The sequence below is a fragment of the Paramormyrops kingsleyae genome, chromosome 12 (genome assembly GCF_048594095.1).
Source record: "Paramormyrops kingsleyae isolate MSU_618 chromosome 12, PKINGS_0.4, whole genome shotgun sequence".
Classification (NCBI taxonomy): domain Eukaryota; kingdom Metazoa; phylum Chordata; class Actinopteri; order Osteoglossiformes; family Mormyridae; genus Paramormyrops; species Paramormyrops kingsleyae.
In genome coordinates this window covers 6,653,449-6,937,446 of record NC_132808.1, presented here as the reverse complement: position 1 = coordinate 6,937,446, position 283,998 = coordinate 6,653,449, and the positions used below count along the sequence as shown (strand labels likewise).

General features: G+C 43.9%; 4 protein-coding genes across 11 annotated transcripts; 3 read left to right on the top strand and 1 right to left on the bottom strand.

Moving 5' to 3' along the window:
- Positions 1 to 10,925: 10,925 nt before the first annotated feature.
- Positions 10,926 to 20,209, bottom strand: atoh8 (atonal bHLH transcription factor 8). Its single transcript, XM_023800057.2, has 3 exons — positions 19,085 to 20,209; positions 17,842 to 18,033; positions 10,926 to 11,061 (listed from the first exon to the last, which is right to left on the bottom strand). Exons 1-3 carry the CDS (start codon positions 19,736 to 19,738, stop codon positions 11,056 to 11,058), a joined length of 852 nt encoding a protein of 283 aa, XP_023655825.2. The 5' UTR covers positions 19,739 to 20,209; the 3' UTR covers positions 10,926 to 11,055.
- A 40,921-nt stretch (positions 20,210 to 61,130) lies between these two features.
- On the top strand, positions 61,131 to 97,914 carry LOC111837739 (sorbin and SH3 domain-containing protein 1-like). Of its 8 annotated transcripts, XM_023800055.2 has the most exons (24): positions 61,131 to 61,335; positions 65,349 to 65,472; positions 70,101 to 70,225; positions 71,891 to 72,035; positions 74,570 to 74,706; positions 75,722 to 75,788; positions 76,198 to 76,360; positions 77,157 to 77,271; positions 77,958 to 78,041; positions 79,783 to 79,839; positions 80,571 to 80,620; positions 81,441 to 81,631; positions 81,968 to 82,029; positions 82,261 to 82,310; positions 82,437 to 82,551; positions 82,651 to 82,779; positions 84,271 to 84,474; positions 84,650 to 84,723; positions 84,907 to 85,405; positions 85,545 to 85,721; positions 89,838 to 89,942; positions 92,098 to 92,147; positions 93,583 to 93,689; positions 96,093 to 97,914. In XM_023800055.2, exons 1-24 carry the CDS (start codon positions 61,288 to 61,290, stop codon positions 96,152 to 96,154), a joined length of 2,940 nt encoding a protein of 979 aa, XP_023655823.2. In that variant the 5' UTR covers positions 61,131 to 61,287; the 3' UTR covers positions 96,155 to 97,914. The 8 variants fall into 8 exon arrangements, with proteins under 8 accessions (XP_023655823.2, XP_023655820.2, XP_023655819.2 ...); XM_023800052.2 differs by having other exon boundaries at positions 84,650 to 85,405; positions 85,548 to 85,721; XM_023800051.2 differs by having other exon boundaries at positions 84,650 to 85,405.
- Positions 97,915 to 103,372: 5,458 nt separating this feature from the next.
- LOC140593493 (uncharacterized) lies at positions 103,373 to 110,724 on the top strand. The gene is made up of 9 exons (XM_072718430.1): positions 103,373 to 103,686; positions 105,918 to 106,130; positions 106,295 to 106,430; positions 106,796 to 107,331; positions 107,648 to 107,964; positions 108,111 to 108,292; positions 109,417 to 109,589; positions 109,922 to 110,136; positions 110,330 to 110,724. The coding sequence occupies exons 1-9, from the start codon at positions 103,373 to 103,375 to the stop codon at positions 110,584 to 110,586; spliced, it is 2,343 nt and encodes a 780-aa protein (XP_072574531.1). The 3' UTR covers positions 110,587 to 110,724.
- Positions 110,725 to 153,966: 43,242 nt separating this feature from the next.
- Positions 153,967 to 278,016, top strand: atrn (attractin). The gene is made up of 29 exons (XM_023799986.2): positions 153,967 to 154,553; positions 175,875 to 175,958; positions 176,589 to 176,702; positions 188,170 to 188,298; positions 190,527 to 190,732; positions 191,409 to 191,577; positions 191,976 to 192,066; positions 193,222 to 193,465; positions 197,893 to 198,076; positions 200,824 to 200,978; positions 204,484 to 204,568; positions 205,460 to 205,680; positions 206,354 to 206,475; positions 212,128 to 212,266; positions 212,538 to 212,719; positions 217,515 to 217,734; positions 217,932 to 218,117; positions 218,370 to 218,591; positions 219,313 to 219,450; positions 220,459 to 220,552; positions 221,128 to 221,180; positions 221,758 to 221,852; positions 223,623 to 223,701; positions 223,972 to 224,129; positions 240,197 to 240,258; positions 249,768 to 249,846; positions 262,861 to 262,968; positions 271,763 to 271,877; positions 275,241 to 278,016. The coding sequence occupies exons 1-29, from the start codon at positions 154,288 to 154,290 to the stop codon at positions 275,363 to 275,365; spliced, it is 4,125 nt and encodes a 1,374-aa protein (XP_023655754.1). The 5' UTR covers positions 153,967 to 154,287; the 3' UTR covers positions 275,366 to 278,016.
- Positions 278,017 to 283,998: the final 5,982 nt, after the last annotated feature.

Here is a 283,998-nt window from a genome sequence, read left to right as displayed (position 1 = left end):
ACACTGTGATGGACTCACAGGGAGAAATTTCAGATGCAGCAGTAAAGTTCTGGGAGTCATGAGTAAAACATTATTTTAAAAAATCCATTGTGGCAAGAAGCTGCAATGGGATGGGTGAAGCATGCTGCCTTGAGGTCACTCTTTCCAAAGCCTGTCCCAGGAGCCTGAATGCATGCTCCTTCCCAAATCTCTCATTTATGATGCTGTCCTATTGGGCAGAGTAGTGGCTCTGAGACTAGGGATCTGTTCCACTAACTGGACGGTTGCTGATTCAAATCCTGTGAATGGCCTGAGTGATTCTACTCCATTGGGCCCTTGAGCAAGGCCCTTAACCTGCAATTGCTTCATCCTGGGTATGATGTTAATCTACATCCAGCCCTATAAGGAGGTCCTCCAACTTACAGGGAATAACTTGGGGGTTGGTGGCAGGATTGGCACTACAGCCACTGGAAATAAAACTCACACTGGTCCATTTGGACTAATGTGGTGCTGAGGTATCACCTGCCACACAGCTGCACTCAGGTTCTCATCCCTGAGGTGGTTTGTCATGTGGTGGGTGTGGCAACACACTGTAATCAGTGCATGCTCCTTACCTCCTTCTATAGGGCCAAAACAGACATCATTTACCTCATTGTTTAGATGTCCTTTTAATAACTAAAGCTGACTTGTTCAATTAAAATAAACAATGAAGTTTGATATGATTTGATTTGAAATGATTTTGCCAATTCAGGCATTAGATTTCCCATAAACTGCTTCATTGTTACTTTTCCATTTCTGTTTGGTCTGGCTCTGGATTATGGCCTCCTGAAGTCCTGTACTCATCAAGAATGAGGAACAGGGCTAAGAAAATAACTTCCTCTTTAGGATTCTCTATTCTCGCCAAAAGCTCAGTAAGATCCCTAAGTACAAGGAACAGCTTCTTCCCTCAGGCTATTGTGCTCCAAAACGAGGTCAAATGAGATGGGACCTTTCCTCACTTAGTCACCCACTCTACTGTACGGGCATAGTCCCATTCGGCACCCTCACACAGCCAACTCTGTGTGGAAGCAAGTATGGAAACGTGACTTAAACATATTTGCACATCCCCCAAACTGTCTGTATCCCACATCTTGTCACTCCCTTTTATTTATATGCTTACTTGTTTAATTATTAATTGCCCATCTGTTCATTCTCTATCTCCCACTGTATTTTTGTTCTATTTTTTGTTTTATTTGTGTATATGTGTATTACTTTGTCTTGATAGTATGTCCACATTGTATAGTCTTACGTTCCACCACCAAAACTAATTACCTTTTATTTTTTGTACATAGCGAATAAAAGAATTCTGATTCTGATTCAGGTAAGTGTGCGAAGTGAGAACATCACATAAGCATCATGTAAGTTTCACTGCTTTGTCGCCAGTTGACAGAATCCTAAAAATGAGGATACGCATAGCTTAAAGTCTGCGAGTCGCTACGCAACTATAGCAGTAAAACACTGAATTGTTTAATTAAATAATTAAAAAGTATTTTTGCAATGTTATATAACTTGGTCATAATATAGTGTCATCCGGGGTTAATGTGCTTTATATTTGTATATATTTATGTCCTTATATTTGATATTTAATCGTTTCAAATATGAAGATTGTTCATTTTTCTGTTTTTCTATTTGTTTGTATGTTTGTCTTTTGCGCTGCTTAACTCTTAGTTGCCTCATTCCCAGGAGGGGAATGGCATGGCTTTTTGGCATGTCTGGCCGAATGGCAGAGCGTGGACGGACTTTGGGTGTCATGACCTGCTTGTCCGATCCTCTCGTGTGCCATGCCACCCTTGCTATCTCATGTGGAATCCCCGTGTTACCAGCTGTTTCTCATTGTGAATTATTCTGATGTATTTAAGTCTGCATTTCAGTATGTTTCCCCAGTCCGGGGACGTATCGGGAGGAACCCCTCCCGATTCTCGACCCAGAGGTGTTCGCCCCCGAAGCCCATATTGCTGCCACCTTGCCCAGATCGGCATCCGAAGCTTATGACTTCCTGGGCACATGACTTGCCTCAAAAGGTGCCAGGAAGTTAGAGGACACCATCCCGCGGATCCCCAAGTTCTGCATAAGAAAGGGATCTGTATCAACCCCCATGGTCCCTGCCCCGGAGGCTCCTGCTCCACCTTCCGAGGTTCCTGTCCCAGTGGCTCCTGCACCGCCCTCTGTGGTTCCTGTCTCGGCGGTTGCCCACGGGTCCCCCTGCAGTGCCTCACCTGTACCTGGTCCCTTCTGGTCCTTGTCCTCCATTAATTGGTGTACACCCTGATGTTGTCCCTTCGTTGTCCCCCTACTTGGGCTCTGTTTTTCCGTCGCTGGTGCCCCTGTGTCTGTCTACGTTCCCTGTAATGTGTCAGTTGTTGTCCTTGTGCCTGTTCTGTGTGTTGGTCCTGTTCCCTGTGCCTCGTTAATGTTTTTGCTTTTATTTCCCTAGGTTCCGTCGTGTCCCTGGTTTTGTCTCTTCACTTCCCTTAGTCACGCCCGTAGTGCGCGCCTTTGAGGGGGGGGGACTTGTCATGCCGCGCTCGTCCGATCCTCCTGTGTGCCACACCCCCTCGCTACCTCGTGTGGAATCCCCATGTTTACCAGCTGTTTCTCATTGTTGTTTGATTAGTCCTGTGTATTTTAGTCCACGTTAAAGTATGTTTCCCCAGTCCGGTCATTGACGTCCGTCTTTTGCTTTGCCTTGTGTTTTGTGTTGTTTGCTTAATAAATCCCTAGTCTACCCAATTCTTCGGCTCTGGCTTCTGCTTCCCCACTCTGAAGTCAGGACATTGGGGGGGGGGGGACATGGGGGGGGCACTGCCCCCTAGTTACCTGAGATGAAATTGCAATTACCTGGAAAGACCAGTGTTGTGCATGTTCTGTGCTGGCACTTTGCACCTTTGCGTAACCAATATGTAGACAAAATAATACGTTGTTACGTACAACCACACAAGGTAAGCAGGATGTAGTTTTTTTTTGGCCCACCCAACCGCAAATATCAAACTCCGCTTATGTAGCAGAGGAAGTGAATGATACCTGGTCAGGCTGTATTTCACAATAACCATTAATGTTTTATATCATACTTTTCTGTTATTTATTATTGCCCAATGTGAACTTTCAGGGAGTTGTGAGATGTTTCCTGTAGCAGCACGATGCTGCCTTTATCTGTACTCAATGGCAGTATTAGCCACCGCTCAAAGCATGCATGTGCGTGTGGTGAAACACGATGATCATGCTCACAGTGTACGGCTCAGGAAGGGTGCAGCCCCGTTCAGCACCCCTACTGTCATGCCCCGCTTGTCCACTCCTTCCGTGTGCCACGCCCCCTCATTTACCCCGTGTGGATTCCCCGTGTTTACCAGCTGTTTCTTGTTGCTGTCATTAGTCCAATGTATTTAAGTCTGCGTTAGGTATGTTTTCTCGAGTCATTGACATCTAACGTCCGTCTTATGATGATCCTTGGTGTTTTCCTAATAAATCCTTCGTTCCCTGCTTTCTCGTCTCCCTGCTCCTGCTTCCCCGGTTTGCTGTGACACCCACACAGCTGGCTCTGTGTGGAACCAAGGATGGAAACAAGAGTTGAAGGTGGCCACGGCACGTATTACATCCTTCCCAGTTTTATGTGTTAAAATTCCTGGGTTCAAAGCACCAACAGAGATGATTCACGTGGGGGGGTTCGAGTTGTGACAGGAAACTGTACTGCAAAGACTGTTATCTGACGTTCTCCCATCAGAAACCACGTCAGGACTGAGCCACAACTGCAGGAAATTCCAGGGTGCCAGTGATAATGCAGCCACAACCTTGGTGGTCACAACGACAGTCTTACATCCTGAGCGTGGCACAGCATCCTAACCCATTCAGCCACACTGCCCCCCACAGAGCAGAGGGTTCATCCTTAAATGCCCATCCATCCATTTTCCATACCCGCTTGTCCTATGCAGGGTCACAGAAATCCAGAGCCTAATCCGGGACCCTCTGGCACAAGGCAGGGAATAACCCAGGATGGGGCACCAGGGCGGCATGTCAGAGGGCAGAGATTCACTCAGAAACGTACTATCACTGAATTAACAGATTAAGGTGCATGACGTACCATGGGAGGAGAGAAGAGATAAAGCTTTGAGTAAGTATGAGCTGTTCTCTCACAATTCCTATCCCTAAAACATGCAAACTCCACGGAAAGTGAGCAGGGGTGGAAATCCAAGCCATGGTCCCAAAGATGAAAATCACTGTACCACCACACCATCCCATCCCTAAATGAATCTATGAATCTGCAATTACAATTACAAATTTTAAATTACTGTTTTTAATTTCAACTTATTTTTCCCAGTATAGCTGTGAAAAATCTTTTTATTTAAAGTCTATAATTTTGTAATAATAATAAAATAATAGTAAAGGAGCAAGTCTATATTGTGGTAGCATTTACATAACAAGTTTGAAATTTCTATTTCTTGTCAGCTTTTTAGTAATACATTTAAGATGCTTATATATTAATTTTGATAATTTATTTAACACAACTCAGTTTATTGCTCTTTTATTTAGGCTTATAATCCAAAAGTATAGTGGTAATTTATTCTGAGTTACACACTTTGCATAAATAGTCTGGTTGTGAAATGGACACATATCTGTAGTTAGAGGTCCAGATGAAATTTGATGAAATTGCATTAGTTTTGTTGTCGAATTATTGGTGTAATAAACATGCTAACATGCCGTTTTAGCCACCAAATCCTTGTTGATATCGCCACACTGTCTGTGGCTCACTAGCTCCCCCTTGTGGATGTCCAGAACAGCTCCCGTTTGCTTGGCTGCTCTTTTCTATTCTGATGTAGGCTTTGCCTGGGTGGTACTCAACCGTATGCACTTCTTCATGGTTGAGTGGGCTGCTCTCACAGGCCTATTCAGTGTCTGTTTTGTGTCCATTCTTTTTGAAGTGCTCACCCAATCTGTATTTTTTAATGACTTAATCCCTGACTGTCAGACCCCATTTGTCTTTGCGTTTGGGATTTTGCCTGAGACTCACTCTCCCTACCAAGGAGATGCGGAGGCAGGTACTTTTATTCTGAAATACTGAGCAGTGTTTGTTTGGGCACAAAGGATACTCAAAGCCACTGTGAAGCTCAAGATAACGTTTTGCATATACGTCTATTTACATATTCCAAAAAATGACAAATATACTAAACTATCTGGGTGTCATGTCATAAAGCAGACATTCACAGAGAAACTTCCAATCACCGAGTTATGGGAACAAGGTGGAGGAGTTGTCACAAACCCACGTGAGAGATCAGATAAAGCTTTAGAAAAGCATGAGCCGTTCTTTGTAACACAGGAGTGCTGCCCCTCTCGCAATTGCAGCCTTTATTTTAATTCTCTGTTTTCCTTGGATCTATTAAGCTTTTGCAATTTCTCACCAGCCTGTAATGGTGCCGTCCGGCCAGCAGATGGCTACATTTGAACGCGCCTGAAAACGTCTTTTCTGAATCTGAAACAGCCCAAGAGGCTGAAAAATGCAGCTGGACAGTACCTGAATTTCACTTCTATGTACTTTAATGTAATGCGATTGTATATGAATGGTTTAACAGTTTTAAAAGTATCATGAATAATACTTATTGCTAGTTGTTATTATGAAAATCGCTCCAATCACCGATTCCATCTTTGCAGTAATGATGAAGAACGGCTTTTCTTACAGATATTTGAACGCCTGTATTTTTGAAGGGCAGTTAAGTACTGTTTTTAATTGTAAAGCAGATCTTCTGGCTGTTTGCTAGTTTTTTAATCTATTAGTATCTCATTTTATTTTCACATTCAGAATATTTTTATTATTCCGAGGGAAATATTATTATAATTATAAATTACAAAGCTAAACTTTAATTTGAATTACAGGAAACAAAGTTGAAAATGTGTAACTGAAAGTGTAATCAGTGTAAGTAATACTTGTGGTTAACAATGCACAGCCGGTCTACCAATCAAGATCTGAAAGTCTGATTGTGCACAAGACCCCGAAAGGGGAAATGTTTTCCCTGCATACAGATCACTGGCATAATAGATACCTTCCTGAAAGATAAAAGCGGAGGACTGAAAACCATTCAGCAAATTCTGAGCAGTGAGCCTGCACAGATTAAATGGCTCTGGGAGTCTGAGAAGACTTTGGGTAGTTTATACCAATGTTGCTCTTTATTGGCGCCGCCGTGCAGATCCCCATTTGCCGTCTTTTAACTCAACCATGAACCTCGACTGGCTCTTAGTGAGAACCAGATCCCCGGCGGTGCTGCACGCTTTCCATTTTGCTGCATTTTTTTCTGACAGACAGAAGTTGTGTATACAGGATACTAGTATTTCCTCTCAGGCTCCAGCCTCAATTTGAAGGACTGTAAAAGACTGAACTGCTTCCAGCTCTGTGGGCTCAGAGCTGGCAGATGCAAACAGCCCACACTCACAGACAGCTTTTAGTCAGACTTCATGCTACACGGCCTCTCTCTCGCTCTCTCTCTCTCACTCTCTCTCTCTCGCTCTCTCTCTCTCACTCTCTCTCTCGCTCGCTCTCTGTCTCTCTCGCTCTCTCTCTTTCTCTCTCTCTCTCGCTCTCTCTCTTTCTCTCTCTCTCTCGCTCTCTCTCTCTCTTGCTCTCTCCTTTCTTTTTACTTTCCAGGAGGACTTATCCAGATGCAACTTGCATGTAAGCCTATGTTATATTCAAAGGGGTCTTAAAGAACAAGGCAGTTTTCATCCATCTGTACATCTTCTAATTGCTTATTCCGGTCATATATATATATATGTGTGTGTGTGTGTGTGTTTGCAGTTTAATGTGAGATGGCTTGTTCAGTGCCAAATTAACACTATTAAACAAATACATTTAATGAATAATGCGCAAGTTAAAGTTGTTGGCTATTACTGCTTTTACGGAGTGGTTGGTGCTGAGATACAACGTGTGTGAGATACAATTGCTTTAGCTTTAGTAAAAATGGAGGCCCAGTACTATAGTACTGGGTAGTCAAAATTAAAAACTACACAGCATATTCAAAACACAGGCTGCATGCTTTTAGCCTATGGAGTAAAGTTGTCAGAAATGCATTAGTGTAAATGTTAGAATGTACAATTGTACCTGAGGGTAAGACCCATTTTCAGTTTGTGTCCATTTTGGTTTTACAATTCCTATTATTTTCTGCATACATATACATTAAACATTCACATGTACTGTAATACCATTTGTGCCTCTGGCCCATGCTGTAAAGTTTGTGGTAGCTTGAGTTGATTTTGTTTTGAAGAGCTTAAACACATAAAATATTGCAGCACATTGAATTAATTAATTTTTAGTGCTTATTTTATGTTTTAAATGATATATTTCCTATAGCGTTCAAGATGGTAACCCCCTTCTGGGTAGGATGACCCAACAGCATTGGCGCATGTAGAATGATTGGAAAAGGGCAGGAAATCCAAGGACCAAGGGGTATTAAAGAAATGTATGCTGTTTACAGGGGCAAAAAACACAGCAACAACACTGTAGTCTAACCCAACCCACTCTGCCCTATGTTGCCTTCCAACATCACTTGAGGTGTGGAACCCTGTGGAGGCTTTTGGGCCAGAGCAGGAAGTGACCTGATGAACTATTTCCAGCCAGACCGGTAGAGCAAAGTGTTTTCTGTAGGGTCCGGATCAACATCACCTGTCATCCAGAAACTGCAGGTGTTAGCATACTGCTTGCAGGACAAACTGTCAATCAAGGCTCCCAAGCAGCCATGCCAACAGTCCCAATTCCCAGGGTAGCAGAAGAAACAAAGCCATCCAACGTCCACCAGATGTCGTTATCGCCGACCCCAGCTGCCGTGTCAGTCATTCTGCTACCATTCTGTCCCAGAAGTCTCCAGCCAGGGACTGTCATGAGGGCATGATAGGCCTGCATATTGGTAGTTCAGAGCTGTGCAAGAGATGGCCAAATATCTAAAGCCAAACCTTCCAGAAAGATCTGGCTCTGGATCTAAGCCCTGCAGGGCAGCACCAAAGGGGGTTCTGTCAGCCTCAGTCCACCTGGGTTTATTTGACCTGGTTGCGCTGGTGGCTCTCTTTGTTGCAGCTTGTGGCCTGCAGGTGGGCCCGTATTTGGGTCATGTGAGTATGAGCTGGTAGGACGTCCTCCTCCACCTATGGGGCTGGAATGAGTCTTCAGTAAAATAACTGAACAGCCCTGGGCAAACTCTAACTATGTCCAGCTGAGTTTAACTTTATATTATAAGGACTTTGTATGATCAGCTCAGCTAATGGACAAAGCCTTCCCAAGATCTGTAGCTATATGAATGCATTCGATTGTAGGTCATCCCCAAACTTCCTTCTAAATACCAGTATGCTTACATTTGTACAGTATATTCCTCTGTTAGGGGGGTTACTCCTTACAACCTTAAAGGGAAATTCCAGTGCAATTTAATGATCTCATGTTGTTTGCAAAGTAATAGAACAAGCATTCTCGTGTTTCTTGGCGTGTGGATCACGGCCAGTACTTGGCAGTTTCATACAGTTCTCAAAGAGAATTTTTTTACCATTATCTAGGCTACTGTTTACCTTTTATAGGTTTAGAATCCAAAGGGATAAGACCACATTCTCTTTTAATGCATTCAGCGTTTACAGCACTCATATTCCACAGGCTGAGTGCCCGGATTTGCCAAACACGTATTAAGTTGCAGTCAAATTGATAAGTTGAGGTTGTGTTTATTTACATAATCATACTAATACTCAAAAAATTAAAAACAGTGCCTACAAATTACTGTCAGAGTCATGTTGGTTTGCACTGTTGAGTTGTTTCTGACGCTTGATAGATTTCCTTGACAGGATTTGTTCCAAGGCGATGACAAGCTTCGAGTTCAGTTGTTTTGAGGAGAAAAGGCTAATATTACAATATCCCTTTGAACAATACTTACTCACCACACCACTGATATTCCACCTTTCGATACCCCCAGACAATAATGCAGGCATGTGGGGGGGGGGGGGGGGAGTGTTGAGCTTGCATGTTCCCTCCATACTTGTTCCTCTGTGTACATGCAGATAGGTGCTCTGATGTTTCTAACTTGCCATAAAGTATGATGGCACATGCCACTGTATGTGTTCTGTGACATGCTGGTGTCCTGTCCAGGGTGTTCCCTGCCTTATGCCTCATCTAATTTATTAAAATATCTTTATAACATCGTATGTCTATCAGAATACTTATAATATTGACGCCTGATGCCAGTCATGACCTCTAGAAGGAAGCAGTATGTCCCAGTGTAGATGCTGTTGCGTTTTTTAACCTTGCAGATGTAAATGTATTTTACAGTGTATCTCCAAGGACAACCAGCAAATCATACCTTCACTGTAAAGCATCAGCTGCAAAGAATGTTCTAGGTAAATCTTGCACACTGGGCTGGACAGCAGAACTTCACTGGTTCTCAGTTGTTTATTAGGATGTTTAAAACAGAACTCGCGCCAAGCATTATAATTTTAAATTTAGCAATCTCACATAGTAAGTATACAGTCATACATAAATTTGTTTTGCAAGAGGATTAAAGGACACTGCAGTTTAGGTTGTCCAAACAAACCTCCTATAAGCTAGATCAATGGTTAATGACTAGAGCAGACACTGAGTAGTATTGTGAGAAGAGTATCTTAGATCTTACAGGTTAGAAATCAGCAAGATTCATATATAGGTGATCAGCCGATATTCAGTCAGGATAAGAGCACATCTAGAAACAGGTGAAGTCTGTCTTGCACTGTGATTATTGAACAGAATACCCAAAATAATGTCATTTTTAATGAAAATTAGCAACAAGTTATTTATTGAAATTGCACATTTGATGCATGGCTGTCTTTCTCCAGAAAAAGTCAAGCCTCAGAAACAGAAAGTCTTCAGTCTCTGGGTATGCTGTCAGTCGGCCGCTGAGGATGGTGTAGACTCGGGTTCTGGTTGAAATTCACTGGCAACATGGCATTTCTTCCTCAGTCATACATCATTAACCTCTAACATCAGCAGCGATTACCCCACGTTTTCAATGTTAGCCCATACGTCTAAAAACTTCCTTCATATAACCTTCAGATTACCCTTTAAATCACCTCCGAATTCTTAGAACAAAGTCACCACTTCTTTAATCATGGTATTCTTGTATATTTGATGAAATATAAAACACATTTATATATGTCAATCTGTATAAATCTCTTAAGAAATGACAACAGTGGTGCATTTTAATTTGACAAAATACAGCCTTCAATGGTATTTTGAAACGATGTCTTGTGATTGTAACCTGGTGCATAATCAGAAATGCCTACTTCCAAACTTATATTCAAGCATGCTGAAAAATCTGTTGAGTAAACAATTCATATATAGCAAAGAAAAGTTGTGTTGAGAGCTAGATTACTTGGGGGAAATGAAGGACGATAGTGAAATAGTTCACTGCTGAAATATTTCAGAGTGCCCTGTTTCTTAGACTACAATAATGCTGTATTCTTAACTGGGTGTTGATGTTTTTACCTTAATGCTTCATATTTGGCATTAAATGATCTAATATTTAAAAATAAAAGCTGAACATTTTACAAAAATGGTAAGAGGACATTCACATATGTGAAGGAAACATCATTATGTTTACAAAATTAATCTTAGGAGGAAAAAAAGCATTCAGCATTACTACTCAAGATATCTGTGGGTTAAAAAACAAGCAAGTTCAGAAGCATTTGGTTTAGATTGTTAGCTTCCATAATTCATCCTGTGGTTACAGTCTCTGACTAGTCTGAGAAACCTCTGGCTGTTTCAGTAATGCCTTTTAGATGGCTGTTCAGCCTCAGGTCAAATGCAGCTCTAGGAAAAGCTAAGGCTACAGAATGAGGGGCTTGGTGCAGAGCCAGGGTTGGGTAACGGGGATGCCATTGTGCGTCTTGTGGGCAGGACGCAGAGCTGTGCACAGAGGGAAGCTGGCAGGAGATGGGTGACTGAGGACCTTCTGGACAGGAGGTCTACACAGGCCGTGTAGAAACAAACAGAAAAGCCTTGTCTTCTCAACATGTCCCAGCATGTTTCGAAGGATCTGTGGGCCTTAATCCAACTTACTCCTGCGGAGGGACAAAACAAAGATAGTTGCCGAAATGTCAAATTACAATGGTATAGCCATCTTGGTAAAGTTACACAGGTCGGCATGGTAGCTCCAGAAATACTCAAGGTCTGTAACATTACCGTCTGCCTCGATTACCGAACACACTCTGCTTTGCCAGTCTGAGAATGTACAGACCATTGGAATGCTGATTCATTTTACTGCAAGGAAATCATACTCCTTAACTTTGAGTACCTTTCACACGTATGGGCAGCAGAGGACAGTACGCTGAGCATCTTGTCATTAGCATTTGATGTCATCCCCACTACAGTTAAAGGTTTATGGAAGATTCAGTCTAGAAACTGAGCATTTTGTGCATTAACGATAAGCTCTGGAAGTATCCTAAACAGTGCAAGCTAGGAATGGGGAGCAGTAGAGGTCTGCTGAAGTCTATTTATATGTATATATAGAAATTACTTCCTGTCCTTCATCTGAGAGAGCAGACAGACCCCAGTCTCCACAGAAAATAAATTGGTGTGATTTGAAGGGAACCATTTCAGGAGGTCGAGCTGTGATTCCAGAAATCCGAAGGGAAAAGGACTATCCTGTCTCATTCCTCAGGAAGTGGAAAAATCACAAAGCTGACGGAGCCAACAGCCACCGTAGAGACGGGCTCTGAATAGGGCAGCTCAACCAGCAAATACTTCCCATAGAATCAAACATATAGAAGAAATATTCCTACTCTCCACTCATTTCACATGGAAACTTAGGTTTCAGGGATGAGAAGAATCATAGGAGTGGTAGATGACCTTAATAACAAGTCCCAACAGAAGACCTGTTCTTTCCAAATCAAGCCATTATCCGTCAAGAAGAAGAGTTTCCAAAAATTTGGTGAAAACTTTGGCAATGATGTTAAGCAATTACACAGTGTGAGGAATGATTCATACTGAAGATATTAAACCATTGAAACTAAGGCTGTAAGCCAGTAATAATGCTGATAAATCTTTTTAATTTTTTTGTCACAAATCTGTAATATATTTATTATATTATGTGAGTAACTTAAAACAACAGCATGAAATATTGTAATATAAATGAAAAGCTCTGATCAGCTGCATTCAAACTGAGTATATCAGTCAGTTTTACAGGTAGTCCTTTGGAAACATCTACAGAAGCATTAATCACAGCTTCAGAGTTTGTGATATGAAGCTAATCAACTGGAGAAAAAGAACAATCTGGGTCTGTTGCCGCTCTTTTAATGATAGAATTGTTACAGGTCAGCTCTGGCAGGTAAATCGCTGCCTGACAGAAAAGTCATTCAGCATGAAGAACGGAATTGAAGACGCAATCTAAGCAAAGAAGTTGAAAGTAACCATGTTTCACAGCTTAATGCAGATCTGCTTTTCTTTCATACAAAGCAAAGCTCCCTTAGTTGAAATTGGAGGTTCCCTATTTTTATATATATATATATATATATATATATATTTTTTTTTTTTTTTTCCCCCTATTTCGGTGTCCTGTGCATGTTAAGTTCTGCTTACATCAAATGTCAGCCATTACCTTTGGTGCCATTCAAACTGGAACGATAAGAAGCTACTTGAGGTCACTGACTGCCCGACTAACAGGCCTTCGGAAGTGCACAGTGTTTAAGGAGCAGTGAGGACGTGCAGTTTTCATCACTCTTCTATGACCTTCGAAGGTACTTCGAGGGTTTTAATTGACCACGGGAATCCTGGAGCAGCAGTCACTTTTTATAGAGTGACAATTCATCAGGTGACCCTTCTAGAAGGCTTAACGGGAATGTGTGTTTAAAAATAGCACCACCTATCACCATCGAAATGTGAGCGATTGATCCTGTTTTTTGGTCTCAGCGACAGTCTGTTGAATGACAGCAACTCCAGATCATTATAAATGATCCGACTAAACTTATGCAAAGAAACTTATAATACAGCCATACAACTGTTTTATAATGCAATTCAGGTAAGTTGCTTGGGGCTGAAATTTCCTTAGTCATGCCTATAAAGTGTGAGAGTTTCAGTGAAGCTGTGCAGTCACGGTGTGCTGACACTCCTTATAACAGTTAAGCCTTTGATTGCTAACAACATTGAATGCTAACAACATTGACAGATAATACAAGTAAGATGTTTGAAAATACATGTAATAAGTGTAATATATTTTTTTGACTATATACTATATAATACTGCAGTATATACTACTAGTATGTACAACTAGTATGTACTACAGTATATAAAATATTTTGGTAATATTTTTATTTTTCATGCCTACTGGGGACATAACTTTACATATTGATTATGAGTATCGATCTGCTACAGCAAAACTAAACTAAATCAGGCACACACAATGACTTGAGTAACCAACACAACTTCCTGTGTGATTTGAGAATAAATGCACAGCAGTTTCTAAGGTCCCTTAGTCAATGAAAGCAAAGATCCAACCTTAGCAACCAAAGAGTCGCCGATAGACCTTGAAGATAAAGGCACAGATCAGGAGGCAGCCATAAAAACTTTGAAAAGACACTCAATATCCTTTTCAGCAGTCAGTCAGCAGTAAGTAGTGGGAATGGTCTATCCAGGGATCTGGTCTACATCAGAGTGTCCCTCCAAAAGTAGCTAACAAGGAAGCAGCCAGTCAATTTAAAAAATGGATAAATAAAATCACTGACAATGGATACACAGATTGGCAAGGAATAATAAACATACACATTTTATCGAATTAGAATCTAATTCCAGACTTACTGCCATGGCAAAACATTCTAATCATGCTTCTTCTGCTGCAGTTGTATCAACAATCATGGAAACTTCCCTAATAGAATTACATGTATCGTATGCAGACCACAGTAAATCAAGGAAACCTTCTAGACTGATTCCACCAAGAAAAGGGGTGTCCACCCTACATTGAAACATATGCTGAACCTCTAAAAACCTCTGTTTCAATTACTATATATATATTATATATATTATATAATATACATATATATATATTATTATATATTATATATATTATATACGATAGATAGATAGATAGATAGATAGATAGATAGATAGATAGATAGATAGATAGATGATAGTCAAGAAATATCTGGATTATATTCACCAATAACAACAACTGACTTTTGCAGTGATAATGATTCTTATTACTTCTCACCCATATCAGTACTATTTCTCAAAGTTCCTCTGCAAATGTGGTACCACCAGTTCTCAAAAGGAATTTAATCTTCTATCATTCTGACATATTCATCCAAATATTTTATAATTCAACACCCAATCAATAAATAATCAACTATGTACACACTGTATATACAAGGCACTTCTTAATTCTCTTAAAGTAATAACTGTCTGAAACAGGGTAACACTGTAACTAGTGTTCTTCATCCATCTTCTGTTTGAACACAATCCTACAATATATAGTATGCAGAAATACAAGCCCATAATGTGTATGCAACAGAACATGCATTTCGACCCCAAGCAGAACCTGGAGACTCATCTGACAATAACATCGCATTCCAGGGGCTGTAAAACTGCAGTAGAACTTTTATTACCCTAATTACTATACTCAGTACTACAGTTACTGTAATTACACAAACATATTCATACAGGGACACTAACATATATGAAATACTATGCCTGTGGGGGAAGATATTTTTTTTGGAATACAATAAACGGCTTGCTACAGCTTACGAACTAAGAGCCTGCAGTTTCTAAACATCATCAATTCAAACATCAACAATTTAAAGATTATACTGCTGGAATTCCTTGGCGTTGGACAACTTTAAGGAAATTTACTCAGCAACAGAAATATTATGGGACTTATCTGTATGTCAATACAGAAGTTAATATCACTTTTAAATGTTAGCTACGAAAATACATTTTCGTTATTAAAAATGAGGCTAATTTGCAGGCTTAAATAACAAGGCTGCAGAAGCTCTAATGCACTTAATCACCATGCTCTGCTGCCTGCTTCTCCTTTTTTTTCCTTCCCCAGCAAGTATTTTTCCTAGCAGACTTGCTGGCTCTCTCTCTAACAAAGGGATTTCTTCTAGAAGCCCCCCTTCCCCCGCCTCTGTAACAGCTGCTCTCAGTGTTGTATCCCGAGTGACGACGAGTGTTTTTTATTTCAAAGTGTTTTTTTGGAACAGATGGCTGGGGGAGAGATTGGGGAATGTGCCAACACTGGGCCGGGGATCGCGCCAATTCCTGCAGCGTGTGAGCTATCTGGGCCCCAGCTCGCGTGCCTTCACCCTGCCCTCTGCCCTGAGTGGCGCCAGCAGGACTTCCCTGCTAGCGCTACGAACATCTGGTGTCTGGGACTGCCAAAAAAAGAAGCTCAGCGAGGTCCCTACTGAATGAGCGTACGCTGGGTTAGCACATTAACTCAGAGACGGCAGTGTGTGTGGGGGTGGGGTTAAGCTCACGCAGTTATGCTGGAACTAGTCATGTAATACACAAACAACCATTTTTCTGCTGCTAAGCTAATTTCACAACAAATACTCTCTAGAAAAAACGCAGCATGCTTACGGGATAATTCAACACCAAGCAAGATTAACAGCATATCAGGAATAAAACTGAAATGGGAGTTTTGTCAGGAATACAGTTGAGAGCTGTCAGTTTGTGGCTGATAAGGGTGTAAATGACCGGTCTGACTTTCAGCTTCAGTTTGTCATTTGCCAGAAAGGGCACAAACGGAAGGTCAAAGTGCTGAAGAGGACTGGACAGGATGACGTGGGAAAACAACAAGTGTGCAGTGGTTTTGAACGACAGTGTCAGGCCAGTGCTTCACCAGGAAACCCTCTGCAGCTCGCACTGCCCACATTAATTCCAACACACTGATTTCCAGCACTAGTCTTTCAAGCCCTTTTATAGCCGGCATTGTCCTTATTCCCTGAGGTACCATCTGCTGTCAGATCTCTTTAATGAAGTACTTTCATAACACATTCAGCTGTGGAACAAATTAAAATGAAACATTCCAGAATAAAGTCACTTCTATATACATAATACATAACGCTGTATTTTTTATAAAGCTCATTGTGGCTGATTGTTATTTATTATTAACAGCTCTCCCGAAAATCAAATCTCTTTGAACTTCACTCCACGACTTTGATGTTGTTACTGTCATTAGCATTCGAAGGTATGGCTATTCTCTAAAAGTCTGAGGCTTTACAAAAGCTGATATGGCCACAAGCTTCGGCAGAGGAGATTCAGACGAGGAGCTGAACTGAAAAGCCCAGATGAAGTGAGGGAATAGCAGTTGATAGTGGTTAAACTGTTAGTGTGGAAATGAAAGGCCTCCCAGCCGGAGCCTTATTCAGGCATTAAAAATCATGCTGATTTATAGCGCGTCCTGACATCTGGCTCCAGGAGAGAGCTGAAGGAAGTTCAGCTCAAGTTGACATGACTTCTATTGTCATAAAACTTCACACAAACGCGCCAATCTGCTTCTTTATTCAGTTGGGCCCCTTTTTCCTCCCTCATTGAAGGGAAAAAATTGGCTGAACATCCAGTTTCCTTTCAAACACCACTTGATGATGATTTCACTTAATGGGGTCCCTGTTAGGGGTCGTAAAGGAATGTCTTCCCTAATTAGGACGAGTGCATTCCAGCCCTTGTTACCTTTACAAGTGAGAATACCAGATCTTTGTCAAACCCGGAATGAAACCCATTTTGGCCTTCCAAGCCACACACAGCAGGGATATCGCACTCGGGACGGTTGGATCACAGTGCCAGATTAAAGCTGGTTAAGTCATTTGGAGAGATCCCCAGACACCAGGACTTTGGTGGAGAACAGTTTTTCTGTCTTTTTAATGATTATGGAATAATTTCTTTTTGTAGCTAAGCTGAAAGGCAAAGCCTTCGATTTACCAGTCGATCTACGTTCCTGCCCTCACCTATGGTCATGAGCTATGGGCAGTGACAAAAAGGAATGAGATTGTGAATACAAGTGTCTGAAATGAGTTTCCTGCACAGGGTGGCTGGGCTCAGCCTTAGAGATACTGTAGGATGAGGAGCTCAGACATTCAGGAGGGGCTCAAAGTAGAGCCGCTGCTCCTCCACTTCGAAAGGAGTCAGTTTAGGTGGTTTGGGCATCTATCCAGGATACCTCCTGGAGGGCTCCCTGGGGAGGTGTTCTGGGCATGTCCAACCAGGAGGAGATCCGGGGTAAACCCAGGACACACTGGAGAGATTATATCTCTCGGCTGACCTGGGAACACCTTGGTATCCCCTGGAGGAGGGGGCTGGGGAGAGGGAGGTCTGGGCATCCCCGCTTAGACTGCTGCCCCCATGATCTGACCCCGGAAAAGTGGCAGAAAATGGCAGGATAGGTGGATAGATGGATGGATGGAATAGTTTTACAATGGTTATTTTTGTTCACAATATGATCCATAATATATCTATGTAACACGTTTGGTCCTTTCAAGCCTCTTAAATTACACTGAAGAGCAAAACATACTGCAGGAATGAGAACCTGGATGACATATAACTATACTTCATATGGCCCATGAAAGCAGCGACACAGCGAAAGTGGTTTACTTGCCCTTTAAGCTCTAGTCTTGCTAAATCTGTTAATCCACCAATCGGCGATGATGAGGCGACACATGCGTATGCTTCCGGAGTCACATGGGGAGGTGACTAAAGTTTGATTCAGAAAGTTGGGTTACAGCTGGACATAACCCAAAGATTTTACATGCCAAATGGCCATAGTAAGCGGTGAGCTACGGGCTGACTATCGCCCTAACGTGACTAACGTGCCACATTCCTTCGAAGGCTCCATGCTCAAGATGACGGCCTACCTTCCTCTTCTTGGAGCGGCCCTCGGCCTGCAGCGTGCGAGTGCACTGTTCCACGCACTCTGTGAAGCTCCTGTTGCTGTGTTCTGGAGTGTAGTCCATATCGGCCAGCTGGGCCAAGGACAGGATGTAGTTGCAAGCGATTCTCAGTATAGCCAACTTGGACAGCTTCTGGCCATAGGAGTAGCATGGTACCTGTGGAAACACCAAACAGCACACGTGATGTCCTCTGGGGGGCGGAGCCTGTCGGACCGTGTCTGTGCACTCAGGTATACAGGCCTCCTTATTCACAATAAGTGATTTATCTCTGATGTTTCAAAATCCAGCCTTTTTTAAACTTAATAACATGTAAATTTAAGTTCAACAGTAACACAAGCATATGACATACATTAACTAAATAAAACTATATTATAAAAACATGACGCATTTGAATTTTGGAACAATGGACAGACTAACTATATGCAGCTCTTTAGAATAATTATGTATATGATCTGTTTTTCCTCCTTTAACCTTAAGATGATTTTCTCCATCATGTGTGAAGAAACTTTTTTCTCAGACACTGGCTTGGAAACCAGCAGTAAGACATCATAAAATCCACATTCACCATTTACTAAATATATAAACATACATGTTGAGGAAAATTATGTTTTTAAGGTTGTATATGTACATTGGCTAAAGCATGAATTTGACATATGACCAATATCTAAGAACATGTTTTTAAGAATTTATATGTGAGCCCCTACATATTATACATATTAATGTTTTAGATTTTACATGTTTTTCAAGTTCATGAAGTGTGGCACAGAATAGATGAGTAATTTGGCACATGGTCAGCAAATGTCCATTAACGAGTTAGAGGTAGGAAACATTTTCATTACTTGTTTTTGTTATCCTAGCTTTCAGAGTACCATAAATTTCTGTGACGTATGTTTAGTGCAGTTAAAAACTTTGCACGGCACAAGTAGGCCTAGATAATTTTTACATAATCTTACATTTTTGCATCATATTCAAAAGTCACATTACAAAGAGGGGGATTTTTTTTCCATTACTAGTCTTTCAATTAACACATTTTCTTTAAATTTAATTTCATAGCAAGGGATTTGTTAACGAAATCGTGTTAAAATGCATAGATTTTTTGACCTTTCACTGTTTTGTGGCTGATTTCTATGATCCATGCATTATGTTTTTTGTAGCTGAAATTCACTAAGCAGCAGCATCACGCATCAGCACCATGCAGAGCCCGAACCTGCTTGCGCAGCGCCTCGAAGGCGGCGCTGATGGTATGCACCCGGGTCCTCTCCCTGGCGTTCGCCAGCAGCCTCCGAGTCTGCTGGATGGCTTTGATCTCGGTGACGACGCCAGACGTCTCGGCCGGCCGCTTCCGAGGCGATGCTGTCGCCCGATCGCCGGTGTTGATGTAAGACGCCCTGGGGAGCGAAGAGAATGGTCCTTCAGAAGACCGCTGACACAATACAATCCGTGACTGGAAACGCTGGTCTTGCGCAAACGGTTGCCGATAGTCAAAGCTTTTGACCTGCGGCGACGCATTACTTAAGGAGTCTTCTGCGTTGGGATCAGAGTGCAGCGATTGCAAGGAAAGACGCTCCGCTGTCATGGGGAAAGCACCGATTCTCATGTCGATGGCTGAGTTTAAGTGATCGGCGTTACATGCAGCCCCGTTAGGCTCCTGCAGCCTTTCCTCGCTTTGCCTTCTCGTTTCCTCAGTCCGCTTTACTCCTAACTCTTCCTCATCCATTTCAGGTTCGCGTTTGTAACTTTTCATTTTCTTAACGTGTTTCACCGGCTCTCTGCTTTTTCGTTTGAACTTTCTGATCCCGTTTACGTCTTTGGCATACAGGGTCTTCAATTTCTCTTCAGTATCAGCCTGCGGATTCTTCATTCTGAGAAAAATGAGTCAGTCACCAGATCAAAATAATTGGTAATGACTAAAAACGCCTCGACAAATCTAAATAAAGACGAGAAAAAAATAAAACGATATATCTAGATATCAAGAATCAGATACTTTATTGCAACATATGCCTAGTGAGTAAACAGGCTTACTGATCTACGCGGCACCATTATCACCCCTTATATTAAATAATACATAACGCATACATTAAAAAACGCCTAAAGTGCAGCGTGTTGCTCCTGTGGGCTCTGAATGTCATCTGAAGCCCTTGTAGCATTGCCTGCATTTTTGTGAATGTGCTCGAAGATTCATCTGTATTTGTTTAGCTTCAGTTTACATAGAAGCCCCTGTTGGTGAGATCAGTCAGCACGCCGCCTGCAGCAAGAAAGAGCGCTTGACAGCCAGTGAGTTTCAGTGCGCCTCGCAGACCGAGGCTACCGCGCTGCAGCACGCGCCTCTCTTCACTGGCTGTGTACAGCCTTGAATTCAAATAAGATTGAATACAAAAATCGACTTTGTAACATTTTATTTTCTTACTAAAGGAAGTACTTAGTCACAAAAATAAACTTATAAAAAATGTTTTCAGTAGAAAGTCCTATTAAAAGCACGGGCATGAGATTGGAGTGCATACTTGTAGGCAGAAAGGGATTCAGTGAGTAGGACGTCAGTCCATGACGGGGCACAAACACAAAATAAAGGCAGTTTAGAGACACCAATATGCACAGACCACATATCTCTGAACTGGGAGGAACCACAGCCACCACACTCGCAGAGCTAGGGAAGCATTCAAACCCACAACCTCCTCTGTGGAAAAGCCACAGTGTCACCCGCCGAGCAACTGAATCAGCATAACCAGCTTTCATGTTATTATTGGTTCGATTCCTCAGCCATTAACAGATTAACTTTGTGATCTTTAAAAGAAGGCAAATGTAATACAGTTCTTCTGTATGAGATTTTACCCTGCTGATTTAATATGTTCAAATAATTTGATATTCATACATTACATTTGGCAGATGCCTTTATCCAAAGTAACTTGTTTTTTTGAGAAGGCAGTGTCTCTGAAACCATTGGGGGCTGAGGTTATCGCTCATGAGCATAGTGATGAAATAGGGGATTTGAACCAGCAACCTTACAATCATATGCACCGCATCCTCCCCCACTGAGCCATTAATCCAACACTCCTCCACAACTTTAGTTAATTAATACAAAGGAGAATTTTGTCATTAACCCTAAAGTATAAAAAATAACATTTCAAATGTTCAGTCAGATAAGCACTGTTGATTTTCCAGGGAATGTTCACAAAAATAAAGATGACTCCTTGATTCTTTGCAGGGAAACTGGTCAGAGTGAAACTTCTGAGAAATTTCACGATGATGCAGTCTTACACAATAAGTGATCCAGGGTTGTGTTTAAGTAGGAACAGTTGCACAGCTGGGAAGGCATTCTTTGTTCTTATGCTGGTCAGGGTGCCATCTCCCACAGCGCCAAGAGGAGTTACTGAGGACGACGGGGGGGGGGGGCAGTTAGACTGAACTCACTAAGCGAGAGTTACTGGCCAGAGTCAGGACCTATAAGCTGCCGTTAGCTATCCTGAAAGCCAACTTGATTATTCTGAATCTGACTAACTGTGAATAGGAGATAATGAAATAATACAGATACGGCTGTGGTTACGCAGGTTCCATGCTGACAGACAGCTGCTTAGTGGATCAGGACTGAGTATTATAATAGGTCACTGACTGATGTGCATCGTTTTATCTTGTTGACAGTATGATATTAGCTGCAGTAGCTAAAGTAGCTAAATAATAATTGTAATGTTATTTACCGAAACAGAGTGCTGCTTGAGGGCGGCATGATGGTGCAGTGGTTAGCACTGTTGCCTTACACCGCTGGGACCTGGGTTCGAGTCTCTGCCAGGTTTCCATGTGTGAGGAGTTTGCACATTCTCCCCATTTCAGTGTGGGGATTCTTCTGGGCACTCCAGCCCCCCCCAGTCCAAAAACATGCTGAAGCTGATGGGAGTTACCAGTTTGCCCATAGGTGTGACTGTGCCCTGTGATGGGTTGGCACCCCATCCTCAGTTGTTTTCATCCTTGTGCCAATAGGCTCCAGAGCCCTTGTGACCCTGAAAAGGACAAGAAGTTTTAGAAAATGGACAGATGGATGGAGTGCTGCTTGATCATCAATCAGTCATTTAATGACAGTTGACCATTTGTGGTATATGAGACCTGTTAGGAAGGCAAAAGGCAACTTTTAAAGTTGCTGGATCTATGCCTGACTTAAATACTTCGACATACAAGTTCAGTGTTTTTATGGATTACAACTTCACTGCTTTTTTAAATCTACATCATAGGTTGTAATTCCTAGAATGGCAGCACGATGGTGCCAAAATCACTATAGTGGTAGCATGCATGGCTAAGGAACAAAGAGAATCAGCCCGATTTTCATCTTTTAGTTGTAATTTGGCATAATTGATTAATTTTTTTCAATTAAATTTCTCCAAAACACTTAAAGATATTGAATTTAAAAACTGAATGGAACTTATGCACTGCATAACAGACACAATAGTGGTGAATGTTATGTAATCTTAAAAGTTAATGTTCAGTGAAAACCAGGGGAAATGGAGGAGATGAGACTCGAGTCACTTGGTTAGTTTTAAATGTTTGTTTGGAGTTTGGCTGTGTCGCTCTGTGTTTCCGTGGGTTTCCTCTGGCTATTTGGGTTTTTGTGCAGAATTGTAGAGACATCTTTTTGTGTGCCCTGCAATTGGAATCGGACACTCTGTGGCTAAGGGGGCCGTGTGCATGTGACTCATCCCAAATTGCTCCAGGGACTGGTGACTGTGCCTCTCAACCGTGTGTCACTCTGAATAAAAGAGTCTCCTAAATAAATGTAAATGGACCAGCATCTTGTCCCGGATGAACCCTGCTTGCAGAACCGTGCCTTAGATAACTGGTTATAAATTATGGATGAAATGAAAAACTCACTATAGGCAAAAGTGGCAACAATGTATTAGGGATCAAGGCCCCTTGTATTTTGCAGTGTGTTACCTGAGCAATAAGCAATGGTGATGCTGGGGGCTACCTGTCAGCCCTCTGGTCAGCCAGCTGCTCAGAGTGTAGTGGTGCTCAATCTGTTCTATGGGTCAGCATCTGCTATGGGACTTGCACATCTGCCTCGAGCACAAGTGGTGTCCTGGTGCTGGGTGAAAAAAAGAAGCAGATCCTTAAGAATAGTGGAATTTGACAAACCTTTTTCAAGAAATACAGTATGCACAACTGCACCAACAATGATAGCCAGGGTAAGCTAAATAGGGTTAGGCTGGCTAAACCAAAATAGTAAGGCTTTAGTCTATGCTTAAGTACTGAGATCAAAGCAGTGTCTATTGCACTGATTAGCAGACAATCCCAGAAACTTGGAGTCGAAGAGCTGAAAGCTACACCACCAAGATTTTTTTTATAAATGACAAGAAGACCTGCATCCTGCAATCAGACAGTGTTTACACACTGTTCATGTCAATAGGCTTGGCTAGATTAGGGATGTGACCTTTCAGTGCCTTTGCAGAAGAAGTTCACTGAGAAATCTTTGAAGAAACTTGCGCACATGTGATTATATTTGTAGTTCTGAATGGAACTCCTGTAGCATTTTGGGCCTCCTGTTAGCTTCCCTGGTGCTTTTATTGTGTCGTCCTGGTTGATTGTTAAGGGTAGCAGCAGAGGAGGCCCAGGGCAGGGGACACTCCAGATGGGATGCCAGTCTATCACAGGGTGGGTGACACCAGTTGGCTGCATATTTTGGGATTTCAGGGTGGAGGAAGTATATACAAGCATGGGCATGGCATGCGGGGGCAAGGAAGTGGACCCCCCCAGCCCTGGGGGTGCTAACCAATACGCCTCTCTCAGACCCATCACAACATCAGTGCAGATTACAATCATTTCATTTAAGATCATTTTCAAAACAAATTGCTTAGTCAGAGAAGTCTAAACATTTAACAAAGACTATGGAACGGACTATGGATGGTCGGCCATCCAAAGATTATTACATTCATGCTTCAGATAAAAAATCCATACAGGTTTTTGGCTCCAGCTGCTAACTCACTTGCACACCATAGAATAGAGGTTTATGCCATTTTATATTTATTTGGGTCATTCTCACGAACCAGAGAATTTTTTCAGGAAAAAAATTACAACAAAATACAGTGTTTTTTCTTGTGGAGCAATTGACATCACCTTATTTTTTTTATATTAAAACTTATTAAAGTTTTAAAAGTTATTTGTTGGTCTGATTTAATCACTTTTAACCATTTTCCCCAAACAGGCGGCCAAAAATCTCATTACTATAAAGTTTTTAAAATGAAATGCTTATAAATCTTTCAACTTTATTGCATGTAAAGCACAATAAACAATCAATTTGTAGGGTAATATGTTTTTTTTTTGTTCAGTATTTTGTTAGTTTTGTCATTTTCTTTTCACCACTGTAGCTTTTGCCCTGGATTTGGTGAAATACTTTACTGTTTATTACTGAAACAAATGGTAATATAGTAAAACCAATTAACTACAGCAAAGAAGCAAAACTGACATTTCAGCCCACAAAGTTGTATAATTTCCGTCTGTCTTCAAACTACTTTTAAAAATGAGAGAAAATGTATATGTTTTAGTAATGGCAGTCTTTTACAAAACGTGCCTGTTATTCCAAAACTAGGGTTCAATGAGTAGGCAGTGGTTACATTTGGTGAGTAACGTCTGTCATTTAGAAAGTAAAATAGTTCCGGTCAGTGACATTGGGTTAAATAAAAAGCCTTTCACTGTAAAACCATGAGGATGTTTTGAATTTACTGTCTGTGGGATCATAGAAGGCAGTGCCCAGGTGGTGCAGTGGGATCATAGAAGGCGGCAGCCTGCTGGTGCAGTGGGATCATAGAAGGCGGCGCCCTGGTGGTGCAGTGGGATCATGGAAGGCAGCGCCCAGGTGGTGCAGTGGGATCATAGAAGGCGGCAGCCTGCTGGTGCAGTGGGATCATAGAAGGCGGCGCCCTGGTGGTGCAGTGGGATCATAGAAGGCGGCAGCCTGGTGGTGCAGTGGGATCATAGAAGGCGGCGCCCTGGTGGTGCAGTGGGATCATAGAAGGCGGCAGCCTGGTGGTGCAGTGGGATCATAGAAGGCGGCGCCCTGGTGGTGCAGTGGGATCATAGAAGGCGGCAGCCTGGTGGTGCAGTGGGATCATAGAAGGCGGCAGCCTGCTGGTGCAGTGGGATCATAGAAGGCGGCGCCCTGGTGGTGCAGTGGGATCATAGAAGGCGGCGGCCTGGTGGTGCAGTGGGATCATAGAAGGCGGCGGCCTGGTGGTGCAGTGGGATCATAGAAGGTGGCGGCCTGCTGGTGCAGTGGGATCATAGAAGGCGGCCTGGTGGTGCAGTGGGACCATAGAAGGCGGCGGCCTGGTGGTGCAGTGGGATCATAGAAGGCGGCCTGGTGGTGCAGTGGGATCATAGAAGGTGGCGGCCTGATGGTGCAGTGGGATCGTAGAAGGCGGCAACCTGGTGCTGCAGTGGGATCGTAGAAGGCGGCGCTCTGGTGGTGCAGTGGGATCGTAGAAGGCGGCGGCCTGGTGCTGCAGTGGGATCGTAGAAGGCGGCAACCTGGTGCTGCAGTGGGATTGTAGAAGGCGGCGCTCTGGTGGTGCAGTGGGATCGTAGAAGGCGGCGGCCAGTGGGCGCATTGCGAGCTCACAGCCCCAGGGGCTCCAATTCTGCCTTGGCACTTGTGCATGAAATTTGCATTGTTCTCCCACTAGCTATGTGGGTTTCCTCATGGTACTCCAGCTTCCTCCCACAGTGCAAAGGCATGCAGCTAGATTAGCTGGCATCTCTAAATTGCCCATAATGTATGAGTGTGTGTGGCTGTGATGCACTGGAATTTCATACATTGTATTCCTTGCCTTATGGCCTATGATTCCTGGGATAGGCTCCAGGCTTATTGCTGCTGTGTGGATGCACAGTTATGGGAAATTTGTTAGGTCAAATAAGATCATTATCATAATGCCCCCTAGTGGAATGTTTCAACTTCTGTCTGTGTGTAACTGTGTATTTTGCTTATAACTGAATCTGGAGAAGATGGATGCTATGCCAACTGCTTGGTCGATCTGGCTGGTGAGATCAGTGTGAGACCAAAGGACAGGAGGCTGGTTCATGTTTCCTGAATTGTGATATAAAACTCACAACACATTCAAATAGGATGGAGACCTTATAAAACCTTGAATCTTCCTAAAATTCAACCTGGAAAACATTTAAATTTGGAAAAATGCTAAGTCTCTAACCTTTAATTTAGCAATTGTCCGTAATTCAAGGTTATGTCTAGTTTATCCGTTACATAATGTTTATATAGCAGATAAATTTATCCAAAGTGATACATGTATTGAGAAATCTGGGTCAGACTGTCTTTGGACCAATCAGGAGCTAATGAGCCAAACAGCGATATCTCTCTGCCGATTATGGGTTTTGAACCAATGACCATCCGATTACAGGCACATAGCCCTAACCCACTGGACCATGCACTATCCCCTCAGCACTGAAACAGGAATAGACAAACTTACAACATCATTTTTTAAGGGATTCATACTGACACATAGATCCTCAAGGATTGTTGGGCTCTAATATTGTTAAACCCAGTGTGGACAACCAAGGTGGAGATTTCATTGCTGGTCGAAAGGGAAGCTAAATACAATGTTGAATGTCAGGGTTAGCAACTCACTGTGTTAACATTTAACGCTGTGTAAATATTTAGGGGACTCATGCGGCCCGTGTATGAGAAAAAGGGTCGTCGAGCGCTCGTCTGTCAGGACACATAGGCAAGCATCTAGCCAGCAGTGAACATTACAGTACTAACTCCTTCATTTAGGAAGCACCTCGATCTGAAACTCAAACCGTACAACTCACATATAATGTGTGCATGTGTGAAGTGACAGGAGTAGCTGTACACATAGACAGTCACTCAAAGATGCACAACCTGCATTTCTCATTTAAGCTGACTGTAAATGTCAGGTAATGTTAGATATGAGTGGTGTTAATAATTAAAATACCATTTCTTTTGAATTAGCAGACTTTTGTCTGACGTTAATAACAAACAGGAACATGTATTAGAATAGAGTAACAATACTAAAAATAGTGCAAAGGACTAAAACATGGCCTTGTTTTGCTTTGAGAGGGAAAGCATATCTTCCTGGTAACTGCTAAGTCTTCTCTTATCCAATCAGACCTTGGATACAGGCAGGGCTGGCTCTGTCTATAGGCTGCCTAGGGCCCCCCAATGACCTGCATTGTTGGGGAAGTGAAATGATCATCAGTTTTCTTGGTAGGGGGGCCTCTCAATTAAAGCCCCTGAAAAGGTAGAGCTGGCCCCGGATAAAGGAATGACAGGAATTGATCGTACCCTGAAACACGGCAACTGGGCTTGAGTTACAGAAATGTGGGGAACAAGAAATACAGCTGATGAAACTTTTTTCAAAAGAATAGATCTTCATGAAGAAAGGGTGAGAAAATAGGAATTCAAGGGCAGAATAAATGTAAATGATCTGGAAGAAGACTCATTACAGGCCATACAGATTGACCTACTCAAATCCTCAGTTTCCAAACCAGTCCTGTGGAAGGCCGAGGCAGCTGAAAGAAAACGAGAATGTGGACCGTCTGAGGGTCCCAGACAACTAGTTTGAGAAACACTGCTCTACATCCCATACTGGTAGTAACACATTACTGTAATCCTACTACTTTTGGCAGTAACAAGTAATATAACTAATTACCTATTCAAACTAAAAACTGCAATTGAAGATACTGAAATTGAAATGCTCTCACTACTCATCACTTTTGTTTTGCGTGAAAATATTAATAGATCAGTGGAGCCTTTCCCCCTAACATCATTCGACCTTACGAGGGTGCAGTGAATGGGTGATATTAGGTACAGTGATAAAATTTGACAGTTGATTCTCTCGCAGTTTCACGTTTCTTATTTTAAATACTGATAACATGACTAAAGCAGTAATGATAGGCCTAATTATGTTGAACAAATTAAAGAAAAATTATTGAAAAAAAATATATCTTAGCTTATGTGATAACACATGACAACAAAAAACATTTTTTAAAATCAGAGACCAAAACACATTTTTCCAAATCAGTTTTTCACTCTGATTCCAGATCTGTTTTTAGTCTTTTTCTGTCACGTCAACTTTTTGATTTATGATTAATGCTAGTTAATACCGTAATTGGAAGTATTTTGTACTAAAACAAAAGCATCACTGTAGTATAGGGTAAAATATCTTTAGAGCAAAATCAAATAAACAGACAGTGGGCATAAAGAAATTCAAAAGTGTTTGTTAACTACCATTGTTCCTTCAAAAACGCTTTGAGTTTGGTATTCTTGTGTACACCATGTCTGGATTGTCGCGGTACAGCATTCAGCAATAGTCGGCCATCATGCTTTCATTCCAGAAACCTTGATATCAATGCTCCATTGACTGAATGTCTTGATGAAAACATTCTCCTTGCTCATCACTCACCATACCAAGATTCTCTGGAAAGAACTCTAAATGGGAATGCAAGAAGTGTATTTTGACATTCGACAGCCCAGTTTCTGGTATGAATCAAGCAGATTCTGAACTCCTTCCTTGTATGCTGGATACCTGTGGTTTCCCAGAAAGTTTTCGCATAGCCACTTGTATCCCAAGCTTCTAGCTCAGATGCTGAGAGTGATTTCCTAAAACCTTCATCCTGCAAAACAGACTTGATCTGTGGACCTATAAATATCCCTTCCTTAAGTTTTGCAGCGTTTATGTTTGGGAACTTCTCAGCCAGGTATTCCGGTGTTCTGTCGAGTTGAGCTACTTTGTCGAGTTAGGCTACCGTAGTGCTAATCGATAGCCATAACCCTAACTCTTATCCCAACCCTAACCACCCAAAAACCCCTAAAACCCTTACCTTAACCCTAACCCTAACCCCTAAAACCTAACCCTAATTCCAAGACGGTGGAACTGCACATGCGCTGAAAGGCTCGATAGCACGTTTCCATAGGTAGCTCAACTTGTCAGAACACCGGTGTTTCCCGATCGCTTGAGTCCTGTCCCTGCTTCCCCAGTCCCAGCTCGGGAGATCGTGACAACCCCAAGCCATGCCCCAACACTGCACCAACGCTAGACTACTACTTGTTTATTTTTATTATTACTCTGTATTCGTTAATTTGTTCGTGAATAGCAAACTTTTAGGTTGTAACCTTTGTACAACTATTACGTAACTTTTTGGTGAGCAATGGCTAACAAAATGATATAAAGTACAATGTATTACCTGATACAGTATTTTCAATAAAATAGCATTATCACCAACAAGCGCTGCTACTACAGCAAATGCGAGGCTGACACTGAAGGGTTACCTTTTGTTTCCGCTCAGAGACAATGCCGTGTGACTCATTTCCTGGCGCGTACAATTTATATTAGGTCAGCGTTCACGGTTCGACTTCTGATATTCAGATCGAGGTCTAGGTCAAACCGGTTTGTTCGACTTTCAAGAAATTCGAGTTCTATTGAGTTTGAGAACCGAGGTACCACTGTATTTGGGCTTCTTAAATTTTGCGGGTGTGCTATGTGAGACTATGCAAGTCTGTCTTGAATGAACCTTGATTAATTAAGACTGAACTGTGTTCGTGGAATGACCTGAGGCTAAGTTTAGAGATGGAGGTAGGTTGAGTCTGACTTTTTCAGGAAAGTCTGCCTTTTTTTTAGCTACTGTACTTTCATGGAATACCCCCTAGGTAAAAATTCTTTACCTGGATCAACCAGAGGCAGAAACTGAACACAGTTGATGCTGTCTGTCACCGCTACCTTCGATTTCCAGGACGAGGACCCAAAATTCAAACTCGAGAGTTAGATTTAGTATTTCTTTTGCAACAATTCAAGAAATAATAAAAAAAATTGTCGAGAAGCTTACGTCAGCAAAACGAAACCTGAGGCACAACTACTGGTGTTTCCCGCCAAACTAAGTTGTATACACAAGACATGCGCATGCGCTAGGTCAAATTAATGATACAGTGGTACCTTAGAATTCGAATTTAATCCATTCAGAACTAATAAAGTTCGAGTTGTGATCGAATTTTCCCCATAAGAAATAATGGAAAACCAATTATTTGGTTCCCGGCCCCAAAAAATTACACCTAAATATGTTTTTTTTAGCATTTAAATACAAAATGAACCAGATAAAACAAGAAGAGCATATACTGTACTAAACACATCTAAGCACATTTATAAAAACAGTAATTTGTAAAGTAAAAAAAAAAATGTATCCAAACAATGTGTCCTGCCCCAATCTTCCACTCCTTCCGTGTGCAACGCCCCCTCGTTAACCCCGTGTGGAATCCCCGTGTGATCAGCTGTTTCTGGTTGTTTTCATTAGCCCTCTGTATTTCGTCCGCACAATATTATTATAATTAAACGTATTAATGGTTTATTATTAATATTAAAATAATTAATAAGAAATCTTTATTTTTAAATGTATTTTATTATATAATGATAATTACTGTCTATCATTGTCTAAATGTATTTTTACTGTCTAAATATATGTATTCAGCTAGTGTAATCATGCACAATGCTAGCGAATGCGAGGCTGAGACTGAAGCATTACCCTTTCCGCTGAGAGACGTGCCACGTGACTCGTTTCCCCGCGCGTACAAGTTATCTTAGGTCGGCGTTCACGGTTTGACTTCTGAGATTCAGATCGAGTGTCACGATTGGGATCAGGCGAGCCGGAAAGCAGGCGAATGGAGCCGTATGTATACATTAATAAGAGAATTGAAGTAATGAAAAAGTTACTTTCCCTGGTAACTAATTACTTTTATGTGCAGTAATTGGTAAACTAATTTAATTATTTTTTAAATAACTAGTAATTGTAGCTAATTACTAATTTTCAGTAACATGCACAACACTGTCTACATGATAGTAGGTCTGATTTGCCCCTTGCATTTTGAGAAAAAAAGCCCCATCAAAATAAAAGCTGTTTGATCATCTAAACCTTTTAGTCATACTGATGTACATATATATTGTAAATTAACACACTGCCAGAAGGCTATTCAATCCTTAACCTTGTGATAATAAGTATGGGTTACTGTTTTTTTATTACTGAAAAATTAGTCCCAGAAGGTGGCATTTCCCACCAAAAGTGGCATTTACTGGTCAAAGAAAGGGTCTGTGTGAGTATTCAGGGGTCATAGTGACCCCACCACTAAGGAGACGCAGAGACTTTCTGTGCTGGCCGACTCATCCAGTGTCTAATGTGCTTTCAACACCACTATATTAAGATGCAAAATGGTCATTAGACAGCAAAAATAGTCGTTGTATGGTTTTTATTTAATTGTAACATATAATAAGAATGAGTCCTGGCTTACAGTAATAGCAGTGCTATAACTGGCTGGAATGATTTGTTATTCTGTTGATAATGTGTTGAGTTATATTGAGTTTTTGACTAGTGATCAGAATGACTAGACTCATTTTTCTTACTTTCCTACTTTCACCTTAATGAATCTGAGAAAATGGACAATTTAGAGACACTCATCAGTTTAACTGTGTGTCTTTGGACTGTGGCATGGGGAGCACACGCAGGCTGTGCACACACACAGGGTGGCGATGCGACCTGACGCTGCAGCAGTCCTCCCCACGCAGCCCCACGCTTCCCGTTAATTTGCTCATATTCCATCAAAGGCTGCTTGAAATACCAAATACATACAGTACCATGTCTGAAAATAACTGGCGCTTGTAATTTGTAAAAGGCTTCTGTTAAATTACAACTTGAGTTTTTTCCCTAGCTGATAATGGATTGCACAGACACATTGTTTGATAATATTTCTTTGCATAATAGAGAACTGCAGTGTAATTTCCTGAATCACCCAGCTTCTCTCAGCTGGAATTTGCTGATAAAACAGGAACAATAACAATTTTCGAAATTACTGATTTCGACAACAACATGAACATAGGCCTTATGTCCCAATTATTCAAATAAACATCCATCCATTTTCTATAACCACTTGTCCTATTCAGGGTCACAGAGGTCTGGAGTCTATCCAAAAGGCTATGAGCACAAGGCAGGGAACAACCCAGGATGGGGCACCAAGCCAGCACACTCACATCCATAAGCCATTTGGTATTTCTAAGTCACCTTAGCATGTTTTTGCACTGTGGGGGGAAATCCTATGACAACAGTTCCCAACAGTCCCTGAGTTGGGAGGCAACAATGCTAACCACTGTGCCCCATTGAAATACATGGCAAAAAATACTGAACAAAAACAATAGTGTCCCTCCATTACTCCATTACTAGGGGTGTAATACTCTTCATAACCAGCAAAAGACTGATAAAGTTCAGCTGCAATTGCACTGCTGTTTCTTCTGAGCCATGCATCATCATTTAGTTCACTCCCATTTCCCAAAAATTCTTCAGTTCTCTGGAAAAGCAGCCTTCCGGTCACCAAGTACAAGCTGTGAATATCTGCACTTTCTGAGTTACACTCGCCTTCCCTCCTCTGTTTCAATCAGTTTATCACTTAGGCGATTCAATAGCTTCAGCACAGAGACATGGCTGTTCCTCTGCTGGCTGTCCTGTAGAATACGATTAAAAAACGTAACCGTCAAGCAGTAATGAAATGGGTGTGGACGAGGCGAGGCGGCGTGGTGGACGGGACCTTCTCATGTGGATGTCAGTAGAGAGGACCCACAGCTCACACTGCTGCTTTTTTTAAACACAAAGGGCTCCAGTTGCTCCTGGGCGAGATGCCAAGCCCACAGCGACCTGCTGTTTCCCCCTGATATTACATTCCTCTGGAATGTCCTTTGCCCTAACTGACGCCAGCCCTCCACAAGACCCCACAGAGCAGCCATGTCCAGCTGGCACCAAGGCCGGGTCGCTCTGAAGGGACAATTCATAACTCCCTTAAAAGGTCTCACTATTTAAATTCAGCAGGCTGTGCACAGTCCCTCCACTATCTAATGCCGTCCTGCAGTAGTTCTTACTCATGTGCTTGAGGGCTTTGAGTTGGTCAGGGATGATATAATGCATGCATGAAATACAACCTTTCCTCATTTTTTATTTTGCACATCTAAATATATATCCTAGGAGTCTGACGAGATGAAAGGTCAGTGTCATCACGCATTCCAGTCCATCTGAGGAATCGTCTGTTCCTCTCCGGCCGATTCCACCGGCAGCCGAGTCACCAGCCTAGACTCCCCATCTGCCACACCTATCTCATCTCTGAGGCTCACAGCTTGCTTTGCATAGCTGCTGATGTAGCTCGCTACAAATGAGACCCATGTATCTCTGCTGTGGGTGGCCTCCTCGCTGGTGAACTTACAGGACTCTCCACCGCCAGCCCAACACCTCCCCCTGCCAGGAAAAGCAGATTATCTGCTGCTGATTCACACTTGGGTCTAGCCCAAGGTGTAGGCAGTGCAGAACAGCTTTTACAGATGATGCTCTTGAATTTTAAATTGTATTTTTCTTTACATTTCCAACTTCCAAAACTGAGATCTAACCAATAACAAGTCAGGTAAATACTGTAACCACTACATAATGAATACAGTTAACCTATAATGTGTCCCTTGATGGAAGAATAACTGTCCCACAATAAAAATCCTTTATAGAATAGAATAGAATGCCTTTATAAGCACAAGGTACACAAGGTACCTCAAAATGCAATACCACTCCTCGAGAAGTCAGAAATAGGTTACACACACACACACACACACACACACACAAGAACATGAATAAATATGAAAATACTAAGTATGATATTAATTATGACCATGGCATAATAGTATGTCTAATATAAAATTAAATCCAATGAAATGTTTGGGTTTCAATGAAATTATATGGTTTTAAAGTATACTACTAAAAACATCTGGTTCGATGTGCATGACAAAAGTGAGCTAAAATACTAGCAATCTGATGGCAGAGCAGCATGGTGTGTCGTTGATTTGCATTGTGGCTCGATTCCAGCTCTTTCCAGCGTGCATGTTCTCCCCATGTTTGTATGGGATTTCGCTGTGCACTTCAGTTCCTTCCTACAGTCCGAAGACATGGATTTGGGTAATGTGGTGCCCAAACTGAGTGATTGTGCACCCTGTAATGGACTAACACGCCTTTCAAAATGTCCTCTGCCTTATGCCTTTTGATTCTTGAAATAGACTTCAGGCTCAGAGTGACCGTGCACTGAAGACAGGGCTGTGGAAGGTGTACAGTATGGGTGATGCTGCTAGTGTCACTGCACATTCCACCATAACGCACATGGAGCAATCAGACTCTTAACCTCTGTTAAAGTCTTCAGAGTTAAAGCCTTCAGACCTTTACAGTTTGCTGTAAATGCCAGTGATTCATAGTCATGTAGATTATCAATGTTTTCAAAGCGATGATGTCTGCTTACTGAGGAGGTCATGCAAGTTCTTCACTTCCAGCCCTCCCCGAAAACCATGCTAATGGCCAATAGCAACATGAAAAAAAAAACCCAGCAGACTGAGCGATGTCAGCATAATAAAAGATGTGGGGTAGATGATACACCAAACTGCGTCGAAGCCCAAGGGACTGTCAATAGCAAGTGATGGCTTGGCACAGCTAACAAGGCTGGTGCAGTGCACTGTTATGGTGCTTAGTGGCTTGGTTTTCACGACGGCTTCGGTATGTGAACAGTCTGTGCTTAAAGATAACATGCTGTTTTAATGCTGAATATGATCTGGTAGATCGTCCCATGAAACTCAGTATTCCCATTACACTGATATTTGCCAGTTTTTGCAACATTTTTATGACAATGAGATTCCATGCTTGATGTAAACATGGAGGCAGATATGTGAGCTAGCTGTGATATGTCGGTGCACAGTACAGTGTTACGATGATCTAGTCTTGATGTTATGAATGTGTGAACCAGCATTTCCATGTCATATGGAGACGGCTTATTCCCCCTGATAATGGCGGCCTTGTTAACAAATCCGGAAGATATAAACTTTCAAATTTCAAGTAGAAGCTTGCTCAATAACCCTGTTGGTGCAGAATCAAGTAAGCAAAATACATGCTCGTAAATAATAATGAAAAATGTCACTAAATTATGAAAAAAAAGTCACTAAATAATAATTAGATGTAGAAAGAATATGATATAGTTCTTGGAAATATGTGCACAGTAGATAACAGATAAGCTTTAAGAGATAAAACATATTTGGTTATTCTCTTGGATCTGAGAAGGAAAATAAAATTTCGGTAATAAATTAACGGGGCACAAATACTTAGTAATAACTCAGTTACTACTCAAGTACAAATCATGAACAAATCATGAACAAATATAGTTGCTACTCAAGATAAGATGCGCATGAGATGTTTTTCTTGTTCCCTCAGGAGTTCCTTAGAAGTTCCTTCAGTAGTTCACAAAGGTTTACAGAATTAACAGATATAGTAAGAAATATCGTAAAGTGCTTGAGATAAAAGGTATAATACATGAGATATACATGAGATTACTTATGTTATTCATGACTTGTTCCATCAGTAGGTCCTTCAGTAGTTCACAAATATTTACAGAGTGAACAGATATAATAAATATCGTAACTACTCGATAAAACATGCGTCATGATTCATTAATGATGAATTGCTCAGTTGACTATAACTTAGTTTGTGGTTAATTAATACATAACTAATAGTATAATACTATTTTATTTGTGCCCCGTCAGGTAAAGTGTTACCAAAATGGCTTTCAGAAAGTCACTGTCTTCTGAATATTCTGAATTCCATATCGTTTACCAAAAACAACCTTTTGAATTATTTGTATTATATTAATTCTTCGCAAAGAGATGCATTTTGAGCCACTTGGAGGGACTGATGTACTTCCTCTTGCCTCTCCTCAGATAAATGAAAGCACCACTTTAGTGTTTTAATATCATTCGGCTGCCAATACATTGTTTAACCAACAAACTGATTTGTTATTTCATTCACAGCTTTCCTAACAGTAATTTGCTGAGCTTTAATCTGAAGGGAGATACAGTATATGATGATAGAAGATATACACAACAATACGCATTGTTCAAATACTTTTAATATTCAAGAGAAATCACACAGAAATTCCTGATAATACTGTTTCAAATGACACATCTAAATACTAATCTAGAGTATGAGTCAGCAGACTGCTCCTACTCTGCCACTGGCTGGATAATGCACAAGTTCCCAGGCTAATACTGTACCTTTCCAGGCTCTATATTCCATAAATAAAACGGTCAGAAATCACGTACATTTTTCCAAATGTAAACTGTGAAAATATTTTTTCTTTCAAAAAGCACTTAAAAAATAATAATAAAAAAGCACAAAACAAATATTACTGTATAATAATGATAATGAAGAAGAAGAAGAAGGAGAAGAAACAACAACTGCGAATAAGTGAGGTCTGTAGATGCCCATATGAACATGTAACTAATTAAGTGATAATCATCAGATGGGCTCCTTCCAGTAAGAGACCTATTCCTGATCTGCCCTCTATTAATTCCAGGTGAATGTAGAGGAAGGAAAGCAGAGAAAAAAAAACGAGTGGAGAGAAGGAGAAATACAGCGAGAACAATAACATACTTTGCACTGTTTTGAGATCCACCCTGTACCGTAATATGCTTGGGAACTTTAGATTTTACCCCCAGCCTCAGGAATTCAATGTGTTTGAAGTAAATATTTGGGTAAGAAGTGAAAATTTGTCCAATTCATAAACCCAATTTACCTAATTCCATCTCTTCCCGCTACAGGAGGAAGCTCACATAACTCAAGAAGAACTTGCAAGCTCTTCACACCCAGAGGGTATGAAAATACCCAAGGTGGAGGTGACAGGTCTAGCCAGGGAGCCACCCTGCCGGCGACCGGCCTTCCTGTGACACCAGGACGCCTCAGCGGGGTAAAGCTGACACCAATGTTCCAGCCAATGTTCCAGCGCGGACATTAAGGCATGACTGTTTTACAAGAGTGGTTTCTTAGATCAATGGGAACATTTAAATGTTGAAAATATTTTAATAAGAAGGGCAAGCATTGACTCCCCCTGCCTCTAAGGAATCCGGATACAAAACAGCTTCTGAGCTGATGGGTCTGTAGGGATGTGCGAGCTGGTAGAGGAGGTAGAGGTTGTAGGTTATTAGCATTATCAGGGTAACTGTTAGCTTCTACATTCATATTTTATGGCTGTGGGGTTTGTTGGTTGACTTCATTACAACTAAAATATACGTGTTGCTGATAGCAGTAAAATAATGTTGTTTTAGTGACTGATAATATTTTTTTCTAAGTATTCTGGGATTTCCTTGTCAAAACTGTGTAAACAGTCGGTTTTTAATCAACCTATACATGTCAAAATGGCTGATGTATATTGTGAGAGTAAAGCCATCAGGAACTTCTTTACTGATATTATTGAAATTATAATAATGGTTTTGGGAAAACCATTATTGCAAGTGTGAAGGAAAGTTTACTGTTGGACTGTCATTAATGTTTCTGTTCATGTTTACTTTGCAATTTCTTCAGCTGGTTGGCAAGTTAAACAAGCCGCTACAAGATGGCGCTGTTACGCAAGTAAGGTATTGCAATAAGTGCTAAATAGTGTAAATAAAATCTAAACAAAATAATAAAATGAAAAATACTATTTAATATACTGCAGTAAATAAATGGCAAAACTGAAAGGCTATTGCTTTCATTTGATGTTTTTTCCTTAATGCTTTAATAGCGTCTTGAAAAAGTAAGCTTTGATCTTATTCGAGAAAGCCTTCTTATAGGAAAAAAATGAAAAACATGGGGTTTGTTATGGGTAATTATACCTACATCCACCTGTCTGTTAGCAGACATTGGACAATGCTACCTGAATTGCACAATGTGCAGAGAACCTATACTGAGACACTGGATTTCATTTTCCTGTCAGAAATATGCAAAGTGACCTCAAATAGGTCTTATTTGGAAATGGTAATGATCTCTGTGCAGTCAGATGCAATTCTTTACCACCACAGACGTCTCTAAAATGTCCTGATTTGACAGTTTGGCAGATGACTAAGTCAAAATATCTAATTGAAATGTTTTATAATGTTTATAGAATAATGAAAAAGCAAGGCTTACATGTTGAAGAAATTGATTAATTGAATTGAATTTCAAAGACTCAACACGTGACTATGTAGAGAACATTTCGTTCTTGTCTCTAATTTGATTTTAAGGTTTGCTGATCGGCGAGGAATGAGGGAGCTCCGTTTGTGCGTGGCTTTACAGCAATCTGGCAGGGTGTTGGTGCTGTGGCGTAGTTAACAGGGGCAGCCTTATTTATGAAAGGCAAGTATAAATAGCGTAAGAAGATAGCGCCTGGGGTCATGTGGTTGGCGCCACAGAGCCACATGGGTAGAGAGACGAGATTGCTGGTGTCGCCACGGGCTGGCCTGCACTGAGACACTCCGAAAGGTCATATTTCTGAAAGCAATATGACCATAATTCATCAGCTAGAGACCTGCCTCGGCCGCTGGTCTATCCTATAAATTGTTATACAGCTAACAATAAGCAGCTTCCCTTTACTGGCCTTTACTCAACCAACTGCATCTTATCATTACGTACACATGGTTCTGTGAGCAATGTGAGCAAAGCCCTAATGTTAATTCCTATTGTTTTGCGGAAATGGTCAAGTAAAATCGAGGATAATCTGAAATTCAAGATTCTTTATTTGCCTTTTGTACATTTGTATACATAAGAAATATTACGTAGCAGAATTAGACAACAAAGCAAAGGCACTTACAAAACATAGTATACATATAATAATTGTAGAAGTATGAACATATGAAACAAATATAACATAAATAGAAGATGGCTGAAATAAAAAAGTAGCTGAAAAAAGTGCCATGAGCCGTATCGCACTATTCAGTAAAGTGTGCTGTGCATTTATGAAGGATACTAATGTACTGTATTATTGATCTTTACTAAGCTGATGAGTTTCAGAGGAAAAACTGTTCTTAAACTGACTGGTGACAGTCATGGTGCTCCTATGCCTTCAGCCAGACCTCAGTTTAGATAACAGTCTGTCACCAGGGTCGTGCAGGATTGCATGAGTGTGATTCCTGCAGCAGTTGCTGTATATGGAACCTATCAAAGAAAGAAGAGAGCCTTTGATGGACTGTGCATGTTTCACTATTCTCGGTCGTGATCTCCTCTCCTGTACTGTCGCCATTCCAGACTGTGATTCATCCCATTAAGACGCTCTCAACAGTGCTGTGGTAAAAATTCCGGGACCCCACTCTTCCCAAAGCGCTTTGGGAAGTGAAGGCGTCGTTGTGCCTTTTTGATGATGGCAGTTGTGTGACCAGTTCAATCTGAAATTTGAAACTATCCACTCTCTCCACTGCCACCCCATCAGTGCAGACCAGTGAGAGGTTTGCCTGTCCTCCTGAAGTCCAGATCATTTCTTTAATCTTGTTCAGGTTCATTGTTAAGTTGTTGGTGTGACACCAGCTGAGTGAACTTGGCAAGCTTAGCTTAGAAGTTTAGAAGCCAACTTAGAAAGGAGGATGGTTTTAAAGGCTGATTCGTAACCAATAAGCAGCATCCGACCGCATGTGTATGGTCTGTCCGGGTGATGGAGAGAGCTGTGAAGGGCCAGGAAGGCATCGTCCACGGATCTATTTGGTCAGTGAGCAAACTGCAGAGAGTCTAGGGAGTCAGGAGTTATGCTGCTGATACATGACAATACAGGTTTATCCAGGCATTTCATTGCCACTGAGGTGGTAGTCATCCAGCCACGTGACTCTTTTTGGGCACAATGGTGGTCACTTTGAAAACCATTGGGATGGTTGCCTCTGTGAATGAGGAGGTGAAGATTGACATGAATACCTCAGATAGCTCAGAGGAGCAGATTTTCAGCAGCCTGTGGGACCATCCAGTCCCACAACTTTATGAAGATCCTACACACATCCTGCTCAGTTACCTGAAGTGGGATCTCCTGGTTGACCTGGGATCTTAGCAGCCATTTCCATGGTTTGAAAAGGAGTGTAGAATGTCATCGGAGAGTGAGGCATTAGTTGTCACAATGTTTGTTTTGGGGCCTTTATGATTAGTTATAGCCTGTGAGCCTTGCCACACGTGCCTCATATCATTGCTGGTGTACTGTTGCTCCAGTTTGGCTCCGCAGGCTTTTTAAGCTTGCTTAATAGCCTTCTCCAGTGCGTATCATGATATTTTTTGCCACATCTTGTCACCCAAGAAGGCCAATCTCAATTCCCTGAGTCTGACACAGATCACTTTATTAAACAGGGCTTTTGGTTGGGAAAATCCAGATATGTCTAGCTGTCTCACAGTTATCTGTACAGTATTCTCAGTATACTCAATAATATGAATGGCTGCCTCTTTAGGTAAATCTCAAGTTTGTGTGTGTGTGTATTATGTTTATATTACATTATGGGGACTAAATGTCCCCATAATGTTTCACTAAGCCATTTAATTGTCGCTCTGTCTCTGCTGGCCATAACTGTATTCTTTTCACAGTAAACTGACCACAGCAAAATGGATATATGGTCAGACTTGCCAGAGTAGAATTTAGGATTTGCCATGTATGCATTTCAAATAGCAATGTGTTGGTGGCATATTGGGAGACATTTCTCGAGTTTGCAATGATTAAAATCTCTTACAATAATCAAGGTCACGTTCCGGTATTTGTTTTCATATTTAGTTATAGCGTTGTGAATTCTGATTGTTTTTATGTTTATATAGAAGGAAGCCAATTTTAATGATCACACCCAAATGTTATTTTAGCACCCTCTTGTTTCAGTTGTTGTATTAAGTCAGGTTTCTACAGAAAGAAGCCAATTACATGAGCACAGGAATCAAAAACATCACTCCCGGAAATATCGGAAAAATCTCAATAGTTTTCCATTGTAAGGAATACTTTGACTTGTCTAAGTAAAATTTTCCACAAATGGTTAAAGATAAAAAATTAAAGCTACTGAGTTCAGCTTAATATACCATCATTAAATAATGATTGCAGTGTTGACAGTATATTTAATTTTATTACCAATCCACTGTCCAAAAGCACGATAAGAAGTGATAAGTGCTTCCCAGCTAATGGTCCCACCCAAATGATATTTTTGCACCATGCTGATACTCTCGCCCTTTTTTCAGTTGTTGTAATAGATCATGCTTTACAGTGTAGCAGGAGTGTCAAGTGTATCTTTAAATTGGCCAAAAAGATTTGGCCTGAATACCATTAGAGGACTGAGAGGCCTGGGGATGCATAAGCTGCAAATGGACCCTGGTCTGCAGACGTGTGCAGCACTGCCGGCTTCAGGATGCTTGACGCAGGACTAATGAAGCAGCTGGTACCATAATGAGAAGTGGCAGCAGAATGGCCTTCAGCACCCTGATGGTGCTCAGCTCCAGATTCCCTTTGTCATTGGCCCTGCGCTGTCACCGAGGTGGTGTCACCACGCAGGGCCTGCGCGTCATGGAACGGGTGCCACTTCATATCGGGTCACTGTCATGACTGACGGGGCTTTCAAGGGGCATTTTTAACAGTCCTGAAACCAACACTCAGTACAGCTTGTTTTGATTTTCTGGTGTGTGGATCATGGCCAGTAGTTTATAGTCTTGTACAGGTTTTAGTATAATTTGAATTGTTCCTCACTTTTCATGGCAAAAGAATCATGAGAATTTGAGTTACCCTGTATGCATCTGTCCATCCATTCATCCATCCATCCATCTTCCAGCTGCTTATCCAGTACTAGGTCCTGGGATGTAAATATACAGTATATAAGAATGTTGTTTTGTTGAATGGGAGACAATACAGTCATGGCGGAAAATATTGGCACCCCTGCATTTATGTCCGAAAACGCACCACTTCACCCAGAAAATTGTTGTAATTACAAATGCTTTGGTATTGTCATATTTATTTCTCTTGTTGGCACCGGAAGAACACAAAAAAGCAGAGGAAAAAAACAAATCTGAGATATTCCACACAAAATGTCAAAAATGACCTGGACAAAATTATCAGAACCTTATCAGAATTGTAAGACATAATTGTATTTCAAGCATGTGGAGCTCCTTTCTACATACCTGTAGCAATTAACAGGTTCTAGCAATATGGAAATTTCCACTCTCAACCAGCTAAAATGGAGAAATGTTGACTCAATGTTGTTTTTGAGTGTCTGTGTACCACACTGAGTATGGAGAAAAGAAAGAAGAGCAAAGAATTGTTGTATTATGTTACATGTTAAATTATAGAAAAGCACGGACAATCCCACGGCTACAAGTCCATCTCCAGAGAGCTTAATGTTCCTGTGTCCAATGTCCGCAACATTGTAAAGAAGTTTACAGCCCTTGTCACTGTAGCCAATCTCTCTGGACATGGACGAAAGTCCTGCGGGCTGCCTCTTCATCATCAATCTCTTCCCTGTCATTCAAACCGCACTTGGCTCATCAGTGTGATCATTACAGCTTGTGTAAGTATGACTTTCAGAGAGTGGTTGCATATTGTAAAATGTTAAATTTGTTTCTTACACTTTCTAATTTGCTGGCAAATTTACTATCTAAATCCTTCAGTCTACCATTGAAATTCAGCTTTGTCTTTGTAAATGTATGTACTTTTGCCAGTGAGAGTGTAATCACGGCTCTGTGGATTGCCTTTCATTTTACTGTTGGTGTTTTCCCTAACGTAAGAGGCTTTTCACCCTGTTTTACAGGTGAGAAATGTATGAAAAGTACATTAATGTTGTTTACATTTTTACACTCATAACAGAAAGGTATATTCTTGCAGCTGTGTTCAATTTTAGTTGGTGAAAATGGATGAATATGGTCGGTGTGACAATAAAGCCAAACTTGACTTGGTAACTATTTTCAACCTAATATTTGGTGAGTTTGCAAGCGAGTTACTTCCCTGGTATACACCTGTATGTCCTTATGATAGTTTCACATTGTAAGAATGTGTCCAGTATTTAACTGAATATGTGAAATATGAACTTCAGAACATCCTTGTATGTTACTTTCAAAAAATACTTTTTTAAACAATTTGCATTACACTTGTTACATTACACTTTGATTGTAAATAATCAATCAAATGATATAGTGCACAAAAAGTAGACTTAGTTAGCTTTTTGATGTTCCACAATGAAAAAATAATAAAGACTACTGAGGCATTTGTGAAGTAAGCGAACGTTTCTTCACTTCATCATTTCACCCTGTTTTACAGAATATAATCTTGTTGCATTGATCCCATCCAGGGAATGCAACTTAAGTATCGTTTGATGTACTAGTACCTTACATCTGGAAGTTTCTTTCCAGTAGATTACAAAAAATACTACCTGCCTTTAATTGTTCTGAACTGCTATGGGTTTATTGGCTAGATATACAGTTAGGTCCATATATATTTGGACACTGGCACAAGTTTTACTATTTTTCCTATTTACTGAAATATATTCCAATTGAAAGTATGGGCATGGACATAAAGTGCAGACTGTCAGATTTCATTTCAGGGTATCTACATTCAAATTGGATGAAGGGTTTAGGAGTTTCAGCTGGTTAACATGTGCCACCCTCTTTTTAAAGGGGCCAAAAGTAATTGGACAATTCACTTAAAAGCTGTTTCATGGACAGGTGTGGGCAGTTCCTTCGTCCTTTCATTATCAATTAGGCAGATAAATGGCCTCAGCTGATTTGAGGTGTTTTGCTTGCATTTGGGAGACTGATGTGTGAACATACAGCATGCGGTCAAAGGAACTCAGTATGCAGGTGAAACAGGCCATCCGTAGGCTGCGGAAACAGAACAAAACAATTCGAGAAATTGCCACAACATTAGGAGTGGCAAAATCCACAGTTTGGTACATCCTGAGAAAGGAAGAGAAAGAAAGAAAGAAAGAAAGAAAGAAAGAGAAAGAGAAAGAAAGAAAGAAAGAAAGAAAGCATTGGTGAACTCAGCAACGCAAAAAGGCCTGGACGTCCACGGACGACAACAGTGATGGATAAACGCAGAATCATTTCCATGGTGAGGAACAACCACTTCGTAACAGCCAACCAAGTGAATAACACTATCCATGGGGAAAGATGTATCAATATCCAAGTCTACCATAAAGAGAAGACTGCATGAAAGCAAATACAGAGGGTTCAATGCAAGATGCAAGCTACTCATAAGCCTTAAGAATAGAAAGGCTAGATTGGACTTTGCAAAAAAAACATCTAAAAAGCCAGCACAGTTCTGGAACAGCATTCTTTGGACAGATGAAACCAAGATCAACCTGTATCAGAATGATGGAAAGAAAAAAGTATGGAGAAGGGCTGGAACAGCTTATGATCCAAAGAACACTGCATCATCTGTAAAACATGGTAGATGCAGTGTGATGGCTTGGGCGTGCATGGCTGCCAGTGGCACTGGGTCTTTCGTGTTTCTTGATGATGTGACGCAGGATGGAGGCAGCCGAATGAATGCTGAGGTGTTTAGAGACATCATGTCTGCTCAAATCCAGCCAAGTGTAGACACTAAATATATTTTTAGAGCTTTGTAAGGAGAATAGAGAACAAGAGTGACTGAGTTGAGTATCTGAGTCATGAGTCAATGCTGATTACCCACAAATTTGCGAAGAGCACTATCCATAGGATGATGATATGATAATCAAACAGTCATTATTAGGTCAAGAAAACAAGTGAAAACACCCATTCTGAATGACATGAACAAGAGCTTATCTGGGTTCTGTTTACACTGATTGAGGAGCTTCAACCATTTATTTTGTGATGTGAGAGAGTTTTCACTGAGGAAATATGATAAAAATACATTTCTTCAATTCATGTATAATGGTGATTTTGGATAAGCAGTAACTTTATAAATTACAAGATGTCAGCATTATTATTGTAAAAACTTGTCTTTAAACAGGAAAAATATATGTACAATCTGTTGGTGACTAGGTTGTTCTTTTAGCATTTTTCAATTCTTTGCAAGTATTAGACTACAAAGCAATCATTGTATTTAACTTATTATGTTTCTCAAAATACATGTAAAATAGCTGAAAATAGTATGGATTGTATTTACTGAAATTTAGATTTTATGTAAAATATTAACATTTGCACTAAAAACATTTGTATAATTCACATAACAAATTATGTGTTCTCTGCTCAACATGGAAGGAGCGAAGCAAAATTAAAAAATAAACGCAAAGCAGGGGTACATTTCCCAAATGCATAGTTGCTAATTACGCTAGCAGCTTAACATTTGGAACCAGGTAACGGAATGGTTTCGACTATCAAAGTCAAGATGTTATGTAAACAAAACTGTGTGATTCCTTTTATCAGTTTGTCATGCATTTTTTGTTCCAAGACCACACATGTATTGGTTTCAATTTCCAAAGACTACAAGCAAATACTACCATTTAAAACTTGTGATTAATCAGCCTATTTTTGTGATTAACTGGATTATTTTTTTCAATCAACTGACACCACTAGTTTATTTGTTTACCGTACTGTGCTTTTCGTAGCTAGTTAGGCTACACCATATAGCCTAGGTGTGTAGTAGGCTACACCATATAGCCTAGGTGTGTAGTAGGCTACACCATATAGCCTAGGTGTGTAATAGGCTACACCATATAGCCTAGGTGTGTAGTAGGCTATACCATATAGCCTAGGTGTGTAGTAGGCTACTAGCTGTGTAGTAGGCTATACCATATAGCCTAGGTGTGTAGTAGGCTACACCATATAGCCTAGGTGTGTAGTAGGCTATACCATATAGCCTAGGTGTGTAGTAGGCTACACCATATAGCCTAGGTGTGTAGTAGGCTATACCATATAGCCTAGGTGTGTAGTAGGCTACTAGCTGTGTAGTAGGCTATACCATATAGCTTAGGTGTGTAGTAGGCTATACCATATAGCCTAGGTGTGTAGTAGGCTACACCATATAGCCTAGGTGTGTAATAGGCAATACCATATAGCCTAGGTGTGTAGTAGGCCACACCATATAGCCTAGCTGTGTAGTAGGCTACACCATATAGCCTAGCTGTGTAGTAGGCTACACCATATAGCCTAGGTGTGTAGTAGGCTATACCATATAGCCTAGCTGTGTAGTAGGCTACACCATATAGCCTAGGTGTGTAGTAGGCTATACCATATAGCCTAGGTGTGTAGTAGGCTACACCATATAGCCTAGGTGTGTAGTAGGCTATACCATATAGCCTAGCTGTGTAGTAGGCTATACCATATAGCCTAGGTGTGTAGTAGGCTACACCATATAGCCTAGGTGTGTAGTAGGCTACACCATATAGCCTAGGTGTGTAGTAGGCTATACCATATAGCCTAGGTGTGTAGTAGGCTACACCATATAGCCTAGGTGTGTAGTAGGCTATACCATATAGCCTAGGTGTGTAGTAGGCTATACCATATAGCCTAGGTGTGTAGTAGGCTACACCATATAACCTAGGTGTGTAGTAGGCTACACCATATAGCCTAGGTGTGTAGTAGGCTACACCATATAGCCTAGGTGTGTAGTAGGCTATACCATATAGGTTTGTGTAAATACACTTTATGATATTCTCACAATGGCAAAGTTATTTTTCAGATGGTATTCCTGTCAGTAAGCGACGCATGACTGTATTGATGCTGGCAAGTGAAATTACACTGGATATATCATTTCTACTTATATCGGCTGTGTATTTATTATTTTTTTCCTGCTTTATTATATGTTAGTATTATTTTTGGTTTCACGTGTCATTTGATATGATTTAATAGGTAATTTTTATGGTATAGTAATGCTCAAAAATTTTCCCCATAAAAGTTAGTGGTATTTGCTCCTGCACTTTATGATATTACAGCTTACAAAAGGTTTCATAGAAATGCTCAACTTTCAGATACTGGAGCAAACCTGTATATGTACAGTATTTATTTGGTTATCAGACAGCACCAGTATAAAACAGGTTGACAATGTCCAAGGGTCAACGTGATACGCAAGAGTTGAGCATTAAAGTCTCAAATACCACAGGTAAGGCTGGGCAATATAAACAATATGTCAACTGATTCTCATATAAAATTTTAAAAAGAAAATGAGAAACTCTGATAAACTGTCGATAAGGAACATTGATCGCACATGCTTGATCGCACACATTAACCTTTCATGTCCCAGAAACAAATGCAATTTCAACCAACTATAGGGATGTCATGTCAGAACAGACAACCTACTGTATATTTAACAAAGCCTCCCTCAGTGGAAACTTTGAGGTAGATGTCGGTGAAGATAGTGACAGTTCAGCATCCATATTTAAAGTCCAACATGCAATAGACTGATGCTATATACTGGAAACTCTGTCAAGTAAATTTGGAAATACTTTGAACTTTTTTCACCCATCAAAGCATTGCAATCCAGTAGAACATATAGAATGCAAATACAGTCATGGTCACCAGCAATTAGCTTTTCCACTCTCAGTCTGATGAAATATAGGACAAATCATACCCCATATTGGTTCAAAACGGGACAGGTGGTAACCAGAGGCATCAGAATGATTAAAATGAAATTTAATTTTTTTTTCCAAGATGGCAGCCATGGCCGCCTTATATCTTTGATTTTGTTTGATAACTTGTTGGAGTTCTTTGATAGACAGCAATGCATAGTTTTAAAATACATATTTATAATATATAAATATAAGACATCCTCATACTTTACCGCAAGTATAGACCCCACGGAGATTCAGCCACTCCAAGACCAGGTCAGTCAGCTAACTACACTGGTCTCTCAGCTGCTGCCGGGCCAAGCTTCACAGAGTGCTCTCCCTGACTTTCCACCTTGTACGGCTGCTCTGGTTTCGGTCACACTGCTGGACAAGTATGACGGCAACTCGGAGCATTGTCGGTCATTCCTCCTGCAGTGTGGGCTCTGCATGGACTAACATCCTGTCAACCTCCGTGAGGTTACTAACAGGGTTCGCTTCCTTGTCTCGGTTAACCAGTAGAGCCCGTGAATGTGCCACCACACTCTGGACTGAGGACATCCAATTGCTTGACTCGGCAGCAGATTTATAGCATGCTTTCCAGGAGGTATTCGATCACCCCGCCGTGGAACGTAGCCTCAGACATTGCCTCTGCAAACCCCGGCAGGGCATGAGAAACACCGCTGACTTCTCACTTGTGTTCTGGATGATCGAAGTGGTTCTCTGATGGCCAGATGACTGCCTCAAGGTCCTGTACTGCTACGCCCTGCACATGGAACTAAATGATGAGCTCATGTCCTGAAGGGAGACGCTCCCTTTTGAATATATGCAGCTATCAGTCACCCTGGATGTGAAGATGCATGATCACTGCCACCACTGTTCCAGGGTGGAAACCCAGGCCTCGGTTGCCACCTCGCAATCCAAAAAATTGGGGCCTATGCAGCTTGGTGGCGCCCCTCTCTCCTTGTCAGAGAAACAGAGGCGATATCAACATCATCGCTGCCTCTATTGCGGCAAACCCCAGCACCTTCTCTGCTCCGGCTCTCCTTCAACCCAATCCTGAGCTCCCGTTTGAGGCTGAAGTGGATGCCTCAGAAGTAGGAGTTGGCATAGTTCTGTTTCAGCGACACCCAACCACCGGGTGACAACATACCTGTGCCTATTATTCAAAAAAATTAACTCCTGCTGTGAGTAACTATGATGTGGGTAATCACCAGATATTGGCCAAGAAGCTCACCCTCGAGGAATGGTGGCACTGGTTGGAGGGAGCCAAACACCCATAATTTATACCTATCATTGTAGTCTTGAGTATTTACAAAATGTGAAATGACTAAATGCCTTTTTTGGTCCCTTTTTTCACACGTTTTGATTTCAGGGTGTCTTACCTGCCTGGTGCAAAGAACCAGAGGGCTGATGCCCGCTGTTGTCAATATGACCCCTTGGAAACCGATGTCCAACCAGGAGCAGTTCTCCCACTTTTGTGCTTCGTGGAACCAGTGGTGTGGGTCCTGGACAAGACAATGTGATTGGCTAACCAACAACAATGACCACTACCTTCTTGCCTGGTTGGCAAGAGCTTTGTGCCTGCTAGATACCGCACGGCCACCTTACAATGGATTCATACATCTCACATTACAGGACACCCATGAGTGGCTGCTATTTCCAGACTCCCGACGGTATTGGTAGCTGGGATGGAGGAGGGATGCAGAAGAATATGTCTCATCTTGCCCCGAATGTGCCAGTTCAAGTCCTCCAACACATCTCCGGCAGGTCTACTTCAACCACCTCTGGTACCATCACGTCCATGGTCCCATGTCGTGTTGGATTTTATAACCAATTTCCCAGCTTCCCTAGGGAAAACTGTGATCTTAACTGTCGTGGACTGGTTCTCCAAAATGTGCCGCCTTGTCCCCCTTTCCAAGCTCCCACTGGCAAACAAGGTGGCCAAACTCCTAATTACTTGAGTGTTCTGATTTTATGATGTCTCGATCTAATGTTTAGTTATCATCCCCAATCGAATGGCATGGCAGAGTGCACCAACTAAGAGGTCTCAAAGATGCTGCAAATTGTTTGTAATGACCGGCCCACCAACTGGGCCCGAAATTGACAAAAGGCATTTGCCGATCGCCAATGACGCCCAGCCCCTACCTACTAACCTGGCTAATAGGTGTAGCTGTTTACCAGAAACCTTAAGTTGCCCACCTGAACAAAGCTGGCTCCATGCGTTTTTGGCCCCTTTAAGGTGGTGCGCTGTGACAGCCCGAACTCTAATCGCCTCCTGCTGCCTGATACATATCATCTCTCCCCTACATTTCATGCCTCGCTACTAAAACTCATGAAAATTCAGATGCTCCAGGAAGTGGATAAAGTATTCACAGTCCATGTGAGCTGCTGTACCTAGTAGATTGGGAGTGTTACAGCCTGGAGGAGCAATCCTGGGTGTCCATGAGTGAGCTAGTTAATTATGGGGCCAGCTCAGTGTTGTGTTTGCAAGATGTTTGCCCTTCTGGATGTTTGCGTCCAAACGGACTTCGTCTGCAAGCGATGTAGGTTAGTGGACTCACTCATGGTCAAGGTTCGTGACCTTGAGGAGCAACTGACTCTCATCCGACACAACAATGAGTTAGAGGAGAGAGTTAGTATGCCTTCTAGGGAGACGGTGTGTATGTCACACGCTGAAGAGCAAAGTCCAAAACAAAAATATACAATGTGAGGAACGCTAGCTTTAATGGAATGAGACTGAAACTAGAAACTGTAAACTGGATGGAGTTAAACAGCAAAACCGTTGAAGAGGCATGGGAATTTTTTAAAAGCAAGTTGTTGCAAGTGCAATCCAACAAAACTAAATCTAGGAACCTGCAGCCAAGGTGGTTTACTACGGAAATTAACAATAAAGTCAGGAGGAAAAGGGCTCTCTTCCACAAATGGAAATTAACTAAGGATTTCAAAATAAAGCAGGAGTATCTAAGTCTACAGGTTGCGTTAAAAAAATAACGTTAGACTTGCTAAGAGAAATGTAGAAAGGAAGATTGCATTGGAGGCTAAGGATGACATTAATACAGTAGTTTCTTCCAATATTTTAACTCCAAAAGAACTCTAAAAGCTGAAATCACTAATCTGCTAATTGAATCACTAATCTTATAATTGAAAATGAAATTGATATAGTAAATGAGTTTAATGATTATTTTACACGGGTGTTCACAGTAGAGAACACAAGTAACCTGCCACCATTTAGTACGAATACAGCATCGTCTATGACCAATATATGTATAACTGAGGTTGATGTGGTACAAAGGCTAGCTAAGGTCAAAATGAATAAATCGCAGGGGCCTGATGGCATCTTACCTATAGTTTTGAAAGAGATATTATTAGCCAACCTTTAACATTACTATTTCAGAAATCCTTATCTACTGGTGTGGTACCTTTTGATTGGAAGCATGCTAATATAACACCCATATTCAAAAAAGGGGATAGAAATAATCCAGCAAACTATAGGCCAATCAGTTTAACTTGCATAACTGGAAAGGTAATGTAAGATATAATCCAAGTGAAAATGGCAGATTACCTGGATTCAAATAACATTCTGAGGGATAGCCAACATGGATTTAGGAGAGGTAGGTCCTGTTTAACGAATCTACTTGAGTTCTTTGAGGAAGCTACAAGAGAAATTGATCACAAAAAGGCCTACGATGTGATCTACTTAGATTTCCAGAAGGCCTTTGATGTTGTCCCCCACAAACGGCTCTTGCTTAAGCTTAAAGCTGCAGGGATTTTAGGAACTGTGGCAGCTTGGATAGAAAACTGGTTAACAGACATGAGGCAGCGGGTAGTTATTAGATGCACAATGTCGGAATGGACCTGTGTTCATAGTGGGATACCGCAGGGTTTAATTTTAGGACCATTATTGTTTCTAATTTACATTAATGATATCGACACCAATACATACAGTAAACTGGTTAAATTTGCAGATGACACCAAGGTGGGGTGGTGTAGCAGATACTGATCTAGCAGCAGAGAGGCTACAACGGGATCTGGATTTAATTAGTGACTGGGCTGATACCTGGCAGATGAAATTTAACGTAGATAAATGTAAGGTAATCCATGCAGGGAGCAGAAATATAAAGTACAGGTATTTTATGGGTTCCACTGAAATAAAGGTAGCTGATTATGAGAAAGACCTCGTGTGTATGTTGATGCTTCCATGTCTCACTCTCGCCAGTGTGGGGAAGCAATAAAAAAGGCCAATAGGATGTTGTGTGGAGTATAAGTCAAGGGAGGTGATGCTACGATTATATAATTCCTTGGTAAGACCCCACCTAGAATATTGTGTGAAGGTTTGGTCACCAAACCTTAAAAAGGACATTGCTGCCTTGGAAAAAGTTCAACATAGGGCTACAGGAATGATTCCTGGTCTTAGAGGAATGTCTTATGACAGCCTCACGCAAAGGAGATTAAGGGGAAACATGATCCAGGTATATAAGATTCTAAGAGGTCTCGATGCTGTTCGGCCAAATGACTACTTTAATATTAGTTTACATACTAGAACTCGTGGCCATAGGTGGAAATTAGCGAGAGAACATTTTAAACTGAATTTAAGAAAACACTTCTTTACACAGCGTGTAGTTAGAGTATGGAATAGTCTTCCTGCTAGTGTAGCGGAAACTAAAACCCTGGGTTCCTTTAAATCAGAGCTAGATAAGGTTTTAACAACTCTGAGCTATTAGCTAAGTTCTCCCCAATCGAGCTTGATGGGCCGAATGGCCTCCTCTCCTTTGTAAATTTCTTATGTTCTTATGTAATCTGTGCCGGCTAGCTTGGCAAGTTTCACCATTACTCTCAAAATGACAGGAAAGCCAGAGCACAAAAGAAAAGAACACTTTTACATTGAATTATGGAGAGTGAATTTTCTGACGCAGAAATATGGAAATGCAAGCAAAATAAGGAATTCATTAATCTATCTGAACCCCCTGTGACCCAGAATAGGATAAGCGGTTGCAGACAATGGATTGATGGATGGTACACATCTGCTCCATTTTTCTTCTACTAGTTTTATCGCTTGTCCCCACACTTTTGCTGTAACTTAGACGTTGGTGTCAGTGCATGTGGGCAACAATGTGGGGGTGTAGCTAAGTAGAATTAGCAACACTACTAACTTAACTGCTCTTTTCAGTACCTCATTAGTAGCACAGCTACTCTTAAAATGCTGTAGCCTTTCAAGTAACTATTCGCTTTTTACGAATAGCGATATACTGTAGTGTGACAAAAAGCTACATTGTTAAAAAATACTACAGGTCATCATCAACTTACTACTGGTCAATATTACAACCAGTCAGAGACCATAAATATGTGGCCACAACTGCACTGTAGATGGCAACTGCTGGCAGTTAAAGCATCCCTGTGAGATGCTCATTCATTCATCTCATGCTCAGGTTACTGTTCGCTGAGCTCACAGTATAGTATACTGTAATTCCGGGCAGACCAAGGCATCATGGCCGTGATGGTAAATGATGACATGCTTATTTTGGGGAGAACAACACCCATTTATGAAGTCCTGAAAAGGACTAACACCAGCACCCAATGAGCCCCAAACTGAACACACTAGGGAAACACAGGGAGGCCAGAAGCTGGACTGTCAGGTACACACACAGTAGGCAATTTACATGATGCTAAAGACATATGAGGATCGGACAGGGTTCACATAATGCACAAGCAAACATACAAGCTACAATCAGGAAATATTAGTATTAACTATAACAATACAACAAGGGGTTATTTACAATTGCCTGTGAGCATTTCGGGATATGCTAATTCCTACAATAACTGCTGGACAAGCAACGCGATGTCAGTTTGCTACGGCCACCAGGCCCTCAGACCGTGGTGGCTCCTGATGCTGCTGGCCGGAAGAGGGGACATCGCAAACAGTGAGCGAGGAAGCGGAAGAATGTAAAGTGGGCCGGGGTCCATGCTAGGCTAAAAGCCAATGCTACCTAGCCAGCTATCCTGCTCATCCTAAACGCCAATGTTTGCTCTCTGGATAATAAGCTGGACTATATCTGACTCCAGCTGACTAACCAGTGTGTGTTCAGAGACTGCTGTTTGTTTATATGGAGACATGGCTCAGCAATGGCGTCCTGGACAACAGAATACAGCTATCTGGCTTGCTAGCGTTCCATTCAGTTGGAATCGAAGCTCTGTCTAAGACATAATGGGGGGGCTTATGTGTCTACATCAACACAGAATGGTGTAGGAATGCTGTCCTGGTCTCTAGTTACTGCAATGCACTGCAGGAGTTTATGACTGTTAGATGCAGACCATTTTATTCACCACACCAATTCACTACCATGCTCATTGTCGCGGTATACATCCCAGCCAGTGGTAATGCCGACAATGTGCTGGCTGAACTTTATGGAGCCATCAGCGTGCTCCAAAACACAAACCCAGATGGACTGTTTATTGTAGCCGGTGATTTCAAGCACAGAAATCTCAAGTCAGTTCTCCCTAAATTTCATCAGTATGTGGACTTAGCAACCAGAGGACAAACCAGACAACATTCCTGGTCTTGTGGTCAGTGAATGTGCAGACCAGCTGGCAGATGTCCTCACAGACATCTTCAATATCTCTCTGAGCACCACTGTCGTTCCAATATGCTTCAAAGCCTCCACCATCATCCCCATGCCAAAGAAGTCTCCATTGTCCTGCCTCAATGATTATGGTGCATTCGTTTTTCTCTTGGAAGTTGAGTGATGTGGTACATCACTGTATGATTGTATGTATCATCATGTCCGACAATCTCCCGTTCGAGCTACCACATCTCGGAACAAACATGGCTGCCTCTATGAACACGCAGCTGTGTGTTGTTGCTTTATATTTTAGCAACTATAACTATAGTAACTATAACTTTTCTTCTGTAAATAAGTGTTTCCAGGGGCGCCGTAAGGGGGAGGAAAGCTAGGACGATTCCAAGGGCCCCTGAGTGAAAGGGGCCCTAAAAAATTGGGAAAATAACTGGATTGGTTTGGACTGGGGGGCCTAATATGATATGCTTTCATGGGGCCCAAAATCTCTAGCAACGCCCCTGAGTGTTTCTACTAACTTGACTGAGAGAGCTCTGCACAAGAATTCCAAAATGCCTGGAATGTTGGTTTTATGCACAAATGACACTGTTGACTGTATATGCCACCATGCTGAAATTATGTCACAGTGGAAACTCGGACAAGAAAATTCTGCCCGACATCAACGTCATAAAAGAGGTGTGTTTCCGTCGGGAAGTGACGTTTTTCGTGACGTTTCGTGATGTTTTCATCCGAGTTCCGACTAAGAGAGAAATAATCGAACGCAGGATTACTGTCCCGTCACACTCACAGCCTTCATCATCAAGTGCTTCGAGAGGCTCATCATGAAGTACATAAAATCACAGCTGCCTCCTTCACTAGGGGCAGGAGGTGCAACGGGCTCCTGCAGTTTGTGTATCATCCCAACCGCTCAACAGAAGATGGCCATCACTGCCATCCTTCATCTGGCCCTCACTCACCTGGACAAAAAAGACACTTATGTGAGAATTCTGTTCATAGATTTCAGTTCAGCATTCAACACAATCATTCCTCAACATCTGATAGGAAAGCTGAGACTACTGTACTTGAACACCTCCCTCTGCAACTGGATCCTGGACTTTTTGACTGGGAGACCACAGTCAGTCAGGATGAGCAGAAACATCTCCGGTACCACCAGGCTGAGCATAGGAGCCCCTAGGACTGTGTGCTCAGCCCTCTGGTGTTCACGATGATGACCCACGACTGTGCAGTAATGCACAGCTCAAACCACACCATGAAGTTCACTGATGATACAACTGTGGTGGGTCTGATCAGTGGGAATAATGAGGTGGCGAAAGAGGAGATGCAACGGCTAATGGACTGGTGTGGAACCAGCAACCTGTCTCTGGATGTGAACAAGACAATGGAGATGGTTGTTGACTTCAGTAGGGCATGCTGTGACCACTCTCCACTGAACATCAACGGATTGCCAGTGGAGGTTGTCTAGAGCACCATGTTTCTTGGTGTTCAAATCATGGAGAACCTCATGTGGACCCTCAACAGCAGCTCCAGCGCTTGCTTGAGCTTGCGTTGAAAGATTTCAGGAGCCGGACTGATTCCCATAGGCATTCGAAGCCAATTATAATGACTAAACGGAGTGGCGAATGTTGTCACATAACTGGACTTCTCTTCCAGCTTGACATGCCAAAATCTACTTTTAACATCACACACTGTAAACACTTTGGGTTTGGACAGGTCTGGTAGTATGTCTTCAATGGTCGGTAATGGGAAATGGTTACGCTTTAATGCCTTGTTTAAAGGCCTTGGATCAATGCATACTCTTAACTTCCCATTTGCTTTTTGTACAACGGCCATTCCGTTGATCCACTCTGAGCTGCAGTCTACTGTTGTGATGATTTCTCTGCATTGTAGGTCCTGCAACTCATCCTTCAGTGATTTCATCAGAGCGACTGGCACCTATCTCTTTGGCAGTTGCACTGGTTTAACTGAGCTGTCAATTTCAATCGTGTATTCTCCCTCTAGGCAACCATCACCTCTGAAAACATCAGCATACTCTGGCTGTAGCTGTCCGATTGTCCACTGGCCCCTCCTTGGGTTCTCTGTAGTCACTATAGTGTCTATTGTCAAAATGTCTTCAATGTGTATTTTTTATCAATTTCATCTCTTTTTCCAAGCAGAGGCACTGCACAGTCCTTGTCCACCACCTGGAACTCTAATATGTATAGTTTCTGATTTCTTGGGTTTCTTAATTTTATTTAACATTTTCCCAATGGCTTTAGTTTGCTTTTGCAGTACCAGTACGCTATTTGTGTTTTCTAGAATTGTGTTTGGATCCAGCAGATTGATAGGGATAATATTGCAAGAAGCCCCACAATCAATTTGGAAGTTCACAATATCTTTTCCTAGGAGCACGCCTCCAAAAAGCTGAGTGTAATTCATTTTGTCAGTCACTGCACTCACAATTCTCAGTGATACAGAGAATTTCTTCATACTGCTCACTCTCACATTGAAGCACATTGTGTACATGTTTCTTTTCCCTTTGTTTCCGGCTTGCATTACACTTTACTGGGAAATGGTTCTCTTTGCCGCACTTTTTGCACTTCATACCATATGCCGGGCATTTCTGTTTATTTTTTGCATGCCATTTCCTGCAAAACGTGCAGTTCACTGTATTGCTAGATTGTTCCTGGCACACTGTGCCTTTAACTGCATGCACCTCCTCCATCATCGGTCTGGATATGGCTTTAATGTTTTCCCGCAACACCTCAGCCGCTCTGCACAGATGTACGCATGTGTCCAGCGTTATATTCTTCTTGCAGAGCAATGTCTCTCTCATGGCTGTATTGTTGCTCCCACACACAATCCGTCCTCGGATGAGCGAGTCCCTTAATGTACCGAAGTTGCATCTTTTGGTTAACGATTTTAGTTCTGTAACGTTGTGGAAAGGAAATTGGACATTGGTAGGCCCAGGAGGGGAGGCATAGTGGGTCTGTTATGTCTTAGGCCTTAGGCAAGAAGAGATTGTTCTGAATTCTGTGTGTACTCGCTTCATGATAGTTGCCTGCGGTTGGTTCCACAGACCCTGAAGAGAGATCTGACCTTGGTTGCTCAAATGAGGTAATCAATTTTAATTAAACGCTGGCACATACACGCACACTACTAACATACAGCCGATCTCTCTCCCTCTAAATGGAATAACAACAGATATCAAACAAAAGTTCCTATTGTTACACCTACAGCGCAAATATTAAGTATTACTGGAGGAAATAGCTCCGATGTCATTAGCTACTTTTTCCTCTGTAGATTATAGTGTAACTAACTACTATATTAAAACAGTGGCTTGACTGTAGCTTAGCTACTTTTAATCATAAGTAGTTGTAGCTTGAAAAGCTACCCTTTAAAAGTAACTTCATCAACACCAATCACCAAAGTTTATTGCTAAAAGCCCCACTGCAATAGCCCAAAGATATATTGCCTTACACCGAAGAGAGTCATATTTTGAACACCGCTGCATCAGTAAAATTTGTGTAAATTTCTTTTTTGATGTCTTCTAAATAAAGCTTAAAACTTCGTATTCTGGCTCTGCTGGAGAGTGGTTGAGTTCAGAAGATCCTACACAAGCAACTTTCAGAGCTGTATCCAAACCTGTTTCTTTCACAGGGTCTTTAAAATACTTGATTGAATTAGATTTTTTTGTTAAAAGTATTATTTAAAACCCTTTAAAAAAATCATACAATGAAATTCTAAATACAAAAAGGGATTTCTGAATCTCTGAATCTAAACAGGTACGATACCCTTTTGATCTCCATGGAAGTCGCTCTGCTGCAGCCGCCCACAGGAAGGCTGCACCCATCATGAAGGGGATGGGGGAAAGGCTTCAGGAGCCTCCTTCCTGGAAGAGTCAAAACCGTCGGAGAGATAATAGGGTCAAGCCTGTTGGGGATCGGGGCTGGTCTGGTGCTGAGGCGTCGCCTGTTGCATGGTGGCACTTGGGTCCCAGTTTGAGGTGGCCAATACAGATAGGGGCATGGAACGTCTTATCTCTCTGGCAAGATGACCATCTTCCTCTGCTGTAAGGGGAGCCTCATAAACTCCACATTTCGGTGGTGGCACTCTCTGAGGTACGCAGACTGGGGAGTGGCCAGTTCTCTGTAGGTGAGTATATCGACTTTTGGTTTGGTCACTCTGATGGCTGCCATACTCAGCGAGTAGCTGTTGCTGTGGTGAATCGGCTCCACCCAATGGTGTCTGATGTCACTCCTTTCAACAAGCGTATTATGAGACTCAGGCTAAGACACTCCTTCAGTGTCTCTCTTGTCTCAGTGTATGCTCCAATCACAGTGAATGATGTCTTGTTGAGGGAGACACCATGTCCCTGTGAGCTTTGAGGGCTCTGAGGGTAGATAAGGAGGCGTTTGTTAGACGAATGTGTGAGCAGGTGACACACCATCTGTGGTCTAGTGACCCACGTCCTGCTTACAGAAGAATCACAGCATTATGCATGTCTGAATCTGTTCCTCAGAGACTTGCAGTCAGGGTGGGTGATGGAACGGTCCTTAAGGATGAGCTGCTTTGAGCAGTTGTTTAAACCTGACCCTCTAGCTAGGACGTTGGACATCTTTGGGTCCATGGATCTCGAGGCTGATCCTCCAATCACTTGTGAGCTGCCCATTCTGACTGAGATTGCACGGGTGTTGAATCAGCTGGGGGTGGGGAAGGTTGCAGGGATCTGTCGTATCCGGGCTGAACTTCTTCAGGTGGGTGGTAAGGCTGTTCTCCTGGTATTACAGGAAAACTTTCTTCCATTTGGGAGTCATGCGTCATCCCAACTGATTGGAAAACAGGACTTGTAGTCCCTATCTGGAAAGGGAAGGGTGATTGCCTGGATTGTGGCATCTATAGGGGGATAACACTGCTCTCAGTCCCGGGTTAGGTCCTTGCTAGGGTCATCCTTAATAGGATCCGTGATCACTTGCTCGCTTGTCAGCGACCGGAGTAGTCTGGTTTTATGCCTAAGAAGTCTACCATCGACCGCATCCTGGCACTGAGGGTTCTCATTGATTTTCATAAAGTGTTTAACTCAGTTGATCGAGTTGCCCTGTGGAACATCCTGAGACTTTGCTGGATCCCCCCGAAGTTGCTGGATGTCATGGCCGGCCTACACACTGGTACTGTGACTGCTGTGCAGAGTGGAGGGAGAACCTCCGCGTTCTTCCCAGTTGGTTATGGGGTTCGCCAGGGGTGAATTTTTGGTCCTACTCTGTTCAATGCTTGTATGGACCGGGTGTTGGGCAGGGTTGTGGGGTCCAGCAGTTGTGGGGCATCCGTTGGTGAAAAAAGATTTACTGATCTTGACTTTGCAGACGATGCTGTGATCTTGGTGGAGTCAATGGAGGCTTTGATCAGGGCTCTCGAGAGACTGAGAGAGGTGTCTGGGATTGTGGGTGTCCTAGATAAAGACCAAGATCCAGGTTCTTAATAACTTCTTAGGCACGGCCATCAGTAGTGTGTCTGTCTGCCGGGACAATGTTGACTTTGTCAAGAGATTTACTTACCTTGGGCATTCATGTCTTTGGTGACTCTTCCTTATGAAGTCTGCAGATGGATTGGGAGAGCATGGGGGGTCATGAGGTCACTGGAAAGGGGTGTGTGGCATTCCTGATATCTTTGCAAGAGGATGAAGGTCCAAGTCTTTAGAGTCCTGGTGCTCTCCAGTGAGCTGAGATGAAGACTGGACTCCTTCAGTACTGTGTCTCTTTGGAGAATTCTTGGATACCACTGGTTTGACTTTGTGTTGAATGAGTGGTTGCCAGTGGAGTCCCGAATGAGGAAAATGATCTGCATTGTGAGGGAGTGTCAGTTACGGCACTACGGCCATGTGGCCCTGAGGGCGATCCGGCTTGCAGGATCCTCATTGCTGGGGACCTGAGCAGCTGGACCAGGCCAAGGGGACACCCCCATAACACCTGGCTGCAGCAAATGGATGTCCATTTCTGGAGTTTGGGACTGGAGCATGTGTCTGCCTGGGGGGTTGCCAGCCGGGATCCCGAGGAGTTTCGCCATGTGGTGGGTGCGGCAACGCGCTGGATCAGCACATGCTCCCCAACCTGACCTGACCTGACCTGAGTTGACGATATTGACAGTGTCACCCAAATTATTTTGCAGAATTTTCTGCTTTCTTTTCAAATCACCTATAATTCTGTGAAGGAATCCATAATCAGAAAGACACAGTAACCTAATTATACTGATCTGTTTGCTGCTTTTGGTCTTTTGAAATATGGCAGGTTCAATAACTACTTCAGTTTTAAAAACATACCAAAGCCCGGCCACCATTTATTACTGAAAAAAATACATTTAGTATAAAAAAATATGCAATAGGCTTTCATCTACCCTTTTCCATGTTTCTCTTATATGCTAATTATTTGCCTAAGGAATGCTGAATGTCTTTCTAATAATCATATTTCAGATGATCATAATTCAGCTGCATCATCAGATGACGTACTTGCCAGGGAGGTGCGCTCTGCGGTCACTCGTAAGGACAGTATGCCCTTTTTAAAATAGCACCTTGTCCTTCCAAATGTGTCATCTCATACCCCTTTATTGATTTGTGGTTTCTTCTGCTTCTCTGGAAGCCTGATCTGGGTGCCTTTTTCTTATAATCACTTACATTTACGTTGCAGTTTTTTTTTACGTTTTTAATGTTTTTTAAAAAGCAGGGTCTGTCAGTCCCGGGTGAAACTGGAAACTGGGGGTTAATGAATCAAGGGCGGCAGGGCCCAACACTGAAATCGCTCTGGACTTGAACTGATGTGCAAACCAGCAGAGCTACACTCCCACATATATAATGTGTGTGTATATATATATATATATATATTATATTATATATATATAATATAATTTTATAACTACATTTTATATGTAAGATAAAACACATATTATCCTCTGAAGATATATTTGTTGCTTGAGTTCAATGTGACATCATTTTTATCAGGGCTAAAGTATTTTATTATATATATATATTTGTATATTTTTGGTACAATATCTGGATGCTATACAAAGACAGTAATTGACTAAATCCAGTGAACAAAGGTGGTTCCTTAACTGCCCTGTGAGAGTTCTTGGTGTACAGCCTCACCAAAAATAAACACTGTGTAAGGCTTCCCTGTCTCTCTCATGTGTAGGAATTTAGGTTTTGCGCTGTATGAATTGAAAGCTCAGGCCCCCTTTTTTAGCCAGGGACAGAGATCAAGTGTATTATCTTTCATGAAAATTCCTTTTCTGCCTTTAATGGTTTCCTGAGGTGTTAATGTAGCAGGGATGTTTGGATAGTTCATGCAAAGTCAGAATGTGATGTCACTTTTCGCCTGACCCCCGGAATGCCTTTCAGTTCCGTAGATGTGCATGTCTGCATCTGAAAATAGCTCAAACCACACTAATACTCCAGCAAGAGCCCTACTTTCCATCTTGCCTTTTGCCTCCTGAAAGTGGAATCAGACTTGGATTAAACCTCGAGAGGAACCCCAAAGCATGTAAAGGAAAAAGGGGGAATGTTCGGGTTTTAGGAACAAATGCTGCTTTCTTCAAATACGTGGGGCTTGAGAGACACTTCATGGCTGGTAAGACTGTTTTCTTCTGCCGCCTCAGTATGGTACTGCGTGACTGTCTGGCATGTACTTTGATCCAGCACTGAAAGTCAGCATTCCAAGAGGCGAATTTGAGGCTTGTGGCTAAAAACTGAAAAACAAGAAATCAGTTGAACCTGAGATAGTAATAGTGATATACTGCATCCCTCATCTAATCATTTACTGAACTTGATTATATCTGTTCATATAATTTTAGTAGTTTGCTGAAAGCTTTTTATATCACATAGATTCAGCTATGTGAGATTCATTTATTTATTTTTGGTGTTACCTAAAATATTTCATGTGCTGTGATTTCTGTAATCTGAGTAAGACATCCATCAAGACTGTTCTTTTAATGAAAAACAACCTTTAAAAAAACCTTTCACTTTTCATGAGTGTCTTGAAGGTTGACCTTCGAATCAGAATACAAGCATCACACAATCTCAAAATGTCAACAAAGCAAAGACACACACACACACACACAGAAGTTTGTAATTATATCTTTGTGGGGACTCTCCATTCATTTATATGGGGAAAACTCCCAACATGACAACCTTAACCCCTACCCAGCCTTAACCTTACCCGTAAGTAACCAGACAAAATACAAGAATTTTGGCATTATTAGTTTTTTGATAGCATTCACAGATCTTTGTGGGGACCTGAAAAAATGGTCCCCACAACGTCAAAATAAGTTTTTATTACATTGTGGGGGACATTTGGTCCCCATAATGTGATATAAACATAATCCACACACGCACACACACACGCACACACACACACACACACACACACACACAATCTTATGCATATATTTAGTTGGTGTATAAATGGCACTTATATTTACACTGGTATTTAATATTGGCAAGCAGTCATTACCACTATGCCCAAAGACTGCGAAAACATGTTGACAGGTAATTAATTTTTTCGCCCATATTTTCTAAGATGTGACAATAAGTCTATTTCCCCCCCAGTCAAAGGGAGATACCTGAGGTAACGTGTCCAGCTATTTCTTGGTTTCTATAATTTGGGGGAGGGAGCTTCTTACAGTTATATTAAAGTGCGTAAATACTTCTTCACTGACAAAGCTGCTATGTGTAAAGCATGTGTTGAAGTGGAAAACTTGTCAGGGGCTATGCAGATGGTGACAGGGCTTACAGCGGTCCATAAAGAACCACAGCACTAACCGTCTGTCACTTCGGAGCTGCTACACAGGTTACCGTGAGCGATCGCACCATGAGAGTCCTTCTGAGGGCACATCAGGCTAAAGCATGCCTTGTGAAAGCATCACTATGGTGCAGTCACTTTGAAAATATTTATTGTATGTCATAACGGTTGTAATTTTACACATGGATGTTATGCCTGTTACATCAAATATATCCACAACCCTAACTAATTACTGAAGGTTCCATTCGACAGTGTGTTTGGTGGAGTGTCAGAAGATTTCAAGTTCACCCAGAAACTGATTTTTATTTTTACAGTTCTGTTCCTCACCGATTGGCACTGGAAAAATTAAGCAAATCAATATAATTTGGCCAAAACTGGCACCTTCTCTATGTGGATTTCTACTGTACACAGCTATTGGATTTGTGGTAAAAGTTTGAAGACTGGCACTGTTTCTGATCAACCAGTCACAGAATAAGAATGAACAAATCAATCAATTAGAAAGTGAGAAATAAATCGATTAATCACATGGATACAAAGCAATGTTACCAATTTAATACAAAGAAGCAGCTCATTAATACCCTGAGCATTTTACATCTATGACCCACCCTTGCAGTCATGCAGGCTTGGTGCTAAAATCAAAGAGCTTGAGAAGGCGCTTATCCCATTCATGTGGGGGTGTAGCAAAAGTGTTCATGGGACCTGAAAAAGGTGGCCTTTGTAAGACCTGCACTACCTCACTGTTTCAGTACCCTAACCCAACTGTGACGCAGAATAATAAAATAACCACTGTGGTGCTTTCATTCTGCCATATCTGAAACAAGCTGTGACTCCTTCTTTTCTTGCTGTAACCTAAACAGTTACTTGAGTCATTTTGCTTTAAAAAAAACTGTGACGCACATCACTCTGCTGCATCTTAAATAAATGGTGGCTCAGTTCAGTGTGCTCTCTCCTAAACCACGGCTGCTCTTCCTTTCTGCAACCAAGTCACTGCATTGTTTGTTGTGCTGGAACCCACTGCAACACCATATTTTACACACTGCACTTGTTTGTCAGTAAAGCAGAGCAGTAAATCATGACGGCTGATGTAGACAAGCTCAGCTGTCTAGAAATGCACTGGACTGCAGCTGAAATTTCTGCTGGAATTTTACTAATAAATTCCTCTGGGGTTTCTCTTCTAGGGTTTCTGAGCACACTAAGCATTTCCACAAGCTCAGCAATAAAGATGGACGAGAGAAGAACCACTAATACCAATAATAATAATCCCACATCAAACAGCACCCTTCTGTCTCAGCAGTGCATGATGGGGAGGGGAGGGGGGGGGCTGGCCAAATGACTAATGAAACTCATAACAACAGGTGTAATTATTCTGACAAGATAGACAGGAAATCGACTTATCAATTAATTTTGAGAGTCACTGAGCTTTGTGGGCATTGACGTGGCAAGCCAGCGGCATCCTGTGTTTTATTAGAAGTTGGCAGCTAAATTTTTGAAAACATAACATTCGAAAATCATCTAGGATCTTATAAATAATCAGCTTATCTGTCACCAACCATTAGTGTCAACGAAGAGTTAAATAACTAAATAAATGCCCCCTTATGCCTTTTTAGCCATTCAGTCTACTTTCCATGGAGAGACTGGGGGCTTTGATAGGAAAGTACAGGACCCAGGTCTCAGACTCCCTTGATGGAATGTCAGGCCATCGAAAGGCATTTACTCACACACACAATCAGCTACAATACTCTACCAGTCCATTACAGGATATTCACTCACGCACACAATCAGGTACAATACTCTACGAGTCCATCGTAGGATATTCACTCACACACCACAATCAAGCAATATGGAGTGTTTTGAAACACCTGAATGTGTTTGGATTGAGCCAGGATACCCATGCGAATGTGGAGATATTGTCACAAGTACCCTGACATGCAGGGCCGTGGGGGGAATTTAGACCCCAAAAATGTAAGGCTTCAGTGAGTCAAATGACAGATTTTAAAAGGCCAAGGTTCCTGTGTCTACAGGGCCTTGATTACACTCCTCATCTGCCCTACTGTCCTGTCACCACAGCTCAGCTGCCGTGAAACACGATAGCATAATTTCACCCACATTTATTGTTGACAGCTTATTATGACTTGTGATGTACTGGCATGTGAATGTAACCAAGAATGAGAGGATTATGTGTTTTGTACATTTATAAGGAGTGATGCCTGAAGATTTATTAGTCTGAGTTATATTAACTCTGTACTGTGCTAGTGGTTTGGCATAAAGAAAAGGAATAAATCACATTTCTTATATACATTGCTGGCATTGTCAAGAAATATACTAGTTCGAACAAAGCTTGTTTGGATTTAAATGCCATTCATATTTTTTCCCCATTTTCTGCATTAACCTGTAATATACTGCCCCTTGTAACAATACAAGGTTTTAAAGGAGGATTACTGCTTATATTTCAGAAACTGGTTGATGATTTGCATGTAGCTGGCAATGCTGACTTACCTGCCAAATGCAGTAATGAACTGTGTTATTTTGATAATTAACAACAGTAAACAGATAGTGTAAAGAGTAACTAATAATGGAACAGTTATATTACAACAAATGAGTTAATTAGGAATTAATGTTTCCCAGCCAAAATGGAAATTAAATTACTATATGTTCTATATAGAAATACAAAAATTAACATCAGTTTCTCAGTGTTTGTATATTTTCATATTTTATATAAGAACTGTGTAAGACATTGTATCTCTTCACTAACTGCCTAGCTATCCTCAATTGGATTAGACCAGTGGTACTCAACCCGGTCCTTTGGGATCCCCCAGACTGTCCATGTTTTTGCTCTCTCCCAGCTCACTGCAAGACAAACCACATTTTTGCTTCCAGCTGGGAGGGAGCAAAAACTTGGACCGTCCTTGGGGTCCCAAAGGACCAGGTTGACCAAACACTGGATTGGACCCTCTTCACCTTGCCAAGGTATGGCTTCAGGCATAGCTAGATTCACTGTATTATAGAAAATCAGCAAATAACTCTTAGGTACAAGGTTGGAGAATCACCATCCACACTCACACAATCTCACACCACGGGCAACTTAGAGAAACCAGTTCACCTAAATGTACAATATTGTGCAAAAGTTTTAGATAGTCAATGAAAATTGTGTTTAAATTATGTTAATATTGGTGTAAAACATACATTATGTCTGTCAAACTGTATCAGCTTAGCAATTTCAAAACCACTCCTAATGTCACCCCAGTATTGCAGTAATCATCCAATGTTTTTTTTGGATGGACCACTTACCCCTCCTTGTTTGGCTAATCAATATCTCAGCGAGTTATTTAACTAATTGAGTTAATTAATTATTTGAACTGGTTGTGTAATTTAATAAATACATGTAATGTCTGAGGTGCCCCTGGGGAGAGGTTTGGGAACTGAAGCCGCGTTCATCTAGCCATCCAGAATATCAGTCACTTTTTGGAGAACAGAAGAAATTATTGTTAATTTTTATTATTGTTATGGTTAACTTGCCTATCTTCAAATATTAAATTATCTTTTTTCTGAGCAAATATACACATACAACCCAGATAAATAGCCTTCAACATTTTCTTTGGCTGCCTAAGACTTTTGCACAGTGCTGTATGTTTTCGGACTGTGGGGGGTGGAGTCCTGCACAAGATGGGGAGTACGTGCAATGTCCAGACACCCAGACGCTCATCAATCATCTTTGCATCCACCTTCTGTCCGCTTATCCTAGTCAGGGTTGTAGGGGGGGCCTGGAGAATGACTTATAAACAATGTAATGTAATTAAATATCAGTAAATAATTCTACACATACTATTGTTTAAAAAAGCTTAATGACTATGCTGAAATCCTGTAGTTAAAAGTATGTGGACACCCATATTAATTAGCGGAATTGGTATCTGCATACCTTTGGCCATACAGTGCACATGTATAAACTGTACTTGCTTGAAACTGCAGAGTGCAGGCAACGTGTCAGCTGTTTGCACATTAACATTGTTATCATTCTCTGCCCAGTCATTATGAACACTGATGAAAGATGCTCACCCACTCCAGAATACATGTCCTTGGGTTTGCCCACCCACCAGAATTAATTTTGCAGTAACAGACAGTATTTCTTTGTTTTGAGTTGTGAGTTCTTGGTGGGCCAACATCATATGTTACATGTCAGTTGGGCTCCTAATTTCCAGTCCACAAATTTAATGCAAGACCTGAGTCATTCCATTATACTGTAAAAGCACTATGATCGCTGCATGTTCAACACCTTGGTTGTTTGTGTGGAGTTTGATTGTTCTCTCCATGTGTATGTGAGCTTCAGATTCCTTCAGCAGATTAATGAGATTATGTGAACTGATATCCGTAAATTGCCCATTGTGTCTGTGTGCATTGTAACAGCTAAGCCGCTGCATCATGTCTTATTACGCATCCTTAAAAGAGCTATTCTTCACATTAAGATATATTACTGCGGTGAGAGATGTGGCAGGGCCTTGATGTTTCAAGGGAAGGCCGAGGTCTTGCTGTGTGAGTGTGTAAGGGAGACTGGAAGCATGGTTAAGTGAGCAAATTTGTATCTTGTTGACCCACCATTTCATAAGACACCTTCCTTCCTCCAAAATTCCATTTATCTGTCTGCTGTTAAGAAGAACCAAGTTTTTCCAAAGACTGCTAAACACAACCAGTCAATGAAAGGGTTGAAGCTGCTACAAATATTGTATCAAATCACTTCTCCCATACTAATGAATGTCCTTAAAACTGCTTAATGCTGTCACTCAATAATTACAACAGGGATGGGAGAAGTTGTACACAGCAGGTAGTGTTTGAATTACTTTCCTGATTAAAAAATGTTTACAAGGCTAGCAGATATTTTTTTCTTTCATAAATTTAACAATGTGTACATATTGATTTACCCCCCATTCAGGATGCATCAGGGTATGTGTTAGGATCCGTGTCGGGCGAGCAAGCAGGAAGCGGGGAATCGAGCCGACTGAGATCCAGAATACGGGTTTTTTAATAGGAAAAGAATGAAATACACAGACCACACGGTACAAACGTCAATGACGGACCTGGGGAAACAGACTTGAACGCGGACTAATATACACAGGACAAACCGAAGATAACAGGCAACAGGTGATTACAATCTCCTTGGCTGTGGCTCAGCGGCACGCCTGTGATCGTATGGTCATAGCCTCAGATTGCGTTTTCCTTGGCTGTGGCTCAGCGGCACGCCTGTGATCGGATGGTCATAGCCTCAGATTGCGTTCTCCTTGGCTGTGGCTCAGCGGCACGCCTGTGATCGGATGGACATAGGCTCAGTTTGCGTTCTCCTTGGCTGTGGCTCAGCGGCACGCCTGTGATCGGATGGACATAGCCTCAGATTGCGTTCTCCTTGGCTGTGGCTCAGCGGCACGCCTGTGATCGGATGGACATAGCCTCAGATTGCGTTCTCCTTGGCTGTGGCTCAGCGGCACGCCTGTGATCGGATGGACATAGGCTCAGTTTGCGTTCTCCTTGACTGTGGCTCAGCGGCACGCCTGTGATCGGATGGACATAGGCTCAGTTTGCGTTCTCCTTGGCTGTGGCTGGTTACCGGACTCACTGCCAGTCGCAGCACCTTTCACACCTACAGGATTTGGAGTCGCTGGCAGGTCCAGATATTTAGCTTGCTAGATATCTGACGGGCATCTGTGACACATCGGTGACTCCGTCGGGTCACGTTGTGAACATGTTGTCACCCCCCATGATCCTGGACAGGGTGAACATTTTCAGAAAATGAATATATATATATGATGAAATATATGTATATATATATATATATATATATATATATATATATACACATGCACACACATATACTGTATGTGTGTGTGTATTTTTTCATTATTTGAGCCTGAGGAACAATTCAAAGGGTTTAAATCAGTGTTTCTCAACCCAGTCCTCAGCGAACCCCAGCCAGTCCACGCACCTGTACCAGCTATTCGGTGTTCCTGATTGGCTGGGAGCTGGGAGGGAGCAAAAACGTGGACTGGCTGGGGTTCGCTGAGGACTGGGTTGAGAAACACTGGTTTAAATGCAGATGGTGTGCTCATTGACAGAGACACACACAGAAGGTAGGCAGAGAACACAGGGTGCTGCCCTTTGATTTACCTGGCTTAGCAGTGCAATGCATCATATGTTGTGCTTCTCTGTTTTAACTTTTAAAGCACGCTGTCTGTTTTCAGGTGTTCCAGTAAATCATCATTACTTGATTATTTCATTGTAGTGTTTGTTCATTAATGTGCATTGTCTCAAATAAAAAAATAAAAAAATAAAAAATAAATCTACTGTGACTGAGAAGCACTTTGCAAGTTATGGGAAATGCTAAAGTGCTAAAGACATTGAATGTTTTTTAAATAATAATAATTATTAGGGGCTGTCAAAATTTACGGGTTAACGCGGATTAATCCATCATCATGATTAATCTGATATTTTTTTTTTAACACAATTAACCCATCTGCAGCGCAGAATGACTCAAAATCCCTGAAATGTCTCTGGCAACCCATTTCGGGCAGTTTTGGTGCGTTCCATTTGCCCTGGGAAGTGGGAACTCGTATTCCGAGTCGGATTCCGGAGTTTTGAAGCCGGAAGTGACGATACGCGCGCTCCCGTTTCTCGGACATCCGAGAAATATCTCGGAGCAGCACAGGGGATCCCCAGTTTAGAATCCAAGGTGGCTGCGTCTTTTATCAATAGAAGGGAAAGTTGTAGTTTTATACTGTTTAAGCACTACTTCTCATTTGTGGCTCATTAAATCGGTCGCACACACTGTACCATCCAGCTTATTTGTGGACGTGTTGCTACGGAGTTTTATACGTAAAGCACCGCACGTAATGTGTTATCAACTGATATTGATAACAATGGCAATTAACCGGGCTAGAATTGGATTTCATGCTTAGTCGGATTATTTGTCAATTTTACGGTAGTTCGGGCTAATTGTAAGTGAACGAAGATAAACACCATGGGTGAGTTTCCCGAAGCGTTCTTAACGCTACGTCGTTCTTAAGTTGTGTGTTAAAAGATAGAACTAACGAACGACGTACTGTAGCGTTAAGAAGGCTTTGGGAAACTCACCCCATTTAAACTGAGGTACCTTAAATACGATAAGTTGTCCGGCTAAACAAAAAATCTTGCTTTTTGATATGGGTCCATGGTATTGCACTTCTGTGGCAGATGGAATGCATCTGACTCGTGTTCAAGATGTTCAATAAACATGTTGAGTGCATATATATTCCCTTTTTTCTTGAGTCTGTTTGCTCATGCAAAATGAAATGCGATTAATATGGATTAAAAATGAATGATATTTAATCGTGATTAATCGAAATTAGTCCACAGTAACCATGTGATTAATCTGATAAAAAAATTCATAGTTTGGCAGCACTAATTATTATTATTATTATTATTATTATTATTATTGTTGTTGTTGTTGTTGTATAGGTACTGGATCTTACTCATCAGACATAGATGTGCTTTATGGGCATTTCCTAAATTGGAATCCAGCCCAGATGGTAAAATGACTCCAATTCCGATTTTCATTTCTGCGAAATTCTGTGCAGATGTGTGGAAGCCCCACAGCTTTAGTGACGGGCGACCGAACGGGGAGAGAAACAGCTGCTCACTTCCTGTTGGAGGCCCCCAAAGCGTCAGTCCCCGCCTTCCAGACCGGAGGTCTCCAGCCCTGGTTGGTCCATGCATTCTGAATTTATTTGGTAGCTATCGTAAATTACACTAAATAGTGTCTAAAGAATAATATTTAAGTTACCCACTGATTAGCTTGGATTTTTATGATTTTGCAGTTGAATGAAATCAAAATCCACAACTGATTTTTATCAATATAGGATGCTTTCATTTTGACTGTCGTTTCACCAAAAGTCACTTATACCATATGTTTGTGCTGTTTTATCTGTTGTTTGTTTGGATTCTGTGGCTTAATTTTTGGGTCTCTAAGGCCAAAAGTTCGCCGCCTTCTCAGCAGCAAACTTCAAAGCTTAAATTAGAGAACATGTAGTACAGGTTGCCTATTTGTAGACGTTATGATGAGTGCAGTCCCTTATACTGGGACCAAACGGCAAGCCCAGAAAGGCAGGGCAGTGCCCCTCCCAGCCCCTGCTCCTGCCCCACTCAGCATCCTTGCTCTAATTCACCCTTCACTTCCTGTTTTCGCTTGCAGCTTCAGGTCTTGCTGATGTACAGACAGCCATCCTGCAGGTGAACTGTGCTCAGTTACAGGTCCCCAGTTACTATCCCCTGATTTGTGTGCCCTTTCCCCCACACCTTACTCTACTTTACTAAACCTAAATACATCAAGACTTTACAAATATTTAAAATCTGGGAAATGTACAGAAGATGGAATTAGAAAAGAGAACTCATTACCCTGAGCTAAGGAAACACTGTGTTAAGCTACCTCATTACTTTGCATTACATTTTCTGAAGGTATGTCTAATTAATGCTTTTGTTATTGGTTGGATTATTTTTTAATAACGCTCAAGGGAATTTTTCCCAGACCACACTGTATTCCTCTGGGGGCTGTGCTGAGTCCAGCCATAGAACAATTAAGGATGTTAAGAGGCTTGGAATTCTTATTGAACAGTGATTGAAAGAATTGAAAGAGTTTTTGTCCAAAACATCTACCTAGTTTTTAACACAAGGAGTAGTTATACCACAATAAAAAATACACATCATCAAAGAAATGACAAAAATACTTAAAAGTTATTCAAAACAATCCTTTTGCTATCTAATATTCTTTAGCTTTAGTGAATGGTTTCAGGAATGTTGTATAGTAAATGACAAATATGCTTGTTTGTCTGTATTGCACCCTCATTAGTCAAAAAGGATGTATTAGTCATACGCTGTTGTCTTTCCTGAATTATTTAGGCTACAGGTGATTACATTTAATTGAAGGTAAATTACCCCTTTTTAAAGCATAGCTGTAAAAATCGCTTTTAGTATCTTTATTTTATTGAATCCTTTATATTTAATGAAGCACCGTGGGACTCAAGAGCAGAAAGATTTGCTAAATCTATTATGTAATTCTGTTTAATCATTTACCAAGCAGTGAAGTACACTTTATTCATTCATTTTCTAACCTAAATAATGACACTGTTTATTAATCCCATTGTGTCCTTTGTGTTTTTGTAAAGAACATCTTAACAGAATATACTTGTTTGTAGTTTCCCCCGTTTTATAAAACTCTTAAACTAGTTATGTCCCTGTTATCTCAGACCATCAATACCACATTATTTTAGTATATTAATGATGTTAACAGTGTCTCCCAACACTTTGTGTCTTGGGTGGCGATTGTGCATCTAATAAATGGAGGTCTGACGGTTATAATTCATTCTTCCAGGGCCAAATGACTGTGAATGGAACCAAAGGTGATGCTAACACACGACCAGATCATTTGCAGAGGTCCTTCTCCCCTGTTGGTCGCATCCCCTCTCCACCTGTTTTCAGCCAGCAGATGACTGCCCTTCAGAAAACCAGACCAACAGGTGAGTCAGAATATTGCTGGAGAACCATCACGAACTGGTTTGCTTAACCATCAATGGGATTTTTTTTCTGCCAAAGGTTATACTAACATAAATAAACAGTGTGTCTAAACAGTGTGTGTGATTTAACAATATTAGATTGTGAACGATTAAAACACCTCTACGATTTGCCTTTACGGAGAGATTGTTGAGGTCATGCTACGGTGCACATTCAGTCAGTTGCAGTTCTATGGCTCAGACACGCATCTGAAGCTGTTTTGTTAGCCAAATCCATTTCGACACACCAATAAACCCGTAATACATAGCAAACAGTAAGTAGTGCCTTGGATTTCTTCTTCTCTCCTTGTCATGCCCTTGTCCCATCATGTCAATGTGCAATATGCAACACATTTCCTATTTGGTGAAGCAGTGGCATGGTCCGTAAAAAGAATTAGACATCAGTAATACGGAACAAATGCGCAAATAGTTATCTGCAAAATTTGCAAGGATAAGGTTCTCATGCTCGATGGCAACAAAACAAACCTTTTTAACCACCAAAACACCCAAAAGAGTATTCTGAGTATGTCTTCTTGGATTTGTTACCTTATGGCTACATTTTTTAAACAGAGGAATTAGTTTGGCTGTGCTGTTCAGTAACTTGAAACATGAAACCAACATGAAAAAGAATTGTGATAAGATCGTGGATCACGATCCTGCCTGTAAAAAAATCATTCCATATGTACGTACATCTGTACAATTGTGTCCTATTGTTATTTTCTGACATTAATATATATTTAATTATGATTCTGTGAAAGAATTTTGTTTTAAAAATATTAAAAATTGCTTTTACCTGATGTTCTTTTAAATAACCTCACCTTCGTGCACTTCTTTGATTTCTAGAAATTATTAAATGTTTTGCCTCATCTAAATTTGATGTGGCGTGATTAGGTAAATTCCACTGTATACTTAAGCCCTAGATTTTTACAGTCTAAAACTTTAAGAATGGTATATGTCAGCATAGTTCAGGGGATTGATGAGTATTAATGGGTTAAAAACGGCAACCCTGTCACTGCACTTATGTGTGGAAGTGCTGAGGTCCAAGAAATGTTCTGCTTTCTAAAACAGGTCTGCATCTCTAATTCCACTCCATACCCGAATAAGAGTAACTGTAAATCTCCCTGACAGAGGGCTTTAGCTGAAAAACAGTATGAGTGTGTAAGCTTTCCTTCAGTCTCAGGATGACCACCACAGTCGTTTCTGGGAGACCATGGATTACCCAGATCAACTGAAGAGCTTCTAGGGCCAAGGGGGGGTATTTGTTTGTCTAACAGGGCTAGAGGCCTAGTCTTAATCTGGCCTGATTGAAGAAGCTGGCAGTCACATGACTAAACCTGGACAATGTCTATAACATATACAATATTCTAATTGTTAAAAATCAGGATATCAAAAATATCAAATCATCCAACACCCCTCCACCTTTAAAACACACACACAAACACCTGGTACCTACATCATCAACTGTTTATGTAGTCAGTTTAGGTCAATAGTCATAGTTCTACATTCAGTGTATATTAGGGCTGTCAATTTATAAAAAAAAAAAAAAAACTAATTCATCTCACATTTTGCAGTGAATTAATTGTGATTAATCGTGGTTAATAATTTGGTTTTCTTCTTTAGACTAAAGCTTGTTATAATGCATATTTACCAAATTAATCAGTTGTAATTGTTGTAATTCATATAATTTACCAATTAATCACCAAATTAATGTAGAATAATCACAAAGAACATATGATTCAGATAGAACAATGGAGTGGGTCATAAATGACAACAAAAAAGTGTCTCTTGTAATCACTTTTATGGTTTATATGGTTGCCCCATAATGCACTGTGTGACGATGTTGTTAGTTGCATTGAGTTAATTAATTTTGTTAAATATTTTGATCGAAACAGTTAATACGTTAATTTTGATAGCCCTAATTTATACATAAGTAAATAAATACATTTAGCACAAAGATTCTGCTAGAAGTCTACAAGGAATTTTACGTAAAACTGGCATAACAGATGTTGCACCAATTGTCATAGCCAGCTACTTGTGGTAGAATTTGTAGCTAGGCTATCAAAGCTGTTGGCAATTTCCTTATTTTTAAATGGAATTAACAGTGGTAAACACTTGTCTTATTTGACCATCCATATACAGTAAGTTGACAAGCTCATAATTCCTACAAGAAGTTGCACTTGAATGGCTGATATTCAAGTGCAAGTAGAAGTTGGTGATGATGAACACACTATTACTGCAATGTGCGATGTTTGTGAAATGCTGCACTATGGCAAACATGTTCTTTTGCATTGGAAATGTAGGCTGAACTGAAAGCCACATCATCAATCCTTTTTTAATTTTGCTTTGTACAGTATGTAGTCTACACCTACTTCCCCAACAAAGGCGATGATTGCCGATCAGTCACTGGCCCCTGGTTACTTGTCTGTTATTGCTGATTACAGATAATAGTTAAACCACACAAGCCTACATGACACTCTCCTTACACTCCATTTCCATCAAAGCTGTAGAAACCCAGAAGTCCAACTCTCCAGACAATGGAAAAGGGAGAGCCACCAGTACGGGTACCATGGATGAAGATGAAGTTCCCACCACGGCCAGAATGGAGAGACCATCGCAACCACCTCCATTAACTGCTACTGTATGCTTTCTATGTCCATTTCTGGCACCTTTCAATTACAGTGCTTGCTATCTAGATTTTTCATCATGTATGATAGTCATAAAAAATTGAACATGACAGATGTGCCTAGAGGCTTGTTTTCTCACATCCGTCAGCACAGATTTAGTTGGTCCTTCTGGTGAGATGTTAGATGTTCATCCAGTTGCAGGATGAATATGGTTTCACATTGTATGGCTACACAAGTGAAATCTAAAGGGCAAAGTATGACTATACAGAAAAGTAAGCCTGAATATTGTGACCAGTACAGTTTACTAGTACAATATAACCTATGATTCAATTTTTGTCAGATTATATTCTACACAAAATGAATCAATATTTTATTTTTTACATTTAAATAGCATTTTCCAAATGTAATATCTGATGAACAACTAATAAGTTTTTCATTGCATATTGTTTAAAACATCTGACATCAAACCCATGCTTATGGAATATTCAAAACAAAACTAACCAGGCAACATGGACAGAGAATGGTTTGCTCTTTTAACTTTTGTGTGTCTTTTATGCAGTCAGACTGCATGATAATAAGTGTGAAGGGGCAAATAATACCCTATGATGACAAAAAAACGTTTGACCTGTACCATAGTTGTAATGTGAATGGTGAGTGTTCCATGAGTAACTATGTAAATAGTCACAGATTAGTCCGAGGTCAAAACTACTGTGGATTCATCTGAGCAATGAACTTCTTATTCATATAGTGAGCTTTTATTTACATTACAAGTAAGCTGCTGAGATCTCTTATTGACCTGCCAACACTCCTCCTCAATTCTCATTCTTCTTAATTTTTGTCAAGCCTAACCAAGGCCAACATCTCAGAAAGTAAAAAAAAAAACAGTTATTTTAGGACGAGATGTTTATGGTCTTTAGGTGGCTGTATGTAAAGGTCCTGGTTGGCGTTTTGCTGCAGTGTTAATCTGACATGGCCATGCTGTTCTGTATGTATGAATGAAAGTTCTGTGCATGTTTGTTCAAATTTAAGACTGCAGACAAACCGAAGCACTGGTATAAAACCATGTTCCAGGACAGTCACAAGCCTGAAAGTCAAGGTGAGTCAGGCGCAGTCCACACAAGTACCTATGACAGACGTACCACACATACTGTATTTAGCAATTTACATACTTAACGTTTCATATGGATATTCATATTCTGGTGTATGTATGTGTTTATATATTTCAGTCCTTTTTGAAAGTATCACGTAGGGGGTTGCATTCTGCCTGTTGTGTACAATCATAATAAAGGTATTAAATTCTGTTCTGTAGGAGAGAAAATTAGAAGGATGAATAAGGATAAGTGGTGACAAGAAGGTTCTTTATTTGTTTTGTATATCATAATTCTGGCAAATTGCTAAATGATATATTCTTATAAAAACTGCCGTTTTGTCAGGGAATTGGTCCTGAGACTGGACTCTTCACAAGATGGGAATGTGACACACACATTGGTTTTGCTTCATTCCAGATGTCCCACCCAGCCTGGCTGAGTCCCGTCTCACACCTGAAAGCAAAGCTTGCTGGTCACAGTCTAAAAACAAGTCAGACACCACGGCTGCCTCGGGCGTGCGTTCGCCATCTGTGACACCTCAGAAGAAGGAAGGGGGCGGCGCTCGAGCCACATCTGAACCGTAAGGCATGGCGGGCATTAGCCAGGTCCTAACTGGATACTGGACGGGCATTATCCAGGCACTGGCCGGGTAATGGACGGGCATTGGCTAGGCACCGGCTGGGTATTGGACGGGCATTGACTAGGCACAGGCCAGGTATTGGACGGGCATTGGCTAGGCACAGGCCGGGTATTGGACGGGCATTGGCTAGGCACAGGCCGGGTATTGGACGGGCATTGGCTAGGCACAGGCCAGGTATTGGACGGGCATTGGCTAGGCACAGGCCAGGTATTGGACGGGCATTGGCTAGGCACAGGCCAGGTATTGGACAGGCATTGGCTAGGCACAGGCCAGGTATTGGACGGGCATTGGCTAGGCACAGGCCAGGTATTCGACGGGCATTGGCTAGGCACAGGACAGGTATTGGACGGGCATTGGCTAGGCACAGGCCAGGTATTGGACGGGCATTGGCTAGGCACAGGCCAGGTATTGGATGGGCATTGGCTAGGCACAGGCCAGGTATTGGAAGGGCATTGGCTAGGCACAGACCAGGTATTGGACGGGCATTGGCTAGGCACAGGCCAGGTACTAGCTGGATATTGGGCAAGGATTGACCTTTTTTACAGCACATCATTCTACAAAAAAGCTCTTTTGATGTTTGTTATATGCATTTTCTGGGTATCTGGGCAACGACATCTAGTTAATACTTTTTAATTCTGTATACTTTTGGGATAATCAGAATATGGCAGAATATTAATGGACTTACTTTTGACTTTGAACTTAATCTTATTTTTCTATGTCCTTCTTTTGAAATTAGTAAGAAATGGAGACCTCCGGACAAGAAGGTGGACACTTGGAAATATACTGCTGAACCTAGTAGTGTGAACCAGAGAGAACCAGAGAAGTCCTCACCTTTAGAGCAGGAGGAACCTGTGAGTGTGCTTCTCAGAGACTGACATTCTGCAATTAAAACTCGTCAGTCAGTTCTCTAGCCAGATCCTTTACAAAAGATATTAAAATCAATATCCTTAATTGCATTTCCTGAAACGAACTTCAGAGCTTCTGGCTCGGTGGACGGCACTGTTAGTTCACACCCCCAGGGTTGGGAGGGGGGGAGAATCTGAACTGCACTGCATGTTTGCAGGAGTTTGCATGGGTTTCCAGTGACTGCTCTTTTCTCCCCTGATTTAAAAGACAGCCAGTGTCCAACACCAAAAAACTTTGATTTTACATTTTACATTTTACAAGCATCTCACACTCCTGTCAAACCACCCTGATACACAGATCTCCGCTCTGCATCTTCTGACGTCCATTCTGAAGTCCAAAAAGTTTGACTGCCTTCTGCATGGTCTTTTGGTAAAACTTTACTTGAAGGAGCACATGTAACTAAGTACCTCAGTTACTACTCAAGTACAAATCATGATTAGATATAGGAACTGCATGAAATACATGAACCATTATGATTAATGATGAATGAACATGGGATCAGTATGTAACTAACATGTATACTTACGTGTTAGTTACATTAAGTAAGAATGTACTACTACATAATTTGTGCCCCTTAAGTAAAGTGGTACCCATCTTTCTCCCCCTCTGCTCCCCCATTTCACCTCTCTAGGCACACGACACACGTACAGATGACACAGATCTGGAAGACGAACCCTGGGTTAAATTCTTTTCAGAACTGGAATTTGGACGCCCGGTAAGTAAAGCAAGTGCACCCAGCTGCAGCCTGGAGAATGTGGTGAGGTATACATGGGGCAGGACTATGTAGCCCCGCCCACAAGCGTATTCATTGGCTCAGCTAACTTTCAGTGCTAATAATCTGCTAATAATCTTGGCTCAGTTTGCCAGAGAACATGAACAACCAGAGAGAGAAAGAAAGCCCTGAGCTCCAATGCATGCTGTTGTTTTGAGTGGTATTATGATGGACCGTTTGGTTTGTTCATTCTTTTTAAGTTCGGGGTTCTGCTCTAAAGAGGAAAAGCCTGCTTGGCAGATGCATTAAACAAAAAAATGAATAAAATTATGTATCCAACAGTATATATAATTAGAACTTGAATTTCTTAAAAGTCGAACCAACCAGATTCAGAAAAATTTACCTAGAGCTCGATCTGAATCTCAGAAGTCAAACCGTAAACGCCAACCTAAGATAACTTGTAAGCGCGGGGAAACTCGGCACGTCTCTCAGCAGAAACATAGGGTAACACTTCAGTCTTTCGCATTCGCTGTGATAGCATCGTGCATGTTTACACTAACTGAATACATATATTTAGACAGTAAAATACATTTAGACAATGATAGACAGTAACAGTAATTATTATTATATAATAAAATACATTTAAAAATAAAGATTTGTTATTAATTATTTTAATATTTATAATAAACCATTAATACATTTAATTATAATAATATTGTTGTGCCGAGCGGGAACGGAACGGAGACAAAGGCGCAGACGTCAGGGTATCGGGGAATACGGGGTTTAATTACAGGTAAGGCAGGCAAAACGCAGACGGACAATACATTGACCGGACTGGGGAAACAAACTGAAACGCGGATGAAATACAGAGGGCTAATGACAACAACCAGAAACAGCTGATCACACGGGGATTCCACATGGGGTTAACGAGGGGGCGTGGCACACGGAAGAACCGGACGATCGGGGCAGGACACATTGGTTTTTTTTTTTTTTTACTTTACACATTGTTTGGATACATTTATTTTCTTACTTTACTTTTGACTGTTTTGATAAATGTGCTTAGATGTGTTTAGTACAGTATATGCTCTTCTTGTTTTATCCAGTTCATTTTGTGTTTTAATGCTAAAAAAAAAACATATTTAGGTGTAATTTTTTGGGGACGGGAACCAATTAATTGATTTTCCATTATTCCTTATGGGGAAAATTCGATCAGAACTCGAACTTTTTAGGATTCAATCCGGAGTTTTGAATGGATTAAATTCGAGTTCTGAGGTACCACTGTATCCGTGCGCGCCGCCATCTTGAGGTCAATGATGTTGAAATGTTAAAATTATGTTAAATAAGGACTTACAAACAATTCAAATCACGAACGGCCGTTTTGAACGTATCTCGTTCGTAAGTAGAGGAGCGTCTGTACTGAGATCTTATAAACATAATTCACATTAATAATACATTAGTGGGACATTAACATTTTGAAAAGGGCATAATTTTCCGCAATGAAAAATGCTGTATTACTGGATATTTACATAAACTAAGTTTAAGGAAGTTCCATTCATAATCTAACCACTAATTTCTTTTTCAGCATTTTGGTGCTTTGTTTCCGGGTGAGCATGTGCCTGTGTTTGGGTCTGCCCTCCATATCGCTAACCATTTAACTCTCTCCACATGTCCCTACCCATGATGCCACTGACTTTCCCCTCCACTGCAACAACGTCTCCTTTTGTTTTGCTGTGTCTGAACAAAGCCTCCTAAAAAACATTTGGATTACAGCTCAGAAAATCCTCCCCAGGGCCTCTCAGAGGTAACTGACGGCACCCCAGGCCCCCACAACTGTCAGTCATTGCCTTTGCAGGTACCACAGTAAAGCCAGAAGAAATCAGAGAATTCTGCAGAATTCTGGATTTCCAGGAGGCCAATGAATTATCAGTAATAAAACTCTCAAGTTTACCAGTAGTAGGTTACTATTTATGATGTGAGTGATGAGTTTTAAAAGAATTAAATGTATTTTCTGGAGAGTATAACCCAAAGGCCTTGAAAAACAAAACATCACGTTCTTTTTTTACTAGAAAAAAATGCTTTGATTTGGGGAGGGAAGACTCACTCAGATTTTCATTTGCCGTATTCTAAGTCAGATTGAGAATGCCAGGATGATCTTGACTAAGTGATATAAGATTGGATAAACATTTCTGATAATAACATTTTATGTCATCATGGCAGTAGAGTAGCCAGTTTAGCGAAACTAAAAGGAACAGGCAACAAATATGTTGCAAGAAATGCTGATTGACCACATTTAACAGGCCATTTACACACTTTCTGATTAGCCTGCTTTGAAACATACCGTTAGCCACTCTTCCCAGGATAATGCCAGAAATGGTTATTTTTTAAGGACAATGCCAAGGTTCTGCCTGTAATTGTTGGCCATGTGCATAGTGGAAGAATTTGGTGCTTGTAGAATGTCAGAAAAAAACTGTGAGTTACAAATTTTTCCTCATAGACAGCCCTGAGTATTTTCACATTTCCTGTTTCCTTCAGAATTCCCGCTATCAATCCCCAGTAAACAGGATTCCAGACAGGCCATCCAGGTAAACCCACCAACCACACATCCATACCGAGTCACAGAAAGCAGAATAATCTGTATAATTCTGACTTTTGTTCTTAGATATGCGTCAGTACTTCAGAACATTTTTTATATCCATCATCACACAAACAACTAAAAGCTCTAAACTGTGATGGTTTTTCTTGACTGCTGGATTCTTGCTGAAGATGTAGCTGCCCAGGCTGGGGTCATTCGTTTTCTTCACATTTAGTCAGAGATCCATCTTTTCATTAGCATCTTCAGATCTTCATTCTCCACTTGCCATTATGTTGAAGGTTGTTGATGTTCTTCCAGCAGTCTTGATTCCAAATTGTCCACACTGTCAGAAGACTTATTGTAATTATAAAAGCACGTGTTGGTACTCGATTTTTGATTTCCCGTCACGCTTCAGCAATGCTGTGCCTTGTTCCTCAGCCTTTCCTGTATCCAGCTTGTGAATCAGGCAATTATCTGTTATGTTAGGCCTCAAATCTATATAATCTGTCTGGAATGTGATATGAGAAACATTGTGTGATAGTTTATATGCTCCGTCAATTTACTGTGATATTCTTATAAAAATGTATCTCTTCCACATTGTTAGCCATTTAAAATTTGTTGGTTTTACTGGTCAACACATTTTTCTTTTGTGATACCATATATCACCATGGTCCTCCGTTTTGGCAGTGATCCCGGACCTAATCTAACATCTTCCATTGCTGAAAAGTTGTTCTATAGATGTAACCATATTAACTATATCTTGATTGCTGATGTCTTTGATGTAAAGGTCTTTCCACTTCTGTTAATGACATCTCCATTTCATCATGAAGTTCTCTCCAAGCCTACACTGCAAGCTCAGCTGGTCACTTCTGGCAACGGCGAAATTCAGAGCCTATCATCGGTCCGCAGCGGTTGCTGGATGAGCAGAGTTCTTGGAGGCCCACGGATCCTCTTGAAAACGGCAGCGTGCTGAGGAAGCCATCAGCTGAGCCCTTGACCCCCTCGCTGTCCAGAATGAAGGGTAGGAAACTCCTAGATATCTCATTTACTATAGAGAAGAAAGACATTCAAATGTGCAGCGTATAACAAACAAAATAAATATATATAAATATAAACAAAAAACACTATAACCAGAGACATTATTTCATATATTAAGTTTTTTTAATTCCCTTTCATGTTCCAAAGTACATCATATTGTCACTTAGTAAAGCTTCCATGCATTTGGGTACATAATAACGAACATGGCTCATGACAAAAAGCCAATGTACCATACCAATGTACTGCTCACTGAACAGCATGTGGATGGACTCTTCTTATGAGAACTCAAACTCACTGTGGACTTTTCTGTTCCTTATAGAGAAGGACACCTTCAGGACACCTACAGTGGGACAGAGCAGGGGGCGAACGGCTGAAAAAGATGTAAACATTTATAATAATAATATCCATCCATCCATCCATCCATCTTCCAATCACTTATTCAGTACGGAATTGTGGAGTAATAATAATAATAATAATCAATAATACATTTACAGGCTCATCTTATGGCGAGTTTTCCTGGGTTACATTAGCAGTTAATAGCTAGTTTTTTTTTATCACTTAATGTCATTGAGATAGGTGTTAAATTTCTTAATGCTCCTTCTTCTTCTTCAGCAGAGAAAGCCTGCCAGAGCACTGTATGACTTCAAAGCACAAACAGCTAAGTGAGTGAAGTGCAATATCATTAACTGGATGTCTCAGAATAAATACACCAGAATATTAGGTGTGCTTGTTGCTCTGCCATTTTGTTTCACCGGACTTAGCTAACCATAACCTTGCTTGTTTTCCAGGGAGCTGGCGTTTAAGAAGGGGGACGTTCTGTACATCAGCAGAAAAATTGACAGCAACTGGTACGAGGGAGAGCACCATGGACAGCTGGGAATCTTCCCTGTATCCTATGTGGAGGTACATGCTGTGTGTGGCTGTCACTCCAGACGAGTCTCTCTTCCTTTGCCCCCCCCCCCCGTCCTCCCCCCACAAGCCATTCTCTTTTTTCCCCCCCAGATAGTCCTGGTGAGAGAGAAAAATCAGTCTGCTAGGGCCCCCAGTCTAGCTGAAGTACCAGACCTGGGGGAGGCGGTGGCTCGCTATAACTTCACTGCTGAGACCAATGTGGAGCTGCCATTGAGAAAGGCAAGATGTCTTCAAGAGTTACACACCGGAAAGGCCACTGACTGAAGATCACAGAGCCATTAGACCCCGACTGAGCAAACACATGGCCCCTGTGCATTTTACGCTACACATTTTTACACACCAACGGGCGAAAAAGGCAGACACCTTAGGGACAGATCAAGAAGCTCCAATCCATGTAAAAGTTGGTATGATGGTTTGTGGTTAATGCTATGACCTGCCACTATCAGGGTTGTGAGTTACATTTCCACTCCAAAAAGCTGCAATTAGACTGGTGTCTCTGAATCGTCCAGGGTGTATGATCACGTGCTCTGTGATGGACTGGTGTCTCTGAATCGTCCAGGGTGTATGATGACGTGCTCTGTGATGGACTGGTGTCTCTGAATCGTCCAGGGTGTATGATCACGTGCTCTGTGATGGACTGGTATCTCTGAATCGTCCAGGGTGTATGATCACGTGCTCTGTGATGGACTGGTGTCTCTGAATCGTCCAGGGTGTATGATCACGTGCTCTGTGATGGACTGGTGTCTCTGAATCGTCCAGGGTGTATGATGACGTGCTCTGTGATGGACTGGTGTCTCTGAATCGTCCAGGGTGTATGATCACGTGCTCTGTGATGGACTGGTGTCTCTGAATCGTCCAGGGTGTATGATCACGTGCTCTGTGATGGACTGGTGTCTCTGAATCGTCCAGGGTGTATGATCACGTGCTCTGTGATGGACTGGTGTCTCTGAATCATCCAAGGTGTATGATCACGTGCTCTGTGATGGACTGGCATCCTGTTAAGTGTGTTGCCTGCTTTGTGCTGTATGGTTCCTTAAATGGGCTCCAGGCCACTATGACTCTGTACAGGATAAAAGGTTTTTGCAGCTGGGTGTTAGCACTCCTCTCACATCTCTCCAGACCTACATGTGTGGATCCTGGATGTTCTGGATGTTATTGTGGGATTTCCTCTGGTTTCCCACATGCCAAGGGCCAAGGTGAACTGGAGTTACCAAACTGCCAATAGGTGTGACTGTGTGTGTGTGTGAGCAGGTATACCTTATCTTATGGGGACACAATGTCCCCACAACGTGATGAATACCCATTTTTTCCTGGTCCCCATAAGGGAAAACTCAATTTAATAAAAATCTGTGACTGCAATGAAAAAACTAAAAATCCAAAAACTTGTATATTGCTTGGTTACTTATGGATATGGTTATGGCTGGGAAGGGGTTAAGGTTGTCAGAGTTAGCATTAGCATTTTCCCATAGAAATGAATGAGCGATCCTCATAAAGATATGTTTATCCAACGTGTCTGTGTGTGTGTATGGGTGTGCGCTGCGATGGGTTGGCACCCCATCCTGGGTTATTCCCTGTCTTTCACCTATAGCTTCTGCGGTAGACTCCGGACTCCTGTAACCCTGCATAGGACAGGCAGGTATAGAAAATGGATTCTGGGTGATTATTGATTTGTTCAGTCACTGATGAGAGCATTTTTGACATTTATATCAGGGGGAGAGGGTTATCCTGCTGAGGTGTGTGGATCAGAACTGGTTTGAAGGAAAGATTGCAGAGACAGACAGGAAGGGCATCTTTCCTGTGTCTTATGTCAATGTCATCAAGAAGCCCCCCACCAAAAGGCCGGGACAGTATGCAGAGCCCTCCTTAATCCAGAGCTGCCCCAGTGAAGGGACATCCACTCTGCGGTCCTCCAAGGTGGGCACTTCCTCCATGGCTCTCTTTCTTAACAGTCAATTCATTTATATGCACTGTTGCAACCAGCCTTTTTTGAAAATAGAGTTCTGTCTATCCGTCTGTGTGTCTCTATCTACCTACCAATCATCGCAGCCTTTTCCATTCTAAAGTTTCCCTTCTTATCTTCCGTCCTCAGGAAAGGAGAGAGTTCCTGGAAAAGTCCGGTACCCGTCCTCGCCTGAACACCCCATCCCCTACCTCGAGGCACAGGTCCTTGCAGTCATCTAGCCCAACTATCACTAACAGCAGCAACTGGATGTCGCTCACCCCTGGCCTTTCCCCTTCCAGCACACCGGCACCCACCCCTCCCCCTTTCCCCACAAACTTTCTGCCAAATGCAACCCTTGATTCCCTTGAAAGCCTAACACCATCAAACGATCTTCCTGCTCTTAGGGAAGGCCACTTCATCCCCATCAAGTCAGCAAAGGCCTTCCGCTGCTCTCCTGAGCTTCAGTCTTCTCCGATCCAGGCCATGTCCTCCTACGCATCTTCCCCAGCCTCTCCCATGTTCGACTGCGACTACAAATATAGCAGTGGAGATGTGTCCTTGCGCAAATCTGTGGAAAACCTGCCCAGCGCCTTCCCAGAAGGAACCGAGATGATTTCTACAGAACCATCTACTATGTTCAGCCCGAGCATTTCAAGTGATCTGGTGGCCAGTGCATTAACTGAGGTGCTGCCTTTCTATAAAGCCATAGAGGAAGATGTTTGCGAAGAGCTCGTGTCATTCATCCAAGAGGCCCAGTCAAGGAAGGAATTTACAGAAAAAAACAAGTTCCACACGCAGGCATCAGATATAACAGAGGAGCTCCCCAAATTATATATCGAGGAGGATCCATGTGAGAACACTGGAAACACCAAACTCGTTGACAGCAAAGGTTCAAAACAAGAGGTAGAACCTGTGTTTGTCATGTGATCATGGCTGTGTGGACAAAATGGATAATGCAGCTATATAAATGTCAGTTTGGCTAATTCTTCTCTCTCAATTCCTAGTGCACATGAATGAGTGGTTCATTCTCCATTGTCTTCAGCAGGTGAACGCCTCCTTGAGTAGCCCAGTGGACCTTCCTGCCTTCCTACATCCCACTGAGGCCAAAATGTCACCCTCCTCTCCCTGTTCTACTCCTCCACTACCGGGCACCTCACATCTCTGCCCCATTCCAAACAAATACCCCCCCCGCCCAGAGTGTAGATCCCCAAAAACAAAGGTAAATTAAAGCTAGAATCCACACGCACCTCTCAGTCGGCACAGTTTGGGCTGCATATTAAACAGTGATTAGAACCCCTTCTGGAGAGATGGGTTTTTGTCAGGGTCTGTACCGTCTGACCCTGTCCTCTGTGACTGTTCCCCCTTTGGCCAGCAGGCATTGCTGACCATTCCATCATTCCCACCTCTGTCTTGGTTCCTAGTCTTACATAGTGTGTTTTCCCTGTTCCCTAGATGGCCACATAGCTCTGTGGGCTGAGCGTGTGGCTGTAAACCTATTGGTTGTTGTGTTTGAGGGCAGTTTTCACAGTTTACCTGTAATTGTTGGATTTTGTTCCCCAGTGTTTATTTTCTATTTTAGTTTTCGTGTTCCTAGTTTTTTGGTTTGTGTTCTGTTTTGCTAGGTGCCTGTGTTTGTGGTTATGTTTTACCTGTCTGTTATATTCTTAGTATTTGATTCTGTTTCTTAGTTTTTTTGTTAGTCTCTTGGTTCCATGATTAAGTTTATTAGACTCACCTGTTTCCCTTTACCTCGTGATTTTTCTACCTGATTGCTTATTATCCTGCACCCTCTCTAATTGGTTAATTGTTTCATGTCTCACTCCTGCTGCTTCGTTACCCAGTTTGGTTTCTGTATTTATGTTCCTGCCTTAGTTCATCTCCGTAGTTGGTCATTGTGTTAGAATGTGTTAGTATGTGTGAGAATAAGTTCTTGCGTTTGTGGCGTGCTACATTTGTTGGTTTCAGTTTATAGTTTGTTCCCTTACCTATTCTTTAGACTTTTTGTTAGTTCAGTATCCTGGTCAAGTCTTAGTTATTTAACTCAGTCTTTCCTCGTCCATCTATGACCGTTTGTGGTCCTTTGCTTTTGTATTATTGTTTCGTTATTAAATTCCGTGTCTCCTGGAACCTTTAGTAGATCGTCGCCCTCATTCCAAATGCGACATGCCATGCTGCCTTGACAGGTTTCACTTTGTCTCACTGGGACGTTGGTCCCTGTCTGTTTTCATGTACTTGTTCAGTATACTTAAGTGTGGAGATGAGATGCTTTCTTTGCCATTTCAAAACTTGTATAATCATGTGAAAAAAATTTAAATATTTTGTTCATTAGGAAATATCAATACTAAGTCTTCTTTCAAGTTTCACGATGATCAATTGTATCACCTATGCTAAAACAAGAAATAAATTCACTTATTTAACATAAGAAATTAACCATGATGCCAATTTCCACTGAGCAAGAAGTTAGGACACCCTCACATTCAGAATCAGGTGCACCACATTAGGTGAAAATGGTTAAAACATTGTTAAAGAGCTTCTTGGTGGTGCTTGTATGCTGAGAGAGAATATTATAGATGCATATGAGTCTGGGAAGGATATAAAAATATCTAAGTTTGAAATTAGCTGCTCCATTGTCCGGAGAATAATTTGCAAGTGGAGAACATTCAAAACAAGGTTGGCCAATGTTATCCGCAAAGGGCTGATGTGTGTGCAGGTTTTTGGGATAACCTGTAGGTCACCTGTTCAGGCCCAGGTGTGAGGACTCTTCAGCCAATCGATTCTCTAATTAAGGTTGCAGCAAAAACCTGCATGCACAGTTGTGGATAAGACTGCTCACCAATGATTTAAAACAACTGCCAATATGAGCAGGTCAGGCTGTCCTAGCAAGTTCAGCCCAAGAACAGACTGCAAGATGCTGAAAGAAGTCTCCAAAAATCCTAAAATATCATCATAGGACATCCAGGAAGCTCTTGCCACAGCTGATGTCAAGGTACATGCATCAACCATCAGAAAAAGACTGCACAAGTGTGGTTTACATGGGAGCTGTGGAAGGAGGAAACCCTTACTGCCAAAAAAAACATTCCAGTAAATCTACCAAGGGATGGCTTACAAGAAAGAAATAGAATGGTCAAGAGTTCTAGAATGGTCAAGTCAAAGCCCGGATCTGAATCCTATTGAGATGATGTGGGATGATTTGAAGCAGAAGTGCATGCAAGACACCCTTCAAACATCCCACAGCTTAAGGAGTTCTGCATTGGAGAGTGGGGAAAACTTTCTGCCAGTCGATGTCAGAGATTGATAGATGGTTATAGAAAATGTGTCATTCAGGTTATTTTAGCCAAAGGGTGAAATACTACCTATTAGGGCACAGCGTGTTCTAACTTTTTCATTGGTATCTTAGTTAATTTCTTATGTTAAATACGGGACTTTATTTTTGTTTTTGCATAGGCGATGCAATTACATCACCTTTATCTACAGATATAATTTGAAAGAAGATTTAATATTGATATGTTGATATTTCTTAGTAAAGAACTAAATATTTTTTCACATGACTATGCACAAATCAAAGTTAGCAAAGAAGTTTTCTTTCATTCTTTCATGTGAAGTGTCCCTAAATAGTTGATTCACAGCAGAGTACATGCAGTGTCCAGGGGGAAAACAAACCAGTGACTGTTTATTATTACTGCAGTCTGTAATTAATTTATTTATGTAATGTAATAATAATGAAGTACAGTGGTACCTCGACCCACGAACAGTCCTGTTCATGAACACATCGGGTTACGAACCAGATGTTCAGAAATTTTTTGTACCGGTTCGTGAACCGTGTTTCAGGCTGTGAACACAAACATCCCCCAAAAGGGTCCCAAAGAACCGCACGAAACACAAAGAAGTGTTGTGGAATGAATAAAAAACTTGTAGATGTATGTCTTTATCTCTTCAGAGGTTGAATATCTGAAAAAAGAAAAAAATAGAGAGAACGTTCTATTATAGTGGTACCTTTCAGTGATTGATAAACATGTTTGTGATGGTTTTTAACAGTCACATATCTACACATAAAATTACAGTACTTCATTAATAACGTAAATTATTTAACTCTTATTTAAGTGTTATATGCTCCATTCACACGTAGTGACAACTGCATATAGTTTGTTTACAGTACAAACAGAGAAGTTCATCGCCATACAACGCTTGGCATCACGAAATGTACATACAAATTTTAGGCATATGAAAATAATGTACAGTATAATTTTTTTTTAAATCTCGTTTTCGAAATTACTGTATTGTCACTCAGTCTTTTAATGTTAGTTTCATTTTTTGGGGGGGATGTTATGTGGTTTTTTTCTGTGTTTTGGCATTTTTTGAGTGACCAGCCCGCCAACAAGCGTATGCTCAGTTGTGTATTGGTCCGCCTTCCATAAAAAGTATGTTCAATCTTTCCCTTTTTTGCTCTTTAAGGTTATTTTAATTTAAGTCTATATTCTTGGTCACAGAAAAACATTAACAGAATTGAAAAAAATCAGTGTTTCTTAGGTTTGAATGAATTATTTTCATTTACATTATTTTAAATGGGAAAAATTGATTCAGGTCGCGAACTGAGTCTTCAAACGAATTAAGTTCGTGAGCCAAGGTATGACTGTACTACAGTTTTCTGCAAAACAGCAATTATCTCTGTGCAGATTATAGCAATTACTACTTTGCATATTAAGATAGCATAATATATTTGGATGATGTTTACTATAAAGACATAACATACAGATGCTCCCTCAGTTATGATGTGGTTACATTCTGATAAATGAAAATACCGTAAGCAATAATGCATTTTAATACAGTACACCTAACCTAACAAATATCTTAGCTTTGCCTAGCCTACCTTAAACATGCTTAGAATACTTACATTAGCTGACAGTTGGGTAAAATCATTAACACCAAGCTTATTTTATTATAAAATGTTGAATATTTCATCATTTGTTGAATAATGTACTGAAAGTACAAACAGAATGGAATTGGAATACCCATCATAAAGTCAAAATATCGTAACACAGACCATCATAACCCGGAGCGTCTAAGGATTCTATAATTTTGGTCCACTGTTCTGTCCGTGTCAGTTATGTCAATATGGAAGATGTAGTCTAATATAAATTCACAGTCCTCTCTCACCTGCCTTGTAGAATGCTTATATTCTGCCATCTTTGTGACCTCAAGGATCAATTTATGATTGTCTCATCTCCCTTACATCTCCAATTATAACTTGCGTCATCTGACTGATGAATGAAGTTCAGTGACAATGACAGTATCCAACCCTGGCTGACTCACTGCACGCTGTGCTTCTGGTTTTCAGCCTGCCTTAAAGCGAGATGTCATTGTGGTTGGTAAACCTCCTCGCAGTCCTTTAATGTCTAGAAGGTTCTGTGGGTCACCTATTAGAGGTTCATCATCTCATAGGGTAAGAACAGATGCAATCTGCATGATAATGCTGCTTGTGGGTCTGGTTGGATAGCAGGTGTCTAAATGGCCTGACACATGGAATGCTACAGGGGTGTATATCGTAAGCTTTGGCACGATACGATTTGATTTCCATTTTGCAAGGCAGTGATTTGATATCTGGCGATATTTGAAAAGTTTCTGTGATGCAATACGATTCCGTTAGATTCAGTAATACATGATCAATATTTTCAATACAGTGAAACATAAGCTGATTTTAGTGGAATTTATTTGAATTCAAAAAGACTTTTCATTTTAACAACAGAATATGGTGAAAAAACTACATGTCACAGAAACACAAGAAATGTCTGCACATGAAACATTCTGTCTTGTATCACTACTTTAACAACCAAAAACTGTTTCTGGACATGTATAACTTATTCTCTGAAGACATAAGGAAAATAGGTGTATTAGACCACATGAAATGTACAGTAATGTACGTTTGTATGTAATGTAATGTACATTGGTCCCTACTCTGCTAAGATGAGTCTTTTGCTTTATGTAAGATTTTTTTCAGCAGCGTTTTTGGTGAATTGTCATGTTTAATGATATGAATCGATATTTGTTAAATGAGTCAATTAAATCATATCGTGGCCTTAATAATGGATATGTCTATTATAATCCATGAATTGCTTCGCCAATTCTGACTAATGCAGAAGGTTAAACTAGAGTGATGAAATGTTGACCATGTACAGTAGGTACAGTACACCTCATGGGCACTCTTAAAAACCGTTGGCATGCTTCTAAATCCAGTTCATTATTCAGAGGAATAAAGCAAACAAGACTAAAGAAAGACTCTCCTTTTGGGAACAACAGCTTGTGTCTTTTTGATGGGGATTTGAATCTTGGGTTGTCTACTAGTGTGACTGCTTGCGTTTAAAATGAAGTTGATGTTTGCCTCTGCAAGAAGGCGAACACGCTATTGGGCATTTGCACATTTTCATGGCATAATATACTTACACTGAAAAGAATGCGGAGAATAATTCCTTCCTTGTAATTTGTTTCCTCAGTTTAAGAAATCCATACGCTCATTTTATCAATTAAAAGTAAGTAGCCATTCAACAAAAAATAAGTTTATGGCAATACAGCCATAATACAGCTGTCATGTGCATTATGGTTTTTGCTGGGGTGGCACAGTGGTGCCATGCTTAGTGTGGCTCACATCTTTGGAGACCTGGACTCGATTCCCTGCCCCGGCTCTGTGTATGTGGAGCTTGCATGTTCTCCTCTTGGTTCTCCTGTTTCCAAGGTTCTCCCCACAATCAAAAACATGCTAAGGTGAAGTGGGGTTGCCAGAGTGTGAATGGTGTGTTTGAGTGCCCTTCGGTGGGTTGGTGCCTCATCCTGGGTTAATCCCTGCCTTGTGCCCGACTCCAGGATCCCATATATGACAAGTGGTATAGAAGATGAATGAATGTTTTTATTCTTTACTGCCTGTACACTCTCCATAGCATCTAGAGCTCCCCAGTTCCGGTCCTGGAGTGCCAGAACAGGGATTGCAGATTTCTCATCTCAATCAGCTAATTACCAGGTGTATGTGTGTCTGAGCAGGGACATCTGCAAACTGTGTTAGGTTCTGGCCCTCCAGGACTGGAACTGGGGAACTTGGTCTGGAAGTTTCTACCCATTGCACTGAATATTATTGAACAAAGCAATATGAATTTATATGTAGAAAACAAGCTTAAAAAGAAACAATAATTATAAAATATGGATGGAAAAAACTGACAGGTTGACAATTTTTTTAAAGGAAAAATTTCACAAACTGAGTGTATGGATTATTAATCTGGGAGATCTTAATAGTAATGGAAATTATAAAATGAAGACAAGTGTTACAGATTGTTTAAATCGAGGCAAAAGTTTAACAAGCCTTCATCAAACCTATAGAATTGTGGCAGCAAATTACAAGATGTAAAGAATTTCAGTATTATGGAGCTCCTTATTCTCTGCATTTATACAAGCATGGTCTTCGCTGTGACATACTTGGGCTCTCAGCCCAGACAATGTGCAGAAACAGTGGTCCAGCTACCTGTGGCCACAGAATTCACTGGTTACAGCAAGTAAAAGCAAGAGTCGTGGGATTAGTCGTCTAACTCATTGCCTGTCTGCTTTTATTTCAGCCACAGCGGGCTGCCTTCGGGCCTGATTCACTGCAGAGTGGAGGGGAACCGTGAGTGACATTCAGCTTCCAACAGACATGTCCTCCCTAAACACTGACAGTATTTCACAGAGATCGTATGAAGCAGCGTGGGGTAAAATGAGCTACATGCTACATGCTGTAGATCAGGACCTGTCAGTCTGCCTCTCATGTGTTGCGATGAGCCTCACAGCCATGAAGTTTTTCAGATTGCCTGCCTTGGTACCTTGATCACTGACTAGTGTGTAAAAACACAGTTGCACCAGCATGGACACTGCTGATGTGAACAGGAAGAGAAGACTGTTCATTTTTTTGCCTTTTAAAGTTAACATTATGTTTGGTCTCCCTTCCAACTGTCATACAGTACAAAACTATTATTTGATATATTACAAGCCAGTTGTGGCTTGTAATATACAAGCCATGTTGTGGTCATGTGGTTCACATGACCACAACATGTTTCCAAAGATTTTACAGATTCTATTTATATTACATGGGCTCTATTGATATATTTTCTGTTATATTTTAACTATTCAAATTATGATATCAGGTGGTAATAAAAATACTACTTGTTTTCTGTTGGTTAAGCTGAATGTTGTCATTGTTTTTAATACATTTTAATGGACTACCACTAACGAAAATATGTAAACGTTTTACATTTGGTCTGATACAGACTCTAAACAGATTGCAATGTCTTTGTATTTAGTTTTAATTTAAATGTTTATATCTCACCACATTTCTGGTTTTGCAAAAATTAATATTCATGAAATATTTTATTTTCCTATAATCTCCTGCTTTTGTGGTATGCATGACACATTAAGACATTAAATGGATTTGTAAATATTTCTTTTCCAGTCCAAAAACTCTTCTTTTCCTTGGTTTTCATTATAGTACTCGGTTGTAAGTCTGTTCTTCGGAAATGTTTTATTCGGTAAAAAGTGTTGTTTGCAATTCATCAGAATATAAAATAATCGTAAAAAAAAAACTTTGAAAGTCCACTTTTAAAGCATTACAGTACAATACAGTTGGACAGGAAGCCCAGGGGATGAGTCAGGGATTGACTGCAGACAGAATGCCAGTCCGTCACGGGGCCTGTTCACACACACAAGCCATGTGACACCAGAGGAAACACATGCATCAGAAGGGAGGCCGAGAGACTCATGCAAACTACACACACACAGTGAGGAGGCTTCAGACCCCTGAAGCTACTTGCTGATACGTCAAAGTCAGCACCTGTAGCAGTGGTGGAAGAGAACTGCAGTGACCCAGTTACATGAAATCACTTCGCCTGATTTGGCAAAAATGGCACTAAGCAAAACAGTAGAGCGGAGAAATTGATTTTAAATGGAAATCAATCTATTCTGTTTTTTTTTGTTTACCTGGATTTGCTGTCCAGCTGCATTTAGCAGATGGTCTGTATGGTGCCTCTCCTCTGCCCCGTGTCCCTAACTGAGTCATGTTGATATCTTAGGTTTCAAGCGCTGTATAACTACACGCCTCACAACGAAGACGAGCTGGAGCTCACGGAAGGAGATGTTGTAGATGTCATGGAAAAATGTGATGATGGCTGGTTTGTAGGTAAGCTTTCATTGTTCTTTAAAGGATGTCTTTTAAGTGTAATCAATTTAACCCTAAATATAAAATAAAGCTTGCTATAATATAGCATACTACACACACCCAAAAGAGGAGTACAACTGCAAGTCACAGATGCCCAGCCCTCCTTGTGGAGATGTACCATCCTGCACACTTCATTCCTTGAATTTAAGGGGTTTCAGGAATTTCAGGATTTCTTGGTTAGCTGGATAACTTGTCGGATTAACGGGAGTCTGGGCTAAATGTAAGTGAACTAGGACAGATGTGGGCAATCTTATCCTGAAAGCAGGGGCGTCAGAAGCATTTTTAATGTGGGGGCCCCCTGAAAGGGCCGCTGTGTATGTGGGTTTGCACTGCAACTCTCTAATTAGATTACTGATTGACTTAAGAGTCCTCACACCTCTGTTAGAACATAAAGGTTATACCAGTAACCTGCATAAACACCGGCCCTTTGTGGATAAGATTGCTCACCCCTGAACTGAGATAAAGCAAATTTAAACTGGGGCACCTTAAATCTGATTAGTTATCCAGCTACACACAGGCCCCAAGTGTTAAAATCTTTGAACAAGACTCCCTCAATTAACAGAGTACAAGGCATGTCAATTAAACAGAGTTTCAGTATTAGACCAGAAATAAGAGGAACCCACTGTTTCACAAATCCCAAGCACCCTGGGGGAGTAAGGAAGGCAGCAGAGAGACAAAGAATGAGGACAGAACATTGTGTAGGAATTAGACACCAGAGAAGGGGACTGTTGTAGTGGAACGACTGGGACAAAAGCCAAATGACTGAGCAGTTTGCAGTCTTTAAGAAACATGGACCTCGGGCCGGAATGGCAGCAGGGAGTCATGGATATCTCCATAGCTTGATATCTGCAGAGATCAGAGGGAGAGTTTTCTTTTTAAATAGCAGTGTTACGTGAGCTGTCTTGAATTCTGTTGGTAAGGGGCCTATGAAAGGATGTGAATTAAATAAAGAGGTGATAAAAGATAGAATGCCAAGGATGAGGGTCGTTATCTATTCCAGGTTTATGATTCAGATAAAGGCTTGAAGTGTGAAAACATATGGTGAGTTTGCAGGGCAAAGCAGGGACTGAGAGGGCCTGGAGGGAACGTGGCGGAGCCAGGGGCAGGAGACCGGCCCTTACTGCAGCACGGTTCATGTTAGGGGCATACCGGGGTGCCGGAGGCCGGCCCTTACTGCAGCACGGTTCATGTTAGGGGCATACCGGGGTGCCGGAGACCGGCCCTTACTGCAGCACGGTTCATGTTAGGGGCATACCGGGGTGCAGGAGACCGGCCCTTACTGCAGCACGGTTCATGTTAGGGGCATACCGGGGTGCAGGAGACCGGCCCTTACTGCAGCACGGTTCATGTTAGGGGCATACCGGGGTGCAGGAGACCGGCCCTTACTGCAGCACGGTTCATGTTAGGGGCATACCGGGGTGCAGGAGACCGGCCCTTACTGCAGCACGGTTCATGTTAGGGGCATACCGGGGTGCAGGAGACCGGCCCTTACTGCAGCACGGTTCATGTTAGGGGCATACCGGGGTGCAGGAGACCGGCCCTTACTGCAGCACGGTTCATGTTAGGGGCATACCGGGGTGCAGGAGACCGGCCCTTTACTGCAGCACGGTTCATGATAGGGGCATACCGGGGTGCAGGAGACCGGCCCTTTACTGCAGCACGGTTCATGTTAGGGGCATACCGGGGTGCAGGAGACCGGCCCTTTACTGCAGCACGGTTCATGTTAGGGGCATACCGGGGTGCAGGAGACCGGCCCTTACTGCAGCACGGTTCATGTTAGGGGCATACCGGGGTGCAGGAGACCGGCCCTTACTGCAGCACGGTTCATGTTAGGGGCATACCGGGGTGCAGGAGACCGGCCCTTACTGCAGCACGGTTCATGTTAGGGGCATACCGGGGTGCAGGAGACCGGCCCTTACTGCAGCACGGTTCATGTTAGGGGCATACCGGGGTGCAGGAGACCAGCCCTTACTTCAGCATGGTTCATGTTATGTACTCCAGGGTTTATGTTGCATTTTTCTAACATTCAGTCCAATCACAGTGGTGGAAATGTTAGGTCCAGAAAGTAAAAATTCAGAACCAGACTTTGTTTCCACCAGCCAGTTGAGTCTCTGTGACTATGACTTTATACTCAACTGGGCGGTTGTAACAAAATCATGGTCTGGATTTTTACTTTGTGGACATGAAATTTCCACCTCTGCCAATCACATTCACTCTAAGAGCAGAATGGTTAACCCCTATCATAATTTATCGCACAATAAAGCATTATAAATCAATTCATATTTAAACTTCTGGTTAAAAATGTCATATGCAGTGAAAGCTGGAAAATGCAAAAATAGCTTAATTTTCCTCTATTTTTCCAAGGCATCTCCAGGAGGAGCAAGCTCTTTGGAACCTTCCCAGGAAATTATGTCAAGCGGCTTTAAAGTTAATCATATATGGATATTAAATGAATTCATGTTTTAATGGCTTGGCCATGTTTTGGATTACATTATTTGTACAGGATTAAAGAGCAAAAACATATTTTTGTTTTAAATGAAAGTTTACTTTTATGCAGACAGCCTTATCATAAAAAACGATTCCAGTGATAGGCTTGTTTTCATTTAAGCATGTCTCACATGCATGCTTGTTAGTGCTCTAATATATTATTTGGGAAATATTTTGTCTAATTTAATTGCAGTATCTCAGTGTGCAGTGGATTCAAAGCATGAATTGAAAATTTTGTTACAGTATGACATGATTATTTTTAATGCGTAATAAATTATCTATGTTCGTTTAAATATTGCTTTTTCGGATAACTCTTTAACTGAATTTGTGAATGCAGAGCAGGAATTTTCAGGCTATCTGCTACATAAAGAGAAGGTTGCTTTTCCTTAAGTTGATAGATTTAGAAGGATGAATCTGAGGTCAGTTATATGCCAAGCTCTCCTATGACATCTCCTCTGCTTTTCTGTCCGTGGCGATCATCTTCCCGTATTGATTGGGTGCCAGTGTAGTTAAAAGCAACCATTAATTAGACATGCCACCGTAGTCTGCAGGCCAACAGGGTCATCAGACTGTCCTAGACAGTAAAGTAGCCATCAGGAGAACAGCCCCACCTGCTGGTCTGGAATTGCCATGACAGCCTGAAGTAGAAGCATAACTTCAGTGTCTTGGTGGGTCTCCAGTTTAAAGCGAATGAGGTGACTGCCAGGCATAAAATATCGAGAGCATGATTTTTTGTTGTTTTTTTCTCCTTATTAAACTTCACAACACAAGAGGATTTCAAGCATTCTTAATGGACTGCATGGTGATATGTGAGATGTAACAAATGCATTAGAAAATACTATAATAAAATGTTACACACTGCGAATATAAAAGTTTTTGTGAAAGGCAGCATGTGTCATAGAATCACCATGGTAGACCACTTTCATCCACCAGGAGTATGAGCAGTCAGTAATTAAATGGTCAAGGTCAACCATGTGAACTACTTTCACTTTATTGCTTAAGCTGGTACAAAATATTATTTTATATCACTAACCTGTATGTTAAATTCCTGATGGGAATGGGCTGGGAACTTGAAAGATTTTAGTAAGCATCTTATTTTTGTATTTGACTGTCGGGTTTAATTAAGACTGATATTTAATATTTTATATGCTAGGTTCCAATGGTTTGTTTTACATGTGTATAACTGTCAGATTAATAATATAGCTATGAGGAAACAGGCATCCATCTGAATTACGCACAACATTTCAGCTTTTAAATTTCCTTTAAAATGCCATTTGGATTTGTTTTATGCTGCTGGATGGAGGTTCTCATTGGGTGAACTGGCTCACTGAAACCTATAGTTTGGAAATAATGCTTAGTATTATGTGTGACTTTGTCTTATATATGATATTTGAGAGTATAAATTCCATTGATTTATGTCTCCTTTGCGTCATCTTTGTTTCCAGGGCAGAAAAAGTACAGAATTTTTTTTGTGAAAAATAATCATGAACATTTCATAAGCACTCATGAACTGTTTCCACCTGAGGATAAAGAAACTGGTCAGTGACATCACTGTCATCTAACAAATAAACACATCTTTATTTTATTTCAGTATGAGGGTTTAAGATGTTTTATTGTTATGTGTATATAGTGCAATGAAATTCTTATTTGCATGTTTCCTGCAGACCATGCGGCTAGATAATAAAGAAAAGAAACAGAATACAGAGTCCCCCCTTCATTCGTGATTCGCGGTCTCAGTATCCATGGTTTCAGTTATCAGTAGATGACGGATGGAAAACAATAAGTAAAGCAACCATAACAAACAACAACACAAGCAATATCACCATAGACAAATGCATAATATATCTTATTAGCATTTCTTGAGGGGTTTAATTAAATGCAGATAAACACTATCTTTGTAAGTTGTCGTCCAAGTGCTGATGGTCTTGGACCATCTACCGGAAGGGATAAAAGTAGCTTTGCAGCTGAACAGAATTATTACAGTATGTCTTTCTAAGGCAGCCTATAGTGTATGTTTGTTGTTATGGTGTGACATGGTGGAAAGATGATCCACCACAAAGAGGCTTTATTGAATTAAAAAACCAAGAACTCTACAAGAAACCAGAAACAAAGGACCACTAGGGGTCAAAGACAAAGCAGGTTAACATAAAGAACGAAAACAGGGAGCAACACAAGAACAAACACAACGAGCAACTAAGGAACAGAATGAGGGCAGGCACTTAAATACACAGATAACATGGGCTACAGGAGGGGCAGGTGCAGGCCGTAACAATAACCCAAACTGGGGACAACAAGACACAGGTGAGGGTCATTAACAAATACTAAGGTATTGAACACTAGGAAATACCTGGATTACAAAACTTAAAAAAGTGGAGCACAAGCAAGAATAAACAAAGTTACAAAACAAGGAGCCATGCAGAAACAAGAAAATTAAAAAGGTATATAACAGAAGCAGGCAATCTTATCCTTAAAGGACTCCTGTATATGCAGGCTTTTTGTAATACTTTTTGGTCAGCTATTCAAACCCAGGTGTTAGAACCAATCAATCCTCTAATTAGTAATCTAATTTGGAAGATTCAGCGAAAAACAGTACACACAATGGCCTAATATGGATAAGACTGCCTACCCCAGGTAAATAAAACAGGATCTGTAAGGTTAAAAAATATCCAACAATGTCTAATGAGGCAAAACAATATCTGAGCCATGATGGAAGAGATGCTCAATTAGCAACCACCCACTTAGCCCATTCAGCCATGTGGTAGACAAGGGAGCAGGGGAACACAACAGGAACAGAACAGTCCTTGAATACAATGAGAGATGGGATGACCAGAGACACCTGCTGGCCAAACAGGGAGATGACAGTTTGAATGGGCCAAGATAGGGGCCAATCCTGACAGTATCTCCCTCTCTATGCGTAAACTTCAGGTGTGTGCAGTACTGCCAGGACAAGGAAAACGCAACTAATGAAAAGGAACAACAGCGTTAGAAATGTAAATTAACAAAACGCAAACAACCGACTTAAAAATTGAACCCAATAAAGATTCATATCAACACACATACTGTTTTAAGGATAATCACATGATCGACACAGTTGATGTGTCATTTATGTACCAGAGGTGTCTGCCTATAAGGAAACAAAACTCTGAGTGACTTTGCATATTGGTGCCAAAACCTGTGTCGAAACTTTCTCAGGAGATTTTTCATTTTACTCACCAATGGAACCAGCAAGAAAAAGTTCTCCAATTTGGAAACATTTTGAAATTACATCTAATAAGTAACTTACTTTTCCAAATAAAACAATTGTAAAACCACATTTTCCATGCATGGCCTTTCTGTTGCATTTGAAGGTAAAGTGTCGGATCTGTTCCAAAGAGCTGTCATTTAAAAATCACAGCACCTCATTAATGCTGCGGCATTATAGAGTCTTGCATGAAAATGAGCAGACTGACAATGAAATAGTGATGAACCCAGGTATCCCAAAATGCACTGTGCTACCCCTCAATTATGTAGTCATGTCTGTTTTTCAAGCCCTAAAAGCCATGCATGGTTACTCAAAAATATGAGGAGGAAAAGGAAAAGACCAAGAAGAGTATCCAGAATGTAGTGGCTGTGAGTATTACATCAGACATGTGGATATCACTCAACATGGAGCCATACGTGGCTCTAACTTGCCACTGCATTGATGATCAGATCTGCACAGCATTGCTGGAAATACAGCATTTTCCTCAAAGACATACATCAGATAACATGGCCCTAGCTCACAATCACCTCATGGAAGAATGGAGCATAAAAGAAAAACTAAAATGCCTTGTTACAGCACCCAACATGATTGCGTGAAGGCATGTCGTTTGCATTGCCCACTCGAACTGTCAAGTGACAATGTAACTGTCAAGAAATCGTTTGACCAAACTGCAGAACTGAATGCTCTGAACTCTATGCACCAAAAAATGGCAAATAATAACATATTCAGATCAAGCACCACTGCTAAAGAGAAGATTGCTCAGGTTTAGCTAAAATGAAGTGCCAACTCGCTGGAACAGCAATTACCATATGTTTATTAGAATGAGTGAGTAAAAAGAACTGTTATGGATCTCCGGTGCTTCTTTAGGAGCTGATGTAGCAACTCTCACTGCAGAGGAGCTAGCAGTCATAGAAGACATTGTATGTATGCATGCTTGCGCCATTTAATGAAGCGACAGTGAAACTATCTGAGGAAAAAGGTGTGTCTAGTTCCAAATCATTCCTATGATGAAAATACTATTTCACATTTTACACAGTAATACTACTAACCTGACTACAAGGACAGTGATACAGCTGAAAGAAAACCTCATCAGACTCTCAAATTTGAAGCCATTAAATGTTATGACCATTTCAACACTGCTGGACCCAAGATATAAGACCATTGGTTTTTAAAATCTATCTAAAGCCAATGAAGCAGTAAAGCATCTCATAGCAGAATGTGCAGCACTCATAAGGAGTCCTAATCCTGTGCAATCAGAATCTGATGCAACAATCTCACAACAAGCCAGCCAGGGACTTCAAACAACTGCCCAGGGACTTGAAACTGTCCAGCATAAGCACTGTATTTTATTGCTTTATTTTATGATTATATGTTTGACTACTTGTATGAACTATCGCAATACATGATGTGATTTGCAATGATTTAACAAAACGATTTTATTTGATCCCATCTCCCTTTCACACTTCCGTAGATCTGGTAACAGATATGAAGCTCTCTTCGTGTCCCATATACACTATATTGCCAAAAGTATTGGGACACCTGCCTTTACACACACATGAACTCTAATGACATCCCATTCTTAATACATAGGCTTTAATATGGAGTCGGCCCACCCTTTGCAGCTATAACAGCTTCAACTCTTCTGGAAAGGCTGTCCACAAGGTTGAGGAGTGTGTTTATGGGATTTTTTGACCATTCTTCCAGGAGAGCATTTGTGAGGTCAGGCACTGATGTTGGACAAGAAGTCCTGGCTCACAGTAAGTCAAGAAGGCCCTAATTCATCCCAAAGGTGTTCTATCGGGTTGAGGTCAGGACTCTGTGCAGGCCAGTCAAGTTCTTCCACACCAGACCATGTCCCAATGGACCTTGCTTTGTGCACTGGTCTGCAGTCATGTTGGAACAGGAAGGGGCCATCCCCAAACTGTCCTCTCAAAGTTGGGAACATTTAATTGTCCAAAATGACTTTGAATGCTGCAGCATTAAGAGTTACTTTCACTGGAACTAAGGGGCCAAACCCAACCCCTGAAAAACAGCCCCACACCATAATCCCCCCTCTTCCAAACTTTACACTTCGCACATTGAAGTCAGACAAGTACCGTTCACCTGGCAACCGCCAAACCCAGACTCGTCCATCAGATTGCCAGACAGAGAAGCGTGATTCATCATTCCAGAGAACACGACTCCACTGCTCTAGAGTCCATTGGTGGCACTGTGCTTTACACCACTGCATGTGACGCTTTGCATTGCACTTGGTGGTGTAGGTGTGACCACACAACCATATGTAATTCCTTTCATAAAGGCAATTTATGAAGACCACACAAACTAGTCACACCATAAAGACCAGAGACATGACTTCCCATATAGAAATACAGAAATGTATTTAACAATTTAAAATGGCAGATTAAAAGATCAAATTGCCGCACTAATCGGCAAACAGGAATGCCAGCATCCGCCTTTCCGACACACTTCCACATAGAAAATAAAATAATTGCTACACTCAATACATTAAAAGCCAGTTAGGCTATTAAAACAATTTTAAACACCAAGGACCAGCACTGGGCCTCACCACGGCAGGCTGGAAAGAGGGCACCTTCCAGACACTACACAGCACTGGTGAACACACCTCTCCAGCGGAAACCAGTGCAACACAAAGAAAACCCTCCGCCTCCTACAACTCAGCCTGCCGCCCACTTCAACCCTGCTGCTCCTGTACAACAAAACAAAACAAAGAAAAAGAAACTGCCCCACCGCTGACACACGGCAGAAGGGGCAATATAAATGATCGCGGTCCTCCCAAATGCACATTTGGAAGGGCCACCAAATGAAGAAACAAAACTTCAGTGTAGACAAAGCTACAGCATCGCCAGGGATTGCAAGATGGAAACCAAGGGAGCAACAATCACTCCTGCTGCCATATGCAGCCAAACCTGCGAAACATATAACAAATGAGAGAATAACATTACACACCAGAGTATGCGATAAATGGCTGTATACGCTCGCACATACCCACCAATACGCTGAAACCACTGCCCTGAAAGCAGAGGGGAGGGGACACTGCAAGCTTCGCAGGCTTGCTCACTAGGAGGAGAACAGCAGGCCAGAGACCAGAATAAGATTAAAAACTGCAACTCAGCCACAGGCTCACGGGATGCAATAAGCGACCTACCTCAGCAAACACCAATACAGCAAAACAGGAAGCATACAGCGACCGATATACCCCCGACGTGGCACAAGCTGGGTGCGCTTAATAACAGACAAAACTACCGTAAACAGCCGCACAGCCACGCCCCCAGTGTGGAAACTGAACTTCCCGGTACCACGTAAACGTCAGCAAAACATACGTCCTGAACAAATTCTCCCCTGCTCTTATATGGCATAACCTAGCCCCGCCCACCAATCTAAAAGCCGTCAGGCTAATAAATCCCAATTAAAGTAATATTAGGTATACACCTTCATATAGAAAGCAATACCCAATATTTTGACCCTCCATATGAGGGGCCATACAAGCCATAATTCATTCTGGGCCTCTCTCACATGCATACATACTCCTTGCACATACATATATTTTTGCTCATGCCATAATTCATTCTGACCCTCTCACACACATAGATTCTTCTTGTGCATACATATATATTTTCACATACATACATACATACATTTTTACATATACATATTTTTTTCTTTCATATGCATATATTTCCACTCTCAATTTAATTCATTTTTACACACTGATGCATTATTATGAACATGTGATATAAATAATAGAGGTGTGTAAGAAGAAAATGCATGTGTATGTAAGAGAGTATAGTGGAAACGGAAGGTGTATAGTAGAAACGGAAGGTGGGTCATTAATCACGCTGTGATTGGCTGTCGGCTGTAAGGCCCGCGTACATTTCACCTTTAGATGTCAATTAGCATGGACGGTGGCGCGGAGACTCGAGTATTACAGGATGCAATTGGGGTGATGAGAACTATATTATCATCTCCTGAACTCGTTACGTCCCTGTCGTCGTCCCTTGAACAGCAGCGGATAGGCGCATCTGCACCTACCGTTGCTCACAGCGCAGTGGAAAGTGAGATGAGGGAACTTTTTAGACCTGCTAATTCTCGAGGTGCTTCAGCAGGCCAAGCCGATGCCGTTACACAGGGTCAAACTGGAAGATTGCGGCAGTCTCTGCGATATCAGACTCAGCAACACTTTGGCAACTGGAAGTCCCGGTCAAGAAAAAGGTGAGAGCATCGTACATGGCATCGTTGTAGATCTGTTTAATCCCAAATATAGGTAAAGACGTGAAACTGCTTATCGGCGACCATATATACTGGTAATAGAGCACATACAATTTCAGAATATATTTTGTAGTCTCCAACGCAGAAATGGAAAACTCGTGTTAGAGAACGCGTAAAAATCTATTTCGCCTGTTAACCTTTAGGTTCTCCGTAGGATCTAGCATTAGTTTTCATGTAAGAGAGACGAAAATTTGCAGAAACATCGTATTTGACCGAGATTTTATTTATTTTATTTTTTTTGGGAACTTGTCGACAGGCGTACACTGTCAGGAATGCATTTATTAAGTGAAATGCCAGACAGTAAAATTATAACGGTTAAACTGTCAACTATTAAACATTGATTTGTATGTAATACATGTAATTATAATGATTATTAAAGTAAATTATTATGGATAAAATGTAAGAAAAGACCGAATTAAGCATGGCGGGGTAGTTACATGTTAGGAAGACCCAATGGGTAGACTGTCAGTTAGCTCATAAGGTAAAGTTTGTAGTACAGTGGTACCTCGGTTCTCGAACTGAAAGTCGAACAAACCAGCTTGACCTAGATCTCGACCTGAAGATCAGAAATCGAACCGTGAACACTGGCCTAATATAAATTGTACGCGCCATTGTACGAGTCATACTACAATGCAATTCTTACTTGAATGCCTTCTTCACAGACTGGACGATTAACCAGATAAAGCAGTGCAACATTACAGTAACTAACAATAAATAAACCACTAACTTTCGTGTACATTGACCTCATTTATGTCATCTATTTAAACTTTATTTTACCAGGTAAATTCACTGAAAACCAGTTCTCACTGCTTTACGTGATATTCGGGAGAAACAGTAGATTATGTATCGGAACTGCCTGGGATACAAACGTCATGCGTGTAACTAAATTCTTCAACCAATAAGGGCAAAGGTGTGTCGTGACGGAGGCGGCTCTAGTTTGTGCAGCCTATAGTGAGAGGTTGCAATGCATCTAACCGTAATGCATTGCGTCAGGATCAGAATGCGTTGCTTTAAGGCTGTAAGCAAGTCGAACGCACCCAATGACCGGACTGGGGAAACAAACTGAAATGCGGACAGAGGACTGATGACAACAACCAGAAACAGCTGATCACATGGGGATCCCACACGAGGTTAACACGAGGGGGCGTGGCACACGGAAGGAGCGGACGATCGGGGCAGGACAGGGTTAATGCTGGGATAAGATCTTTATCGTTTTGGAAGCCATTAAGAAAAAAAATGCTCTTCTTGTTTTATCCTGTTCATTTTGTGTTGAAATGCTTAAAACACACACACACACACACACACATATTTAGCAGTAATTTTGGGGGGCCGGGAACCAATTAATTGGTTTTCCATTATTTCTTATGGGAAAAATTCGATCAGAACTCAAACTTTTTAGGATTCGATCTGGAGTCCGGAACGGATTAAGTTCGAGAACCGAGGTACCACTGTATTTAATTTAATTCAATTTTTTACAAGTGTTGTCACAAAGCAGCTTTTTTTTTACGTTTTTACAACAGATGTTGTCATAAATCAGCGGTACATAATTACAACAGATGTTGTCACAGGGCAGCATTACATTTGACCAGCTCCAAACCCCTAATGAGCAAGCCTAGGGCAGCAGTGGCAAGGAAAAACTCTCTTGGTGGTAAATAGGAAGAAACCTTGAGAGGAACCAAGACTCAGAAGGGGACCCCATCCTCCTCTGGGTGATACTGGGATCAATTTATGCACATTTCTTTGCTTCTGAAATGGTAGAGAATTTGGGATGGTGGTGAGGACATTGGGTTAGAGACCAAGAGGTCCCAGGTTCAAATCCTTAGCAAGACCCTTAACCCCAAGTTGCTTCAGGGATTGTTGCCCCCTGTAACTGGGCAATGTACAGCACTCTATAGAAGCTAGTACTACACTGCCCCAGATCTGTGTGTGGTGAAATTATTTAGTTCACTAGCTGACAGCTTACTTATTGAAGTTAGATTAATTAATTCTATCAAAATTATGTCTATGTTGTGTCAATCAATTAATCAATCAGTCAATGTACTGTATAGAGCATTCATGGCTGAAACTAAAATGTATTGTAAGTTGTAAGACAATGCACATATTACTACCAGCTGCTTCTAATTTTGCTGTTTACTATAAAATGTGATATAAATATTCCATCTCCTTTTTTGTAGGGCCAAAACACAATATCATGACACTTTCAACAAAGATGTCATCCTTCTTCCACGGCCATCAAGCAGTTGTGTTGTTAAGCATCGCACAAAGCAAAAGTTACATGAGCAAGGACATATATTGAATGCATTTGAATTTCACAAATCCTGGGACCAGAGTACTGTCACTGAACAAATAAGGGATGCTTTTAGAGAAAAACTTTCTGCCGATGTGAGGTAAGAATTGTATTTATAAATCCAAAATGTAATATAATAATCCTAATCAAATGAAGCTATTTCAGCTTTTCCGCTGTGTTTATCAAAAAGAAAATTCAGAAGAAAGAAAGAAAATGAGGTTGTGTACTTGTGCATTTTTGTCGTTTTTTTTCTATGTTTTTCAGCATAGAGTTTCTGATGGCCTGTGGCAACAGGTTGATTTTGCCCAAACTGCGTGCTGGACAGGAGCTGGATGCAAATCTAATACATAAAATATATAAATCGAAAGCCCTATACCTAAGACCATCAAAGCCAATTTTGGTAAGTTATGTCACATTTCAATTGATCATCTGAGCCACTGTAAAACTTTAATATTGTAGTTATAAATATATTGATCTATGTAACTTTTTTTTTTTTTACTAATATGTACTTTACAGGTGACTTTTAAACAGGGTGGGGTGTAATTGAATACATTTACAGGTGATACCTATTCAGAATACAAAAATGAATTGCATTACTGAATATTTTTATGACAATGTATTCAGCCATCACTACTTTTTAAAGTATTCTGCCCAAACATGCTTTTAAAGGACTGACATCAAAATTTATTGTCATGAATATGATCGTGAATAATGTTGTTTCCGGGTACTGTTCAGTTTACAAGTGATCTTTTCTGTCTTTACAAGGATGATGATACAGCAGACAGCAGTGAGGACAACTGTGAGGAGAACATTGGTTCACTAAGGCAGTTGCGTTCCTCATCTGCAACACAACAAGCCGATTTCTCCAGTCCAACAACTGAAGTTCAGCCATGTGCCTCATCACGTGGGTGTGGAGCATTACACACTCAAACTCCTACATTGACCTCTCAAAGCAGTTTCTCCCCCAACCACAGCACCACAAGTGGTTCTTTTAGTCAACTACCAGTATACTCATTGGAAAGCAGCCCGTTCGAAAATCAACCTTCTACCTCGTCATTTGGACGAACATCCTCAGATGATTCAGCTCTTGTCTTAATGTGTCAAAATAACTCAAACTCACCCTGCCAAAGCACTTTTTATCCAAGTACATGTTCTGTATTACCCTCTACCTCAACTACCACAACGATTCATCAACCAGCAAACTATGATAACTACCTTTCAGTAGTGGCTGCACTGTCTGATGTGTCTTCTGGTGACGAGGAACTGAATCATGCCATACTGGCAAGCATCCAGAGCGTAAGGTTAGTACAATATTGAGATATTTAATGGTAGTGCTGGCTGTCACGTTCCTTCATCCATGGAGTGTGCAATGACTCAGAAGCTAATAACAATAAAATGTTTGAGAGGAGGGAGGTTAAATGAATAGCAGATGACAGCAACACAGCTTACAGAAGTTTGATAATTTATTCTGCTTATTGTGTATATATCACAATCTCTTTATAATATAATAAATTTGACAATTGCGTGCTGAAGTTTTGTGTCATTGTCTGTGCAATTATCTGTACCATTAACAACATGCCACATGCTAAACTACCTGTGTTTTGTTTGATCCTGAAGAACAACACAAAGTTCTGTGCCAGCAAGAGATATTTTGCAAGATCTTGCAACCAAAATAAACCATCTGAAGAAATGCAAGTTTAACATTAACCGATCCTCAGTCATGGATGGAGCCATCAGAGGTTTTAAACGCAAAACATATGATCCATGTCACACAATTTCTGTGAGGTTTTCTGATGATCTGGGGGTTCATGAAGAGGCTGTGGACTTGGGTGGACCAAGAAGAGAATTTTTAAGACTTTTAATTGAAGCTTTGCCGAGCTCTTCAATGTTTGAGGGAAAAGAAGGCAAAATGAACTTGGCTCTCGATAGTACTGGTATGTATTGATGGTTATCCCGTCACGGAGGCTGGGCTCTATAATAATTTATTACATCAATATCATTGTTTTACAGTATATGGTGGGACAGGTATTTGTCATAGTTTCATTATTTTCATGCACTGTCAAATTTTTATTTTTTCTAGCCTTGAGAGAGGACAGATATTTCATTGCAGGCAGAGCAATTGCAGTAAGCCTTGTACACGGTGGCCCTACGGCAGGCTTTCTGTCCCCAACTCTCTTCTCTTGCCTTGTTGATGGACCAGATTTCACTAAGCCAGTTTTGGAAGACATTGCAGATTGTGACCTACATGAAAAAATTGAAAAGGTATTTTTTTCCCCACGGTTTTAGATGTTGTGCATACAAGATTGGGGTATAACTGACTGCATGTAACAGTGATACATATTCAGAATACAAAAATGAGGGATCTGGAAATGAAGGATTCTGTATTAAGTACATTTTAAAAGGCATTTAGTATAGTTACTTTTATAAAATGTTAAATACTTTTAGAATATATTCACTGTGATAAAAAAAATTAATTGTACTAATCTTTTAAAATATGTTTGTTTTTGTTCTTTGTCTTGAGAGTAAAGTTAGATATGTATTCACAGCTTGCGATTCATTTGGTTTCCTAATCTGCAGCGTCTTACTCTGGGGCTGATGTTAGCTCCTTATTCACCACACCACTAGGAGAGGTGTTCACAGTGGCAAAAACTGCTCAATTTATCATCTTAACATAAGTGATTTTTTTAAATTGACATGTAGAATAAAATGGTGTGAGGAAGGCAAAGCATCTTTACCCAAAGTTTAAAATTTAATTTAAAATTATTCATTACAAGATATATTTTTTGGAAGTAAATTTTCAACGGTAATGTTACTAGTCCTAAAAACACTATATCTCCAGGAATAACTTGGTCACCTAATTGGTACTGGACCAAACTTTTCAACATACCTCAGGTATCCTGACCCTGATTCAATTAATATATTTTATATAAGATGGAAATGATATATAATGTAAAATTATATAATGATGCTGTGCACATTTATTTGAATAAAAAGCCAGGCTTCTCATCTTATTCTAAACCTCTGTGTATCATCAGGTATCCAACTAAAAGGGATCCTGGCTCGGATTGATAAGCTGTAGAGCACATGCAGTCAGAACTGAATATAGTACAACTGTCATTTTTATCATTTTAAAGCTAAAAATTTGAGATTTATTCAGTTTTGTAAGACTCAGTCGACATCAATAATATTGAAATTACACAGTTGCTTTACATGTCTTTCATGAATTTTAAATGTTCTAAAATGATTCTAAATATTACTTTTTATGTATTGTAATGGAATACATTACTGAATACTTGTATGATGTTTTTTCCTACCGAAGTGTTATGTCCAGCCTTGTGTGCATTTATAACAAATATTGAGGGTAATGTCAATTTGTCTCTTGAAAGGTCACAGAGTGTAAAACATTTGAAGATCTGCTAGAGGCGACAGAGCCACTCCTGGAGTATTTGGCCAATGCCGGCTGTCTGCGGCTGCTGCGGAGGTTGGAGGACAAGTATCTCCTTATAGAAGACATCCTAATGTTCCAAGTAATACACAGAGTGCGTGGTCCTTTTGAGAGGTACCGTTTTTCTCTTTAATAAGGACCTAAAAAGCTTTAGGACTGACTTGTTCTCTTGGTTTTCTGTGGGCCTTTTTTTTCTTGTTTGCTAGAACATACCTGCTCTCAACATATAACTATTGACATGATATCAGGTACCTTGAGGAAAAAAAATAATTTTACATACACAATTTACTGTAACTAATGTAAAGTAAATATATGGATTTGAATAAGATTTGGATATTATTTTTTTGATTAATTTGCTACATGTAAAGTTATTAGTAAAGTTATTACACTTCTTTTTAGTAAAAACAATAAATAAATGAGGCACTAATGTAATACTTTCTACTCAGATTTTGCGATGGACTGAGAACACTAGGTGTGTTAAACAAAATCCAAGCTCACCCAGAAAGTTTTCGTCCCCTTCTGTGCTGGACTCCTTTAACCCTCACTGCTGACCTGCTTGATGATCTCTTCACCATTCGCCTATCCCCAATTGGCAGCAATAGAAGGCATGCTGAAGAAATCATTGTTCCTTTCTGGAGAGACTACATAACTGATGCAGAAGGTTGTGTTTCTTGTGTGAACTGAATATCTCCCTCAATCGAAATTAAAAGTGCATTCTGTTGCATATTTTGCCTCAATTGGTGTACTTTGACACAGGATGTTATTCCATAAGCAGTGTTTAAACAGTGTTTAAACAGAATATTGATGCATGCAGTGCTTACTTCTATTCTCATTTCTGATGTATTTTTCTCTAGATCAAGAAGGAACAAAGAAGCTTGAGGCAATTCTTGTCTTTGCCACTGGAGCCAAAGCTGTTCCACCAATAGGCTTTTCTCCACCACCATCAATTGAGTTTCTTCACCTGGAACATGAAGCAGAAACCACTTCTAGACTTCCCATTGCAAACACCTGCATCGATTGTTTAAAGTTGCCACTACACACCACTTACACAGACTTTCAAGAAAACATGGACTTTGCATTGGGTAATACCTATGGTTTTGGCATTGCTTAATTTGTAGGCAGGCAACCATTTCTAATTCCATGCTGTCTGTGAGAAAAATATAGTTGTTGCTGTGCATGTGTGCATGCATTCTGATGTTTTCTTCTCCTCTGCATGCACTGCCTTTATTCTACTTTTATGCAATGTAATTTTATTGATGTTAGTTGTAATTCTGTCTAATCTAATAGATCAAATGTTAAAATAGAAAAAAAACCTTTCATGAACCGCAAGCTTTAATAAAACATGGTTTCACGTTTCACTATTTTCTTGTAACAGTTTGTTTGAAAATTAACATAATAGATGTGGAAATCACAAACTCACACTCATGTCTTAATAATCCCATATTCAGCAAACATTTATGAAATTGAATACAATTACATCTGTGAACATAAACCAACATTTTAGTGTTATGCTGCTACCACAATGATTGTGGACAACAATCTAAGTATTTTGGTAGACATTTTCTATTGTGAAATTGCTCTTAATCTGTTTGACAGTCAGCTGTTTTTAGGTTTTGTACTTAATATGGGTACGGCTTTAGGAATGCTGCTCTTCAAGAAAATGCACAAGGCTGCAAAACAAATCTATGCCGTGATTTCCATCATCTGCAAATGGATCAAAAGTCTGCTGAATTCTATTTATTGTTGTGTCACTGAAGGTAATGTTAATTGATGGGACAACAACATTGTTTGTTCCTGAGAGCAGTGGGCCATCATTAATAGCAACATCACTGTCTATATTATAAATACCATTCATGCTTGGGTTATGCATTCCTGCATTGCTGACTATGCCCCATTGTGTGTTGTGTTGAAAGGCCATGGTTATTCCACTGGTTATGAAATTCAGCAGCCGCTGCCCTGATTCGTGGCAAATAAATATAATGAAGACAAAATAAATGAAGCTCATTAAGAGAATCTAAAATACCATGCTGCTCCATGAAGTTGAAAAGATTAACAAAATGAAATGACACAACTCGGTTGAGTTCTGCCCATAACCTTTCAATTCTCTGATTATGCACTGACCTGCCAGTAATAACACTATGTCTGTTTAACCCTCTCCTGTACAGCATGAAACGGGCAACACCAGTGTTTTCCAGTCCATGATCACATCTCACCCTAGACGGCAATCCAAAGTTCTGTACACCTGTAATAAATGCTGACAAAACACTAGAGGCTCTGTTGTTGTCCAGACAAACAAGGTAGATGATGGTTCTACTGAAACCATCAACACATCCGTGGAACACCATCCTCCATCTCACAAGTTTGTGGTTTCCATCAATGTGCCTAAGAGCAAAATGTAAAAATGTGAATACAGAACTTTTAATCAATTGCTTTGACATTTATTAAAAAGATGAACTTTTATCAAGTTTGTTAAAAGAAACTGACTACTGACTTAATTTACTAGGATGCTTTGTAGGGAATTGTCTCACCATAATTTATTAGGGGATGAAACACTGTAAATTCGACGACGTATTGTATGCCGTCTTCTGAAGGACCGACCTACAGGGTCGATTTCTTGCAGACTCTGTCTAACACGCCACCTTTGAATGCGCAACCCACGTGACCTCAAGCTTCCATGTATATATCGTTCACCTGCATTTGTGGTACACTGAAGAATCTCTCTAACAACTCTGTTTAGGTTGTCACTTGATATTGATGAATATGTCATTGGCTGAATGCCAAGCTGGTGTCTGTGCCTATAGAGAGTCCGACAGCTCACCCCTAAACATGTTGCAATGCTTTTCCAGTTCATTCCAAGGGATGCTAAATGAGAGATTTGCTGTCCAGAAATCATGTATCGAGGTCTCCCTTGATATCCAGTTATGACAGGTGGATTCAACAAGACAGTATTCTCAGACCTGGTTCTTTGTCTGGTTTCATAAGCAGTCAGCAAAAAATTAAGATATTCATACAATGTATGTAATAAATTGAAAGCTTCTCTATTTCTCGAATCCTCAAATCTGGAGAATAACAAAATTACAGACAGAGTTTGAAGGTGTCGCCGAAGGTCTGCAAACAGCCTCTCATGAGCAAAACAGTCCGTAGCTTCTCCTTGCATTCGTTCAATACACTGCATGATATTATTTAAAAAATGTCTAATGTCATTTTCATCACTATTTACTGAGCAAATGAAAAAATGCCCTTGTAAAAAAAACAAGATGAATAAAAACAGCATTGCTGTAATTATCTGCTATTTCAAATCAGGGTTGGGATAAGGTCAGCAAGGTGCCTTTGTATTTCCTTGTCTGAGAGTGACTTCCTGCTTATGGAATAACATCCTGTGTCAAAGTACACCAATTGAGGCAAAATATGCAACAGAATATGCAATTATGTATGAATATGAGATTATATATATATATATGTAGTTTTATATATATAAAAATGTATGTGAAAGTACAATGCAGGAAAGAATAATGTATGTATGTGAAAGGAGGATGCAGGAAAAGAAGAATGTATGTATGTGAGAGAGAGCATATATGTATGTAAAAGGAGAATGTATGTATGTGTAAAGAGAATGTATTTATATGAAAGTGAAAGTAAAAGTATGTGCAAAGACCATGTATATAAATAAAAAGAAAATATATGTATATGAAAATGAAAGTATAAGTGTATGCAAGGATAATGTATGTATGTGCAAGGAGTATGTATGCATGTAAGAGGCCCAGAATGAATTATGGCTTGTATGGCCCCTCATAGCACACTGTGCGCTTCAGCATGCATTGTCCCTGTTCTGTGATTTTACGTGGCCTACCACTTTATGATTGAGTTGCTTCCACTTTGTTATAATACCACTAACAGTTGATGATGGAATATTTAGTAGTGAGGAAATTTCACGAATGGACTTATTGCACAGGTGGCAAGTGATTTAAACAGCCAGGATGAAAATTAATATGATTGTCTCAAAGAACGCATGCAGCGCATGCAGGTAAACTAAGCTGTTTTTTACACATATATTAGATAATCTATGAGAGGAATAATAATTAAAATTGCAAAGCTTACTAAGTTTTTTTCCTATGACAGAGTAACAGAGTAAAAATTTTTAGTGAAACTTTAATTCCCTGTGCTATAATGTTCATACAGAATTGAAAGTTGTCATGGATTGCCCCTGGGAAGCCCCTACGACGTCACGCAGGGCATCCCTGCCATGCCCCTGGGCTTTCCCTAGGAGGGAGTCAAGCAGTGGCCAGAGCACTTCCACTACACCAGTCCTGGGAATGCCCGCCCCCATATGCCCTCCCCTACCAGCTGATGCCCATCGGGATATTAGAGAACCTTCTTATTCGCAACTGGCACGCCAGCCAGACATGAGATCTTCAGCCACTCTTTGTGAAGTTCGAGCGTTCTGTCCCGTTATTCACCTACCCATCTGAGCCTCTGCCTGCCTGTTCCCCTGACCTCTGTTCTGCTTCTCCCGACATCGATTACAGCCTAGCCCTCTTACTGCCTATGGAGATCGCCTGACCACCTGCCTGTTCCCCTGGATCCTGATGCTGATCGCTGCCCATTTCCTTGACCAGGATTGTGGATTTATGCTTCTGTCCTTTTGCTCCTTTTCCTATGTATACGGAGAAGATATAAAAATCTTTTTACTGGACTGATCTGCTACAGCATCCTCCTTATTTCCCGCTACCCCACCGTGACAGAAGATCCATCGGGATGGACCCTGTGGATCAGCCGTACCTTCAGCACCTCACTGAAGCCCTGGGTAAGCAGGACACTCTGGTGGGACGGCATGAATCTGTGCTCACAGCGATTCACTGGAATCTTTCAATGTTGGCCTTACGGAATTAGCCACTCAAGTACAGCAGGTCCTTTCCACGTGTCCTACCACCGTCACCCCAATCAGTGAACCCCGCTTGCCTCCGCTTCCACAGTATAATGGCGATCCAGGAACCTGTCGCTCCTTTTTATCACGGTGTTCCCTGATATTCAGCTTACAACCTTCTACATTCCCCTCGGATCGTGCCAGAGTTGCATACATTATCACTCTGCTGACCAGTCCCGCTCGTGAATGGGCGACTGCCACGTGGGAATCCGGGGCACCTTTTTCTACCTCTGTTCCTGGTTTCACTGCAAAAATGAAGCGGGTTTTCGATCGCTCAACCAATGGCAGAGAGACAGCGTGTGAATTGCTACAGCTCTGACAAGGCAACTGCTTGGTGTCAGATTTCGCCATCACCTTTCAGACCCTTGCATTGTCTACGGGCTGGGATATGCAGGCTCAGTTCGATGCTTTTTATAACGGGCTGTCGGAAGAAATAAAGGACGAATTAACATCCAGAGAATTGCATGGGACCCTCGAGGGATTAGTCGACCTCGCCATTTGGGTTGATAACCGCTTCCGTCAGCGCTGTTAGGACCGTCACAGACGGATTGAAGTTCCAGGTTTCCGCGAAGCAGCTTGTGTGAGCTCTCCCGAGCCTCCTGCCGAAGCTATGCAGGTGGACCGAACCCGCTTATCCCCCACAGAACGACAACGGCGACAGACTGCCAATGCCTGTCTGTACTGTGGGCAGGTGGGGCATTACATTGCTAACTGCCCAGTAAAAGGACGCACCCACCAGTGAAAAGGAGGGCTCTGGTCGGTGTAGCTCCAATTTTTCCCTCCTCAGTTCGACGGACCTTTTTACCAGTACTGATCTCCTATGGAGAGATCCAGCAGCCCTAAGCCGCCCTGGTTGACTCGGGAGCTGATGACAATTTCATTGATACTACGCTGGTCTGCCAGTTGAGACTGCCTACCACTCCAGTACTGATGCTGCTGGTGGCCCGTGATCTGGATGGACATCGAATGGCCACCATCACCCATGCTACACTTCCGGTGAGTCTCACCATTGGGGGTAATTATGTGGAGGAAATGTACTTATATGTTATTGACTCCCCCCAAGCATCTACTGTATAGCAGGGGTATTCAACTAAAATTTGAAGAGGTCCAGTTAGAGAAAATCTCCTCAAGCAGAGGTCCAGGACATCATAATGTCTAACCTGCGTTATTATTGTGATACAGAAGCAGCCTATTTTTATCAATATCTGAATGTATGAACAATACACTGTCAAATCAGCGAAAATACAAGTTGAAAACATTTCAACAAAATTTATTGTTAACACTGAAACACACAGTAGGCCTACATTAGATATAGGGCTGCAGTTTAAAATGAATTAGAGAAAATAAATAAAATGGCTAAATTTGTTACGGCACGTACGCGCCTGGAGCGCAGACTCCGGGGCTGCAGGCGACCGCCGAGCCGCAGCCAGGGGGACCGCAGGCGGGCGGGACCCGGCCCCAGCGCAGGTGTCCCCTCCCCTTCCGGGAGACCGAGAGGCAGGGACCCAGCCGGGGTCTGTCACACTGGGGTGACGGTGGCGGAGTCACAGGGGAAGTCACGGAGGCAGTCACAGGGGAAGCCACGGGGTAAACCAAGGTAATCCCCGAGGAGTCCCACTCAAGCTCCCCCTCCGACTCCACTATGGAAGGAGGAGATTCAGGGCAGCAGTCAGGGACTTCCTCGGGGACAGGGGCCTCGGGAGCCGTGGGGAGCTCAGGAGCCTGCACAGGTGTTAGTGCGGCGGGGACAGGAGTCAGGGCCTCAGGCAAGGCAGCAGGCGCGGCCGCAGGCGGAGCGGCGGCATCAGGCAGGGCCGCGGGCAGAGCGGCAGCATCAGCCGCCAGCCAGGGGCGCCTCAGCAGGGGGTGCCTCAGCAGGGGGCGCCTCGGGCGTGCGGCCAGCAGCAGGCACGGGAGTCACTGGGGGCGCAGCTGCAGGCAAGGGAGTCACTGGGGGCGCAGCTGCAGGCACGGGAGTCACTGGGGGCGCAGCTGCAGCAGCAGGGGACTGAGCTGGTAGCTCAGGCATTGGAGTCACGGGGAGCACGGGAGTCACAGGGAGCACGGGAGTCACAGGGAGCACTGGGGGCTGCACAGGAGACTGGGCAAGGGGCGCCCACTCTAGGCCAGCAGGGGGTAGTGCAGCTGGAGCAGGAGGCACAAGAACCTCAGAGGGCGCTGCCGGCGCCACAGGAACCTCGGGGGCCGCAGCAGGCTCAGGGACCTCGGGGGGCGCTGCAGCCTCAGGAACCTCGGGGGGCGCTGCAGCCTCAGGAACCTCGGGGGGCGTTACGGGGAACTCTGGGGGTGGAACAGGGAGCATAGGGGCCTCAGGAACCTCAGAGGACTGTGGCCTAGCAGGGGCCGTGTCCTCCTCTGGAGGGGCCAGCTTCGACCGCAGCTGGAGCAGCCTTCTCAAGGTCTCCTCCACCCTCTCCAGCTGTGGAGGTGGAGCCGCTGGAGAGACGGCAGCAAACTCCCTCCGGAGCCGCTCCAGGAGCGCAACTGCCTCCGGGGAGCCCCTTATGGCAGGTTCACCCACCACCCGCCAGTACAGACCCTGGAGGGTGAAAAATCTCCTAGCCATCTCCAGACAGGGCCGTGGCTCAGGAACCACGGGGGGAGCTGCAGCCTCAGGAACCACGGGGGGCGCTGCAGCCTCAGGAACCACGGGGGGCGCTGCCCTCTTCCGAAATCGCGGAACCCGCGGGATAGCGTCCTTAATGGACCTGGCCCCTTTAAGGGCCAGGCGCGTCCCGATGAAGGGGCAGGCTGCTGGCTTAGGCAGCAAAGCAGTGGGCGGACGGTCTTCGGGCGTCTGCTGAGGCGAAGCGGCGGTGACGTCACCTGCGAACACCGCCGGGTGGAGAATCGGGCAGGGATTCTCCCTACGCACAGCAGATCAAGCGGCGGAAAGGTAGACGGCCCCCAGACAGGCCTCCTGCGTGTCTTCCCGTCTCCTGCCTCTCCGCTTTTTCCTCCGTGTTGGGGGAAGTGGAGTCGGCGGCGCTTCGTGCTGGAAGCCGTCTGGTAGTCCGCCGTCAACCTGTCGGATCATGGACTCGGCGGCTCCCTCCCGAAGCCGCCGCACGTTGTCGCGCATCTCCCCCGCAAGGTGCGCGTCTCCGGGCAGGGACATCTCTTCTAAGATGTCCCGGTCTCGGTGAGCTAGAGCCCAAAGCCCGGGATCGTCCCTGACTTCGGGCTGCTCCGGCCAATATATCACCTCGTCTGTTATGTCACGGTACTCTTCTTCGAACAGACGAGGCGATGTTTTCTTCCGGAGTCCGCTCATTCTGTTGCGGCACGTACGCGCCCGGAGCGCAGACAAACAGGCAGGAATCCAGGGATCAGGAACACAGGGTTTAATGGCAGCACAAAGCACGCAACGATACAACATCAATGACCGGACTGGGGAAACAAACGGAAACGCGGACTAAATACAATGGACTAATGACAACAATCAGGAACAGCTGGTAAACACGGGGAATCCACATGCGGTTAACGAGGGGGCGTGGCACACAAGAGGAGCGGACGATCGGGGTATGACAAAATTGTGCATCTTAAAACAAAGTGCTTAATTTCAGAAAAAAAATAGCAGCAGCTTGAGTTTCCCTTTTTCTTTACCTTTCACATCTCGACTTAACAGTCTCAATAAATTTTTCAACTGATATCTCAAAACATCTTAACAATTTTACAGTTTCTCTTTCTTTCCACCTTATATTCCACTTCCCCACTTTCTGTTGTTCAGTGAGAGAATTGAGCTTTAGTTTGCCCTACCAGGATTTTAAATCAGGGCCATTCTCATACACATGTGTAGGTGCTCATTGGTGAACCTGGAACGATATTTAGTTTTTTTATGTTCATTGTGGAGAAAGCTGCCTCACAGCGATATGTGGAGCCAAACATGGTCAAGATGTACAGGGCTACTTTCCTCAGATTTGGGAAAGCTGCCTCAGAGACCATTTGGAGCCAGAAAGTGGCAGGTTCAGTTTTTCCAAACTGCTCTTTCAGGGCCACACCTGCTTGGAGATCAACCAGTTGCATCTGGAGAGGCCCAGCATTTGCCCACTTGAAGTGCTGTGTGAACCCGCTGACATCAGTGATGAGAAATGGGTTCTTTATGAACATGGTGAGCTGCTGTCCAAAGCTGAAGCTATCGAAACGTTTGCTGAAGTTTTCAATCAGCTTATCAACAAAGTCAACAAAAGAGGACACATCTCTCTGTCCCTGAACCCGTTCCTTCACTGTTGGGAAGTGTGCATAGTCTCCTTGCAGGTCTTCTTTGAACACCTCAAGTTTCCTCTGAAAGGAGCGGACAGCTGTCATCAGTTCACAAATTGAATTGTCCTTGCCCTGCAGCTTCAAATTCAGTTCATTCAGGTGTGAAGTGATATCAACCAAAAGGCCACAATATCCATGTTTTTCTCATCATTTAAAAAGAGAGAAAAGTTTGTTGCTTTCTGACTTTCCAGCTCTTCCAAGAAAGCTGCTACTTCACTTCTGATGGACCAAAATCGCTCCAATACCCTGCCTTTGCTGAGCCATCTCACATTGTTGTGAAGCAGAAGATCATCAGCATGTGCATCAACTTCTCTGAGGAATGAGCATGCGATGCTGACAAGAAGAACATGCCCTGAGAAAATGTATCATTTTCATCATTGTTTCATCACCTCAGCATACTCATCTGACAGGGTGGAGCATAGGACAGACTGATGAATAACGCAATGGTAAGAGATTAGCTCAGGATTGTCCTCTTTCATTCTTGCTACAGCTCCTTTCTCTCTCCCCATCATGGCAGGGGCTCCATCTGTGGTTATTGAAACCACTTGGTTTGGCTCTATTGCTCACTTTGTTAACATTTTCTTAATGGCCAGGTAGATATCCTCTCCTCTTGTAGTGCTCTGAAGGGAAGTTACACCTAACAGGTCTTCACAGAACTCTTTCTTATCGATGATGAAGAACCTTACATAAACTAACAGCTGAGCATTGTCAGACATCAGTGGACTCATCTACAACCAAGCCTACACATGGTGTCTTATGAATGGCTTCTTCCAGCTGGGATAGCACATCCTGAGCTAATATTTCACTTCTCTTTGTGGCTGTTGATGCTGACATAGGTATTTGCTTTATTTTGTCACAAAGCTCTTCTTTTTGTTTACCCTCAAGTAATGTTTCTGCTACTGCACTCATGCACTCTTTGACAACACCTGCATCTGTAAAGGGCTTTTTGTGTTGACCTAAAATCCAAGCAACTCTGAGGGAACATTCCTGAGCACGTTGTTGGCCGGTGAAAGAATGGGTTAAGATCCTGGTGGATTGATCGTATTGGGCTCTGAGATTGCTAATTTCCTGGGACCTGAGTTCAGACTTGGGTGGGTATGATTGTTCAAAGGTTTTGTGCTTTGTCTCATAGTGGCTTTTAATAAGTGCCACGGTTTCTGAACATATGAGACACACTGGTTTCGTGCTTGCGGCCGTAAGAATGAACATGTATGTGAAAGTTCTATTTTCGGTGTCTACTTTTCTCGTTTTTGAAAGCGCCATAGTTGTTTTACCTCTTGTGACTCCCACTCACGTCTTGTCTCCCTGTATCGTTAATCGTCTCGCTTGTCATTCGCCTCTCACCGTCTCTTTCCTCTGTCTGTGTCTGCATTCAGAGTTGCGATCGCCTTGAATGCACAGATTTGATTGACTAAGTAGCATCACGTGGGTGGCTTAACTTGCACACGATTGGTTTGTATGTTCCTTGGTCTATTAATACAGTGCTGTAAAGTTTAGAGAAAAGCTGTAACGTTACCGCTTAAAATTGAATCGCCCCGTCAAAATTAAAAGTAATTTAATATTTTGTTAACTATAGGTCCGGGTCCATATAGGATGGTGTCTGGGTCCGGACTCCGCCTATTAGTGACCCCTGACCTATAGTGTTAAGCCACCCCTGGCTGGTGAAGCATAATCCTCATCTCGACTGGAAAAAGGGATCCATTATGGGCTGGAGTCCTTTTTGCTATGTGCAGTTTCTCTGCACAGCTCTCCCTTCATTGGTCCCTTAGGAGAAGGAGGAGTTTCCCAACATGTCTTTGGTTCCTGCAGCTTACCTGGACCTAAAACAGGTATTCAGTAAGTCCCGGGCATCCTCTCTACCTCCTCATCGACCTTCTGATTGTTCTATTGATCTGTTGCCTGGCACCTTGCACCCTAGAGGCCATCTATACTCCCTGTCTGTCCCGGAAAGGAAGGCTATGGACGACTACATAAGCAGTGGATAAGCAGTGGATCCTGACGCTGTTCTGCCGCCGTCGTCTCCAGCAGGAGCTGGATTCTTCTTTGTGGAGAAGGATGGGTCCCTCCGGACTTGTATTGACTACCGCGGGCTCAACCAAATCACCGTCAAGAATCGTAATCCCTTACCCCTGTTGTCCTCGGTTCTTGATGTGTTTCAGGGGGGTAGCTGGTTCACGAAACTTGACCTATGGAGCGCTTATCATCCGGTTAGGATCCGCGAGGGGGATGAATGGAAGACTATCTTTAACATGCTCTCTGGCCATTATGAATATTTGGTAATGCCTTTTGGGTTGACCAATGCCACGGCAGTATTCCAAGGGCTGATTAACCCCCTGGGGCCTGAGGCCTTTTTTCCACTTTCTAGGTAGTCTGACATGCCTTGACATTTTAAAATATTTCACCTATCTAAAAAACATTTATCCCAAAGTGATACATTTGCTTTTATTCAGCACAAACTCAGCACCAATAATCTGAGACCTCTTAGAATGTTATTATTCTATTTTTTGTTAAAATCAACTTTAAACATATACTTTTCAAAAACCTATTTTCAGACATGCTGAGAAATTGTAAAAAATCACATTATAGACATTTCTAGGTAAGACTTTTGAGCTCTGAAGCTTATAGACACAGGGGTTGGCTACACATAGGTGAAAGTGACATTCAGAAATTTTATATGGTTTGATTACTAAAGTGTTAGAACTTTGGAGTGACACTCTTTTTCTCAAAGTCAGTGGTCTTCACAATGAATATTGATGAGATAGGTGTCCTCACACCTGTAGTAGTTTGCATACTGTCAATGGCCCATCAGTCTGGAATGTCACTGCACCCCACACCCATCACTTTGGAAAAGCAGTTTGAAACACAAGAAAAGTAGCAACAATAAAATCCCTTTCACAGTTTATTGATAGATGGAATGAAAAATGAAAAACTGTGACTATATAAATATAGAAAGCGATAAATATGATGCAGTGACTATTATTGACGCTCTGGGGACGAGGGCATCATCGACCGCGTATCTTTCTCGTGTATTTCAGTTTATATCTCGCTGAAATCATTATGTAGAATCATGAAAAAAACACTGACTAAATCCGTTATCTGTCTTCTTTTCAAAACTTCCATTGTCAGAAGTATTAAAGTTTTTAAAATTAGGTTAAATAGGCAAAAAAGCAAATCGTGTCACCTTTCTTTGTTTTACTTGCGTCGGGAGCGTGTAGGACCGCTCTCAGTGGAAGATCGCTATTCACGATTGCAGGCACACAGGCTTAGCCCACTGAGCTATGAACACAGGTATGAGCTTCGCTGCTGAAAGTGGCAACACTGGCGCAAAACTTCAGCGGCAGAGACGTATCCGTGTGCTATATTGTAGCCGATCAGTGTAAACACTACCCAGACATGTGCTCTTGTTTATTTCGGTCACAATGGGCGTATTCACATATTTCTTCACCCAATACTAACTGTCGGATTATCATGTTATTATCATGTGAATAGCGCGATTTGCAAGTGGGTGGGTGATCAGAGCCGCTTCGAGACGCAGACGCTTAAGTCAGTCACTCTTGTTCTTTCTATTCGTATCACGAAGCTGTAAAAATATATTTAGTTTCTACCTATATATATTTGTCTCGCGAGAATTCTGTCAGATCCCGCCGGCGGGATCGCCGGTCCCAGGGGGTTAACAACGTCCTTCGGGACATGTTGGATAAGTTTGTCTTTGTTTATTTGGATGACATTTTGGTGTTTTCCCAGTCTAAACAGGATCACATTGCACACATCCGTGAGATCCTTCAATGCTTATTAGTGAATAAGCTATTTGTCAAGGTAGAGAAATGCAAGCTTCACCGGCAGTCAATCTCTTTCCTTGGGGTCATTCTCGGGGAAGGCTCGATTAGGATGGATCCGGAGAAGATCTGAGCGGTCACAGAGTGGCCTCAGCCTCGCAACCGGAAGGAGGTACAATGTTTTTTGGGGTTCGCTAATTTTTACAGGCGTTTTATTCGAGGATATAGCAGCATTGCAGCCCCTCTTACGGCACTCACCTCAACCAAGGTACACTTCCAGTGGGCCCTAGCGGCAGAACAGGCATTCCAGGAGCTTCGCAGAAGCGTCACCCCGGCCCCTATTCTACAGATCTCCGATCCCTCTCGACAGATTGTAGTGGAGGTGGACGCTTCCAGCACTGGTGTAGGGGCTATTCTATCCCAAAGACACGCTTCAGACAAATTGCATCCTTGTGCTTTTTTTTCCCGTAAGTTAACTTCAGCCGAGAGGAACTACGACATTGGCAATCGAGAACTGCTGGCAGTCCATTTGGTATTGGAGGAGTGGCGGCAGTGGCTCAAGGGCACTAAGCACCCATTCCTGATCCTCACGGACCACAAGAACCTGGAATATCTACAGTCGGCATGCCAAGCTAGGTGGTCGCTGTTTTTTAATCATTTAAATTTTCTTATCTCCTTCAGACCAGACTCCAAGAACTGCAAACCTGATGCCCTGTCGCGGCTGTATGAAGAGGAGGACACTAAGGACCGATGCTCAGGACCGATTCTGCCTGAGAGTTGCTTCATTGGAGCGCTATCCTGGGGAGTCAAGGAGGCCGTCCAGGCCGTACAACGATTCATCCAGCCCCCAGAGGGTTGTCCACCTAAACAGCTATTTGTCCTTCAATGGGGGCATGACTCCCTCTTAGCTTGCCATCCCGGAGTGCATCGCACCCAAGCACTCCTTGGACAGCACTTCTGGTGGCCAACCATGCTGCAGGACATCCATGATTATGTCACGGCCTGCCCTGTTTGCGCACATAATAAAAATCCCTCCTGTGCTCCAGCAGGTCTATTGCAGCCTCTTGCAGTTCCCGGACGCCCATAGTCTCATATATCTCTGGACTTTGTAACAGGTCTTCCTCTGTCCCGAGGATTCACAGGAATACTCACGATTGTGGATCTCTAAGACCATGCATTTTGTTACTGTTCCCAAGCTTCCTTCGGCCAAGGAGACGGCTGAGTTATTAGTGGACCATGTCTTCAAGCTGCACGGTCTACCTTCTGACATTGTTTCTGACAGGGGTCCACAGTTTGTTTCCAGGTTCTGGAGGGAATTCTGTAGGCTGATTGGTGCCACCGCAAGTCTTTCCTCTGAATTCCACCCGCAGTCCAATGGACAGACTGAGAGAGCCAACCAGGACCTGGAGCGGATGCTACGCTCTATGGCCTCACACTCACCTGAATCGTGGAGTGATTTCCTTTCTTGGGTGGAATACACCCATAATTCTCTGCCCACATCCTCCACGGGGATGTCCCCATTGCAGTGTTGTGTTAGTTATCAACCTCCCTTATTTCCAGCATTGAAGGAAGAGGTCCTAGTCCATCCACCATTTTCTTCATCGATGACAACGGACCTGGAATGTGGCCAGGTCCTTCCTGCTACGGGCCTGTGAACGCATGGAGAAATACGCCAACTGACGCAGGTCCTGGGCTCCCACTCTCCGTGTGGGACAGAAGGTTTGGCTGAATGCTAGGGACTTTCCTCTGCGGGTTCCATGTTGGAAATTGGCACCCCGGTTTGTTGGTCCTTTTCCCATAACCAAGGTGATTAGTCCCTCAGCAGTTCACCTCCGTCTTCCAGTGTCCATGCAGACGGGTCCATCCAACGTTCCACGTTTTCCTGCTGAAACCCCATGTGGCCAGTCCCTTGGCTTCTCCTGTGTTGCCTCCTCCTCCTCCCAGGTTGGTCGACGGTGGTGAGGTGTACACCATCCGTCGCTTACTAGACGTTCGCCGCTGGGGTCATGGCCTTCAGTTTTGGTTGAGCGGGAGGGGTATGACCTTGAGGAATGGTCCTGGGTTCCGGCTTGGCATGTGCTGAATCCGTCCCTTATCTCTGACTTTGAACACCGCTGTGCCGGGGAGCATGTTCGTCCGCCGGGTGGTGGTCATGAGGGGGGGCAGGTACTGTCATCGATCGCCCTGGGGAAGCCCCTACGAGGTCACGAGGGGCATCCCTGCCATGCCCCCGGGGATTCCCTAGGAAGGAGTCGAGCAGTGGCCGGAGCAATTCCACTACACCGGTCCCAGCTTAAGTTAGCTTTTTATCCACAGCTTCACTAGAAGGGAATGTGTGTATGGCACAGTTTTTACACAAGACATTGTTTAATAGTGTAGTTGGCCAGGTAGTCTAGGCAAAATGTAAATGAACGAATATGAAGTTCATTTAAACTCTGCTACCTTAAATCCGACGAGCTACCCCGATAAGCCAGTAACCCCGCTTCGTAGTACAGGCCACTGGACTGCCAAATAACTCAGTGGGTTGAGCATATGGCACAGAGGCTACGATCCTCAGGTCATGGGTTTGAGGCTGGCCAACGACTGGCCTCACCAGTTATTTGTATCTGTTAGTTTTCTGATGCCCAGTGTTCGGTATTTTCTTCTGGTGTTTATCCAATTTTTGGTTTATTCCAGCATCTGCTGTGTTTTATTATTCCTGTGTATTCTGATGGTTCTAGTCTTTCTTAGTATTGTTATCCTAGTGTTTGCTTTGCAGTTTTGCTCTGTTTCTGTGCTTGTTAGTGTTAGTACAGTAGTTTCACCTGTTGATCATTGTTCCTGTGCCCTCCTTGATTGGTTGATTTGATTATGATTTACTCCTGTTCCTTGTTTGCCCTAGTTTAATTCTAGAGTGAGTCATTGTATTATGTGCCTGTGCTGTACTACAGTATGTTGCCACGTACCTACTGTATGCCTTTTTCCTAGTTGCTTTGAATTCCCAGTATATGTACTTTGCGGTTTGTTGTAGTTAATTCTTGTTTTTCCTCCATTTTGTTCCTCATGGCCTTTTATTCTTGGAGCTTTCCGAGTGTTTCAGTTTAACAAACCCCTTTGTGTCTTAGAGCCGCCAGTGGATCATCACCCTCATTTCTCTGCGGTCAACATGCTGCGCTGTGACAATTGACGCAACTTGCAAATTGCAGGTATGTCCTCAAAAGCTAGAAATGCAGGTATATTCTCTAGGTTGTCAGAGGACAGTAAAGAGAGTCAAGCTGGGGTGAGTAGTGATGGGTGGTTTTTCTGACGTGCTAACACCTTTCAAACAATTACAGTAGTTCAAAAAAGTTTCATTGGTGCATAACTTGGTGCATAAAGTCTGCTGTGACATCTGCTGGCCATATATTATATTACACCCAGTACTAATGATGAAGTACCCGAATGATATCCAGAAATCCAAAGTAAAAATGTACAAAACTGACACAAATCAGGAAACAAATTATTAAACAATGTTTTGTGAAACTAAATTCCCAGCCAAATGTCAAATGTGCACAGAGTTTGACAAAGATTAAACAATATCAACTTGTAAGACCTACAGTTCCAGTCAAAAGTCTGGACACACCTACTGAAAATCATGATTCATTTGTTTTTTAAGAAGATAATGACCTTAAGCACAACACAAAGTCATGTAGTATTTTCTTATGAAAAAGGAAAGAGATGGAGTGTTATGACAGATAACCTGGGACCAATGTTATGGAGTCAGGTTTCAAGCCTAGCCAGAAAACTTTGAGGCTGGAGTCAAGAGGTTTATTTGTCACATACACAGTTGTACACAGACACATACAACGAGCAGCTGTGCATGATTAACAAAATATAGAAAAAATAAGGAAAAGTAATAACAAGATATGGAATGTTCAGCTGTACATAATCTATACATAAGTGATAGGTAAAAGGCATTTTGCTGTGCAATATAAGTGCAATGTGCAAGAGGCCTGAGGTATGTGCCAACGATTTGGACAGTGTGAAAGCAGTACTCATAGGATATGTCATTGTTACAGTGACTGAAGAGTCACTGAAGAGCCTGCCGAAGGCCTAGGGGCATTGAGTATTGTTCTGGTTTAGGAGCCTTATGACCTGGGGAAAAAAGTTCCCCCATTTGCCTGAATTCAGCAGGAAAAACAGAGAGTTATTGGCGTGGGATGGATCCTTGGAGATTTGTGTTGCTCTAGTCCTACAGCAGCTGTTGAAGATGTCTTGTAGGGAGGGCAAGGCAGATCTGGTGCAGCACTCAGCTGCTCTAACCACCCTCTGCAGGGCTTTCCGCAGAGGTGTATATTTCAGGTCCAGAAAGTAAAAATCCAGACTAGGATTTTGTTTCAACCAACCAGTTGAACATAAAGAGTCACAGTCACATGGTACTCAACTGGTTGGTTGAAACAAAATCCTGGTCTGGATTTTTACTTTCTGGACCTGAAATTTCCACCTCTGGCTTTCTGGTCCTGGGCAGAGCAGTTCCCGAACCATGATGTGATGCTCATGGTCAGTATGCTCTCTACGGCAGCCAAGTAGAAGTAGCGCTAACTCAGATTTTTTTATATTATCGACATGGTTCACTGTGTAATGGGACACATCACCATGGTAACTCCAGCTACATGCCAAAATTTGCTCTGAAGTATGTTTAGTTTCAGGCTCACTGATCTCAAACATTGCTTGGACCAATCATAAAGAAGTCAGTAAATCACCTGACATATCAAATAGGCTTTCCCAAACTCTCAAAATGGTTTCTCCGTACATTGGGAACACAGTGGAATTGGATGCACGAATAGTGAGAAGGACACTATGCCGGGAAAGAAGATTTAGAGATAGAAGTAATCTCCCGCATTCCCTGAGCACTTTCTTTTCCAAAGATAAAACTTATTTTCTTTTCTGACTTTTACAGCCACATATTTAAAGTGTGATGCAGTACAGTCATACAATCACTGTAACACAGACAGTCTGCATTGTGTTGTGCTTATTTGCCAGTGGGACATTCCTATATTGAGAGGGAGATGCAGATAATCTGAGCAAGGACAATGTTTTTGTTGATCCGCAACATGGTCGCCACTCTGCTTAAATATATACGTCTTTGTCACCTTGGGCCATCACCACATCATAAAGGAGGCCTTCTATGATTTATATATAGATACTGTAGCGTACCTAGGCATAATGTTTGTATATTCCAACAGTAGGATGATGCTAAAATCAGAATGTATTCCTAGGTTGCCCACAGGTGTTAGGTGCAATAGATTGCACCCACATACCCATCTCTTCTGCACTGGCAGAATCCAAGGCAAATTTTGTGAATCGTAAGTCCTTCCACAGCCTCATTGTGCAGGTATAGTAGTATTTGTTATCAGTCGCTGTATCCTCTGTATGCTGGTGCTGTACTGCAGCATGGTGCCTATGAATTATTTGACATGCAGCACATTAATATATTTTACTCACAGAAACATTGTCTTTCCCATTTCTTTATGGGTACAGACCTTTTTCTCATTACAAATGGCCTGTGACCATCAGTGCATGGTCAGTAGTTCTGATGCTAGTTTTTATTTTCGATGGGGTGTTTCTCGCTGACAGGGCTTTCCCCTGTTTAAGGTATTTGATAACTCCCCTACTCTACTGCACTGACAACATTTGGGAAGTATTGGGAACGTTTGTATTTCCGAGGGCTGTTTGGATTTCCAAGAGGCGCACAACTCATTCCAGGTAAAAAAAAAAAAAAGTCCAGGGATGAATAAAACAAAGGTGGATGTTCCAATAAAGCCCCACCACCAAATGAAGTTCCAGCAGAAAGCATGGCAGAAAAAATGCTGAGCAGCATCATCCGATCGTGTGAGGGCTACGTGTTTTCCCAGAATTAATTTTCCATAATTAACAAACGAGCTTAGTAGTACTTCTCCCCAGCCCCCATGTAAGAAAAGCATAGACTGTTAATAACAGGAACATCGATCCTATGTATTTCATTGGTGAAACAGGAGTCAAATTATTGCCACATTACGCACATGAAAATTAACAATATAACTGTAGCCCTTCGTTGGTGTTGGGCTCCGCCCCCACCAGGCCCAAGTTCTAAATGGATCACTGCAGCACTTGCATGTCTAAGTTCTAACACGTAAATGGACGTTAGGGTAATAACGAGTGGCACACAGTTACTACTACTTCAAGTAACAAATTTTATTGACCCAAAAAAAAATAAATAAAAGAGCCGCAGGCAAGGCCAAATAACGCAGAAAGGTATAAACCAGTGGTGGCCAATCTTACCCGCAAAGGGCCTGTGTGTATGTGGGTTTTCGCTGCAACTCCCTAATTAGATTACTAATTAGAGGACTGATTGGCTGAAAGAGTCCTCTAGGGATCTAGCAGAACCAGTAGACATGTTCCATAAGGCTCAGGTGGACCCATTACCAGTCACGTGCTCTGACATCCAGCGAGGGACCCGCTGCGATCCAACACTTTCTAAAGTTTATGAACTGACAGTTAAAGGCTGGCCATCCAAGAGCAATGCGACTTTGACAGCCTACTCATCTCGCTGTGATCAACTGTCTGTAAGTCAAGGTTGCATTTTGTGGGGCACAAGTGTTATAATTCCACCATCACTTCGCACTTAGGGGTGGTAAAGATGAAGAACTTGGCTCGCAGCTATGTCTGGTGGCCAGGCATTGATCACCAATTGGAAGACCTCACAAAGACATGTGATGGGTGCCAACAGACTCAAAGGTCACCAGTGTCTGCACCACTTCACCCCTGGGAATGGCCCACCACGACATGGCAGCGCATACACATTGACTATGCAGCCCCATTCTTTGATAAGATGTTTCTTATTATTGTAGATGCTCACTCAAAGTGACCAGAAGTTTTCTGTACCACTAAAGCAACTGCCACAAAGACTGTGGAATTCCTACATAACTTGTTCTCGTGTGCAGGAGTACCAGAACAAATAGTAAGTGATAATGGTATCCAGTTCTTATCTGAAGAGTTCAAAACCTTCCTCAGGAAAAATGGAATACAACACATTATCACAGCACCACATCACCCTGCAACGAATGGTCTTGCTGAGCGTTTTGTGCAGTCCTTCAAACAGTCCATTAAGGCAATGTCATCTGAAGGAATATCACTACAGCACAGTGTCCAAATTTTTGCTGGCTAAAGTCACGAACCCTGCATACCTTTTATGTGGGTCAGAGAGTTTGAGATTGAAAACAGGGCAGCTTATGCAGTAATATTCTTAGTAGGTCTTCAAACAGAACTAAAATTATCTGAAAGTCTGTACTATAAAATTAAAATGAAAATATAAGATGTATCTGTTTTATGTTTCTATTATAGGATGCTTTCAAACTGGATTTAATTTCAAGACTGCACACAAGGCTGGAACTCCTGATTGGCTTGAAGGCTTGAACTCCTGATTTTTACTATATGTTATATATTGTCCATCAAGAGATGATCTTTTTCAGTGCTGTTGATTCAAGCCTTATACCAGTTGCAGTAAGAGAGGCATTGTATGGACTTCACACACATCCTTCTAATTTACTTGGGTTTGATTCAAGCCTTATACCAGTTGCAGTAAGAGAGGCATTGTATGGACTTCACACACATCCTTCTAACTTACTTGGGTTTGAAGAATCCCCTTCTGTTGTTTTGGAGTTGGATCCCTGTGGACATTCTAGGCTTCATGTTACACAAGAACACTTCCAGAATACAATATATCTGTGTCAAGTATGTACTCTACTCTGATGATGAACTAGACATTAAAGCGAGAAATTTCAAGTCAAAGATTCCACAAGCAGGTTACCGAACCATCAAAGGATGTCTAAAGTCTGAGGGTCACAGTGTGCAGTGGGAGAGAATAAAAGCCTGCATGCACCATGTTGACACCACTAGCTTTCATTTGAGGCTCTTTGTCAACTACGGGCAGTGTCACCTGCCACAAGTACTCAGTTGGAGGCCCATTGTACATGCAGCACATTGACACCAATCATAAGCAATCAGATAAGGAACCACTTAGATTTAATTTTAGCTTATTGTCCAGACATTGTTTTTACAGTAGATTCAGAGGGATTAGTGTTGTGACCCTCATTTTTGTATTTACAGATATAACATTGTCATATATAGTGGTATAGGTGGCTTCTCAGAGAAAGTAAGCACCAGATTTGACAAATTCTAGATAGTAACAGGTGCTGATTTTCCCCAAATTAATGCAATTCCAATTTCCAAGGTCATACACAAACAAGGCACATGCTCTTTTAATTTACTAAGGATATTTCAACACTGAACATGTAAAAGGAGAGGTTACTTTAATGGGAAATACAGAAATGAAGGTTATTAGCAAGTCCAAGAATGGACTTTGACCCTAAGCTTTAGAAAATGGGGGGGGGGGGGACAGCAGGTCTCTTTACAACCTCTCTAAAGACCAAATTCAGTGTGGCAGGTACCAATACAAGCTCACATATCATTTCTTAACACAAAGTCGGTGTAATGGTCAAGGATTCTGAATAATGCAAAGCATGTGGATGCTGTTGGGAGACTAGTTTCACAGAGCATCCTGGGTAGTAATCTAATTAGGGAGTTGCAGTGAAAACCCACATACTGTACACAGCAGCCCTTACTGGATAATACTGGCGACCCCTGCCATATCCAGAAATGCAACACATTGTAGCTACTGGGTACTCAGTGTCAGAACTATCCTCCCCTCTAGCAGATCAAGTGATTGATTGAAGAATTAACAACAATTGAAAACAAGGTACCAAAAAAAAAAAAACACAAAAAACTGTTAGTTCGATCCACTGGGGTTTATATAAGAACTGAATGCTGGGGAGAGCACAAAATAAAGGGACCATGAGGAATCAAAGCAAACAGAAACAACAAGAAACACAGACTGGAAGCAGGGCAGCCCTGGGAACAGAACTAGACCTGGCAGCATAAACACAGCTACCTGTATGAGCCGGGGGGGGGGGGGGGGGGAGAAGGCCCGCGGCGGGGGGACCTAATACATGACTCAGTGGAGAACAAAGCAGGGCAGGCACTTAAATAAAAAATAGTAAACTGGGGCAAACAAGGAACAGGTGGAAGACAATCAATTAAGCAATCAACACAGGGTGCAGATCAACGAGCAACAAAATAGAACAATCAACAAGCACTGGCACAAGAAAATGGCAACAGGTGGAACTAATAACAATTAACAAGCATAGAAACTAGGGAACTTAACATCAAAAACTATGAAATATTAACTATATACTGGGAATTAAACACTAGAAATAGAACACAAGGATAATTAAACAGAAGCAGAATGGAACAGAACACAACACAAGCAGGGAAAAGCTAGGACAATAAAATGAATATAGAAAATAAACACTGGGAAACAAAAATCCCAGAAATACAAATAAACAGATGAGGCTAGCCCAAGACCAGCCTTGAACCCATGACCAGGGGACCTCAGTCTCTAAGCCCCACACTTAACCCACTGAGCTATGTAACAGTCAAGAAATGACAAGAAAGGATGGCAAGTGACACCTGCTGGCTAAATGGGGAATAGACATGAAGGACTGACAGGTCAGTGCCAAGGACAGTTTTAATTAACAGCGGGACTGGACATTCACTACCCACTAATTTTTACTGGATCCGACAACAAGATTAACAAAGTGTAAATGTTGATGTTGTTTGTGCTGCACTATACATTTTATTGTGCTAAATTAGAAGTGAAGTTAAGCTTTTGCTATGTAATTTATCTTTTACCTAATTAGAATTAACATTAGCTAATTTGCTAACCTTAATTAGGTATGAGGATTGCTAGTTCTAATTAGTAGTAGTAGTAGTAGTGTGTGTGTGTGTGTGTGTGTGTGTGTGTGTGTGTGGGGCTGGGCGATATGGCAAAATATTATATTTTGATCATTTTTCTACGGAGCCCCTAAGGTGACAAGGGAGCAGAAAAAATAACGGCAGAAGAAAAAAAAAAAAAAGTAATGTTTTGCGTTATAACCCAAAACTTTTGCGATATAACCCAAAACCTTTGCGTTATAACTCAAAACTTTTGCGATATAACCCAAAACTTTTCCGTAGTAATGCAACAATAAGATCAGGTGACTAGCGTGCTTTTGGTCATTCAAGTGCAACTTCCAAAGCCGCAGTTTGCATGATGTGGTTGATCCCCGCTTCGCTTATTAATCTAATTTAACGGTTAAAAAAACTTGAGTTCAGTGTGGTAAGATTTGATTGTTTAATTCATAATTAGTAATTTGTAAAGCAAGCCTTGGTAATGTACGTTTCAGTAACATTGCTAGTTAATGCTAATCTGTTGAGGTTGATTTAAGCCTAAAGAATTGTTCGTTTTTTGTTGTTGTTTCATGTTTATAATAAATTAATATAAATCAAATGTTTTTTTCTCACATGAAGTCCATTTATTCTGCATTTTGCATACATCCATCAATAACCATGAAGCTGCCCAGAGTGCAAAAGCTGCTCACAAATAAAGTTAATTACATCACCCAAGTCGGAGTAGTTTTTCCGTTGGAATAATACCCTTTCACATAAAATCCTATTAATCTGCCTCAGACTTATGTGAACATCATGCCTAGATCCAAGAACAAACTGAATGTCCATATATTGTAGACCAAGATCAAAGTAAAATTCGATTAAACACTCCATGTTTTCCTATCAATTATGTAGGTATGTCACTATCACCAGTTCTGCGCCATAGGGGCTTTGGCAGGCAGCCTCGTTTTCAATTTGGTCGCCATTCCCCAGAGCACCAGGGTATCCCAATAGTTTTTGCCTTTTTGTTGTGTTATTTTTGTGTCTATTAGGGTAACCCGTTCTGATAACGTAAAACACACCTTCATCTGGGGATTTCCATTCAAAACACGGTCATCTGACTGTGATGTTATGCGTTAATCACATAAGAACTCTAGTTCCCACAATGCTTGGTTAGGCATGCGCAGTAGAACCAGGGGTAACCAGAGTATGGTTGGAGGACTGAACATGCTGTAGCAAACGACGTTCAATAAAGTACAAGTTTATTCAACACGCCTCATCTGTTCAACAGCTAGAATAGAACAGATACGACATGGTGTCAGAAGTGGTCGTTTGCAAGTGAACACGGAAGAAAAGAGAAGCCACGGTTTGCAACGAGTGCCACGTTAAAAAGCGGAAGTAAGTTTGCTGCAGTGAAAAGTCGCCGGTGGCGTCGGATAGCTTTAGCTTTGAAAAGTATAGCTAGCTCCGGTGTATTGAGTGAAATGGCATGGCCGAAAGTGACAGAGAAGACGTTAGTGTTGTGGACGAAGACGAGGAAGATTCGCCACACGTGGAGGCTGAAATAGCTCCTGAAAACGACGAACCAGAAGAGATTCAAGTGGTTGAAATACCGGTACACAGACCTGTTGTCATGGATAAGGTCAGGCTGAATCCACCATCGTGCATGCAATTGACTGGTAACCTAGCAGATAATTGGAAACGGTTTAAACAAAGATTTAAAATCTACTTGGCAGCAAGTGGAGCAGGAGGCAATGATGAGAAATTAAAAGCATCCATCTTTTTGCATATTATTGGAGAAGTTGCTCTGGACATATATAATAGCTTTCAGTTAGATGAAGCCACCCTAACCTTGGACACACTTATGACCAAGTTTGAACAATATTTTGTGCCAAGTCAAAATTGTCACGTTTGAGCGGTATAAGTTTTTTACCCATGACCAGACACAAGGCATACCTTTTGATCAGTATTTAGCTGAGCTCCACACATTGAGCAAAACATGTGAGTTTTGGGACTCTGAAGGACTCACTAATCAGAGACAGAATAGTCTGCGGAACTTACGATAATGTACTCAGAGAACGACTGCTCCGTGAGACAGGACTGACATTAGAGAAATGTGTAACCATGTGTAGAGCAGCAGAGACAACACGTGCCCAGACCAGTGAGCTGCGTAGAGGAGAAACAGCTGTGCATGTTGTACAAAAGGAACAGAAAGGAAAGTCATTTAACAAACAAAAAGATGCAAGTGAGAAATAGTCTGGGTTTAAGTGTGGTAAATGTGGCAACAGTCACAAACCCAAGTCATGTCCAGCTTATGGAAAGTTGTGTAATAACTGTGGAAAAAACAATCACTTCTCCAGATGCTGCAAAGCGACGTCAACAAAAAAGAAAGTCCACGTAGTGGAAGAAGAGGATGATGATTCTCTAGTGGAGGAAGATTTTGTAGTGGACAGTGTCCAGACGTGTGGTACGGACAAAGCTGAATGGATTGTGCCGATTGAGGTCAATGAGACTATAATACCATTCAAGCTCGATACTGGGGCCCAGGTAAATCTACTATCTATGCAGGATTATAGAACACTGACCGTTAAGAGTGAGATCCATCCTGTAAAGATCAAAGTGACGGGATACACAGGTGAGACCATACCTGTGAAAGGAAGCTGCATAGCAACCTTTAAAAACAAAGGACGTCGGATCAAGACACAGCTACTGATCGTGGATAAGAGTGTACAGCCAATCCTCGGACTCAGTGCATGTGAAAGACTCAATCTGGTCAAGAAAGTGTTTGTGGTGACATCGCCATTGACTTCAAATGATAATGACTTGCTCATGGAGGAGTACAGAGACTGTTTTAAAGGACTAGGATGTCTACCTGGACTATATAAGATACATGTGGATAAAAGCATGCCCCCAGTTGTACATCTGTGCAGGAAAGTGCCATTTAAGCTTAGGGAAAAGCTAAAAGAGGAGCTGGCACGCATGGAAAAAATGAAAGTCATCAAAAAGATTGACGAGCCTACAGAATGGGTCAGCTCGCTGGTGATAGTTCAAAAGAAGACAGGTGCTTTGAGAATATGTCTTGATCCAAGGGACCTGAATAAGGCAATAAAGAGAGAACACTTTAAGCTACCAACCAGAGAAGAAATCATGGCGCAGTTTGCTGGTGCGAAATGGTTCAGCAAATTAGATGCCTCGTCAGGTTTCTGCCAGCTAAAGCTTGAAGAGGAGAGTTCAAAGCTTTGTACCTTCAACTCGCCTGAGGGCAGGTACCGTTTTCTTCGTCTCCCATATGGCATCTTGTCAGTGCCAGAGGTATACCACAAAACCATACACATGATATTTGAACACATACCAGGAGTTGATACTATGATGGACGATATAATTGTATGGGGTTCTACTCGGGAAGAACATGACAGGAGACTGAGACAAGTACTGGACAAAACAAGAAAGATGAACCTGAAACTGAATAAGAACAAATGCGAGTTTGGGGTGAAAACGCTTACCTTCGTCGGTGACGTGGTCAGTGAAGAGGGGGTGAAACCGGATCCAAGAAAGGTATCAGCGATTTACAACATGGAGCGACCCCAAAACAGAGACGACGTCAGAAGGTTCCTCGGTATGGTAACGTACCTTGCCAAATTCATACCAGATCTTTCCACACACTCTGCACCACTTAGAAGCTTACTTGATCAAAAAAACGAATGGTGCTGGTCATATGAGCAGGAACAGTGCTTTAGGCAATTAAAAGAGACTCTAACACAAGAGCCGGTGCTGAAGTTCTACGATCCCGAGAGGAGCACCAGGATCTCAGCAGACGCTTCGCGGAATGGCCTGGGCGCGGTACTACTTCAACAACATAGGGAGCAGTGGCTACCGGTCGCCTACGCATCCAGAGCCTTGACGAGCGCCGAGTCTCGGTACGCTCAGATAGAAAAAGAGCTTCTTGCAAGTACATACGGCTGTGAACGATTTCATCAATATGTCTATGGTCAAGCGTTTGAGCTAGAAACGGACCATAAACCACTTGTTTCGATCATGTCCAAGCCATTGTACGATTGCCCTGTAAGAATACAACGCCTGTTGATAAGATTACAGAAATATGACGTACAAATGATATACACACCAGGGAAGTACATGTTCACCGCTGACGCTCTATCCAGAGCTGTGGACAAGAAAGAGAGTGCCAACAGTGAAGGGTGTGCAGACATACAAGCATACGTAGATATGATTGTGTCATCGCTCCCGGTTTCTGCAGACAGAACAGAACAAATCCGACAAGAAACAAACAAAGACAAAGCATTGAAAGAACTGAAAGAGACAATACAGAAAGGATGGCCGGAGAGCAAGAGCAACTGTCCAAAGAGAATACAGGACTATTGGAATCACAGAGATGAGCTTACAGTAGTGGACGACATCATATTCAAGGGGAGTAAGTTCGTCATACCATCTTCACTACGAAAGGTAATGCTCCAAAAGATTCATGAAGGCCACCTCGGAGAAGTCAAGTGCAAGCGAAGGGCTAGGGAAGTAATGTACTGGCCGAGAATTAACCTAGACATACACCAGACTACAGCGTCTTGCGAGCTTTGCCAAATATACAGACCAAAACAACAAGCAGAGCCGCTGATGCCTCATCCTGTGCCTTACAGACCTTACTATAAAGTAGGAGCTGACTTGTTTGATTGTAATGGAAAGAGTTTCATTGTGGTCACAGACTACTTTTCCAACTATGCTGAAGTCGGACAGCTGCAATCTACATCAAGCAGAGCAGTCGTCAGTTACCTAAAGACAGTGTTCGCAAGACACGGCATTCCGTGTGAACTGTTTACAGACAATGGCCCACAGTTTTCTAGCTGTGAGTTTGCCTCATTTGCCAAAGAGTGGGGATTCCAACATACTGTACAACTTCGAGTCCTACTTACCCAAGATCCAACGGTTTGGCAGAGAGCTCTGTGAAGATAATAAAAGGTCTGATGAAGAAGTCTGTGGACAGAGATGATTTTAAGAAAAGCCTACTCATCTACAGGAGCACACCTCTTGAGAATGGCCTATCGCCAGCACAAATGCTGATGGGTCGCCGCATCCGTTCCAACCTGCCAGTCAGTGAGGACTTGCTGACACCCAAAGGTGCATCACAGGTGAGGACGGGAAAGGAGAGACAAAAAGTGAAACAAAAACTGCTATATGATAGGACAGCGAAACGTCTACCTACATTGAAGCGTGGAGACCGAGTGCGTCTCAGAGACAACACAGGTACGTGGAGACAACAGGGACATGTTGAGGAAGAACTTTCTCCACGTTCCTACAGGATCCAAACAGAGTTGGGACTGTCTTTGAGAAGGAATCGCACAGATCTTCAACTGCAACCTACTGATGTAGACACAACAGCTCAGGAGGTCGAGCTTCAACAAGACACACCTGAACCTCCTGAACTGCCCAACAGCAAACCAAGTCATGCTACCAATGGTCAGACAGCAGTGCCCAAGTCACCTACTGCTGAGAGACTTTTGAGACCTCAGAGACATATAAAGCCGCCGCAGAGGTTGATAGAGAGCTGCTGAAAGGCAACAGGGACTGTTTATACTTACTTAGCGCTTAATTAAAAAAAAAAAAAGACTGTTCATGGTTACTGTTTACCTGTAAAAAAAAAAGAGGGCTGTGAAAGAAAAATGTGAAATGTGATATCTGTTTGCATAGATACAGTACAGGTATTATTGTTCTGACTCATTGAAGAGATAGTGTGATGTGGTTTATAAGCTAATGGTTTATAGGGTTGTAATGATAGAGGAAACTAGAGGTGGGAAAATAGAAAATGTTTATCATCCAAGGTTGTGTATTTGTTGTGTAAGCACTGAAATAATGTTTTCTTTCTTAGGGGAAAAGATGTGATGTTATGCGTTAATCACATAAGAACTCTAGTTCCCACAATGCTTGGTTAGGCATGCGCAGTAGAACCAGGGGTAACCAGAGTATGGTTGGAGGACTGAACATGCTGCAGCAAACGACGTTCAATAAAGTACAAGTTTATTCAACACGCCTCATCTGTTCAACAGCTAGAATAGAACAGATACGACATCTGACTTTCTGATAACTTCGAAATTTCCTCCCGATCTTACCGAAAATTTCACTCATTAAAACCTTTGTTGGGACAATAAAGGTTTATTTTAGTTTAGGTTTAGGTTAGTTTATTGTATTTAGGCGTATTTTGAGCAAAATTTATCGATCAGCAGTTCACTTTTTTGGATCTGCCGCGAGAGCCGGCCATGTTGTTTTGTGGTGAACAGTGCATCAAGAGCCGAAAATAGCATGATTTTCAGCATGGAATTTACAGCTTTAAAATGATGTGAAGGCTTTTAAATGAGGGTATATGTGTTTATGAATATATATTCTTGTAATAAAATGGAGTAGATAGCCATGGCAGAGTTATGCTCATTTTTCTGAACACCATAAACAGGTCACAAGGTCAAGTATGGTTCTCTATTGTTTTATCTGTTAATAAGTGGACGTTAATAAGCCTTAATTGGCGTTACAAAATATCATATAACTTTCTTGCCATTCATCACAGAAAGATGTTCTTGGTATCATTGGAAAGGTCTTATCAAGCACTTTTTTGTAAAAATCCAACAACTTTGAAATTTTTTGTGACATACCTAAATTATGTTCCTTACACTGACTGATTACTCATATTTCCACTTCAAAGTCACAACAGTTTTGCCTTATGTCGCAAAAGTTTTGAGTTATAATGCAAAGGTTTTGGGTTATATCGCAATGGTTTTGGGTTATAATGCAAAAGTTTTGGGTTATAACGCAAAACATGACTTTTTTTTTTTTTTCTTCTGCCATTTTTTTTCTCCTCCTTTGTCCCCTTAGGGGCTCCGTATTTTTCCATATCAAACGGTATCAATAATTATCCCGATATATATATAATCCAAGTTATTATTTCTTTACTTCAGTGCTCCATTTTTGTTTAAAATTTTGATGGACTGAGATAATAGATTGAGAACCTCAAAAACGGCGACAAATTGAATAGACTGCAATTTTAATTACACGAAATTGCACGAAAATAAACTGACTCTCAGTGTTCATCTCTGTAATTAGCAAGTTAGCTAACGTTAAATAGGTAAAATCAAAAGTTAAGCAAAAGTTTAACTTCACTTCTAATTTAGCACAATAAAATGTATAGTGCAGCACAAACAACATCAACATTTACACTTTGTTAATCTTGTTGGATCTAGTAAAAGTTAGTTACTTTAAAATGTCCGTGGCACTGACCTGTCAGTCAAAAACTTATTAGCCAATGGAGACGCGTCCCTGAAAAAACCTGCCCACGCGAGAAGTTTGTGTTGGAATTGTAAGCAAAAAGTCCGGCAGCGCAAGCGAGAAAGCTGGCAGTGTAAACAAAGGAAAACATTATCAAAAGACTGATCGTGTTTGCAAGTTATAAATTTTACTTTTGAGATGACATTTCTTTTGCTTCAGTTTTTTTTCTTCTTGAAGCCTTGTTTTTGCTTGATGTCAAAAATGTTTTGATTGATAATATTGGCACAAATCTGATTCCATACAAGTCTACCATAAAGAGAAGACTGCATGAAAGCAAATACACAGTCTTCACTGCAAGATGCAAGCTACTCATAAGCCTTAAGAATAGAAAGGCTAGATTGGACCTTTTTTTTTTTTTTTAGAAACATCTAAAAAAGCCAGCACAGTTCTGGAACAGCATTCTTTGGACAGATGAAACCAGTATCAGAATGATGGAAAGAAAATAGTATGGAGAAGGGCTGGAACAGCTTATGATCCAAAGAACACTGCATCATCTGTAAAACATGGTAGATGCAGTGTGATGGCTTGGGCATGCATGGCTGCCAGTGGCACTGGGTCTTTCGTGTTTCTTGATGATGTGACACAGGATGGAAGCAGCCGAATGAATGCTGAGGTGTTCAGAGACATCATGTCTGCTCAAATCCAGCCAAATGCAGCCAAGATGATTGGGCGGCGTTTCATAATACAGATGGACAATGACCCAAAACACACAGCAAAAGCAACCCAGGACTTTATTAAAGCAAAGAAGTGGAATATTCTCGAATGGCCAAGTCAGTCACCTGATCTCAACCCCATCGATCATGCATTTCATTTGCTAAAGACTAAACTACAGACAGAAAGACCCTCAAACAAACAGCAACTGAAAGCTGCTGCAGTAAAGGCCGGGCAGAGCATTAAAAGGAGGAAACCCAGCGTCTGGTCATGTCCATGAGTTCAAGACTTCAGACAGTCATTGCCTGCAAAGGGGTTTCAACTAAGTATTAGAACTGAACATTTTATTTGCAGTTACTGTATATTAATTTGTCCAGTTACTTATGAGCCCCTGAAAGGAGGATTGTGCAGAAAAATTACTTTAGTTCCCCACATGTTTTTGTTCTACTCACTGAATTAAAGCTGAAAGTCTGCACTTCAACTGCATCTGAATTGTTTCTTTTAAAATTTATTGTGGTAATGTACAGAACTTAAAAATTGAAAAACTTTGTCTCTGTCCAAATATTTATGGTCCTAACTGTATTTGTGTGAGGAAGGTAAGTACACCATCATAACTTGAATATCTTTAATTAAAACGTTATGTACAACACTGCACCTTTAATATGTTGCATGTCTCTCGTGATGAAGTTGACATTGCTTGCTGAATGTATTCTGTCTAAAATGGTCAGTCTGTTTTTCCTTGAACTGGATGATGTACCCAGTTTTCAATAAACAGTATAATGAACAGTTACATTCAAGTTGCTGTTATGTGTGTCTGATAACTGTATCTGCCACACAAATATGCCAATTAAAAGGTTCCTTCTCACTGATCAAATGTTATGTCTACCTGACCTGCATCAGACTTTACTTTATTCTGACAGCAAGGAAATGACCAAAACACACCTCCAAAGATGTCTCACAGAAAATGAAGACGAAAAGCCACTGAGTGGCTGTTTTAGGCCATTCACACCTTCTACATGATCACAGGTTAATGGTAAATAAACGTCACTTAGCAGCTTGCAGGTCATTACTGGGCTTGTCCCTGGATACCCTCGCCGCTGGCCTTAAGTGGAACAGCACGCTGCAGCTGCTATGGAGAAGGCCCATCAGCACCTTTACTCCCTTAGCTGTCTGAGGAAGGCCTGCATGTTACCTACAGTCCTCGCAAACAGATGTGCTGTGGAGTCCATCCTCAGAAGCAGCATAACATCCTGGCAGCTGCTCAAGGAGGGATTGAAAAGTGCTACACAGTGTAGTGAAAGTAGCATAGAGCATCACATGCTGCACTCAGCAGTCCAAGACATTAATTTATGATATGGATGGCTGCAAACTCACCGCCAGCCACCAGGGGGCAGTCAGCCCACACATACCGATAATAACCATGGTTTCTTCACTGTAGGCCTTAAGGGGTGATATCGGGGCACACAGGCGAACTCTGATTGGGGCTGCAGCTGTCCCTGGCCAGACATAAAGAAACCAGGACAGTAGGGAGGAGAATCAAAGGGCCTACAGATAGTGCCAGTCAACTTGCTTTTCTTAGGGAATGTTAGGGGTTGACTGCGCTAATGTGACGGCTGTCTAGTCTACCCCCTATGTTTCTGCAGTTTTTCTCCTGTAATTTTGCTAATAATCTTGCCCTGAGGGGGGGTTCCTGTGTCTATGCAGCACTTTGTCTTTCTGCCACACTAAATGTAAGTGTTTATGCACTTCGCTGCTGAGTGAATATTAATTTCCCACTTAAAGTACATGATCTTATCACACCACTGACATTTTTGATTTTGGCTATAGTCATGCACAGTGAATTCAAAAGCTTTCTGTTTCGGATAAATTATTTGTAGTATTTTACTATGCTCCTATGGTGTTCTTATAAATAAAACGAGGACATTCTAATATTTTTTATATTATATTAATATTTTTTTAACAAATATCTTTTTCAACTAAAAGGTTTTTTTTTGGCAAACCAGTATATAATTGGTGCCTAAATCTCCAAACTCCAACGGATTGACCACCCTTGCTGGGCACCTCCGACAACCTCTTGGAATCAAAACGTCAGTCGTGATCAAGTCTTCTGTGCCTGTGTTTCGTAGCTCCTTTGGCATGTACAGCATAAACTGTCCTTCCAACATTCCTGATTGTATTGTATCCCAGATGTGTTTAGTGACAGTACAGTTGGAAGACAGGATTTGCACATTGGAGTCGCGCATTAGCAGATTAGTGGAGATTAAGCAGATTGAGGGATTTCTAGATACGGCTCAATCGGAGCACACAGCCAGTTTAGATCTGGGAGTTCTTCCTCCTGCCTTGACTGTCTCCAGTCCGACTCCGGCACCAGCAGCCAGCACATGTGAGCCCTGGGTCACGGTCAGACGTGGTCCTAGGAGCTCTAAGACTTGACCTCCTGCACGCCAGTGGGCTGTTGTGCTTAGCAACACATTCTCTGCTCTCTGTAGTACGTCTGCTGAAGCAGAAAAGGTGCTTGTGACTGTAAACTTGATCGTTAGAGTTTCTAACAATCGGAAAGCAGCGGTTTCTGTAAAATGCCTCCCTGGGGCCAAAGATTCCAACATCGAGGCGAAATTGGACTCCCTCTCCAGCAATGAAGCCTCCACCTTAGTTGTTCACACTGGAACTAATGACATAAAGTCCCGACAATCCAAGGTATTAAAGAGGAGCTTCATTTCTATGTGTGCAAAAGCTAAATTGTCTCTGGTCCCTTATCAATTCTCTATCCTCCTGAGAGCCCACCCATTCATTTATGTCCATTGCAGTGGACATTTTGTTTTTTGCATATATCTTTTTATGTATTACGACTCTAATCTGAACTTAACTGCTCTATGAATTATTCCTACAATATACAGTGCCATAAAAAGTGTTTTTTCCCCTTGATTTCATATATTTTTAACATAATGGAGCGAGTGTCTCCCACTTAGTTGTTCCTCCACCTTTGGGAATTCCTGTAGCTTTTATAAGCATACCAGACTGGCTCTGGTGCAGAAAAATACATCCAGGTGAAGACCATCATTAAACATCCCTCCTGGTTCACAGCTTTGTGAATGAGTCCATCTTAGTAGAGTCAGAGTCAAGACTGAGTTCAATAGGGTGGTGAATCTGAGACGAGAACGAGTCCAACAGGGTGGCAAGTCCCAGGCAAGACCGAGTGCAACTTCAGTACGAGTCGAAGACGAGACCAAAGCCTCTGCGTTCTTCCCAGTTGATTCTGAGGTTCATCAGGGGTGTATTTTTGCTCCTACTCTGTTCGATGCTTGCATGGACCCAGTGTCGGGCAGGATCGTGCTGCTGTGAGATCTACTGGGAGAAGAAAGGTTCACTGAAATTGACTTTGCCGACGATGTTGTGATGTTTGCGTCAGTGGAGATTCGAGAGACTAAGTGAGGAGTCTAAGTGTCTGGGCTCATGAGTGTCCTGGATAAAAACCAACATTCAGGCCTTTAACGACCTCTTGCGCACAGCCATAACCAGCATGTCTCCACGGAGACAATGTCCACCATGTCGAGAGGTTCACTTACCTTGGCAGCAACTTCCATGTCTTTGGTGACTTTTTCTGCGAAGTCAACAGATGGATTGGGAAAGCATGGGGGGGCCATGAGGTCACTGGAAAGGGGTGTGTGACGCTCCCGATATCTTTGCAAGAGGATGAAGGTCCAAGTCTTTAGATTCCTAGTGCTCCTTGTCTTGCTGTATGGATGTGAGACACGGACACTATCCAGTGAGCTGAGATGAAGACCTGCCTCTTCGGAGAATCCTTGGGTCCCGCTGGTTTGACCTTGTGGCTAATGAGCGGTTGCCAGAGGAGTCCCTAATGAGGCACATTACCTGCATTGTAAGGGAGCGTCAGCCTTCTGGCACGTTTCTCTGAGGGTGATCCGGCTCACAGGATCCTCATAGCTGAGGACCCAAGTAGCTGGACCAGGCTAAGGTGACACTCACAGAACACCGGGTGGGACTGGACCGTGTGTCGGCCTGGGGAAGTCGCCAGCCAGTCGCCAGAACGGATCCCGAGATGTTTTGCTCTATGGTGGGTATGGAATCGCGCTGTACCAATGCAAACTCTACAACCTGACCTGATTGTACCCTGCTGAATGCATTGAAATTGAATTTTTAAAAATGCATAAAACAACACAAAGTTCCTTTAAAGGTCTTTCTTATTTAAGAAACCTTTTCTGAAACATTCAAAAAATGTAGCTACAGAGAAATTTTTATGATTGGGTGGGGAGGGGGGGCTGTCTCAGGAGTCAGGCTGCCCAACGTACATTGATATTGTGTGTTATTATATAATGTTGTGCACTGTTGTATATGTGTAAGAGTGCAATGGTTGTGTGTTGTATCTGTATATTAAAGAAATTCTATAACATCTTTAGCACAATATTTTCATTCTACTATTTATTGTGTTTACCTGATGTGTAAATGTAATGTATGTCAGCTGAATGTCTCTTTCACAGTGGGGAATACTATTTCTCTTCTGTCATACACCCAAGGGCCTTGAAGGGGCATAGATACACTGGCCCAACACTTTATAGGGGCACCAAAATCTAACGTCAGAGGCCCAGGTAAATCCACTGAGCCCCCCCACCACTGGCCGGTAAAATCTATCAGGGCCCATGGTGATATTGTGATGTTTTACCAAGGAGCCCCAGATTTCTAGCTTCACCCCTCCTGCATACACCTATAAGAAAGAACCAACAATACAACATATTGAATCTTTTGGAACGTTTTTATTTGACTGTCACATGTAGACTTATAGTCCCTCTCAGGTGAATTTATATGACATAGTTTCAATTTCATCTCTCCTTGGACAATTTTATTGAATGTACTGTAATGAACAAAATTAATTTATAATTTAATCTTCAGCCAGAGGTATGGAAATGATTCTAAACCAGATTAGCTGGCAAAAGCTTTCAGTTGAGGTTTGCTTTTCATGATTTATGGTGCTTTCAGCTGCTTTCAAAATGGTTGCTTAATCAAATACACCGCAATTGATTTCTCCAAGGGCAAATTTATTGAATATTATATGTAAAATTAATAAAAATGAACTATTCTTGAAGCATTTGACCCAGTCAAACATATCAAGTACATTTTTCCACAGAGTGTGTCACCTTAGGACAGTTGCTCCCTTGGCCCTTTAGGTATTTCACCACAGTTCCTGAGATCCCCCTGAGTGTCCTTGTATAAACATTGCTTTTGAATATGGTTCTTGCTGCTTTTGTGCTCTTGAAAGTGCCGCTTCATGTCAATCTCTCTTCCTTTGCCTCGGGTCTTCAGGCCGCTGGAAAAGGTGAATCTTGATTAACTTGCAGCCAGTTAATCATTGTACCTGAAAAATTCCCTCTGGGCAACAGGCTATCCGTGCCCTCTTCTTGCTGTTCTATCATGCATAATTGTTTGTCTCCAAACCCGAAAGGAAGGGAGGACTTGGAAACTTGCACCCCCGCGTGGGTTTAAACCACCCACCTCTTCGTTACCAGCTGAGTCCGCTCACTGACTATGCCACAGAGAGTCCCTCACCATCTTCTACTTGCCTTGAAATCAGAAGACGCTTATTAGAGTGGAGCAAGTCAGATCAGAAAGAAACCGGTTGAGAATGATGTTATTTTTTTTCTCCTGACTAGCTCAGTCAGTAGAGCATGAGACTCTGAATCTCATGGATGGTGGGTTCGGGCCCCATGCAGGCTGATGGCTTTTGACACACACAGCCATTCCTACACATGGACACAAGCTGGTGTCATGTCAAAGAGTCTGTATTATCAGCAATATGAAATCATCTGGGCCACATGTGACAGCAAAAGTCTCTCTGTTGAAGTTCATAATCTGCTTTTTTAGATAAGTACAAGGAATTTGTTCCGGTTTGTCTGTCCATACATAGTGCACATATTAACACACATATTGCACAGTAAGTTATAATAAATACAACACAAAGAACAGACGGTAACAACATACAGGACAACACAAGGGCAGACTGGATGGACATGGCAGACAATATCTAGGGCAGATGGTTATGCATTTTGATGGCTGGTTCTATAATTTCTCAGCTCTAAAAAGAATCTGTGTAGGCAATCGGTTGTCTTGGTTCTGAGAAACTGGTAGCATCTCCCAGATCAGAGTGTTTGGAAGAAATGGTGACCAGGGTGAGATAGGTCAGCTACTATTTCACCAGCTCACTTCCTTGCCCTTGATTTGCCAAGGCTCTCAAGGCTGGGAAAATGACAGCTCATTGCCAGAGATGACCCACTATACTTTGCTTTTGGAAAAGATTCACCAAGCAGACAATGATGGAGGATGCAGGGATGCTCTCGATCATATCAAACTGAACTAGTGACAAGAAGTTTTTTCAGGTGTCGATGGGAGTACATTCTCTCGTAGGTTTTCTTGGTGATGCTTTTCTCATTGAAGTGACCTTGAGAGAAAAATGGAACAGTGAGCAGGAGAATGAGGCCTTGCTCTGGTAATGTAGCAAGGACCTTGAGCAGTAAATCCTGTTCGGGTCTCAAGGATTAGAAGCTTTCACAAAAAGTGAAAAGGAAAGGAGAAGACGAGAGGAAAAGAGGGGCAAAAGCTGCAGTGAATTCTGGCCACTAGGGGCACCCCAGAGACTTCACCCTCTGCGGCACAGCTGTACCTCCATGTCTGTCTTCAGGTGGGTCCAGCTTTGGCTTTCATTTATTTTCTTTTATATGATGGGATGTAGCTATCTTAGCTTTAAACTGCATGCTGCAACAGTGTCTCAACCTTCCAAGGTTGGGGTTTTGAATCTCACCACGTTCTATCAGTACTGAATGAGTGTGTGTGTGGCTTATACATATTACATTGTGGAAACCAAATGTCCCCACAATGTGATAAAAGCCTGTTATTTTGATGTTGTGGGTACCTTTTTCTTGGTCCCCACAAAGGTAAACGTAGTTTTATACAAATCTGTGACTGCAATCAACAAAGTAAAAATATCTTGTATTTTGTTTCGTTACTCGTGGTTAAGATTAGGGCTGGGTAGGGGCTAAGGTTGTCATATTTGGGATTTGAGTTCTTCCCATAGAACTGTTTGGAGGGTCCCCACAAAGATATGGATACAAACGTGTATGTGTGTGTGTGTGTGTGTGTACACAACCTGCAATAACTCTGACTGATTTGCATAGATGCTGGGTAATTGTTTTCCTATTATTTTGGAGATTTTATTATATTATTAGTAACAATGGGTTCCCATGGCGACAAGCACACATTCACGCATTTCTTATAAGTTTCAGTATGCACTTTGTATTCGACTAAATGCATCTGATCTGCCCTCCCTGTAAGACATTTCACCTCAGACAAAACAGGAGCAGAGCTGCCAAATTCTAGGCACAACCTACCCAAACAACTACTTTTTTACTAGGCTGAGGTCTAGAAAGCACTTCTACTGCCTCTCAGCAAGAACTGAGAGGCTCAGAAGAAGCTTCTACCCTAAAGCCATTAGACTGTTTAATGCTTAATTAACTCTTCTAATTTATGTTCTCTCCTTATTTATGCACTTCACAATGTATTTGATTTGTATTGCACATCTCTGTTTTGTCATTTTTTACTGCCTAACTTCCTTATTTAAGATTATTTATTATATAGTTACGTTAAATGTCTTTTACATTCACTGTTTAGAACTTAGCGATCAGTGGCTATTATTAACACACCACAGTACACGACAATGAGATGTGTTCTCTGCATTTAACCCATACATGACATCACAACATAGCAGGGGGCAGCTAATTCTGCACCCAGGGCACAGTGCTTGAGGGCAGTACCTTGCTCAGGGTACCACAGTGCTGCCTTGCTAGTCAGGGATTCAAACCTGCAATCTTTCAATTACAAGGGCACTTCCCTAACCATTAAGCCACCACTGCAGAGTTGATCACCTTACATGTCACTGCAGGTTATGACCTGACTATGTAACAAATAAAACCCTCCAGTCCTTGTATAAGTACGGTAAGTGCTGCCTCAATGGGCCTGAAAGTTTAGTGAATGGAATTAGACAAAATACTCTAGTTGATGGCATGTATGCGTGCTATACTCCGTCAGATGCAGTAACTGACGTTTGTAGCTATAAGACCACATTTATTTATTGGTCATTTATTGGGCAAAATATACCACCAAATTCCACCCTGTAGTGGTGGTGGGGGGGGGGGCATTGTTAAGCCGGTGTTCCTCTGAAGATGCCGCCTTTTTTATTTGGCCCCTTTCACCACTACTTAACTACTGTAATTAGACAAATGTGTAATGCAATGATTCTATCTGCAGTTCAATTGGGGTAAAAGTGTTAATTGATTAAAACTTCTGTTAGAATGAAAATAAGCACATGAAGAGTAGATTTGGCCTCACATGCTCTATGGCAGTGGTTTTCAACCTGTGGGCCGCGGCCCCCTAGTGGGCCGCGACGGTATTGCAGGGGGGCCGCCAATTTTTATTAATAGAAATTGTAATATTGTTAATATAATAAAAAATGTCTAGTCAAAATCAAATAAATCATAATTTGATATATAATGAAATAAATTACCAGTTTATTCAATAAAGACAATTAACAGCCTTGCTTCCGAGTACTTAGTTAACCCGACACAAAAAGCGGGATCGTTTAAATTCTTTTGCAGTGGGCCGCGGAAACATATGTGTTTGGCTGTGTGGGCCGTGAGTTAAAAAAGGTTGGGAACCACTGCTCTATGGCATGCATAAAAACTATCAATAAATCTATAAATTCACTGGTTACTTGTAATCCCGTATGCAAAGTGCCTCAAGAAGTAAGACAAGCCATCCTGGGTTTACAGTGAGCTCTCAATAGTGAGGAACTGCAGGACGTGCAGTTTTCAAATTTTCAATGAAAAGCTCACATAACATATCAATAACATAAACTGAAGTAATTTACTCTCCCTTTATATAATGACTTTGTTAGTGGTTCAAGAGATTTGCTTATGTACACTCATCATTACTGTGGTTAAAACTTGTCCACAAGGTGGCGCTGTGTCGTTTTTTAAAAATCCTTTTGGCCAAACAAGACACTGGTAAATCTGCAACAGTTTTCCATCACAGTAACATCAAATACAAGTAACACCTGGTCAAGGTTGAAAAAACGAAAAAGAAAAAAAAAACTAAAATTATATCTATCTCAGAAAATGAATAACCAAACAGAATTACACAAAACCTCAAAGACAAATAGGTTTAGCTTACAGTACTGGTTGCTACAGTCTAATAACTTCACAACTTACATTATCTAAGAAACTGTCATATCTAGATCTTTGCAGAGGTAATATTAAATTTCAGACTTAATGATAAAAAGAATTAAATGCCGCTTTATTGTGTGAACAGGCTGGATGGAGCCATGGTGGATCTTTACAGATAAGAGGAGCATAACAACATCTATACTGCACCCTGTGCTATGCTGAGTCACTTTATTTAGCGTTTTTAGTCCTCATTATAGCCATAAAGCTCTGTCGGAAATGGTCCTGGATTTTATCTGTCATTTAATGGTTCATATGGATCAGCCTCTTTGGCTCACGTAGGATTACCAGCAATGGTAACTAAGAGATAAAGAGAAGGGTTGGACATCAGTGATCAACCCATCACACGGTTCAGGACCAACAGAGGAGCACAGTACGGGTTTATGGTTATGCTCGAGCAGCACCAGCCATTCCTCAATTGTATCATTTTTAAATTGCTTTTCAGACAACAACACAATTATTTAAGTGCTCAGCTACTCATCAAGCTCTATGTTAAATCAGGCAGCCCAACACCAACCTCCGTTTCTCTGTGATCTTTCTCTCGCCCTTTTATCTAAAGTTTTTCCTACAGACTAAACAATAGTTTTGAATCCAGAACTGTTGTGGGGTTAGTTGTCATAATTACAATACTGCTGTACAAATGCAAAACTGCATACTGCAATTGCATATTGCATCAAAAGTGAGTTATGACCAAAATTGTGTGTGATTTAGATCTTGTTTTATCTTGTGATAAAATTCTTCTGTGATGTTCTGTTTTGAAGGAACACTATGTATAATTTATGTACCTCCTACAACTACAGGTGGACAGTCAAAGCACTTTGAAGCCTTTTCTCAGTTTCACTGTCATCTGTCACTGATGCTTCCATGTCCCACTCTCGCCAGTGTGGGGAACCAATAGAAAAAGGCCAATAGGATGTTGGGTTACATTTCTAGGTGTGTGGAGTTTAGGTCAAGGGAGGTGATGCTACGATTACATAATTCCTTGGTAAGACCCCACCTAGAATATTGTGTGCAGGTTTGGTCACCATACCTTAAGAAGGACATTGCTGCCTTAGAAAAGGTGCAACAGAGGGCTACAAGAATGATTCCTGGTCTTAGAGGAATGTCTTATGAGGAGAGGTTAGCTGAGCTGAATCTGTTCAGCCTCGAGCAAAGGAGACTAAGGGGGGACATGATCCAGGTATATAAGATTCTAACAGGTCTGGATGTTGTTCAACCCAACAGTTACTTCAATACTACAATTAGTTCAGATATAAGAACTCATGGCCATAAGTGGAAAGTAGCAGGACAACATTTTAAAATGGATTAGAGAAAATACTTCTTTTCACAGCATGTAGTTAGAGTATAGAATAGTTTCCCTGTTAGTGTAGGGCAAGCTAAAACCCTGGGTTCCTTTAAATCAGAGCTAGATAAGATTTTAACAACTCTGAGCTATTAGTTAAGTTCTCCACAAACAAGCTTGATGGGCCGAATTTCTTATATTCTTTTGTGTAGTTACATTATTTTATCTCTGTAATGCAGAATAAATACAACAATTAAAGTGAAATAAATCAATTAATTCTGAAACTGGATTCCATAGGCAGTTAGTACAGTAACTAAAGTTTTCAAAATGTAACCTTATTTTTTCCCATTGACATTCTGTTGTAGTTTGAACTTAACTAAATGACCAATGAGTGGCTTCCAAGGGGCTGAGAGGCAGGCCCCAGAAGGTGGAGAGGGGCTGTCCAAAGTGACGCTCTCAAGGGGTCAGCTCGGCATAATTACAGTCAGGCTGAACTTCCAATGAATGCCCCGTTACACGTGTAATTAGCACATGTAGCATGTAGCGCCTGAGACTAAACCAAAGGCATTTCCTTACTGTGAAAGGCAGTGTAACTCCCAGAAAATCCTCCATCACAGCAAGAACCCTTGAATAACTTAAACCTGGAAAGAGCAAAATAATACTAAAGTAATCCATCCATCCATCCATCTTCCAGCTGTGTAATCTGGTCATGCTCTTAGGCAGTCAAGTTATGCACGTTGTATTTTCCAGCTGAGGAAACAGTGGGAGAAGCTCCTTCTCCAGTTCTGTGCAGCTCCACTTCCATCTCCATCATCTCCCCATCTTCACAGCAAGGTTTTTTTTACTGTCATGTGTACATGATAAAATTCTTACTTGCATGCCTCCTGCAGTGAAAATAAATGCAAGACAATAAACACAAGCTAGTGAGTACTGTAGTTGTTGATAACTAAGAATAAATACAAAAATACCTGAAAACAGCACCGATAGAGACACTTGGATTTGCAAAAGCTGCTTCAAAGTGTCTGAGCATCAGTTTGGCCTGTAATTGCCTTTTACTGAGAAGCCTAATTGCATGCGGATAAAAAAATGCCCCTGAATCATGCATCATCTGATAGAAGAGAAGATGATGGTTTGAATCTCCACAGCATCCCCACCAATGTAGATAGCATCCCCCACCTGGGCAACACTGACAGCCACAGTTAAATCAACTTAATTCACAGTTTTGTAACAGTAAAAGAAATAAAACTCTCTAGTGCGACCTTACTCTAGTTTGTGTCAGTTGGTTTTGTGTATATTTTGCTGAAAAATACAGAAACAAATTAGTTCTACACTAAAATTTCGAAAGCAGCATACCCAGAGGAAGACAAGGCGAACATATAAACAGAGGGTTAAGGCTAGTCCTGTGGCCTGTACTACGAAGCGGGGTTACTGGATTATCAGGGTAACTTGTCGGATTTAAGGTAGTCTGGGCAAAATGTAAATGAACGAATATGAGGTCCATTTAAACGGTGCTACCTTAAATCCGACAAGTTACCCCGATAAGCCAGTAACCCCGCTTCGTAGTACAGGCCATTGCTCTCTGAACCACTGTGCTGCCAAATAAAATTTCAGATGTTTGCTATTCTGGAAAAATTGTCTTTGGCTGTTTATGTTTTGGAGTCTACTTTAAAAAAAAAACAAAAAAAAAACGTAACGGTCCCTTGTAGTCCGACTGAGTTATTTGTTGGGTGTGTATTGCATTGCAGATAAATGTGACCACTCACAAAATATCTTAATAATATGTTGGGAAAAATACACTGTAAAGTGCTGCAGGGGACATGGGTATTGTAGCTGCCCATACACCACGGCACGCACTGTTTTGAATTGCTGAGCCAGAGTCTTATTATTAAATACATATATGCCTGGTGAATATAAAGCAGAAAAAAAGCAGAATAAGCATGAATATTTCAGCATATATATATCATGGGTGGTGAATAATTATAGCTTGTTATCCTGTAATGGGAGGAAATCTGTGTGTGTGTTTCTGGGTCATGGTATAAGTGGTTAGGAGATGGATGGATGTGTATTTAATGCAGGCCTGCAGCGTACCGGGCGTCGGTCACAGGAAGCACAGATCGTGTGGTAGGGGACGTCCTCAATGGGATGTCTGTCACAAGGCATACAGGACAGGAGGAAAAATAAGTACCTGGAGTTCATCCATACAAACTCCACACTCACAGAACAAGGTCAGAAACCTGTAGCTTCTGTGCTGAAATGCTGCATCACCACCCTGCTACTTGCCATATAAAGTTATGTCATTTTCATTTTGCATTATTACTTAATATTGCCTACTAACACTTACCATTAATCCATACTTCTTCTAACCACATATCGTGGTCAGGGTGGCAGGGTGCCTAGAGATTATTGATTAAGACATACTACTAATTGTATCTTACCAATATAACGTATCACATTGCTCTTAACCTGTTGGTTCAAGATCAACTTTATTTGGACTAAGCCACTTGAAGTACGTTCATAATACATTAAGCTATTAATACATAAGTTTATACATGGCACATTTGGCATTCCGGTTGAAAAACGTTGGCACAGACTACAAGGCTGAGGTAAAACATTGTTTTTTCAGAACTGGAAATCTCGTAGAGTCATGGAACAGTTTTAAAATCCGGTCGACAGCTGGGGGGGTTCTGAATACAATGTAGAATAACGTGAGGTGCTTGGAAGGATGGCATCTTCTTGCTATGTGGGACAATAATCCCACTATCACAGTTTTTTTGTGCATTAGAAACTGAATGCGCATTTAAGTTGCCTGTTTTGTAACCTCCTGAGACCCGACCTATTCATTTATGTCCATTGTAGTGGACATTGTATTTTTGCATTTATGTTTTCACTGATGTTGGGAACCGTATTTATTGTTGTTGTGAACTAAAAAGGACATGCTGTGAAATTAAAATAAGAATAAATTTGAAAAAATCTAAATTGTAAGATGTCTTATTTCCTCCAAAGACAAATAACCTACAATTGAAGGACACTTTTTTCCTTGGATCTCAGGAGGATATCTTATAACTGAAACAATACTTTCGGAACAAACAAACAAGCACGCAAATAAAAACGCAAACACGCACAAGAAGATAGAGGTACACCCCCCCGCGCGCACACCTCCCGCCTTTTCCACGCCCACGTATTTAAGCAGACGTCATTTCCAGGTGTCGGTATGTGTGATGCGCTCTGTGCGGTGGGGAAGGCTGGAGATAAGCGCTTTAACATGAAGAGCAGATAAACATAATAAAGAAACGAAAATACGTGCTATTTCTACATAAAGTCGGTGACAGACAAACGAATGTGAAAATATTTCAGCTGCTGGATCTTCAGGCTTTCCTAAGACATCACAATAATTACGCCGGCAGAGGGGCTTAACTTGTTTTCCCGGGACCGAGCTTTACAGTACGACTGCTCCAAGAAAAGAGGGTTTTTATATTCCGAAGCGAAAGGCAAATAAGATAAAAGTCGTTGGGGAGCGAACTGAATTGCTATGACGGACGGAAGGAGGCGGTGGGCCTGCTCGCGCTTCGGCCGCGGTCTGTCCGGCGCAGCTGCCCCCGGAGCGCCGCCGCCGCAGCACCGAAACGCGTTGCTCATCTCCGCGCTTCTCTTCTTTTTCGGACCCATGTCTTCCACCGAGGCCAAGGAATGCGACAAGCCGTGTCTGAACGGCCAGTGCAACCCGGGTGGCGGCAACTGCGTGTGCGAGCCCGGCTGGGTCGGGGACCAGTGCCAGCACTGCGGGGGACGCTTCAGGTGAGAGAAACTGAGCTGTTTCCCCCCCGAGCAAAGCCAGCCGGCAGTCTGAAGTTGGCAGCTAGGTCTGCCTTCTCTGTCTTTGCATTATTTTACCTAACTGACACACTTCATATGGTGGTTTGCAAACCTGGATCGGTGTTCCCCTCGCTTTCCTTTGCATCCCTATACGATCGCATCCTTCTGGAAACATTTCGCTTGTTTATTTATTTATTTTTGTTATTGATAGCGCCGTTTGCGTTTGTTTGATTTATTATTGTTAAAAAATTATTAAGCACTAGTACAGTTGTACGGCCCGCTTGGCCATGTCAGATGGTTTATTAATTCAGCCCTAAAATAACCAAGGCAGAGTAACAATATGATACATAAAAAGCCTGAAGCTGGTTGTCCGGAATTGGCGGTGAGATGCAGACGGATGACCGCGTGTTTACCGGCGGAGATCGCCGGCGTTTAGCTTGCACCTAATGGCCAAGTGTCTATTAAATGTTTAACACGTAGCTACAATGTAACCGGTGTAGGCTGAGTAATGTGTTTGATGTAATGAGTAGGTAACAATGTTATTCGATACTGCACAAACGTTTTTTGCTGTCGTTTTCTTCAATATTTAATATTGTTGTGCTTTTATGCGAGCTGCATTTTTGTAACCGCACGGCTAAAATGTCAGTTTTTAAAGGCACAGACGGATTAGAGTGTAGTTTTTTTATGGTGGTAGTGATTTTAAAGATAGGCCCGGTTTGCTATAGGACGCGTTGCCACCAAATGTCAGGGCTGCTTCTGAATCCACGGTCCCATTCTGTGTCTGATAGCGGTTTAAAGCAAATCCGCCACATCCTGCCATTAAGTAGGATTCATTAGCATGTCTTGACAAAGAAATGGAAAATTATTGTTATTCATTGAAAACGCATGTCACCGAAAGACGCGTTGCGTTTTCCTTTTCTTCAGTGTAATTGTCAGTGGAGTTTTCTTGGGCGCTTTGATTGAATGACATCTGTTTTAAGACAACCTCTGCGTTGGTGAGCCATTTATCTGTGTATTTGATAAGATACTGGACGTTTTGGCAAACACTTTCAACATTACTTTTTAAAATGTTACAGTAATTAATAAATGCTATCAGCATCAGCTTAATTTGTTCAGGTTATGTGGCTCCATTCCAAATGACCCCTCTCCACCCAATTTTATGCGTATGATATGAGAATCTGATATGATGCTTTGGCTCTCGTTGGGTAAGAAATAAAGGTGGGAATTTAATGACTCGGTTACATACACTTAAGGTGATGCTACAACACTAATTTAACTTCCCTATATTGAATCTGATGCTGAACGTAATGTCTTTTTTTATGGTTTACCTAATATTGACCATGTTCTTATATACATTTTATCTCTTGATGTCCTAGAGTGTCACTCATTCTGTCGTTCCCTGTGTCCCGGACCTGTGCTCTCTTTTTCCAGGCAGCGTTCATGTTCATGTTCCTGTTCATGTTCCTGTGCTCGGCCTGTTTGTTCTCACTTTTTTCAGCCTCCCACCACATGTGTGGATGCTTTCTTTGTGCAGTCGGTGAGCATATCCGTAGTCTGCTTCATAGGTCAGCGACCATGCCTCCCTCTCTCAGGGAAGCTAAGGTGTCTCTCATATTGGCCCAGCTCTGAAGGACGTCATTGTCATTTCCCAGAGTGTGTTTGATTTATGTGTCTGATATAAAAGGACAATGTTACTTCTGTCGGATCAGGGATTCTATTTGGTCTTGGGTCATATTTGCTCCTCATGGATACACAGTGACTCCCATGGCTGCACACCGATGATCAGTCCTGTCCTCTGTTCCCACATTTCCCTCTAATGTAATGATCCGGTTCAGACACCCTGGTTGAATTTGTTGGTGTTGAAAACACTTTGTTCTTTAACTGGAATTAATTGCACCCCACTTATTATTTTTGTGTTAATTGTATTTGTTGTTTATTTAAAAAAATGATCTTTAAGATGGTAGATGAGAATAAATAGTTTGGCTCAGGTTTAACTGAAGCAGAAGATTTGTTTGTGGTCTTGACAGCTGGTAACTTGGCACAGCTATGCGGTTTAATAATTACCTCTACAGGAGTGCATGCAGCACCTTTGCCCAGGAGGCACCCAGTGCTTGAATGTTGAACATGGGAGGGGCATGGGGAAGGGAGACTGCAGCCCTCGGCCCTCTGCAGCCATTGTCCTGTAGTGAGGAGGATTCTGTGCGTGGGGTTGTTGCTGATTTGCCCTTGGGATCTGTATCTCATTCTGAGCTGAGTGTGTTATTTTAGACGTAAGGTTTCCAGTTGGATGCAGTCATCCTGCTGGCTGTGGCCTTTTGTGTATCCACCATTGGCTGGTACTGAGAGAGTGTACTGATGCTCGCAAACACAGCGAATGGCCGCTCACCGCATGGCCTGTCTCGGGATGTGCACACAGCACCCGACAAGAGCTTCTGGCTGCGCAGTGACCCTGACTGCACTCAGAACGCCCCTTCCACATGTTCCCTGCATTTTTCATGGTGGAAATGATTTTTAATGGTGCCCAAGTGCCTGTGATAACTGTGACTACTATTCGGAACAGTTGAAATGAGCAATACATGGGCATTTTTAGTACTGTATTTTTAATAACCACAGCAATGAAGGCACCCCTGTTTTCAGTGTCATTTCATTTATTCAACAGATTTTTTTCTATGTCCTCTGTGGCATTCAAAGGGCAGAGAGCAGGGTTAGGGATTGTTCACGGAGTGGTTGGGATTAAGGGCCCTACAGTGGTATCGCTAAGCCAGACCCAGGATTTAAACTGGCAACCTTTCGATATCAGAGTCCTAACTCACACAACCAGGTGTGTCACCAGGGCTGCTTTCCTTCCCAGACCATTACCTGTGTGTGGTCTGCGGGCCTTATGGCTGCCTGTGGGGGTGGAGGGTGTCCCGTCGCTCCATCATCTTGCCCGACTTTGTTGTGGACTAAAATATAACAGAAGCTTTGTAAACAGCATAGGCCGCAGAGCTTGTGCTGTGTTTCGAGATCAGTCTCATTTTATAAAGATATTTTTATTGTGCCTTATTATGGCATCTGGCTAATTTACTGTGGAAAAACTAGTTCTGGAACACCCTGTGAAATGACCCCAGTTTAAATTGTGTATAGTTAAAAATGTTTGTATGAAGCATAGTAATGATGTGGGCAATTGAGGGAACAGCAGAATTTGTATTTGGTGCCCCTGGATCATTTTGAAATGTTAGGCGTGGTGTGTGTGTGTGTGTGGGGGGGGGGGGCTGTTCAAAAGGTCATCGACCGTGCAGCCTGTAACCTTCAGCCCTCCCATGGCGGTAGCAGCCTGCATCGTCATAACCAGGGTAAAGGATGTGCAGAGTGTCCGTCACCCGCCCTGCCTCCCAGCCTGTGTCGTCATAACCAGGGTAAAGGATGTGCAGAGTGTCCGTCACCCACCCTGCGTCCCAGCCTGTGTCGTCATAACCAGGGTAAAGGATGTGCAGAGTGTCCGTCACCCGCCCTGCCTCCCAGCCTGTATCGTCATAACCAGGGTAAAGGATGTGCAGAGTGTCCGTCACCCGCCCTGCGTCCCAGCCTGTGTCGTCATAACCAGGGTAAAGGATGTGCAGAGTGTCCGTCACCCGCCCTGCCTCCCAGCCTGTGTCGTCATAACCAGGGTAAAGGATGTGCAGAGTGTCCGTCACCCGCCCTGCGTCCCAGCCTGTATCGTCATAACCAGGGTAAAGGATGTGCAGAGTGTCCGTCACCCGCCCTGCCTCCCAGCCTGTGTCGTCATAACCAGGGTAAAGGATGTGCAGAGTGTCCGTCACCCGCCCTGCGTCCCAGCCTGTGTCGTCATAACCAGGGTAAAGGATGTGCAGAGTGTCCGTCACCCGCCCTGCCTCCCAGCCTGTGTCGTCATAACCAGGGTAAAGGATGTGCAGAGTGTCCGTCACCCGCCCTGCCTCCCAGCCTGTCTCGTCATAACCAGGGTAAAGGATGTGCAGAGTGTCCGTCACCCGCCCTGCCTCCCAGCCTGTATCGTCATAACCAGGGTAAAGGATGTGCAGAGTGTCCGTCACCCGCCCTGCCTCCCAGCCTGTGTCGTCATAACCAGGGTAAAGGATGTGCAGAGTGTCCGTCACCCGCCCTGCCTCCCAGCCTGTGTCGTCATAACCAGGGTAAAGGATGTGCAGAGTGTCCGTCACCCGCCCTGCCTCCCAGCCTGTATCGTCATAACCAGGGTAAAGGATGTGCAGAGTGTCCGTCACCCGCCCTGCCTCCCAGCCTGTATCGTCATAACCAGGGTAAAGGATGTGCAGAGTGTCCGTCACCCGCCCTGCCTCCCAGCCTGTATCGTCATAACCAGGGTAAAGGATGTGCAGAGTGTCCGTCACCCGCCCTGCGTCCCAGCCTGTATCGTCATAACCAGGGTAAAGGATGTGCAGAGTGTCCGTCACCCGCCCTGCCTCCCAGCCTGTGTCGTCATAACCAGGGTAAAGGATGTGCAGAGTGTCCGTCACCCGCCCTGCGTCCCAGCCTGTGTCGTCATAACCAGGGTAAAGGATGTGCAGAGTGTCCGTCACCCGCCCTGCGTCCCAGCCTGTGTCGTCATAACCAGGGTAAAGGATGTGCAGAGTGTCCGTCACCCGCCCTGCCTCCCAGCCTGTGTCGTCATAACCAGGGTAAAGGATGTGCAGAGTGTCCGTCACCCGCCCTGCCTCCCAGCCTGTATCGTCATAACCAGGGTAAAGGATGTGCAGAGTGTCCGTCACCCGCCCTGCCTCCCAGCCTGTGTCGTCATAACCAGGGTAAAGGATGTGCAGAGTGTCCGTCACCCGCCCTGCCTCCCAGCCTGTATCGTCATAACCAGGGTAAAGGATGTGCAGAGTGTCCGTCACCCGCCCTGCCTCCCAGCCTGTATCGTCATAACCAGGGTAAAGGATGTGCAGAGTGTCCGTCACCCGCCCTGCCTCCCAGCCTGTATCGTCATAACCAGGGTAAAGGATGTGCAGAGTGTCCGTCACCCGCCCTGCGTCCCAGCCTGTGTCGTCATAACCAGGGTAAAGGATGTGCAGAATGTCCGGCTGCCCTCAGTCACGGTTTGCTAGCCGAGTCCTGTCAGGCCTCGTCTCCATCGGATTGCACGTTTGGTCAGGAGAGCCCGGTTCCTACTGCGGGAAGCCTGTTACTATGGTGACGAGACTGCTGCGGGCGTGGGGGGGGGGTACTGCTGGAGAGGGCCCAGTGACTTGTTCTTAAGGGACAGAGAATTATTTACTTATGGTGGCACTGCAGGAATGGGCATTGTTCCAGAGTGTCCATGAGTGTGGTGTCATTTGTGGGGACTCTGGCGGTCTCTGTAGTGCGGTGCCAGGGAGTGGGAGTGTGGTCTCTGCAGTTGGTTTTCCCCTGGGGAGGGGCTTGGTTTCTACTGCAGTGTGCCCCCTACGGGGGGTGGTCTCTGTGGCGGGGTGCCAATGGGGCTGTGATGTCAGTTCCTTCCTATATGATACAGATTTAGAAATAGAGCAAGCAGCCATCGCTGGAACTCGCCATGTGAGTAATAAAGAAGGCCGTCATAAACCTGTGACATATCACATTAGTCTGTGAGGTTAAAGGTCATGTTGACATTCCATTTAATCTCCATGCTGGTTATTTAGGCTGCTCTAAATACGAGTCATTAAGCTCAGATGAAATATGAGACCTTAATCCGTCTTTTGCTCAACCATGCAGGGGCCACTCCTTTCTGTCTGTCTGTGTTTGTCTGTCTGTGTTTGTCTGTCTGTCACCCCCTTCATCTCTTTGAGTCAGTGGCAGGACTCAGTTCATGTGTTCTTTCTGCAGCCATTTAAAAATAGCAAATGCTGGCTCAGGACAAGGTGACGTGTGCTCCCTGTCCTCCATGGGGTGCTCTCAACTCGACACAAGTCTCTGAAAGGATCCAGTGTTTCGGCCCCCCTGAGCAATTGGCATTTCAGAGCGTGTTGGAGTATTCTGGGTCAGCGTCCAGGATGGTGTGTGTGCAGATGTGCGATAACGGGCAGCTTTGCTGGGCTCTGGGTCAGATCAGCATGAGTGTGTGTGTGTGTTTGTGCCCGAGGCAGCTGCCTGGTCTCTCTGTCCTCCTTTCTGTGGCCTGTAATGTGCTTAGTCAGGCACACTCAGGTAATTGAGAACCCTGGCTTTCCCTCTTAATGTTTGAAAAATGCTGTTGCTCTTATTTTTTCCCAGTTTTTCTTGGTTGCATCCTAAAACATGCAGGAGTGACACTCTGGTATGTGGCTGGTGGGCTGGGTGAGCGTGACTAGGGCTGTAATGGTGCAAGAATTCTTTGTGTACCTTCCAATACGTAATTTTTGGTTCAATACACACAAAGAAACAAATGAATACCTGTACTGAAACGGGTGCATGCTAAATTCAGAAGGTGTTCAACATGGAAAACGTGCTAATTGTGGCTGTGAGTTGATTATGGCAAATGCTGGTTACAGTCATAATTGGCAGTTTTAATACATTTAATAAATTACACCAGCACTGGAGAGAGAGTAGCTAAGATCAAGACTGTATCGGCTCTGTTATACTGAACTTGGATATGTTGCTGAAAACTCAAGCAGACTTGGTAACTCATTTGAGACGTGCATCTGTGTGTGTGTGACCAGAGCAAGGCAGAAGCTGCCTCTTCAAGTTAGTCTCCCCATGGCATTATAGTTTGTTTATTTAACATAAATTACTTTATGCTGTGCCAGTAAGCATTCTGGTTTTGTTATTCAGACACACTGACACACACATTGCCTTTGGTTTACAGCTACTCCTAATTGTGTGTGTGTTTGCAGTTTTAATAAAATGATTTGTTTGACATTATGTATTATCTGCTGTACTGAAATTCTACCGAACCGTAAGTCCAAAACTATATACGGAAATATGAGTTACGTACCGTAATCCACCGCCCCGCTGCAAAATTTTGGGGTTTGAATTTAATAATTCTGATGATGAGCCCTGTCTAGCCTTTGGTTATAGTACCTCTGTTTTGCGGCAGCCGCTCGCATGAGCCATTGCTGTTCCAAGGCCAGTTGGGCCCCCTGATACCTTTGGCCCCTGTTGATGATGCTTCCTCACACCCCTGAGAAGCCGTCTCAGGCAGGAGAATGCACCCATGACTGCTTCTGCTGACTCTGCATGGTGAGCTGCGTCGTGAGGATCACAGTCCTGGCATGCATTCAGTAGAGGTGTCTTGCCAGTGGTGGTGAATGTGTCCCAGCCTAAAGACGGACAGTTTACATTTCCCTCATGCCTGCAAATACTCAAGGAGGAGTAACTAGCGCCTGGCTTCCCCCACCCATCTAGCGTCCGCCACTGATGGTGAAGGATCTGGAAGCTGCTGGTGATTCACTCTTGGGTGCTGGTTTAAAAATAAGCAGATGGAGGAATAAGTGATCGGCCCGGATGTTACGGCCTCTCTGATTGGCCCGTGCCTCCTGCGAGAGAACCTGCCGCTGTGTCTGGCCGCAGTTGTCACGTGCGCGACAGGGGGTAGCGCTGAGGCTTCCTGTCGATGGCCGTGCTTTTTGTCCGGGCCCCACATGGAAGGGTGGGGGAGGACGGGGAGGGAAGGTGGGGGATCTCCATCTGGCCCTTTCAAGGCTGGTCTACTTTCTCAGGCTGTGTGTTTGGCCCCATTCACAAACTGCCGTCCCTCTTCCTGCTCAGTGGGCCTTTAGGCTTCCACTTCTTGGCGGAGGCGGAGCAATCTGACCGTGCTCTTCCTCATCTCTCTGTGTGACACTAAAGCGGTTTGCTGGCTCACTTCTTTTCCTCCCGCACCATTAATGGGTAGCTTTCTGTCATTTCTGGGGATGCGTCTGTCCTCAAACTGACTCATTTGGTGAAGCGCATCCATTTTCCCCTTGAGTTCCTGCAATTTTGGTGATCTTCTCTTTCGGCTTTGCTTTCGTGCCGGCTTGTTTTTGTATAAAGTGCAAATCCATTTCGGAGAACCATTCTCCATGGATAACGGAAATGACACTCTTCCGATCTGAAGGTCTGAATTCTTCAGCACATTTGCATCCAGTCATAGTGGAGAATAACCCCCCCTTGGTCTGGCTGTCTCCCCGAGTCCTTGGAATGCACACTGAGGGAGGCTGCCCAGGAATCTCAGTGGCTCATAGTCCCTCGCTGGTAACTCGAGTGATTATCGTTCTCTCTCCGCTGGACGTCGTGTTTCCTGCTTCTTGTGTGAAATAATGATGTTGGCATTTTAAGTCCATTTTATTTTATTTATTCCTGGGTTGTTTTCTGAGTCACCCAGGAGTCGGGATGGGTATCATTAAGATTTTGACAGTACTACTACTATAACTGATACTGCTTATCAGTTCGGTACTTTAATGGTAAAGTTATTGATACTTTTTATTTAAGAGAGAAAAAGAAACAAATTAAGAACAGAATTAACATTGCATTATTTTCTCATACATACTACATATAAATTAACATTCTTGAGTTGTAAAGTGCAACAGCATTGTTTTAAATAAGTCATTATTATAGATTATAATGTGATTACTGTTTTTTTCCTTATTTTTATTCTGTGTGTATAACACTTTGGGCTGCATTTTATGTATGAAAGATGCTATATAAATAAATAGTTTGCCAAAACCACTCCAAATCTGAAACTGTGAATTTATGAATGGCAGATTTTCTGACCATTTCAGATTGTTACAGACGTGTTCATAAATACAGTCAGCTGGCTAATGGTTACTTTTAGTCACTAATCCATGTTTGTATAATTGTTGACTCTGTATGTGAGCTCCAGGCCACTGGAATACATGTCATACCTGGGGCCATGAGAGAAACTGCGAGCTATGCAGTCGAAAACTATGGATTTCTCTGTACGCTTGTGATAGGCTTTCACTAAATGTTTTGACACGCAAAAGCCTTCTTGCACCTGTGGCAGCAAGCATTGTCAGCATCGACTTTATTGAAATGTAACCATACTTTTGAATGTTTAGTTCTCTCTGCCATCCTCACTAAACATGGGGTCTCTCACCTAGCAGTTGGTGAGCTGGAGATGCTGCTGGACTTTGAGGTTTACATTGATTTTTAGTAACGTCCCGAGTGCCATGCAGTCTCAGCATCGGCTTCTGCTGCACTTTGGCTGTGTAGGATTGAGAGTTACAGGGCTGCCCTCCTGAATAATGGAACGTTTGGACTTGGGGCTGATCTGAATAAATGCTTTTATGAGTCACATGATGTCTCCTGGGGTCAGGATCACAGGATCAAGGAGGATCAGTATGCTTTAGGTTGGGCTCTGAATACGAATGAGTTTCTGATGCACTAGCACCTCCTTGGTTCCCTCTGAGGAACCCCAAAGAGAGGTGACCTTAGTGTATCTGCATCTCTCAGGATGCTCCTGGGCACCTCCTTGGTTCCCTCTGAGGAACCCCAGAGAGAGGTGACCTTAGTGTATCTGCATCTCTCAGGATGCTCCTGGGCACCTCCTTGGTTCCCTCTGAGGAACCCCAAAGAGAGGTGACCTTAGTGTATCTGCATCTCTCAGGATGCTCCTGGGCACCTCCTTGGTTCCCTCTGAGGAACCCCAAAGAGAGGTGACCTTAGTGTATCTGCATCTCTCAGGATGCTCCTGGGAACCTCCTTGGTTCCCTCTGAGGAACCCCAAAGAGAGGTCACCTTAGTGTATCTGCATCTCTCAGGATGCTCCTGGGAACCTCCAGGGTCAAGAATCTGCTTCCCTGCTACTTGTCAGGTAGCCTCCTCATCTCAGGCGCCCTGTACAGGGAAAGCTGTCATTCTGCTGCTGTGTCTCTGGCCTCCGGAGAGGGTAGCACCTGGTTTTAGCTCATTTTAGCGAGTGAAATTGGTCCAGTTTTAATGTCTATGGCTCATTAAACACAGGAGGCAGTTGTACCCTAACTTCACTAATAGGCCTATAGACGGAGTGCCTCTGGGGCTCGGGGGTCGACGTCCAGCCAAGCGAGGGTCACACACCTTTTTAACTTCCTGTCAACACATTTTTTAAAAAAAGAACAAGTGGCTCAATAGCTGTCCATTCTTTTAAATTTTATTTTATGGGTTCATTTTGTTCTAAGCTGGGAAAAGGTTACATGGAAGTATTTCACACAGTTACTGGTATTGCAGGTAAATTGGGCCCAGCAGGAGGTGACTGTTCCATGCAAGTGCCTGGAAAATGAGCCATGAAGCGTCTGTAGAGGTTCACACCTGAAGATAGTTTGATAGTGGTTTTTATTTTAGTCTCACTTTGCACAGTGTAAAGTGTCGGTGCTGGAGGAGTGATTCTTGAGGCTTGAAACTAAAACGGGTGAATGACGGATCAGCTAAGACTCGTCGTTTCCTGTGAAAGAGCCTCATCAGCCTTCAGTGATGGGTATGAAGGTGCTGCCCAGCTAGCAGTGGCTGTCACTCTGGCTGAACCTTTTTAGGGTTATGGGCGTGATCTCTGGCCCATGCCGGGTGTGAGATGTTCATGTGTTCTCTGTGTGTCTGTGCTGGCCTTCAGGGTTTGGGTCACCTGTCCAGTTGCCTATTGTGTGCAGCGATGGGGATCCGGTGTGGTATGACTGGTGTGGCACTATATGGATTACGTGTTGTTCTCATTGGCTGATCCAGAGTAAATCTCTCTGCTAAACAGCCATTTCGGCTCCACTCAGTCGATTTCCTTGTCTGAGTTGTCGGTGTGAATGATGGCTCTGGCGCTCCGCCAGCGGCTTCTCTCTGTCTTGAAATCTGTGCAATTCTGCGTCTCCTTTTTTAAACGCATGTGTTTATTATTTTTAAACAGTGCCATTATTAACCTTTATCATTTGACCAGATGACTGAAGAGGCTGGCTCTTTGCCAACTCGTTGCATGGCCTGCCCCCTCCACAGGAAAACTCAGAAGCTTTTCTAAGCTCTGAATGCCATGGTGTGAATCGGATGGTACTATATTAAGCTCTCAGAGGGAGGCTGGTTTAACTGAGGTACCGCCTCTAGCGTGCCATTCAGACTGGCCCATCAGATCACCACTCACAAAGGCAATCCGAACGCAGTGGAGGCTCTCCCTTCCCTCAGCCCGAGGAGTGCAGTGGAGGCTCTCCCTTCCCTCAGCCTGAGGACCGCAGTGGAGGGCTCTCCCTTCCCTCAGTCCGAGGAGCGCAGTGGAGGGCTCTCCCTTCCCTCAGTCCGAGGAGCGCAGTGGAGGGCTCTCCCTTCCCTCAGTCCGAGGAGCGCAGTGGAGGGCTCTCCCTTCCCTCAGTCCGAGGAGCGCAGTGGAGGGCTCTCCCTTCCCTCAGTCCGAGGAGCGCAGTGGAGGCTCTCCCTTCCCTCAGTCTGAGGAGTGCAGTGGAGGCTCTCTTTTCCCTCAGCCCTAGGAGCGCAGTGGAGGGCTCTCCCTTCCCTCAGTCCGAGGAGCGCAGTGGAGGCTCTCCCTTCCCTCAGTCCGTGGAGCGCAGTGGAGGGCTCTCCCTTCCCTCAGTCCGAGGAGCGCAGTGGAGGCTCTCCCTTCCCTCAGTCTGAGGAGTGCAGTGGAGGCTCTCTTTTCCCTCAGCCCTAGGAGCGCAGTGGAGGCTCTCTTTTCCCTCAGCCCTAGGAGCGCAGTGGAGGCTCTCCCTTCCCTCAGCCCTAGGAGCGCAGTGGAGGCTCTCCCTTCCCTCAGCCCTAGGAGCGCAGTGGAGGCTCTCTTTTCCCTCAGCCCTAGGAGCGCAGTGGAGGCTCTCCCTTCCCTCAGTCTGAGGAGCACAGTGGAGGCTCTCCCTTCCCTCAGCCCTAGGAGCACAGTGGAGGCTCTCCCTTCCCTCAGCCCTAGGAGCGCAGTGGAGGCTCTCCCTTCCCTCAGCCCTAGGAGCGCAGTGGAGGCTCTCCCTTCCCTCAGCCCTAGGAGCGCAGTGGAGGCTCTCCCTTCCCTCAGCCCTAGGAGCGCAGTGGAGGCTCTCCCTTCCCTCAGTCCCAGCACATTTACCTGACTGTGGGATTAGGGTCCCCAGATTGATGAGGCATATTGTAAATGTGCCGCTTTCTCTCTGGACATCACTCTTTGGTCTTAGCACCGTTGCTGGCTGATATCTCTGTTATCGTAGGGAGACGGTAGCCTTGGCTCCTACAGTCCAGACAAGGCTTCTATTTTGGTTTCTTTCCTTATTGATTCCCTGGACTTTGCATGGAACTCTTCTGAAGTGTATTCTGATGGTTTATAATATAGGTGCTGTATGTGCGTGGTTCTTTCATACACTATCTTTCTCTTAATGAGACACACAGCTGTACAGCATGTTTTAGGGTCAGAGCCCTGGGTCAGCCAGTGCGTACTGCCCCTTTCTGGTGTTGGCCCCTCCCATGTGACGCAATCATTGAACCCCACGCATTAGCAAACGACTGCCATTGAGCATGCCGGGCTCAGCACAGGAGTGAAAAGTTCGCCCTCTTGTCTCTCTACTGAGCTTCTTCCAGCCATGGCATCTAGAGTGTGGCTTTCGGAGGACAGAGCAAGGCAGACTAACCTGTGGTTGTGAGCTTTTATTCCCAGCCAACTGGCTGAGCTGAAGGCCTCACTGTGTTGGGCCTCCCTGGCATATATTAAAGTAAGATGAGTGCGGGCGTATGGAGCATGTTTTCTTGAATGCTTGGCTGGTGTTTTGTCTGCCTACTTTGTCATCAAGATCGCAGCGCACTCCTCTAGTTAGACTCCTTTTGGGATGGTGTCTCGCCGACCTCACCCACACAGGCAGGGCGAGCATCCTGAGTGTGATGTCGTGTCATAGCCGCCAAACCTGTAATTCCTAACAATAATTAAAATTGCGCAACATGATCACATTGTATAATATTACTTTTACTGCTGTCATTCTATCAGGTAGAAGCTCTGAAGTGATTGCCATAGGAAGCTGATAGCTAATGAAGATGTACGGAAAATTGGATTCTTCCTACTGTGTGTGCATGTGTCCTGAAGGTGTCCTGGCTAGTGTGGGATTATAACATGTGCTGCTGTGTCAGCTGCTTCCTAAAAGTGAAGTCACATGGTTAGCTTATGGTTCGACCTGCAACTGAGACCCTTTTTATGGCCCGTGCAGCCTGCAAGATAATGTCCACAGCTGCTGGAGCCTCGACCTTTGACCTCCTTGTCTCCCAGGGTCATGTGGGCGGCAGGCTGAGGACGGGCAGCAGTGACGTTTGTTCTCAGCTGCTGGAGCTTGGGCTGAGGGCTCCTGGCTGCCCGCTTAGCCTGTTCCTGTCAGCTTTATAATTAAACAGCGCAGCACACGCCCACGCCTGGCGCAGTCCGGCAGAGCCCTCCATACCCACACCACTGCCACCATGTTACTGAGTAGTCCCTGCGAATATCTGGCCTAATTGGGGGGTTATCATGAGAGCTGAAATGGTGCCTGTCATTGTCAGCCTGACCTCCGGTTCCTCTCCTTCCCCCAGCCACTGGGTGAACCTCTGTCCTCATCAACACCCATGAAAGTCTAGTATTGTTCGACCTACAGAAAGAGGGCAGCTTGGTGGGGGCCTGCTAATTCAGCCTCCATTACCATTGTCCTATGGTTAAGGCTGCACTCGGTCGCCTGGCCTTTCCAGCACTTGTGTGCCAAATTATACCAGCAAAACATGTCATAACCCAGTGACTTGTGACTGTTTTAGTCAGCATTTGTACTTAATTGTACTTTTAACTCCTGGAAATGGAATAGAACCTTATGAATAGTAATCAGGTGCTGAGTGTGACCTGAACTATGTGGTGCGCTAGGCAAGCATCATTGCTGACACCCCCCCCCCCCGGCAACTACTACAACCAGTAAGAGTAAAGAAATATTATTCATTGTTTAATATTACTTTTGGATAATGTGTGACGTTTTTATCCATCCATCCATCCATTTCCTGTAGTTGCTTGTCCTATGCAGGCTCTCCGGAAGGGGCCCAGAGCCCATAGCAGGAAGCAAGGCAGGGATTAACTCAGGGTGGGGGACCAACCCACCAGCATAACATTTTATGAATCCAATTTAGTTGGGGTTAAACAGTTTCAGAAAATGGATGGGTGGATGTATATCTTAAAACCAGAAGTGCACTGAAGTCATACTGCATTTCTTTATTGCATGACTTTACCTGTCATAGACAGCCCTGCACTGGTTGTGTACACTCCTGGGCAAAAAAAAAAAAAAAAACGGCAAATGCACGTCGCGTCAGCTGCAGACAGACTAAAGCCCAGGTCAAACGCACCCATTGCTTCTTTAAGGGAGGACGGGCAAAATTACAACGTCGTCGGTGATTGGCTGTTGTGCTGGCGTTCAGTAAACCTCTGCTCGATAGGCCATCGAGTTGTCTGTCTCAGCGCATTCTCTAAAACGGAGCAAACTTGGTTTTATAGTCTGTGTATCATCGTGATCGTCCTCATTTTTTATCGATAAAAAATCAAGATCGTTTTATCGCCCGGCACTAGGATTGGCCCTTCCCTAAAATACATGTATGCATTAATAAGTACAAGATAAACTTGAGACCACAGGACATTTTTTCGTTTCACCCCTTTTATGAGTGTGCGTCTGTGAATACTATATTTTTTGCAAACTGCAGCCTGGTTCTTTTCTGTTTGTCATTAATGACAGGCTTCTTACTTGCTTCTAGGAGCCTGATACGAACTGTCCTAGCAGTGCACTTCACACCTGCTCTTAATGTTTCCCATTCCTTTGGAAGGTCATTTGATGTAATCCTACAATTCATGGGAAACTGTCAGATAAGTTAATGTTCATCCCTAGCATTTCTAAAGTTGCTTCTGTCCTTTTCCTGGCTGGTTTCTGGTCGTTCCCAGTGTCTCCTGCTTCACCTTATTCTTGTGTTCTGCTGTCTTAGAAATTTTGAACTTGTAAGCAACCTGCTGTTCAGCACAGCCTTCTGCCAGCAAAACCAGGATTAAACCAGGATTAAACCAGGATTAAACCAGGATTAAAAAATGCAGATTTGTTTAAAACATGTAGAGCGGTCTCTTAATTTTTTCCACAGCTGTAAATATAAAATTTATTATGGTTTATATTATTATTGAATAACTTGGTTCTTATTATTATTGAATTATTTCTTATTGGTTTAATTATTTCACTAATGCCATAAGAAATTTACAAATGAGAGGAGGCCATTTGGCCGATCAAGCTCATTTGAGGAGAACTTAACTAATAGTTCGAAGTTGTTAAAATCTTATCTAGCTCTGATTTAAAGGAACCCATGGTTTTAGCTTGCACTATACTAGCAGGAACACTATTCCATACTCTAACTACACATAGTTAGTAAAACTACGTGTGTGTAAAGAAGTGCTTTCTCAAATTCAGTTTAAAATGTTCTGCTAATTTCCACCTATGACCAGGAGTTCTAGTATTTAAACTAATATTAAAGTAGCCATTTGGCTGAACAGCATCAAGGCCTGTTAGAATCTTATATACCTGAATCATTTCCCCCCTTAGTCTCCTTTCCGCGAGGCTGAACAGATTCAGCTCAGCTAACCTCTCATCATAAGACATTCCTCTAACACCAGGAATCATTCTTGTAGCTCTACGTTGAACCTTTTCCAAGGCAGCAATGTCCTTTTTAAGGTATGATGACCAAACCTTGCACACAATACCAAGGTTAGCTGGTTATTGGTATTGGCGATATTAGACAAAAATATATTGCGTATTATATCAGTCAAAATTTCCACACTTTCGCAACACCAGTTGCACTTCAACAGGACCTCCTTCCTCCCTGTGGGGAATAGCAAGGTCATGCATATTTCCTGCGGTGTTGATACTGGCTGAGCCACTAACGCAATAACATAGTGATTATCTCTGACATATTCAGTGCCGGCATCCTGTAGCCAGTGCAAGAATTACACTAAGAATGGTGCCCGGCCTCGGGTGCCCTTATAAATTTCTTGGCCAGCTTGCTGATGGATATCCTTTAAGGTCCATTTGAACTTGGCCCTCGGTATCTCCCAGGGGCGGCTTGGTCAGTGGTTACTCGCATTAATCGGAATATTGTGAAGCAGTATGGATCATGCTTGCCCATTCACTGTGGGCGTTTGGCCTTTTATGAAATGCACGCATAGAATATAGTAAAGACAGACTGGTTGTGTGGAATCTCGAGCTGCCTGCTCTTTGCTCCTGCGTAGAGCATGTCAGCACACAAATTTAGTGTTTTGTGTTATTGCAAAGGTGTTTCTAATTAAATAGCATCCAATGAGACAGCTTGTCAATGAACTTGTTAACTCAGATTAGGGTCGGTATGCATAAAACTTCCTAAGAATGGTCTTAAGAATGGTCGTACACTTCGACTTAAGAGTTAAAAAAATCTTAAGAAAAAGTAGGACCTAAGAGCATTGTATAAAGCTGCTAAAAGTAACTTTCAGCAAAGTCTAAGCCCAATTCCTAAGTGCTGACGGAGCCAGCATTTAAGTGTCGTGAAATGAGGACTACAAATAAAATCCCGCCCCAAATACTGAGTTCAACCAATAGAGGAGCTGCACGGTGAATATATTAGTGACAATAAACCGTTAATGTAGAGCTTTATACAACATACCTTTCTGTGATCATACCTTTAATTGGTTGTACGAAAATCTACCTAGCACATCACCAATCAATTTCCACTAATAGATGCACATGTTGTATAAATTATGGGTCAAATGCAAAACTCATAGCAAGACATTGGGTTCTAAAAAAAAACCAAACTGGATGACAAACAAAACGGTTCTTTTGGCACAGTTGGTGCTTAAATGGAAGCAGGTATTGCGAGGAAAGTTTGGCCCAGCTGTTACAAGTACGGACAAAAAAAGCTTAGGAGGCTGTTGCAAGCTCCGTAAATGCTGCGTCACCTCGGACAAGGCGTTCAGCAGAGGAATGTGGAAAAAGGTGGTATAATGTTTTATCGACCTCGCGAAAGGAAATCACAGTTTATAAAGCAAGCAAGCATGCAAGCTACAGCTTTGTGTCATTACTTATATTGCTCTTATGACCCTCGCTATAATTAATAATAATAATAATAATAATAATAATAATAATAATAATAATTCTAACAATAATTATTATAATATTTTTCCAGCTGCCAAAAACGTAGCATCATTATCACCTTCAGTTCAACTGTAAGTGCATTTTTAGGTGACATAGGAGATTGTATCCGGTTCCTAATTAGGTTGGTAACAAAAAGAATGACCTCATGATTGAGCCTGTACCTTTTTATCAATTCATTATTGTCGTACGTCTGCAGGACGTCCTTTCTTTGACGGAAAGTGCGCGGTCTCCGTCTGGGTGCGCGTAGTGCAGCTGCCATCATTCAGCTCCTAACTGGCTTAGGAGTCCTCTCCAGCTCTCTTAAATAATTTAGTAGCTGAGACCTACTCTTAACACTTAAGAATGTCTATGCATGCCACTTATTCTTAAGTCTGGGAGTAGGAGCAATATCACGTCACTCTTAGAATTGTGACGCATTTAAAAGTGAAATTTTACTCTGAGAAGTTTTATGCATACCGGCCCAGGTCTTTTAGAACTACAATTTAGGGTTCAGTTTAATATTGCTTGAAATGAATGTCTTACTTAAAACTACTGGTTGTTTCTAGTGTCATATATATTTATAAAGTAATGATTTTTTGCTATAAAACCAGAAAAAAATAATACTTTTACTGAATTAAACAAACATCCAAAGACTTTTCGTGAGCACTGTACTGTATATGGTGTCCTTTGTGTGTGTGATTTGTGTGAATGTTAATCAAAACGGGTGTCTGCAGTCATTGGGAATGAATAGGATTCCAGCCTTATTCCACTGACTTGTTAAATATCTGCTTTTGTTTGCAATGTGCGATATGTTATGAGATCCAGCATATTGTCTTTTTTTCCTGCTTTGTCATCTGCTGCTGTACTTATTGTTTTGAATTTACTTTTTGCTCTGATCTGCAGGAGGCACACAAGTAAGAAATTGTATGATGTACACATGCAAATACAAACCTTAAAACCTATATCGCCTTATCTTAGCATCTGTGTTGGCACCCATAATCTCACCTGCGTTGGTGTTGTGTGGAATCTGATCTCCTGCGATGACGGCCAGTGCGGTGTGGTATTGGGGAGTTTCCGCCCACCTCGAGTATCACCGTCGGATCAGTTCTGGTCCCTGAACCTGGCCTTTCATCTTTTGCTCCTGGTTAACGGACTGATTTTACGCAGTGACTTTCAGGAGTGTGTGCTGATTCGCTCCGTACTTGTTTAAGCTATATGTGTATGAGGAGGCTTTTGCTGCAGTGCCTTTTATCCTGTCCCTCTTAATCTGTGCAGCACAGATATGAGTCAGCTGGGGGGTTTCATCTGTTCAAAGGCATGGGTGTGAAATGCATTATGAAACACGGGATGCCTTCGTTATGGAGTTTATAAAAGAAAGTGTTGAATGGAATAAGATGTAACGTCCATTTTCCTGTAACAGTGGGCCCCAGGGCTAAAATGAGTCTGAGTACATCGGGGGCTCTGAACCGGGTCAGCACTGCATCCGAGGAGCTGTCCACTGCCCCCACCTTGCTGTATTCCTGTGCTCAACTAGCTTGTCGCACTTACTGCCTGCAATAACCTCCCAGATGACAAGGGGGAGAGGGGGCTTGTTGGCTCATACCAGGGTGACCTTTACCGTCATAAAAATCGGTATTTCGCAGCTTTGCCTTGCTTAGGCCGAGCCGCTCACATACATTCCGCTCCCAGTGTAGAGGATTCGGTAACACAGTGGCCTCTGGGAGGCGCCTGTCCCCCTTTTCTGCTCGTGCCATTGATGGTGTCGTGGATATGAGAGCTGTGCTCCTGACCCAAGGTCGTAGCACGTTTTTCTCCTGAGCGGCCATTATCCGAAACACAAGTGCAGTTTAGGAATTTAAATTCCGGATGTGTGGGTTCGCGAAGCATGGTTGGCCCAAGCTGACCTTCCGCGCTTATTTCTGCTCTCTATGCCGTGGTGACCTTTGCCCAGGGGAAGCTGCTCACGCAGAGCTGTGTGACAGCAGCTCTGTCTTGGGATTCCGTGAGTGGACAGGAAACATCCTACAGCCTGCAGCCTCCATCAGCCTCCAGCTCATACAGACTGTTATCAAACATCTGCTTTTCTGCTTATTTTATATCCACAGCCCCCCCGGGTATCCTCGTAGCCGAGCTGCCTTCGGCAGTCATATAGGCTTTTTCCACAAGAGCGAAGAGCGGCTTCTTGGGCATCAGTGCCATATCGTACAATAGGGGACTGTTCACAGACGGGCCTGTGCTTTCCGGTTTACAGGCAGAGCATTGTTTAGCATTGAAGTAACGAGGTAAAATTCAGTTCAAGGAAAAATTAGCATAATCCCCGCAACAGCTGGCCCACCTGCAGTCTGACACAAAGGGATAGTTTCCTGGCCAGACGCTCTGTGAGGGACTGAGGTGAGGATTATCATCTATCCAGCTGAAGCTGAGCTGCCCAGACTCGTTCAGCGTGTCACTGTGGAAAAAGGGCCTGAGTGAAACCAGTTACAGATTGGGAGCCTGATATTCCCCCCATTCCCTTGGCAGCTCCCCTATCACATTCGGGCTGGTTTGCAGCATATGCCCTGTTTGGTGTTTTGTTGAATGATCCCAGGTTTGCCACACAACACTCTGCACTTTTGTAAATGTTTGGCTGTAGCAGAGATAAATGGGCTATCAAGATGTGTCTAATGGGCAGCTTTTAAAATGTTTTAAAATCATTTTTTTTTATTCAGCAGCATTCAGCTTTACTGCTTGATTTAAGGTACATAAAATTGGTCAAGGCATTAAAAATGCTTTTTAAAATTATTTTTAAAAGTTGGCTTGGCATCATCGACTTAAGGTGATCAGTCCAGTTGCAGAAAGTTATGACTAAATACATGGGAATTAAAATACCAAGCCTACTCTGTTTCTTTCAAATCATCCATACCATAAAAATTCCATTTCATTTGACTGCTTAGACAAGAAAAACTTGAGGATGCTGCAGTTTTTTTTTAAATTATTCGTCATGCTTGATTATATTTGCAGGCTTGTTAAAGCTGAATATTAGTCAGCCTGTTAAACGCTAAGGGCTTGTAAAGATCTCTCTCTGTTGAATGGTGGCTCAGTGGGCAGCAGTGCAGCCTCACACCTCCAGGGTTGGGAGGTTTTTCCCAGCAGTATTTGTGGAGTTTTTCTGTGTCTGTACAGGCTTTTCCTGCATTATCCTGCGGTTCAAAAACAGGTGATTGGACAGAGACACCAGTTCACCTGTAAGCCGTGTGACAGAGAGAGAGTCCTGTGATGGGAGGGCCTTTCCTCACAGGAATCCCATGTCTCGTGTCCTGCGTCCCCTGAGATGGGCTACGGCGTCACTGCAGCCTTGTATTGCATAAGCAGTTATGAAAGATGCCTGGCTGTAACACTTCACTTTGGTAATACACCCTGTATTCCACATCGCTGGAAAATGGCAGAACCATACAAATCATCTCCATGCTTCCAGCGCCCATAAAGAACCATGAGAAATCAAGGATCTGCACATTGTGGGAAAGAGCTGGGCGGTTACAGTCTTTCTCCCCTCATGGTTTGTGTTTTTGTGTTAACCTCTAGCCTCTGTTATCAATATCCTCTTGGCTTTGAGTTGAATATGACGAGTAAGAGCACAGGACGTATATGAAATCAGAGCGTGGGGCTTTTGGTGCTGATGTCTGAGAGAATGCCGTCGGGTGTTTGAATTTTAATTCATGTGGGATGCAGGTTAGATGGGAGGATGGACTGACATCACTTTGTAGTCATTCTACTGTCATTCTCCAGTCATTTGATTCTTTTTTTTTTGTTGTCATCCCACGTCTTTGTTGTGCTAATATTGTATTTATACTATGTTTACCACCAATATACTTAATTGAATTTTAATAGCACTTTCATCTTGAGTGTGTTTTATATATTGAGCTGTACAGGGTGCATCTTCAGTTTTCATATTTTAATTGCTGCCTACCAAACCAGAGATGAAATGCGCCTTTTAAATCCAACTTGCACATTTGATTCCTATTAGGCTATTTGGAGGATGCTTCTTAATTTACTGTAAACACTTGATTTTTTAAATTTGCTTCAAATGGAAAAATACTGTGTTCTGTATGGTGACCTTTTCAGGCCATCTGTCCGTTTGTTTCTTTGTCTGCCTGCCTGTCTCTGCCTGCCTGTTGACCTGCCTGTCTGTCTCTGCCTGCCTGTCTGTCTGTCTGTCTGTCTCTGCCTGCCCGCCGACCTGTCTGTCTGTCTCTGTCTGTCTGGCGGCCTTCCTGTCTGTGTCTAAGTGTGTGGCTCACAACTGTGCATACCGTGTAGGAACAGCCCTCAGATTTTCCTCTCTCGTCTCTCCCCAAAGGTTGACAGGCCCATCTGGGTTTCTGACTGACGGGCCGGGAAACTACAAGTACAAGACCAAGTGCACGTGGCTGATTGAGGGACAGTGAGTATCAGAGCTGTGTTTGTCAGTGTGTTTGGATGTAGTCGATCATTTGCTAGTCAGTTAGCATCTTTTCTTGTTAGTTGTTTCACCATACAGTCTTTAGCAGACAAAGCTGAGTAAAAGCCCACTTGTTGGTGGGAAACCCCTCATCCATGGTGCATATTGTTCTGTATGGGTCATGGGGTAAGGAATGGTGCACTCTCTGGGCTCTGGGGCAGCCAGGGACGAGCAGGGTCCCCACCCCACTGCATCCGCATCTTACATTAGGTTAGGTTGTCCTGATTACTGAACGCTGTCCCTGTCCATATTCACGCTGACAGACAGCCAGTGAGAAGCAGCACCACTGACTGATGTCTGTTAATTACTTTGAAATGGAAAGGGATGCCATCAACAAGGAGCATAACTTTTTATCCAGTTAGGTAACTAGCAGGAATTCTGTGTTTAGGAGACAAGCAACTGGACACAACCTGGACACTTTTGTGTGGTGATGTTTTTAAGACTCCCAGATAACATCTTAATTGACTTGTCAGGGAGCTTGGGTATCCTTGGCATGCTTGCTGCATGTGGGAATGCCTGAGTCAAGGCTCTCTGCGGAGGGTGTCTGTACACTGACTGTCTCTTCGTATTCAGGCCCAACACCATCCTCAGACTGCGCTTCAACCACTTTGCCACAGAATGCAGCTGGGATCACCTCTATGTGTATGATGGGGACTCCATCTACGCCCCTCTGCTGGCCGCCTTCAGGTACTGCACAAGCGGTTTCCGTAACTTTTACTGACTGCCTGATAAACATTGGCTACCTGTTCAGTGCTGAAATGATTTGTGTCAAACAGCTTATGTTCTAAAATACTTGCGTATTCTGTATTGTTTGGAGGAAGGATGCAGCAGTAGGGCCTGCATTTCAGTGCGGGATTGCGGGTTTTCACAAAATTTGATCGATTCCCACAAATCCAGTAAATATAATGCAGGAAATTCCCTCACACATTTACAATGATGTCTAATGATGTTCAGCCAGTTTTGCACTCGTGCAGAATGCATGCTCTCTCTCCTTCTGTCTACAAATCTACAAGCCTTTGTCCCCGCGCTGTTTGTGTCACCTGTCTGATTTACACTCCGCCCATCTCTGCACGCACAGCATTACACTTTATGGCATATTTTACAGCTGTGTCTGATTTGTGCTACTGTTTCATATCCGGCACCTATACCAGTGTAGTTTCCTCGATCGTTCAAACTTTGCTTTTGGGTAATGCTTGCATCACAACTGCATGGTTCCAGCTATGCTGCTGGGAAACAGATCTCTGATCCAGTTAATATTTCTTTTCACAACATCATGTTCATTTTACAGACTGTTTCTCAGCGATTGCCACCAGCCCAGTATGGGATAGTCAGCCAAATATTCCGATTTTCAATTGTGTGTGTCGGTGTCCCTGACTGCTGCCGCGGTTATGCTGCAGCAAAGTCATTAGATAAAACCAATAAGACAAACACATAAAGAATTGTATGTTATTTATGTGCTTTTTCTCTGATCCCACTGATTTAGAGTGATGTAAACATGGCTGCAACAAACTCAAAATATGCCAAACTACATATTTCAGTTCAGAATGAACCAAAGGTGTACCAGAGCATACCAAAATACCATATCACTGGATAGGAGCAATTCTAACTGATGGAAATATAAACCAATATTTCAGACATTTAGGTAATAGTCTTTACAAAAATTGGAAATAGATAAATGGAGCGAACGCTTAAAATGACAAGCAAAGAAAACACATTTTTTTCCCACGTTAATGATCCAGCGGAATCATTAACGCTACTTCTTGCAAAACAAGGAACCAGTACAGTGTGCTGTAAATGTTGACCAGTATGGTTTGTTGAAAAATTTCAGTATGAATGGATCGGTGTGTCCTTGGATGTGGGTGTGTCCTTGGATGTGGGTGTGTCCTTGGATGTGGGTGTGTCCATGGATGTGGGTGTGTCCATGGATGTGGGTGTGTCCATGGATGTGGGTGTGTCCATGGATGTGGGTGTGTGTGTCCTTGGATGTGGGTGTGTCCTTGGATGTGGGTGTGTCCATGCATGTACAGACGTGCGAGGTATTGGTTGGCCAAGTTGGTACGGATTGGGCAGTGACAGCCCCCTCTGCTGTTGCAGCACCTCTTGCTAGTGACAGGAATCTGAAGGCATGCAAACATTGACTGCTGATGTTAAATGGAAAGGGATGAAGCAGAGGAGATGGAGTACAGGGAAAGAATAGAGACAAGAGAAGGCAGCCACCAAAAGAAGGACTAAGGACAGTAATGTAGCTCAAAGAAATGACCAACAGGAGAGAAGGAGATAGAGATGACAAATTACAGCAATGTCTGTAGAAAATCTCTTACATTGGAGGAGAGTGATGAAATCCAATGTGAGGTAATAGGACAAGGCAAGAGCTGCAGTTAAGCTCACAAGAAGTAAAGAAGTATCCCCCTCCACACCCCAGAACTGTATAAATCCTCCCTGTGTGAAGCATTTAAGGGAGGAATCCCCCCCTGTTTTGATAAATGAATTTAATTGCCAGGGCGGCATGGTGGTGCAGTGGTTAGCACTCACACCTCTGGGACCAGGGTTCGAGTCTCCGCCTGGGAGTTTGCATGTTCTCCCCGTGTCGTCATGGGGTTTCCTCCAGGTGCTCTGGTTTCCCCCCACAGTCCAAAGACATGCTGTGTGAGTGGGTGGTGTGTGAGTGGATGGTGTGTGAGTGTGCCCTGCGATGGGCTGGGGCCCCCATCCTTGGTTGTTCCCTGCCCTGTGCCCGTAACGTCCGGGATCGGCTCCGGACCCCCCGCGTCCTAGAAGGATAATCGGTTTGGAAGATGGATGGATGGATGGATGAATTTCATTGCCATGACTAGTGATTCCCATGAGCAAGGCTAGCAGGCTGGTAAACTTGGTGTCTGGGCAAGGAAACTGGCACAACTGTTACCATGGTGCCAGGGCTGTGACACCGACAGGGCTATAGCCATGGTTCCCAAACAGGAAAGCTGGCAAGACTGTTACCATGGTACCAGGACTGTGATGCTGACAAGACTGTAACCATGGTGTCCAGGCAGGAAAGCTGGCAAGACTGTAATCGTGGTGCCCGGGCAGGGAAGCTGGCAGGATTGCAACCATGATGCACTGGCAGGGAAGCTGGCATAGACATCAAAACTATACTTTTTGTCATTCTTCCTGCCTCAATAGTTTGCCAGCCACCAGTTGCCGGGGCTCAAATTTGAGTTTCCACCTGGTGTCACCTCCTGCTCTGAATGGCCACCTGGTGTCACCTCCTTCTCTGAATGGCCACCTTGGCATGCTGCTCTGAGGGCTGATTAGTGAGATGCATTGTTTACCTCACAGTTTCTAACACCTGCTGAATGTGCCTTGGTGCTGTGTTGAAGATATTGGTAGCTCTAATTGTTTTGTACTGTAAGCGTAGAACGCACTTTGCTTTTTATTGCTGAATGTCACGTAGGCATGTAGTTAAGTTGATTCACCCTCAGCCAGGTCTACATGCGCCCTTCTTGGGGGGTTGGCACAGAAGCAGTGCTTTGCTCATTGGTATTACGGTGCCAGCCCTGGTTCAAAATCAGGAGCCTGCAATGTGTTTTGGGGCCCTTTGTGAGCTGCTTCTGGGTCCTCTTGGACCCATTCTCAGTGTCTTAATGGGACTTGCACACCAGTGCTCCAAGGCTTAATGGAAGATGGAAATTACAGCTTTCTTTTCACAAACACAAGTAGTTGCAGTAATTTTTATTTTCCTTGTGCCCCTGATTGACTGAATTAATAACTAAATGAAAGACTGAAGTACATGGTGGTGCTTCAGAACTGACAGGCTGGGCTTTGTAATTCTAAAGTCCTGCGCTGTTGGAAGTTGTGGCCAGTGATGTATTATTGGTATTTACAGCACACTCTGGTGCCAAGGATTGGACTCTAGCATGTGCTAGAAAGATAATTACTCTTACATGTCTGGAGCCTGCAGGATATCGTCTGACTCATAAGATGTCCTCTAAGTTGAAATTGGAGAGATGACTTAATGGTTGGTTTCAGCTGTGTGTCCATGAAAAAACAAGTATCTTCCTGTGATATCATTTGTCTTGGTTATAGTGAGATTGTTATAGGATCTCTAATTAAACTGCCATACTTTTAGTATGAGAAATTTCAGGAAGTTCAGGTTGTATTGTAGCTATTCACATTCCCTACTGAGTCTCCACTCTCAGTCTCTATTGCCCCTGCAGAGGTTCCTCAGGTGGGTTGGACAGCTGGCGGTTCTCCCTCTCATCGCAGTGTAGCCATCTATTGGTAGGTGGATGGCTACATTGAGCTAACCAGCACACCCTCACTTGAAAAGCACATGGCTCGAAGATTTAGAAGAAGCAGTGGCGTTGGAATTGTTGTATGAGGCAGACGTGAGAAAGAGTGAGGTTGGGAAGGTGAAAAACCATTCATGCATTGTGTTTGTTTACTTTAAAAGACAGATCCATCCCTTATCAGCTTCTTATGAGTTCTTGGTGTCATGAAGGATCGTCTTAAATGAAAATGTAATGGGGGGCATAGTTCTCACCACTACCCAGACAGGCCTGGAGGAGCAATGAGCATGCGTTCATTAACCCTCTAGAGTCTGATGCCTCTCAGCCACCATCCAGGCGTTCATTAACCCTCTAGAGTCTGATGCCTCTCAGCCACCATCCAGGCGTTCATTAACCCTCTAGAGTCTGATGCCTCTCAGCCAACATCCAGGCGTTCATTAACCCTCTAGAGTCTGATGCCTCTCAGCCACCATCCAGGCGTTCATTAACCCTCTAGAGTCTGATGCCTCTCAGCCACCATCCAGGCGTTCATTAACCTTCTAGAGTCTGATGCCTCTCAGCCACCATCCAGGCGTTCATTAACCTTCTAGAGTCTGATGCCTCTCAGCCACCATCCAGGCGTTCATTAACCCTCTAGAGTCTGATGCCTCTCAGCCACCATCCAGGTAGTCTGACATGCCTTGACATTTTTATGTCTAAAAAAACATTTATCCCAAAGCACATTCTGCACAAACACAATAACCTGATATAATTTAGAATGTCAATCTATTTTTAAATCAACTGTTAACATACACTTTTCAAAAACCTATTTTCAGAGATACTGAGTCATGGTAAAAAAAAAGAGATGATAAACATTTTTGGCCAAGACTGAGCTCTGGATCTTGTAAACGCAGGTGTCGCCTACACCTTGGTGATTGAAGCATTCAGAATTTTAATGTGGTTTGATTACTAAAGTGTTAGAACTTTAGAGTGACACTTTTTAAGTCACTGAACTAGACAATGAATACTGATGAGAAGTGTCAACACACCTGTAATAGTGTCCATAGTGTCAATGATCCATCAGTCTGGAATATCAGTGTGAATTATAAGAAGAGACCATAATAGCCTTTTTATACTTTATAACATGCAATGGATTAAATGTTGAATAAAAGGTGCAATCATACAGTATTACTGCAATATTACAAAACAATAATTGACAACTAGAACAATAAATTCAGTTCTGATCAGGATGGCAAGCTTCAAAGCAGTTTCTGTCTGGTTAAAGGCAAACTTAGACATCACATGCTTTACACTTCCAATGAGTTTTTGTATATAAAATATAAAAATTTGCTAAATATATTCATATGTTACTGTTGAGCTGAGGTACATTTCCCAAAAGCTCCAGTTACCAACTTGTATAGCTGAAATCAGTTATATGCTTCCAAATGTGTAAGTTACTAACGTAATTAGCAACTATGCTTTTGGGAAACATGCCCCTGCTTTGCTTTTATTTAATTTTGCATTGCAACTTTGCTCCTTTCATTTTTGAAGAGTACACAAGTTGCTTCATTTATGTAAACTATGCAAGTATTTTTAGTGCAAAAGTTAATGTTTCACATCAAATATCTTATTTTAAGCAAATACAATCCATACTATTTTAAGCTCATTTATGACATGTATTTTGAGAAACATGTTAACTAGTCATGTGCTGTCATCTGACTGAGAAACATCATTAGTCTCCGCTTTCAAAGTGCATGGCTATGACAGAGGTCACATGACCACCCCAGCTGCCACCCCAGCGGCCCACGATGGATACTTTGTGCCCGCTTGCCCAGAGCAATGGGAGTGGGGCAGACTTCCAGGCGTCAAGGTTCAGTGTGGCGGTTGTATAATCTTCATATCAATTTGGCGTCCTTCCTCTTCGCCCCCCCAGCGTTTCATCCTCCTATCATCCCCCTTTGATGACGACTTCTTGCTGCCAATGGTACAGAAAATGTCTTCCTCAGTCACTGTCGTCTTCAGACCAGATTTGGCATGTTTGTTCAAGGCTTGACGCTTAGGAGTTGACTTTGCGTTTTTTAGGTTGTCAGCAGGACTCAGATCTGGATGTGAGGCTGCTGTGATGCATCCACCTGATGGTTCGGGATTATGGTCCCACCAAAAGGTGAACTTACACCTTTGTGTGTGTGTGGGGCGGAGGGGGTTGGGGGACGGGTTCCACGCCTGAGGATTCCTGCTGATACTCTTCTTTGTCTGCTCTGTTAACACATGTTCATAGTCTTATACAATCCATTTGGCCTGGAGCTCTCTCCTGTCTGCAACATGACATCAATAATTACTGATCAATGCATTACCTGTGTGGCTAGTATTATTTCTGTTTCACTATCGTGTATGTGGGTCTGTCACAGGACAGTCACAAGCAACAGCGTCTTATGTTAGACATTAGTTATCACCCGAGGACGTCCATGGGGCAAGTATGCACTCGCGTGCTGCAGGTAGCTACACCAAGCAGCCATGCCGGCATGTGAGTGTCTGAAGTATAGGATGGCAGGGGAAGGTTTATTAATATTCGTAAAGGAAGTGGTACCTGATAATCTTTGCACTATAATGGTTTTGGGAAAGTTTTTTTTTTTTTTTTTTTTTTTTTTTTTTTTTAAGACAAAAAAAAAATCATTATTTTTGCAGTCTATGGTAGCGTTTACTTAACCTGACTAGCAAGCTAACAAGTGTATTGTTAGTCTTAGAGATGCATAACATATTCGTCAGTATTGGTCGATTATTAGTTAAAAATCAAATTATTGGCAGAATATTTGTCTATGTCAGTCTTGGATGATACTTCCAGCTAATATTTAAACTTTATCATTACAGTAAAATCCAGTTATAATGGACTTCAGGGGACCTAGCAAAACAGTCTGTTATATCCAAAGTCTGTTATATCCAGAGTTGCTTTATGCCCAGAACACAACTACAGGACACCATTTACTCATGCCACACCCCAGCAGACACACTTGTGGTATAGATTATTATATTGTACATGTAGTAATCCAACTTTACCTGACCAGATGTGTGACTATTAATAATCCGGACTACGTATCTGCGCTGGATATCACCGGCACGCCACACGCCTTGTAGGCGGAGCTGCATGTCTGTTATAGCCGAACAGAACTACAGCTAAAAGTGGCCCTGGGGACCAAATTGTTTGTCCATTATAAGCGAAATTCCGTTATATGTCAGTCTGCTATATCCAGTGCTTTTTCTGCATGTTCTTAAAGGCGCGCGGCCGGGACCAGTGGACCTCGTCCATTATAGACGATATTCCGTTATAAGCCAGTCCACTTTAATGGGATTTTACTGTATTTAAAATGAGCAGCACCACAGCTAAAGACGCACGTACCGAAATCATGGAGCTGATTGCATGGAACAGTCAGCTATTTTTTTGTAGTGCAGGATGATTTCATGGATCACATTCTGCTGGACAGCCAGTGGTAACACAATAAGTGTCATGCAGGGTATCACCAGACCTTACCTGCAATTAAAACAAGTGGTATTACACTAGATTCACATGTCACTGATAATATGTATACTATGTAATGGTCTTAGAAAAATTAGAAATGCACTTGGTCTTTAGCACACTCAAGAAGGCATTACGCAGAAATGTGTCTGTGTGAAGACATTGGTTAATTAACCCTATTGTGCAATGATTCATTCTTTTCTGTGAGGTGTAATACAGTTGGGAACAAAGCCCATTTTTCTGCATTCTGTTTCAGTAATATTAAAGGTTTGAATTTAGGTTATCAACATAACTTTACTTAGAACTGGAAATGTATGTCATCGATCATTTTCTGGTCTCCAAAGACTTATCAGTGTGTAGACCATCAGGCAATTTCATGTGCTCACTGGCCAGTGGCACCTCGACAAATGGTGCCTGTAATTGGGCTGGTCGAAAGGAGTGGTTACGTCTGTGTTGTGTAAGAGCCTTTGATCTGAATTTATATGGCTCTAATTGCACTTTCAACTGAACATACTGATCAGGCTGACATATTGACATGCCGGTGTTCTGGCCCTTTTCTCTGTGATTTACTACAGGCCTTTTGATGTTTTTGGCCTGAAAGGTCATTTTGGCTCGGTCAATGTTGGACATCCCAAAGCCCTAAACCAGGTCCCCAAAGACCCCGTTGCCATTGAGATTAACACCATTATGCCAAATTCTAAAGGATTCGCTGCAATTTACTTAGTAATGTGTGAAGGAAGTTTATTCAATGGGCTCCTCATCCACAAACAGGAAGAATATACCCTTCTTTTAGTTCCACAATGATGTCAGGGGCCTCTTTTGGTCTCCTGTTTGCGCCGGATTTCCCTCTTATTGCCATTGTGTATGACTGCTAACATCCTTCCTTCAGTTGCTTCACAGCTTATTAAATTACCAGAAGTAATGTGGAAGAACAAACTGTTGAAAATTGTTGTGAAAGTGATATTTTGTTAAGTTTTTTTGTGTAGTAATGTACTGTCCTAGAAAATCGGAGATTGGGGATTTTTTCTTGCCCATTCATTGGAATCCTAAGTGTAGGTTCTGCTATTGAGCATATGGTATTTAATGACCATGCTGACTGACTGATACGTGTTCAGGTTATCCAGTGTTGGCGTGTTCCCATACCTCTTACACCAGGGATATAGAACGCCAAGTTTGGGCAACCAGCCCTTCCGTGTTTTACTGTGAGTCACCTTTATCTGAACATGAAGGCGGTCAGTCTGGTGGTGCCGGTGTGGCACAGTTGCTAATTCATTATCAATCATTTTTTCTTGGGACTGGTGACCTAAAAATTGGAGCTGACCATCTCTGGTTTAATTGATGTCCCTGCATCTTGGAGAAAGAAGGAGGGATTGTTTACCTATTCAAACGTACCTCTATCCTCTCGCTCCTAGGTGCCTGTTCTTTTTGACCGGCTGCAGAGTAATGGTGCGTTCGTTTTTCTCTCGGAACTCGGAAATTCCGAGTTGAGTGACATCACGTCCGACAATCTCCCGTTCGAGCTACCCACATCTCGGAACAAACATGGCTGCCTCCATGAACACGTTGCTGTGTGTTGTTGCTTTATATTTTAGCAGATTTGGAGTTTTCCAAATGGAGAAAATGGAGAAATGGAGATTTTTCCGAGAGACAAACAAGAAACACGAACCAGTCAAACCACATTAAAAGCTTTATAAAATATTTTAGTACATTCATAGCGATATTCTTTTTTCGATTGGTAAACAAACTACAAACAAACCAAGTCGCCATGTTGAAATTACGTCACAGGGGCAACTCGGGCAAGAAAATCTGGTCCGACTTCAACGTCATAAAAGGGGCGTGTTTCCGACGGGAAGTGACGTTTTTCGTGACGTTTCGTGATGTTTTCATCCGAGTTCCGACTTGGAGAGAAATAATCGAACGCACCATAAAGCTGGCAGGAGGAGTGGCTGAGCGCTGTTCCCTTTGCCCGCCCCCATGCGCAAGTAGAGGAGGAAGGGGGGGGGGGGTAGACAGCCGGCCTCCACCTCCCTTACTGGTCCATGCTGACGTATGGCGAGGGCTGCAGAAGGCTAGTTGCTCATGCTCGGATCGGTAACGTCATGGCGCCACCACTGAATCTTTTTAATCTTCACTACTGGCGCTCGTCACATGCTTCTAGAAGCTTCTGATTGTGTTCAGTATTTAGGGTTGCCTTTTCTCCTATGCACCATGCATCCATCTGGTTCCAAAAGTGAGATTTTTGGAAAAAACTCAGACATAAATTTCTGAGCATTTTTACAAATGCTTTTAATATTCTTTTGCTGTATGAATAATTAATATTTTTCATTCCTGTACTCCTGTCTTAGTGAGCCCTTTAACCACTTGCTATATGTTCTGCACAGAGCCTTCGTGTAGCTGCTGTTTCTTCAGAAGTTCTACAGGGCATAGAACCACCTCTGTGCTTCATACAACATCAGTTTAACGCTAATTGTGTATTATGACATGTCCTTTCTGTTGTAATCTCTGATAGGTGACTTAATTTTAGGGCCAGTGTGCCTGGTGTACCTCTTGTTTCTCAAAGATGAAGTTAAATCATTTCATTTAAACTCAGATTAAAAAACACCATCTTGGCCCTGGGAGGACTTTTATCTGTCAGTGAGTGCAAGGTCTGGCATTGTTGAGGCTGCTACTTTGACAGTTTAAATGATCTTAATGCTTAACTTGTGGTAACAGAAACCTCATTCTTCTCCTTGATGGAGGCTTGGGCTCCAGAAGACAGTTCAGCTTTCTGCTTCCTCAACATCAGTGTGTTGCTCGAATTTCTCGCCTATTAGCAGAAGTCAAAGCTGGCAGGTTTTCACTGTGTGCTTGTTTACAATGTCAGCAATGGCAGCAAAGACCAAGGTTTTTCAGGCAGTACTTCCCTAGGAAGCCACAGTAAATGTCTCTAATAATAGTTAATATGGGGAAAAGTTGCAGGTTTCTATAGAGATTAAGGCTTTATGCTGCCAGTGGGATTGAAGGCATGTCAGCCCAGGCTGGTGGACGCAGCCTGAACAAGATCCATGTGAGTGTTTTCAGAATTTATTGATATTGACTCACACGGCAATATTTTTCACTTTTTTGAAACTGGTGCCTTTTCAGACTGACTCCTAAGAATAGTCATTGTCGACTCTTGGTGACCGTACAGATGGCACCTCTCCAGAGCGTTCTGCCTGCTTTTTGGAGGCCTCGCTCTCTTCCTCACAGTGCAGATGTGATTGTGATTAATTTTTTTTTTAAACCTTGGGATTAGTAAATACTGTGTTTAGATAATGTGTCATTATGGAAAGATCCTTGTTGTAAAAGCTGTGCAATGTAGTGTTCTCTTAACAGAACTGACTTAACTGCAAAATTGTATGTAGTCTTGTATATTCATATGTATACTGTAAAAACAATTTGGTAGTGAGCTGACATTGAGTCAGAGTTATTCATTAATGGAAAAAATGTAGTTTGTACTATAGCTATAATCTGACAGCTATATAGGTGCAGGTGTTTTCTGTTACACCCTTAAATAAAGTTAAATGCTCACTGCATTAACGCTTTGCTTTTTGAATAATGAAGGAGGAAGTACACTTGCAGAAACCCAGGGAGGGCATACAAATTACACACAATACTCAGTTTCTACTGTAGATGAGTGTTTCCTCTTTGTGCCACATTCCTGCTTTCTGTAGTATTATTGAATAGCATTGAACAGTTCATTTTAATTACAGTTAGGGTTGTGACAGTGTTCTGCATTTCAATGAGAATTAAAGGAACCATAGGCATTGAAATGCTTTGGAAAGTGGGTCATTACTTCCATGTTTATGGTCTTAAGTGTTTATGGTTAACTACTGTCAGATCGTTGAAGCGTGAGTGGAATAATTTTGGCAGCGTGCAGAAGCACGTCGAGTTTGGCCACAAGCGTGTCCTCACATAAACGGTGGCTAGTCGACCAGTCCGGTGCCTAAGCCATGACCCAAGCCTCTGCTTTTTCCACACAGCCCCGGTTCCTGTGTAGGACTGCGGCTGGAAACGTAAACAGTCATGCTGCATGGGAGTCTAGGGTCCAGGCACCCGGGGCGCCTGTCCACAGGTGCTGCTCTCGGGCTCAGTCACCTTGACCTGTTAGTGGCTCTTGCTCTATGCTTCCATGTCTGTGTTCTTGCTCCCAGTCATCACTGGGCTTGATCTTTGTGCTTCCGGACGTTCAGGACGGCCTTTCGACTCGCATCACGGATTAGAGATTTTTAGCAGTCACTCCTCTTTCCTCTGGTCTTACAGCAGTTTTGAGGGACATCTTTTCTCACCCATAAGTTGTAAGTGGTGTCGCTCTGCTTTCGAATGTGCATGTCTGGCCGTGGCCCTAATTTTGGTCTGTCTCATTTGTGGGTGACAGCGGCCTGATCGTGCCAGAGCGCTATTCCAACGAGACTCTCCCGGAGGTGGTTTCCCAATCCGGCTACGCCCTGCTGCACTTCTTCAGCGACGCAGCCTACAATCTCACTGGCTTCAACATCTCTTACAGGTAAGCTGCGCACACCCCTGCGGAAGCAACCTGTGGTTTTCTGTGCGGATGCCCCTGTGCCACTTACCCCCCCCCCCCCCCCCACTGACTGACTGCAGGCTGAATAGCACACAGCTGTACTTTATGCAGTGATGTATAATAATTAGTACTGGTCCTAATTTGAAATTCAAAACCAAGCAATTTTTCTCTGTGACTATGAACTTGCAAATGAGTTACTAAAGTTAGAAAAACGTAATGGAAACATTTAGACTGAGCAAAGGGATGTCGTGATTAGCAGGTTAACTCTTGCGCCCAAGATAGCTGTCAACAGAAGCGTTCTCCTGCCCTGACATCTCTCTCCAGTTGTTTTCATTTAGCTATTTGAAAAATGAAATGTCTAGACCACAGAGCGGGGCAGCTTTCTGTAGGAAGGTGTCTGCTGTGGCTGCTGATGTGACCATCTGGCTGTGGTGATGTCATTCATGCATATTCAGTGCTTGAGCTCTGATTGGCAGACAGGGCGTCAGCCTTGGCTGTCACTCGCATGCATTCTTGACATCAATCCCAATACACCACCTGTCAGGGTTTGCTGAATAATACACTGTGTAAAAACGCACATAGGAACAGTTTTCATGAAATAACACAGATTTGATTTCAGATAGTTTTTCAGGCCGGTGTATTTTTATCAGCTGCCACCGACACATGCTGTACATGTTGAGGGAAACGGCCTGTCCCTTTAAGTATGCTGGATGTGGCAGCTGCACCATCGCACGGCTGCGAGGGGCAGCGTGACGCCGTGCGAAGCACGACCACCGTGTGGATGCCTCCGCCTTGTCTTTCCCCTTGTGAAATGAGCCATACTCATCAGCTGTGTTTCTTATCCTTCATGAAAAGCTCTTGAGCATATTTTCTGGTGAGACCATGTTCATCTGGGCCGGTGATTGAGGCTGCTTGTGGTCGGCTGAAGCACATAAATGCGAGTCAAATGTTAATTAAGCGCAGATGTTTAAACGCCAAAGTGAACGTGACGCGCCAAGCCGGCTGAGGTCACCTTGCTATCCGAGTTTATGGTTTTAATTTCACCTAATCCAGTTCCACCTTCAGTTAGAGCTTATAATTATGGATACCAAAAAATAATTGCCATAATGATGATCTCTTTAGCGTCCTAAGTCTGTCAGTGAGGCAGAAGTGGAGTCGGCTCCTGCCCACGGCTCCTCGTCGTAAACAGCTCCTTGACACCAGGATCTGGCCGTAGGGGAAAGAAACATTCAGCCCGGTCCTGCACGCCTCTGCTCTCAGGCTGCGTTTATTTTTGGAAGCTTCGGCATCAGCAGCCTGGCAGCACCCTCTCATTAGCCAAGGTGGATGTTTGGCATTTGGAGGAGAAATCAGACAAACCCGGCTGGACTAGAAAGGGTCCAGCATGCTGATATTTCCAGTGTAATAACAGCGGGACTGCGGGTAATGGGTGGGTGTTACAGGATGCGTGGAGATCCACGAAGCAGCTGGGAGCCGCTTTCAAGGGGGCTGGGCGGCACAGAGCCGGCCTTGTTACCCTGCCAGCTCAAGCCCTTCGGAGCAGAACACTTGCATTGTCTGTGCTCTGCTGGGGGGGCGCGGTGGCGGTCATGTGACCCTGCACCGTGATAAGCGCTTACGTTTCCCGGCGCCACGCTCTGCGGGTCAGCCTGGGTCAATGACATCATTGCCATGTTTCCAGCCTTTGGGGTCGTTGTCTCTTTCAGCGTTGGCTTGTCATTTTGTTTTTAGCAAACACATGTAGATGTTTTTCCCATAGGGTCATATCTGTTTGTTTTAACTGTCACTGTAATGTGAAGGTCTAATGGGGTGGTAGACGGCGATGGTAAGCCCTACCACCCTGGCCTGCGTTGTTAGTGTGAGTCCGCTCTTCACACTCAGTGTTAAGCAAAGCATTTTGGAAAACAAGCTATTTTGGATGTCCTGAAGCCATCGTTATATCCTTCCATCACGTCTGTGCTGTTACATGATCATTGTCTGTTGACACTTTTTTAGAGGTTTTTCTTCTCCCCTCAGACATCCTTTGATTTCTGAAATGAAAGCCCCCTCCTTTAGAAACACCTCTATCAGCGTTGGGCGTCGTTTCCGAAGTCATAACCGCTGCTGTTTATACAGGCGCGTGTTTGTTTCCGAGTGTCACAATGAGGACACATGAAAACAAACACTGGGTGACCTGCCTCTCCTGGCTCTTCACCCCCCCCTGCCAACAGAATCAACACCTGCCCCAACAACTGCTCGGACCGGGGGGAGTGCCGGCCGGCCAACGGCAGCGCGGGGGTGTACTGCGAGTGCGCAGAGCAGTGGAAGGGCGAGGCCTGCGACATCCCCTCCTGCCTGGGCCAGTGTGGCTTCCCGGAGTGGGGACAGTGCCAGGCCAATAGCAGCCGCAGCTGTCTCTGCCGCCGCGAATGGCAAGGTGGGTGCCGGGAGCGGGGTCCGTAACACAAGCTCGCCAGGAGTGGCTGGATCAAACGAAGTGTGACAGATCTAATGGTGATAAGCAGCCCAGTGAGCCAAAGTGAGCCGTCAGCACCAGCGTCACTACCCCTGAGAGGTGCGCGTTTGGTACGCCTGCCTCTGTTTGAAGCTTTGTGAAACGTGACGAGTAGCAGATTGGCTCTCTGTGACCTGGTTGCGCTTCATCCATTCTCCGTTCACGGCGGTCACTTTTTGCACTCCATTAACTTCTCCGTCGTGCCTTTAGGCAGTCAGACTCACGTCCTTTTGCTGCAGGTTGGGCTGAGTAAATTCACGACACGTTTCCTCCGTGCGCCGTCACCGTATCGGGGACTTGCTGCTTAATGGTCCCTGGCTTGTTTATCGGCCCTGGAATTCAGCCTGTGGTTTTAAACCTGCATAATGAGACCAGGCATCCAGCAAAACCTTTGACTTTTGCTGCTCAGCGTGTTGTTTTAATGGGTGAAGATGTGGATGGTACCGTGTATTGTGCTATTTTACTGTCCACAGTAAACTCAGTTAATGATACAGCATGTTGTGTGACATACAGTTAGCTGAACATGCCCTGGGAGGCTGTGTGACAGCTTAGTTTGATCGGAAACTGGGAAAGGGATGAGTAGGATCTCTCTCTTCAGGTCCCGATTGTTCCATCCCTGTGCCCGCTAATCGATCCTTCTGGACCCATGAGGACTATTCCGGAGACAGTTTGGCCCGCGCCTCCCACAAGGCCGTGGTCGATGAGGACACCATGTGGGTCATTGGCGGATACGTGTTCAACTACTCTGACTACAAAATGGTGAAAGCGTAAGTGCTGTCTGCGGCTCTTTTCTCTTAAAGGATGGTCGAGTGCCATCGTGCAAACACAAGGATCTCTCTGATGCAAACACCTGCTATTATGCAGTTATGCAGTAATGGTCTTAATGGAGACTCTGATGTTGCTCTGTTACCCCTGTCAGGTCGCTCAGGCTGGGTAGTTCAGAGAAAAGTATCTCAACTCAAGTTTATTAGTGATGCTGGGCCTTTTAGGTGTGGGGCAAGTCTTAATAGCTGCAGTAGCTGGACTCTAGATGTGGGATTCAAGGGCTGTGGCGTTAGCCATGTATTTTGGCTGTACTAATCTGGGGCGTTTACCTCGTCAGCTGTACTCCTCGATGTCTGTCTGTTACTGTCTTCACTGTGCCTTCTGTTCTTATTTCTCGCAGGTACAACTTGACCTCCCAGTTGTGGTTGACTCTGAACCGCTCCGTGGATGCAGTCACAGCACGCTATGGCCATTCCCTAGCTCTGCATGAGGTAGGCCTTCCTCAGTGCTCCGCATGAGCCCCATAACCCTACCTAACATGGACGCAATGCCACTTCAGTTCCAGTGCCATTGACCATAGGAGCTTCTTCTGTTGCAGTCAGTTGGACACCAAGTACAGTATTGTGAAGAAGTCCTATGATGCCAACAAAAACTGTTTATATCTATTTGAATCTGGGCAGTAAGTGCATACTTGATCTGTGTGCACACTAACATCAGAATATATGCAATTAAACCAGTGGAAGTGTGAAGCTCTGTTACATGCATGCATGTGTGTGCATGCGCTCAGGACGCTGCCCCTGTGGCAGTGTGAAGCTCTGTTACATGCATGCATGTGTGTGCATGCGCTCAGGACGCTGCCCCTGTGGCAGTGTGAAGCTCTGTTACATGCATGAAGCTCTGTTACATGCATGCATGTGTGTGCATGTGCTCAGGACGCTGCCCCTGTGGCAGTGTGAAGCTTGGTTACATGCATGCATGCATGTGTGTGCATGCGATCAGGACGCTGCCCCTGTGGCAGTGTGAAGCTCTGTTACATGCATGCATGTGTGTGCATGTGATCAGGACGCTGCCCCTGTGGCAGTGTGAAGCTTGGTTACACGCATGCATGTGCTTGGCTTGATGGTTTCTAGTGGATTGGTGTGGCTGGAGCTGCTTCAAAGATGGTGTTACTTGTGCTCTGTATATAACTACATTTAGATGTGTTTTTAAGGTCCATAGAGGACCGCAGTCACTCTTCATCTCCAGCCTTTGTGTCTCTGATCAGCTTTTAAATGCCTTTTATTTTCCAGGACTAGACTAATGTCTCTTTGCTGGTCTAGATGATTTTACTCTGTCCAGTACTGTGGAGAACTTGCCTTCTCTTCTACCTTTCTACTTTTTACTTCTTAGGCTCGATCTCTGTGTCTGTTACATCATACAAGCCTATCAGCCCAAGCTTCTGAGATGCTTCATGTTTTTCATGTATTTTGTTATGGTCAGGTGGGGTTTTCCAGCCTATATTGATTTTTCTCATATACATAAACATAATTTTTATTGTACGTTCATAATTGTTCCCCTGGGTTCTGTGTGGGATGGTTAATTTGCAGTGTTTGGTGTCTGGTGCATCGACGTCACCTGTGAACCTTCGACTTCCTGTCTCTCCCCAGCACAAGATCTACATGTACGGAGGCAAGATAGACTCCACAGGCAACATCACCAACCAGCTGTGGGTCTTCCACATCCATAACCAGTCCTGGGTGCTGGCCAGTCCACGGGCCAAGGAGCAGTATGCTGTAGTGGGTCAGTCGGCCCACGTGGTGCGACTGGCCCAGGACAGCTCCGTCATGCTAGTCATCTTCGGTCACTGCCCTCTCTACGGCTACATCAGCAAGGTGCAGGAGTACAACATCGGTGAGTAGCTTTGTGGCGACGGCCGTGGCAACTGGAGCATTTTTAACCTGAGTCTCTTTGTACAGCCTTGCTCTAAAGTTAAGTCAGCCTGTTTGTTGGATAGCTGTGCGTTAATTGAAGGCATGCATGTCTGTTCAGTTAGATCTCCAAATTAACTGTCAGTCCGTAGAAGGTCAGCAGGTACCCATTAAATATTCTCAGTCTAAAGTTCATACTGCTCACTGCAAATGTCATATTGCCAAATTACAGGCCTTATGGAACTTTACACATTTTTGTTTATATTAACTACATTAGTCTGATTAATTGTGGAAGGGATTTGATAGGTGCAGAGAGATGTTTCTTGTTGAAGGGCAGCATTGTGGTCTGGAGATTGCAGGAATTGCTCTGAACCCAGTTTACTTTCAGTGACTTACTGTGTGTCTATATGTGTAAACTGATATGCATGAAGAGACAGTAAGCCATGTTCCTTCCTTTGGGCCTAAGTGTCTCGTAAGCAGCAAAGTGAATACATTCTGTTCCATGAATCTGTCCCATGGAACAGTGGGTAGCCAGACACTTCATAAAACCCAGTTTTAAGTCAGAAGCTTGGAGAACATGCAGGTAGGACCTGCTCTCAAATTGGCTGACTTTTTAAATTTTTTTATCATTTTTATCATCCGGCTTTAGGCTGGAGCTGCATGGCCTGAAGCGCCCGCATCTAAGTGGTGTCCGAAGGTGGGGGCTGTGGTGCTGCCAAGCCACCAGCCCCAGTTAGCTGCTGTTGTCAAGCGGCGTGACACTGGGGTGGGAGCCAGTGGTCTCACAGAGGGCAGCTGGAGTGAGTCACAGCGTGAAGGTTAAGCTGGGACTGTCTAGGGTTTAACCAGCTGTTGGCCTGCAAAAGTCAGTCATCGTGGTGCATGAAAAATTGGTCATTAAGTTCAGTGAATGGGTTTTTCTTCCCCATGAGAAGGTGAAGGCTATTAAAGGTATAATTTAAGCCATTATATTTGAAAATTAAGGATGGTACAGTTTGTTTTTCCGCTCAAGATGAGTCTTTGACTTAAGTTTTCAAGTATATGATTGAAAATGATTTAATACGCCTTTTCCTAGGCATTTTCTAGCAATAATTTCATATAAATATCGTACACGAACATGGAACTTTAGATATGGCAGGTTAGTCATCTTGGCCCTAAAACAGGTGGCTTTATCGAATAAGGTCAGTCATTGAAATATGAGTCACTAACTCGCCATTAGGGGACTGATAGACATAAGAGAGTTAAATGTGACTGAATGAGGACACTGCCAAAAATACCTTTTCTCACCTTCTGAATCTGGTAAGATTGTAGCCTCTCACTGTAAGGGTGGTGCAGTGGCTCTGTGGGTAGGATTATGGTCTCACTGTTACGGTGGCACAGTGGCTTTGTGGATAGGATTGTAGCCTTTCACTCTTAGGGTGGCGCAGTGGCTCTGTGGGTAGGATTGTGGTCTCACTGATAGGGTGGCGCAGTGGCTCTTTGGGTAGGATTGTGGTCTCTCACTGATAGGGTGGTGCAGTGGCTCTGTGGGTAGGATTGTGGTCTCTCACTGATAGGGTGGCGCAGTGGCTCTGTGGGTAGGATTGTGGTCTCTCACTGATAGGGTGGTGCAGTGGCTCTTTGGGTAGGATTGTAGTCTCTCACTGATAGGGTGGCGCAGTGGCTCTTTGGGTAGGATTGTGGTCTCACTGATAGGGTGGCGCAGTGGCTCTTTGGGTAGGATTGTGGTCTCACTGATAGGGTGGCGCAGTGGCTCTTTGGGTAGGATTGTGGTCTCTCACTGATAGGGTGGTGCAGTGGCTCTGTGGGTAGGATTGTGGTCTCTCACTGATAGGGTGATGCAGTGGCTCTGTGGGTAGGATTGTGGTCTCTCACTGATAGGGTGGCGCAGTGGCTCTTTGGGTAGGATTGTGGTCTCTCACTGATAGGGTGACGCAGTGGCTCTTTGGGTAGGATTGTGGTATCTCACTGATAGGGTGGCGCAGTGGCTCTTTGGGTAGGATTGTGGTCTCTCACTGATAGGGTGGCGCAGTGGCTCTTTGGGTAGGATTGTGGTCCCTCACTGATAGGTTGGCGCAGTGGCTCTTTGGGTAGGATTGTGGTCTCTCACTGATAGGTTGGCACGGTGGCTCTTTGGGTAGGATTGTGGTCTCTCACTGATAGGGTGGCACGGTGGCTCTTTGGGTAGGATTGTGGTCTCTCACTGATAGGGTGGCATGGTGGCTCTTTGGGTAGGATTGTGGTCTCTCACTGATAGGGTGGCGCAGTGGCTCTTTGGGTAGGATTGTGGTGTCTCACTGATAGGGTGGCGCAGTGGCTATTTGGGTAGGATTGTGGTGTCTCACTGATAGGGTGGCGCAGTGGCTATTTGGGTAGGATTGTGGTCTCTCACTGATAGGGTGGCGCAGTGGCTATTTGGGTAGGATTGTGGTCTCTCACTGATAGGGTGGCGCAGTGGCTCTTTGGGTAGGATTGTGGTCTCTCACTGATAGGGTGGCGCAGTGGCTCTGTGGGTAGGATTGTGATCTCACTGATAGGGTGGCGCAGTGGCTCTTTGGGTAGGATTGTGATCTCACTGATAGGGTGGCGCAGTGGCTCTGTGGGTAGGATTGTGATCTCACTGATAGGGTGGCGCAGTGGCTTTTTGGGTAGGATTGTGGTCTCTCACTGATATTGTGGTGCAGTGGCTCTTTGGGTAGGATTGTGGCATCTCACTTTTGGGTTTATGGGTTTTTATGGTTTTACTCCCAAAGTCCCTAGACACATGGTTTAGATGAATTGCTTTTCTAAATTGCATTTAGTGTCCGTGTGTGTTTTTGTATGTCTGTTGGAACCTAGGGTGTTCCATTTTCATGCTCTGTGCTTCCTGTATCGGGCTGGAGGCTCTGTCAGATCCTATGTACATTTCGTTTCCAGGGCAATGCCTGAAAATACAGAGACAGATTAATTAATTAATTAATTCAAATTAATGAAAGTGTGTATAGTGAAAGTGAAATATTTCAGTAATATGGCCATGATTTGTTTACACACTATGTGTAGAAAAACTCCACATTTCTGGGCTGACTGAGACAAATCTCCAGCTGTTGTTATCAGAGCAGCAAATAACTCTGCTTATGTCCACTGGAACCTGCAAGGGTTTCTTTTTGCATGACTACAGCGGATCCCACTGTAAGCTGCTCAGACCAGTGGGGACTAAAGTTTGAATTTTGGTCACAGGCTCCATGGGTGTCTGGCTATATGTGTCTGGATTCATCAGGGTTCTCGGTGTTTTGTCTTTGGTGTTGATTCTGCAATCGGCTGTCATCCTGCCATTCATAAAAAAATAACTTTTTATGAGTTTGCCTCCAAGTGTAGTCTTGGTGGGTGACTTGATCTGTAAGAGGGCTTACAAACGTACCATGCTTGGGCATTCGTAAGTGAGTGACTGATGTAATGGTCATCGATTAAGCTGGTAATGAAGCAGTGCTTTATTGATTTGTAGTTACCGTTTCACAGCCAGTGCTGAGCCTGAGTGCCAGGTCCTGCGGGGCAGGTCGTCCTCTGGGTTGGCTCTGACATGTCTGATGTGTGCTAACCCCATCTGCACAGGCTAGCACCTCTCTGTGTCTGTAGAAATACCCCCCACCTCTGCTTCTACTATCACTGCATGCAGCATGGGTGGGGAACCTGATCCATTGAGGTCTGGTGTGGGATTTTGAGCTGACAATCCAATCAGCCAATAACAGTGGGTCCCCAGGACTGGAGTTGAGAACCACTGTTTTATTATTGGCTGATTCAGAGGTCATCCCACTAACCCGCACCCACACCAGCCCTCCATGGATCAGGATCCTCTTTCCTGGCATACAGGGATTCACACATTGCTGACTATGCTAACTGTGACTACAGGGATACTCCTAGTACATTTGGTCTCAGGCACTGAATTAATAAATACGTGTTGAGTAGTTTTAGGTTAAACTTTTTTTAATTAGTTATTTGCCACTTTCTCAGATGTGACTCAAGGAATTCCTTCAAATCCAATATGCTGCAGCTGTTTCTGATGGTAATCTTCAGTATTTAGCTACAAAAACCTGTTCTCACTCTGAGTGAATTTTATTTTTGTGTAAACCACCCAGTATGTCTCATTGTTGGATGTACATCAGATGAAATTGTAGCTATGATGTTTTATTCCTTGAACCAACCTTTCTAACAAGTACAAATATTTGAACAGTCCTGTAGCACCCCCTAGTGGATGTTAGTGATTGTCAATGCTTTTGTACCAGAAAACAGCTTTTATAAAGATTTAACTGTACCAAAGTATTATTACAGATGTACCAAATGGAAATGTGTGCCGAAGTAGCGAGATTTATTGGCTCAACGATCAGAGTGCGCAATCTGATCAGAGCTAGTGTCTCCCCTCCTTCCCTCCCTCAGCCACCAACACCTGGAGCATCCTGAAGACCAACGGGGCACTAGTGCAGGGGGGGTACGGCCACAGTAGTGTATATGACCCCAATACCAGCGCCATCTACATTCACGGTGGCTACAAGGCGTTCAGTGCCAACAAGTACGGGCTGGCTGACGACCTGTACAAGTACGAAGTGGACACCAGGATGTGGTGAGTGTCGAGCTCTGCAAACTGGACGCATATGTTCACGTATCTGTGTAGCTAAGCTAGTAAAGGAGGGTTACATATGTATTCAGAGTTTTTATTAGCTATATGCAACAGGTGCTTTGGAACGCTTGCTTATTTAGCCGCACTTGGTTACAAGACGGTGCAGAACAATACAACGTAGACAATATGCAGTAACAGTTCTGTAAAGTGCATGTGCCATGGATACGACTGTCATGGGAAATGTGGATATTGGAAATGCAAATGGCTTGGGGAATGAGCCTGTTCTTGAATCCTGTAGTCAGTGTTCTGATGCTGTGAAACCGCCTGCCAGACTGCAAGGTGTGTGAAGTTTGTGGATGGGATCCTGAAGCCTAGAATGAACCTCATTACAGCAGCAGTTAAGGGGTAGCGGATCAGTGGCGGTTAGTTCAGTCCCTGTGATGTTCTGGGCAGACTTCCCAACCCTTTGTATAGCTTTTCTGTTGTGAGCTGTGGCCTCACCACACCATTACACTGCTGTTAACACTCTCAGTGGTACCACCTTACAAAACGGTGTGGGGTCCGTTGCACATGCCCCATTTCCTCAGTCATCTCGGGAAGCAGATCCAATGTTCTCTGTCTACCTCAGTTTCTCTGAGATCTAGAGACCCAGGACCCTGAAGTTGCTGGCAGTGTGCACTGGAAAGCCATCAGTGGTGATTAGGGTGCAACTTGTGTAGTGCTTCTTAACGTCCGCAGTAGCATCCTTTGTTTTAATGATGTTCGGGGGGGGGGGGGGGGGGGTTGTCGTCATGGCACTACTCTGCCTGATCTGTCACCTTATTCCATCATCGGTGTAGCATCACCAGCAGATTTGATGCTGCAGTTGCTGCTAAATCTGCCCCTGCAGTCACGCATGAAGAGGCTGTATTCTTGGTTTGGCCCCTGTGTTGAAGATCAGGAGGGATGAACTTTAATTCCCCATCTTCACCACCAGGGGTCTGCCTTTCAGGAAGTCCAGGACCCTGTTACAGATGGCGTCACCGATACCCAGTAATATAGAACTATATAACATAGAACTGTAAGTCATGCAATAGGGAAACAATTTTAACAATTAGTCGAAAGTTATATGTAATTACCTGAGTGTACGCTTTCTCATGCTCTTTTGTCTGTTATAATTATTCATCTTTTTATTTATTTTTATTGTGCATTCTCGGTTCTTGTTGTCTTATGTTCTGTACCTGTGCTTGTCCTAGAAGCCTGGCACCTTTGGGGTTGCACAGAGCAGCTGAGCTGTGCTCCACTGATTTGTCTTCACTTGCTTTGCCCTTTTTCCTCATGGCAAATCAACCATTGCAGTCCAGGTGGTTGGGGTGTTGATAGGTGGAGCCTCAGTATTGGAAAACCAATGTGCCTGCTGGGGATTTTCCATCAAATCCCTGCTGATTCCTTTCCCTCGTTTAGTGAATGAACCAATTTATTCATCCTAGGGCCCCTGAGTCCCTCAGTCAGTGATTGATGCAGTCCACTTTCGTGACCGGAATCGTTTCCGAGTGTTAGAACCGTCTGCACTTAGTGGAAAGTATTTGAACCAAAACAAGGACAGCGACTTAGCTACCCAAAAATACAACATTTTTTGAGTGTATTAACATGAATAGAAGCAGTGTTTCTTTATTGAAGGATGATCTCTTACCTTAATCCACCTCACTGATAAATTGATGGTATCTATGGAAGGAAATTACTTTCCTTTTGCAGCCTTGACTCTTTTATTTATTTATTAAGAGAAGGTGGACCTGTGGCCATTTGTTAATGCAAACAATGTGCAGTGTTTGAAGCCAGGGGCCTGGGATGTGTGCTGCATCAGGCTATCGGAGCGGTCTCTCTAACTACCAGTGTGCAGTGTTTGAAGCCAGGGGCCTGGGATGTGTGCTGCATCAGGCTATCGGAGCGGTCTCTCTAACTACCAGTGTGCAGTGTTTGAAGCCAGGGGCCTGGGATGTGTGCTGCATCAGGCTATCGGAGCGGTCTCTCTAACTACCAGTGTGCAGTGTTTGAAGCCAGGGGCCTGGGATGTGTGCTGCATCAGGCTATCGGAGCGGTCTCTCTAACTACCAGTGTGCAGTGTTTGAAGCCAGGGGCCTGGGATGTGTGCTGCATCAGGCTATCGGAGCGGTCTCTCTAACTACCAGTGTGCAGTGTTTGAAGCCAGGGGCCTGGGATGTGTGCTGCATCAGGCTATCGGAGCGGTCTCTCTAACTACCAGTGTGCAGTGTTTGAAGCCAGGGGCCTGGGATGTGTGCTGCATCAGGCTATCGGAGCGGTCTCTCTAACTACCAGTGTGTTTCAGCCCTACTGGTTCGTCAATAGGACACATTCAACTTTGCCAGTGGTTGGGTGCCAGCTGGTGCATCTGGTGTGTCATTTCTCTGATTGGGGGAAACAAGTACAGGCTCCAGTATGGCTGTGAGAAGTTTCTGCAGATTCAGCCACTGTGCTATGGCGAGCTATAGCACGCGTGCTGCTAAAAAAGAATCGCAAGCTAGTATAAGTGCGGCTACAAGTGAATAGGAAGCTAACACAAATGTGGCTACAACTAGACAGCAAGTTAGCATACATGTGGCTACAATGAATTCTCTTTCAACTGCAACTGAAAGCACAGTGTTTACTTGTACTGGCAGGTGTTACGGTTTTACATGGTGGTTTGGGTTTTCTGACGCAGCTGGTGTTGGTTCATTGGCTCATAGCTCCTGGATTTGGCTGTTATTTTTCAGGACCATCCTGAAAGACAGCGGCTTCTTCCGCTACCTGCACACAGCCATCATCGTGAGCGGCACCATGCTGGTGTTTGGCGGGAACACGCACAATGACACATCCATGAGCCATGGGGCCAAGTGCTTCTCCTCCGACTTCATGGCCTACGACCTGGGTGAGTGTGGCTCTCCGAGAGGGGCTCCATCTGTTTGTATTGCAGCATGAAACTAATTATTTGGTTCCATCGTTCAGCTGCAGCATGTCTGGATTCTCATGGATCTTTTGGATTAAACCATCTCTCAACACCACAGGCAGTGCTGGTTTGGGGTGTTCTGAAAAATCCAAGAAAATGAGATGATGCTTCAGTTGTAGGAAAGATGGATAATCCCATCCAACTCTTAGACCCAAGCTGCTTATCCTGTTTTTGTGCTTGTGATTCTCAGCCTATTCAGAGAAGCATAAGGCAGACCATGTACTGTGAAAGCATTTTCGGTCTTTTGTGAGCTGCACAACCATGCATTTCAGGAGCATTATGGATTGTACCAGGGAACCCACTTGCATGGGGGGCGGGGCAAATGAAGTCCTCATACAGAGCCAGACATGGATTCAAATCACTCCCATTCTTTGATTCCATCCTGTGAAGGTGTGAGGCAACAGCCCAACCACCCGGTTCATGTTCCAGAACTGTGTGTAACACTCTATGGACAAAAGTATCAGGACACTTGTCTATTTCACCCACAGGGATTTTTATGACATCACATTGACATTCCATAGGCATCAATACGGTTGGTCCCCTCCATTACAGCTATAATAGCTGCCACTCTTCTGGGATGGCTTTCTGCAAGATTTTGGAATGTCTGTGGGAATTTTTGCCCATTCATCCAGAAGAGAATTTGTGAGGTCAGGCACTGCTGTTGAATGTTGAAGGCCTGGCTCACAATCTCCGGTCTATCCCAAACGTGTTCAGTGGGATTTCGGTTATGGCTCTGTGCGGGCCAGTAAAGTTCTTTTACATCAAATTCACCCAGCCATGTCTTTATGGCCTTGTTTTGTGCACTGGGACATAGTCAGGCTAGAATAGAAAAGGGCCTTCCCCAGATTGTTCCCTCAAAGTTGGAAGCATAGAATTGTCCAAAATGTCTAGGTATGCTGAAGCATTATGTCAGGGCTATTCTAATCACGGTCCTCAAGGGCCAACCACTGCTGATTTTTGAGTCTTCCTTTACTTGTGAACCAGGTGTTAAGCTCTTGTGGCCAATCAGAATCATTATTCATTAAACTAACTACCAGGGAGAACTGAAAACAAGGCCTGGATTTGGAATAGAAGGCCAGATTTGAATAGGGGGGAATTAAGTGTTCCCTACACTGGAACTAAGGGGCCTAGCCCAACCCTTGAAAAATAACCCCATTCCATTACCTCTTCTCCACCAAACTTTACAGTTGGCACAATTGAGTCTGGCAGGTAATGTTCTCCTGGCATCAGCCAAACCCAAACTCATCCATCAGACTGTCAGACAGAGAAATGTGATTCGTCACTCCCCAGAACATATTTCCTCTGCTCCAGAGTCCAGTGGTAGCGTGCTTTACCCCACTCCATCTGACACATGGCATTGCATGCGGCAGCTCGGTCATGGAAGCCCATTCCATGAAGCTCTGTTTTTGTGCTGGGGTTAATGCCAGAGGAAGTCTGAGTAAACAGAGCGTTGGTGACTTTTACGCACTATGCACCACAGCACTCGGTGACCCCACTCATCCCCACTTTACATGATCTGCCACTTTGTGCTTGAGTTTCTGTTGCTCCTAAAAGCTCCCACTTTGCAGTAATACCACTTACAGCTGACCGTGGAATATCTAGCAGGGAAGAAATTTCACAAAATGACTTAAAGCAAAGGTGGCATCCTATGACGGTACCACGCTTAAATTCACTGATCCCTTCCGATTGAGCCATTCTTTCACAAATGTTTATAAACCTGGCTGCATGGCTGGATGCTTGATTTTATACACCTGTGGCAATGGGTCTGAATGAAATGCCCAAATTCGGTGATTAAGAGGTGTGTCACAATACTTCTGTCCAGGTATTGTATGTTCACATTAGGTGGGATGTCTTTGCCCCATTACAGCAGACACTTCGATTGTTTTTAGTTCTTGTGTTCAAGCCAGGGTGATTGTTATGTTGATTATTAGACTTCCTCTGCAGATAGCCTCTCTGCAATTTCCTTATTTTTAATGGAACTAAGTGGTGAGTTACTCCTTATTACAGTACATCAGGGTTTCTGGGTTAAAAATACTTAACCCTGAGAGGGCAGTTGTTTTGGATTTAATGATGCTGGTCTTTGCTGGCTTGGAAGTGGAGCTCTGTATAGTTAGGTCTCTCTGTTCCGCCAGGCGGGATACGGAACGGATGCTGCTGCTGTTCTTTGCTGCCAGAGTAACAGGCCCTCTATTCCCTGCACTCCTTTTCTGGTGGATTACTTTGTCTTCACAAGCATTCACAAGTTTGAGTGTTTAAGATTGGGTCACAGTAGATAAGTTAATTACTTATTTATTGATATATAAATAAACTATATATATTTTTTTTGTCTGAGTGACATATAGTACACATTTTATTTTCTGCAATATTACTTGGAGCAAGGTACTTTTTGGCTTTGCCCAGCAGAGGGCAATGTGAACACACAATCAGGCTGTGAAAGCTGTAGAGTCCACTACAAGTTTTAAACTGTAATGAAAATGGCTTGGCCTAGTTTTAGAAAATTGGGCTTTTGATGAATAACAAACAAGATTCAAGAATGTGAGTGAAGCTGCATGCATAGTATGTGACTCTGGTGAACTTGGGAAGCCGCTGGCATTGGGTGCTCAGACTAGCCTGGCTGTAGACCTGTCAGATGCTGAGCTTCCTAGACCTTGGGTGGAGATGCAGGTGAAGCACATGGCCGAATCGCTGATGATGAATAGGGAAAAGCTTCAGGCCCGACCAGCAGTGATGCAAACTGGCTGCAATCTGCGAGCCCCCACCGCCACACACACACATGCACACACACCCCCGCACACCTTTGAACATGTTGATAATGACACGTACCCAGCTTGGGTCTGATAGGGTTATGACCCCCAGTGTCATGCCAATAAAAAGACACCCCTAGCCCACAGTTTCTTGCTACTGTTATAAAAATTGAGTTATGGATTTTCTGACACAGTAGAGAAAAAATCAGTAGCAGCCTTGCTAAAGTGGTCTATCAACGGCATGCATTTTTACCCTGTAATGTTCAGAATGACCTCTGTGATCAAAATCTGATTGTGCTGTAGTGTGATACCGTGTGGTTGTGGTGTTTAGTCTCTAGCCTGTTCTGCTTTGTAGTATGTTGAGCTGAACATGCTCAAATTTGTGAAACCATGGAGTGATGATTTGTGCTTCCTCAAAAGCATTTTAATAACGTGATCCTTTTTTTGTGGGGGGGGGGGGGGGGGTTGTGCTTCCCCAACAACTGGGAAATATAAATGAAACTTAGAAGACACCGAACATATGAAAGTGTTTTACAACGTGGCACTTTCACTTCTGTTCACTTGTTTCTGCATGGGTGCTGGGATTTCATTTAGAAATAGCTGTTGGCCTGTTGCTGTTATTGCTGGGATTATTTAGTTTTAATGGCTCTCTTGTCCCATTGGTGACCATCCTCTTCCCACAGCTTGTGATGAATGGTCAGTACTGCCTCGACCAGACCTCTACCACGATGTCAACCGCTTTGGTCACTCTGCAGTTTACAGCAATGGGTGCGTTCTCTCTTTGGATGTTTGTGTTTAATTATGAATTATGATTTCCTTTCTGTCTTTGCTGACTCTAATCTTTAATGTCACATTAAACTTTAACACCAGTAAAGGTGGATTAGAATAATATTACACACTATGATACCACTGTGATCTCTTATGTTTTTATGTGTTTATCATGTCTAGATATTAATAACAGTGCAGCAATTTAAATTTTCACATTTAGATTTTTGATGGTAAGGTTTTTATTCTAAATGACAAGCACACACAGCAGTTGAAATCCATTGGGATTACTGATTGAAAATAAAACCATGGTCTCTTTCCTGAAATTAACCCAGAATATAAGCATTTGAATTCTGTTGCAAAGTGTGTAACATGCGTCATGTTAAAGTTTTTTTTTACTAACAGAGTAAAAGGCATTTGCGGGCTTTAGCTAAATAGCACAGCACACTTTGGATGTAATGTGTAAGCCTGTAGTAAGTAATCCTGCTTCCTCATGTGTCATAGTGATGTCAGTACTACAGATGTACAAAACCTCTGCATAAAGCAGGAAACTGGCTGTCTAAAAGTAGCTATTGGTGCAGTGAAGTTTGATGCAGAACTGCTGGTGGCTGGCAGTATGTTTTCTGCCTTACCGTGTAGCAGCTGAATTACTCGTGTGGTTTGGTGCATGTTTCCCCTTCAATTTAATTACTTATCTACCATGTTCCTTATCTACGTTTTCCTTCCCTAAGGAATCACCCCCACATGACTGGAATATACCCTCCATTATTGGGGAGAAATACAGCCCTTGTGTCATTGATATGGGATGTCGATGCCCCCTGTGTCTGAGCCTGTTAACCTCTCTTGTCTGTTCCTTCATCTCTCACTGTTTATCTCTCCTCTGCCCCCCCCCAGCATCATGTACATCTTTGGGGGCTTTAACAGCCTGCTGCTGAGCGACGTGCTCACGTTCACCCCGGCGAGCTGCTCCGCCTTCTCCAGCGAGACGTCCTGCGGCTCTGCCTGGCCGGGAATCCGATGCCTGTGGAACAGCAGCCAGAGCACCTGTCTGCCCTGGGAGGCTGCCAGCCCCCACCAGGAGCGTCTGGTGCTGTCCTCCTGCCCCCGCAAAGCATGTATGTTCTCAGCACGGCCCCCGCCAAAATAAAAAACCACCTTTGTCCCAGAAACGTTGCATCCAGTCTTGCAAGCTCATGGAGAGGCACAAGCACACTCCCTTGTATAGAGTTGTCCTGGAAAGTAATTCTGGGACTTTATGAAATGAAAAGCTCAGAAAGTGAATAAGTTAATGCACTCTGGCAGGCTTGCCGCATTATTATGAAGATACAGTGTGTTCCTTAGCTACACACATGCGGTCCTCCTGGGAGGATTTATATGTTTGGGTTGTCATTTGCAGTCGAGGAAGCAGATGGTCCGGGGCTTGTCGAGCTCCTCCACCTACCCACAAGCTCTCTCCCCTGCTCACCTTCGCCCCCTAGAGGCCTTGTCCTCATTCATCAACCATGTTTTCTCCTGCATGAGACAATTTTTCTGGGCTGTCTCTCACACTGTCCTAGTGAAGATCAAACGAGATACTTTAGCCCACAGCTTCTGGACTAAGGAATCAGAAGTTCCCCCTGTTATTTTTGCTTCTTGGGATGTCTTTGTCAATACGCTGCTGCGAAGCACTTGCCTAAAACTGTTCTTTGTTTCATCGATGGGTTATTTTTCTCATTCATGTGTAATTTACTGGAAGCAGCCTGCCGGAGTGAATGAACTAAGCTTGCTGTCTTGTTTGCATCTTTATAGATGCCGACAACGAGAAGTGTGACTCGTACACAGACTGCTACAGCTGCACGGCTAATACCAACGGCTGCCAGTGGTGTGCTGACCAGTGCATCTCCATGAGCAGCAACTGCACCACTGTCACGGTGAGTCACGTCTGGTTGGAAGGTTGTGACCTTTAGGTTATGGGTGGAGATTCTGCCAATCCAATACCGAAAATCAGTGTGGGATTCGGGTACTGGTCCCCGGGGGGAGGTTGAATGCCAATCTGATCTGATTTTCCATCAGAGATAAATCCAGCCTGAAAAATCAGGGAAACGGTTGTAGCCTTAGCGGGACGTACTGTAAACAGAAGGGAGGGTCACATGATGAATCGTTCAGCAATGCATGTGTGTCACTTCATTGTATATGTTGTGCTGGAGATTTGAGTGTACTTTTGCACTATAAATGGTGATATACAGTGATTTCATTATATTTCATTTGGCAACAGATTGCACAATTTGCACTTTAAGAAATATTTCTGCTCATTTTTGTGAAAGTTGTAACTGAATAAACCAGAAGCAGGCTTGTGTAAATCGTGTTGGCCCTGGGTTTCATCCTGTAGCGTAGCGGCACAGCTTTAAGCAACACGACCATTAAGTTTTCTTGTTAGCATTGTTAATGCCACCACAACACTACAGCAAATGCTGATAGTCTGCCATGTTAATTGAATGTATTGATGCAAATATGTCATTTAATGCTTAGTAGTTGATATAGGAGAAAAAATATCGGATTTTAATATTGATATCAGGATCGGACCAAAGAAAATATAGTGCCATACGTACTTATGGGTGAGGATATGAGTGATTTCTACATGTACATTTATTTAGCAGAAACTATTGCAGTGTGATGTACAGATTAAACAGGTAATGCATCGTAAGCAGGCGTCTGTCAAGGAGCCCACTTGGATAGCAGCGCTGCAGCGCTCTGTGAGCTACCAGTGACAAGTGCAACATAGTCATGACAACAAGAGCCATAGAAAGTATCAGAAAAGCTACAGAAATAAGACCAAGAGGTTCTAGGAGGGAGAAGAACACAGCATCCACTAATAAAACCATATCCATAGAGCACTCAATGAAGACAGTGAGCTGGGGTGGTCAGTTGTTGGATAAGGTTAACTGAGGTTCCCAGAGTAGATGGTCAAGATGTTTCTTGAAGGACGTGTTGGGGTGTAGTATTCCACCACCGAAGAATCACATGAAAAACAAACCTCTAGATTGAAGAAGTATGACATTTTAGTTTCTTGAACTGTGGTTAACAGTTTGGATTCGTGTTTGTGTTGGCAGGTCAGTTCGTTGTAGTGTTAAACCTCTCTTGAGTAAATGACATGTTATTTTTGGTCCTCTTTTTCAAACACGGCAGTAATGCTTACTTGAAGAGTAGTTTTGGTCAGTATGTTGTTTCAGTACTGTAATGACAGCAATATATCACGCTATTGGGTTTTTTGAAGTGGTTTATTGTTGATATTGATCAGTGTTCAGGTTTGTGAAGCTAGTCGCTCCTTGTTGCTTTATTTTGTTCTTATCTTTTCTTCGTTTAGAACTATCATTAAGCTTGTTTTAGTAATGTAACCTGCTGAGATGGTAGGGCAATATTTTTCAGTTTGGCCCAGGATTCACAGCAAACGGGGCTCATTTGAGAGAAAAGGGAGCGAGATTGGGCTCACCCCCCCCACCCCCCCCCAGCCCAAATAGACGCTTTACCCGGACAGGCACTGATGACTGATGGTTAATAGTCTTTGTGAACATTAGCTACTACAGTAATATGAGCTTTTACTTCTAGTCTCCAGGGTCATGCTCCTGTCCTGGGAGTTTTGCGCCCCCCAGTGGTCCCTTTGTGAAGTGCATGTGTTGGTGCTGCTCAGTAAGCGGGCAGAGGGCGGTCACTGCTGGTCATTACCATCAGGCTGATTCACCTGGGTACATTTCCCAAATTGCCTTTATTTCCTAGATTTGGGAGGTTTACCTGTGAATGGAGTAATCACAGGTAGATGGCACTGAGCTGTTTCTGGGACGGCTTGTCGTCCATCACCTGCTCGATCCGCATCCTGACTCTGCTCCATAGCATTGCTGCCCTGAAAGATGGGAAAGGAAATGTGAACAGGGTGGTATGTCTGATAGTACTATATATTCTTGATGAAACTCCTAGTATATGTATTGCCTATCTGTACTCTGCACTTACTGTGTACAGGGTTCTTCTGGTAGTGAGGATGACCTTGAAACAGCTCTTACTTGCTCAGTATTGTGCCTTCTGGATAGAGGATGTTAAGATGAGCTGTGCTTCTGAGATATTTTACACCACTTTCTCTAAGTTAATCCCATTATATCTTCTCGCTCCAAGGTACAACTCCCATGCAGGGGGGATGAAGACTAGCATACATGTCCTCCAGTGTGTGATGTCTGATGCTTGCTTTTTCGTGGACTGCAGGCTTCTTGGTTTGACATCACACTTCGCAGGAAACACTGTCCTGTTGATTAGACCTGTAGCCTGTAGATGATGCTGTACAACAGTGTGACAAGCTCAGCCATGTTACATGCCTAACTGAGAGCAGGCTGACCGTGTCTAGGCCTTCTTGCAATAAAATTCCGTGCAGTTGTGATTAAAAAATAAAAGACACTGCAGGACACCTTGATTTAAGCAGGATGCCATTGTGGTGGCTTGTCTGATTCTTTCCTAATGTACTTTAAAAAAAAATTGCATCTCTGTTGGAGCAGAATATTCACCAAAGCTATATTCGTACCTAAAACAGCTTGCCTGCTATCTATAATGATCCATTGTGCTTGACAGCTGGTTTTGTGCGCTTAATTGAAAAATGTAAATATTTGCATAGTCTACATTTACGTCTCTGTAGAAATTTGACACCTTTAGCTTTCACTTGACTGGTTATGCAAATGGACTCCATCCTCTTGCATTTTTGTGCTGAACTAACAAATGCCATTATCACTTACTTTTGGGCTCTGCCCTGCAGGGGCCCCCAGGCTGATTGCTGTGTTACGGCTCTGCGGGGCCCTCAGGCTAACAGCTGTGTTATGGCTCTATGTGGCCCCCAGGCTGACAGCTGTGTTATGGCTCTGCGGGGCCCCCAGGCTGACAGCTGTGTTATGGCTCTGCGGGGCCCCCAGGCTGACAGCTGTGTTATGGCTCTATGTGGCCCCCAGGCTGACAGCCGTGTTATGGCTCTATGTGGCCCCCAGGCTGACAGCCGTGTTATGGCTCTTTGTGGCCCCCAGTCTGACAGCCTGTGTTATGGCTCTCTGTGGCCCCCAGTCTGACAGCCGTGTTATGGCTCTCTGTGGCCCCCAGTCTGACAGCCGTGTTATGGCTCTCTGTGGCCCCCAGTCTGACAGCCGTGTTATGGCTCTATGTGGCCCCCAGGCTGAAAGCCGTGTTTTGGCTCTATGTGGCCCCCAGGCTGACAGCTGTGTTTTGGCTCTATGTGGCCCCCAGGCTGACAGCTATGTTTTGGCTCTATGTGGCCCCCAGGCTGACAGCTGTGTTATGGCTCTGCGGGGCCCCCAGGCTGACAGCTGTGTTATGGCTCTGCGGGGCCCCCAGGCTGACAGCTGTGTTATGGCTCTGCGGGGCCCCCAGGCTGACAGCTGTGTTATGGCTCTGCGGGGCCCCCAGGCTGACAGCTGTGTTATGGCTCTATGTGGCCCCCAGGCTGACAGCTATGTTTTGGCTCTATGTGGCCCCCAGGCTGACAGCTGTGTTATGGCTCTGCGGGGCCCCCAGGCTGACAGCTGTGTTATGGCTCTGCGGGGCCCCCAGGCTGACAGCTGTGTTATGGCTCTGCGGGGCCCCCAGGCTGACAGCTGTGTTATGGCTCTGCGGGGCCCCCAGGCTGACAGCTGTGTTATGGCTCTATGTGGCCCCCAGGCTGACAGCTGTGTTATGGCTCTATGTGGCCCCCAGGCTGACAGCCGTGTTATGGCTCTATGTGGCCCCCAGGCTGACAGCCGTGTTATGGCTCTATGTGGCCCCCAGGCTGACAGCCGTGTTATGGCTCTCTGTGGCCCCCAGTCTGACAGCCGTGTTATGGCTCTCTGTGGCCCCCAGTCTGACAGCCGTGTTATGGCTCTCTGTGGCCCCCAGTCTGACAGCCGTGTTATGGCTCTCTGTGGCCCCCAGTCTGACAGCCGTGTTATGGCTCTCTGTGGCCCCCAGTCTGACAGCTGTGTTATGGCTCTCTGTGGCCCCCAGTCTGACAGCCGTGTTATGGCTCTCTGTGGCCCCCAGGCTGACAGCCGTGTTATGGCTCTATGTGGCCCCCAGGCTGACAGCCGTGTTTTGGCTCTATGTGGCTCCCAGGCTGACAGCTGTGTTTTGGCTCTATGTGGCCCCCAGGCTGACAGCTGTGTTTTGGCTCTATGTGGCCCCCAGGCTGACAGCTGTGTTTTGGCTCTATGTGGCCCCCAGGCTGACAGCTGTGTTTTGGCTCTATGTGGCCCCCAGGCTGACAGCTGTGTTTTGGCTCTATGTGGCCCCCAGGCTGACAGCTGTGTTATGGCTCTATGTGGCCCCCAGGCTGACAGCTGTGTTATGACTCTGTGTGGCCCCCAGGCTGACAGCTGTGTTATGGCTCTATGTGGCCCCCAGTCTGACAGCTGTGTTATGACTCTGTGTGGCCCCCAGGCTGACAGCTGTGTTATGACTCTGTGTGGCCCCCAGGCTGATCGCTATGTTACGGCCCTATGTGGCCCCCAGACTAATTGCTGTGTTATGGCCCTGTGGGGCCCCCAGACTAATTGCTGTGTTATGGCCCTGTGGGGCCCCCAGGCTGACAGTCGTGTTACGGCCCTGCGGGGCCCCCAGGCTGACAGCTGTGTTATGGCTCTATGTGGCCCCCAGGCTGACAGCTGTGTTATGGCTCTGTGGGGCCCCCAGGCTGACAGCTGTGTTATGGCTCTGTCTACATATGGCTTTGTGGACTCATGGCCCTGGCCAAGCATACATTCCCAAGTTGACCTCAGCTCATGCCAGATATCTGTTCTGCCTGAGCTCTTAATTAACCTGCTTGCTTTGAATGAGATGAATGAGTTTGGAAGCTGAACATGTTGGTTGCCGGGCTGACTTGAAATTCTGTCAGGTTTGGTGAACTCCACCTTTTGATCCATGGTGAACATACATAATTACTTCCTCTCTGACAGGGGATTAGAAGACCTTAGCTTAGCAATCATTGACTTGATTTAATGGAAAAATGCTGACTGTTAAGGGTTAAGTAAATAAATAAAACATTAATTTGTTTAGAAATCCTTAATAGAAGTATTATGTCTCTGTGTAGGTTTAACCATGCTCCTTGATGCTAATAAAATAACAGGCGATTCCTCAGTCTAAAATGATTCTCAGTGTGAAAGCTACCCCCCCCCCCCGAGGCCACTGAGGACTTTAAGTGCCATCACTAATATGTGTCTCAGTATTTTACCAGCCTCCATATGATCTGCATTCTGAGTTTTTTTTTATAAGTTCACACTTATGACCGAAACCTCTTGTCATCTACACACATTTTTACCATTTTCGTTGCACTGAAAGGTAATTTGTTGTTTATCTGAAGTATTAAAAGCTTCTGAAAACCTTGATTGCTGCTTAATGAGAAAACGAAAGCGTTTTTTTGTTGTGAATTCGTTCTGTTTGTCGGCGCTACTATATGTGTAGGTTCTTCACTGTATCCACAAGAACAGCTGTCCTGAAATGTCAGATCAAAGGGTGTCGCTTGGAAGATGCTAACGATTGCAGGCACACCGTGGTCTCGTCCCCAGGGAGTAATTGCGGAGTATGAGATGTGCCCCAAGGACAACCCTGAGTATGTCTGCAACAAGAAGACAAGCTGTAAGAGCTGCGCCATGGACCAGAACTGTCAGTGGGAGCCTCGCAACCAGGAGTGCATCGCCCTGCCCGGTAGCCGCTCCTCACCGTCAGCCTGGTTTTAAGCTAAAAACTCTGCTCCTTAACCTTTGTGCGGGTGCCTGCAGCTATTGCTCACCAAGAAAGAAATTGTACTTGCTGGACAAGTTCACGTTTTGCCTTGTAATCTGCCGATACAAGTGTTTTTCCTAACCTCTGATGCTGTGACTTGTGTGCTAAACTTCCCGACGCCCGCTTAGTGGTCTCTGCTCTTCAGACTTCAGCAGAAATGGCAGCCGCTGACTTTTCTCCTGCCCTCTTTCAGAGAACATCTGTGGGGAGAGCTGGCACTTGGTCGGAAACTCCTGTCTGAAGTTCATCACGGCGAAGGACTCGTACGACAACGCCAAGCTGACCTGCCGCAGCCACAACGCCGTCCTGGCCTCCCTCACCACACAGAAGAAGGTGGAGTTTGTGCTGAAGGAACTGCAGATCATGACCGTCCTGGTAAGATTGGCAAGGCCTCGGGTATGTCGTCAGCCCCTGGTCACACAGCTCTGATGCAAATCTCCAGGAGGCATTAGCCAATAGCAGCCCTTCTGTCATGATGTTTCACATCTGCTGTGGGCTGTCGCCCGTGCGTGCGTGCTCATGCAGTGCTGCAGATTAGGATAGATAATGGAGGGCTCTTACTATTTAGTCCTTCAGGTTTGAACCTGAAAAGCAGTGTCTGAGGTGGCAGTTGAATGTTACTTCCGAAGCCTGAGAATTTCAGCACAGAGCAGCCAGCATACATGCAGAGATGTACTTTCTGCTGATCTGACAATCATTCTTCCTCGTAAAAGCATAGTGCTGAGTGTAGAATGGGCCATTAGTGGCCTGGCAGGAGCATACGATATCACTTGTGCACTTTTTCCCACGTGGGTTCTGCACGGAAGGTTGCTACATTCTTTTTGGTTCCATGTGTCCATGCCAGCCTGGGCTCTGTCAGATCTGTACTTGCTACTGTCCCAACCTGGCAGTGCCAGGGCACATGGGGAGGCACCTGGAAAATGTGCATGTCAGCAACAAATTGTAAGAGGCTTTGATAACAGTGTGTGGCTCAGCAGGCTTAGCCTCTGTGCCTGTGATCAGGTGGGAGGTTTGAGCCCGGCCTCAGCAGAATAGTCTCATGTCCGTGAGCCCCTTAAAAAAGCCCTGAAACTTCATATTTCAAGCTGGCTAGACCAGGGTTGGGCATTCTTGTCCACAAATGGCCGGTGTGTATGCAAGTTTTTGGGATAACCTTTAGGTCAGCTGTTCAAACCCAGGTGTGAGGACTCTTCAGCCAATCAGTCCTCTAATTAGTAATCTGATTAGGAAGTTGCAGCGAAAACCTGCACAACAAATGGCCCCTTCTGGATAAGATTGCCCCCCCCTGGGGTAGACTCTCAGTTCTGTTTTCCTCAAGGCTGGTCAGGTAACCGCCGAGTCTGAAAACATGCATCACTGTAAGCTTGGGTTCCCCAGTTCTCATCCTGGAGAGCCAATCTGCAGCAGAGTTTGCGGATTTCCCTGCTCAAACATACCTATGAAACCTGGTAGTTAGCTGGCGAGCTGAATAAGGTTTGTTAAAGAAGGGCAATCTGCAAACACTGTTGCAATGTCATTTATGCCCTGCTTGAATGCCTCACCAATGTGGTAATCGATTCACGCCCGGAGGCTGCTGCTATAGGTCTTGTGCGTATCTCCGCATTTTTCTGGCCTAGATGAAAATTCAAGTTAATTTGTGAAACATTTCCGACATATAGCAATTTAACTAGCCTGTCGTTTGAGCTGCATCCCCCACAGAGTCCTCCTGTGAGCAAGACGGAGAACGAGTCTGTCATGTAAGCCTGCAGTCACTCTGGGAAGCCTTTTCATGCATGGTGTGCAAAAGCATCAGTGCTGGGCTGTCGGTTTGACAGTTATCATGTTAAATTTTGTTAAGCGCCACAGTACTTTCATAATGGACAGAAGATGTTTGTTGAATATGTACGATCAAGTATTTATGGTGTGCAGAATTTGGATCCTTTCTGTTCTTGCTGTATAGACAAATGGCTGCTTGTAGGAAAGGGACTCGTCATCAGTAGTAGGGGTAGGCTGATGGGAGATGTCCATGCACTACTGATTGGCCAGTTACAGACTTCCTCAGGTATCTTGGGAGATGTCAATTGGGAAATTGATGTTGAGCGGGGAAAATGGAGACTAACAGGAAGTGGCAAGTATTGCACGCCGCCGCTGTCACAGATGGTTCTGTTGAGTCAGGAGCCTGATGTGGGAACAATGTCAGTCTGTCAGCGTCGGCCTCTGGTGGTCCGTGCCGCTGATTGCGGTTTTACGGGCTCAGCGGGAGTGTTTATGAGGCTTCCTCCTCAGCCTTAAGTGCACATATAAAGCTTATTGTCCTACAGTTGGCCTGATTGTGCATGTGTGTTTAGCATTTTGAATTTGCATTAACATTTAATTCCCCTTGAGAAGTCTGAAGCACCGGTCAGCTGACCATGTTGCTGGGCTTGGATTGGTTCTGGCGCTTCATCTTAAAGGTAGCAGTGAATGTGAAGGAGTTGATCCATGGGACCCCTGACTTCTGCCATGGGACAGCTGTCATGCTATTAGAGTTGGGGTGGAGAATGGCCTGCAAGATGATGTGATCCAGCCCAAAGAGCATTTAATATATACAAAAAAAGCAACTAAATCTCTAGAGAGCAATTACTTTTTTCATGCAATACAATGACAAAATAGTACAGCTGTGTATGGCATTACGATATGTACATGGGTCATGATTCAAGATGTTGCGATATATCGTGATACTGTGTAAGGCAATATATTCTCATTTAAAAGTTCACTTTTTTATGCAATCAGAACAGTGGGATTTGCATTTGCATTTATCGCAGTCCCTGTAACATCCAATATCATGTCACTGCATTTTGTACAGCTTGAGCAAAGGAATTAATGTTTGCCTATCAGTAAAAAACAAAAAAAAAACAAAATAAATAAATTTAAAAAATGAAATAAAATTGCTTGCCAATATAATTGTATATTTCAGCTTGTGTGCCACAGAGCCAGTCTAACACTTTTGGGCTCAGCCATCAATAATGTTACTGATCAGGTAAATCAGCTAGGTTTGCTAACCCTATCCTTATGCTCCTTCCTGTCTCCGATGTTATGTTGAAATGGATGGGTCAAGCAGCAAAAGAATATGATTACAACACTACTATCTAGCAGTCAGGGGTTTAAGCAACACAATGCAAAACCATCTACCACAAATCTTTGCATGTAAACTATTCATCAAAAATTGATGCAATGTTTTTGAGAATTGGTGCAATAACACAAAATATCACACCAGGTTAGTGCGATTTATGTGTTCAATAATTTAATATGACCCTCGAAGGATGTTCGAAAAAATTTAAATTGTCCTTGAGAGGAAAAAGGTCTCCTACCCCTGTGTTACAGAAATCGGCCTTCTGCTGTTTGGCAAAGTAGTAGAAGAAATGATTGGTGATGGATGTCATTAAACACTTGCTACGGCTCATGTTGGCTGCCCAGCTTTGATGTGGTTCTTTATCCCTGCACGGTACCAGCTGCTGATTTAGGTGTCAGAATTTGTCATCCTAACACCACATCAACTTAGCTGATCTATCTTGTCGGGTGTTCAGATTAGCATTTCCAGTCAATATCAGAATCAATTCTATTCACTGAGTGCTTTCCGTTGTACCTGGATCTCATTTTGGTGTTTCATCACTCTGAACATAGACCTGAAGGGAGATGATGTAACTGAGGGTGAAAACATTGCATACTGCTCTAACAGACAATAGAAGGAATGCAAAGAAATGACAAAATTAGCCTATAGAAAATTATTGAGAAAAGTAGATGTCTTTGGACCATCTAATATACTCATTGGTGTGTACAGAGTGAAGTATGGTGTAGTGCATTTTTAGCCATTTGAGTCATTTTGGAGGGAGTCCAGCCACAGCGCCTCCTATTGCTCAGGCAGTTATGGTTGTGGTGGCAGTGGGAGCAGCGTATTTTCATTTGGGACCATCTGTGCTATATGAGTTCGGGCTTAATGATGGTGATTGTGGAGCTGAGATCCTCAAACAGAATCATGGCATACATGCCAGGAGAGAGAGAAGGAGCCAGATGTTGTGAAGACTTTTTTAACAGCATTGTCTTTTGACCTGTTGGTCATGTATCTAAGGTTTTAGGGGTCAAGGACATGAGGTGATCTTTGAAACCATGCAACGGGTCAACTGTCTTAGCTGAAATTAATTTTTAATGGGTCCGGAAACAATGGTGGGAGTATTCACAGCAGGAACAATGGACAATATTGGAGGTAGATGGTTAGCATGATGGTCCAGGGCAACCAGGGCAATTTACTGCCCTTCTGCTTCCTGAAGGGCTTGTGGACCTTATATCATCGATAGAGGGGGAGATGTCTATTTCTGCTGGATTATTATAGGCTTGAGAGATGACATTCTGGGGTTAGGGTTCTGATGGATAAGCGTCCTGATGGCCAAGACTATGGAGCAGTTATTGGTGACAGTCAGTGTCATTCCAGTTTGTTCTTGCATTCTTGTAGCTTTATTTATTCGGTTGAGTTGGGTTCTAGCCCCTTGGCTGCTGCTTCTGTCCCCACTAAGGCAGACCTCCAAGGTTCTTGGTTCATAATGGTCATGCAAGAAGTGCATGTCTCTAATTAAATTCAGGAGGTATTGGTGTCTGTGTACTATAAAGAATTTTACATGCATAATGTTTATGTACTGTTATATGCTGAAGCCAAACCTTAACAGGAATGTCATTGTGCACTTAATACAAAAATCACATTAATATTAATGTCCCAAATGCCCTGCACCACTTAGAAATGAATGCCCCTGAGTAGAGAGATCCTAGGGAGGCTGCTGCAGGCCTGCAGAGGTGAGGCAGTCAGGCTGGCAGACAGCGAGTGCCCTGTCACTGCTATGAGGAAAGGGTGAGGTGGCCAACCATCGGTGCAGGATTGAGCAGTCACTTAATTCTTGAGCAATATAAGGAAATTACCCAGGAGCTATACACACTACAGGAATCATCCTTAGTCTCTCGACAGCAAGGGAGTATGTAACTTCTAATATATGACTTAATAATGAAACGCTTTGCGTGGGATGTTGTAACCATTAAGTGAATGTAAGTGGATGTAGGCCCGCTGCCCCCCCACCCCGTGCCCGGTACCGATGCTGCCTTGCAGTGTACATGGGCTGTGGCCTCCGCCGTTGACCAATTGACCCTCTGCTTCTCATCGCTGCAGTACAAGGCCACGGTGACTCCCTGGGTGGGCCTGAGGAAGATAAACATCTCATACTGGTGCTGGGAGGACATGTCTCCCTTCACGAACACGTCCCTGCAGTGGCTGCCTGGCGAGCCCAGCGACGCTGGCTTCTGCGGCTACCTGGCCGAGCCAGCCTCCAGCGGCCTCAAGGCGGCCACCTGCGTCAACTCTGTCAACGGCAGCCTGTGCGAGCGTCCAGGTGGGTGGGCTCTGGCTGCTTCTCCTCTTCCTGTAAATTTACGATTTTTTAATGCTATCAATCCCCTGTGCAATGGCAGTATAAAAATATTATTCAGCTTTTTTTATAAAAAAAAAAAAAAAAAAAAAAGATTTGATGCGCAAGAATGTTTATCCAATCGGATTTGACATTCACACCCCGCCCCCTCTCCCCCACAGCCAATCACAGTGCCAAACAGTGCCGCACGCCTTGCGCCCTGCGCACCACCTGCAGCGAGTGCACCAGCAGCAGCTCCGAGTGCATGTGGTGCAGTAACATGCGCCAGTGCGTGGACTCCAACGCCTACGTGGCCTCCTTCCCCTTCGGACAGTGCATGGAGTGGTACACCATGAACAGCTGCCCACGTAAGCTGCGCTCACGCCGCCTGCCTCCGCATTCACTCTTTATCTACTATTCCCTCAGTTTCTTTTTCTTATGGAGCTCCTTAGTTACTGAGGGCAGAGTTTTGAGCAGCAGTCACTGTGTAAGATTCTTCTTCCAGAAGCTGTTTTTTCAGTGCTGATCGCGAACCTGGTCTCTGTAACGTTCCATGGATTCCATCACCGTGCTGCTTCCTCAGTTTCTTTACTGCTCCCTTATTGGCCCACTCACTCCAGCGGAAAACTGCTCTGGCTATCGGACCTGCGGCCAGTGTCTGGACCAGCCGGGCTGTGGGTGGTGCACTGACCCCAGCAACACGGGGAGGGGCCAGTGCATCGAGGGCTCCTATCGTGGGCCGGTGCAGACTCCCAGCCCCGCCTCCTACCATGAGCCAGCCCTCAACCTCACCATGTGCCAGCAGGAGAACAGGTTCAATTGGTCCTTCATCCATTGCCCTGGTGAGCTGCGCTAACGGCACGCCTTCACACAGCTGTGCTCAGTGACAGTCTCTCCCCATTAGCATATATTCATGAATATGCGAACGCGAGTGTCTGGATGCGAGGAATGCAAATGCTCAGAAGCGTCGCCGCCACTATTGGACAGATGAGCCGTAACGCTGCCGACAGATGCTGGGATGTGTGTGCTTCCTGTTTTTGATAGACGTGCAGATGCATTTTAATGCATTTAGATGTATAGCAAGGCCTCACCTGTTTTAGCAGTTTAGAAACGTGAACTTGATATATGTCAGATGACCAAGGGTGTCTACTTTGTCTATAAGCAGGGATTCTAATGAGTCCCTTGGAGACTGCTGTGCCTTTCCCGCTAGGAATGCTTATACGAATATTCAGTTTGAAAGAAATATGTTTCTCTCACCGCATGATCCTCAGGTCATGAATACGTTTCTGCTTCCTAGATTTATACATCTAGGTTTGCCCCCCCCCCCCCTCCCCCTTATGTTTCCGCAATCCCATTACCGTTGGGCCCTTGAGCCAGTCTCTTAACCCCAGTAACTGATGGACGGCTGACCCTGCACTCTGAGGCCAATATCCACTCTGGCTGTGTGTGTGTGTGTGTATCTCATAAGATAGTAAAATGGAATTCCTACGTACCTGAACTTGTGCTCCTACAAACGGCAGAGTATCATTATCACCGAGTAACACAGCTTCCATCTCTCTGCAGTGTGTCAGTGTAACGGACACAGTAGGTGTGTCAACGAGAGTGTGTGTGAGAAGTGCGAGGACTTAACCACGGGGAAGCACTGCGAGAGCTGTATCTCCGGTTACTATGGCGACCCCACCAACGGGGGCACCTGCCAACGTGAGTCCTGCACCCGACACTATAGCCCCTCGGCTGAAGGCTGAGGAGGAGCCCAGCAAGCTGGTGATAGCAGCTAAATGAGCCAGATCAGATTCAGGATGCTTTTGCCTAATAAACGGAACAGGTTATACGTGTACCTTTCCTTTAAACCAGTGTTTCCCAATCTGGTCTTTGGGGACCCCCAAGCAGTCCACGTTTTTGCTCCCTCCCAGCTTACAGTAGGACCAGATTGCGAAACACTGATTTAGAGGAAAGGTACAAGTAAAACCTGTTCCGTTTATTTGGCAATAGCATCCTGAACTGTATAATGAAGGTGTTGAGGTCAGTGGCAGTCAGACCTGTGTCTGATGCTACTTAATGAACCTGGACATGAGGCTGCCATGGCCTAGATGTTCACCTTAAGTTCTGTGCCGCCAGAGAAACTGGGGACAGGAAGGGTGAATTCTGTGCCGTATAAGGAGCTCTTCTCCCAGTGATAAGTGTGGCAGCTGAACACTGAATCGCTGTCACAAGTCTGAGCAGGACCTGCCTCAGCATCTGGGCTTAGAGCAGTGGTGCTCACTCCTGTCCCTGGAGGACCAGAATGTTTTCATTCCAACCCTCATTCCTTACGACCTGCCACATTCATTATTAGCCTTTTAAGGACCATCTGAGCCTGATTAAGGTAGGGTTGGAATGAAAACAGTCTGGCAGGGGGTCCTCCAGGAACAGGATTGAGAACCACTGGCTTAGATAATTCATCTAACATTCTCTGTTTCACTTTATATGCATGTAGCTGCTAGGCACCTTTCTAAAAGAACAGAAAACATCTCATTGTTTAGCCGATTAGTTCTTTAAAATGGATCCACTATTACAGAGTGTTCTGCTGGGATTAACTTGGGCACAGCTGTGCAGGAGCTCGGATTGAAATGGCAAAACGGTGACCTGAATACTGCTTAGCCTTCCTGTTGCTCGCTCAGCCATGAGCCTAAAGTCACTTTTGTTCTGTACCATGGTTTTCCGTTTCAGCCTGCAAGTGTAACGGACATGCCAGCATGTGTAACCCCAGCAACGGGAAGTGTTTCTGCACTACAAAAGGCATCAAAGGAGACCGCTGCCACCTGTAAGTTTTCCTGGTCCCATGGCCACGCCCATGCCCAGAGCCCTAGCTCCGCCCCATGCTTAGCCACGCCCATGCCCAGAGCCCTAGCTCCGCCCCATGCTTAGCCACGCCCATGCCCAGAGCCCTAGCCCCTCCCCATGCTTAGCCACGCCCATGCCCAGAGCCCTAGCCCCTCCCTATGATTAGCCACGCCCATGCCCAGAACCCTAGCCCCTCCCCCTGCCTAGCCACGCCCATGCCCAGAGCCCTAGCCCCTCCCCATGCTTAGCCACGCCCATGCCCAGAACCCTAGCCCCTCCCCCTGCCTAGCCACGCCCATGCCCAGAGCCCTAGCCCCTCCCCATCCTTTTCCACGCCCATGCCCAGAACCCTAGCCCCTCCCCCTGCCTAGCCACGCCCATGCCCAGAGCCCTAGCACCTCCCCATGCTTAGCCACGCCCATGCCCAGAGCCCTAGCCCCTCCCCATGCTTAGCCACACCCATGCCCAGAGCTCTTCGGGTCTTCGTTTACGGTGTCTCTCTGCCAGCTGACTTTATGTGCCTTGCTGATGGAGTCGTTTCTCCGTTTCTCTCAGGTGTGAGGTAGAGAACCGTTACCAGGGTAACCCGCTTAAAGGGACATGCTACTGTGAGTATGGACAGCAACTCGGACATGTCCAGCCGATCAAAAGGCCTGTCGGACACTAATATTCGTTATTGTTACGACTGCAAATGTTTTCCCTCTTGTCAGTTGATCCAGGTTCAACTACAGTACAGGTCATATGCTGGTGTGGATCAAGGCTGCAAATAAGAAGTTCAAAGCAGCTTCTCTCCAGCCGCCACAAACTCCCGTGTTTTTTTTGACAGTTCATGTGTTAATGACTAAAGAGTGTATAACAAATGCAGGCAATAAACAAGGGTAATAGCAAAAGAGTGGAGTGCGGAACTACCGGAACCATATTTATGGGATTCTCTGACCACTGAAGCCTTTAGGAAGATTTCATGGTTTTCTTTATTTGTTTTTGAAATTTACATGATTGTTTGTCACTGTGCATTCAAGTCGGTTACTGAACCTTTTCTTGAAATGTGGCCAGCTGATGTGTCATGGCACAGTCGGACATTGTGGCATTGTGGGATTGATTAAAGGGGCAGGATTTTCCCAGAACTGAGAGGTGACACCTGCAGGTGAGCAAAGACGTAAGCAGCTACTGTCTGTCTCTGGCCAGATACCCTGCTCATTGACTACCAGTTCACCTTCAGCCTGTCACAGGAGGATGACCGGTACTACACTGCCATCAACTTTGTTGCCACACCTGAGGAGGTAGGCGGTCTTTGTTGTGGATACAGTGATTTTGACGGTCTGCTAAAAAACGTGAAAGTCCCCAGAATACTGTGTTTTGAACTAAAGGATTACAGTGATCCATAATTTTTGCATTGAATGGGAACATCATAGCACTCTGGAATGGCATGGGTCATTCCACATTAATACCCTTTCGGATCTCCGCCTGATCTGTGATAATCTCCATCTGCTCCTTCCTACTCATTACAAACTGCTTCTCCTGTCATTCTTATAATAGGCATCATTAATGCTCTCTTCTGCAGCCTGTCTGTATATGTGTTGTACCTGTCATTTCTATTGACAGTGCATGTTTGAGAGACTTCAGTAAATTACATAAGCATGTTTCTCCTCTACCTGTGCATTCTTTACCCATGAGATCTGCATCGTTAATAACTTTCTGAGCGAGTCTTTGCAAGAGTGAGTGAGTCTGTGGGTGAGTGAATCAGTCTGTGGGTGGGTGAGTGAATCAGTCTGTGGGTGAGTGAGTGAATCAGTCTGTGGGTGAGTGAGTGAATCAGTCTGTGGGTGAGAGTGAGTGAATCAGTCTGTGGGTGAGAGTGAGTGAGTGAGTCTGTGGGTGAGAGTGAGTGAGTCTGTGGGTGAGAGTGAGTGAGTCTGTGGGTGAGTGAGTGAGTGAGTCTGTGGGTGAGTGAGTGAGTGAGTCTGTGGGTGAGTGAGTGAGTGAGTCTGTGGGTGAGTGAATCAGTCTGTGGGTGGGTGAGTGAATCAGTCTGTGGGTGGGTGAGTGAATCAGTCTGTGGGTGGGTGAGTGAATCAGTCTGTGGGTGGGTGAGTGAATCAGTCTGTGGGTGAGTGAGTGAGTAAGAGTGAATCAGTCTGTGGGTGGGTGAGTCTGTGGGTGAGTGAGTGAATCAGTCTGTGGGTGAGTGAGTGAATCAGTCTGTGGGTGAGTGAGTGAGTGAGAGTGAATCAGTCTGTGGGTGGGTGAGTCTGTGGGTGAGTGAGTGAATCAGTCTGTGGGTGAGTGAGTGAATCAGTCTGTGGGTGAGAGTGAGTGAGAGTGAATCAGTCTGTGGGTGAGTGAGTGAGAGAGTGAATCAGTCTGTGGGTGGGTGAGTGAATCAGTCTGTGGGTGAGTGAGTGAAGAGTGAGAGTGAATCAGTCTGTGGGTGGGTGAGTCTGTGGGTGGGTGAGTGAATCAGTCTGTGGGTGGGTGAGTGAATCAGTCTGTGGGTGAGTGAGTGAAGAGTGAGAGTGAATCAGTCTGTGGGTGGGTGAGTCTGTGGGTGGGTGGGTGAATCAGTCTGTGGGTGGGTGGGTGAGTGAGTCTGTGGGTGGGTGAGTGAGTGAGTGAGTGAATGACCATATCAAATTTTTGGATGAGTCATTTGGGGCAGAGGGAGCAGATTTATTTTATAGTTTTTGAAAATGATTTGCGGTTCTTTATTTCTACGATCTTGCTCTGTTTTTCTCTTCATTACTTAGCTCTCCAGTCCTTGATTTTGACTTGAATGCCGCTGTTTTTCCCATTTGGAGAATGTCATAGTTCAATTTTCAGTTTTGGGAGAATCGCTTCAGTAGAAATCTGACATGATGCAGCTGCTGTTATACCAGGGAATGGGCTGGAAAGAAAACTGTCGGATAAAAATGGGTTTGGACGTCATGCTCTTGAAGTTGTGGGAACTTTTCTCTAGTTGCTGTGGACAGGCACTGCAATAATATGATTTCCTATAGCATGTCTAAAGCCATTTATGTGCCTCCAGAACATCTGTGTGTCATTTTCTTTTCCAGCAAAATCGGGACCTAGACATGTTCATCAATGCTTCAAAGAATTTCAACCTAAACATTACTTGGGCCACCAGTTTTGCAGGTAAACAGGGCTCCAGCCCAGAGACTCAAGTGAATAATTTAAGGAGTTATTTAAAGGTGCATCTGATCCCTCTACAGTGCATCTCATTGTCAACAAGGAACAGTATGTGGGAGTAGCTTGCTGACATATGGATAAATCTTTGTATTTCTTTAGAAATGCACCTTCCCCTCTCCCTCATGTATCAGTCTTTTCTCCCTTAATTTGATCTTCTCTCTTTCCATTCTCATCATCTCTATTTGCTTTTCCCTCTCCATCTGCCCCCTTACCCAGCGGGAACCCAAGCTGGAGAAGAGATCCCCATTGTGTCTAGGAGTAACATCAAGGAATTCAAGGACAGTTTCTCCAATGAGAAGTTTGACTTTCGCAACAATCCAAACATCACGTTCTTTGTATATGTCAGCAACTTTACTTGGCCAATAAAGATACAGGTAAGAACTGTCGCCATGTTGCAATGTTTCAATGTCTAGCACTGTCAGGGTTTATATTTATTAGTGGGCAGCCCTGGCAAAGCATGGCATTATGCGTGTTGTGCTCCTTTATCTGTCTCCTCTTAAGTATTTACCTTTGTCCAAGAAAGAAAACTGATGTTGTCCCTGAAGAGACAAGAGGTGGATCACCAACTTTATCCTCATAATCTTAAAGAGCTCAGTAGAGAACATGCATAACAGAGACCTGTTGGACTTATCTCATGGAGATATCAAAGCAGAAGGCACAGCCAGACAGAACAAAGCGAATTCTGTTGAACTGACTGAACAGAGCTTGTCTAATGGGGTCGTCATAGTCCCGTGGCTTTCGTGCAGTCTGACCCTGTGGAGAGACACTACTGAGTGTCCAAGAAAAGGTCTGCATCTGCTTCTGTGCATAAGGATGGAAATCTGCTCCATTTACCATTGTCGTTCTGCGTTCGCCCAGTGCTGTTTGCACAGCATATCAGTTGCCGTGTGTGTTTGCTCGTACTTTCCTTTCTTGTGGTTAAGCCGAGCGTGACCCGATGTGACAGTCGCACCTCTTGAGCAGTACAGACCATGTGAGACGCAAGGCCCATAGGTGGAGTCACTTTAAATGGTCTAATAAGCGTTCCCATTGCTGACACTGGCCCGGCTGCTGTAGTGATTTACCGGTGTAGCCTCCTGTCCTGGTCAGGTGGATCTGGTCAGTTTCATAACTAGCCATCTGAGTTCTGTTTAAATGTGGCAGCTGTGTCTCATTGCCCCCCCTCCCCGTCATCATGATTGAATTTGCCGCTTGCCCCTCCCAGGCATCTGACGTACTCTTGATGTGCCTGTTCTTAGAAGCACTGAGGCTGTGGTTTGTTGTGTCCTAGAGAGCTGAATACTCACTCTTTCCATAGAGCACCTTGGCTATGGATGAGCATAATGTACAGCTCTACCTCAACTGATCCACTTATATAGTGAGAACCAATCAAGCCCAAAAATGTATTAGGAATGTTTGCCCAACCGGTCATAAGGCAAGGCTTTGTCCCCTCCCAACGATTCTCCATTTTCCCCTGTTTCTGTGTGGCACTGGTGGGATTTATGTGTTGGAAGTCAGATGAAAAGGCCGCAGAAGGACTCAGCTCGTAAGGCATTGACAGGTGCCGGGAGTGTTCAGGCAGCCCTGCTAAGTTCACAGTACGTCTGAAAGGCAACTCTTTCTTTATTCGCTGGTTTTCTTTGACTGTTAGGTCATTTTTCCAGCTCAGGCCAGCTTAGGGTTGTTTTTGCCTTTCTAATGGACACATAAGCATATAAGCCTATTACATATTCAGCTGTATGTTTTTATGCTGTCTGGCCAGCTTCCCGGTTTCTCGCCAGCGTGCGGCCGCTGTCTGTCAGGGGGACAGAGCTCCTCTCAATCTGGCGGCCTCAGGTCGGGTGCCTAAAGATTTCTGAGCCTCACTGGGGATGGGGGGGCGGCCTTCCTGAATGGGCCTCTCTTCTTTGGTGATGCAGCTAGTGGGCATCACTCCAGCCTCCCCACACCTCCCTCCCTGGCAGAGGTTGACAGGCTCAGAAGGGCTCTCTCATACCAGCTCCCTGCCTGGTCTGGCCAGTTATCACTGCTATAAATCAGCGGGGGGGGGGGCATGTTGGTGGCATTAGGAGAGGGGTTGGTGGCTAACAAATGTACAAATCAAGTGTTGTCGAAGTGCTGCTGCCCCTCAAGTCACTGCAGGCCCAACAGTGAGGTGAGGAAGCAGGCCGAAGTGGGGGGGGGGCTACCCAAGGGCATTTCTCCCGTAACACCTGCTCCGGAGTCCACCATGGGAACCGACTCATGGACCCTCCGGTGCTGAGGGGTGGACAGAGACATCGCTCATCGCTGTTCGTGTTGCCGGGATGGCCTGTGCACGGGGGGCTCTGCCTGTTCCCTGGCTGGCCCCCACCACAGACTTGGCGCTGCCTTTTTCCTCCCCTCTCTCTCTCACTCTCTCTCCCCCACAAGCGAAGGCTGTAAACCAGGGGCTGTGCATCACGCCTGCTTCCCCAGACCTTACTGGCAGCACACATCTGCTGCAGCTCAGTCCTCCTCACTCCCCTGCCCACCTCCTTTCTGCCTCTTTTAAAACTTCACTTGTTTATCTCTGAGTTCGGTATCGGGCGTCCCGGGATACCATGGAGGTGTACCGTCTGTGACGAGGTAACGCTGTACTCTGCACCAGCCTAGTGTGGGCCGGGGTGCGCGTGCTGAGGGGAGTGAGGGACCATGGCTGCCATTGTCATTGTGTGTGTGTGTGTGTGTGTGTGTGTGTGTGCAAATGACTGCTATGTGTTTTTAATTATGCTTTGTGAACACAGTGTGCATGCCCTTTTTGAAGACACAAAATGAAAGATTTTCGCTTATATGAATTTAAGAATCGGGGCTTCCGGGTACCCTGTCCTGTTTGGTCTCGCTTGTTGCCTGGACAGGCTTGACATTGTTACCTGGCTGATTTGGTTCTGGTGGAGAAATCAGAAGAAGACGGGCTTCCAAACTTGGCTCTGGAGAATGTTCACTTGGTCGGTAGTGAAGCTAGTTGTATAGTTAGAGTGGGTGGTACATATGTTTTTAATCACTTGCTTTGCCTGAGCCACATTTTTACCCCCATGTTACCTTGGTTACTATATACAGTTGGTTTATTTCTTTGCCTTTACGGGTATTTTCCAAAAGTTAGACAGGAGAAGCTCTGTGCAAAGTAGACGTGTTTCCATCTTGAAGCCGGCATGGAAAATATTGCTGTCAGATTATTTGTGCAAGGTTATGTAATTTATTCAATTTATCTGGAGTCCTGGAAGTGTTGCAACAACTTTGGCTTCCCATGATGATGAGAATTGAGTCAGATTAATAATGGAGGCTATTCCGCAGGATCATCTGACAGCGTGAGTAATTCTTGTGTAGTGAAAGTTAAAACCAGTGGCAGTGTAGCGTGTTTGGGGAGCTTTATTTTGTTGTTCCATTAATCTGTATTATTATTTATTATTATTATTATTATTATTATTATTATTATTATTATTGTTGTTATTTTTATCAGATATCACTCTTAATGTGCTAAAGCAAAATTAGAAGTTTAGCTTGAGGTTCCGATGAAATGTATTTCTCAATTGAGATTTTGTCCGAGATGTAATTTTCCAGAAACGTAATAGTTTCTGTAAGTGAACAGAGTTGTTAATGGAGCACATGTACTGCACGACTGCACGTGTACTCACGTGTACTCACATGTGGGAATCTCATGCCATAGCACATGCACATGCATGGAATTGTATCGTCTGTATGGATTCCTAATAGCTATTTCAGTTATCCCAAGTTTATTCTGAAATTTGCGGATGGTTTGCATTGTCAAATACAGATCAGTGTTTTGTCAAAGTGAGCCTAGACCTGGATTCAGAAAACAAGACTGCAAGTGGAGTGCAGCCCTCTGCAGCCAAGATCTGGGACATCGACAAGATAAAAATTAACACGTAGACTGTACCACGCATACTTTAATATGCATGCCCATTTTGTTTTAATTTAAAAATATTGTGTATATTATAAGCTACCTGTCAGTGTATAATAAATGTAACACATTTAATTGTTGTTCATTATGCCTGGTGTTGTTACTCATTAAAGATCAGGCATCAGTCATTCTTACCGAGCTAATGCCTGTTGGCTACGCAACGGAAACATTTCGGTCTTGTTCTGATCATGACCAGGCTTTACTGGCTAATGGTGATAGGAGCTGATAAGAGAACCTGTTGACGCGGCACCAGACAAAAGGCTCATCCAGTAACTGCCACACCATAGTTACTTTGTATGAATTTCTTGTCATTGAAACATGACCATCACAATACTAAAGACATTCTTGTAATAAATGTTTCTGGTACGTTATGTCTTTCATGACCATGTCACGAAAGTGAAGTAGGCAGACATTGGATTTTAAGGCTCATGATATGCATTGTTTTGTATTGCTGGTAGAATCTGCAAAGAACCTGCCCATACATTCCTTGAGTATGTTAGGTACTCTGAGAAATATGGGGATAGTTACTGTCATGGCTGTTAAGTCTCTAACACGTGCCTGAAATTGTATGAAAAGTGAGGCCATAGGATTCTTACCTTATGAAGTCATGTTCAGTAGGCAGTCTAGACAGCCCATGGACATTACTTTTGGTTTACCTGTCAGAGAAAGGCATCTGAAGGTCCATCGACAGTATGTGACAAACTTACCGACCTAGCTATTGAAAACCCTCAGAATGCAGTGGGTCGGAACAAGAAAAGATTTGGTGAGCATGCCATAGTGCACATTAGACAAAGATCTGTTGTCCTGTGGGCTCTAATCTACAGATGGCAAGGTTTATCGTAGTCAAACAACTGACTTTGATCAAGATGGGGTCGTGTTTCATATGCTGATTAAGAAGGTCCTGACTATGAGGATAATTGTCTGCATTTGAATGATAGCAATGAAACTGACCAGAATTTGTCTTGTTCCTAAGTCAAGTGAACCTAATTCTCCTTCTACCTAAGTTCATCCTCCCAGCTGAGGACCACTTACTGATGGGGAAGAGACATCCACAGAGGAACTTTTTGTATTGTATTGTATTGAAACTTGATAATGGTTTGCATTGTATTTTGTAATGTTGACTGTTGAGCCTACTCCTGGATTTGGAAAACGAGGCTGAGCACTCAAGTGAACTTAAGCTCTGTGCACTCAAGACACTCAGAAGATAAACACAACTCCCCCACGCCACCTATCTTATACAGCCTCACCATGTGCAACCCCATCCCACTCCCCTCCCCCACCAAAAAAGGCACCCAGTTGTTACATTATAAATGCTTTATGCAGAAAATTTGTATTGCACTTGTAACAGGCTAAGCAATTCCGAAAATGTCTACATTCTTTTGTCGAAAAGCGTGTTTTTGCGAACAGATTAACAGAATACAGAACAGCTAAGAATAAACAGAAGACTGATTATGACACTCTTATTATACCTGTATTATTCGAATGAGAAACATCTGCAGGACTTCTCTTGTTGCCACCCACTATCCTCATTTGTCTGTCTGGTGCCCATGCGACACTGGACATGCTCACCTTGCTGCTGGGCCTCAGCATTTGTGACTGTCTGCCTCCCAGGCTCCTAGCTGCCTTCTTTCACCTTCAGCTTTTTCGTTCTGCTTTTGGCAGCTGTACTTCATTTGGTGCTTCATTGACATTTCTACTTCATGCATTGGCCACTCTACTCCTTCGATGACTTTTCTTGACTGATTTGACACATTTGGACCGATCCATTAGAGGGAGATTAGCAGGTTAAACATGTTGAATACACCATTATGGCCCGCTCAGTCATTTGGTATTCTTGGTAGTAGTTGTGTATTATTTCTGAGTCTAAATAGTTGAAGTTGCATTATATAATTTTGGGTATTCAGGGCCCACTGAATCTGCCTGGGTTGCCACGCTCCTGATTGTACTCTACACATTTTCATGTATTAGTTTTTTGAAAATTGAGAAGTGTCACATAACCCTAACATTGCCTTAATGGATGCCTACATTTCCTTTGGGATTCATAAAGTATCTGTCTATCTATCTAATCTATCTATCCTATCTATCCAATCTAATGTGCTGTATCTTTATGGCCCCTTTAAGTGTAATGCTATCGTGACTGGATCCAAGCCAGCTTGAATGTACTATGTGCAGGCGAGGTGTATAAATGTCCACATGTAGCAATTGCTGTAGTGGTTTGGCCTGCTCATTAATCCCTATTAAACCTGCAATTGACTGTGCTTCTCTTCAGTGCTTGTAGAATGTTTTGCCTAGTTAAAGTCTTTGTTTGATCATATGTGGGCTTTCCTTACCATCTGGTCTCATCACAGGATCACTGGCTTGACCATCCACTCTGACCACAGCTACCTACTGATACACTCAGCCAAGGGGTGTATAGCTCATCAGATTTCAGATCTGTTCCCATTTTTAGAAGTTGTGGGTTCAAATCCCGTGACTAGCAGAGTAATCATGCCCCTACTGGACCCTTGTAAAAACACCCTAACCCCACTGCTCCAGCGACAGACTGACCTGCTCGCTGACATCAAACTTTCCTCACTTGTATGTTGCTTTGCACTAATGTGCCTTATAAGCAGATGTAATTATTGCAGGTCTTATTAACTAATCACATGCATTTTAGGCTCTATGAATTTGAGTCCTCCAAACAACTTATGAAATATGAGGTCTTGACCCATAGCAGAGTTCCTCTTTATCTTGGATGCCTGCTGTGGATGAAAATTGAGTCTTCTAATTCTGTCTCCATGTATTTGTAGTTTTTAGGTCATACTGGATCACATAATAATCCCTTGGGTAATTACCAGGAAAGCAGATGGTAAAATACCTGTAATAACGTTCTGGCCTGTTACCCTTCTAGATTGGGCTATCAACCGCCTTCTGCTGTATGCTGCCTAAGTATAAGTATGAGAGTGCGATCACAAGAGCCGCGTTCCGTAACAGGCTACCCCATCCAAGATGAGGCTCAGTGATGATTATATGAAACACTGAATTGGCTAAAAGTGGCAGGCAGTAAGTACTAATTTGGTGAACTAAACTCTGACTGTGTTGCATAGCAGAGACAAATCAGAATATTCTAACTCAGATTTGCTTGCTTAATGTGAATTACCCCAGAAAATTATGTGAATGCATCTTTGCACTGAATACACAGCACATTCTTCATTGATCCTCCCCCTTAATATTACTGTGGTCATCATTTAATACAGTGTTCATATTGCTAATTTGAATTTACCTATCCTTTTTTTTTCTTTAAGTTTCCGTTTCCACATTATAGAGAGCTCCCAGATCCACGTAGGGAGGCTTTGGAACGCCATGATCTGAGCACAAGCGAAGCGCTTGGCACGTTTTTCTGTTTCGTTGCCGGGAGACTATTTGGCACGTCTCTCCGTTTAAGTGCAATGAAAGTTCTGTGTTTCTTCGGTTCTGCCTACTTGCCGTTTCCTCCTGTCGCCCAGTGATCTATGAACTCCATCCCCTCACTGTCCTGCTTGGGCTTCCTTGTGATTTTCAGTATTTCCCCACACCTCTGCCATTTGAGTCTGTCTGCGTCATGAATGGCCTGCTTGTGATCACTAACGCAGTCCTCTTCTGTGATTCTGATCTCTGCACTGCCGTTCGTGTGAGTTCTTCTCCCGGCATCCGGCACACCGCCAACGTTTTCATGAGACCAGCGTGGGCGTGCGTCTCTGTTTTGGCAGCCTGGCAGAGCTGTGATTCTGTGGCCTTTTGCAGCTTTCTTTGGAACGGTCTGGCTGGCTGAGCCTTCCTCTCACCTCTCACACTCTTACCAGCCTGCTTGTCATCCTCAGTGCCTCACAGTGGCTGAACCAGAGATCAGCAGCTTGTTTCCTTTATTGATTGTTGCCCCATTGGTCACGAGGTGTGAAATCTCAGACTGCATGGAAACTCCTCCTTGAATTGTGTGCACATGCACGGATGGCTCCCAGATGCTGCCCCCCCCCACATTTCCTTGGCATCGGTGGGCTTGTAGACAGTATGACCTATGACCCCTGTATGCCGTGTCCTGTATCTGCAGGCAAGTTCCTCATTGTAGTCAATTCTCTCCTGTACTGCCTGCAACCCACCATGATAAACTGTCCCTGGCGCATATAACTGTCAGAGTTAACAGCTGAAATCCTGGCAGTCTTTACTATCAAAATGATGTAAGTTACGGCGAGCTGAATCAAGGATGATATGATTCGTTATTTATATGGCCGTCTTATATGTGGTTTCAGCCTAACTGCTCTGCCACTCATTTTTAGTGTCCGTTTAGCACTGGTCATCATAATCCCACCTGACTGGGAATGGAATGGTTTCGGCCGTACACTCTGGAGTATATGTGCCAGGTTTTATTTAAAGGATGCTGGATCTCCCTATTTTACTGGGTCCCACAAGGCTGCGGTGGAGGTCTTGTGGGACTGGCCTGTTCCTAAGACAGGCAGGTCTTTTGAAAATCAGAATCTTGAATGTATGTGTTTTTTTGCCTCTTGTCTGATGTCTCTTCATAATTGGCTTCATTGTCCAGAGTTTCCTGTGGGACCAAGATGTGACGGTGATGCAGTTCTGCTGAATTGTATGCAATGTAGTTTTATTGACAAAAAAGCTTTGCCGACACTTCGCTGGAACAAATCATAAGAATGTATGACCCAAAAGCATCCTGAGTGAAATTTAGACCTTGTTTCTAATGGAAGCGCTTTCGTTGACACGTTAACAACTTTTAAGTTGCTTTGAGACCAAGCGTTCCCATTTGCGTTATTAGATTCTGATGTACAAGCATCTTTCGAAAGCCCGTGATCTGTAGATGGTGCACCTGGTTTCCATGGCCTGATTATCCCCTTCAGAACTCTGTCAGCAGGATCCTCGCTGCTTATTTGAAGTGATCTCAGGTGGCTGTAATCTGTCCTTATTCCGTGCAATTCTACAATGGAGGAAGCTAAATTTGCTGATACTCTTGGTTTTACTGGTATGGTAGGCAGCACTGTAGGCAGTGTTGTGGGTCTGATCTCACCCCCTCCCCCCCCCTGCACATTAGGCTAGCCCACTGGCTAGTAAAAACATTGCATATATACTGGCGTCCCATCTAGCATGTCCCTAGTGTCCATACTGAAATCTAAGCCCTTCGATTGGGTACCGTGCTTTTTGGGGTTGCCTGCAGTCTCACCACAGCTAGTTTGAGTTTGGGTGGATGTCTTGTGTTTTGATGACCACAACATCCATAATACTATGGAGCGAAATGAATCGTCTTGTTGCTGACTTTCCAAATGTCTTTTATCCCCCCGTTGTTAGAAGTCATCAGTTTTTTTCACAAAATAACTGTGTGTTTGTTCATGGTGAAAGCAGCATGCACAAATAGTTGACCTGGTTGTGCAACGTCAGGCATCAGAATGCTGATGTGACCACACGACGGCAGTGGCCTCAAGCCACCAGATGTTACCTTACAGCACCAGTGCCAGTGGTTGTAATTTGCACTGCATGCCCTAATTGTCCCAAAGAGGGTTCTCCTGCATTTGTGTTCACTCTGAGCTGCTTGAAATTCCATACGGTTTTGGTTGTAGTCTTGGTTCTGAGTTTTTGGAATGTGGGGATGCAGCTGTTTGACAGACTGTAAAGAGTCTCTTCAGTTCCTTGGATGGTCACACGGTGGGCCAGTTACGTGCCTGATGATGCAGTCTGGGCAGCGTGTCATGGTTTACAGAAATGCTAAGAGGCATTCCCACAAAACTGAAGAGGACTGTATGCTTTCAATAGACAGTAAATCAGCATATTTGCATAGCAACAGAGCAGCTGCCGATCTCAACAGTCTGGGTGCTAAACAACAGTAAGGGATTCCAAGGTAAACAAATAGAAGAGAACCAGTGGCACGGTGCAGTGGGGCCAGGAGGGCATTGGGATTGGTCAGGCTGTTCATTGGCTAAAAGGGTTGGGCTGTTCATTGCTAGCCCCACTGACTGAGAATACAGTATTATGGGAAGATTTTGTCTGTGTTTAGTTATGCAGCAGCCATACAGGAGCTGATCTATTGTCTGTGGGTCTGTGACTTTGCCATGCAAAGGCTGTATAAAAGAGCAACACTCCATAGTTATTTCTTGGTAATTGTGTAATTTGTATATCGTAAGAATGCTCCAGTTCTCCTGATTGCCAGCAGATGGCAGTGTCAGGTCAGCCCAGCACGCTGCATGCTCCTCTGCTCATCTCTCGGCTTTCTCTCCACTGCCGTTCCCTTTCAGATAAGGAAACGCTAATGAAAGAGTAGCCCCTTTCAGCTCTTGCCAGCCTTTCAGAACCAGGACATTTGATGGAACAGTGATGGCACCCTAACCGTCTGCCAGATAGTGAATAAAGCATGAGACCCGCCTGGCATCTTAACACGGTTAACTCTGGTTAACATGACACTGGGTAACCCAACGAGGCTCTGATTGCAGAGGGTTCCTGGCTGTAGGAAGCGGCTGTTGACATTTTGCTCCTTTGTGTGTCCTCAATGCAGCATGCCTGTGTGTATACATGTGTATGTATGTCAGAAACCGCCTCATCTAGCAGAAGCACATGACACTACAGATCATTTGGCATAAATTATGCAAGCTCTGGCTTCTGCCCGTAAACCACAAAGAGGTATACGCACATTTCCTCCATAGAATATCCAACATGCATCTAGGTACTTCAGGAAGTGCTTCGAGAGTTCGAGTTAATAATGTCGCTTTATTGATCCCTGTGGGGAAATTCTCTTTTTGCTCACCCCATCTTGTTATATATGACACACAGACACATATATGTGTTAGAGCAAGTTTAGCAGTGAAGGGCAGGTGCCTACAGCGGTGCCCTTGGAGCCGTGGGGTAAGAGCCTTGCTCGAGGGCCCACGCATGTCACTCTTCTGCCCAGGATGCGCTCCAACCACTGCTTTCCGATCTGAGGCACAGGGACTCACTGAGCTTGCGCTGCCCCTGATGCACCAAGACTCCTGGGCTTATTGGCAGTTGTCCTTTGTCAGGTGCAGGTCTCGATGGCGTCTTCGTCCCATGTTGGCTGTCTGCTTGCTGGGAAGTCCCATAAGTCATTTAAAGAAATACGGTGGGCACTGGGTCTGCCAGGACAGCTGTACAGTGACTGTATCACTGGTTCAGGCAGGAATTCTTGGTGCTGATTGGAGTTTTCATCCCACTTTGATTTCTTGTTGCTTGAAAAGGAAAGAGAAATCCATTGTTCTGCAGTCGCACTTCTTAGAGAGAGAGAGGGAGAGAGAGAGCTAAAAGCAGGCAAACTGATAGCAGCATTTTGCCATGATGCATTTTGAACATCCATTCTCTATGAAGGGAAACTGATCTTTGGGCCTACCTAAGATATGTTTTGAAACTCTGAGAAGATCCATGTTAAGCTTAAATGTCTAGTTTGATATTTAATATTGGTATTTTAGAAATAATTTAGTTTCTGCCAGTTTGGAGTCGCCTGACTGGGTGCCTATTCCGCATTTGTTGCTGAGATCAGGCCCTCAGGTGTCATCTGACGCCGGCGTGACAGCCTGTCAGGTTCGCTTTACCATTTATTAAAATGTCTGCTTGCAAACATCACTTGTGATGAGTCATGGGGCTGATGGCAGTGACGTGAAAGACTGGTTCATCCAAAAAAAAAAAAAACCTAAAAAAACGCTGTAGCCAGTGACTACCGTTATGTACAGTTTCTGTGTTAGCGGCTAAAACGCACAATGGGAGGCTCAGACGTTCACTAAACGCCACCCACTTTATATGCTTTTCAGGTTGGTTTTCAGCTTTAGAACGATTTAAAATTAGGCTTTGCTACCATCCTTCTGTTGCCGTGTGAGAAATGGGCCTGGTGGCCTTTGTGATTTCTGGTTCTGAGGCCGGCAGTTTCTCTCTCCTGACTAGCATCTCCACTTTGGTGGTGTTGGGAAGGGTTACCGAGACCGCCGTGAGGATCAGGGCTCCTTCATTTTTCCTGAGATTAAGCCCTGCATGACTATTGGTTTTGACCATGAGTTCAGATGCTGGGGTTTGATGCAGCTTAAGCAGGGTCAAACTATTAACCATCTCAGCCATACCATCCTCACCCCAGCCAGGATCCCTCAGGTGCCATGAGTGACCACTGAACGTGGTTCCCTAGCACACTTCACCATTCCACCATCCCCCCTTCTTTAATTTAGCCATGGTTAAGGGGATTCCATGTATTCTGTTGCTGTGGGAAAGTCATCAGGTTTTATTCACTTTCATTCATGCTGGGCTTCTCCAGGGTCTTAAGTCATTCTGATCAAGGCCGCCTTTGCATACAGGATGGGCTCGTTTGGTAATGGCCAGCTCAGGCAGTATGTAGCTTTCTGCAGAAGGAGCTCTCCCAGAGATTCCACGGCTCCTTAAGAAGTATTAAAAAGAATTTAAAGCAATGTAGCAAAAATCCAGGCCTAAAATGGCATTACATTTAAAAAAAAAAATACAGTTTTGGGTATTAAATATTTTATTGTTTTTGCAGTTTAATCAAAGTGCTTGTTTTAATTCATAAGCAGAATTACTTATATTGATTAATGTTCATTTACGCTTTTTCGTTTATGTTAACATGCTGCTTCAATTATGGGGAACTTCAGAGAACAAAGTTGTGGAAACAAATTAATGTAACCTACCTAATGAAACTTACTATAAATTTAGCTTTATATTCGATATCCGGTTCTCTGGCTGTGATATCTACCAGCAGAAGCAATCCAGGCAGTTTTTAATTACAAATCTGAGATGACCACCAGCAGAAATGCTCACGATCATTTTTGTGTTTTGAGCAGTTTAGTTACATCTGCTAAATCTTGTTAATACTTAGAGGCAATTGCAGCTGGTATGAGTTGGGCTGGGTATTTCCAGCAGAATCGCTTGCTGAATTTTGCCTGTCACTACTCAAATAATATTCATCTAACTTTGCCGCCACCACACACGGAGAAACATTTATGAAGTATGGATCAAAACATTGATTCTTTTGATAAAAAATGAGATTATTTGTTGCTGCAAGAGGATAGCATAAAAGATTAAAAAGTAGTTTCAATAAGCTGAAATTAAATTTAACTGAAGAGATGGCTCATGTGCAGTAGCATACTGCTTTGGATAGTTATGGCAAATGGAAATTTATTTTTATTAACACAATCCTAACAATACTTATATGGTTTCTAGGATACTCATTTAATTTCCATACGGCATTTATTGCTGCTAAAGGATGACTTAAAACATTAAAAGCAGCCTTGAAACTAGGGCTGAATGGTATTAGAAAAATTTACATTGCAATGTATGAAATCTGTGATATATTAGTAAACTATAGCCAATTAGAAATTATCATCTACCAATACAGTCTGTCTTTACTCGGAAAGGCTCTACTGGTAAACAATTTATTAGAATGAATTTCACAGAGCATTAATTTCAAAAAATGACTGTGACAACTTTAATTTACATATAAAATTAACAGCAGCAGCGTTATCAGATTCTCTTACACTTCTTGCTGAGAGTTTTGGCAACAAGACACAAAGCAGCGCAGACAAATCACTCGCTTTTGCTCATTTTGCTTATTTTGTCTTTATGGAATCCAAAATATTTTCATACGCTGAAAACGAATGTCTTCAGAAGGCCTGTCACAATTATTACATAATCCCTTGATTGCGATTATTTGAACTGACCTCAATTATTTTTTGAATAATCATTAGAATCGTCTCCATCTGTATAAAAATAGCTGAATGAGACAAAACTGTCATATTTCCATCACTATTTCCACATTGTTTTCTACCGTGTAATGTTTGGCTGGTGCGCATTTAATGACATCATCTCATTGCATTTCTGAATCAGTCCATACCACCTGCACTATTTGTACCTCGCAGGTCTGCACATGCGCAGCATTACACTTCAGGACAGTGCCCAATTTGTACCACTCCATTTTACAACATTTTCATGAGCCAGCCTGATCCCATTAGTATTCATTTTCACTGCTTCACGTTCATTTTACGGGCTGGCTGCTCATGAGTGATCTCCACCAGTCCAGAATATCAGCCAGATATTCCGATTTTGGATTCTTTGTGTTCTCTGTTTAAGAAAGGTTCTGCATAGCACCTGCATGTGTGTCTCGTTACGGTGGGATGACTGTATATGCCCCTGACAGCTGCCAATATTATGCTGCAGCAAAGCCAGTATTGTATGCCAATAGGACAAAGAGCTAGAGAAATGTAGGCTATTTTTCCAGTTTTTTCAGATCCTACTGCTTTGGAGTGATATAAACAGATGCACATAACTGTTACGCAAATATGCATTCGCCGTAAAGCAATACACGTGGAAATTTCTTGTAGCAGTGCAGATGCGTGTGTATTTTATGTGCATTAACGCTGTTATGACAAGAAATTAGCGCACATTTTAGCCTTTATGTGGCTAATTTGTATGACTTTCATGATGTAATGCGCAGTGTACATGTAGTAGTTTCTTGCCAAAACACCGTGAATGCACATAAAATAAATACGCATTTGTACAAATGAAGAATGCATACTTGCGTATCAGTTATGTGCATGCCTGGATATAAATATGGCTTAAACACAAAATTTCAGTTTAGAGTGAACCAACGCTGTATGTATTCCAAAATACCATGTCATTGTATAGCAGCAATTTCACAGATGACAATATCAACTCACATTTCAGATATGGGAAATTTAGGTAATAGTGCCGACCAAAAAACTGGAAATATGCGGGCGTGAACATGTAAAATGACAAACAAATGTATCACTTTTTTTTATTTCAACAGAATCATTAAACCCAGGGGTCAGTATTATGCTTCACAAAGCCGGATTTCTTGCTTAACCAGATGCCTTGTCAGATGTAAGGTACCCTATAGTTTAAATGAGTTTTATTTTGGTTCACTTACATTTACCCCAGACTACCTTAATTCCAATAATTCCAATTCGGCTTAGTTTATAGTAAATGTAAACAATATGATTTGCCATAAAATGGTAGGATGAGCGGATAGGGCAATGCAGACATGTGAAGTAAAATCAGGCTGGTGGTATGGGATCAGGAAAAGACAACGCTAACTGTTTTTCTTGAGGCATTTTAACTTATTTGTCAATGTCATATCAGGACTGTACAGTTTTTGTTTACAAAGCTTAAATGGCAAAAGCATTTTTATTTATATGCTTCAATTCAATATTTAGTTCTTTATAAGGTGTATATGTAATATTCAACTATGATTAGGCTAACTCTAGGCCAATAGTGTTATAAAATGAACAGAAAAAAACAATGAAATCATTAATCGCAATTATTTGTATGACAATTAATCTGCAACTAAAATTTCATGATCGTGACAGCCCTAGTCTTCAGGTGATCAGTTTTTGTTTGCCTCAATCATTTTGGCTAAATTCTTTGCAAACATGCCACACTATGAGTAGACTGCATTCAGAGCTCACGCAAAAAAGCGGAGGTAAACTTTAGAACAGTTAAATCTAAAAATTATTAGACAACAGGTGAATCACAGCTGATTATGTTGCTGCTGAAGTAATTTTTAAATTATTGTATTGCTCAATTTAAAGATTTTTTTTCACATTTAAAAGCTGTCACTCAGTAACTGGCAGTGAATGAGCACAGTGCAATTATTAAGAATTATGCATAAAAATACCTAATTTGAAAATCGAGTGGTATGCATTGTCCATCATATTCCACTACTTAAAGCACACTTTACTGGACATCTGTCTCATTTTTATTTGTAATTATTAGTCCATTTATTCTACCTTTTTCACTATAAATGGACAATTATTAATAAACATGTATTCGTATATGGGTTGTGTATGTATTGGGGATCTAAATACAATAACGATCCTTGTTCATCTCTGTCTCTGTGCCTGACGTCAAATCTGTGAATAAAAACAGCCTGGCTTGCTTTTGTTGAAAGATAATACAGCAGGAAAAATATCAATTTTGAACGTAATCTAAACAGCACAATGTGGTATTTAGCTTCATGCTGCACTTTCCTGTAGGCTACGGTGAGAGTATCGGAAATGTCAGTTCTGTCCAAAATGGCTCGAAAACCAATATTTACAGACATGGTTGCGACCACTATCTGGAAACGAGTGAGGAGTCTTTTGTGCTGTCAATAAGAAATGGTTCCAGCTCGACACAGTGGGTGTTAAGGTTAGAGGAACTGTCTTGTTTTGGTGAGCTGCTATGTCATCTGTTATGTATACACATATTTATGATTCTGTATGATTGTAGGTTTGGGTGCAGTTGTAAACAAGAATAGTCTTCCAGTTCATACATTTTAAGGTGGACAGTTATGACAATAGTAAGCAGACAACTGGCAACAGATGGTAGTGCAATGTTGTAACTAATTAAAGCTTAGGGTAGCATTGAAATCCTAGATGTGGTACTACAGAGGTTTAAAGAAATGTTACGTTCAATGTTCTGATGCCTGCATAAACCTTGTCTTCTCTAATTCCCCTCTCTGACTCCCTGTTCTGATGTTGTGCCTCTTTGGTTGTCTTCTAGATCGCCTTCTCCCAGCACAGTAACTTCATGGACCTAGTACAGTTTTTTGTCACCTTCTTCAGGTAAGCATGGCACTTTCCAGCCAACACTGTTCTGATTGGTTCATTCTCCACATTGCAGGTGCTTCATCATCTTGGTTGGCCCAGCTGGGTTCGACTCCCCATTGGCAGTGGGGCTGTTTCCCATTGACTCTTCACTCCCTGTGGTGTCCTACCTAAGACTGATAACCGGTTGCCAGTGTGGCACATTGCTTTGAAATTGGTGCTGTTGCTATCTGCACGAGGTTATCTCTGTTCAAACTCTGCCCTTCAGCCAAGCCTATAGCAGATTGTGGAAGGTAGATGGAGCCCAGTAGCAGCAAGCATTTATACTGTGGTCTATGCTGGACCCTGCATATTTTTCATCGAAACACTGGAATGGCTTTGGACTGCAGGATTTATGCGCAGACCTTGGATTGGCTATAGTCATAAATACCAACATGAAAATGGGGTCTTGTCTCCTTTTTACGTTATGTTTGTTGTGGATGGGAGCACCTAGTGCTGGCCAACAGTGCTGTAATGTGTTATTGATCCAAGAAGTGGGCAGGCAGGACGGGACTCAAGGGTCTTCTGGGCTCAAGGTTGTGTGGTCCTTTTATAGGAATTGTTCTGCACTAGAATTCTTAGTCTCCTTGCAACTTTGAATAGGAACATGAACACTTCAGAATGTACTAATCTGGACTCCAAAGATCCAAATGATGGTTAGTGCCTCAGCACTCCACACTCACAATGACTATAGGGCTGCAAGGGACGTAGCACGCACCTACGGAGTCTGTAGTTAAATGATGCTATGGTCATCTTTTCAGCAAGCTATTTTATTAGCTTAGCCAAAGGTCGTCGCATTGAATTTATCAAGGACATTTATACAGGGATTTGGACAAGGATGAAAATGGGCAGTTCAGTCGCGTGGAGACATGCCGTCAGCAGAGGTCTCCACAAAGCATGTATGCATAAATGCTGGCGTTGGATTAGAATGGGATTCTACTGGATAATCCTTGAATGGCCACACAAGTATGGAAAGAAGGGAAGGTTTGAAATGATGTGCCAGTTATCACGGCATGTAGAGTGACATGTAAATGGGGCCCCGGCAGAGACTAGTATGAACCTTTATATTTGGTCAACAGTGCAATTTCAACACTAAAACCTTTCTCTAGCATTGTGTGTGTGTGGCACTGTGTCACTCGGGTATAAATTGGAGGAGATTGCTCTGGGGTTTCAGCCTGGCCTGAAAGGTTGTCCCTCATTCCCAGCAACTACGTTAATGACACCCTGCCCATGGTGTATAATCAGCGTCACTCATCCACCCCAGGGCTGCCTGAACATTATCATAGCCATTAATTCGGGCTCCTCATCAGGTCCAATAGGGTTCTAACTGCTGACTGATTCAGCTTGTCTTTCAGCAACACTGATGGAATTTGTTTATTCAGTGCCATTGACTGGCAAAATCCATTGAAGACTCCCTTATGCTTCTGTTAAAGTGATTACAGTGAAATCTGCTTCAAGGACTTGGGAGAGGTTTACTTTTGGAAATGTCTTTGAAGACTCTTGTAAATTGCTGGTAAAAGTTCTGGTTTTCTATATTTTCTATAAGTTGTACAGATTTCAACTATTATGCAGCCTCAAACACTTTTCTGTATAATGTGTATATATATATTTCATTAAGTGGAAAGTTAGATTACTCTGCTTATTTAAGATGATGATGTATGAGTGAGTTATAAATCGGTTTGTTTCTGACAAGGTTTCTGAAATGGTCTTTGATTTTCCTTGTTTGTGGACATAGTGTGTTGTGTGCATGAAGATTACAAAGACCAGTAGTTTAACTTGGATTCATTAGTTTAAATCTCTCTCTGGTAAGGCAGTGCTATGACCAGAGGACTTTCAAAAGAAGAAACACTATCTTCGGAAAATGTCATTGGGTGAGATTTGCATTTTGTGTGCATTTCAGGGTGACAACAGAATTAGAATTTAGTGATCAGTGGTCATTGTCAACACACCACAGCACACAGTGCACAACAACGAAATGTGACCTCTGCATTTGACCCATATGTGACTTCCGTGACATAGCAGGGGACAGCTAATTCAGCGCCCGGGGAGCAGTGCTTGGGGACGGTACCTTGCTCAGGGTACCTCAGTGGTGACTTGCTGGTGGGGGATTCGAACCTGCAATCCTTCAATTACAAATGCGCTACCCTAACCATCAAGCCACCACTGCCCAACAGGTATCAATCTACATGGCTACTTGGCCATTAACCATCTTGTGTGAAAGGAATTGGTCAGTTCAACAGCCAGAGGGTCTGGAGCTGGTGAAGGACAGGATAACCTCAGCCTAGCACTGCCAGCCTTCACTGATTAGATCGGGACAACCACTGTGTGATCGCAGGGTACGGGGCGGGATCGTCGCTGTGTGTGGAGCTCGGCCTTCTCGGGGTACGGGGCGGGATCGTCGCTGTGTGTGGAGCTCGGCCTTCTCGGGGTACGGGGCGGGATCATCGCTGTGTGTGGAGCTCGGCCTTCTCGGAGTACGGGGCGGGATCATCGCTGTGTGTGGAGCTCGGCCTTCTCGGGGTACGGGGCGGGATCGTCGCTGTGTGTGGAGCTCGGCCTTCTCGGGGTACGGGGCGGGATCGTCGCTGTGTGTGGAGCTCGGCCTTCTCGGGGTACGGGGCGGGATCGTCGCTGTGTGTGGAGCTCGGCCTTCTCGGGGTACGGGGCGGGATCGTCGCTGTGTGTGGAGCTCGGCCTTCTCGGGGTACGGGGCGGGATCGTCGCTGTGTGTGGAGCTCGGCCTTCTCGGGGTACGGGGCGGGATCGTCGCTGTGTGTGGAGCTCGGCCTTCTCGGGGTACGGGGCGGGATCGTCGCTGTGTGTGGAGCTCGGCCTTCTCGGGGTACGGGGCGGGATCGTCGCTGTGTGTGGAGCTCGGCCTTCTCGGGGTACGGGGCGGGATCGTCGCTGTGTGTGGAGCTCGGCCTTCTCGGGGTACGGGGCGGGATCGTCGCTGTGTGTGGAGCTCGGCCTTCTCGGGGTACGGGGCGGGATCGTCGCTGTGTGTGGAGCTCGGCCTTCTCGGGGTACGGGGCGGGATCGTCGCTGTGTGTGGAGCTCGGCCTTCTCGGGGTACGGGGCGGGATCGTCGCTGTGTGTGGAGCTCGGCCTTCTCGGGGTACGGGGCGGGATCGTCGCTGTGTGAGGAGGTCGGCCTTCTCGGGGTACGGGGCGGGATCGTCGCTGTGTGTGGAGCTCGGCCTTCTCGGGGTACGGGGCGGGATCGTCGCTGTGTGTGGAGCTCGGCCTTCTCGGGGTACGGGGCGGGATCGTCGCTGTGTCTGGAGCTCGGCCTTCTCGGGGTACGGGGCGGGATCGTCGCTGTGTCTGGAGCTCGGCCTTCTCGGGGTACGGGGCGGGATCGTCGCTGTGTGTGGAGCTCGGCCTTCTCGGGGTACGGGGCGGGATCGTCGCTGTGTGTGGAGCTCGGCCTTCTCGGGGTACGGGGCGGGATCGTCGCTGTGTGAGGAGGTCGGCCTTCTCGGGGTACGGGGCGGGATCGTCGCTGTGTGTGGAGCTCGGCCTTCTCGGGGTACGGGGCGGGATCGTCGCTGTGTGTGGAGCTCGGCCTTCTCGGGGTACGGGGCGGGATCGTCGCTGTGTGAGGAGCTCGGCCTTCTCGGGGTACGGGGCGGGATCGTCGCTGTGTGTGGAGCTCGGCCTTCTCGGGGTACGGGACGGGATCGTCGCTGTGTGAGGAGCTCGGCCTTCTCGGGGTACGGGGCGGGATCGTCGCCGTGTGAGGAGGTCAGCCTTCTCGGGGTACGGGGCGGGATCGTCGCCGTGTGAGGAACTCGGCCTTCTCGGGGTACGGGGCGGGATCGTTGCCGTGTGAGGAGCTCGGCCTTCTCGGGGTACTGGGCGGGATCGTCGCTGTGTGAGGAGCTCGGCCTTCTCGGGCTACGGGGCGGGATCGTCGCTGTGTGAGACTCGCCCTTTTCCTTACTCACCATAGCATTACAGATTACCATGTAACAATATAGTTCTGGTTCTGAAATTCAGTAATTTTTATTACTTTGAATTTGGAATTTCTATTACTTTCTGTCAATATTAAATTCTAGTTCCAGTCATAGTGATTTTTAAAATCAATTGAATAAACTTCATTGAGCCTTGCTATTTTTTGGAAGACTTTGTTGCTATTGATCTGTAGTCTCCTAACCTAAAAAAAAAAAAAAAAAAAACTATCACATGTAATGAGTTGGTTAGATATTTCTTAGATTTATGTTGCAATTGTCTGTGTGGGAATTGATTTTTTCCACCTTACCTGCAATAGTTTTTTTTATTTTATTTTACCTTGAGAATGATTCCCCTGAAGGTTAGAATAGATCCAAGACCATGGTCTCTTAGGTTCAGCCACGGTGGCCAAGGCACTCGTTGGTCCTGGGATCTTCATTCGTGGTGTGGAGGGGCCGCACTTCAGCATGACCCAGAAAAAGGCACATCCCCGCTTCTGGTCGGTCACACACGTTCCTTTGCCCTGAATATGCGTGACTTCAGAACGTATTGGCTGCTGCTCCACTGCTGATGGCTGAGGCTGCTGCAGTCCACAGCTCTGGGGAATTTTCAAGGGTCGTGTCAGTACACGTCACGAAGAAGTGCTGTGCTTCCAATGCAAAGATTAAATTAGACAGGTCACATTAATGCTTTTCCCACACTTTTTAATGGGTTCAAAAGGTCACATTTTAAAATATATTATATAACTGTTTTTTAATACCTCTTTCAGAGTTATTTTACAATTTTTGGATCTCTTGTACAGTAGAAGTGAAACATCAGGACTCTGATAGGGATGTTACTGTGCTTTGTTCAGCTAACACAGGTGGGAATTGTGGAATGGGGTGGAATTTCCCATTTCATCTGTCTGCTTTATACTGCATATATTGGAACATCAATAGTTATGGTGCTTATGGTAAATGCTGCAAACCCAGAATGCAGAAGAATGGTCTATCCAGTTACTAGGTGTGTGTTTCTGTCTGTTTGCCTGTCTGTTATGAGTAGAATACTCTGACATACTGCCTCTCAATTTCCAGATGATTAGAGCAGCGATTTTCAAACCAATTTGAATTTGAATTAACTTAAATAAACGAGTCTTGGGTCTGCAAATCAAAGAAGCCAAACCGCATATGCTTCATTTAAAATTCACTGGCACATCCAATCAGATTTGTGCAATAGGCATTGATTGGTGTAAATTGCAGAGTGCGTTTCATGCTTGATCATAGCGTTACTTTAAACCTGTACTTGATATTGGGTCATGACTGAGCTGGCATGGTAAATATTGGGTCGAGAACCACTGGATTAGTGTTTGATGCACTGTTTAATTGAACCCCTGATATTTACTTGGTTTGCACTTGGATACCTTTGCATACTTTTAATGAAACTTAATGCATTTACTGTAAAAATAATGTGTTTTTGTTATGGGAGAAAGTTGGGAGGTTTTTTTCCCCTTTTTTCCAGTAAACAGTTGAACAGTTGCACAGCATAATTATTGTTTATACTGCTGTATAATGAGAGATCGTGCTGTGTGATTTTACCACAATGTCAGATTCTACTCACTTTTTACAGGTATCTGGACAGCCGATAGAGGCCAGGGAACTGGAAACTCAGAAAGCTAGTAAGCTGGGTCGAGCCAGAAGGCATGAGGCTCACACTCGTTAAGACCCAGCAAGGCCTGTGAGCTGCTCCGGGTCACAGGTTTGAAGAGCCCGAGCAGAGATATGGGCTTGGGGCAGATGTTACTCTTTTGCCCTGTGTTCTCACGCCAAGTCAAGTTTTTTCGGAAACATTGAACCAGGGCAGATTCTCGGTGAATAAGAGAATAATAAGACCTAAACATTTTGTCAATGAGACTCTGTAGGCAGACTGCAGATGGCATGTTTAGAGGCATGGCAGAAGCTTGTGTTTTTTGAGCTTCTGTGGCTGATCAAACACATCAGAGGTCCTCCTGATTTCCCCACAGTCCCTGGCATTTCCTACCCCGAGAAGGGTGCGGGAACTGCTCAACTGTTCCTCAGAATCCCCTTTGCTGGCCCGAGGTTGTAGCCGATCTCCAAAGCTTGCATGCTGAATTGAGAGGGCCTTCCCATCAGATGTGAAATAAAAAAAAAATAGTTTCAGGGGTGGCTGTATTTCAGCCACGACACACACAGCTGATTTCCCTTTAAATATGTCCGGGTGCGTATGTGGATCCTACTTAAGGGCACTTTTCCACCAAAACAAATACGTTACTTTTGGTACTTTCACTTTTCCATTGACTTTCAGCTGAGTACCGGTATCGAAAGTGCAGAACCAGCTGGGGTACTTCTTTAGTACTTTGGGGTGGAACTTGAAATGCTTTCTTTGTCGATTGGTTATGCGAATAACCTGCCGCTGAAACGCAATACAAATACCACCTTGAAAGCAGTTGTGAACTCAGAAAACAATGCTAAACAAAAAATAAAAATAAAACATAAAAGGAGCTCAGAAATTTCTCACAAACCTGTCTTCGAGTGATTTAACCCTCTGGGGACGAGGGCATTGTTGGCGATGTCACGTATCTTCCTCGTGTATTTCAGTTTGTATCTTGCTGAAATCTTTATATAGAATCATGAAAAAAATGCTGACTAAATCTGTAATCTGCCGTCTTTTCAAAACGTCCATTGTCGTGAGTATTAAAGTTTTTAAAATTAGGTTAAATAGGTAAAACCATGTCACCTTATTTTGCCTGCATCGGGGGCGTGTAGTACCGCTCTCACCCGAAGATCGCTATTCACATTCTAAATAGCCGCATTAGCGCGTATTCAAATCGCATTCGCATGGTAATCTGAAGAACAACACAATGGTGAAACGCGATCCAGATACATCCCTGTCAGTATTATAAAAGGGGGTTGGGGACGTGGCCAGGTGACAATGACTCATTCATACACATAAGAGCTCCTACATATTCAATGGAAGGAAGCAAGAAATAACGACATGAGTTAGGATTTTCTTATTTATCCAACTGAATGTTGCAACTACACCATTTAATCATCTTCATGTAGCCAAGACTTTGGTGATCAGATATCTGGGATCAAAACAAACTGCCACCATTGCTTACTATGTACTTTTATAATGTTTCTGCAAGTGTTCCAAACTGCATTTTGCAATGCAACTTAACATAATACATTATATACATTAAAATTAAGATGAGTGTAATGCCAAAATAAATATATAAGAAATAATTTATTTGCCATGAATTAAGTTTATGATATTGGAAGAAATGTGTGATCATACCCCAGTCAGTGAAAGTGTGTTCCCTACCCCTAGTCCCCAAAGGGTTAAACAGCAAGGATGAAAATGATTATGATTGTTTTGGAGAACAAGTATAGCGCTTATGCAAAAACTTTAAACTGATTTTTAAACATATATAAGATCATTTATAAAAGGAATAATTAAAATGTTTTTTTTTTCCTTATGACAGAGTAACTGAGTAAAAATAGTTTAGCGAAAGTTTAACCCCCGTGTTAAAATGCCCGTTCAGAATTGAGGGTAAGAAAAATTGTAATTTTAATATAGCTAACTAGCTATTGGATGTGCATAACGTGATTTTGGGTGTTAATATTGCACATTGCCCAGCCCTGCAAGATACTACAGTATTTTTTTCAAATTCAGTACAAGATACCCGCCTTGAATTGAGATGTCATTTGTCACCGGTACCAGTTTTTACACCAGTGGAAAACCTTTAGTCCTTTCTTGAAGTACCAAAAGTACGGTACCTGGTGCAGTTGAAAAGTGATCTAAGAAAGTAACTGAATTCACCAACTGGCATCATCATACAAGCTTTTGACATTGAATATGCATCATGATCTAAATATATGTGAGGTACAGTAGTAGTAATAATAATAATAATGTTGTTGTTATTGCTATTGTTATTATTACATGTAAGATGTATTAGAGACACGGGGAACCTCAGTCAGGGTAGGTTTATATGTCGCCAGAGTGACCCCTTCCTGTGGAGGAGTGAATTCCCCAATTCATTAGTGATAATTACAGCTCTCCACGACCACCTTCCAATGGCCTTGTTTTGATTCCTCCCTCTCAGCTGCTGACTGCTCCACCTGCAGTTAACCTCCAGTCCTCCTGCCACCTTCACCCCCAGCTCTTCCCAGTCTTGTCGGTGCCTGCCTGCCTACCTGTCTGTCTAAAGCACCATTTAATGATTGAATGTGTCCTTTCAGTGTCTAATTTTGAATATTAAAAAAATATATTAGTTCTAATGAAAACGAATCTGACACAGATGTAGTTTTATATCCCTGTGATTTTTGTCTGCTTTCTTATGACTTCCTAAAAGGCATGCCCAGCCTGTGTGTCCATTAATCTCTGGCCTTGTGGTTAGGCATTCCAAATTCAGCATCCACACACAGGTTAATTGGAGCACTGTGCTTTCTGTATTAGTGTGATTCAAATTACAGGCCTATTGTGAAAATAGGTAATATTGACCTTTGTAATGAATGAATTAGCTTACTAATCATCCTGCATAATTCCACAGGCAAAGCTGCTTTGATTATTCCCAAGCAGGTATGAGGTCTTTTGACTCGCCTTCTGTTTCTACTCTAGTGCTTCTGCACCACCGGTTGGTCCTAATCACCCTTCAGCATCATGCTGGTGGCTTCCACCACATTTGGCAGGGTAAACAAATTGGGGGTTGGCTTCTTACTCTGTCCATCTTGGGGTGCAGTTTTGAGCTCCTTCCTTATTGCCATTGCTCTTTAGTGATGGGTCCTCTTATACTGGCTCACAAAGATGCATAGCCAAGACAGCCAGTTTGGATTGTGTTTTTCTTGCAATCCCCAGTTTTATGGTTTGAAAGTTTAGCATTTGTACATTCAGTAGCAACAGGCTAGCCTGCGACATTCATCGTAATCTTTGCTAAACACTGTTTAGTGACATTTAAATAGCAGCTGCATAACCACATTGCTGTACAGTGTCACCCTGTGGGCTGTATTGTCTGGTCCTGCCGATTATTTTGGCGGCTGCTGCCCCTGTGGTGAAGAGAAGTGGACGGTGATTATGTAGCTTTAGCGCCGCTTGGAGAATTTACCACTAACTGTCACTCATTTCCCACCCATGTTGTATTTCTGTGTTATCACTCGTTCATTGGCATGTCAGCTTGTTCTTGGTGTGCAGGGTGTTGCGTTTACAGGGGTATCCTGGGTCACACTTTGTAATCATTGCAGTGGTTCTATACCTTATGATCCCAACTGTCTTTTGGGTATATTTAATATGTTGGCCTTTACACATTTTCTTTCCTTTTGCAGACACTTGACGCCCCAGGCTTCTTAGTAATGTGTCAAATGTTTCTGGTAATTTTATGTGCAAGATTTCTGCATGTTTCTCCTCTTTCACAGGCCCAGGCTGTGTTTTCCATGTTGATGTGTTCTGGGCATGCTCAGTAGGTCACAGGTGGTAGCCCTGCCCTTTCTGCTCAGTCTGCTCTACCCCCTAATGCCCGTGATGGTGCTGTCCTCTCCCTGCAGCTGCTTCCTGTCCCTGCTGTTGGTGGCCGCCGTGGTGTGGAAGATCAAGCAGAGCTGCTGGGCGTCGCGCCGCAGAGAGGTGAGTGTGACTAGCATGCAGGAACAGCCCCACTTTCTGCCTCATCCACATCAAGGCCGCACCCCTTTCCTGCCCTGACCCACACTGACCAGTCCGCGCGGAGGCCACGCCCTTTCTGCCCAGTCCGCGCGGAGGCCACGCCCTTTCTGCCCAGTCCGCGCGGAGGCCACGCCCTTTCTGCCCAGTCCGCGCGGAGGCCACGCCCTTTCTGCCCAGTCCGCGCGGAGGCCACGCCCTTTCTGCCCAGTCCGCGCGGAGGCCACGCCCTTTCTGCCCAGTCCGCGCGGAGGCCACGCCCTTTCTGCCCAGTCCGCGCGGAGGCCACGCCCTTTCTGCCCAGTCCGCGCGGAGGCCACGCCCTTTCTGCCCAGTCCGCGCGGAGGCCACGCCCTTTCTGCCCAGTCCGCGCGGAGGCCACGCCCTTTCTGCCCAGTCCGCGCGGAGGCCACGCCCTTTCTGCCCAGTCCGCGCGGAGGCCACGCCCTTTCTGCCCAGTCCGCGCGGAGGCCACGCCCTTTCTGCCCAGTCCGCGCGGAGGCCACGCCCTTTCTGCCCAGTCCGCGCGGAGGCCACGCCCTTTCTGCCCAGTCCGCGCGGAGGCCACGCCCTTTCTGCCCAGTCCGCGCGGAGGCCACGCCCTTTCTGCCCAGTCCGCGCGGAGGCCACGCCCTTTCTGCCCAGTCCGCGCGGAGGCCACGCCCTTTCTGCCCAGTCCGCGCGGAGGCCACGCCCTTTCTGCCCAGTCCGCGCGGAGGCCACGCCCTTTCTGCCCAGTCCGCGCGGAGGCCACGCCCTTTCTGCCCAGTCCGCGCGGAGGCCACGCCCTTTCTGCCCAGTCCGCGCGGAGGCCACGCCCTTTCTGCCCAGTCCGCGCGGAGGCCACGCCCTTTCTGCCCAGTCCGCGCGGAGGCCACGCCCTTTCTGCCCAGTCCGCGCGGAGGCCACGCCCTTTCTGCCCAGTCCGCGCGGAGGCCACGCCCTTTCTGCCCAGTCCGCGCGGAGGCCACGCCCTTTCTGCCCAGTCCGCGCGGAGGCCACGCCCTTTCTGCCCAGTCCGCGCGGAGTCTGTTTTCAGTGCACTTTTATGTGGTTTATGGTACTCGAACTATGTTCAACCAATATTTTTTATTGCTGCCTAACCTTTGCGCTTAAAACAGCTCTGAAGATAGTAGGAGGGGGGGAGAGCTACTTCAGTGTCTGTTTTTCCTCTCCATGGCAGAACTATATCAGTCCAAAAGCCTCCCGGAGGGCTCTGTCCACCAGGCTCTAAAGGAGCACAGAGCAGTAGCGTTTTCGAATTTACAAAAAAGGTGGTCTTGAAACACATCTGCCTAATAATTTACTTAACCAGCCCTAATGACCACTGTTGAGGCTGCATCTTGAAACTGGTAAAGAGAGACCTGTATTCGTGGCATGTGATGATGCCTCAGTGCCAGTGGTTTTTCCCCCTGTCTGCTAGAGGGCGCTGTGGCATAAATGTGTAACTTTTCACCCCTGTGTATAAGCGGCTGCCCCCTGTAGGCTCACAGTCTCAGCATGCTGGGAAGGGTCATTACTTTCACAAGAGCAAATCACTGGGGTAATCTTACGTGCAGCTTAAGGCGCGTCTGAGACACGCAGATGACTGGAGTTTCATTTTCAGTTGACTTTTATTGACGTTTCCAAGGACTAGTTAATGTTGTTCCACATTTGATGGATACAGGGGATTTATGAAGAAATTCTCAAACGACTGAAAAAAATTGCCCTTAGAAGTTTTGTTATTCAGGTGTTGAGACATGCTTTCTGGATGTCCTTGTCTCTGTGTGTGCCCTCTACAGGGTGAGCTTATGTGTCCAGGACATGCTGCTAGAAACCAAGCCTTCAATGTTTTATGGGCTGTTTACCCATGAGGCTGCTGTGGGGGGCTGAGCTCGGCCCTTAATCATTAATGCACCCCGGCCGCGATGTCCCTCTTACAGGAGAACATGGCACCATGTGCGTCTCCCCATCCTGAAAATTGCATTAGGATACACTAGGCCTGGCCAGAATTAAAGCAACACACAATACTGTGGTATCTTGGGTATACCATGGAGTTTTAAAATCTTGGCCGTAAAATTTGGCGGGGGGGGGGGGGAGGGGTTTCATGACAAATTTTGTTTTGAAAGTCACACTTATTGTGCCTCTCGAAAGGATGTAGTTGACCACTACTTCTGGAGATATTGGATTTAATTTACCTTTTTAGAAAAAGATTGTATATTGAAACGAATGTGTTGTGTTGAAGGGTTCTTGCTTGAAGTATTAGTAATAGCATTAAAATTCAGTAGTAACAAAAAATTAGCAAGTCAGAATAATTGCATGTACATTCCCTAAGTGAGTCACAGTATGTGTCAGCTCAGGCAATGGGGTAATTGCAGTTATCTGCATAGTACAGTGGTACCTCAGTTCTCGAACTCATTAGAACTCAAATTTCTTAAAAGTCAAACCAACCAAACTCGATCTGAATCTCAGAAGTCAAACCGTGAACGCTGACCTAAGATAACTTGTACGCGCGGGGAAATGAGTCACGCGGTACGTCTCTCAGCGGAAACAAAGGGTAACGCTTCAGTCTCAGCCTCGCATTCACTGTGATAGCATCGTGCATGTTTACACTAGCTGAATACATATATTTAGACAGTAAAATACATTTAGACAATGAGACAGTAACAGTAATCATTATTATATAATAAAATACATTGTAAAATAAAGATTTCTTATTCATTAGTTTAATATTCATAATATACCATTAATACATTTAATTATAATAATATTGTCGTGCAGAGCGGGGACGGAACAGAGACAAAGGCGCAGACGTCAGGGTATCGGGGAATACGGGGTTTAATTACAGGTAAGGCAGGCAAAACGCAGATGGACAATACAATGACCAGACTGCGGAAACCAACTGAAACGTGGACGAAATACAGAGGACTAATGACAACAACCAGAAAAAGCTGATCACACGGGGATTCCACATGGGGTTAACGAGGGGTCGTGGCACCCGGAAGGAGCGGCCGAACGGGGCAGGACACATTGTTTTGTTTTTTTTTTTAACTTTACACATTGCATGGATGCATTTATTTTCTTACTTTACAAATGACTGTTTTGATAAATGTGCTTAGATGTGTTTAGTACAGTATGTTCAGAAGTACTGGTGATTGGTCCCAAGGCTGCAAGAAATAAGTTTCACCACCTCAGCATTAGTGGCCTTCCTACACAACCTAACACAGTGGTTAGAAATCTTGGTCTTCTAGTAGATTCAGATCTATGTTTTGATGCTCACATAAGAAGTATTACTAGAACTGCGTTTTATCATCTATGAAACATAGCCAAGCTTCGTAAGATGCTCTCACTTCGTGATGCAGAAAAATTAATACATGCCTTTGTAACTACCAGACTAGACTACTGTAATGCCCTCCTTTCTGGCTGCCCGTCAGGTTCCTTAAATAAACTTCAGCTGGTACAAAATGCGGCAGCAAGAGTTCTCACAAACTAAAAAATTTGATCATATCACACCAGTCTTATCCTCCCTTCATTGGTTACCAGTTAAGTCTCGGATTGACTATAAAATACTGCTGTTAACCTATAAAGCACTGAATGGCCTTGCACCAGACTACCTTAATAATCTGCTGACCACATACAACCACTGGGGGCTTTGGGTGGGGATGCTGTAAAGCGCTTTGGGACAATGTAATGTGATAATGCGCTATACAAAAATAAATTTGTTGTTGTTGTTGTTGTTCATTTTGTGTTTAAATGCTAAAAAAAACATATTTAGGTGTAATTTTTTGGGGCCGGGAACCAATTAATTGATCTTGCATTATTTCTTATGGGGAAAATTTGATCTCAACTCGAACTTTTTCGGATTCGATCCGGAGTTCTGAACGGATTAAGTTAGAGTTCTGAGGTACCACTGTAATTGAAAAGCCGAACACTGGGACGTTTTTAGAGCGATGTAAGAACTCGTCTCTTTCCTGGATGTTGTCTCACTGCTGCAAAACATTTTGGAATTTATAAGTTTCCAAACAAAGTCTTCCTGTGGAACAAACTTCAGAGCATTTTGACGTAATTGATTTAGCATCAGAACACAATGAACTACACGCCTTGGTGGAAACCACGTTTTGGCCACCAGGGTAACTGGATCCCACTGTCAGCCGGTGGTGGTGATGCTGAGGTTTGGGTTGTCATTCGTCACAGAGACCGTCGGCCATGGGCCGTCATTAAGTGAAGCTGAAGCAGAATAGTGTGGATGTGCATTTTAGTCCCTGCTGAAGCTGATCTAGTTGTCGACAGGATGTCAGGATATGCGCAGCGTTCCAGCAAAGCTACCGGAGAACGGGCTGACAGGAAGAACTTCCAGCCCTCCTCCTGACAAGTGCTTAACGAGACCTAAAGGGGTTTTCAGGCTAAATGGCTCAGGGATATTAAGCTGTTAAAAAAGAAACTGACAAAACTGTTCAGTGTCGATGTGAGAGACATTACTGTGAGGGATGTTCAGTTACAGTCATGACTGCTGAGGGACAGTGTTTCATGTAATGTGTGAATAATTGCTGATAATTTATATAGTTTGTAAAGTGTTTGAAGCAAAGATGTCACACAGAAACACACTGATTTTCTGTTTGGAATTTGGTTATATAAATAAATTGTGTTTTTCAAACATATGTACATACATAACAATATACAGACCAACCTCATCAAACATCAGAGCTGATTCTGTTTGTGTCATTGTAATTAGTGATGTTAAGCGTTTTTTTTTGCATTGCAACAGATTTGTTTGCTTCCAGTTTTCCAGGCGATGTTTATTGTCTCTGTTGTGCAGCAGTGTTGATGATGAGGCCTGTTAACCTAGCTGTCCCTCAGCAGTCTGACTGGCTCTTAATGAAACAGACAATCCCGGCTCTCAGCAAACGATATGCCCTTGTGTGACGCCCGGCTATCTCTCTAACCTGGGGAGGCTTGGTGATGTCTTCATTCCGTGCGGTTATGAAGGGGTGCTGTGGATTATTTTGATGCAACAGTCACTTGGAGATTGGAGCACTTTTATAGAATGTATTATGAAATACTTGGGGTGACAGTTGTTTAGTTCAGGGTAAAGGAAGTTGGTGACATTTTGGAGAGGAGTTGTTGCAGATTCTAACCCAGTGAGGGCCACTTAATTTGCATTGAGATTTAATATTTAATATGTGACAGATTTGGAACTATTTTGTGTTATAATAGTATTTTGGCAACACTGCACACATTTGGACAGGCTATGTGCACGAGTGTGCCTTAGGTCTGCTTGTAGATGTCAGACTGCTGTGTTAGTGCGCACATACTGGTGAAGTTTTGGGAATAAATCTGAGAGCAGCTGTCGGATCCTCAGCCAATAGCGAGAGCTCTGTTTGTTGGGCTTTCGAGCCGAGGGAAGAGCTGTTTTCGGCTTGAGCAATGCAGCCCGGTTCACTTGCACCATCTAGTTTTATTCAAATCCACATTGATGCACAAAAGGAACACTTTTAGTTGTGATGTGCTCTTTCTTTAAATGTGTCCCTCCTAGCCTGTTATATTGCTGTGTATGTGGCATTGTGGGGTCTGTTACAGCCTTTTTTGGGTTAGATAATTACCAGGAAATCTTCTGTATTTTTATTTGATCTTTATTTATTTATTATTGGTGAATTAGCGTTGAACTTTTGATGGCAAGAGTATTTTTCTGGTTGAATCATCAGGGTACATGTTTCATGAGGTTCTTTATTTAATAATTTTTAGTACATTATTTCTTTTCTTTTTTTTTTTGTTTTACTCCCTCCACCACCCCCCCTCTGCGGAGGACTACTTTATTTATTTATTTATTTATTTTATTATTATTTTTTTTTATTTTTATTTATTTACTTCCTCAAGAGAAGGCGAGGGAGAGAGAAGGGGGGGAACAAAGGAGAAGAAGGGGGAAAGGGAGAGAGAGAGGAGAGAAAAGAAAAAAACAAAACAGATAATCTGCTTCCATGTCTGCTGAAAAGAGAAAGACAACATACATTATTTGTTTATAATTGTATTTTATTAAGCAAGAAGTTCCAAAACTGTCTTATTGATATGGTAGGTAGAGTGAACAGATGGCATGTTAATTTAATGTACAGACTCCTGCACAAACCCCCTCAAAACACAGCTCTGGGCGGAAATCAAAGTTACAGTAATTCCTGTGTGCCTGCTGCTGGATTTCTGTGTATTTGTAGATCAGTGCTCCAAAGCAGTGGGGGCAAAGCCTTCAGGCGAGAATGCCTGGGGAGGCTACACAGGACCAAGCACCTCGCCCATTTTCTGATTTCGGAAAGAAAAATTGCGATTTCTGTAGAGCCACTGCTGTGAGCGATCGGGAGTAAAGCAGACAGCTTTTGCAATGAGCTGTGTAAATAAAGTAATGAATTAGTAATGAGTTTGAAAAAGTACTGTCTGCTGGAAGGATTTGGTAGTGAAGCTGAAGCTAATTGGAGGACCTTCCAAACTCTTTGTGCTTGTCTGAAATTCTCCATTTGTTTACCAGCATAAACTTGTCGTTTTTTGTGAGTGGATCCCTTATAACTATCCTACGTGCTTTGTTTTCTAAGATAAAGGGTGAGCACCAATAATGCTGTCTGCTGGTAATTATTGGGTAGCTCTGCTTAATTGTATGAATCATAGGTTTAAGGAAGAGAGCTCTGAGTGCTTCTGTGTAGGGTTATGGGAAGCGATGGAATCTGGCTTTCTTCGTCATTTACGTACTGGGATGCATTATGCATTTTCTGTGTGAAAGGGGTGTTTTGCTTTTAAGTTATGCTCATTATGGATTTGAGTGTCAGCACCACGGCAGAGTGCTAACAAACTGGCCCCATGCTCGCCCCCTTACGGGCGCATCATTGCATGCGTTCCCCACGCGCTGGGGAACAGTGCCTGCCGGCTCCCCCTGCTGGATACTCGGAGCTTTCACTTTCTGCCTCCCACCACTGGTTCTTTGATACAAGGTAAATAGCATTCCATTAACCCACCATAAACGCACCTGTAAAATCTGCACCTTTATTCGTTTTGGGGTCTGCGCCTGTTTTCATTACTCCTCAGGGTCCGACTAAAAATATGGGAAATGGAATGTGTGAAATGTGTTGCATGCCCTGGCAAGGTTAATTTGGTACGGAAATGCGCTGGGCAGATCTGTCTCCAGCACTGAGGATTAGTGTCACCATCCGGGGTCCATTTAGACTGCATTCTATTATGTGCACTTCATTTACAGGGAAGCACGTAGTGCCTTTGCCCATGTCTTTTTGAGATTGTACTTTCACTGTTTTGTCCTCTGCTGCTGCTGCTGTCTGCTTTCATATGGTACCTCTCTGGGCCCCATAGTACTGGGGAAATGTTTGACTGTGTTTGTGGGGGTTATAGGTCAAGCAGGGGTTGTATGCTGGTTATAGATGGATGATCTGCTGATATTAGAGAAGACTGCATGAGAGCTGCACCCAAGCTGTCAGTCACATAGATGAGCAGTGAAATAAGCGACGATCCAGGTAATTTAACCCACATGCTGGGTTATCCATATGTACGCATGCGGAGTAACTGAGGGACGTAGGAACTTTTCACTCACAGTGGTGGCAAATGCATGCAAGCGCATCATGCACATACCTGATACTATTGTTTGTACAGAAACACTGGCGAGTATCTGACTAAAGATTATATAAGCCATTAACTGTCTACATCACCGTGTTTAAGGTACTGTAAACTGTGCCCCTTGAGTCAGTGCATAGATCCTGGGTCCATAAATAAGTCCACGGTAGAGAACATTATAAATCCGGGCCCATGCAGACACGTCATTCTGTGTGCTGCTGCACTCCACGAAGAATGCAATTCAGTGGAACCAGCCTCATTTACCACGATGGACGTGGGTGGCCAGTTCCATTATGAGCAGTCCTTATGAGGAACCAGTTCCACACGTACTCCAGGTGAAACCAGGCGTTAGAAGGCTGAACTGCTACCATGGAATGGTATCTAGGCCCACTGTGAGAAGGGCTCTGCCATGTTTAGTTAAGTAGAGGAGCAAGCGTTACAATCCCCTAAATATCACGACTGTCAAATGTAATGGGTTTCCCTGCTCCTGAATCCCATGGTCTTTCCTGGACAAGCCCCCAGGCGTTACCTCTGTATTTTGGGTAGGACAGAGTAGTTCTTCTATGGGGATTTACATGGTCAGGTAGGTTATTTAGCCCTTTTGCTTATTTCTTTTCTTTGACGTCGCCTATAGCCTCTCGCCGGTCAGGTATTGTTTTGCCCCTGTCATTGGTCACTTTACTTGTTACCCGTGTATATCACGTTGTTCTTTGGTGGGTTCCTGCCTCCTATATCACGTTGTTCTTTGGTGGGTTCCTGCCTCCTATATCACGTTGTCCTTTGGTGGGTTCCTGCCTCCTATATCACGTTGTCCTTTGGTGGGTTCCTGCCTCCTATATCACGTTGTTCTTTGGTGGGTTCCTGCCTCCTATATCACGTTGTTCTTTGGTGGGTTCCTGCCTCCTATATCACGTTGTTCTTTGGTGGGTTCCTGCCTCCTATATCACGTTGTCCTTTGGTGGGTTCCTGCCTCCTATATCACGTTGTTCTTTGGTGGGTTCCTGCCTCCTATATCACGTTGTCCTTTGGTGGGTTCCTGCCTCCTATATCACGTTGTTCTTTGGTGGGTTCCTGCCTCCTATATCACGTTGTCCTTTGGTGGGTTCCTGCCTCCTATATCACGTTGTCCTTTGGTGGGTTCCTGCCTCCTATATCACGTTGTTCTTTGGTGGGTTCCTGCCTCCTATATCACGTTGTCCTTTGGTGGGTTCCTGCCTCCTATATCACGTTGTTCTTTGGTGGGTTCCTGCCTCCTATATCACGTTGTCCTTTGGTGGGTTCCTGCCTCCTATATCACGTTGTCCTTTGCTGGGTTCCTGCCTCCTATATCACGTTGTTCTTTGGTGGGTTCCTGCCTCCTATATCACGTTGTTCTTTGGTGGGTTCCTGCCTCCTATATCACGTTGTCCTTTGCTGGGTTCCTGCCTCCTATATCACGTTGTCCTTTGCTGGGTTCCTGCCTCCTATATCACGTTGTTCTTTGGTGGGTTCCTGCCTCCTATATCACGTTGTTCTTTGGTGGGTTCCTGCCTCCTATATCACGTTGTTCTTTGGTGGGTTCCTGCCTCCTATATCACGTTGTCCTTTGCTGGGTTCCTGCCTCCTATATCACGTTGTCCTTTGCTGGGTTCCTGCCTCCTATATCACGTTGTTCTTTGGTGGGTTCCTGCCTCCTATATCACGTTGTCCTTTGCTGGGTTCCTGCCTCCTATATCATGTTGTCCTTTGGTGGGTTCCTGCCTCCTATATCACGTTGTTCTTTGGTGGGTTCCTGCCTCCTATATCACGTTGTTCTTTGGTGGGTTCCTGCCTCCTATATCACGTTGTTCTTTGGTGGGTTCCTGCCTCCTATATCACGTTGTTCTTTGGTGGGTTCCTGCCTCCTATATCACGTTGTTCTTTGGTGGGTTCCTGCCTCCTATATCACGTTGTTCTTTGGTGGGTTCCTGCCTCTCATGGCATGTTGTTACATGCATCATTCTATCTGTTACGTAGCTTACCTACCATATTTATATTCTGCTGCTACATTCTGCTATATTATGTACAGATATTTTTTACGTACAGATATTTCTTACAAACCACGCTCCGTTCATGTTTATGTATGTACTTTGTGTCCCACCCCTGTAATTGTGTACAAACAGCCCCCCATGTGTCTTGTGTTGCACCATGGTCCTGGGTGAATGACGTCTCATACCACTGTACACTTGTGTATGGCTGACACAGCAATTAAAAAAGGAAAGAAGAAAGTCCCACTTGAGTTGAATATATTGTACCAAAAACATTTATTTTTCAGATAATATCACAACTTAGTGTTTCTGCTCTGTAGTTTGTAGTTTGTATTTTATCCACAAACGTGGATAAAATGTGATGCCATTTGCTTGAGCAGTGAAAATGTTAAACTTTGCAAATGTTACTTTATTCACTCACATGCGATCTTGTGAAATAGACATCACAGACAGACGCCTTCAGTACTATTCCTGTTTATGTCAGCTTAAGCTCATGAGCTGCTGAGGGCTGTGAATTGGCACACAGCTTTTGGCATAGATGTCCATATCTGATTTGTTTACACCTATAATGTTGGATGTCAGTTTGCATCATTTTTGAAAAATTAGCTCCCCTCTCATTATGAGTTGTGCTAGTAAGTAAATTCACGCATTTTTGCATTATATGCTTCATAAGATCTCTCCTCTCCGATTGTCCTACCGAAACAGTATGTGTGGTAATGGTTCCGTCTTCATTGTCATCGTGATCCGGTTAGATTTCTAGGGGCACTGGGCTGATGGTCGTGTGTCGTTCTGTTCTTCAAATGGGTGAGGATTTGTCTGCTTTCACATGCCCCTGTAATCTGCTTCTACATCATTCTCAGAGGCCCTCTCCGTCCTCTGTGCATAGTTGATCTGTCGGGTTGGCGGGAGCTACATGTTTTCTCCTGAAGTTACTTTCACCTACATGTGTACACACTTATGCATTCACAGGAGACACTGTAGCAGCCACTGTAGCCCCCTCTCCACCATCCACAGGAAGTTTGGTTCTGTCATTTAGACCCGATTCGACTCACTGTGTTGCTGTTGGCCAGAGTGTCATGTTTGTGTACCTTTGGCTAGCTGAATGTATTAGTTGTAGAGTGACCATAGGGGTTTTATGCTTAAAAATCCTCACATTTAAAGCACTTTGAGTAGTGCATTAGGACTATCTGTGGCTCATCAGTTCTTAGGTGCAAGATTCAGCTTGGCTACTTTCTAAGGGCGGGAAAGACCTGAGGGCAGAAACGGGAACTCTGAAATCTGCAGCTGGCTTTATGACCTTTTTACCAGCTCCTCTCACCCACTCGGCCCGGCCAGAATGAAAGGCTTGTATCCGGCCATCGGACACGCTTACGGGAGCATAGCGTTAGGCTGCCTGAGGCCAAGGGGGAGAGCCCTGCACGCTGAGCCTCTCAGGGGCTGATTAATGAGCCAGCCGCTCTGCCGTGGCTACGGGAGAGCTGGCCAGGTCTTCTGCCTGGGAAGGGGGTGGTCATTCCTGGGAGCGCAGTCAAAATTTAGATGGGCAGCTGGAGGCCATGGTGTCACCCATTGCTCCAGTTTAATTTATCATGAAGGTGATGCCAGGACAAAATTGTTTGTCTCTGGATCCACATGACATGCTGTTTGTGTATGTGGGCTGATCATTCGGCGAGCAAACCGGTCTTGCTGGTGTCGTACAGCTTTCATCAAAGCATCTGGCAGGGACAGAGAGGCACCATGCTACAAATGTGGTCTCTGACACTCCTGGGTACAGCTGGGTAACAGTGCAAAACGCAGCTAATTGAACCGAAGGCCATAAAGGCGCTGGCTGCTCTTAAAGAGCAGAAGTGGCAGAAGTGCCTGCAAAGCTGCGGTCAGGCACGAGTCGATCTTAATGCAGGGCCGGGCCACGCAGGATCTGCAGCGCTGCTTCCTTACCTCTCAGTCGTCATGGTAGCGCTTTGTTAACATGGAGTGTTCCTCACTCTATCTGGGTTAATGCATTCAATGGGATCCGCATCTTGAGAAGTTAGTTTCTGCATTTAGGCTGGTTATAGTGCAGACTGAATAGTTTTGTAGTTAATCATGTGGTGCGTGCGTGCGTTGAACACGTGTTTTACACCTGCCTTTCAAAAGTACTGCATAGTGACCTTTGGTGCTGCTCTTCCACATATAACACTGCTTTTTAAAATTTATATTGCTTACCCTTTGTTTTTTTTCTCTTCCATTATTTCTCAGTTTTTCCATCAACTTTTTCTTGTACTGCTTGTCAGGGACTACGTATTTACGTGGCGTGTGTGTAATAGTGTATTGTGAGTTTCCCATGACCCGCTCTCTCAGCTGGATAGTCATTCTGTTGATGCTCTGATGTCCGATCAGTTCATGGCGATGCTGCCTCTGAAAGCTCTGCTCATTCTAAAATGCTAATAGTTTGTTAGCCTCTCATCTCAGATGGAACATTTTTCAGTTCAAACTTTTGTTTACGCGGCATTTTGCCTTGTTTTCCTCACAACTGCAAGAGAATTAGTTGCACACTATTTAAATATCAGTAAACGTGTCTGACCCCTGACCTTTCCCTGTGCAGAGTGCACCGTACAGGGAGGGAAATGACAGAGTCCTGTTTTGTAAACTCACCCTACTTGCATTTAGTCACCTGCTGTTAATTTACGAGTTTCCTTGGGGAGACAGGTGCTCAAATATTTACTATACCTTCACACAGACGTGCACAGGTAAAACAAGGTGGCTGAGTATTAAGCGACACGGAGATGAATGTCAGCAGTCAGGGCGTGCCCACCCCTGAGCTATTTTCAGATGAAGCTTTCCTGTGGAGTGCTGAGAGATGTGGGCGAAGGGGGGTGGGGGGGTTATTGCCAAGTGCCCTGCGGTATGTTCCGGAGGAAGAAGCCCATCAGTGCTAATTTCAAAGCTCCAGGTGTTCCATCGTTCCAGTGCGTCTGTGAGCTTGTGCACATGTGCTGCTAGGCGGCTACCACACGTGGGCAGGGTCCAGGGTTTTAGGGAGGGGGCAGATACTGTGAGCTCACAGCTGATTAGGGGAGGGGGGCTCTGTGAGGCAGAATAATTGAGGAGTGAAGACCCATCATGATTGCAGTGAGAGACAGAGCAAAGAAGGGGGGGGGGGGGGGCGTGTCTCCTAAAGAGTAAATCATGTGGAAACTAGCCGTGGAATGATAGGCTGACAGAGGGATGCAGTAGCCAATCAAAGGGGGCATCATCATAGGTTGGCTTGTTTCTGTAGACTAGAGATACTGATGAAGTTCAGTGCCCCTTGTGTTCCTTCTGTGTGGTACTTCCAGTTGGTGGTGGTAGGCAGGGAGGCCCGCACATCCCTAGCTGACCACTGTGTCCCTCACAGAGCTTCTCTTCTCCACAGCAACTCCTGCGCGAGATGCAGCAGATGGCCAGCCGGCCCTTTGCCACCATCAACGTCGCCTTGGAAACAGACGAGGAACCACCTGACCTTATCGGAGGCAGTATTAAGGTGAGTTTGCCCGCAGCGATGGCCTTTTCTCTGTGTTATTTCCCCTCAGCTGGACATCTTATTCTGCAGTACTGTAGTAATTACCCCACCCCCCACCAATTTGGCAGATGAACAGTCCTTACCACACTGGTTTAGGGTCTGCTGGTCAGATGTGGACATGGCTTGAGATCACAGTTGGCAGTCACCCATTTTCACAGCAGGGGATGGTACGACCCAATTTAGACTTGGGATTTTCAGGTGGATCTCCAGGGCTTTTTGATCCCTGTCACTGTTACATGCGTAAGTCAGGTTCTCTGAAGCGCATTAGTGCTGCTTGTTAATTAGCATCGCTCATCACCCTGGGTACAGTCGGCCGATCTGCTCGTCGGACGTGTGGCGTTTTCAGACAGCGTCTGCATACATGCCCCTGGAGGATAATCTGCAGGTGTAATCGAATCCAGTGCTTGTCCTGGGGTCTGGTGGCGCCCTCAGGTATTGAAGTGGAGCCAGTGACGGTCTGTCTTGCCTGCTCAGAGTGGAGAGGTGCCATCTGGGATGGACTGTAAATAACTGGAAGTGGGGCTCGTGCAGCCCCCATGAAAGGTGCTTATTGCCCTCCACCTCCTGGCCTACACTGCTGGGCTCTTCCATGAAATGGCCTGTTTCTCTTCCTGTTTTCACCTCCCTTCCTTTCCCCCTTTTTCTTTTTCCACTTGCCACTTTCCACTTCCCCTCTTTCTCCTCATTCCTATTTTTCCCTTTCATATCCTTTTCTGCTTTCCATCCATATTTCACTCCCTCCTCATTTCTTTCCATGACTCTATTCACTATCCCATTTCCCATTCTCTCCTTCCCTTTTCATGCCATTTCATTCCAATTCTGTTCTCCTTTCCTAATCCTTCCTTCCCTCCCCGTCATCCCTCCTCTTTTCTTCCCTTTCCGGCCTTATTCCCAAATGTCCCCCAAAGAAGTATCCTGGCAGGCCTGTTTTTCTGACCGTACATTCAAACCACAGGTGGCGGGAGCATCAGCGGTCACTCTGGCCGCACTCTCCGTGACGCCAGTAATCACTGGCTCTATCATTGACAGAGTGGGCGGGGACAAGGTCGATCACAGTCTGAGTGGGCGGGGACAAGGTCGTTCACAGTCTGAGTGGGCGGGGACAAGGTCGATCACAGACTGAGTGGGCGGGGACAAGGTCGTTCACAGTCTGAGTGGGCGGGGACAAGGTCGATCACAGTCTGAGAGGGCGGGGACAAGGTCGATCACAGTCTGAGTGGGCGGGGACAAGGTCGATCACAGACTGAGTGGGCGGGGACAAGGTCGTTCACAGTCTGAGTGGGCGGGGACAAGGTCGATCACAGTCTGAGAGGGCGGGGACAAGGTCGATCACAGTCTGAGTGGGCGGGGACAAGGTCGATCACAGACTGAGTGGGCGGGGACAAGGTCGATCACAGACTGAGTGGGCGGGGACAAGGTCGATCACAGTCTGAGTGGGCGGGGACAAGGTCGTTCACAGACTGAGTGGGCGGGGACAAGGTCGATCACAGTCTGAGAGGGCGGGGACAAGGTCGATCACAGACTGAGTGGGCGGGGACAAGGTCGATCACAGTCTGAGTGGGCGGGGACAAGGTCGTTCACAGACTGAGTGGGCGGGGACAAGGTCGATCACAGTCTGAGTGAGCAGGGACAAGGTCGTTCACAGTCTGAGTGGGCGGGGAAAAGGTCGTACAGTCTGAGTGGGCGGGGACAAGGTCGTTCACAGTTCTAGGTCTAGCAAACTTCCTGAAGCGGCCCACAAGGCAAATAAACTTGTAGCACATGACAAACACTACTGCTATAAATAAGTAACGTTAGTGTTACTGACGACTAACATTATTTTTCATTATATGGTGCCAAAACTAGTATGCACTCCACCAATTCATCTGGATCACCGATACTTTGACAACCTGGTCTATGCGTAATTTAAAAAAAAAATTGTTTCTGTATCAAACACGGTTTAATTATATAAATTTAGTGTATCAGACAAAACAATGCGCCTCTTCGTTGAAATTTTCATAAAATTTAAATTTCAATGGCTATGATTAAAAGCTCAAATATTATCATGCAGTAACCAATATTATGCATTACAGACTGATACTTTTGCCCTTGAACAAAAAAGTATTAGCCTAGGTATGTCTCAATACTGACCTTTTTAACATGTGTTGACCGCGTTGACGCAGTATAAGAATGTCTACATGGGATTTTTAAGTGCGTAGTTTTATGCTGCCTAAACACGAGTATTTTTACCATGTCTACAGCGTAAAAGTGCCATGTTGAGACGTGTTCTGTTTCACAGTGCTTGGAACGTTTCGTTTAAGCAGCATCGCCATGTTCTGATCAGCATTTGGTTGGAACATAAGTTTCCACGCATGTGTCCTGTGGAACTCTCTTTAATTGAGCATTTCTACATTCCAACGGGTCGCCACTGAAGTGCGTCAGCTCATTGACGGGCTTCAACTTCATTTTCATGCTCTCGCCGCCGAAATCGTGCCGCTCCCCGCTGCCTGGCGACACGCCCTCCCACAGAGAATGAATGACTTCTAGTCACTTTGACGCTCATCAGCACCCATCTGTTACCAACAGAGGAATAATCCGAACCAGCTTCTCAGTCCAGCCTCCCCATCCTTATCTAGCATGGATAAGTAAGGTCTTTAAAATGTTTTTATTTCTAATTCAAGGGCTGTACTGAACTCTCAATGAAAGCCACATGTGGCGGTGGCTCTGGTGTGGCTGAGTTAGCGCCCCCTTCTCCCCGATCCCCGCCCCCTTCTCCCCGATCCCCGCCCCCTTCTCCCCGATCCCCGCCCCCTTCTCCCCGATCCCCGCCCCCTTCCCCCCGATCCCCGCCCCCTTCCCACGGATCCAGGCCCCCTTCTCCCCGATCCTCGCCCCCTTCCCCCAGATCCAGGCCCCCTTCTCCCCGATCCTCGCCCCCTTCTCCCCGATCCCCGCCCCCTTCTCCCCGATCCCCGCCCGCTTCCCACGGATCCCCGTCCCCTTCCCCCAGATCCAGGCCCCCTTCTCCCCAGATCCAGGCCCCCTTCTCCCCAGATCCAGGCCCCCTTCTCCCCAGATCCAGGCCCCCTTCTCCCCGATCCTCGCCCCCTTCCCACGGATCCCCGCCCCCTTCCCACGGATCCCCGCCCCCTTCTCCCTTCTCCCGACACGCTGCTCTGCTCTGTCGCTGTAGCATCACACTATTCCGAAGCCACTGTAATATCCTGCTTAGCTCAGGCTCCTCCTCGCCTCCTGTCTGGGAACATCTGAGCCACAGAGATCCAATTTAGATGTACCTCCCCCTCCGCACGCGGCAGGTGGCACGCGGGATGAACGGCCGGCTGTGGTAGATTGCCTTCAGATTGACTTTCTTCAGCCCCCCTGCCCCACCCCCGGCTCGTTTCGGCTCGTGTCGGATGGGCGCTTGTGTGCCACGTTGTCGCCGTCCCGACATCGCTGCTGATAATTACCGCCAGTCTCTCGTTTCCCGCAAGCGCCGTACGCAGCCAGGCTAGCGGCTGCATGAGAATGCTCACATGTACTCTGTTCACCAGTGCAATGCCTTTCACACATGTGCAACTCAGACAAATTAGTTTAGACATTATTAATCAGCCTCAGAGCTGCATCACATTACTAATCAACCGCAGAGCTGCATCAGTCCGCTGGTTAAGATTCAGGGGCTTATCTGAGTCCCAGAGGCGACTGTGTCCTTCTGGTGGTTCAGAAGGCAGGTTAGGTGTCTGAAAATTATAAAAAGAAGGAAGGCAATTCTTAACCAGACTGAGTCACGATGTTGTCTAAGCCAGAATTAAATTTCCGTGATTTATTCTGCCAGGGGCTGCGCACCTCCTGGGTCAGGGGTTCATCCTGGGGTCTTTCTGATAATGATTGGTTACAAGTATCTAAACTCTCAGAAGTTTCTCTGAACATCCCTCAAAGCTTGACCTTTACGTTTGCCTTTGCTATTCAAATCGAATTAAATCTTGCCGCTAATTTACACCGACCTGAATGAAGGGTCTTTGAAAATGAGGCTGTCTGACAGCTTGGTTTGGTTCCAGTGCTGTACTTGGCAGGTGTCTCCTGGAGGATCGGCTGATGAATGATGGATAAAGCCCAGAGGCCTTTTTGGGGTTCATGATAATACTTAAGGAGTCTAAATTCGGCTTTAATGTGAATCTGTTACCTAAAAAATATACAAACACCCCATATCTGGTAGTGAATGAATGGGACTTCCTCTGCATTAGCATTCATTATTTTTTGGCATCCATTTGGGTTAGCCTGTCCTGCAGAAATGGTTCTTATCATCCATGCCCTATAAGGTGTCAGCAGGGGGCACTAGATCCCATGCACATCTTCTGTTATATGCACTACATAAAGAGAGCAATCTGTCTAGTGGATTTCTGGATATACTTCTGTGGGAAAGCATGCCAGGCTATCTGGGGAGAGATGCGCCATTAGGAGTGACAGCTGGGGTGACAGGGAGGAGAAGGTAATAAGGATCTGTTTGTCATCAGACACTTCAACACGAGTGGGATATGACAGAAGGTTGGCCACCTTGCTGAATCGCGCAGTTTGGGAAATGTGTAAACATGTGGCCATCTTCTGTGCCCTCCTGCATCCAAAGGATGACATCGCCGAGGACAGGAAGGTATCCGGTGGGAGTAGCAGTTTCTAAGCTCCTGCCCCCCTTCTCTGTATGAGCGAGGATTAGTGCTCCGTGGTGCTTCCTATGCGAATAACAGGCACACTGCCCCAAAACACCATGCTGAGTGAGCAGCGGTAGCATAGGCGAGCTATGGCAGCCAAGCAGGATGTGATTATGCAGGCGTCACAGCAAAGGCGGCCTGTCCGCTCTGTAGCCTGTCTTGTTCTGCGGCCTGTCTTGTTCTGCGGCCTGCCTGCTCTGCAGCCTGTCTTGTTCTGCGGCCTGCCTTGTTCTGCGGCCTGTCTTGTTCTGCGGCCTGTCTTGTTCTGCGGCCTGCCTTGTTCTGCGGCCTGCCTTGTTCTGCGGCCTGTCTGTACTGCGGCCTGTCTGCTCTGCCGCCTGTCTGCTCTGCCGCCTGTCTGCTCTGCGGCCTGTCTTGTTTGCGGCCTGTCTTGTTTGCGGCCTGTCTGCTCTGCGGCCTGCCTGCTCTGCGGCCTGCCTGCTCTGCGGCCTGCCTGTTCTGCGGCCTGTCTGTTCTGCGGTCTGCCTGCTCTGCGGCCTGTCTTGTTCTGCGGCCTGTCTTGTTCTGCTGCCTGTCTTGTTCTGCGGCCTGCCTTGTTCTGTGGCCTGCCTGCCCTGCCGCCTGTCTGTTCTGCCGCCTGTCTGTTCTGCGGCCCTGGAGCTCCCATCTAGCTGACTGTGACCCACACACTGGCATCCAGAGCCGTCCAGCTCAAGCGTTACATCTCAAAATTTAGCAGGTCAATGGATGCCTAACAACATCTGAATGCTGGAATTTGAATATATTGGAGCTTTTTTGCCATCAGAGATCTAGACATTCATTTCACTATCTTTAAAGAATTACTTATTGGGTGTTCTCTGTTGTGCCGACTATGAATGTAACCCAAGCAGAACCGATCTGTGAAAGTGTGCAGATCTCTGACACCAGAAAGGTTCAACGGGAAGAGCTATCCCGTTACAAAGCCATGTGAAGTAGGCCACTGTTTCCCCGCTGAGGACAGAGATCAGTCCAACAAAGGGGTATGTCTGTGCTGTGGTGTGAAGCACTTTGAGGAAGCGGGTTTGTTTTCTTGCCCATTTCCTTTTGAGAGATGGGCAAGATGTAAGAGCACCTGTGGCTGAGCGGTTGACGGCATCCCGAGGAAGCTCTCCATCCCAGAACTGGATGTCAGCTGGACCTGTGCCGGTGCTGCACTCGCCTCTGTGCTACAGAGAGCTACGGCTGATATCCAGCAGCTTTCTCCTCAAATGTCATTTTGTTTTTCCGCTACTTGGGGTATTTTCATAACTTTAGCAGAAATAACAATCGGCCTGCTTGATGTAATTAATTTGATCTCTCTTATTTTAGAAAAGTGTTACTGATTCATGCGAGGGCTAAAGTAAATTATAAGCTCTTAATTAAATATGCCCTTCCCATGAGCTTCTTGGTGCGACAGTCTATGTAGTTTTAATAGCTAAGTGCTGTAAAAGCCAAGCTGTCTGACAGACACGCCACCTCCGATTATGCCGAGGTGAGTGCAGGCGGAGAGGTGCCTCACTGGTGTCTAGGGGCTCGGCGGAGCTGCCGGGGAACTCCGCGGCCAGATCAGGACAGCCAACTAAATGCTGATAATGTGACTCCAGACTACAACAGGGAGGAAAAAGAGGGCCTCCCGCGGTGGCCCAACAGGGACATGGGAGTGAGGTGAAGGAAATAAATTGCCTATATTCATCACTAAGAGCCTGTCCTCACACACAGGGCTGAGACGAGCTGCTGGTATCCCGCCCGGGCAGATTAATCCTGGAGGTTCTGTCAGGCACTCCTGTGGGACGCCCCATGCCATTTTGGTAGGGTTATCCATCCTCGGTCATTCCCTTACATTTTAGAGAGGCGCCTCGGTGTGGACCGGATGGGGATGGGGTCCGCTTTAGCATAGGGTGCAGTTTCCAGCATCCTGGTGCCTAGGGACCCGACTCGAGTGGCTTCCGCAAGCCACACCGCGGCTGCCTCTGGATCGTGATATCAAACCCCTTGCTGCAGCCGGCTCGGCTCTGGATCGGCATATCAAACCCCTCACTGTAGCCGGCTTTGTTCTGGATCGGCATATCAAACCCCTCACTGTAGCCAGCTCAGTTCTGGATCGGCATATCAAACCCCTCACTGTAGCCAGCTGTGCTCTGGATCGGCATATCAAACCCCTCACTGTAGCCAGCTCAGTTCTGGATCGGCATATCAAACCCCTCGCTGCAGCCAGCTGTGCTCTGGATCGGCATATCAAACCCCTCACTGTAGCCGGCTCAGTTCTGGATCGGCATATCAAACCCCTCACTGTAGCCGGCTCAGTTCTGGATCGGCATATCAAACCCCTCGCTGTAGCCTGCTCGGTTCTGGATCGGCATATCAAACCCCTCGCTGCAGCCGGCTCGGTTCTGGATCGGCATATCAAACCCCTCGCTGCAGCCGACTCGGTTCTGGATCGGCATATCAAACCCCTCGCTGCAGCCGACTCGGTTCTGGATCGGCATATCAAACCCCTCGCTGCAGCCGACTCGGTTCTGGATCGGCATATCAAACCCCTCGCTGCAGCCGACTCGGTTCTGGATCGGCATATCAAACCCCTCGCTGTAGCCGGCTCGGTTCTGGATCGGCATATCAAACCCCTCGCTGCAGCCGACTCGGTTCTGGATCGGCATATCAAACCCCTCGCTGCAGCCGACTCGGTTCTGGATCGGCATATCAAACCCCTCGCTGCAGCCGACTCGGTTCTGGATCGGCATATCAAACCCCTCGCTGTAGCCGGCTCGGTTCTGGATCGGCATCTGCAGTTCTGCTGTAGCTCCGTCTATCATACATGCGCTGCCTGCCTCCGCTCCGGATTTGTAGGCATAGGTTTGGATCCCTCCCTTTTCCCCAAACAGATCAACGTGTTGTTGTTTATGCCGCTTTTGGAGGGATTCAGTTTACATTTCCGTTATGTCTATAAAGCTGAACTTAAATGGCGCTGTGTCCCAGTGGCGGGACCCGACAGTCGGGCAAGACGCTAGAAATCAATTAGCTGGTAGCTGCCCTGCTACAGGGTGACTGGGCCCCAGCTCCGTGTCGGCCACCTGCCACTGGCAAGTCTTGAGCACCTCTGAGACCGGCCACCACCTTGCGCCTTCATACCTCCAGGCTGTTAGGCACTTCAGTTCAGGCTGTAAGAGAACCATCAGAAATGTTCAGGAAGCGTTAAGCCTTTCTGAAGGGGGCAGTCTTGGCGTGTCGCACTTAAGCTGCCCTTCACGCCAGGCCGATTGCAGCTCTGAGCCTCAGCCGTCCGTAACGCCAGGCCGACGGCAGTTTGGGGTGAGGGAGTCTCTCCGCCACCGACCTGTAACTACATTTGGCTAATAGCTTTTAGGTGACTTCACATGGCTCCAGAGTGGAGTCGTAAGTTGATTCTGGCTCTTCCAGCCACGTGAGGAAGAAACCTGGTTTCTTTGGGCCTAATTATCCTTCCACGTGGTTCTGTCTGCATAAGCACGTTCTTCTGTGGAGCCATGCTTCTGTTGAGGTGTCATGCCACGGGATGTTGCTTGCTTGATTTATTATTTACTCTCCTCGAAATAGGTGCATTCCCCAAACAAAACCTTCAGTAAACCGGGTGATCCTTATGTCAGTTATGCTGACACCCATCGCTGGGTCCCTGGTTCAGCGCAAAGTTGCACCTATGACAGTTTTGCAGGCTGAAGTCTTTCAGGTCACTGAAATACTCTGGTTAAATTGGACTGGTAAACTGGTTAGCTACTTGCTACAGAAAAAAAAATCACACAATCCATCTTTCTTAACCACTTACCTGGTACAGAGTTACAGTGACTTGTTGAAAGTGACTCATTTACATCAGCCTGTGTTTAAGGGCCTGGCCTGTTCTCTTTCCCATTCCCCGTTGTTTTCTTTAATCGTCTATCTCCCGAACTCCAACAGCTACTGGCTCGTGTGCAGCTCCTCGCACGGCGCCTCGCACGGGTCCTCCTGACCTGGCGCAGCGGCAGACGTTACCTGTGTAATTAGCGTGAGACTTAACGAAGCAGGCGATAAACCCGAAGAACCCCGTGGTTCACCACGTTGACCCTTGTGCCATGTCTCTGCAGACGGTGCCCAAGCCCATCGCCATGGAGCCCTGCTTCGGGAACAGAGCGGCTGTGCTGTCCATCTTTGTGCGGCTGCCCAGGGGCTCTGGAGGCATCCCGCCTCCGGGACAATCAGGTCAGTACCCACTCCCCATCTCATCCCCTTCAGGGCATGTTCTCTCTGTTTGTGACACACTTCGCATTCCACATTCTCTTGACTAGATCACACCTCTGCTCCGTGTTCTGCTTCGTCTCGTCTTTACTGCGGCTTTGTCATGATCTTTATTTTACTTTAGCCACGCTTTTACCATCTCTGTCTCTCCTGCTAGATTGTATCCGCCGCACTGTCACAGTCTCTCCATGTTCTGCTGTGTTCTCGCAATCACATTTCCTCCCATTTTCTCAGTTGCATTATTTTCTTGACACTCTCCCGATCCGTCTCTTAAAGTCTCAAGTTTGTTTTTTTTTGTTACAATCCCTCGTCTTCCTCTCTCCCATTCCTTATGTAGTGTTGTCACATTCTCACCCTCAAGAGACAGCAAATAGATGAAGACCGTCTCTGTTTAGGCCTTGTTGCCAGGTAGGCGGGGGTCAGCCCCTGTTGGGTAGCTTTGTGCCATGGGGATGGATCCTCTGATCTATGGGAAAAACTGTCACATACATTCTGGTATTTAAAGGGAACACATGGCTCTTGCCCATTTTTAAGTAGCTTTCCAGTTTGATTTGAGGGTATCAGAAATTAGGGGCTTCATTTACATAGCTTGTTCTGAAGTGTCCAGGTTACGGTCATTGCCTCGGAAATGTTCCGACTGCTCATTCCTACCAGTTATTACAGATGGCCGGAAGGGTTTGGATTATCAACAGCCAGTAATTAGTCCAGTCTACTAAATGGAGATTGGCTGCATTGGCTTTGCTAAATACAAATGATCAGGTGTAAAACGGCCAACGCAGGAGGATCAATATGCAGAAGACTCTCTGGAAGACTGTAGCGTATCTCTGCCAAAACTCCGACTGCTCTGATAACTGTTGGTTCCGGAGCAGGGTGATTTCATGCTGGACTGAACAAAAATCACTGTACGGTTGTTTTGCTACAGGCAAGCAAATTGGAGTTAGGTTATAGAGTCCAGGTACATGAAGTAGACGGGCTTGTTTTATCAGTCGGCGTAACTTGATGGTGGGTTTGATTGTGGGTTTCATTCAGTCCATCTGTGTGCCATTTGCATGTTCTGCCCATTTTTGTTCGCCTAATTTAACCCTCTGGGGTCGAGTGCATTGTCGGCGACGCAGCGTACTTTTCGCGTCTATTTTAGTTTATATCTTGCTGAAATCTTAATGTAGAATCAAGAAAAAAACGCTGGATAAATCCGTAATCTGTCTTCTTTTCAAAACCTCCATTGTCGGAAGCATTAAAGTTTTTAAAATTAGGTTAAATCGGCAAAAAAGTAAACCATGTCACCTTACTTTGTTTTACCTGCATCGGGGGCGTGTAGTACCGCTCTCACCCGAAGATCGCTATTCACATTCTAAATACATCCCCATCAGCGCCATAAAGGTGGGGGGGGGGGGGGGGGGGGTCAATGACTCATTCATACACATGAAAGTTGCTATATATTCAATGAAAGGAGCCAGAAATAGTGACATGAGTTACCTTTTTCTTATTTTTTTTATCAAACTGAATGTTGCAACTACACCATTTAGTCATCTTCATGTAGCCAAGACTTTGCTGATCAGATATCTGGGATCAAAACAAACTGCCAGCATTGCTTACTAAGTACTTTTATAATGTTTCTGCAAGTGTTCCAAACTGCATTTTGCAATGTCTATACTTTGATGTCAAATTTCAAACTTAACAAAAATCTGACATATTTACAATATACATTAAAATAAAGATGAGTGTAATGGCAAAACAAATATATAAGAAATAATTTATTTGCCATGAATTAAGTTTATGATATTTGAAGAAATGTGTGATCATGCCCCAGTCAGTGAAAGTGTGTCACATACATTCTGGTATTTAAAGGGAACACATGGCTCTTGCCCATTTTTAAGTAGCATGACCCCTAGACCCCAGAGAGTTAATGCTGCACCTTTTTGAAACGGTCACACCAAAGCTTATTTGGGTGACTGTGGATCATCTGTTGCCTGTGAATGAAAGTTACTAGGTGATGTGGCTCTGGCAGCATGAGCAGTACATTCTTCAGATATATTCCTGGTGTCCAAGTATGTCTTATTTTCAGGAGGGATTTTGAGATAAAAGGGACATTTGAGACAGGTCTGTAAGAACATAAGTGTCACCCCTGATAAATTTAAAGTATGGGTCCTTGCAGTGAATCTTTAAATAATTTAGTGTGGATACGATCTGCTGTTCGTGGTGGGGTTTATTTTCTGAATGATTGCATAGTCTTACTCCAGGGAGTACTTTAATAATTTGATTTTAATTTGTACCTTTTCATTTTGAGGTTCCGATCTGTCAGCTGTGTGGATGCTTGATGCTCTGTGGCATCGCCGCCCCCTGCACTAGGGCTTCCAGGAATAGCTGTGAAACGGGTGCATCCATCGCCTTAATCGTTTACGTTTTTGAGAATGATTTATAGGTCACACGCCACCGGGCACCGTCATCCAACGCATGTGGCTCTGTCACCCTCCCCCCTCCCCGGATTGGGACACACTGTTCCTGAAACATCCCGTCCCAAATCGTTCCATCTGAGAGGCTTATTGGATTTCAGCTTTGGATGCGTGTAACAATGCCGCGTTTACAAAGCGTTCGATGCACCCTTTACATTCGTACCATTTCGATCTTAAGTCAAAGAGAAACAATGGTTAAATGATAAATGTGGAAAAACCCGCAGATAGGTATGTGCATTCTGCAGGATAACACATAATTCATCCAGAAAATGCCTTCTGGCATGCTGTCATGTTTGTTCCATCTCGTCTGTCTCTCTCTCTCTCCACTCCCCATCTCTCTCCACTCCCCATCTCACTTGCCTGTCTGCCTTTTCACTTTCCGTCTCGCCTACCTGTGTTGGTCTCTCTTATCGCTTCACCATCTCATTTGTCTGTGATGGTCTCTCTCTCACCTCCCTATCTTGCCTGCCTGCATCGGTCTCTCTCTCAGCTCCCCATCTTGCCTGCCTGCATCGGTCTCTCTCTCAGCTCCCCATCTTGCCTGCCTGCGTCGGTCTCTCTCTCAGCTCCGCATCTTGCCTGCCTGCATCGGTCTCTCTCTCAGCTCCCCATCTTGCCTGCCTGCGTCGGTCTCTCTCTCAGCTCCCCATCTTGCCTGCCTGCATCGGTCTTTCTGCTCTCTGTCTCCCCTGCCTGTGTTAGTCTCTCTGCTCCCCTTCTCATCTGCCTGTATTGGAGTATCTCTCTCAGTCTCTGTGTGTTTCACCTGCCTGTGTCGATCTCTCCACTTCCCATCTCTCATACCTGTGTATCTGTTAGCTGCTGGTCTCCCTACTGTGGGTCTCATGCCTGTGTGCCCGTCTCCCTGCTGCAGGGCTGGCAGTGGCCAGCTCCCTGGTGGACGTGTCCCAGCAGATGTGCGTCGCCTATAAGGAGAAGTCTGGGGCCGTGCGGAATCGCAAGCACCAGCCCCCCGCACAGCCGGCCACCTGTATCTGATCCCATGCACCCGGCCGAGTCGCGAGCCAAGGACTGGGGAGGGGCCCGGGGATCCATGGGGGAAGACGTGCACTTCCGGGGGAGGAGCCCGAGGAAGGACGCGGCAGGGGTGGACATCGCTGAACTCAGTCCTGGCAATAACCGACCTCAAGTGGGGAGCCGCGATTTCATCCCCAGCCGACGGACGATAGAGATGCTCTCAGAGACGAGGGCGCGCCACGTGGGACAGATGGAGGTGCGCAATGGCTGCCATGCGGATCACGCTTGACGCCTGCACCCCTCCCGCTCTCTTCTTCCCTTCATCACCCTGCAGCTGCTGTTTTCCCATCCAGTCATTATATCTACATTTTCTTTTATATGGTTTTTAGACATGTGTCTGATTTCTGATGTCCCGTGTACCAGAAGGGAGCCCTGTACACAGTCACTGGTTTGAGCTCATTATGGAAGACAATGCACAGTGTGTAGCAGCTCCTTGCCGCATGGGGGAGGGGGGGGGCGGGGGGGTCCCATCAGTCTCTCTGCTCACATAAGTCTTCACCAGCATAAGCTAATAGATAAGTTTGTTTTCTCTGAATCCCACAGGTGATTGGGTGGCTATTCTTGTTCCCTGTCTTATGATGAAGAGACAGTGGGGTCACGGCCATACTATGTCGGATTGGCCATAATCGTGATGGGTGGTGATGAGGCTAACGCAGGGCATGGGAGATTACATTTCAGGTGTCCCGGAACACATCTCCCCCTGATGTGTGAACACAGCTATGGGGCAGACTAAGTCTTCTTTAATCTGGAATGTTTGTGTTAAGCGGCTTATGTTGTATTAGCCAAATTTTGCTTTTAACCATCTTAGTTCAGAAGGGGGAAATGATGATGTCGTGTCAGCCACGTCTGGAATTGAGGGGTAGGGTGTCCCATGATCGCTGCATGGGGGGGGGGCTATAATGTTACAGGAGATGTACCTGAAGGTGAAGTATCCTCTCCCAGGTAATGGGGTCAAACAGTGAAGAAGCCACAAGCATGACTATACCGAGAGTCCCTTTATTTCTGGAAGCGTTTGCTTTTATCTCTGGGATTGTTGTCTCCCAATCGGGAGTCACAGCCCATTTTAATGAGTTTTACCTCAGTCAGAACAGGCTGGGGGGAAACAAAATTGATGTGTTTATTCTTCTGTTTCCAGACAGTCTTTTAGGTTCCAAGACGACTGCCGCTAGTTATAAAACTTTTAAATCGTCAGCAACAATTTGCTCAAAGGAGAAAATTGAGACTTTCCGAGGAGGGAAGAACTAAAGAAAATGTTTTTGTGTTTTGTTCCTTCTGTGTTTGAACACATACTTTGTCCCTTGGAATGCGCCGCTTATCCGGAGAGTACAGTGGCTCAGTATTACATCACTCTAAGCTTTTGGCATTCTGTTCCATCAAATAGAGTCCTTTCAAAACAAGGGAGCCCCCCCCCCCCAAAAAAAAAAAATACACAAATCACATGTATATGTTTGAATGGAAAAAAAATCCTCCCCAATACACACTTATGCTGCTGACCCAGTGAGGTCACATGACGCTGGCTGTCAGCACGCTTTGCGTCTCCGAGGATCGTCTCCATATCGCTCGTACGCAGGACACGCGTGACCGATTCCTCGCTGGTTAGCGGGACCCCTGAACAGGCACGGCCAAGGCTTCTAACGCATGCTGCACAGGTGCTGTTTGTATGTTTCAGTGCTGAATAGAGCAGTTGTGCTTGTATTTTAGACAAAGGCATGTGTTTGTCTGTGTATTCACCTTCATGTCCACCCACCCAAAGGGGCTCCCACCCCCAGAGCTCGACTTGTCACTCACCTTGATCCTCCCTTGGACTCCACAGCACCTCCCATCTCTCCCCGCGAAACGCCACTGTAGACGTGGAAGACGTAGTTTGTCAATATGTAAACAAAAAAAAATTAGCATCGATTGCACTCTTCTCTTTTTTGTAAATATGGAGAAAGTATTGTAAACTATTTCTTTGCCATGGGGAAAATGTTGTGAAGGAGATGAGCATAAGCTCATGGAACGTCTGTCAATAACATTTTTGTATTGTAAAATAACTTATTTAAACAAGCTTAGGCATGGATGACAGCATAATGTAAAGGACAGGTTTAACAAAAGCCATGTCACTACATGGAAATCTATGAATGTTATAGAATTTTGGGTCTGTAATAAATCGGTAAAAATCCAAATTGGATTGTATATATTTTTATTTTATGTTTAACTTCCTTTGTTTAGCACTGGATCAGTTTCTCACAAACTCAAAAGCTGATAATCAAATATATATATATATATATACACATTGATAATTAGCAGCCAGAGGCTAAATATAGAATGAAGCACTATATCTAGTGTCTGGTTTTAGCATTGATACTGTCTGCTATACTAGAGGTATTGTTATGTAAGCTACAGATTTATTCCAGTTTTGTAATACTTTTCAGTTTAATTTGGTTTAATATTCCTCAAGATATTAGAGATAAAACTATGGAATGAAAAAACAAAATAATTACATGCACTAATGATTACGGCTGTAATAATTTTTGACTTTTTGATTGTCAGTTGATAATGCAATAGCATACATAATGGAATGGACCATATTACTGTCATGCAAATATAACATGATCCAAATTCTTTGAGAACACTGGTGCTATATTTGTCATTTGTCATTTGAGTTTTTGGTCAGAATTATTTTTTTACCTTAAACATTTTTTTTTTTTTTTGCAATTTTCTGTTGCCATAAACAATTTCCAAACTGTGAAAAGAAAATGACTATAATTTTGCTTTGCAGAAGAACAGCAGTGTGTCATGGAGAATAGATAACTTAGCTTATTAGTCTAGATGTAGTTTGTGCTCACGAACAGCCACTGAAACCTTGTGGGATTTAGTCATTAGTCTCTTTGTTGGATCAGTCAGCCATTAGTCACTTTGTGGGATCAATGAAGCATTAGTTTTCTTGGGGAGGCAGCCAGGTATTAATCGCTTTGTGAGATCAGTCTGTGTCTAGTCGTTTTGTGGGATCAGTCAGTCATTAGTCGTTTTGTGGGTCAGTCAGTCGTTTTGTGGGATCAGTCAGTTACTAGTCATTTTTAAACCCGTTGTGTTACAGAATAATGTTTTTGGGAATCCAGGCATTATGGTGGCATTATAGTCTAACTTGCCCAGGGTTGAGTGTTTCATTATCAAATATGTGGTGTCTGAATTATGTGTGTCAGCTTCTTCCCATGCTCCGAGTTGAATCGGCTGCATGTGCACGTTAGTGTGCATATGTGCAGGCACATTCCCTTTGATGGACCGACGTCCCCAGCTTGTGCATTTAAAGGATGTGACATCAAGGTAAGCATTTTGAAACAGCCCAGGCAAACCTAATAAATTAAGGCACCTGCCTGGAATAACGATGGCATCCAGCCGGGGCGGCCGTGCTCTGGGAAGCACATTGACTATCCATTTGTTAGCATTATGTCACAGAGCTCAGATAAGGAGATACCTTTAAATGCTGAGCTGACAGTCGCTGTGATTAACGCATCATCTATTTACTCAGGGGTATTTACTGTCTGTCATGGCTGCTTTGGTGCATAAGAAAAGCGGGAGGGAAACGTGCCGCAGGCTTCCTCCCCCACTGACCTCGGGCTTTTATCTCTGCTACAGTCCCGTTAGATGGCCATTCAGCCAATCCACACCTGTGCTGCTCTACTCCACTCTTCATGGCTTTGGCCGTGTTGATTGGCAGGGAAGGGGGTTCCCCTGTGAGATCATCAGGGTTCATACCGTTGTCCTAACCGCACGTGTTCTGTTTGATCAGCCGCACAATTTCATTGAGCCCAAATGGGCTATGCTCCATACCTCCACTGCTGCGGCATGGAACACCGATAAAAGGAGCCATCAGCCCGAAGAAGGAGGCCTTCCAAGTGTGGTTTGTATGTGGGAATCCATAGGCAGCTGACAGGTACTGGCAGGCTGAACAGAGTGTGGTTTTAACAGTTGTAGAAACACAACTTTTGATTGGCCTCAAAGGGATTCTGCCATGCTGTCAGAACTCAGGAGAAGGAAATGGGCCTTTGCCCATTTTGTTTACTGCAGGATGGAGTGCTGTTGACCTCAACTGGGGATATAGTATGGCGGTGGAAGAACTACTTCGAGGACCTCCTCAATCCCACTTACTCCTTGCTTGGAGGAAGGAGTCGGAGAACTCATCCATCAATGGGACTGCGGTCGCTGAGGTAGTCAGATTCTTCAATGGCAAGGCTCTGGCAGTGGATGAGATTCACCCTGCGTACTTAAAGGCTCCAGATGATGTTGGGCTACCTTGCCTGACATGTTTGATGGTCAGGGACAGTGCCTCTAAATTAGCAGACTAGGATGGAAATCCCATTCTTTACAGAAGGCACCAGAGGGTCTTCTGCATTTTCGTGGGGATCTCACTACTTAGCCTTCCTAGGAAGGCCTGTGACAGGGTGTTAGAATGGAGGGTCAGTGAATTTGTTGAAGAAACAATGCAGATCTCGTCCTGGTTGTAGAACCCTGGACCATCCACCAGAGCTTACTTTACATTGCCAGCAGCAAGTCACACTCATACCCAGTGAGTGCTGCTCTTTGTCAACAATTCTATTTCAATTTTTTTGGACAGAATTTCTAGGCATAGTCAAGATGTGAATAGTGTCCTGTTTGGTGACCTCAGGATTGCATTTTTTGTTTTCTGCAGCCTCGTTAGGCTGTGACCTCCAGTGTTCACTGGGGCTGGCTGCAGTGATTTTTAAGCAGTTGGCATGAGGATGTGCACCTCCAAGTCTGAATCCATGGTTCTCAACTGGAAAAGGGTGGGTTGCCCTCTCCAGGATGGGGGTGAGTTACTGGCTTAAGCAAAGGAGTTCAAATGTCTCGGGGGCTTGTTGAAAAGTGAGGGAAGGATGGAGAGGGATTCAGTGCGGCTTCATCAGGTATGTGGACATTGTACCAGTCTGTCTTGGTGAACAGAGAGAGCTGAGTTGTAAGATAAATCAAATGATTTACTGGTCGATCTACGTTCCTATCGTCACCTATGGATACAAACTCTGGGTCATGACTGAAAGCACAAGACTGAGGTTATAAGTGCCAAAAATGTGCTTCCTTTGCAGGGTCTCTGAGCTCAGCCTTAGAAGGACATTCTTGAGTGACTCAAAGTAGATCCGCTGCTCCTCCACATCGAAAGGAGCCAGTTGAGGTGGTTTGGGCATCTATTTAGGATGCCTTCTGGACACCTTCCTGGAGAGGTGCTTCGAGCATTGCCATCAGAAAGCTTGCTTTGATGAAATCCCTGAAATTCTGGAAAAAACAGGCACTTCAGAGTTAAAGTTTCTGGCAAGAAGAGTTTAACATCTCCAGCTACCATACAGACATGTACCTCAAAGTGGCCATTTTCTATCACATTATGCAGCTCTCCTAGTCATCCTCACTGCACCAGTTACATCCTGTCATTTCCTGGCATGGTATGATTTAAAAATGATTTTTTCAAATTATTACTATATATATATTATGTATTTAATACTATTTGTTCTTATTTATACATAACATATACCATATATACATACACATACACACACACACACAGTATATGTGTGTGTGTGTGTGTGTGTGTGTGTGCCCACAGCTGAATCTGAAGGGTGGGTAGATACCGTGTGAAGGTCACAGTGAAGTTGTTTCGTTAACTTGATTAACATCTTTTGTCCAACCTCTTCTATCCAGTCTCTTGGCTGTTTAGGTCACTCGCTATGTTCAATAGGGCCATGAGAAAAATGTTGACTTGACCTCAAAGGTAAACCTGATGAGATCCCTCGAGTGAGATGACTTTTGCATGCTCAGTATTCCACTGGGGAAATTAAAAGTGGGACATCATTAATCATGGCCTGGCCTTTGACGGCCACTATGAACCCACCCAGCCTCCAGGTCGCAGCTCTGTTTCTCATCAGGTGTTCCACCCCCCCAGCTCCCACCGCTAGTCTCACGGCAGCACCCTAGGCACAAGACACATCACAGGCCCTGTAACATGCCCGCACCCCCCTGAGCGGGTGCATTGGTGTCCAATAGGGACCTTTCTCATGGGACCCCATTTACCTGCTGCCGACCGTCTGGCAGTCAGCCCCCCTGAGGACAGACAAAAGGGCCCCGGATGACGGTGACTGGGGGACAGGAATAACTAACTCCCAACCTCCATGACCCTTCATTAAAATCTGCAGATTGTGTCCCAAAGGATACGCAGGAAATGGAATAACACACTTCGGTGGCTGCCTCTGTTACCAGATCAGCTGCCCCCAATGTCTAATTTCAAGGGACTCGACGTACAGGTAGCGCGATATGAATACCATCAGCTGACTGCTTTGTCTCAACAAAAGCAGTGTGTTAACACCTGTGCCAAGTCTATCCTGCCCTTGTTTATGGCTGTTTTTCATGGCTCTCGCAATAGTCTTAACTGCATCTGGCTAATTCAGCAGCAGGGGTACTTGGACCTTGTGAGGAGAAGCAAAAAATGACATCTTCCAAGAAGATGCAGAAGAACAAGATCTGTGTCGTATAAGCAGTATAACGGCAGCTCGTCCATGCATCTGTCCATGTCTGCACCTCCCATAACTGCTTAGCCTGCGCCGGGTCGCTGAGAGCCTGCTGACACTCATTTTAGAGGAAATGCGCCAACGCTGGAGGCTTCACTGCAGAAGCGGCAGCCGTTTTGCTCCCCTGCTTTCATGTTTCCCAGAAGCTGAATGAAAGGAGCAGGGCCGTGTTTTTTTTCCATTGAACATGCTGTTTGGGCCTCGCTGAGCAGCTCTCCAGGGGAAGTTCAATCCCGTCCCTTCATCTCCTTGCCTTGTATTTCTGTGGAATTATTTCTGTTCATTAATCACACGGGTTCTCTCCCATCCTGTCGTCTCGAGTGTTCTTCCTGTCCTATCCTGTCGCATCCCCAGTGGTTCTGAGATGCAGAGATTTCGCTTTACCCAAAGGCCATTAGTATTTTCCCCAAAACAGTGAGAATCCCTGTTTTTAGATGTTTTTTTTATATTGTATATAAAAACATGCAGAGATGCTCCCTGTATAGTGTATGACAATTTGTACATAGTTTCTTTTTTTCTACTCAGTCTTCAGAAGAGTTTTATAGTCAGACTTAAAAATAAAACCCTTATGGCATCATGCATTAAAACGGAAATCACGACTGATATTAAAGAACGTGCACTGAAGTGCATCGACTGGCTCCGGTACATGTTTAAGCTAAGGGTGGGCTCTGAACTAAGAATGAGACACTAGTCAATGTTTTGAAAATGCACTTGTTCATTTTCTGTTTCAGTATCTGGTGCTCATTGTTCCATTTCCCCATCTGTAGCAGCCTCCGATAAGGTGCTGAGACGCGGCCGCATTATAAGTATGGGGTTTTCACAGGCTCTGGATACGCATGCTGTGCAGTCGCTTAGTAAAATGTCAGTGTACCTCTGTTTGTTTTTGTACTGGACCAACAATGTTATACCATCCATTTTCTGATCACTTATCCAGTGGATGGGATTCACAGACATGCACCATGACCAGCATAATCAGCTGAAAGATTGATAGGTCATGGATATGCTTCTTATATTTTATGTAATCACGACAGGATTGAAAATACTGTATAGGCATAAAGCAGCCCAACAGGAATTGTGATCTATCACATCTCGTATATAAAAGGACCTGGATCACACATACTGTTATTTTTGTTCCCTTGTGTTCATCTTACAGAAGGAGGAAGACAAAGGGTTGTGTGCTAGAACGTTTAGAGGGGTATGTCTTATGTAAAAATGCATATGAACTTCGTTTCGTATTTCAGAAGATGCATTGACCAGTATTAAGCACTCGGAGGGAATCGTGACTGACTCTGTGGACTAGTCACGACTCATTTCATAGATAACTTTAGAACCTCGAGTACATTATAGGCAATATTTGTGCTGTTGGGATGTTCTCCATCTCCTCCCTCCAGATTTCTGCATTGGATGTGCCCTGACAGCCAGTTGACATACTCGCCTGCTTAGAAGCAACTGACAGGTGTTGAAAGATCATAAATTACAGTTCCTTGTGTGTTCTTTTTAATGGCTGTTTTTAACCTCATGGTTCCCGCGATGGCACTAGGTTTGTTGCTGTGTGTCTGTGATCGGAAGGTCGCCAGTTCAAATCCCATGACAGAGCAATACCACCGTTGGTCCCTTGAGCGAGGACCTTAACCGCAGTTGCTCCCGGCACTGGCTGATCCTGCTCTAATTGTACGCTGCTTTGGTTAAAAGCCTCTGCTAACCCCGATTGCTTCCCAAACACTGTCTGACCTCTTCTCTGATCCTCAGCTGCATGTCACTTTGAACAAAAGCATCTGATAAGTAATTTTTTCCTTTGCTGCACTACTCCGGGTGGGGAGTTGTATAACAGGCACCAGATATATATTTGTCCAACTCAAATGACTATATTGCTCTGCACTGGACAGTGCTGTAATTATGTCAGTTTAACCCATAACTAATGACCGTTTTTAGAAGGAGCTCGCCTCTTATTCACCGTGGTATTGGCAAGTGATCTAATACGCAAAGAAAAATGAATAGAAAATGTACAGGTCTTATGCATCCTTTCAGTCAAACAGGGGT

Bases quoted from the DNA above. Each gene is read 5' to 3' on its own strand.
- atrn (XM_023799986.2), top strand. From the start codon at position 154,288: ATGACGGACGGAAGGAGGCGGTGGGCCTGCTCGCGCTTCGGCCGCGGT. The intron at 217,735-217,931 runs GTGGGTGGGCTC...TCTCCCCCACAG, and splicing joins CAGCCTGTGCGAGCGTCCAG to CCAATCACAGTGCCAAACAG. The intron at 271,878-275,240 runs GTCAGTACCCAC...TCCCTGCTGCAG, and splicing joins CCCGCCTCCGGGACAATCAG to GGCTGGCAGTGGCCAGCTCC.
- atoh8 (XM_023800057.2), bottom strand. From the start codon at position 19,738: ATGAAGAATCCGCAGGCTGATACTGAAGAGAAATTGAAGACCCTGTAT. The intron at 18,034-19,084 runs GTTCGGGCTCTG...GTGTTTCCACAG, and splicing joins TCGAGGCGCTGCGCAAGCAG to GTACCATGCTACTCCTATGG.
- LOC140593493 (XM_072718430.1), top strand. From the start codon at position 103,373: ATGGACGGTGGCGCGGAGACTCGAGTATTACAGGATGCAATTGGGGTG. The intron at 103,687-105,917 runs GTGAGAGCATCG...CCTTTTTTGTAG, and splicing joins AAGTCCCGGTCAAGAAAAAG to GGCCAAAACACAATATCATG. The intron at 106,131-106,294 runs GTAAGAATTGTA...TATGTTTTTCAG, and splicing joins AAACTTTCTGCCGATGTGAG to CATAGAGTTTCTGATGGCCT.
- LOC111837739 (XM_023800051.2), top strand. From the start codon at position 61,288: ATGCTGCTTTCTTCAAATACGTGGGGCTTGAGAGACACTTCATGGCTG. The intron at 72,036-74,569 runs GTGAGTCAGAAT...TTTCCATCAAAG, and splicing joins TCAGAAAACCAGACCAACAG to CTGTAGAAACCCAGAAGTCC. The intron at 79,840-80,570 runs GTAACTGACGGC...TGTTTCCTTCAG, and splicing joins CTCCCCAGGGCCTCTCAGAG to AATTCCCGCTATCAATCCCC.